Raw genomic sequence first — 243,793 nt, 5'->3', positions numbered from 1 at the left:
CCATATTCCCTATGCAGGACGCTACTTCCCTATGAATTATCTATTTATAATGGGAAGCTTGTATCCCAGTCCCCTTTTCCTTTTCACCTGCCTCCCTTCCCCAAGCCCCTCCCCTCTGGCAACCATCTGATTCCACTTGTATGCGGACAAATAAACAAGACAAAACAGAAAAAATCTCATAGATACAGAAAACAAACTGGTAAGTTGCTACTTTAATGTCCCTGATCTTTAAGTCCACGGACCCTTAGTCTCCCAAGTCTGAGGAAAACGCACAGGACTCTGGGTCTTCACCTAGATGCCTGTAGGGTATCTGCTTCTTGGGAAAGGCTTGAAATCCAATGATCATGCTAAGAGTGCATTTTATGGACACTGAATTCAACTTTAAAAATAGATGCTGTGTTTGAAAAAACAAAGTCTAGCTTGTTACGTTTAGAACTTCCAACAGGTACATGCATGGATATAGCGTCTTCCTCTCGGCACCCCTAGCCCCGGGTCCATGGCTTTTTCACTGTGTTCTAGTTGCTCACTTTTATGTGTTCCCCAAAGACAGCAATTTCCTAGGAGCTGGTGCTATTTTCTTTGATTGTGAGCTGCACACATTAGCCTTCATGTCTATCGTGGTTTGTTCTGACAGCCACACGTGCCATGTTTTGATACTATGATTTGTTCACAATTAGCCTTGTGCTTGTGTACTAAAATTGTTGTAATGTGAACTGTTGCCCCAGCTTACACTTTCTCCACCCCAAATTCTAAGCTAAGTCTACGGAGACATGTTTCTTCTAATACAATTTCCTTGCCCCTGCCTGAATCTTTGATTCAGCTCTGGCTTTACCCATAGGCCAGATTTGCTGGTTACCTACCTGGCTCAATTTGACAAACACTAATGAGGTTACTAGATTCTCTGCTGGATCACTAGGGTCTATGGTTCCATCATTGGAGATGTACTCCTATCTTACTGTTGCTGAGTCCAAACTCGTTCTGCTTGCCACACGACAGGCCAATAAATTGGGAGATGAGATACCATGGCAAGGAATAGCGACTTTATTCAGAAAGCCCGCAGACTGAGAGGATGGCCGACTAATGTCTTGGAGAACCATCCTGCTCTAGTCAGAATGCAGGCTCCTTTTATGCAAAAAATAAGGGAGGGGGTGTGGTTGATTGTTGTAATCTTCTTGCTGCAGGCATTCTTTGTTCTTGCAGCCATCCCCGGGGGCTAGGTCATGGTGTCCCTGTAAACCTCCAAAAAAACAAAGGTTATCCTCTACTACATTACTCTGTTTAAGCTGCTGTAACAAACTACCATAGACTGGGCGGCTTATAAACAACAGAAATTTATTTTGCACAGTTCTGCAGGCTGGGGAGTGCAACACTGATGTGCTGACAGATTCTGTCTGGTGAAAACCCACTTCCTGTTTCACGGATGGCTGTCTTTTGGCCGTGTGCTCAGAGCTCTGGTCTCTTCAGCTTCAGTCTCATGACCTAATCACCCCCAGGGCCCCACCTCTGAATACAGTCATGCTGGTGATTGGACTTCAACATAAGAATAGGGGAGAGGGAACAGAAACATTCAGTCCCTGCAACTCCACTAGCACCACCTTCTATTGTTATGCGACGTCCACGACTTCCTCAAGGGGTAACACATTTGCCTAGGACAAAGTATGTTGTTTCGTTGTGCCTGCTTCTGCTAGCTGTGATGATCTATGTTCGCAAGCCACCACTGGCTCAGGTGGGCAAGAGTTGGGGGTTGTTGCTGTGCTGGTCTGCTGCCCTCTGGCCGATCTGCTGTGCAGAGTCAGACCATAGACTGCCAACATAAACCTGAGTGGGTGAGGGAGGAAAGCTTTGCTCTTTACCAGCTATATGAAGCCCAGTGAGAGTCTTCAGGCCACCCTTTCCACCTGCCCCCCTCTTCTCACCCTTGCCTCATGCCCCCCTCTCCACTCCTTCCCTTTTCCACCCTTCCTGCCATAAGTGTTTCTGTGACCCTCCCACCAAACTGCCCTCCAAAATCAATCATCCTTCTGAGAAAATGATGCCTCAGAATTTAGTACATTTCAATCTAAATGCTGTGGTTTGAAGGTAAACATATGTGAAAGTTTGCTTTACTTTATGTAACAGCTGGTTATGTGAAGAGTTATTTGTCAGTTGAATTTTTGGAAATGTAAACATGTTTTAAATGCTCCAAGGGAAATTTTTATTTAAAGGAACTCAGCAGTGAGACTTCTAGAAAGTCAAGACTTCTTTTTTGAGATACAAGTAATACAAAGTGTTCTGTGAGTTTGGAGATTAAAGAGAGTCTCTCTCACTTTATTCTTACAGGTGAGATTCTGTTGTATATAAACTGGGATTGTGTTCTCATTACACTATTGGGGTTATTTTCAGATTATGAGGCAATAGTTCACAGAAAAAACTTGAATTAATTCTCAAGACTAATAAGTCAATCAAAACTTTAAGAGTCAAAACTCTGTGTTTGTCTCTCACAAACATACACACAAACATATTGTGACATAAATATACTTATAAATTGCACTACAGTTTAAGTGCGGAAGGAAAATGGGGACTGTTTAGTTAATTCTGAGTACTGAGGGAGACGGAGAAACCTGAGGAATTTTGAAGAGTCTAAGTTGTAATGGACAAAACGGTTTGCAGATCTTTATAGGATTTTTCTCTGGAGACTGTTTGTCTCTCAGTTATAGCTCATTTGAATTTTTTTTAATAAAATGTGAATTGCATTTTTAAACCATAATAATTTAAGATTCTTTAGCACAGTTGGTACCATCACTTTGTGCTTGGAAACCTGTGTTCTATCTACCTAGGGAAATTTATTAGGGAGGCAAAGCCTAATTTTTCTAACAGGTCTTTCTGCCAGAGTCCAGTGATATTTCTTTTAAAAACAAAAAAAAAGTATATGGGCAAGCTCATTTAATCTCTAGTCTGAAGTTCCCTTTCCTCCTTGATACTCATTTTGTTGTCTTTAATAACAGACTGTTAAAGAAACTAGGCAGGGAGGATGGCTTTGTATTCCAGGTCCTTAGACATCCTGCTGCACTTTTCTGGTCCCAGACACCCAAGGGTCTCAGTGGGAGGATCTTGACAGATGACTATTGTCTGAATCGAATTAATATCATGTTGTGGCTGAGCACAGCTTCCTCCGACTTAGAATTTCACTTGTCTCCTTTAAGTCCTACAGATACAGAGACATAGAACAGTGCAAATAAAATCTAAACAAAGGGTATCAGTTGTATATCTCCTGCAAAGGACACAACTGCTGCAGAGTGAGAAGGACTCTCTCTGAAGTTGCTTTACAACATCTTAGCCACCTGCTTTTGAGTTCTTTGTAGGGATATAAAACCCAGAAACTAACGATAGTGTTTAGATTCGTTTGTGTTCCATTTGTGGCAACCCAGAACTTCTGATAGGTCTGAGAAGAAACTAAAACTTCTCATGGCAATACCATGCTTTATGCATTTTGCTAAGCATAGTGAGAAATAATATTACTTATGCGATGGTGGTCGCAGGGACAAGTCATAGACTCCCTGAAATTCTCATTGCTCTTAACCACAGAGAAAGGGGATTGTTTTATATCATTCATTAATAGGATATTAGTATGACCCCAGTAGAACTTAAAAGATGATAATGGAATATTATAAACCAGTGGGAAAGCAATATATTAGTGCACAAACAATATTGTGCAAATCAAAGTTACACCTCTTAGAACAGCTGTCATCAAGAATAGAAATAATAAGTGTTGGTGAGAAGAGGGAACCCTAGTACACTGGTAGTGGGATTGTAAATTGGTGCAGCCACTATAGAAGACAGTATGGAGGTTCCTCAAAAAACTAAAAATAGAACTACTATATGATCCAGCAATCCCACTCCTGGGTAGTTATCTAAAGAAACAAAAACACTAGTTTGAAAAGGTACATGCACCCCAGTGTTCACAGCGGCACTATTTACAACAGCCAAGATATAGAAGTGACCTAAGTGTCCAATGGATAAAAATGTGGTGTATATATATAAAATGGAACATTACTTAACCATAAAAAAGAATGAAACATTTCCATTTGCAACAATGGAAAATGGATGGACCTGGATGGTATTATGCTTAGTGAAATAAGTCAGACAGAGAAAGACAAATGCTATATGATATCATTTATATGTAGAATCTAAAAAATAAAACAAACAAATGAATATAGCAAAACAGAAACAGACTCACAGATAATAGAGAACAAAATAGTGGTTATGGGAGGGGAGAGGGGAGGGGCAAGACAGGGGCAGGGAATTTAGAGATCCAAACTACTATGTATAATATAAATAAGCTACAAGGATATATTGTATAGCATAGGGAATGTAGCCAATATTTTGTAATAACTTTAAATGGAGTATAATGTTTTGAGTCACAATGTTGTACACCTGAAACTAATATAACATAAATAAACTATACTTCTGTTAAAATATAAATAAAAAGAAAACCTATGGAACGAATGATGCAAGAGAAAGTGCTTTGTTTTACACTCATATTTGACCTGCTTTGGAACCGTGGGAGGATGGTCTCTAGTTTCTGAGTTGTGGATGAGCTGCTGCTGTTGTAACTTCCCAAGGTATGATTCTCAGAGCCATTGCTGGGAGATTCAGTAAAGGTGATGTGTGTGCCCTGGAGTGTGAGCTGGGGAAGAGCCATGTAAATAGCCTTATACGTGTGTTTCAAGTCTATTAGTTTTCTGAAATCATACAGGAGTAGTGCAAATTATACTCACTTCCAAACCCTTAATTTGCCACTTCTGTGCTTTTCCTACTCTCCCTATTAGGATAACTTGTCACAATTCAACATTCATGAAATTATAGCAGTGAAAAGTGAAAGTGGAAAGAGAGACAGGGAGATAAAGGAGAGGAAGACTTTTAGAGAAAAGGAGGAAGAAATAAGAAGTGGGAGAATGGGGAGACAGCATCTATGCCAATATGCGGTTAGAAAAGCAGACTAGAGGATAACCAAACAGGAGAAGTGGAGGCTGGAAGAATGAATGAGGTGTAACTAGATCCTTGATTTCAGTTTTGACGTCAAGGTGTGGTCCCATCTGTCTAATATGCTCTGCCTCTAGAACCCTGAGACACTTTTCTGTTCTCTTTCTCCAGTATGTTGCATGTAGGTCCTCCTGTCTTGAAATTCTTGATTGGGATCCCTTTCTTCATATTTCCTGCCTTGGGCTTCTTCTATATCAAGGCCTGAGCCTCCCATGGACAGTCCTCTCCTTCGCTAAACTGGCAGACCTTTTCTTGGTATAGTCTCCTGCCCAACACTGATTTTCAGCTTGACTTCCCAGGGGAGCTGATTTTCCTGATGCCATGTATTTCCCATTTGCCTCAGACTGTAATCTTTTGGCTGATGGAGCTTGTACTTTGCTCTGGAGTTGGCCTTTTGGAAGGCTTTTTCTGAGTCTTTGCAAATTCCATGGAGCAAACTCTCCTTCGATCTCCAGGTTAACAGAGGGCTTTGGCTTCTTGTAGCTGCAGAGATCAGGCTTTTGGTTCTTTACCTCTAGCTTGCTTCATATGACTGTCATTCCACGGCTTCCTGTTACATCCCTGCCTACAGTTACAATCAGCCTCATGAAGAGCTGAAAACTACCTGACTATCCCTGAGAACCTAACTTTCCCTCTAGCTGTGCCATCCTACTGCCCTGGGTGGGTGCCACCCTGAGAGGTGGCAGTAACTGTGGAATGAGCAGACGGTGGTTAGGGAATTCTGTGCCTTCTAAGGGACTGGTGACCATCAGAGTAAACTTAATTATGCATGAGATGAATGGAACTAGTGAAGAGCAAGGTATACCTATGCAATGGCTAATATGCATAATTCACTGGTAATTAGCACTGTTGATTCAATTTGCAAGATTAAAAAAATGACACGGATTGTTTTATTTAATTAAAAACTTTAGACTTTGACTACAGTATCTAGTGTGAACTATCTGTGCTTGAGGAGGTCCTGGTCATATAGTGGCACTGAAGCACCTCCTCTTGGGTGGAACCTCATGACCCAATTCCAATGCCAGACTTGAAAATGCATTTTTTTTTTTTTTTGCCTTTGCCAGTTGGACAACCTTGTACTTCAAACTGCATTGCATTCTGGCAAGTACTGTCTTTTATCTTCGTTCTTCAAGACAAAAGCTGCCTGCCTTGTATTTTTGGACTGCCTGGAAGAAACTGAGGTGAGGTGGAATCCAGGGGAATTTCTTCGGAACAGAGAGCTGGACATTTATCCTGGACAGTTCCAGCTGAGTGTGCAAAACTCTAGCCAGGCCAGTGAGGGCAGTTGATGCTCGTTGTCCAACACTGTGTAACTGGCCCACACAGAGTCATCAGGAGGGTCTTTCTGCTTCTTCCTGGCCCGCTCCATGCATTTTGTTCTTGCTTCCTCTAGCTGTCCACCCCCTGACACTCCCTAACATACTGTGTTCTCTCATGAATACTTCTCTCTCATGGTAGTCTTTTTGATTTCTTCAGCATGACTTATTGTGAAACTTCATGACTGTGGGTCTTTAGTTATGGCTTGACTTTGATCCTGGGCCAACACTGTGTTTGAAAGGGTCTTCTTGTATAAATACATTAAAACTGCTGAAGGGATCCTCCGCACATTGACGCGGTGAAGACAGAGGGCTGCTCCTTCCAGAAACCAAAATTCCCAGGGAACTGTGATTGGCTTCCTGCCCAAAAGATTGCTGTGAGTGTTGAATCACAGTGGCAAAGACTGGGCTTGTCATATAGATGAGTTGTGTTGGACAAATCTCGTAAAAAGCAAAAAGCTCAAGACCAGGTTGGGATGAAGGAATAGAAATTCAGAATGTAATTTATGTCTATCTCTTTTTTTCTTTTTTTCTTTTTTTCTCTTTTTCTCTTTTTCTCTTTCTTTTCTCTTTTTCTCTTTTCTTTTCTTTTCTTTTCTTTTCTTTTCTTTTCTTTTCTTTTCTTTTCTTTTCTTTTCTTTTCGTGAGAGGAAGAAGTATGTCTGTGTTGGCCAGAAAATTAAAAGCTCTCCTATTTGGAAAACTTATCCGAATAGGCAACTGATCAGAATACACTCAATATTTCACTTTCCTAAAACTGAAATCTGAGTTATAGTCATCCTCAGAGTTTGGGGTTTTTGAAAATACTTGTGGGGCTCACATTCTGAAAATGTACCAGTTGATATGTTCCTTCCTCTGGTCTCTTTCATGATTTGGCTTTCTCATATCTCTGCTTTCTAAGTCATCAGCTAGCACACGTGTGAAAAGATAGAATTGTAAAGAACGTAAGCTGGCTGTCAGTGACCAAAGCTGCTAACACAGCTCCTCAGCGCCGTTCTGTGACATTAGTTGGCATTACTGTTGTGGGGCCTCTTTAAACTAATTTTTAAAAAGGGAAGTTAAAATAGATTAAAAATTGGAGAATTTTGCCTGATGTTTGATTTGTATGAATAGATTATAAAATCACATTAGAAAACAGCAGTGCTGAGATTAAAGATGTTGGAAATATGAAGTTAAATCTGAGCTACAAATTACAGTAAATGTGAAGTCCAGGTTAGGTGGATGGTAAATAGGACAAAGAAGACTTTCAAGAACACAGACATGCCCATCAATGACTGATTGTCATGTTGCTTCTTAAAATGCACATGAGCTAGTGGTGAGAATCTCATGACTTTTTTTCTTAAGTTGTATTGTTAGTTTTCTGGTGTTCTTTAAAGTGTAGAAATAGTACTGGCTCATAGATCACATTTTAAGACACGTAGCTCTGAGGTATGCTTACATGTATTTACCATATTAAATGTGTGTTTATGTTGTTTTGCATCTCAGGAATATATTTCAATTATTTATCACACCTCTGATTCACTTGTATTGCTCAAATGTCAGATGTGACTCCACAATTGTAAATTCCTGTGTAATATTATAAACAAACATAAACATACCTTGACAGGTCTCCAGTAATAACAACGAGAGTCACATATTCATAGGTAACACATCACACAATCACAACTGGACACTGTATTTTTATGATGCAGTCAATTTCAGATATGTTTGAACCTGTGAAAAGCATGTGAATCATGGAGTAAATTCAATACAAGAATTTTTTTTCTTATCACACGCAGCCCTCCCTCATCTCTTACCCTAGCTGGGCTGGATAATAAAATAAAACTATGCAACATACTTAAAAATGCCTTGGATATGCATTGTACTATCAGAACTCATTAATACACTTAGTAGAAAGAAACCAGCTTTGATGTCAATTCCATTGCCTATCCCAGGCTAAACTGTTTATTAGCAATTATTATTTTTCTCATTTCATGGGAATAAATTCTAATTCAGAGAAGTTGGAGAGCGACTTGATGTGTCCCCCTCGGCCTCTTGATTGTGATGCTATCTGCTTGAAATGCTTGAGGGACTCGCCTGGTAGGTGATCAGTATGAATAATCATGTATGTTACTTTCTGGCATGACCTTTAGTAGGAGAGACAAGGAGTTTATCAAATATCTCGAAAGTGGAAAATTCGATTTAAAAACTAATTCTTAGGAGGTCAGCATTTTCTATAAAATCCCCTGTCCCTTTGCCTTTATGAGTCTGACTAAGAAGATGTTCTAAATTCATCTGTTTTGTGAGGGAAGACTCCCCTGTTAGGGTGAAGAATGATTTTTCCACCCGCATCTTTGCCAGCTTTCATAATAGCTATGGCAGAGAGCCTGCTGGCAGGCAACCCTCAGGTCCATGAATGGGCTTTATTTTTTAATCAGAGAACTCGAGATCCTTGACAGGTGGACTCCAGCCGCTTAGTGTCTGATGCACATACTTGAACTAAGGGATCCTGAATTTTACCCACTGAAGGGAAAGGAATCCTCTCATTGGGGTCCCACTGGGGAACTGATGTTCAGGAAGCTTCTGTGGTGTCGTGGAGCTGCCACCTGTGCTTCTGCCTGGGGAAGGGGAAATGCATGCAGTGTGAACTTAACTGAGGGCAGCAAACACAAGGTTCTCTCTCCACTCTACCCAGTGCTGCAAGTACCCAGTGAAAATCTGTTTTAATTGATTAAGATGCCCAGTCACACTATGGAAGATTTGATGTATAGGTGGTTACTATAATCTAAATTTCATCTTCTCAAAGGAAAGAGCCGTGGACAAGTTTGCTGGACTTGCACAGGAAACCAATCCCAGTTCAGGATGAAGAAGTCTTTTATGTAAGGAAGGGTAGAGAATTCTGTGAATGTATTAAAATCCATTGGCTTGTATATTCTAAATGAGTGAATTGGATGGTATGTAAACTATATCTCAATAGAGCTGTTACAAAAAAACAAAACAAAAACGACAAAGCAAATTCCCCTGTACCAAGTGAAGAAATTGAACATTTATTGTATTTGCTTTTATAGTTGCTGCCTGCTTATATCAGCTGATACTGGTTTTTCATTTACTGTAGTCATATGGAACTTTCGTTCAAAGAAATCTTATTTAATAAAACTGGTGAGCAATATGAAGAAAAACATTACAGTAGAATCTGAAGTTTGGGAAACCTCTGGTGTCTTACTGGAGCTCATCTGCTTCAGAACAGAGCCATTTTCATCTGTTTATTCCTTCATTAATTTCTTTACTGTTTTGAGCACCTACCATGCATCAGGCATATGCTGACTGCCTTTTCTGGAGTTGACCATCTATAGAGATCGTAGGCAAGACTAAGTACCCCAATTGGCCGTAAATCCTGAGATGCAGGGTCCACTATTTTGGAGGAGATTGTTGCAGTGTTTTAGGAATTTGTAAGACAAACAGGAAAGGAAGTAAAAGCATCAGGGAAATAAACACAGATGGAAAACACTTTAAAGTATAGTCAGTGCATTAAGAAGTTTTCCTTTCTTGCTCCCCTCTTCCTCCCTTCCTTCTTTTCTTCCCTCCTTTGAAAGATAAATTGAAGCATATTAAAAATTCTAAGAGTTTGAGCAAAAATTGGAATTGAGCAGCCCCAAACCAGAAGTGTTCAGAAGTGCTCCGCTGACAGGAGCTGGGGAGAGACTTACGTAGACAAAGTGTGAAGCAAAGAAAGGAAGTTATTTGGTTGGCTAGAGCTTAAAGGCTAGTGGACTGTGATAGGTTTTCCTTAGCATTTTGACTTTTGTAACCTGGAGGCATTTACAGGCTTAGATTTTGGTTCGCCTACATGGGCCATCATGGCATTAGAGCCACATCAATCTAACAAATGTTTCCTTCCTTCCTTCCTTCCTTCCTTCCTTCCTTCCTTCCTTCCTTCCTTCCTTCCTTCCTTCCTTCCTTCTTTCCCTCCTTCCTTCCTTCCCTTTTTAGTAGGATCCACATGGCTTGAAAATATTTAACCCTTAATAAGATTATTTTGGGTTTCTTATCAGCTCAATTAAAGTTTACTACTCGAGCTATAATTTTTAAAAAGTGTACAAACACACAAAAAGTCAAGAACTAACACCATAAAACCTACTTTTAACCACAGTTGGAGAAATCTAAGGATTCCTTGTGGTAATGTCTCTGGATCCAGCTTAAGCTTAGTTCTTGAGCTTGGAGAGACCAAATGCTCTTATTCTGAGACATGAAACACTGCAGTTCAGAAATACCTTCAATACTGAAAAATGAATGTTTTTCTAGGCTTAGTGACAGATTTCTAGCTTTGCTTGAGTGTCCCTGTATTTCAGGTGAAATCAGTTACATTTATTGCCATTCCCACTACAGTGAATGGGATCTTCTTGTACATTTCGTAAAGAATTGAGGCCAGAACAAAGGCCGGGAAGCAAATAGCTGTTGTTGTTTGTCTGATTTGGTCTACTAAAATGACAGCTACATGTTTAAAATTCAAGTTAAAAATGTAAAAAAATCAGTCAGGAGATTATGACGTGTTGTAATGCAAATATCCCAAACTTTATCTAGTCAGAGCTCAAAGTTGTTTTATTTAATCTGTCAGCAAATAATCATTGTATGTTTGCTGGGTATTGGGAAATTAGCAACGTGTCACAGAGCTGAGTTCATTTTCGTTCCCTGCCTTCTTATTTTGCTACTTCTGTGACCCTTTTCCTACTCTTGGGTGCTCACTCTCATTTGTGAAGCTATATACAATCAGACAGTTAATTTTAAATTCTTAGTCTTTTTCTGCACATGTGTGTTCCACTATTCCTGTTCTTTCATCCTAGATCAGACAGTTTCTCCCTCAAACAGGGCCATTGAGCTTGCCTCCCTACTGGTCTATGTGCTGCTGGACCAGAGAGATTTTCCTTTGGGGGACTCACTTTCTGAAGAGGCAAAAGGATAAGCTTGGTTGTTCATGAGCCATGGTGGTCCGAGGGCTGGGTAAGAACATGGGAGGGTATGAAAACAGGGCGAGTGATCTGGACAGACGCTGGGAGCAGGCAAGAAGAGGAAGCCAGGCAGGACACAGGTGACGGAAGCATATTACCTTCATGGTTCTTCAGCTTCTCATACCTTAAAGGTTTCATAGTTAATTATTTAAGTGGATGGTTTGACAGTCAAGTTTATCTCTATAGAATGAGTTTTATTGTTTAAGAACATGCAACCTGTCCTTGCCTCCCTTGCCCACCACTGGCCATCAGCCTAGTGGAGGTTAAGTCCCACAAAATTGATTACAAACTTTGTCATTGTGTTAGGACTCACACATTGTTCAGAGAGAGTGAGGTGAAGTGGAGCAGGTAGAGTGGGGCTCTGATGTGAGCCATAGACCCATGAGGGTGCTCAAGAACTAGGGGAAGTAGAGGAGGGGGGAGAACACAAGGGAGAGAGATGTGTAGGTGGGGAAAGTCCAGGCTTTTGAAATACATGACTTTGAACTTGAATCTGGTAAATTCTACAATACATGGAGTTTTTCCCACCATGGAAGTGAAAACCAGTGGCTTAGGCTGAGGCGAATGAATAGCAACATAGAATTGGACAGTGAGTCACTGACTCATAAGGGAGAGTCCAAACCTTGGTGGAATCTGTTTTTGCAGTGCTTTATTCTGTCACAAGAATTAAAGGAGGGGTTGCTGTCTTCACTCCAGTCCTTATATCTACATCTCTAGTGCAAAGACAGAACATGGCGTATTGACTTAAGTTGACATTCTCTTTCCTTTTAGGGTCACATGCCCTCCGTTTCAGATTGCCAAGGGCACTTGTATAGTGGTTTGGGGTTTCTGTTATTAAAACCCTAAGTTCAAAGGGCAGAATCAATGTCATCACATAATATTCACCAACACACATTGCATTTATTTTGCAGTGCTTAAAAAAGTTCCTGTGAGAACTTTTGAGTTTCCATAAATGATTGCCTGGCATATCTGACACCCTGGCAGAGCTTTTCATCTTGGCTAATATCTTTCAGAGATTACTTTACAGTCCATTTACTTGGGCAAGGGCTGAAATGTCCTGAGTCTCTCTGTGTTGAGGGTGAATATGAATATTGGAGTAGAGGGCTAAAAATATGAGCTTATTACTCTTGATGTGGTTGTTCTCCATTTTAATTCCTCAGGCTGTATATTAAGGAATAAGGAGCAAAGTGCCTTAGATGGTCCCAGGGTTCTCATATCCGCCCCTCAGCAGTCTTGGAAGGCATAGACAGTAATTATGCAATGGTGTTTGTGCCATAAATTTTCTTTTACCCCTTTTAGGTGGCTGTTGTGGGTTTGGGGTTATAAATCTGTGAAGAGCTGTTTTAGTCAAGTGATGGAAGGGATGTTATCATCCAAGGTATGCTATTCATAAGAGAACTAATCACTCTTTATCAAACTTTATGCAAATAAAGCCAAATTAGATTTATTAGGGTGATGAAAGAGAATAGGGACTTTTTAATGGGTAGCAATGCTGTGCGTTATCTAAATGCAAGGCAGATGTAATGATGCATTAGAAATGCCGAGGAAATTTAATCAGTGTAGAAAAAATATAATGAAATGGTTGTTTAAACACTGTAAAGCTAATGTTAGAGTAATTACTTCCCATTGAGCAAGGCATGCAGCACATTACCCAGGCTCTGTTTTATTAGTCATCCTGTCTGCATCATCTGTCCCTTTGATCCACTTTGATTTTAATATAATTCTGAAACTTACTAATTTAAACTTTAAAATGAAGGAATAAATAAAACAACTTCTGTAGGCGACAGAGTTTTTATTAGCTCATGACAGATTAAAACCGTGCCCCCTCTGCTCACTTCTCCCTCCCGCCATGATCACCCTTACCTCTCCATCGTGAAAGGGAACCCTGAAATCCAGAATGGTAGACTTCCTTGCTTTTAAGGGTAGGTAGCAAATACTTAAAATATTTTGGTTCTTTGGATGGTCTTTCTCTTGATATACAGGTGGAAAAAGGAGTGATTTTTAGAACAGTTATCTTTTTCCCTATTGATAGGAAAGGAACAGAAAGAATAGCTTTTAACAGCTAATATTTCTGCTTTCCCTTTATGAAAGCTTCCATTTCTTGTTGAAAATTTAGAAAATACAGATGATAAAAATAAGAAAATAAATATCACCCATAATCCCTTTTCCCAGAAGTAAAATTAATATTTTGGGAGACTTTCTTACTAAAAACTGACAGTTATTCTAATCTAATAATCAGATAGCTCAGAAATTAGCTCTGTGGTTGAGACAGCAGGAGCTGGAGTTCGACTGCCTGGGCCCAAGCCCTAGTTTCACCTTGGGCAAGTTATCTTTCTTGGTGCCTCACTTTCCCCACTATACACTGAAGGCAGTAATAGTACCTACTTCATAGCAGTGTTGTGAAAATTAACTTAGATAACGCATGCCATGGGCTTATAACAATGCCTAACCCATAGTGAGTATTTATGACACCTACTACTACTACCACCATTATTGTTCTCTAATTATAAGAATTTTATTCTGCATGTATTTTTATAATATACCTTCGTTTACTTAGCAACATAATGTGTCTGCCTTTTATGACAGTAAATGTTCTTTTATAATAATTTTTTTTCCTAATGGATACATTGTATTCCATTATAAGGACTAGAGTTTGTTTATTTAACTAATCTCTCATTGATGGGTTTTCAGGTCGTCTGCAATATTTTTTTTTTTATTTTATAAACCATGTTTCCTTAAAATTCATTCTTAGGAATGGAACTGCTGGGTCAAAACTCGTGAACATTTAAAGACTTTTGGCATGTACAGTGAAATTGCCCTCCATAAAAGTGTCTGGGTGGTGGTGGGCGGGGAGTAAAGCCCAGTGGCTGAGCCTGTGCGTAGGTCCTGGGTGAGGGATTGCCCTCACTTTAAAAAAGTGTGAACATGTTTCTTCCCTTCCTTCCTCTCCAAAACTGAGTATTATTATTAGCCCATAGGATAAAAAATTAACAATTTAATGGGTGAAAAGTGGTTTGTCGTGGTTTCTTTAATTTGAACTTTTTTCCTATATCCTGTGATTTTCTCTTCTGTTAATTTCCTATTCATAGCCTCCATTCATATATTTTGGGGACATTAGTCTTTTACTTTTTAACTATTTGTAGTTTTTAGAACTTCAGAAGATTAACTTTTTGCCATATATATTGTAAATATTTCCCCAGTTTATACTCTTTTAAATCTTATTATATGGTTTTTATGATTAATAATTAATTAATTAATTAACTCTTTTAAATCTTATTATATGGTTTTTATGATTAAAAGAAATTTTAAAAATTTTATGTGGTCAAATTACTCAGTATTTTTGTTTATGATTTCTAATTTTGGAGTGAAATTTAAAGAGTTTAGAAAGTCCTACATATATTTTCAGGTAATATTTTTAGGGTTTTATTTTGATGTTGTTATCTTTTAATTCAATTTGAACTTTTTTGTGTATAGAGTGAGGTAGGGATCCAAATCAATCAATCTATCTGTTTATCTCAATCTTTACATTGTATTTTCTTTTGTTTATTCTGTGTTTGACAACTTCATTAAACTCTTACTCATTTTAATTTTTTTTCAGATGCTACTGTTGGGATTTCAGGCTAAAATTTTGAGAATATTTTTACGTCTATTATTCAGACACATAATTAACTATATCACAAATGTATTTAGCATCTGCTGCTCAACTGTGAGAGTCATGTTTTTTAAAATTATATGGCAGAAGAATTAGTTGTTAGAAAAAAAATGGTATGATAGAAAAAAAGAAACAGGAGACTAGATTCTAAGTAAATCTATGAAGGCTCTTTGGAATGGTTTTTCCCCAAATTAAAACATGTAAGTTCCTACTCAAAATAATGACAAAGCCAATGACATTTAATGCCCACTTAATATTAAGGGGCACAGTGCCGATCATTGCCATTCACCTCCCTTCAACCTTGTCAGGTTCAACCTATTCAATGGGATTCATGCATTTTTGTTTTCCTGTGTTTACACAAGATGGACTCAAAGATGAAAGGAATATTTTCACCCAGGAATGGATCCAGGTTCTGTAGGGCCTGAAGATTATACAATTTGGGGGACCCTCTTTAAGAAAAAGAATACAAACTTAAAAATACACTCTTAGCTACCATTTAGATATAAATGCTTATTTGGCATGAGAGAAGAAGTGAAAACAAATAACACATTTAAGGAAAGCTGGCCAGTGCTACAAACTTTACAAAATTTAGAAAATAACATCATATTTTTATTAATAAATTACATGATGCATTTTGGCTACATACTTTTCATTACATTTTGTATAACAATTTTGTAGTCTAGCTTTCCATAGAGATAATAAGGTATATAAGTTCTTCCTCTAGCATGCTTTGTTTAAGGAGAGGTTTGGGGTGATAGGGTACACATAATTGGGAGGACTGGAGGTAGTCCTACAATGTGGATGTGGCCTATAGCACCTGGCACTGGAAGTATGTAGACAGTAGAAAAGAGATACATGGTGATGATTCTGAACCATATAAACATATCACATTGATCCCCAACTAAACATGTATCTACTCAACTTTCCCACAGCCAGATCCCCAAAATGCCTGCAGCAACCCCAGTGCCGCCCCAAGTAGGAAGAAGAGTGATGGACGGAAAGTAGAACACCAGACTTACTCAACTGCTAAAAATATCTTACTTCTGCAGATTTTACAAAGACATATCATCTTGTGAATTCATTGCCAAGCCTCTTCCCAGGGCCTTGGAAGGGTCCCTTGCAAGTGAGGGGCAATGAAGCCTAAGCTTTATTAGTTTCATAGTAAATCTGACCCCATGTACCAGATACTCCATTCAAACGTTTAATGTCTCCATCACTTCACGTCTGAGTCTTGCTATGACTGCCATCAGAGTTCCCGAGATGCAAAATACTTAGATGACTGATATAGAAAATACTTCAGCTGTCACCCCAAATGAGTAGATCTTCCCTCATGTGCAGGGTTCCTGAGTTTTAGTTCTTCCTGAAAATCTTTCTGCAAGAACATGAGGAGACATTATCAGAGCACTATGAATTATCTCCATCCTCCTCCTCCACGTGTGCCTTGCTTAATGCCTTCCTCCCTTATACATGGTCCAACTTTACTTTTTATTTTTAATATTGTCCTCATTTTGCCTTGCATCTTTTTGTTTTGTGTGTGTGTTTTTTAAATTGAAGTACAGTCAGTTATAGTGTGTCAATTTCTGGTATACATATAGAGTGGAGAAATCCGTGGCGTTAGTATATTCAGTATACTAGGTTACGAGTATACAGTATTTGGTGTATATTTAGTTGTGCATCCATCACTACAATTTTAGAACATTTTTATTACTCCCCTGAGAAATCCTGCATCCCTTATCATAACCTCATTCCTTGAGTCCCCATCTCCTCATCCCTAGGCAACCACTAATCTACCTTCTGGGTCAATAGGTTTGCCAACCATAGACATTTCATATAAATTGACTTTCACAATAAGTGGTCCTTGTGACTATCTTCTTTCACTTTGCATAATGTTTTCAAGCTCATCCATTTTGTAGCATGTATGAGCACTTCACTTATTTTATTTCTGAATAATATTTCATTGTATGGATATGTCATATTTTATTTGTCCAGTTATCACTTGATGTATCTTTGTATTATTTCCACTTTTGGCTCTTACTAATAATACTTCTGTGAATAGTTGTGTACACATTTTTGTGTAGATGTATGTTTTAATGTCTCTTGAGTATACACCCAAGAGTGGGATTGCTGGGTCATAAGGTAACTCTATGTTTAATATGCCAAGGAGCTGCCAAACTGTTTTCCGAAGTGGCTGCACTATTTTCCATTCCCACCTGCAGTGTATGAGAGTTTCGATTTTTCCACAGCCTTATCAATACTTGTTGTTACCTAGTATTTTATTTAACTATCCTAGTGAGTGTGAAGTGGTGCCTCACTGTGGTCTCAATTTGCATTTTCCTGATGGATAAAGACAACTTTACTTTGCCACAATTTTTGCTGTCTGTTCCAAAGGTGCCAGCAGAGAAATCGCCATTCTTCTATCCTTGCCTTTTGCTTTATGTTCTTTCTTTACGTTCCCTAATATCAGTCAGTTCAGGGCAGAACTCACAAATCGCCGCAGATATTTCAATCAGGAAGGATTTAATATAGGGATGTAGAGACTTGGAAAGGCCAGAGAAGCAGAAGTCAAGAGACTGCCTCTTGTCTATTGATTTCAGGGGTTTAGACTGTAGCTGAAATCCAAAGATCAGGAAGCTGCTTCAGCTGTGGTTTCTGCTGCTGCTACAGTTGCCTGTCTCCATGTGGAGTCCGAAGGCTGGCTATAAAACCTCGGTTCTCTCCCAGCCCCTACCAAACCCCTCAAGTCCCTTTGAGGCTTTTAGTCAGCAGCAGGAAGATGACCATCTCCTTACTTCCCAAACGCCTGCAAATGTATCTCATTGGAATAACTTAATATGCATCTAGAACCTAATTTTTTCATGTTCAAGACCCGTCTATATGGGAAAGTATATTAAAGGGATGAGAATTAATGCTATGTGCTTAAAGACCATGACCAGCCAATGTTGATTCCCTTATTACCTGGTTGAAAACATTGATTATGAATATTTCCTCTCCCCCATCTCTTGAGTAGAAAGGATCTTTTGCTCTCAGTAGCAGCAATGGGTCTGGCCTTTGGTTGAAAGTATAGTGGATAGAATTGCGAATTGAAAGGAAGCAAGAAAGGCTCAATTTGCATGATTTATACTGGAAAGGGTAAAGAGTTCATATTGGAAGAATGGCTTACCCAGCTCAGAACAATCCTAAATAATGCAAAGAGAAGACTCAGTTTGGGTCAAATCCTGAGGAACTATGCAGGGGAGGGCTGACGGGTAGAACTGGGTGTGTGGTGCAAGTGCCATGCTGTACTGAGGGTTACTCACAACACGGAGGTGGGCGAGTATAATGCACAGTGACCCTTCTGGCATTTTACAAGAGGCTGGCTTAGTGATTTAAATTGCCTTTCAATTTTTATGGCTTTCAAATTTAATGTCTTTTTCTGAATGTGACACCATGTTGGACCCGTTTGAGAAGAACCCATCTTTATTCTGGATTCTTTCTTTTTTTCCTAATGATTATTAATATGAATGACAACATTTATGTGAACTGAACTGAAAGGGTCATGAGTAGGAGAGAAGGCATCAGATGTAAAATATTAGAACTTCGCGAGAGAGATACTTGTAGTTAGCTGGATCTCTCTTCTCTCACAGCTGTAGCAGAGGCTCCCTGGGAATACCCTCATGCTGCAATACATCTGAACTTCTTAGCTGAGATGGAGAAGGAGGTGGATAAGGAAGGAAGGGGACATTTGACTTTCATTGGAATAATGCATGCTATTCCAAACCTATTAATGAAAACCTCTTTGTAATCAAACCATTTTGCAAATTGTGTTTAAAGTCTGTTTTATTATATTCAAAATATGTTTAACAGTATTCATTGTGAAAAAGACTTGACAATTCTAAGGATAGACTCATGAGAAACAGTTTCTCTTAGTAGAATAAAATTACTTAAAATTGAAGGATCTTGATTGTAAATTAGTATTTTTTATACAAGGCTTAGTAAAAAAAAAAAAAAAAAAAAAAACTCTCACCACACTGATAAGCTTCAAAAGAGGCACTGCTTGACTGTGTGTTCTTCAAGTGGAACAGGGTAAACTTGGTTCCCTCCTGGGGAAAAATTAATCACAAGGATGCTAGACTCTTTGCCCTGGTCTCCCTTTTTGTTTTAGGCACTGGTTCGGGTTGCAGGAAGGTTCATTTTTAATCCCAAAGAGAATCCACAAAAGCTCCTTGGAATTCAGGAAAGAGAAGGACTAAATTAATTATAAGATACTGGAAGGGAGAAGTGAGAGGCTTTCTTTCCTCTAAGATTTCAGGGCTGGCACAAAAGCATTATGCATTGCTTTTAACAAACAAACCGAATGTTAGAATCAAAGGCAGTTTGGGGATTTTAGGGTTGGAATAGACTTTAGAACTCATCTAGTCTTATTCCCTGGTGTTTCTGAGGAGGAAGTTGAAAAATGCAGAAGAGTGATAAATTTCCTCAAGGTCATACAGGGTGGATTTTGCCTCTGGTCCATTAGATCTTCTACCGCACGAAGATCTATGTGCTGAGAGGCCATTAATAATGGAATTGAGTGGTGTCTCCTTTATAGGAAAGCCAGAAATGGTGAAACAGTTACCAGTAGTAGAGTCACTAAGAGCAAATGCATATGATCTAGAAGATTCGCTCTAAGAAAAGACCTACATATGTTTGCTGCCCGAGACGGAGCAGCAGAGACTGACAGTGAGCAGAGCAGCACCAGAGTTAGGGGCGTGTCTCAATTCTGTCTCTCTCTGTGACTTACTGAAGCTTGTAGCCCCATGATAATTCATCTCCTAGGAAGAGTAGTTCACAAATCAAGATTTTAAAATACAACACTTGACTGAGTAGTCCATTTTTAGCTTGGCCCTTAGCTCATCATGTTTAACCTTGAAGATAATGGAATTTTAGAATCTCGTAGTTTGCGAGGTTTTTATTTGTTTTCCTAATAGATGAAGGTGGTAGTGATTATGTATAAGAGGGCTTCTTGTCCAAGGTGTCACCAGCTGGTCTATTGCCATTGTCTGAATACTGCCAATAGAGAGCCATTCCTTCGATTTAAGTTTGTCTTTAGCTGGCTATTTTTATTTTAAAATTTATATACCCCTGGAAAAGTGGGTGTGAGGAAACAGTTTTCACATATCTGACAGTTTGCCCTGCATTCTCATGTTTGGAAGGATGATTTTCAGGCATTGAAAGATCCTGAATCATTAGTTTTATTCTCCCCACTCCTATTACTAAAACAGATTCTAGTTCTTAAGTTGGCTAAAGGGTTTTGTGTATGTCCTTTGTATTGCTGTGCTTCACAGTATATATATGTTTCACATGTATTCTTTTCATATATCAAATATTACATAATAAAATATTTTAAAAAGTTATCACATGCAACAGAGACTTGAGAATAGGGGTTATTTAAACTTTTCATGTGTGTCAGTATTTTAAACAAAACGTTTAAAATATCTTGGCCAAAATTATGTCATACTTTGAAAGCCAGTATCCGAACAGGAAGCACCTTTTTTTATTCTTTCTGTTTTCGACTGATGATTCTTATTAGGGTACAGTCTGGCTAGATACTGCATTGTGTGACTTAGTTAAAAGAGTCACAGTTGTCCCGAGGACTTCTGAAATGCTCCATGCGAATTTCAGACTGGATATATGACGGCTGTTGGCTCCACATCCAAACCAGAAGTTGTCAAGTTTTCAAAACACGAGAGATCTAATTCAGAGGAGTAAAACTGATCATTTATTTTGGAAACACCCTGAGTGCCATTCAGTAGTTGTGCAGTCTGGGTTTTAGTGAGGTAGGAAATGGGGTGGGGAGGAGGCCTTTCTTGCTCAGAGTTGGTGAGGCTGTGGGCACTCACTGCCAGCTAAGGTGGCCGGTTCTGAAGGAATGATGTCTAGTTCTGCTCTTCTTTGATCTATTTTGAACAGATAACCCAGGGTTTGAATGTTGTCCATTGTATTAGTCAGAGTTCTCCAGAGAAACAACTAATAGAAAATATATATTCATACACAGGTGTGTGTGTATATGTGTAAATAGAGAGATAGAGATTTATTATGAGGAATTGGCTCATGCGATGAATGGAGGCTGAGAAGTCCCATGATCTGCCATCTGCAAAGGGGACACCTTTGAAAGCTGGTGGTGTAATTCATTGTGAGTTCTAAGGCCTGGGAACCAGGGGAGCTGATGTATAAATCCCAACTGAGGAGCAGGAGGAGATGAGATGAGATGTCCCAGCTCAACAGTGAGGCAGGGAGAAAAAGGGGCAAATTCCTCCTCCTTCTGCCTTTCGTTCTATTTGGGCCCTCAGTGGACTGAGTGGTGCCCAGTCTCATTGGAGAGGACATTCTCCTTTACCGAGGCCACCAAGACAAAAGCTAATCTCATCCAGAAACATTCTCACAGACACACCCAGAAATAATGTTAAATGTGGGTATCTCATGGCTAGTGAGGTTGACACATAAAATTAACCATTGCACCGGTGTTATGACTGCAACCTTCCCTGGGACAATGCTACCACTGGGTTTCTCTGTACCTGTTATATGTTTTCCTGTCAAGCAGCTCAAGTGAACCTGGCTCAAGTGCAAGGCATCATATAAAACGGTCCACTAACACTCTTCTACTGGAGTGAAGCATTTTCACATCCTGCTGAAATGTATTCTCATGCTTTATTCTATTGGATCCTCCATCAGCCCTGGTGGTTTACATGGCTCAGTTTTTCTTATTCCCATTTTATGGATGATTAAACTGGGGTTTAGAGAGGTGATGTGACTTGCCCAAGCTCACCTGGCTAGTGAGTGGCAGAGCAGGTTCTAGATTATGGGTTGTTTATAGATTAAGTCTTCTGATTCTTCATCTTGTCTTCTCTTCTTGATAATAGCCATAAAATCATGCTGTGGCTGAGTTGACCACTTTGACTGTATGTTCAAGTAACTGTATTCTGCTTTCAGCGTCTAAAGGGAAGCAAGGAAAAGAAGAAATGCCATTTGAACCTGATGTGTCTCCAGACTAAGGTGCTCCACGTACTTTCTTGCCTTGGTATAATAAGTGACAATTCAAATTTTGGGGATTTCTCTAAGTGCCTAATACAGAACTGTGGAAAGTTTAGGTGGTGGGAGGAGGTAGTCTACTCATCCTCTGTTGTATGGTATTACTCTGCAGGGCTGCTTTATAGTGGGTTTGGGACTCAGTGGGAAAAACTGGGGGTCTCACAGCAACGGGGAGACATGTATTGAAATGAAAATAGTCAATCAAGACCACCTTATTGTGTTTCTGTCACCCCAAAAGTGTGGGTTTGTATTGATATACCACATCAACAGGGTGGTACCATCCACAAGGCCTGGTGATTTGTACCTGTTTCTTCTCAGCCCTGGTATTTTGTTTGATGGGTTTATATAATTTGGTCTTCTCTAAGGGTTAGAGTAACTTAATTCCAGGGACAGAGAGTGCTGGGTGTGTTTGTACATCCTTAGAGACCCAAACATCACTGCGCGTTCTTCCTGCAGCTCTGCTTTGATTTGCCGCTGTGGGTGGTGTTACAGTACCTCCTAGATCCCTGATCTACCTTCGATTTAACCCAGAACCCCTTGTTCCTTGTGGCTATCCCTTAGGCTGGACCGGCAGTGCCTTTTGTTCCCAAACAGACCACAGCTGCACTGAATTGTTGCCTCATGTTTCCCTGTGTCTGGTCACCAGCTTGTGGTAACCCTTGACAGCTCCCCAAGGAGCAGCTGCTCGGGTCAGATGTTAGCAAGGTCAATAAAAATAATAACAAGAAAAATGAAACATTTAAAAGGGTCATCGAACTTCTCGAAATGAAACTGTTATGTAATCACAGATTCTTGTTTTATTGTTCTCATTGGGCTGGAAATGATAAACGTATGCACCAAAAATTAAAACCATAAGACAAGCTGGGAGATCTGAATAGAGCCTGTTCCCCCTTCTTCCATTTTTCGGGTGAAAGGCTGCCCCTCCACGCACCCACTTTGAGTGACTCATTTTTGAAGCTTATGGTCATCTCTGTTTTCCTCCCAAAGGTACAAACAAGGTTACCAAAGTCAGATACTGGCAGGGGACAGCAGGTAACATGCCTGAGTGGGGTCCCCTGGGTGGGGCCTCTGTGAGCTGCAGAATGCTGCCACTCCCAAAGCAGGCAGGGGCTGCTCCACTCCAGGAGACGGCTGTTCTTTAGCAACCCAGGCCCCATGATGCCGTATCTTCTGATTTCAACTCAGATCAGAAGTCTGCGTTTTAAATGTTGGTGGCTAATCCAAGTTAGAACACCACCACCACCACCACTTCAGGGCAGGCCAACGAGGACATATCGGTGGGCAGGCCAAGGTCGCTGGGTGCTACCTCTGGATTTTGCTTTTCTTCAGACTAGCGCCTAAGAAGTACCCTTAATAGTTTTCTATTTTCCCATCTCCCATGACTACGCAACAGTTGTTGATTTAAAGTGCACCAGGAAGAAAAACATTAATGGAGTTTTAAAACATTAATTATGTTTTAAAACATAATTAAAATAACTATGCATCAGAAAAAAAAGTGTAGCAACAACTAATGTATGTTCTGTCCAGTATTATGGCCCTTTCTGGTTTATGTTTCTCTCTTCCCTGCCTCTGTACATGACCTGCTGTTACTTTTTTCGCTATTTCCTGTTTCATTTCTGGTCTACCCAGATCCCACTCTCTCCGCAGGGTCACTCGGAAAGCTCCCAGGCCTCAAGCCTGGCTGCCTGTTGAACTCAGCATTTCCCGAGGGGCGAGAGGTTTTCACCGGAGTCAGCTCTTCTTCCCTCCAGAACGCAGAGCCTCCAACCGTTCCCAAGCTCCACATGCTTCTCTCTGGTGGGCTCTTGTGCTCACGTTTCTTCAGTTCCCTGCTGTCTGGGTCTCTTTGCTTTTAATGCATTTCATCCCATGTCCTCTTTTAATCTCTCCTGACTCATGGTCTATGCATTACAGATGATTAAACACATTACTTTTATGCTTCTAACATTAGATATGCGTTTTTACATATTTATAATTTTTACATATGATTAAGAGTTAACAGATTACAAAGTGACATCATCAGACAATATCACAGTATCCCTCCGTGTAGATGGGAAAGTGTCAATCCCACATAAATATTTTTATTAAATACTGAATAGCTACGAAGGAATACTGCAAATTTTGTGGAAGCTATTCAGCGTAACACCACAACACACACATGTGGGTCCTACTCAGTTTATGATATGGAATTTTAAGACATGGAAAGTTTCTAGTACTTTTGAAGGCCCTTATGTCTCCTTCAAGAACCCATCCGCCTTTCCCTGGCCCTTTAGAGGAGACTGATACGATCAGTTTTGTGTTTGTTATCATTTTGCTTTGTTTGAATATATGAAAATTTGTTGTTCAATGTTGCAGCTTTTGAATTTTACGTATAAAAATTATACTGTATGTGCTGTTCTTGACTTACAGTTTTGCTGAATTTTGTAGTTTTTTTTGAGGTTTGTTTATGTTGATGGGGCTACCTGTAGTTAATTGTTTTCTGCTGCTGTGAAGTATTTCATCAATTAACAATTCTGCACTTCATCTTCCAATCTACTGATATGAATAGACTATTTCCCTTTTTTTTCCTATTGCAAAAATTGTTATTATAAATTACTGTACTCTTGTTGTAGCTAGCTGGGAGTGAACTGTGTTTAGATACCTAGGATTGTAGGATATGCATGTATACAATACACGTGTACACAGCAATGCCAAATTGTTTCCCAAAGCAATTGCACAAATCTATACTCCTACCAGCAGTTGTATAAATTTCTGTTGCTTTAAATCCTTCCTAACTTTTGTCAGTTTTAGACTTTATATTTTTTGCCAAGCAGATAGGCCTAAAATAGTTTGTGTGTGTGGTTCTAATTTGCATTTGATGAGGTTCACGATGAACATCTTTTTAGATGTTTATATGTCCTCTTCTGTAAAGTGACTGCACCTGTCTTTCACCTGTTCTTCCACTTTTGTATTTTTCCAGTTGATTTGTATTTCTCTGTATATTCTGAATATAAATCCTTGGTCAGTCTGATGTGTTACAAATTTTCTTTCAGCTTGTCGCTTTTTTTAATGATATTCTTCTGCCAACAGAAGTTCTCAATTTTAATTTAGTTGAATGGAATATGTTAATCTTTCCCATACAACTTGTATGTGTGTGTGTGTGTGTGAGTGTATGTGTGTGTGTGTGTGTGTGTGTGTGTGTGTCTTTTTAAAGAAATCCTTCACTCTCCAGGTCGTATTTTCCTTGTGTAATACATATATCTATGGTGGGGAAATCCCTCTACATCTACATTCTTCTTCTTCAGGAATGTCTTGGCTATATTTTATCTTTAAAAAAATTTTTTTAAGTAGAAGAATAGTTGATTTACAATATTGTGTTAGTTTCAGGTGTATAGCAAAATAATTCAGTTATATGTATTCCTTTTCAGATTCTCTTCCAGTATAGTTTATTACAAGAAGATACTGAATATAGTTCCCTGGGCTATACAGTAAATCCTTGTTGTTTATCTATTTTATGTATAGTGGTGTGTATCTGCTAATCCCATCCTCCTAATTTATCCCTCCCCTGTCTTTCCCCTTTGGTAACCATAAGTTTTTTTTCTATATCTGTGAGTCTGTTTCTATGATCTTTTAGTTTTTATATAAATTTTAGAACCAGCTTATAAAGTTTTGTAAAAAGCTTGGATTTTTATTGAAATTAATTTATCTCAAATCAATTTGAGAAGAATTTACTTCTTTATGATTTTAAGTCTTCCTATGAACATACTGTATATTTTTATTGATTTAGATTTTCTTTAACTTCATTTAAAGCAATTTTGTTGTTTTACATATATGGTGCTCACATATCTTTTATTACATTTTTTCTAGATACCTTGTATTTTTGTTGCTATTATAAATGGTATTTAAAAAAACATTAGTTAAATAGGTATTTTTTGGAATAAAGTAAAGCAATATAATTATATATATTGATTTTTGTCTAGCTACTTTGCTAAACTAATAATTCATCTGATTCTCTTAGGTTTTGTACATGGAAAATGAAATTATCTATAAATAATGACAGATTGTTTCTTCTTTTCCACTCCTTATCTATTTATTCCCCTTGTCATAATGTGCTGACTAGGATGTCCAACACATTCTGGAAAGGAAACTAATAATGGTTATATGGGCATCCTTGTATATTTCTTGATTTTAATGGGGTTGTTTTCAGTTTTGCCATGACGCCTGATGTTTTCTGTGGGCTTTTTTTTTTTTTTTTATCATATTAAAGAAGTTTCTGTCAATTTGGTATGATTAAATTTTCTTGATGACAAAGAGATGTTGAACTGTATGGAAGGTTTTTTTCTTCATCTCTTGTGATAGGAATTAGACATGGAGACTTGCTGCCAGAGCCACCTTCACGGTAGGACTTGCCATCTGGCTAAGGGCGTGCAGGCAGCAGAGGGCCTCTGTCAGTCAGCGTTTTTACAGCCTCCTGGCCCAGGTTCACACCCTTCCCAGAGCAGCGTGCGTCCAGCGACTGAGCAAGGTGAGGGTTCCTCTGATGTGGAATAGCTCTGACGGGGCTCCCCGCTGGTTGGCCAAGGTTTTGTCGGGTCTCTGTTGCAGTTTGACTTTTCCCTCTGCCCAATCCTGCTTCTCCTTCCTTCTTTTCATGGGTACTGATTTCTAATAAACATTCAATATCCCAAACTCAGTCTCAGTGCTTGCTTTTGGGGAACCTACCTTGTGACAACATGATTTTTTTCTCTTTTCTCTGCTCATGTAATTAATTATATTAATTTTTTTAATATTAAACCAACCTTGCATTTCTGTTATAAACTCAAATTTATTATTATCCATTATCTTTTTATACATTGATTCATTTTGTTAATTATTATTTTAGATTTTTATCATCTATAATTACGAGTGAAACTGGCCTAACATTCTCTGTACGTACTGTCCTTTTCTGCTTTTATCATTGAGGTTTTTGCTAGACTCAGTAGAAGAGTTGGGGATTTTTTTTTTCCCTCTTTTCTTTATTCTGACAGAATTTATGTAAGAATGTAGTTTTTAAAAATAACTTACCATTAATTTGATCTATCTGGTTTTTTATTAGAAGATTTTTTTTTATTTCATCCATTTATTTCAGCTTCTGAAATTAGGTCAGTATGGTCTCTAAGTTTGCAACCAACTTCCTTTGTTTTTAACAATATAACATTTTTTATTGATTTATAATCATTTTACAATGTTGTATCAAATGCCAGTGTAGAGCACAATTTTTCAGTTATATATGAACATATATATATTCATTGTCACATTTTTTTCTCTGTGAGCTACCATAAGATCTTGTGTATATTTCCCTGTGCTATACAGTATAATCTTATTTATCTATTCTACAATTTTGAAATCCCGTCTATCCCTTCCCACCCTCCGCCTCCAGAAGATTTTTTTTAAAGTCAGATTATTTAGTATCCTTTATGAAACTTCTTTAAAAGTAACAAGCCCCCAACAAGGAGCAGTTTCCCCAGGAATTCTCCTTACACTGAACACAACTAGAGAAAATATTTCAGAAAAGTTCCCCAAGTTGATCAATGAAGGAAGGTTGATGGGCAGCTCTTCTGTGTGGTCACCACAGACAGCAGTCATCTGGGGATTACAGGTGGGCATCTTCCTTGCTTTCCTCTACCCTCCAGGGACCTCCCGATGTTATATTACAGAAAGTACTCCCAGTGAGGACTGTTGAAGGCAGACATTTCTGCCAGCTTGAAGTCATGGAGCATGTGCAATGTGCTAACTCAATACTGGTTTGCAGATCTGGGGTCTAGTCTTGGCTGGTCTGTGTGGTAACTGGTGACCTCAAGCAAGTGTTGAAACCCTTACATGGGCTTCCTCACCTGTGATATGGGATGTTGGATTAAGTGTTCTTGAAATATTTTAATGCACTGATTTGATTTATTAGTGATAATGGAAAATCAGATTTTCTATATAGTTTTGAGTCAGTTTGGCATGTCATTTTTTTTTTAGGGAATTTGACAATTTTACCTATGTTTGCACACTTGAGGACACAAACTTTTTTCATAGCATTCTATTATAGTATCTCCAGGAGTTATACCTCCTTCTTTATTTGCATTACTATTTTTTTTTAGTCTCTCTCTCTTTTTCATGATGAAACTTATCAGATGTTTATCCATTATGTCTTTTCTAAGAACCAGCTTTGTCCTTGTTGATTTTGTTTTCTATTTTGTTAACTTTTGATCTGATATTTTTCCTTCTATTTATTTTTTGGGGTGTGGTTGGAATTCTTTATCCAAATTTTTAAATTGGATGCTTAGTTTATTAATTTTTGCTTTTATTTCCTTTTAAAAATAAGTCCTTAAGGCTATAAAGTTCCTTTTAAGTACAAATTAGCTTCATCATGCATATTTTGGTATATAGTAATTTAAACATTTTTTTGATTTCTTTTTAACTTACATGTTATTTGAAAGTATGATTTTAAATTTTCAAACCTGGGCAATTTTTCTGTTTATCACCCTGTTATTGATCACGGTCAGAGAATATGATCTATGTGAAAAGTTTTGTGAAACTAGATGCTCTGGTTTTATTTCTACCAACTTGCTTTGTGTTTTGTATTTGCCCTGCCTTTTCTTTCTTTTTTCTTTTTCTTCCTTTCTTGTCTTCATTTTGGACTGATTCTCTTTCTTTTTTTCACTTTTTCCCTTCATATTCTAGTTTGAAAATTATACATTCTATCTTTTAGTATGTAGATGAAATATGTTTGCTTAGCATTGTCTAAAATGAATATCTTCACTCTCATCCAGAGCAATATGTGAACCTGAAGACACTTTAATTTTGATTATCTACCATCTGACTTACACTCTCCTTTTAGACTGTATTTTAGGTTTTTACTGTCAATTTAGATAATATTGTTTCATATAGTTTGTTTAGATTTGTCCACATATATGTCATGTTCCTTTTGCACTGTTCTATTTTACATTTTAGCTTTTCTTACTAGTATTGGTTTTTTTTTTTTTCCTGCCTGTAGCACATCCTCTAGAATTTCCTCTAGAGAGGGTCTCTATTGCAAACTCAATTTTCATTTGCCTGAAAATACAATTGATCCTTGAACAGTGCAGGGGTTAGGGGCACTAACCCCTTGTGCAGTCAAAAATCCACATATAACTTTTAAGTCCCCCAAAACTTAACTGCTAATATAGCCTTTTTTTGACCAAAAGCCTCACTGATAACATAAACAGTCAATTAACACACTTTTTGTATGTTATATGTATTATATACTATATTCTTAGAATAAAGTAAGCTAGAGAAAAGAAAATGTTATTAAGGAAATTATAAAGAAGCAAAAATACATTTACAGTACTGTACTGTATTTATTCATACTGTGAGTTTACATCATCTGTTCACAAAATCAATCATTCATCTGTCAGTACCTATATCAATATTGTCTTATATGATACAGAACTACATATACAAAAATATGTTGTGCATATTCCTAACTAGACATCAAAAGTGATAATATGAAAAAGGAATTCATATTTATCTACTGGTAAAACAATTTATGTGTTGGAATGAAGGAGCAGCAATATGAGTGCTTTATGGTGGCCTAGTGTGATCAACATGATTGTTTCACAATAGCATAGCCTATACATTAATGAATGAATTATAAAATTTCTATAGTAAATAGTATTTCAGTCATATTCATATTACAGTATTGAAAACATTACAATACACTGAAAACATTAAAAAAAACCACTTACCTATGATGATAGGCTGATATGCAGTTTTTTCCAATCATGAGAGAGATACATTCTACAATAATGTAGTTCTTTGCAAGCAAAGTTATAAAATAGTAAGAAAATAACATTATTAATTTTATATTAAGTATCACTCACCTTATGGCCATGCAAGGATAGCCTATCCACTTCAATACAAGTCTTGTGTTAGGTGCAATATTCTACACGATATATACTTAGATGATGCTGATGATGACATAAAAAGAACGCAGACAGTTTTGTCATATTGTCACCAGATTTTTAGATGAAGACACACACACATACACAACAGATACATATATTAACTGTACCACATGATGATTATCTACTATTTATTGAGTGGAAGTGAATCATAAAGATCTTCATTCTCATCATCGTCTTGTTGAAGAGGAGGAAGAGAGGGGGAGATGGTCCTGCTGTCTCAGTGGCGGCAGAGGTGGGAGACGTGGAGGAGGTGTGAGGGGAGGCAGGAGAGGCAGGCACACTTGGTGTAACTTTATGGAAATACATCATAAGTTCAGTGTGACTTTTGCATTTTCATTTCCCTAAAAATGTTTCTGTATGGTACCAATTCTTTTTCCACCTTTTTCTTTAGTTTCAGTGCCCATATCATAGAAAGTCCATATTATTAAAGAAGCTGAAACCAGTCTTGAATAATCAGAACCCTCCTGCGAGATTGTCTAGTGTCGATTCGTTCTGTGGCACTGCTTCTTCTGCATCTTCATCCTCATCGTCTGGCACTGGTTCAGAAGCCCTCATCTTCATCAAGTTGTCTTCTATTCGTTTGTCTGGTGTGATGTCTTTTAGCTTTTGAATTTCTCCAAGATCCATATCTTCAAACCCTTCACTCCCTACCTTTTTTTTCCCACCATATCCATAATTTCTTTTATGATGTCTTTGATTGGATCTGTCTTAAATCCTGTGAAGTCATACACAACCTCTGGACACAGTTTTCTCCAGCAGAAATTTATTATTTGGGGCTTGACAGCTTTGGCAGCTTTTTCTGTAATGACAACGATGACATCTTCAGTAGTGTAATCCTTCCAGAATTTCATGATGTTCTGTCACAGTATTCTTCCACAGTGTTGACAATCCTTCCCGTAGGGTACTGTGTGTAATGAGCCTTAAAGCCCTTTACGACTGCCTGATCTAGAGGCTGAATTAGAGACACTGTTTAGGGGCAAGAAGACCTCTTCAGCCTCTTTGATGTTGAACTCATGGGGTCTGGGTGGTCAGGGGCATTGTCCATTATCAGAAGAACTTTAAATGGCAGTCTCTTACTAACACTGTACTTCCTGATTTCAGGAACAAAGCATTGATGGAACCAATCCAGAAAAAGTGTTCTTGTTGTCCAGATCTTCTTGCTGTACAACCGAAAGACTGGAAGCTGGTGTTTATCCTTGCTCTTCAAGGCTTGAGATTTAGCAGCTTTATAGATAAGGGCAGTCCTGACCATAAGCCAGACTGCATTTGAACAAGACAGTAGAGTTAGCCTATCCCCCACCCCCTGCCCCCGCCTTAAATCGTGGTGCTCACTTCTCTTCCTCACTGATAAATTTCCTTTGTGGCATTTTTTAAAAAACAAAATAGAGCACTTTCCTCTGCATTAAACACCTGTTCAGGAAGTTATCCTTTCTCCTCAGTGGTTTTCTTAATGAGATCTAGAGGCTCACCTGCTGCATCTTGGTCAACAGAAGCTGCTTCTCCTGTGAATCTTGACTTTTTTTTTTAACTGAACCTCTTTCTAAAATTGTCACACCATCCTTTGCTGGCATTGAATTCCCCAGCCTTCAATCCTTCACCTTCCTTTTGCCTTAAGTTTTCATTTGATGCCTCTGTTTTTCCCCTGACCGTATTTCACTCTTCCGTAAGCCTCTGGAGTCTGTTTTAGGCAGGCATCCCCTGTTAGACAGCTCCAGGCAGCTCCAGGCTTGTTTCCTTTCCCCTTTCAAAACTGAGGCTCAGGGTCACTGGATTAATTTGATGGCCTCAGGATGAAAACCTCCCTCTGTTCACCTTTCTTTTCTCAGCTTTTACTTCTTTTTCCCACTCTGAAGAGTCCTTATTTGCTTGCCATGTCAGTGATGAATTTTAAATGATTTTAAAATACAGTATTCAATATTTTCCATTATTGTCAGTGGGAGGACTGTTCAGAATATTTGTTTCACCATACTGTTTGGAAATGAAGTCCAATAATTCCCAGGTTGAGATGAGGAGAGTCAAGTTTAGAGAGGCCACGTGTCTGTCCCATGTCACAGGACCTGATGGTGTCAAGGTGGAGGGTTGCTGATCCCATGCCAATCGTTCTTGTCCCTTCCTGGCCTTCTGAAGGCTTCAGCCATCAGTGAAAAGGAAGAAACATAATACACATACAATTAGATCATTTTCTACAAGATTTTAAAGCATTTTTCCTATTTGGAAGGGTACTCACAAATTGATTGTTAAAAAATCTTTTATTAAGAAAACAGAGTAGGCATTAATATCTTTTGATTTCAAGACAAACACAGCAAAAATTCATAACCAGCTGAGGATAATGCATGAGATTTTTTCAAGTCAGTTTTGAGAATTTCGAGAGTAGTTTTTAACTTGCAAATAATTTAGACAGAAATCTTGAAAATAGTGCACAATGATCATTATGTAATTTTGATATTCCCCCTTGGAAAGCAAGAAGCAAATTATGTAGGTATATTTTCTAGACAGCAAACAACTTGGCAGTCTTTACAAATAAAGTTTTGTGACTTTGGGGAGCACTTTGTGCTGAAAAATGTACTAGGTGGCCCCTTTAGTAAATTTCTAGATTTAAAGCAAGCTTTTCTTTCCTTAGATAATTCTGTGAACACCAATCAGACCACATGAAGTGAGGAAAAAGGGACAGCCAATTCCATGTCCCTGATGTCTGGGTGACAGTTGGTGTGGTAGCTACTTTAGTATAACCCTATAATATGAAAGGCAATTATAGGTTAATTTGAGGTGGAAACAGGTGTCACTCAAATAGTTTCAGGCTGAGAAGAGATGAGCAAACGGCAGCTCTTCCGAGCATCCCTGGCTCAGTTACTGTCGTGTTTGGACAGGCATGTCTCCTAGTGTGATTTCATTATGCTCAGGTTAAAGACTTGGGTTTTAGATCAACAATGTGCAAATTTGGTTTATCACCTGTGTTTGAAAAAGAGATGACAGATTCTAGCAGGAGAGCTTCGGTGTTTGCCAGGAGCCCCAGCAGAAACATTGCTCTGTTTAGGTCTCTCGTAGAACAAAAACTCTGACTAGAAATGTGAAATTATTTGTATTAGAGACTAAGGGTGGCTAACATTCCAAGAATACTCTTGAAGCAATACTCTTCATGTTTGTGTCTTTGTGTGCATACACAAGTAAGCTTCACTTTCCATTTGGTGATTTTAGCCCATCCAGGGCTTTGTGATTTTATAGTAACCGTACTCAAAGCAAATGAATCACAGAGAAATACTCAATGCTGATCCCACCCAGCTGGTCCTGTAATCACTGGCAGTGCAAAGGATAGGAAGCGAATTGTACAGCCCGATTTGTCCTTGTCAGAAGCACAACAATGCTTAGGACTAAAACCCAAAGTTATACATGACTCTAAAAAGAGCAATTTGTCGAGCGTTTCATTGGCACAAATTGAAATGAAATGAGGTCCCAGGCTCTTGAGGTCACTTTGCAACAGGAAGAATTCATTATCTAACTATACACAGAGGAAAATGCCTCACAATTGTATTTGCTTGTAAAGGATGAGTGCCCACACATAAAGCCAAAGTGGCAGAGGTCACTTACAAGAAATAAACTACATGAAAGCAAAGACTCAAGTGTCCCTTGGCTGCTGGCCTCTTACTTCTTTCTCCCAGTCAAGGCTGCTTTGGGGCATATTGCTCAATGTACTGAAGGAAATGCTTGAGAAGGTTTTTGTTATTTATGCAAAAATCACTTGCACAAGTCCTGCTAACTCATCTACTGGAAACACAAGGTAGTCTTATGTTTTTCTTCCTTGGGGTGGGACAGTTTATTCCCCATCCTTCCCTGTATTCCACATTATTCTGAAGTGTACATTTTCTCTTAAGGCATTTTATGGCAATCTCTCCATTACATGGAGAAGGTGCAGCCTGGAATATTTTTTACAGCTCATCGGGCAGTTACTGATGGGATATTGGTTTCAGTTTAAAAAGCAAAGAGAAAGGAAGTGCACATTGAACACATCACATCTGAGGGTTGCATTTTTCAACACATTTATAAATAACTTGGAACAGATAATTGATTACTGTATTTTCTGTTGGGCAGAGTTGATGACAGAGGAGAAGATAACAATAAAAATCAGTCATTTTAAATGAAATAGAAAAATACCATGGCTAAAGAGGACTTAAATAGGGATTGGACAAGGAAGTGGATGTGAGAATCTATTACCTTCATCTCTTCCCACATCTCAACGCTCCCCAAACTTAGACATCAGGCAGGAAAGACTAGAGAGGCTCACATGTCAAGCCCAGTGGCCATTTTTCACTCTTGCCCATTTTCTCTCATCCAATCAAGTCCTATAGACTTAATTTTTTTTACAGTTATTTTCTAATAATGTATCCTTGGATTCATTCTCTTTCTCATTTTTTTTAATGGCTACCACCATTGGTAGGGATTGCATTGGATCTGTAGATCACTTTGGGTAGAATGCACATCTTAACCATGTCATGTCTTCCAATCCATGAACATGGATGTTCTTCCATTTGTTTGTGTCTTTTAACAATTTTCTCATCAGTATCATTTTATGGTTCTCAAGTGTTGTTATAGGTGACTGCATGTTTGTGTTACAGTTTTTATTGAGTGGTGGGTGACTTTGGACTTGATGATGGTGCCTGTCATTAAGATACAGGATTCATAAAGAGAAATATGCAGGACATGGGGAAATCCATGATCCATTGCTGGCCCTACTGAGTTTTAAATACTAGTGTGGCATCTACAAAAAGTACTTAGATGCAGAGATTTGGAGCTAGACCTTGATGATGGGTGAAACCAAAAGAATAGACGAAGATGCTTAGGGAATGTACATACAGGGAGGGAGAGAAATATCAGTTCTCTTATCTGCATTCTTCCCAGTATTTGAAGTGAGACAGTATCCCAACCTGCTAACCCTATTTCTACTTTGAGTGTGTGCTACACCAGCCAACAGCAAAGGGGGAAACATTAAAAAAAATTCAGACAAAAAAATACTCTTAAGTGTCAAGATAGCAAAAGCACCAATACCTGGACACTGCCCCCTTTCAGCTGGCTGAAGACCCTGTTTAATAATGACGTTTAATCCAGTAAGATCCCCCTGCAAGCGGTTGTGTAAGTCACGTGATTCTTTTCTCATTTCCCCCGATAAAAATAACTTTAGTCTTGAAAGCTTGGGGAGGAAGAGACTTGGCTCCAGTTTTCCTTGTTGAATCGTTTTCTCATTATTCTCTGTGGTTTCCAGTTCAATTGACAAACCCAAATGACTTCATTTAGTCCTTTTTCTCTTGTCCTGTAGAACCCAATCTCCTTAAAATGCCATGTGAGATGTTTAAAGTGGCATAGATTCTCTCTAGACCAGAATGATTTAAGTGTCATTTGGCATTGAGGCGGACTGGGCTGGGTAGGCACACAGTCCTGTCATTCAGTCAGTGAAGTGAGATGACAGCAGAGAGAGTGAGCCCCTTCAGCTTCCCCAGCCCCTCCTCCAAAGGGAATGGTGGAATCTCTTAATTCCTAAGTATTTCTTGCTCCAACTTGCAACCCTTTTTCATTATTTTCTTGTGATTTAGATGTGACTTAGGTGTGAAGGGGATGGAAGAGATGTGACAGCATTTATGATTATGGAATATTAAATTTTATATCCAATTGTTATTAGCATGTAACTTCTGTGAGGGCAAGGATCTTGACTGTTTTGTCCACAACTTCATCTACAGTGCTGAGAGCAGTGCCTCTCGCAGTCGTCACTCACCAGAAAGTTACGGAGTAATTTTTAGGGTCAAATCAGTGTTGAATATGTGTTCTTTTTTGGTTTGGAAAATATGGTAACTGTGGCCATGCGACTTTGCATTAAATCCATATTTTAATAAATTATTAAACTAGCATATTTTGATAAATTATTGTATAGTTGCTTTGATGGCTTTTTCTAACAACTTAATTTACCATTTGATCTTGGCTTTGCTATTGGATGTTGTTATCAGATGTGAAAAGGTAGCAGTGTCTTTTTGGAAAGTTTGATTTCGACTTTGCATTCATTGTTACTTGTCTGGTCTACAAAGAGACCTTGATAATTGCCAGTTGTATTCAAGTCCTGAAAGAACTCAGAGCGCTGTTGATCAGGGGTGCCTTCTTGCTGTCACTTTGATTTTGTTGGGATTGTACTTCAGTGCTTTGCCTAGGAGCACTAGGACAGAGACAGTTTTCCTTTACAGGCTCCCTGCAGAAAAACTCTACCAGCACGAAAAAAAAAAAAAAAAAAAAAAAAGACACCCACTGACTTACTTTTCATCTGGAATTAATGCAATCAGCAACATCTAAAGAAGGCAGACAAAGTATGTTTTCGTTTCAGTGAAATCAAGATTTTAAAAGCTTCTGAGCTGTTAATCCCTCTCCCTCCTTTCTGTTACTTTCTCCTCTTTTTCAATGCAACGTATCAAAGCGACATCTCTGACGTGACCAGAACAATCAAAACAAGCTGAAAATGCAGTGCATGGTGATTGAACTTCCTTACTTCACAGAACAGCCATGGGTCTATGATGGGGTTCGCGGTAGTGCCCTGGTTATCCTGAGGCAGCCACGGAACTGTGTGTACTCTTTAATGAGAAGTGAAACCCTTGAAGAAAGTCCGGTCCCTGAAGATGGAGGGGATGCGACTGTTTTCTCTGTGGTCAAGACCAGTTTCCATTTGTCCTTCGTGGCTTTTGGAAATGACTTTACATTGAGAACTCAGAGTACTGGAGCTGGGGGGCTGGAGGAGCAGGAAAATGCCTGAGGACCAGGTGCTCTGGTTTGCATATTAGGTCAAATTTAGGCAGTGTTGTGTGTCTGTAAATGAAATACTGCGGTATTTCATGGACAGAATGTAGAAAATCCTGGAAGAGGTGGCTATGAACCCCACAGCAGAAGTAGAAAGGTAACAAAGTCAAAACAAGATATTACATTTGGGAACTCACAGTTGTTTACATCAACATCAGGCAGTTTTGGCCTTCTACAATTTGGAAATTGGGCTCGCTATTTAAATTGAGATACCCACAAAGTGGAAGAAAATAGTAACTTGGAAAATGTTTCAGTTTGTGCATAATGGAAAGTGATCTTTTAGAAAATTAGGTTCTTAGGTTGGGTGGACAGTCTCTCACCAGGTTTAAAAATGATCAGTTTTGAATTAGGATTTCCAGAGAGGGGGCTTGCTCTGTGGTCTTTAGTTTCCCTCCTTCTGATCTTCAGTTCTGGGGCTCGGGAAGTCTTAACTTCTTGCTGTATCACTGACATGACACGCCACTGAAAGTACTTTGTAAAAGGGGGATAGATGGTTTTAGGGGAGATTCTGTTAATATGAGATCTACTCCCAAAGACGGAGGGCTGCATGCCTCTCCCTTGCTTAGCTACAATTCTAAGTGGCAGTTTGGAAGCAGAACCTTTCCCTGAAGCACCTACATAATGCAAAGGCAGACCTAGGTGAGAAGGGCTGTATGGGTGGTGGGAGGGGTGCTGGGTAGTGACGGAGCAATGGCTAACAGAGGCGGTGGAGGCAGTGTGTGGGGCGGCTAGGAGCTCAGGCTCTGGTACCATTCTGCCTGGATTTGTGTCCCCACCGTGGGTCCTTGGGCCCTTGAGCAAATTACTTAGTGTCCCAGTTTGGATTTTCTAAGACATAGACTCTGAGATGAGTTTAGCATGCAGGCCATTTATTCTGGAGTGTTCTTGGTCCAACCCTCAAGGGAAGGAAGGGCCAGAAGCAGGACTGGGCCAAGGGACTAGTCAGGCAGCCAGGGAGTGGAGCTCTGCAGCCAGAATGGCCCCACAGAATTATCTCGAGCTGGGCAGAGCTACCCTCACAAGGGCCAGTCATTGGAGGTGGGTCCACCCTGAGACGGGGAGTGACTTTAGTCAAGGCAGCTCTGCTGCTGCGGCATCCTTGAGGGCTGGGAGTGGAAGGCTCTCTGGCAGCAGCTGGGGCAACAGTCCTTCAGGGAAGTGAGATCTAGGTGGCATCAGTGTCCACGACACGGCTTCTCTGGGCTTCTATTTCCCAAGAATATTTTAAGAATTAAATGAAATGATATACACAGAGTACTTAGAACTCTGCTGGCATGGAGTAATACTTGATTATTGCTGTGTACGGGGCAGAGGTTAAATAATTAGCCCAGGGACTCCCAGGTAGTAAGTGATGAAGATGACCTGGGCCTGGGCCTGATCCTCTCCAGTCCATCTTTAGTTATGGTAGCAAATATCTAACATACTAGAGTCCATAGTGGCTTGAATAGGTTACCTTCAGTCATGTTTGCCCAGTGACTGTATCTCACATAAGAAAGACCTCCCTCGCCACAGCTGGCTGGACTTGCCTTCGTCTTTACTGAACAGCAGCGCCTCCCCTGTCCCTTTCCTTCCCCCCTCCTCTCTCCTCCCACCCACAGCCCCCTTCTCTGGCTTCCCACTTGTCTTCAGTGATGGACAAGTGTGGGGTAGGAGAGCTGCAGGGATGGATCTAGGTGGGGGAGGAGAGCCGTCCTAAGTAGTAAAGGAGGAGGGAGGGAGGAGAGGCAAAAACGCTGGGCTGCTCTCGCAGTCTCCAGACTCATGGCCCTCTGCCTCTCTCTCCCACATTTCAGTCCCCACTCCCATTCCTCCAGGCTCCAGTCTTTATATTTTGTGCCTCATCCTAGGTCCAGAAATGAAATGCAGGAGTATTCTTTCTGGGGTAAAATGTTAGTGCTGTCATCTGACACTTAGGTGAATCTTCACTCTAGTTGTTTTTGTACCCAAAGATCCACATAGTAGACCTGTGGGAAATCTTTCCCTAGCGCCCCCAGCCGACATGAACGAATGGTTAGTAAGTCGAGCTGACTGTTTTCTTCCTCCTTGAGTTACAAGTTTGAATCGTCAGTGAGTTTTTTTCCCCTTACTATTTCTTCCTTCATATATGCATTGTTGGGAAAGCTTTTGTAAATAAATTACTGTATGCATAGTAATCTAGAGAATATAATAAAGTAAAAGAATGTTTTCAAAAAGCTTACAGCCTACTTCAGGATTGTATTGTACAATTAGAAGTGGGGCTGAATTTCTAGAAGACTCTGTTTATGTGATATATAATTCCTCTGGGTTTGCAGCACCAACTTAAAACTGAAAATTTTTAATTGTTGATGTTAAATGCAACATATATACATTACACAGATGAGAGAGGAATAGGAATGTAAACAGTTTGTAGTAACTGAGCACTCAACCCAGGGATGAAATCTGTCAGCTGTCCTCAGTCCTACCAAAGCTTTCTCTTCACGACCTTCAGGTTCTCACTCACCTGAGCGTCATAGCAGGTACAGAGTCAAATTTCTACCACCTCTCCCCACCCTCTCACTTACTCCTCCCCAGGGGAGGAAGAGTCACTTAGTATTATTGGTGACTTGGAAGGAGAAAATGCACATGGGCATTCCATTCTTTCTTTCCTGTTTAAGGGAAGACGTGCTCAAAAAGTGCCTGAGTTCTCCCACCAGAGGGAATCCTGTCCCAGTGTAGTGCTGCCTAGAACCGAGTGTGTCAGTCTAATTGTGGAAGCCCACCGAATCACATTCTCCAGTATCAGCTTCGTTAGTCAGATGTTGATACTTGTATTTGGAGTCCATTTGTCTGATTCTAATCTTAGTCCCATCTTGAACTCGATTGGTTCAAAGCCCAGGTGGGGATTAGGCACGTTGTTTGTCAATCTCCACTCAATCCTAAAGGTCAGGTGTTAGGGTGTCATAAGGCATGAACTCTAGGCTCAGACCACACCGCACTAGAAGGATCAGCATTTATTCAACAACATGTGTGTGTGTAAAGAAACTCTTGGGAGACAAGAATTAGGTAGGTGCTGCTGACATGGGCAGAATCTCTTCAATTCAGCCAAACAAACTGTTCTCAAACTCCTGAGATGGGCTAGATGTGCACGAAGCCCAGAGGACATAGACATCAATAGGACACGCCCAAAGAGCTTTGGATCCTACAAAAGGTAGTGGCATTAGGGGAGTAGCGGGAGGGCCAACCAGGGGTCAGGGTGGAAGAGTGGTTATTCTTTCTCTCTGTTTATAACTGAATAAGCATCACTTGGATTAGGCTCCGGGGTCCGCTGTCACCCTGGTGACAAGTATTCTGATGTTCTTCCTCCCACGCTAAGTCTTGTATGGTGGATAGAAAATCTTATTGACTACATGCAGCAGTACAGATGAGAGAGAAATAATATGTGCCTTGCAGCTTGACTAGGTTCCCCTCCTTGCTTTCCAGCTGTGTGACTGTGGGTCACTTACCTACCTCCTCAGTGTTTCTGATTCCCCACTCGAGATGCAGGGAGGATAGCAGTACCTGCCTCCCAGTGTTGTGGTGAGGACTAAGCAAGGCAGCACAAGCCAAGTGCTGAGAACACTGCCTGTCACAGAGGCATTCTTGACACAGCTTGGCTACTGTTGTTACTAGCTGTTATCAAGACTGAGCAAGGGTGTCGAGGTTTTAGCTAACCTGCTTTATGACATCGATGCCTGGGTATTTATTTGTGCCAAGTGGCCTGCAGGGGGCTTGAATTCACGCTAGCCCATCTGAGACTGCTTGCCCAGAGTCACACGCAAATGTAAGCTCCTGATAGGACGTGCCCAGCCCTTGTTTTGTTTTTTTTTTGCAATAAAATCTCAATGGATGGTTTATTTATTTTTTTATTAATATATATATATTTTATTGAAGTATAGTCAGTTTACAATGTTGTGTCAATTTTTGGTGTACAGCACAATACTTCAGTTATGTAGTAACATAAATATAGTCGTTTTCATATTCTTTTTAACCATAAGTTACTACAAGATATTGAATATAGTTCCCTGTGCTATACAGTATAAATTTGTTGTTTTTCTGTTTTATATGCAGTGGTTAGTATCTGCAAATCCAGAACTCCCAGTTTAGCCCTCCCCACCGGCTTCCCCCATAACCATGTTTGTTTTCCATGTCTGTGAGGCTGTCTCTGTTCTGCCAAAAAGTTCTTTTCTGTCCTTTTTTAAAACTATTTTAAATTGACACATTTCATCATGTAGATGAAGAAAGCCCTTATTATTCAAACGTATGTTTCCCATTTTTCCCTATTTTAAAGAGTGATGCCCTAAACATCTTTGTATATGATTCTTGTGTATATCACTAATTATTCCCTTAGAATAAATTTCAGAAGAATAATTCCTACATAAGAGGTTGTTCCAGTTATCTACTGCTATGTAACAAACCAACCCAAAACTTAGCCTCATTAAGTAACCATCATTTTATCATGCTCATGGGAGCTGTCAGTTAGGAATTCAGAGAGGACACAGCACAGGTGGTTGCTCTCATCTGGGAACTCGTCTGGGAACTCAGGCTGGGTTCAGCTGGGACCGTCGACTGCTGTTCCTACGTGTGGCCTCTCCAGCCTGGTGATCTCACTGTAGTACTGTTAGGACTTGGTTCGGGGCTCCAAGGGTATCCCAGTGGCACACAGCAGGTGTGCATGGGCTTTGTGGACTAGCCTCGGAGGTCCCATGGTGTCACTTGCGCTGTACCATTGGTTCAAGCAGTCACAGTCCTGCCGTGATTCAGAGGAGGGAATATAGATTCCTGCCTCTCAGTGGAAGGAGTGTCAAAGAATTTACAGCTATGTATTAAAAATACCAGAGAAGATATAAACCACTTGCAGGATTTTGACATATATTATCAAGTTGCCCCCAGAAATTTTATATAAATCAACACTTTTTCCCATAGTGGCTGACAGCACACTCTTACCCACACTGAATATTACAACTTCAGGAGATGTTTGTCAGCTTGATAGGCAAAAGCTAGAATATCATGTTGCTGTAATTTTCAAATATCTGAATACTCTTGAGATTTTAAATATATATTTTTAGTCATTTGTCAAAATTTTATGTGAATTTTCTATTTTTTGCTTCTCTTTCTGTTGGAGTAGTCATCTTTCCCTCCATTAATTGGTAGGTGTTGTTTATCTATGAAACGAAATCAAGGTGTTCTGATTCTAAATTGAGTTCTTTCACCACCACTCCTTAGCAACTCTAATCGATACACATTTTTAGTACTATGTGTAAGGTGCTGTTCGCTTGTACTCCCGAATCTGCCTCTTCCAAGCTATGTGACTTTAATAATTTAATTAAGCCTCCTGGACCTTGGTTTCCTCTCCTGTAATACTGGGATAATAATATTTTTGTCTCATGGCTTATTGTGAGGGTTCAGTGATGTCCATGTAAATGCTTAGAAGAAGGCTTATTACATGCTAAGCGTCCAGTGAAGTGAGTGGTTATTCTTAATATTATCACTGTCACCATAATGGTTGAATATGAGACTTGGATAATGTGAGCATTCTAGTCACTTTCTCATTCTTTCTACTGTCCAGTTTGTAACTGTGTAACTGCAGGTCTGCACTCACGTCAAAGCTGTTTGGCTTCTGAATTCAAAAGAGTCATAGTTACTCTGAGAAAGATTTCATCTTTTGCTTATTATTTTAAACTTGACTCTCAAGTTTCCCAAAGGAGGGAAGTCACTAACAATGCAGGATGGGCTTTGGAGCAGGGTTGTGGGGCATCTTAGTGGGCAAGACACTTGGAAATAATCACCATTCTTGATTGCCACGCCAATGTAATTAGAAAGAAGGGCGGGGGCGGGTTTGAACTGGTTTGTCTGTGAAACTCCTGAGACAAAAACTGAATTTGATGGCATTTCCTTTGCCTCTTTCATTTATCTTTTGATTCCATCAGACTGATTGAGCATGGAAAAGAGCACTGGAGAGCAGCATTGTTGGAAGGAAAATAAAACCTTTTCTTTAGAAGGATAAGTCCTAAAGGGCCCACATTGCTTCCACTCAGCAGAGGCTGTGGAAACAAAAGGCCAGGGCCTGGGTCTGAAGTGACCCTGGGCAGGTCTCAGACTCTCCTTAGCTCCCAGGGTCCGCCCTCCTCCCTGCCCAGCACAGCCTCCTTGTGCTCTTTCCTTTCGGAGCCTCACGGGGGTGTTGGAGTGCCATGCATTGGTGGATGGGGGATGGGGGTTGGGGGGATGAACCACCCCGGGCACTGAACATTTGTTATCGCCAAAGAGGGCTCCTCTGGCTTCAGCCCAGCTGTCCCTGTGTGATAACCACCATGGCTAATACTCCAGTGATGAGCCACTCTGATCACTGTGAAATATGAGTTGGGGGAGTTTTCTGTAACAAATGCCCGCTTGACTGAGCCCCTATTCAGGCGTCCGGTGTCAGCACTTGTCCCAGACAGCCGCTTCAGCCGCGCCAGCCAGCCAGTGACAGATTCAGCCTCCTGCTTAGTCTGTCAGGGGCGTTCCCCCGCAGGCTTGGGCTCGTCACAGGAGCGCCTGGCTGAGTCCTGCCGCGGCCCTGGGCCGCACCTGTGCTTCCAAATGTCGGTGGGCTTGAGAGCCAGCCGCTTTCCGCCAGCCGCTTTCCACCACCCGCCTTGTCAAGGTCAGCTGGCGTGATGGGGGAGGGGCCCTCCTGAATTGAGACGGCCCTGCCTCTTTGTCCTCTGCCTCTGCATCACCAGGCAGACCTTTTAACATCAGAGGCCCGGGACTTGTCAAAGAAAGCATTTAAGTGGTTCTTGGGCAAAATTAAAAAACAAAACAAAACAAAACAAAAACTTGCCTGGAGATAATTAGTCCGGGCAAGTTTACGTCTTTGGAATGTCCTTTCCAAATTTTCTTTAACATTATCTGGTTAGTCTTGGTTGAATCTGAAGGTGAGGAGAACAAAGCTAGTTATAGATGGTAAGAAAGAAAGGGCTTACATTACTGGCCACTTCTGAGATTCTGCCAGGGTTGGCCATATGGCGATCATAATGATGATTTATAAATCAGAAGTTGCAATCTGATGGCCTACGGATTGAATTTGGCACAAAGGATCTTTATTTGGCCTCTATTATTTGTTTGTTTTTAATAGAACTTGATGCTAATGTTTAGAATTCAGAATATTTCACATACAAATGTGATTTCTGGCTTCTTTTAAGAAACTGAGCTCCAGCAATGCTGGGCTGCATTCTTGCATAAGGACAGTTGGGGTAAACCACCTGGTTGCCACTGCTCACTTCGGACAGGCACATATTCTTTAGTTTGCCACAATTCTCACCTCTCCCTACTGTAACACGCAACCAGCTTTTCCTATTTCTACTGCATGGATGATCCCTATAGATAACTTGAGTTAATGATCCCTGGTTCAAATACAAAGCTTCAATTTTATACTCAATATTGAATGAACTCTATTTAGTAAGTTTTCCCCCTTCCCCCACTTGGATGAGATGTAACAGGGCTTTGCTCGAACTATCATGGCTTAAATGCAATGAATAATAGGAAGGAAGATAAAGGGTGGTTTTATTGGTGGGTGAGGACTGAAGTTCACCGTTGCTAGGCCTTAGCTCTTGACTTTAGACACATGTTCCCTAAATGATAAACTGTGGGACAGGTTTGGTGTTGTTATTGAAAGGGAAAGAGAAATATGGTAATTGAAAACTATTTCATTGTCTCATTTTTAATCCTTATAAAACTACTTCCAAGTTAGTGATATGGTCTCCTTCCATGAATGAGGATAGGGGGCTCAGAGTTAAGAACCTCTCTCAATATTGTACAGCTGGAAGTGAAGGGACCCTGGACCTGTATTTATGTAAAATCCTTGCTCTCCTCTACCACAAATTGCCCCACCAGCAGACTCTTGTGGCATCTATTTAGGCTAAAAGTCAAGTATTACTGAGGAGATAAAGTATAGTCGCTAGATCAAATAGGCTGCACTTTGACTTTAGAAACACATATTTAAGAGCCTCTGATAATTAAAAGAAGAGAAAAGGGAAGAAAAAGCCTTATTCATGATGAGGATTTTTTTCCTTAAAGTAATTTTTTTAACCCACATGATTTGCAGATCAAAATAGTGCTTTACTCTTTTTGACAATAAAAATAAGAGCATGCCTTACAGAGTGCTTATTATGTGTTTATATAGATTACCTTATTTAACCCTCTCAACAACCATACAAAGGGTAAAATTATACCTATTTTACAGATGAGGATACTGAGGCACAGATGAATAAACTACTTGGAAAACCATTGGGTACACTGGGGTCAGAACTGTCAGTGCAGCTTAGCCTTCTACCTTTCTGAGCCTTGATGAATACTAGCCAGGACGCTGGACGTGCTGTAACCAGTCTTTCTACCATCTACATCTGGCTGTACCAGTCAGCTGTCTCCTGTTCTCCATGGGTGACACTGAAAAAACCCCTTGAGGATTTGTTTTCCCACATAGAAACCTTAAAAGTGCTTCCACAACAGATGGCTTAGGAAGGTCATTAGCAGTTCTAATAGCTGTAAATAAATTGTTTTGAAATGATGGCTGTGGGCTGGATCTCTTATGGCTAAGTGATAAGCGAATTGTCTGAATTTTGAACTACAATGAGTTTTATTGATTATAAGAAGAGATGTTTTGGGTGATAAGAACGACTCCACTGTGCTAGGTTTGCTGTTTGAAGTCTGCATAGACTGAAGTATTTGACTGGAATGCATTTGAGTGAGGTGTAAAAAGCGACTAATCCTCTCCATGCCTGTCACTGAGGGACCTCATGGGGCTACATTGCTCAGCTTGAAGTGGGGATGTTACCTGGAGTGGATGAGAAGATCCAGTTCCTGATGCCTATCTTTGAAGACTTTCTTGTAGCCATCCACTCCTCATGCAGGTGGAGGCTGGGCTATGTCTTTTGGGGCCCAGAGCCCAGCGACTACCCTGACCCTCTGCTGCTGCAGAGAAGACATGAGAAACAGTTATGTTAGTAGCCTGCTTTTCCCATTGTTTTTCCCCACGTTCCTGGGCTAAGTTGGGATCTAAGAGGTGTCCATAAAGCTTGTACGCACGCAGCCACACTACTGGGCATTCCTTTGTAGTGACTAAAGTCTTCTTGTTTTGGAGAGTAATTAGCTAGAAAATGACCTGAGCAGCTCCTGGTTAAGCCATCAGGAAACTTCTCACTACAAATTTAAATGGTAGCCATCTGACATACTCTCCTGTCCTCTCTAGAGATATAATGGATTTGAATCATTGGAAAAGCTGTGCTTGCCCTAAGTTTTGTCTCTGCTGGTTCAGTAAAACCAGGGCTGAACCCTATACTTTTTGTACTATTACGTGGCATGTTTCCCTGTGGGCTGCTTTTCCCCTGACAGTATCCTACATCTCAGTGTGCCCGGGGTTAATCTCAGGGCTTCTCTTGTAGCTTCCCTTCTATGTGCTCCAGGGTGATTTTGTTTTAAAAACACCCATATCTTTCACTATCACTTAAAAGCTAGTAGCTCCTAAAGAAAACAACTTCAGACCTTTTCTTTCCCCTGAGCTGGAGTCCTCTACTACCAGCTGTTCATGGATGCCGTCCCTGTAAATGTTCCATTGGCTTCTCAAAAACAGCCAGCTTTAAACTAAGCTCATTACCTTCCTCAATATCTCACCTGCTCCTCTTCCTGCATTTCTTACTTTTGTGCAGTGTGTACCAAACTTCCTTATGCACAAATTCTGATTCATTAAGTCTAGAAAGGGGTGAGAAATCGACACTGTTTGCAAACACCTCTAGTGGTTCTGAAGTTTGTGGTCCCCATATGGTACTGGTAAAAGTAGCTTAATGAATGTGCCTCATTCCACTTCATCACATGAACTAGAAATCTTGGAATCATCCTAGACCCATCCCTTCTGCTCAACTCATGTTCAGAGGGCTACTGTATCCTATTAATTCCATTTCTTCTGTGTGCTTAAATTAGTCCCTTTCTCTGTTCCCACTGCTGCTCCCTTTATTCTACCCTAGCTCATCCCCATTAAGTCTTTTTTCTCCTCGGCTTACTCTTGTGCCCTTTAAAGCACTTTCTACCATGCCACTAGAATGATCTTTTCAAAATGAAAATATCATATTGAGACTTCCCTTCTCAAAAATTTTCAATGGCTCTCTCTTCTAGGGATAAAGGTAAACTTTTTAGCATGGCATATTAATTCTTTCATCATCAGGCCCTTGCGTATATATCCAGCTTCACTTTTCTGTCAATTCCTTATTTAAATCCATATTTCAAATACACTAAGCCATTTGTAAGCCTGCACATTTTTTAGTTTCTGTATCCTCCACACTATTATGCAAGATAATCTTTTTGTTTTAAATACCGTTTCTTTTCTTTGGCTGGCCAAAGAATTTCCTCTGTCATCCAGGGAACCAAGTCACACTTCTCCAATTTGGGGGAGATTTTCACGACGTTTGCTAACTGACTTAAATATTTCTCTCGTTAATTTCTTTTAGAACCCTGTGTCTTTAGACATCAGAGCATTGATCACAGAGTATGATAGTTATTGGATTATTTCTTTAAAACTATAATGTGAGTTTCTCGAGAGCCTCAATTATATCTTCAATTTCTGTATGTCCCAAACCTGTCACGGTGCCTGGTATGCAAAAGATTCTTGAGAATGAATGAATGGCCAAATATTTTTAAACAACCTGGTAAGACTTTAGCCACATTAAAATTCAGAATGAAGGGAAATATCCTTTTGTCATGGCCCTTACAATATAGGTGACTCTCTCGCCTTAGCTATGAAGGGTTTCTGTCAGTTTCATTTTGGTTCCTCCCAGGATGGGGAGGTATATGTGATGATCAGCTAATAAGTTAGCCTTCCCAAAGTTCTTTCACCAGGTCCAAGTTTTTAGAGTATGGAAAGGAAGGTGGTGTTCCACTGCTAAAAATCAAAATCCAAGCAAAGTCTCCAAGATGATTTTAAGATGTGGATTTCAAGTTTAATTTGTATCAAATCAAATGGAAATTTCAGGGAGGCTGCTCTCAGTTTAATGGAATCAGTTGGATTTCCCAAAGCAAGAAGGTGGGTTCCAAGTACTGAAATAACTTCTTGTCACTGGAACTCACACAGAAGCCAGGCTATTGTAAAAGTGATTCCTCCTTTTGGGTGAGAGTCTGGTGTCGATGGGAACCTGCTAATATAAACATTGTTTTATCCAAGCGTTGTGAGGAGCTCCTTGGCTGTGCTGTTTCTTCTTAAGTATAGTCAATTCAGTCAATATTTCACAGCATTTATTGAGCAGCTGTAAAGACTCTGGAATTGTGTAAAAGGCTTAGTGCGCAGAGATGAACAGGTCACTCTCCTTGTCATAGAAGAGACTAACCAGCATCTAAACAAACAGCCCAGCCTTAGAAATTCCTTGTTGGCACTTTCTACATCCAACGAATAAGAACAGAGTTGGAAGTCAGGATGAAAGAAACTTCTGTTTTCCGTTGCGAGAGAAAATTTTCCTTAAGGAAGGGTAACATCTGCAGTGTTTTAAGTGAGAATGTGTCAGTGCTCTGGAGACATCTCATTCTTCTTTTTGTTTTTGTTTTTAAAGAGCATTTCAGAGGGTAGGTAAGTTTGTTTGACGTGATAAAAGTGACCCTAGAAAAAGTCATTTCACAGAACCGGAAAACCAGTGTGGCTTCTGTCCAACCAAGGCCTTTGGATGGAGGGCAGCGCAGAAGGAATCGCCTTGTGCAGAACTAGACTGGGAAAGGCTGGGCAGTGGGCTCGGTGTCCTTCTGAGAGCAGCCCCAGCAGAACTACGTGATCAAGCGAAGTGCCAAGCAGGATCTGCTAGGGGTATCTTTAGTTAATCGAGCACTGCATCATCGGTAATTGAATCCTATTTGAGGTTTTAAAAGTACGCTGTTCCTTTAGTTTAAAAATCATTTTTCAAGAGAAGTTAATTTAGCCTACTCTATAAAGAATGTGAAATGGTTAGTTTAAATAAAAGGGAAGAAAGTAGAACAATTGTTTACATTTCTTCGCCTCTTATCAAACTTGTTTATTTATGATTTTCCCCCCAAGAGAGCAATAATTCTGTTGTTTTCTCCATAAAACACATTTATGTCACCGATGAGCTGGCTGCGGATTCTTTCTCTAAACAGAGTGTTCCTTGAACATGACATTACCCATTCAAACATCTGGTGTTTTCAGGATATTTCTGGAGGCAGGGTTGTTCTGTTTCTTCCTACGCTGAGGAGCAGGACACATCTAAGAGTTTCCAGCATTGCTCTCTCCTGGGGGAAGCTGTCTTCGGAGCCCCTGTGGGTGATCAGAGGATGAAGCGCAAAGAACCAGGCCCAGAGGAATGGCTTGTGCCGCTGGCCCTCACCACGGAACCGGGGGAGCCTCCATCAGGGAGTGGAACTTTGAAAACTCAGGGAAGGCCTCAGAGAGATTATTTGGAACAGGGAAACTTATATTTTCTCAAAATTGATGACAAGTTTAACTCTGGTTTTTGTCAATGCCAGAGGCCAGGAGCTGGGCTCAGTAGGATCCTGGGTAACTTTATTAAGGTCAGTCACTCAGGACTTCCTGGTGAACTGAAAGGGTAGTATAACATCACTCATTCTTGCAGGGACCCCTCAGTCAGCTGGTGCTGAACAATCAGGGACCTCTGATTGTCCCCGCTCTGTCCAGTACCAGCGGCCAACTGACCTCCCTCTGCTCACATGTCCCTGCAGCACAGAAAGACGCTGGGAGCTGAATTCAGCTTCCAGACGGAATATTTGTAAAATCCAGTCCACTCAGTTTTACCATGTGCAGTAAGTTGGATTATAATATACTGCTGAAATCAATCTCCATAGGAAGAAAATGTGGTATTATGAATTTATGTCAGCCCTTGTCCTACAGATTATAGTATTGTCATATATCAACTTGTCATGAATTACTCAGTGAATCAGCGATAGAACTTAGAGTGATGAGCCCAAGATTTGTCTTGTGGCTCTTTATTATGATAAACATAAAGGGGTTTTGAGGGTATGATGATGGCAGAATAGTCTGGTTGTCCATGCCCATCTTTTTAACATAAAATAAAAGTTTGGAGGAACAGTGTGAAATCTTTAGAGTGGGTCTCTACATAAAATGATGAGCCCAGCAGAACAGGTTAAAGAGGGGGTTTCCTTTGTGGAGAACACTTACCATTGTACTAATGAATTTCAGTCTGATTCGAGGCTAGAGTCTTAAGGATCCTACTCCAAAAGAAGAAATTCTCACCTTTATGGCGGATTCTTGAATTTTTTGGTGTTCATGAGCTTTCGTGGGGAAATTAGGGGTCAAAGTTTTATTCAGGCTAGGATTCTGATTGTCAGCCAAAAAATCACTTACGTTCTGTGGCTCCATTCTCTTATCTTTCAAGGAAAGAAGGTTGAATTGGACGCTTTCTTAGATCTTTTTCTTGATCCAGAGCTTACCTTAGTCTTAGGAAAGTCTTTTACTCACTTTTGATGCTGAGTCACTTTCCCATTGCTCATTCATTCAATAGATATTTATAGATGATGTGCTCAAGTTTCAAGCGCTATGCTAGCCTAAGGGATACGCCTGTATTGGTGAATAGCAGAGTCTTGCTTCTAAGGAGTCCAACATATAACACGTATGTGGAGAGTAGGGTTGGTAACTGATACAGATGAACCGATAACAAGTCTACAATGTGATATAAAATCATGGAGTATAGGGCGCCTTGGGATTGCGAAGAAGGGATCCTTCACTTAGTCTTTGGAGGTGGAAACAGATAAACGCAGCTTCCAGGAAGAAATGACTTTTAAATTCAGCCCTGAAAGAGTTCTGCTGAGCAAGAGGATGAAGGGTGAGAGCTGCACGTTGGGTCATATTCAGAGGAAAGGGTTTGCACAAGGATTGAGAGAGTGAAAGAGAAAAAGAGAGGGAGAGAGAGAGAGAGACAGAGTGAAAAATGTTCTGTGGGACTGGAGGGAACTCAGCCTGAAAGCTCCAGCATAGAGGGGAAGGGGCGATGGGAGGAGCCTGCTGGAAGGCGCGGTGAGGGCAGGGCAGGAAGTACACTGTAACTCTGAGCCGGGGAGTTGGATATAATTCTGAAGACTGGCAGAGAAGTGGGAGCTTTGGAAGCAGGGGAGTGAGGCTATCAGCACTTGTCTTTAGGAGCCTCTTTGGCTTATGTGTGTAGAAAGTGGTGTCGGGTTGAGGAAGGCAGCTTGGCTGAGGAAGGCTGGACTGGTGGGGGGAACCAGTCAAGATGCTTCCATTTCTTGACAGGGCCACCAGCTGTGTAACTGGAGGACATTTCCAGGCTGGTGGACGCGGATCCTGAGGCTGCTGCGCTAGGAGTGAGTGATGAGAGGGCACCAGCTGCTGCTCTGTAAACCTGGGCCCCCTCTGTGAGCGCGCAGCAGGCCGAGAGGAGCTGCTCACTGCCTCTCCTAACTTAGGCACTAACTGAGGCATGTCTCCTGTCCAGATTGGGGCTGGCATTTGCAGCCTCACCAGGAGCGGACAGAAAGAGCCAGCTCCCTTGCAGGCTGAGAGGAAGGAGCTGAGGCTCCATGGGGCATCATCAGTCAGGATTTGCTCATTGCCTGGCTGAGTTGTCCGAACAAGGCCATATGCCCCACAGTTTCTGTCCATGCCCTTGAATGACCTTGTCACTCTCAGCTTTTACTTTGTGGACTCATACGATACTTGGACTTGCCGAAGAATATGCAAACTCCCCCTATGCTGGAAGCAGACATTTTGATTATGTTTGTAAAGGGCTGCAGGGCCCTGGACAAGGACATTCAGGTAGACATCACAGACATCCAGGCAGATTGCAGGGCTACAGAAGAAGGCAGGTCTTCTGTGTCTCAAGGACCTTCTGAGACCGGGTAGACAGAAGTGCACATATATGAGAACATAAATATCTGGCAGTTGAACCACATCCCATTCACACTAGGAGAGCAGATTCCTGTAAAATGGGCTGGTGTTGGGGGACAAGGGTTGCCAGTCTCTCTACTCATAAAAATCAGTGCTTGTGCCTCTCCTTTGCTGTGCTTTACTTCTGGGCCTCAGGTACAGTCACTGGGTGTCAGTCCTTGCTGAGCCAGTTTGGGCCCATGGAAGGCCTGTGCTTCCTGAAGGGGTGCTATGAATGTGTTATCTTGGGTTGCATTTTATCTGTCCCCATTACATATGACTGTGTGTTTAACTCCCTCAGTAGGCTGTAATTCCTTGAGAAAAGTAATGCATTTATCCATCCTGGTTTTCCTAGAAGCACTAAGCAGTGTGCCTTGAACCCAGGATGTACCCAATAAATGCTTCTTTGAATAAAAGAGACTATGTGCTGTGTGCTTGACTTTTGAGAGTTTAATAGGGAAGGGAGGTCCTGTAGTCAGGGCATGCTGCCATAAGTCACATGCTTTCCATTGATTGGATTCCAAACTTTGGTAGTTTCAAGACAGGTGACATTCCAGACACAGAACAATTTCTGGGGGGCTCACAATCCACAGCCATGGGCAGACCTATGGAAAATGCAGTTTTACATATTCACAGTGGCCTTGTAGACCATTCATTGATCATCGGGCATCATCGCACAGCACATTCCCCACGCGAGGCCCCGTGCTCAGTGCTTTACACCCGACATCTCCGAATTCTCACCTCAACCTGTAGAAGTAGTGTTGCTGTTTTTAAGATGTGGGCGTATAGGCCCACAGAGATTAGGTCCTTGGTTCAAGCTTCCGTCTAGTTAGAGCTGGGACTGGGACCCAGATCTCCCTGACCCCAAAGCTCTTCTCCTTTCATGGCACAACTTGCCGGTTGTGTTGGTGGGACTGGGTCCTGGGCAGGCGGACCAGCATCCCTGGAAGCTGCACTGACCCTGCAGGACCAAGGATAGGCATGAGTGTGCATGGATTTGTTTCCTGGAAGGATGCCCCAGCAAGTGGAGGACTAGCACAAACTTCAAACTCCCTCCTTCTAGCCCAGGGGTAATGACAAATGGTTGCCATAACTTCCAGGTATGTCCAGGTGTGACCTTGAACAAAAGGAGGAGAGATGTGGTTCTGGCACAGGGGCCATTTCTGGGCAGGACAATAGAAAGCAGAAGTGTGTACGTGTTGGGGGCAGGGAGCTGCTGCCTGCAGATCTCTGCGCCCTCTGGCTGACAGCTGTAGAGGCATAAACAGCGACCTTAGAGCTTGGTGAGTTTGTCTGGACTCTGTGTAAGGTGACCTTAGCAGGTGGCACTTAATGCCTACCACATAGTGACACTTGTGCTACTAACTCATTTAAGAGGGGGCAAACTCATCTGGGGGAGCAGAGAGGCTGTTTCCCTGCATGGTTGCCCCAGATCGTGGAGTTGAAGGGGAAAAGCAGCAGGTGTAGAAGACAGGGAGTCTAGAAACAGCAAGGGATAAAGCAGCCAAAGGGTCACTAATTACTAACATTGTTGAAATTATCTGTGTTTCAGTTCTGAGTCTTTACAACGGGTGGAATCATTCCTTCCTCCTGGGGACTTGAGTACATGGAAAAGTCAATATTCTCAAATGCACTTGAGGTTTGGCAGGGCTGTATGAACTCAACGTGTTATTACTATAATGTTGTAATTTTTGCTCTGCCAACAACCCTGATATTTTCTTGTGAACACGGTCAAGAAGTTGAGAGACAGTTTTCCAAAATCCTTGAGTTTTTGTTGGGAAAGTAAAAGATGCTCTTTAGTATCACATTCATAGTTCTAGAGAAAGTTCCCTTTCCTCCACCGCAAAGTCCCCTCTGGACTGTGTTTTGGAAGATGAGGGTAGAATTAAAGAATTTAGCATGTAGCTTTAATTTATCTGTCTTCATTATTTTTTCTTGGTGGGAGGCAGAGGGCATTTTTGTTTAAAAAGGGTCTGATAAACAAACCCCCCAATCTAATTAAAGGCATTTTCCTGGTGATATTAGAAATAGTTTCTTAGAAATCTTTTCTGTTGGCAGAAGAAATGATTGGATTGTTTTTGGAGGGGGAGAGGTCCCAATAGCCCTGAATTGTCTGTTTTTACCTGCATAGTGAGCATATCCTGCAGGTTTAATTCATCCAGTGAGGCTGTGAGTGGTTACTTTTAGGTATGGCTCTTACATGATCAAGTCCACCATGACAGAGAGAAAACAAAAAAAGATAAATTGTGGTCATGCAGCAGAACAAATGATTATAGCCCTACCTGGCTTCACTACTATTCCCCCTGCAAAACAAGTGCTGTGAGAATTGATCTGTTTACAGAGAGACAACGTCAGACTATAATGACCCATTCCTGGCTCACCACATACTCTAGCCTCATTAAATCCATTTCAGTCTTCTGTCTCCTTTGTTGAAAAGGCTCTCAATAGCACTACTGACTGAAACAACTCAAATTAGTAACTTGGCTTTCGAGAACCTGTATCGTTTGGTTGCTATCTGCACAACTCATTTAACTGAGTTAAGTTAAAGAAAATTGCAGAAGAGTTAACCTTACCAAACAAATAAATGTGAAACAAGCTTTCTGATTGAATTTTGGCTGCATTTTCCAAATGGTATCTTTTATCTTGAAGTCCCTTTCAGACTGAATAAAGCGCATAATTCTGAATGGCAGTAGTTACTGCAGCTGGAGCTTATTTGGATCAGATCTTATGGGTGAGAGTTATCTGTGGCCTGGGTTTGAAATCTTCAACTTGTCCTTCTTTACTGTAGAGTCCAGTCATCAGCAGACCTCAGATACAGGTTTTAGGAGGAGAAAAACCATGCTCCTGGGATGTGAAGTATCTTGAAATAAGGCTTTGCTCAAAAATCACCGTGGGGTGCTTCTTAACCATTCTCTTGCAGTCATTAAAATGATTCTTAGTTAAGAAGTGGATACATAGGAATGGTATGAATATGAGCTTCTGGCTTTATGCTGCACCAAGTTTGGTGAGAGCCTGGGGCGAAGAATGCATCTTTGACATCATCAAAATAAAATATTTTTGTGCTTCAAAGGATACCATCAAGAAAGTGGAAGGACAACCCACAGAACGGGAGAAGAGTTTCACAAATCATATGTCTGGTAAGGTATTTGTATCTAGAATAAAGAATTACTATACCTCAATAATAAAAAGATAACCCAATTAAACAATGGGCAATGGATCTGAATAGACATTTCCCTAAAGAAGCTATACAGTAGCCAATGAGCATATGAGAGATGTTGAACATCACTAACCCTCAATGAAATGCAAATCAAAGGTGCAATGCGATATTATTACTTAATACTCACGAGGATGGCTATATTCAAAAAGATGTAATGACAAGTGTTAGTGAGGAGGTGGGGAAACCAGAACCTTTTTATACTGCTGATAGAAATGGAAAATGATACAACTGCTTTGGAAAACAGCCTGGCAGTTCTTCAAATGATTTAAAAGAGAGATTTAAAAAAATCAATTGGAAATCTTGAAGGGAGAAAAATACAAAGATTATATGTGACCCCCACAAAGTTCAAACTCCTGATTTGACCAAGCAGAGCTAAATCCCAGAACTGGGAGAGATGACACGGAGGAATTATCTTTCAATGCTTTCTGCTTTTGTAACCAACGAACACATTTTGTAGGAAATGTAATAGTTAAGTTATCCCAGTAATGGCCAAAGCAGGTAGTGCACAGACTTGGAACAAAAAAAAAAAAAAAAAAAAAAAAAAAAAAAAAAGAGGGAGAGACACATTTCTAAGGTGCAAGAAGCCTTTGAATCTGATGTTTTTGTTCCACTTGATTTAAGGGCTGGTGGTGACTTTCTGCGGGCCTGTTTGTCTGTCGTTGGGTGATAAAGAATCAAAGCTCTGCCCACGGCTACTCTCCTTAAAACTATACCTGCTGAAGGTCTTTATGTGTCAGCTGCCTCTGTGGTGTGCCTGGGACAGAAATTGTTAAAAAGGAAATATGACAGAGTCTACAGGCAGAGGCAACACTGGAAATTGTCCAGCATCCTGCGGGGCGTGCACAAAAGAGGTGTTTAAAGCAAGGCTTCATTTTGAAAGAAAATCCTTAAGGAGACATGCTTTAAAATTCTTTAAAAAGTCTTTGTTTGGCACATGAAAGTGAAACTGCCAGAGGGACGACGAAGAAGTTAGACGCAGTTGAAGCCCAGGCTTCAGGGCAGTTACCTATTTTCTCTTCTTCCTCATTGTCTTCCTCATTGGATCCACTCTCCTGTTTCCATTCACGACCTTAGTGATTGATGGAGAAAAAGGAACCTCAGAAGAAAATGGCATAAAGTCCCTTCCAATGGATTGGATTTAAATAGCACCCAGGTGTCTGGAAAAACAAGAAACAAAAAAAAGAACAAAACAAAACACGGTAATGAAAGCACAACCACTCAAAACCTATGGGACACAGCAAAGGCAGTGCTAAGAGGGAAGTTTATAGCGATACAGGCCTTCCTCAAAAAAGAAGAACAATCTCAGATAAACAATTTAACCCACCACCTGAATGAATTAGAAAAAGAAGAACAAAAAGCCCCAAAAAGCAGCAGAAGGATGGAAATAATAAAGATCAGAGGGGAATTAAATACAATAGAGATTAACAAGACCATAGAAAAAATCAACCAAACCAAAAGCTGGTTTTTTGAAAAAGTAAATAAAATCGACAAACCTCTGGCCAAACTCACAAAGAAGAAAAAAGAGAGAGCACAAATTAGCAAAATAAGAAAGGAAAATGGAGAAATTACAACAAACAAAATAGAAGTACAGAATATCATACGGGAATATTATGAAAAACTATATGGAACCAAACTGGATAACCTAGAGGAGATGGACAAGTTTCTGGAAACATACTGTCCACCAAAACTGAATCAAGAAGAATCTGAACACTTGAACAATCCAATCACTAGAAAGGAAATAGAAATAGCAATTAAAAACCTCCCTACAAATAAAAGTCCAGGACCGGACAGCTTCACCGGGGAATTCTACCAAACATACAAAGAAGAACTCATATCAGTCCTTCTCAAACTCTTCCAGACGATTGAAAAGGAGGGAATACTCCCAAACTCATTCTATGAAGCCACCATCACCCTGATACCAAAACCAGGCAAAGACACTACAAAAAAGGAGAATTATAGGCCAATATCACTGATGAACATAGACGCCAAAATCCTCACCAAAATTTTAGCAAATAGAATCCAACAACACATAAAAAAGATTATACATCATGACCAAGTGGAGTTCATCCCAGGGACACAAGGCTGGTTCAACATACGCAAATCAATCAGTGTAATACATCACATCAACAAGAGAAAGGAAAAAAACCACATGATCATCTCAATAGATGGCAGAAAAAGCATTTGATAAAATTCAACACCCATTTATGATAAAAACTCTCGCCAAAGTGGGTATAGAGGGAACATATCTCAACATCATAAAAGCTATATATGACAAACCTACAGCCAGCATAGTACTCAACGGTGAAAAACTCAAAAGCTTCCCACTAAAATCTGGGACAAGACAAGGATGCCCACTATCACCACTCCTATTCAACATAGTCCTGGAAGTCCTAGCCACAGCAGTCAGGCAAGAGAAAGAAATAAAAGGGATCCAAATTGGAAAAGAAGAGGTAAAAGTGTCATTATATGCTGATGACATGTTACTATATATAGAAAACCCTAAAAGGTCCACACAAAAGCTACGAGAGCTGATTGAAGAATTCAGCAAGGTAGCAGGTTACAAAATTAACGTTCAAAAATCAGTTGCATTTCTTTACACTAATGATAAATCAACAGAAGAAGAAAGTAAAGAAACAATCCCCTTTAAAATAGCACCCAAAGTAATAAAATATCTGGGAATAAATCTAACCAAGGAGGTGAAAGAATTATACACAGAAAACTATAAACCATTGATGAAGGAAATTAAAGAAGACTTTAAAAAATGGAAAGATATTCCATGCTCTTGGATTGGAAGAATCAATATTGTTAAAATGGTCACACTGCCCAAGGCAATCTACAGATTTAATGCAATCCCTATCCAATTACCCAGGACATATTTCACAGAACTAGAACAAATCATAATAAAATTCATATGGAACCATCAAAGACCTAGAATTGCCAAAGCATTACTGAAAAGAAAGAAAGAGGCTGGAGGAATAACTCTCCCAGACTTCAGACAATACTATAGAGCTACAGTCATCAAGACAGCATGGTATTGGTACCAAAACAGACATATAGACCAATGGAACAGAATAGAGAGCCCAGAAATGAACCCACAAACTTTTGGTCAACTCATCTTCAACAAAGGAGGCAAGAATATACAATGGAATAAAGACAGTCTCTTCAGCAAATGGTGTTGGGAAAACTGGACAGCAGCATGTAAAACAATGAAGCTAGAACACTCCCTTACACCATATACAAAAATCAACTCAAAATGGATTAAAGACTTAAACATAAGACAAGATACAATAAACCTCCTAGAGGAAAACATAGGCCAAACATTATCTGACATACATCTCAAAAATTTTCTCCTAGAAGAAATAAAAGCAAGAATAAACAAATGGGACCTAATGAAACTTACAAGCTTCTGCACAGCAAAGGAAACCAGAAGTAAAACAAGAAGACAACCTACGGAATGGGAGAAAATTTTTGCAAGTGAAACCAACAAAGGCTTGATCTCCAGAATATATAAGCAGCTCATACGACTCAATAAGAAAAAAATAAACAACCCAATCCAAAAATGGGCAGAAGACCTAAACAAGCAATTCTCCAAGGAAGACATACAAATGATCAAAAAGCACATGAAAAAATGCTCAATATCACTAATTATCAGAGAAATGCAAATCAAAACTACAATGAGGTATCACCTCACACCAGTCAGAATGGCCGTCATTCAAAAAGCCACAAATGACAAATGCTGGAGAGGCTGTGGAGAAAGGGGAACCCTCCTACACTGCTGGTGGAAATGCAGTTTGGTGCAGCCACTATGGAAAACAGTGTGGAGATTCCTCAAAAGACTAGGAATAGACTTACCATATGACCCAGGAATCCCACTCCTGGGCTTGTATCCAGAAGGAAATCTACTTCAGGATGACACCTGCACCCCAATGTTCATAGCAGCACTATTTACAATAGCCAAAACATGGAAACAGCCTAAATGTCCATCAACAGGTGACTGGATAAAGAAGAGGTGGTATATTTATACAATGGAATACTACTCAGCCATAAAAACCGACAACATAATGCCATTTGCAGCAACATGGATGCTCCTGGAGAATGTCATTCTAAGTGAAGTAAGCCAGAAAGAGAAAGAAAAATACCATATGAGATCGCTCATATGTGGAATCTAAAAAACAAAAACAAAGCGTAAATACAGGACAGAAATAGACTCACAGACAGAGAATACAGACTTGTGGTTACCGGGGGGTGGAGGGTGGGAAGGGATAGCCTGGGATTTCAAAATTGTAGAATAGATAAACAAGATTACACTGTATAGCACAGGGAAATATACACAAAATGTTATGATAACTCACAGAGAAAAAAATGTGACAATGAGTGTGTATATGTCCACGAATGACTGAAAAATTGTGCTGAACACTGGAATTTGACACATTGTAAAATGATTATAAATCAATAAAAAATGTTAAAAAAACAACAACAACAACAACAAAAACAAAACACGGTAGCACAATCAATCAGAAATCTGCTCTAGTGTAGAAGCACTATTTATGCCATGGCTTAATCAAAGCATTTTGGATTACAGGAAAATTTGCCCTCTCTCTCAGGCTCTTTTTTGGTACAAGTGTGTGTTTGAAAAAGCTTAGTTTAGAAATAGAATATAAAATAAGAAGTCCTTGAAGAGACTGAAACAGAAGTCAGAGCCAGAGCTCAGAACTCTTTGCCATATGCTTTCCTAATATGGCTTATCTATGCTGTGTGTTTGTTGGCATATTGTTTTATTAATTGGTGCTGGCTTTTCTGCATGCTAATCAGTGGACACATGCAGATATTGATGTTAATTAGTGTTCTATTAAAAAAAAACAAACCTCTTCTTGTGTGAGGTACTCTTTAGAATGTGCATTTATAGTTAAGTTGGCCCCCACTTCGGCTGACCTCTTGTGACGTCAACAGACAGTTCATTTTAGTGAAATACCTTTTACACTGTAGATATTTCTACAAAGGAATTAACACCAGGACTGTAGAAACGCCAAGTGGCCTATAAATATTTTCCATGCATGTTGAAATCGTTGTCCACAGGTTGTGCTTTTAGTCTTCGGGAACAGACAGCAGGGATGACATCACTGTGTCTCATTTCAGCGAGAACATAGAGAAACTGGTGGACACCTGTACTCCAAGATCACGCTGTCATATCTACCTTAGACCTGCTGATGGGCAGTTATTTCTGGAGCACGATCTAGAGAACTCAGATTCCAGACATTGGCACTTAGATCTTTGATAAGTTCCTTAATCTCTTTTGAACCCTGATTTCCCTTTTTCAAGTAAGATGATTGGACCAGATGAACTTTTGCATCCTTTCTAGCTCGCCATTATTCTGTGGGTTATATGCTGCTGCCTCAGGACTTCCATTCTTAGAACAGGTTAGGTCTAATTACATAAATTAAAATGTAGAATAGGTAAAGCCTACAGGACAGGAGCATTGCACTTATCTATTTCCCTTATTAAAAAAGGAATGTGTTTGCATACACACAGATACATAAATGCACGTATACCCAACACATTAAAAGAATCATCTTTTTATATTAGTAATTGAATTGAACTTTGCAAGTAAATTTTCATTCCGTTAGCCCAATTACTTATGACCCTATTATAAATTTCATCAGCCTGCAAAACCAATAGCCTACCAAAGTTAGCTCCTAGCAATCCCTTTCTCAATTAACAAGCTATTGTTTTGCATCCAATATGTGTTCACACTGTGCTAGGAATTCTAGGGCAGTCAAAGAAATGTAAAACTCAGCCCAATTAAGAATAAACCAGTGCTACATTCTTTGTGTGCATATTAGGGATTTAAGAAGGAGGAAAAAATAAAAAGTGGTTCTTGTTAGAGCAAGTTTCTTTGAGTTTGTGACATATGAGTTGGACCCGGAAGGTTAGGCAAGTTCCAGTAAGAGGACGGAACAAACTAACACAAGCAAATGAGTGGAGATGTTACCAATCATGCCATGAGCAGAGGAAAGAGAGTGGAGGGGGTTTACTCATGCAAGCAAACTACATTGCTATGGGACACTCATGGTTGCCACCACACCAAACCATGTGGGTATTCTGACTTGAGGCAGTGGTAACATGGATAAGGTATTTTGAAGAAATCACCAGGGAGTGTGTGGCAGATGAACCCTCACGGCCCAAGATTACCTCCTTGATGGAACATCCCATATGTTCCCAGATGGAATAAGAGTGCCCAATCTGTGCTCTTCTTTCATTCATTTTATAAATGTTGGGTTGCAATTAAGATGGTATTTGTTAAGGAAACCGAAAATATCTGGAACTTTCCTTGGCTTAGTCTACTTCCTTTTGAGGTCTTCAAGGGAGGTTTAACACATAGAATAGTCTTTTAAAAACATAAAGCGTATGGCATCTCTCCTGTGCTTAAAATCTTCTAATGGACTTTCATCTTCACTCTGATATGTAAAAAGCTTAAATGATTCATGGCGTATACCCCACTGGTTTATTTCATATCCACGGACATTTTTCATCTCTCTTAAAGATTTTACACCGTCCACCTCCTGGAGGATCTCCATGGGTTGTTAGTCCTTGCCAAACAGTATGAAGGGATAGAATTAGGAATGACTGTGCATCTTCCTTCATTTTACTTGCTTATAAGAAGTTGCTGAGAACCCACTTGGTCTCTTTAGATCAAAATCAGATAGACCTTTCTCCCACAAACTTGCTTATTCCAAGTTACTTTTCTTAGCCACCCAGAAACTTGCATGTTAAATGTCCTTTCCCTGTTGTCCTAAAGATTGCATTTTTCAGTTATAGAAAAAAAAATAATGTTTTCTGTAAGCTGCAAGAAGCTATAGGTGCTACCTGCCTCTAGGGCACATGGCCCTGTTTGTCCTAGGCATTATAATTAACTTTTAGAACTCTGTGTCCAAACAACTCCTTTATGACACTGGCCATCTCAGTCACAGATGTGAAGTAGATTTTACCTTATAACTAACCACCCCAATAGACTCCTCAGTGTCCGTATGTATTGTATGTGGTATAATAAATAAAGGCAACAGGGATTCCCCTTACCCTTAGGGCGTACTACTGTCAGAACTGCAAGATGTAATGAAGCGCTTATGGCTTGGAGTGTCTTTCCGGAAGAAACTGCTTCTCTGCTTAACAAAATAATAGTTCTAGCCTTTTTTTCACTTCATATTGGCAGGTAGAAAGTCATTCACCCAGTTTGAAACATAGAAAAGAATAGATACCAAGGTTCTTTAATAACCATTTCTACTCTTTGTGTTACCTTAGATACTCCTGTAACACTTAACATGGATAGTTAATATTGCTGTATAGTATTATATGGCATGATTTGAAGACAGACTACATGTCATTTTATTATACTCTGTCAATCTATAATATATTAGAGTGATGCTTTATCTAAAATACTTTCAGGCTTGTATAATATATCTCGACAAATTTTACTACCATATGTTCTGTAATAAATGTGTAGTTTTGTACTTGCAGAAACTGCTGCTAACTTTTAAAGCTGTTTGTTTTTCAAGGCACTGATAATGGATATGTATGAAGTCCATGCTTTCTATTAAATAAAACACCGTTCTTCAGAGTTAATGCACAAAACAGAACAAAACAAAACAAAACAAAAATCTTACCTATGGAGAAACAAGGATAAGAAACCATGAAAACAAGAAAACAAAGTGAAGTATTGAAAGCGTTGAAAGAAAAACCTCACCAACTTAGAATTCTATATTTAGCCAAAATACCCTTCAGAATTGAAAAACAGACTTTTTCAGACAAACAAAAGCCAAGGGAACTCATTGCAAGTAGACCTGCCTTTTAAAATGATAAAAGATTGTTCTTCAAGGAGAAGAAAAATGATACAGGTCAGAAATATGGATCTACATAAAGAAAGGAAACATACTGGAGAAGGAATAAATGAAGATAAAATAAAATATTTTATTTAAAAATTAACTTTCAAAAAGGTGGTAATAACAATGCATTGGATGATTATAACATGGATTTGTGAAATGAATGACAACAATGTCACAAGAATGGAAGGAGTTGGGAGTGTTCAGTTATAAGGTATCTGCACTACATATGAAGCAGTATAGTGGTACTGAAGGTGGATTTAGATTAGTTAAAAATGTATGTTGCAAAGTCTATAGAAATCACTAAAAATTTAAAAAAGAAGTATAATTAATACTCCTAGAGAGTATTATATCTTTGCTTCATTTTCTCCGGCTATAAACCATCCGAGGTTCTTACATCTTACTTTTGTTTTGTTTTGTCTTGCTTATAAACTCTCTTTATCCACTGGAATAAAACTCCATGAAGGGGATTTTTAAAAATTATTTTTAAATACTACATCCCCAGAGCTTAGATCATCCTTGGTACAGAGTAGTTCTTGCATATTTGAAAGAAAAGAGGATATGTTGTTAAATGTTAAGTCCTTAGTGTCCAGAACAGTGTCTAGACGAATTGGAGGTGAATAAAATGCTTTTTGAATGAGTGAAAGTAACATCTTATTAGCTGAGTTTTGGTCTCAAACTCCAGTAAACTCCAGTGTTCTGGGCTACTCCTGGGGGAGAATTCCTTTTACTTAGGCAAGTTGGGCCTCAGATGGGCTCAGATCAAATAAGCCTTGGGACCTGCTCTGTCCTTTTCCCAGTGTTCTACTTGCGATGTGCTGGGGCCAGTTTGTACTCGTTCCTGAGAGACCATCATTAAATTTTCGGGAAATTTGCAAGTTAGATGTTAGACTTCAACATGGTCATGGCGGAATTATTTGTACCAGAGAAAGAGGCAAACTCTCCAAAGCAGTGCCCCCCATCCTACCATGCTCTCTACTCCGTCCAAAGCTTAGAGAGCAGATCTTTTGCTGGCACACCAGTGGGGGAAAGGAAGGAGACGGGAGTGATCTTTTTCTTCCCTCAGCAGTTTTCAAATGAGAACGTACATTATGATTTACCTGGGGAACTTAAAACACACACATACACAAATACCAATACCTGGATTCCATTCCAGACCTACTGGATTGGAGCAGTGGTTTAGTCATTTCCTACTGCCCCTGAAACCAGTTACCACCGACTTAATGGCTTAACGACAACCAAATCTTTCTGTTTTATGGTTCTGAAGGTCAGAAGTTTAAAATCAAGGGGCCAGTGGGACTGGATTCCATCTGGAGGATTCAGGAGACAATCTGTTTCCTTGCCTTCTCCAGCTTTTACAGGCCAGCTACATTCCTTGGCCCATGGCCCTTCCTGACATCACTCTGACCACTGTCTTCCATCTCTTTCTACTGACTCTGACGCTTCTGCCTGCCTACCTTTTATAGGGACCCTTCTGATTACATTGGACCCACCTGGATATCCAGGTAATCTCCTCATCCCAGGATACTTAATATAATCATATTTGCAAAGTCTTTTTATCAGGTAAGGGAACAAATTCACAGGTTTTGGGAATTTAGGACATGGGTATCTTTGGACAATTATTCAACCTCTCACAAGGGGTTTTCAGCCTCAGCTGAACATTAGACTCACATAGGGAGCTTAAAAATCCTTATGCCCAGGCTGCATCCCAGAACAATTAGAATTTCTGGGCTGAGACCCAGGCAGTCTTATATCAAAAACTCTTCAGGTGACTCCAACATGCATGTAGTGAAGGTTAGAGATTCCATGATGGGGTCCAGGGAGTATGCTTAACAACATCTCCCGAGGTGAAATCTAAAGAGCACCCTGGTTTGCAACTCCTGCATAGAAAGTTAAGAGGATTTATTAATTTACATTCTGCTTATGTGTCAGTTTCTCACCCTACAGAGACTTCGAGTTCCTCAGGTTCAGGGCCATGTTTTTCATATATTTGTCAATAGAGGATAGTGTGTGATAAATATTTATTTAATGCATGGATAAATATTTTTTTAAAAATCCTTATGCAACTTTTCACCTCAATGCTGTCTACTACAAGATGCTTGCAATCTTTCTGATGTCTGTGGACCTTTCAAACTTGTCAGGGCTGTCAGGAAGGGGTAGAGAAGGGCTGAGTGATTTCAGCGGAGAGGACAGTCGCTTCACTCCTTGTCTCCTTTGCTTCGTAGTGAACCCATTTTCTTCACCCGTTTCCCCTTCTGTCGTGCTCTACTTGGTCTCTGCCTTCTTTTAGTTCATCCTATGGGACAGACACGACTCTATTCACTCAGAGAAAGGATATTCCATGCTCCCCAGGAAAGTGAGAGTTGAGAGTTTAAGAAGATAACCCACATTATAACCCACATTATAGGAAGTGACACAAAGTAGTCTGTGTCAAGGTTTTTTTTAATTAACTCAGAGCCACTACTTTTTTTTAAAGATACGGGAACTACCTATACACAGGTGTGTATTGTGAGGTTTTAAAGGAATATGATTCTAATTTGAGTGGGAGACATTGAGTTCACCAGCAAGTAGAGAAGGGCAGGTGATATTCAAGGGAGGCGGGTCATTGATCCCGGCTCTTCCCCCAACCCGTGCTGCTCTGGCCACTCTGGCCACCACATTGTTCACTGAATGTTCTAGGCAAGGCCTGCCCTTCTGCCTGAGGGCCTCTGACTGAGCTGGTTGTTTTCACCCTTGGATGCTCTTCCCCAAGATACCTGCTTAGTTAATTCCCCTGTCAATGCAGGTCTTCCTCCATGAGGTTACCCCCACCCCCACCCCCACCATACTTCTGTTCTCCTTGCCTTGATCTACCTTTTCTTTTTCTAAGGTACTAACCACAACCTAGTAAGTACGTTTACGTAGGATGCTCGTTTTTAATTTGTTTGTCTCTACCTTCTGGATTGTGAATACTGCAAAGGCATGGGGATCTTAATCTTTGTTCACTGATGTACCTCAAGCCCCCAGGACAGTTCCTAGCACATTGCTGGTGCCCAGTAAATCGTTATTGAATGAATGAGTGACTGGGAGAAAAAGGATTCCATCAGATAAACTAGAGAAACAGAGTTTGGAGGGGAAAACTAGGAAACTGCATGGTAAGTGCATGCTATGGAGAACACAGGAGGCAGTGTCCAGTGGAGAGACAGAGAAAACTGATGTCCAGGCCAGTGAGAGAGGGGATGTAGAGAAGTCAGCTGTGAGGAATGAGGTTGGGATGTCAATGCAGTTTTGATTAAAGTTAAAAGGAGGAATTATGGTCCAATGGAGGAGACTTATTACTCTGGAGGAATCCAGAAAAAAGCTAAAGATGGTAATTTAACTTGAGAATTGGAGGTGGAAGTGTGTAGGTAGTAATCATTTATAAGCTAAAAGTTCAGAGCTTTAGAAAGAGGCTGGAGAAGACAAAAGGCCATTTAAGGAGAGTGCTGACAAGCAGTGCCTGGAAAGAACTGTGCTTAATATATTTACACCTGAGCTGTCACCAAAAATGGTAATGGTGCGATTGAATGCTTTAATTAAATCTGAGCTGTGCTGACCTTACAATGTGAAAGTGTAAGCATTGTGGTACTTCAGTGCAATATGATTTGTGTGAAATTCCTTTACTCTCTGGCTGCTCATCTGACTTCTGTGTGTGTAACTCCTCTGAACAATCAGTGGTTGTGGCTGGGTGATGGTAGACAAGGCAGGCTGGAAGGAGTTGTGCTGGGGATGTTAGGGACAGGGGAGCAGACCAAAACCAGAAACAGAGGCACAGCTACGTGTGCACGTGCACACGCACGCACGCGCGCACACACACACACCCCCTCCTATAATGCCCAGGCAGGACCCGTAGGGACCATATTTTATCCTACTCCTGTTTGCCTCATGGAACTTAGCAAAGTGATAAGTAAGCACTTGAAATTGATAACATTGAAATTTGAGGATGACTGGTGGTACAGGGAACTTTTTATTTTTTTGCAAAGGATTCAAAAAGGGTGGGATTTGAAAGGTAGTATCTGTATTTCCCTACCCTATCCCACCTTGTATTGGAAATGAGAGGGCAGACTGACCCCAGGACTTAAGGTAATACCATCTGATTGATCACAAATAAACCCTACATAGACATCATGCTTTATGACTTACCAAGGGGAGGGATTTCTTTAAATCTGCGCACCACAATTGGACTCTCAGTAAACATGAGCAACTCTTCTAGTCTGGGCAAATTAGGTATTTTGGGGAAACCAAACAATTCCTGCCTCCTATGTTCTGTGTCATGGCTCGGTGATTTGGGAAGGGTGGAGGGTGACTGGACTGAAGGATCAAGGTGAAGTGGCGCTGGCATATAGCTACAGTGTCCTCTTTAAGTTTATTCTTCCTGTGAGTCCTTCTGAAATGGCTCACAACTAAGCAAAGGGCTGTAACACTATCATGCAAAGCCTTTTGAAGTCACAGCACCCTTTTCTCCTTGTCTCTGAATCTCCTGATTAGCTTTGATCCCTGGCATCTTCCCAATCTTGTTTGGCTTGATTGCTGACATAATGGATATGTTGTTATTTTCTGTAAACTCTACAAATAGGTCTTAAATAACCTAATTAGCATTGAGGTTAATTAATAGGGAGGAAATTGGCCTCGTGGAAAAAAAAAGGGCAGATTTGTATACAACATCGTTACACACTGAAGGTTGGCAACTGAAAGAGAGAAATACAGAATGCTGTTTACTTACCCTGATGTGTTGCCTTGTGAAGAATATTCTGGAAACAGCTGAGATCCTCTTCACTAGCACAATACTGTGGCAAACGTTCCCCTTCTAAGTTATTTACTATTTAGCACTTTGGGGAAACAGAACTTTAAAAGCTGTGGGTCAGAACATCATGCTCTCCCTGGCTCAAAGACAGATAGAAAGTGCTAAGAAGAGGACCAACTAGATGCTACCAGTAGATTAAAGATGAAGCTCGTTAGCCCTTTGAGTATGCACTGTACCAAAAACCAGCAAGAGAAATATTTGCTTTATTGTAACAAGAATACATAGAATTTATAGTGTTAGTCATTTCTATCAGTTGCCAGATGAAAATCACTTTTTTTTTTTAGCTCTTTAAATAAAAATTATGACGGAAAAATGACTCACTATTCTGGATGTTATACTGATGATTCTAAACAAAGAACACAGACCAGCATACAAAAGGACTGGTTAGCAAGCCTGTGATTTCATTCTTGACCTGACAGGGAACCAAAAGGACAAATGTCCTTCCATCTGATGTCCCACCAGGCTTCTGGGGTGAACACTTAATGTAAAAAGTGGGTAATTTTACTAGTTTTATTGCATTCTGTAAGAGCTTTCCATTAGTGAGTATTCTGAGCAGTCTGTGTACAGAAGACATGACGATGAAGGAAATTGAAGGGCAAAGACTAAAGGATGTCCCCAGAGCCGCGGTGTTAGATACAGATTTCAAGTGTGAGACAGACAGGAAAACGGAGGCAGGAAGTGCAGCGGAGAAGGATGCTGCGGGAATTTCAGAGGAATTGTTCCATGTCTTGGGCAATTTTATTTTCAGCAGACACAAAAAGGTAGAATGAAAATGGTAGCTCTGGCTCTGGTCCCAGAGTATCTAAGGGGAAGGCTGGCCGGGACGATGGCTGGAGGAAAGATGTGGAAGCTGTGGTAAGAGAGTCCAGGAGTCAAAAATAGATTTGATTTTTTTTCTGTTTGGTCCAGTTTCTAGGTAAAACTTCCCTTTGTGCTGCAAAGAGATGAAAATACATTTCTGATTACCAGGCTGAATGGCCACGATACAACTCATCCTTTGGCTGCTAACAATCTATACGCTTTTGGCAAACCCAGGTCTTGATAGTACAACGTGTTGGGGACAGCTGGCTGCCTAGAGTCTCATCTTGACCCTTGGAATAGTGAAATTAAAGCCGCTGACTTTCTGGAAGAACAGTTTGGGGAAGGTAAGAAATGGTACCTGCTTGTGTTAACCAGCTGCTTAGTTTTGAGTTGCTCTCAAGGGCAGTTTTTGAGGCTTCCTACCATCTCTGGTGACAACTACAAATATATTTGCAGCTTTATTAAATTTTCTTACTATTTTCTCCCTTTTGGCTACTCTTTCAGTTCAGGATATTTGTCAGGGCCCATCACCTGCTATTTACATTGGTTTGTTACTGAAGCTAGCTTGGGCCTTGAAAATGTGGTCTCGAGAGAAAGAAAATCATAGATTTTTTTAAGACTGGAAAGAGACCATGAAGGCCAACATTGATCATTGTTATTTACTGTAAGTTTCTTAAGACATTTTACAAAGATCATTGTGCCTGAGCTGAAGAATGAAGTGGGACTAAAAATAAAGAATCCAGCACCTGTGAAGACTGAATTTACTCTAAGGTCTGCATTCCCTACTTTGGGTCGCCACTGTTTAGAATTATTTTTATTTGTTATTTAAGTAAAGTCGATTTACAGTGTTGTGTTAATTTCTGGTGCACAGTGTAGCGATTCGTGTACACACACATATGTACTTCTTTTCAAATTCTTTTTCATTATAGGGTATTACAAAGTATGGAATATAGTTCCCTGTGCTGTACAGCAGGAACTTGTTGTTTATCTATTTTGTATTTAGTAGTTAGTATCTGCAAACCCTGAACTCCCAGTTTATCCCTTCCCACCCTCCCTTTTTTCCCCTGGTAACCATAAGTTTGTTTTCTACATCTGTAAGTCTGCCTCTGTTTTGTAAATAAGTTTATTTGTGTCCTTTTTAAAAAATTTCAGATTTCACACATAGGTGATATAATGTATTTTTCTTTCTTTTTTTTGGCTTACTTTACTATGTATGACAATCTCTAGGTTCATCCAAGTTGCTGCAAATGGCTCTATTTCATTCTTTTATTATGGCTGAGTAGTATTCCATTCTATCTATCTATCTATCTATCTATCTATCTATCTATCTATCTATCTCACAACTTCTTTATCCAGTCATCTGTCAATGGACATTTAGGTTGCTTTCATGTCTTGGTTATTGTAAGTAGTGCTGCTATGAACATTGGGGTGCATGTATCTTTTCAAATCAGAGCTTCCTCCAGATGTATGCCCGGGAATGGGGTTGCTGGATTATATGTTGTCTATTTTTAGTTTTTAAAGGAATCTCCATTCTGTTTTCCATAATGGCTACACCAAATTACATTCCCACCAATGGTGTAGGAGGTTCCCTTTTCTCCACACCGTCTCCAGCATTTATCATTTGTTAACTTTTTAATGATGACCATTCTGACTGGTGTGAGGTAATGTCTCAATGTAATTTTGATTTGCATTTCTCTGATAACTAGTGATATTGAACATTTTTTCATATGCCTATTAGCCATTTGTATGTCTTCACTGGAGAAATGTTTGTTTAGGTCTTCTGCCCATTTTTGAAATGGGTTGCTTGTTTTTTTGTTATTGAGTTGTATGAACTGTTCATATATTCTGGAAATAAAGCCCTTGTTGGTCGCATCGTTTGCAAATATTTTCTCCCATTTTTGTTTTCCTTATGGTTTCCTTTGCTGTGCAAAAGCTTGTAAGTTTAAAGAATCTGATAATCTGGGCTAACAGGGAGCTTTCATGGAGACAGTGGGCCTTTTGGGGACAAGCATGGGGACATGCCAAGCTATTATTTGAGGGGATTGCTCTCCTGTAGGCTGTGCAGTGTGGCAGGAAAGCAATGTGATGCTGAACCATAGGGAAAGCCCACAGCTATGGCTGGCCCTGTGACAGGTGGCTGGTCTTCCCTGCACATTTCTTTCTCCTGGCAGAGACCAGGACTTCCTATCCTCAGAACATTCCATAATTAGCCCCTCTCAAGCTTATATGTTTAGCTGTGATTCCTCAGCTCTACTCTTCCCATCAAGATTTAAACATTAAAAACGGTTAAGAAAAAAACATACTTCAACTCAAATCCTCTGCTATAAGTGTCTCATCTCCTTCAAGAATTAGCTTTTTTTCCCTTAAGTTATTACAGAATATTGGCTCATTCCCCAGGTTGTACAATATATCCTTATAGCCTGTCTTACACCCCGTGGTGGTTTGTACCTCCCGTTTCCCTACCCCTGCATTGCCCCCTCTCACTGGTAACCACTAGTTTGTTCTCTATATCTGTGAGCCTGCTTCTTTTTTGTTATAATCGCTAGTTTGTTGTGTTTTTTAGATTCCACGTATAAGTGCTCTCATACAGTATTTAAGATTTAACTCTTTAAAGCTTTGAACGTACACTGTCTTCATTTCTTTACCTTCCACTTCCTCACTTTCCATGTTTTCTGCCCCATCAAGCCGCCAAACCAGCTCTCATTAAAGTCACCCATGACTTCTCTGTCACTAAAGCCAATGGCAGTTTTCAGCCTTCATCTTATCTAACAACTTACGGCATGTCCTCCGTCTTGAAACATTCTCTCCCTTGGCTCTGATGAAGCAACACCCTCCTGGTTCTCCTCTCCCTTGCTGGTCACTGCCTTTTTGCCTCTTCCTTTAACTAGGCATTAAATGTTGGAATTCCCCAGGCTTCGGACCTAACCTCATTTCTGCTCTAACTGGGCATTCTCATCTGCATCTTTAGTGGAGTTCTGCTGGTTTTTACTGGTCCAGTATCTCTTACTTCTTCCTTTGATGCCAATTCACCCCTATTTTGGAGGAGGAGGGAGCCACATCCTTCATACCCAGTGTGTATGGTCTTCATGGGACCACCAGTCAAGGTTCCCTGCTCTCTCTTGAGCAACAAATCAGACTTGCAAGTTTCACTTCTGGGAATGTTTACCTCAAATGTCAGAGGATGGAAAAATCTAGGGGTTAAATCACTCCTGTGGTGTGGCACTCTGAATTTATTCTTCACTGGTTTCTACTGCCTCAACCCCCAAAGCTGGTCTGATACTTCCCCCTTTGGCTTAAACATGTTTTTGAGAGCTATACCATATTTCCTTGTACAGAATTCTTTTATCTATTATCACCTTCTTCATTTGTTTAAGCTAGCCAAGGAGAATTTCTAATTCTTGCAACCAAAAATTTGGTTGCTCTCTCTCTCTCACTGCTGTACTCTGTCTATAGAGTGTATCTACTTTTCTTTTAAACTGGACACCACCACACCTCTTGGCCTCTTATTTTGAGATGACCCACATTCTGCCTATGGAATGTGCATCCCCTAAGCCACTCTCACTTTCTAAGACGACCCCATCTCCCAGGGCCTCTCTTGCCTTCTGAGTTGGCTTGCATTCCATCTATGGAGTGTGTATCTCCCTGAATAAACTTGCTTTCATTAAAAAAAAATTGGTTGCAAACTCCATGGCCTCAAGTGTCATCTTCAGACAGGTAAATTTCCAACTGTTATCTCCAGCTTAGAACCTTCCTCCAAGCTTGACTGTTATTTCTATTTACCTATGAATCACCTTGTTCAACACATCCAAGACTGAACTCATGGTCTATACTTCAAGCCTTTCTCTTTTCTATGCATGGCACCATCATCCACCAGTTAAGTGACTCAGATGCCAAGGAGCTGATACTTTTCACACCTCCCTTGCCCCACGTACAATGTATCAAGAAGTCCTTTTGATTTTTAACTCCCTAAACTTCTCCCAAATCTATCTACTTCTCTTTCCTCTGTTATCTCCCAAGTCCAAGCTACCAACATCCTCTCTGGATGAACGTAGAAGCCTCCTAACGTGATGACCAATACCCACTGTGTCACTCTTCCATTCCTTTCTCAACACCGTAGCCAGAATAACGTTTTCAAAATGCAAACCTGATACTATTACCCCTGTTTAAAACCTTTCCATGGCTTTCCGTTGCCTTTAGGATAATGGCTCAAATCCCCTTAACATGGCTCACAGGACCCTGCATTGTCTAGACTGTTCCTTCAAGCTTCATCTCGCTCCACAGATCAATATTCTCCCTATTTCAGATGCTTAAAGCCATTAGATTTTCTTCTGCTATAGGTTCTTGGCTTGTGTCATGCTCTCTGCCTGGAAGGCTCTTCCCTCCTGGGGGCTACAGCACATTTCAAAGGCTATACCAGATTTGAGGTTTGGCAAAATGTGGATTTGAACTCTGTTTAGGCTATTTTCACACACACACACACACACACACACACACACACACACACACACACGCACGATTGATTGATCTAGCAAATGAAGATCAACATAACATGATGATATAAGTGATTTGATCCTTCTCTTGTGCAGGAGGGAAACCTGGGGAGTTGGATAACTAAATAGGACCCACTGCCTATTTTAAGCTGGATGCAGGGGAGGGTAGCAAACATCTGAGTTCATGGGCCTTCATTATAATCATAAAAAAAATTCCTGGGGTATGTACCAGTTATATGTTTCTGGGCTTATTTAAATTTCAGTAGGACTGGATATGGCCTACCACATTCCTTCGTCTTAATACCTTCTCATCCCTAGATGTAAACTGAACCATCACTTCTTCAGAGACGTCTTCTCTGATCCACACCCTGCCCTCCCTTCTTGTGCAGTTTAAATAGGAGGTTCTGGGGCACACTGTGTCTGTGACATCCCAAGTCTGGTATACTTTGTAAAAGCTCCTGTAGAAACATGTTTTCTTTCGCCAGAGCATTTCACTCAGTTTGTTATTATATATTTACTGGTGCTCCTGTTAAAGTTTGTCTCTAAGTCTTTCATCAGAACACAACAAACTTGCGAGTCAGGCCCTGGCACTTAGCACAGAGTCTGGCTTGTTGCGGGCACTCAGTAAGTACACGCGGACTGTGTGAGCCAACGAGCCAAGGCTCCATTACTTCTGGGCATGGAAGCAGGATTGGCTTCCCTTTCTGGACTTACTTGCTAGCACTGTGTATGGAGTGTGATGTGGAACAAAAATCGTTATTTCTATTTCTAAATTAGGTAGAAGAAATGGGAAAAGGAAGAAACAAGGCATTCTCTGTAGAAAAATAACATATGAACTCAGTTTTTAGAAATGATGAGGAATTTCTAGGTGTGCTGAGATAAAGATGGAGTTGGAAGGAGAAAACATGTCAGGCAGAGGATTGTGGACAGGATTGTAAACAAAATCAGAGAATCAAACAATGTAATAGGGTTTTCAATGCGCTGTGAGTAATTCAGTGGGGCTACAGCAGAGTATGAGACACACGGAGGTTCAGATGGCGGCTGGGGCTGGAGGGCCTTCCTGTTGTGTTAGAGGGCCTCTCCTTTATTTTTCTGGTGTTGGGGAATTATCTGCTGACACCATCCAACTCTTGTATTAGTTACAGCAGTATACATGTTGGACTGGAAAAGTGTGGGGCTGGAAGGAGAACTGTGAGTTTACTGTAGCTTTTCCAGGTGAAAGGTGAGAGGGGCTGAAACTCAGTCATCGCACTATGGGGTGATAAAAAAGAACACGAGCAGGAATGATGAAAAGTTCCATTTATTCTGTAAGAGGTACCATCCCAAGCATTTTACAGATATGATCTAAGCCTTTTATCAACCGTTAGCAATAGGTACTGTTTTTTACCCCTATTTTTCGGATGGAGAAGCTCAGGCAAAGAAAGGTTATATAAACCATTTACTGTGGACTGAATGTTTGTGTTCCCTCAAGGTGCGTATGTGGAAGCCCTAATCCTGAATATGATGGTATTTGGAGGTGGGGTCTTTGGGGGTGATTAGGCGTAGAGAGGTCAAGGCTGGAGCCCCCATGTTGGGATTGCTGCCCCTATAAGAGGAAGGGGAGACCAGTGCTCGCTCTCTCCTCCATGCTACGTGAGGATTCAGCAAGAAGGCAGCCACGTGCTGAGTCGGAGGAGGGCTCTCCCCACGATCCTGACCAGTCTGGCCCCCTGATCTCAGACTTCCAGCCTCCGAAACTGTCAGAAATAGGTGTTTGTTGTTTAAGCCACCCAGTCTGTGAATCTATGGTATTTTTGTTACAGCGATCTGAGCTGACACATCTCAAGGTCGTATTTCTAGTTTGTAGTAGAGTCAGGATTTTAACTAGCTGTCTTTCTAGAGCCTATGTTCTTAACCACTAAGATGAACTAAAGGGAGAGATGGAGCAGAATATGAAAGATTATAGAGAGGTCCGGTCTCCAGGACCTGATGACTGATTAGATGTGGGGAAAGAGAAACGAAAGGAGGTTCTAGGATTGACGTCAGGTGTGACTTGAGAAGATACTGGTGCCAGTTAGAAATGGGGAATACAGAAAAAAGGAGTGGTTCTGGGAGGAGGAGGCTGTGGTCAGCTTGGGGCATGATGAGCTGGAGGTGGGGATGGCACGTTCAAGTGGAGACGACCAGCAGGCAGTTCCTGGGTCCCAGGGGACAGACAGGTCATTCAGAGGGGTGGCATCTCATCTTTGATAAGCATCCTTTAGTGAACAGAGGACTAATGGAAAAGTGGACATATTTAGCCTGGAAGTGACTCATTTGTCTAAAAGATAGCATAGAGAAGACAATTAAAGTGTAGACTGTGGAACTTTTATCACTTAAAGGCAGTACAACCATACTGAGTTATTTAACCTTTCCAGCCCTCATTTTTTGAATCTGTAAAATGGAAATGATCAAAAAACAAAAAACAAAACCTCTCCTTCATGGTGTGATTATGAGGAGTAAACAGACTAAACACCTGAAAGTATTCGGAACAGTGCTTGATATGTAATAAGGGATAGGTAATGCTTTTATTTGTAGCGGGTTTTTCTACCAAAACCCCCTTAATTCCAGGTTTGTTTTTCAATCCTTCACTGTTTTTCAAATGGCTAAGGTCTTGTCCACTCAAGTGTGCCACAATATTCCTTTTGCCTCTTTCTTTCTCTCTCTAAAAATTCTTTGAGCACTAAATAATTCAGGTATTACAATGATTTTAGTCACTTTTGAATCTGTTTATCTACAGAATTCTTTCAAGTTGCTGAAGATATAGTATCATAGCATTTGCTAATCATAGCTACACCCTGAAATGTTGCATCAAAGATAAGAAAAGACAACAGAGATGAATGTTGAATGTTAGAGGAAGGAACAGGCATTAAACCACCTTTTTGTTTAAATTTGTATTTGTGGTATTACTAGTGAGGTGGCCCCTCCCATTAGTTTTTTTTACCAATTGATTATTTTCTTTTCTAAATTGCCTGTTCCTGTCCTTCGTCCATTTATCTGTTGGGGTTCTTACTGGCTTGCACCTTGATTTACGTGAGTTGCTCAAAATTACTAAAACCTGTTTGTCATATTTGCAGCAAATATTTGTTTTTAACATTTGTCTTTAGATCTCAGGTATGAAAATGTCTTGAAGTTTTACCTAACCAAATCTGCTGGCCACATGTTTTGAGATTTCCTATGTTGTTTTTAAGGTTGGAGAATTTTCATCTCTGTAAAGATTTGGCAGTCACTTATATTGTGACAAAGTTTATAAATTTTGACTTGTTGAAACATTTAACTTTTTTTTATCTCCTTAAAGCTTATACTGTTCATTGCTTGAGATAGATATTTAAACTTTTTTTTTTAACAAAGGAGAAAATGTTTTAATGCTATTTATTAAATCCATGGTACTCCTTTGATCACATGTTAATTTGCTCTATACCTGCCCTGTCCAGTATAGTAGCTTGTGGCTTTATGTGACTATTAAGCACCTCACTATATGGCTAGGCCAAACTGAGATGTGCTGTAAGTGTAAAATATGTACTGGATTTTAAATACTTAGAACAACTACAACAAAAGAATGAAAACACCTCAACATGTTTTGATATTTATGATATTTATAAATGCTAATATTTTGAGTATATATATGATATATTAATGACACAAATACTATATAAACATTATTAAAATTATAATTTCACTTTTTCTTTTTATGTTTTGAAATGTGGGTATTAGAACATTTTAAAATTATACATGTGGCTCATATTACATTCCTCTTGGACAGCTGCTCGATACATTAGGCTTTGTTTCTGTACAACTGATTTTTCTCTCACTGCTGTCTGCAGATTTAATGATTGCAGCTTTATAATATGTTTTCAGATCTGATTGAACTAGTTTCTTTCATCTCTAATCTTTATCTTTTTTTTCCTCATTTATTTTGCCTGTTTATTCTTCTAGATAATTTAAACATTTTTTTGCCAGGTTCCAAGAAAATTAAATCCCTCTGGGACCTTGATTTAAATCACATAAAATTTATAAATTGATTTTAAAACAAGTGACATCTTATAAGACTGAGTCTTTTTTTTTTTTTTCCCCAAGGAAATAACATCCCTTTTCATTTCTTTTGCCTTTTTTTTTTTACATTTCTTAGAAAACTTTGTGTTTTTCTTCATATAAACTGTATACATTTGTTATATGGATTACTGTTAGGTATAATGTTTTTTAATCGCTATTTTCAATGTCAGTTATTATTCCAATACCTTTTCTAACTGGTCTATGTTGGTTTACTAAATGTAACCTTTAAAGATGTACCTTGCAACCATTTTTACTGAGCATTTAAAAAATTAACTCTGATAGATTTTCAGCCAATTCTCCTGAGTCATTCTCCTTGTCAAGTTAAAGTGCCGTATCACAATAAGCTCCAAGTGAGCTCTTATAGTTCTTTCCAAAATTCTAGCTGTAGAAATCAAATTTTTGAAAAAAGCAGAATGTTTAGATCTAAAGTCTTATTGTTAATTCATATGGAATTTTATCAGAACTTATCTGTAATACTGGGAATCACAGAGGCAGAATGATTTGTGTGTGTGTCGTTTTTGTTTCCAAGGATGTGATACAAGGAGTAAGGAAAAGGGTACGTGATTCAGAGGGCACAGCTGCTAAACGTACTTTGGACCGTGTATGCCTGAGCACGACAAGTTGTAGGAAAAAGTTGTTGGCTTCTGATAGTTCTCTTCTGCTGGGCACTTGGAATTGCATTCATCACCCCAGATGGTTACATGGGCTAGCTGAGTATCTTCTCAACTGGGATTTCCCCTTGAAACTCTCTGCCTTTTTCTTCGATCTCTGGGAGCCTGGGGCTTAGGTTTCATTCTTGCTACATGATTATAGGAATTCAATTTTTATTTGGTCTTAAACATTTTTCCTTTCTGCTCCCTGCCCATATCCTTTTACTAATGCCTTTAAGAAAGCCCCTTTTTTTTTTCAGGTAGCATGAATAATACTTTTATTTCATTAAAAACTAGTAGTTTATTTTTAACAAAAATCTCCAAGCACAAAATCACTCAAGTATTACAATGATTTTAGTCCTTTCTGAATCTACTTACATGCAGGGTTATTTCTAATTACAAAAATGATGACATTACTAAGTTTCCTCATAGTAGCTGCAGCAGCACAAGACAAGGCAAGAAAGAGAAGGGCCTGGGGGAAGGACACCTCCTCAGTAGGAGTGTTGCTACTCAAGACGATCAGAAATCAAACCCAATGAATATAAATCTTTCAAAAGTTAACATGTATTCTTAGATTAGCTCCAACCCTTGCCTTAAATGGGAAAAAGAATTTTCTCTATTGATATATTTAAACAAATACCTGACTACCCACAACAAAATGTTTCCCCTCTATGTAACTTATGGGACAAGAGACAGGCCCTAGAATTTTTTTGTGTTCCTGACGGATGACTCCCCACAGCTCCCCCAACCAGAATTCCATCGGGGTGCTGCCACGTGGCTGGCTGAAAACATCTGGAAACATGAAATTGCTGTTATGTATATATAGTGCATGTTAAGTACACACACACACATACACTTAATGTAGAATGAAGTCTACTGAGAAATGTTATAGTGATATGGTGCAGGTGTGTGTGCGTGTGTGCAGGTGTGTGTGCGTGTGTGCATGTGTGAGATGAAGCTCTATCATTCCAACCTACTGGGACTTTTACATAAAGGGAGATTATTTATATGTGCTTGCCATGTGGTATGTGAGTCTCTTGCCAAGTACTCTAGTTATTTAGCTTATTTCCTGGGTAAGATAATCGGAAAAGCAAAGCCTGTAGAATTTAAGGTGTTACACGTCTCTTCAGCCCTGAGTGAGAAATCAGTTTAAATGAGACAAGAATATGTTCATTTGTATTCCAAGCAGAGATGAGGAAATATCTTATAAATTTTTAATCCACCAAGTGGCATGTATTATCCTGAGCTATTGTCCTGGGTCAGGCAGCATTTCATACCTCCATTTGCAGAGGAATCTGCTGTGATGCAGAGGACAGCGCCATTCCTTCCTATGCTCCCACAAATACCAAAATAATGAATTTTAATGAAGGGGTAAAATTGTGGGGGTTTATTCTTATCCACATCCTATTCACTGAAGCAACATGGATTTTTCTTTCCCCTCAAACCAACACAGAGCTCAAAGTGTATTTTAAAGTAAAAGAAAAAAAAAACTCATAGTAGAGAGAAATATATATATATATATACATATATTTTAAAATACAGTGTATTTTAAAACTGAATATATTATATTCTACAGCAGTAAGACCCATTATATTGGCTAACTCTAACATAAAAAATGAAAGCATTATTATAACCTAGCCATTATTAATCTTTAATTATTAATATTATTTATTAAGATTAAGCATAACCTTAATAAAATACATCACATTTTTGTAATTATTAATTACTGTTGCACAAATAAATCTTTACTAATTAAATCCAAATGTTCACAGTATAAATTGTCAAAGTTACTAAAAAGATATATATCAAATAGATTATTAACTTTCTCTTGCCCACTTATTTACGACCAGAAGTAGGAGATCAAAACATCTTAGGAGATCTTGGTAGGTAAGTATGAATATATCTTTGAACCAAAAAGTAAAAGTGAGGGCATAAGGTTTTAGGGTTGTTTTTGGCTAGGACTGTTTGAACTTCCAGTATGGAGTTTATACATTTCAGATGGTTTGTGTATTTCAGGGAGAGTTTGTGTATGACAGGGAGAATTGATCTATTTCAAGTTTAGAGTGTTTAACCAACTGGTCGTGCGTCTGCACTGAATAGTACAGTAAAACTAAGACCCTCTAAATAGTTGGGTGGCTAAAATCCTCTTCAGCTCTGTCATGTACCAAATTCTCCGTTGTAACTTAGTGACTTGGGGCACAATGCAGTGCTAGCCCTACATTTAGTTACTGTCAAGGACTCGGGATATTTTCAGAGTGTGGATAAGGGTTTCTCTGGGAACATAACTGAGGTGGGAACCAGGATGGGTATTTCCTGCCTGAAACGTCTTGGTGAGTGACCCTGCCCCTGAAGTTGATGTGGTGAACTAAGATGATGGCAGCCATCAGAAAAACGTGCTTCTGTTAGCCTGTCATTTTCTTGAAAAAGAGCATTGTAATAAGAATAGGATTTGGCAGTAAAAATCAATATGCAGTAAGATATTTAAAAATTGTACTGACTAAAGTTCAGTGGGCATCAGGGGTTACAACATTCTCTCTGAGTGAGGAGGTCAGAATTTCAGTGGTGCCAGAAATTAAGGTCTACTGAAGTGTGAGGTCGTGGGAATGGCCAGGCCCACAGTAAGAAGGGGAACCCCCTGATGGCCAAGGGGACCTTTGATGTTTGACCTTGGCAGGCTCTGCCTCACCTCTGTTTCTGATCTTAGACAGGATAACCTCCTAACTAACCTAACTGGTGGTCCAGCACACTTCTCCTGCTGTTCAGCCCCAACTCAAATGAAAACGGCCAGATAATTAAGCTCTTTCTTAGCTGCCTCCAGCCTGGCCTCTGTGACAGTTTGGTCAGCAGGCTGGCTGACCCTGCGGAGCCCTTTTGCCATCGTCCCTTTAGTTCACTGGGGTGGGTTTTCAGCATCCTTACAGTGAAGCCTACTCACTGGGTGCTTTCACTAGCCCACGTCTGGTGCCAGGCAAATAGTGCTCTTAACACTGGACATGGCCAAACTATTAGGGCGCCTTCAATTCCACCCCGCAGTGGCCTGACGCTTCACTGCCTCCGCCGTGTACCTCGCTCACCCCCTCTGACCCTGTCGAACAGCAGTTCTTCACACGACAGTCTCAACAAGTTTGTTTACTCTGGGTGCCCAGTGAGCTTGTGCCTTATGTGAAAGTGCTCAGCTTTGAGATATGCCCAAGAAGGCACACTCTTCAGCTGCTAAAAGAATTAACCTTCTAGCCAAGGATGGCCCTTATTTCTAGGTGTGCTTTCCTGGCCCAAGTTTGAGACCATTTAAAAATGTCACTGTATTTATGGAGATTTTTACGTCCACATATACATCAGTTTCACAAGTCAGAGTAACAAAGGGTGAGTAACAGTCTATGCCAGCTGTGTGATTAAGAATGCCAACTTATTTTTAAAGTGGCTCTGTACAGTCAACCCGATTATTTATGAAAATAGGAGAAAGGAATGATAGGGAAAATAAAAGTCCACTTGTAATTTCAGATCTCATGTGGATGAATTGTTCATCCTGCTCCCTGCCTGCTAGAGAGAAGGAGAGGCAAATGGGGCACAGGGTGGACACGTTAGATTCTCAGGCGATCGGGATTCTCAGGTGGGAGAGAAAATGCTTCTTAGCTTTGTAAATGCTTACTGAGTTGTTTAGACTGATTTGATCAGTACATACAGGGCTGTTACAAGGTAGGTGTTCGACAAATTCTAATTCCCCTCACCCTTAGTGTTTCCTGCCTTATTTGTATGTGTATGCTGGGTGCATTTATTCACAATAACTGCACCCACACCCCAAATTCTCCATGCTACACCCCCCATCCCGGCACCTCACACTCCACTGTAGATATCCAGCACAAAGGGGCACTCTCACAGTCTTAACCACCACCCTTCCGGTTTTCTTCTTCCCCTTTTGTCCCAGTGTATTTTCTCTTTCTTATTTCTTGTCCTTCCCTACTGGTCACAAAGGACTTGATCTCAGCGAGTGGGCTTGAGAAAGGAGACTGAGAGATGGTGGCAGGAAGGAGGATAAAGGTCTTATAACTTGGTACAGCTGAAGAATTTTTCTATTCAAAAGGTACCTCTTGAACGCAGATCAAGTGGTAGTTGTAGGCAGCCCTATTTTGACGGCACTTGAGGATACAGTTATGATTGCAGCAGGGTGAATGGGGAGTAGAAAGATTGAACAGAACCAATTCAGAATGATCTCAAATGCAAAGTAGGAAAACAGAGTGATTTCACAAAACTACTGCATGAAAAACACTGAACACGAAACTCTAGGATGCTGCTATGGAACCCTCCCTTAAAAGGGAAAAGGACACAGATCCGTTAGCTTCCTAGGCTTTTACGTGCCCCTGTGCAGTGAAGCAGGGCTGTAGAATGGAAGATTCTGGGGGGAGAGGGGGCTAGGCTAGGCGGAAGGAAGAAATGACCTCTGCTCAGTGTCGCTATGGGGAAGGGGCCGTATCAGGGCTGCCTGCAGTTTCCCTGGGATTCATCTGAAATTCTCCCTGTTGCTCTGCTGAGTAACCACAATCGTGGTTTCCCTAATTTCTACCGAAAAATAAGTTAATGGATAGAAATCTAAGTTGTCAAATCTTTGGCTTCTGCCCTGCTTCTCTGTAATACAGTCTGAAACAAGAAGGTCTAAAATTTAATCTCAAATGATAGCATGTTAGTTTCAACAGACTGCCAGAGCTCAGTGCGCTGAGAGACCTCCCTGCCATCATGAGTTCTGCTGTCTTGGAGTTTAAGTCCTGCCTTCATACTTGAGCTTTTCCACTTCCGAGTTTGCTCATCCCTGGGAACCCTCTCACCTCGCTGGATCTTGGGTTTCACAGATTCTGCAAATTGGGACACAAGCAATCAAAGCATAAGGTTGGTATGATTGATTTCAATTGTGCCTGTTTAAAGTGCTCAGCCCTTACCACGGTGTATGACACATATATATGCCCAATACATGTTTTTCCTCTTTCTTTCTTTACTTTTCCTGAACAAGCAGGAAAACCACAAGTAGAGGAAACACAGTTTTTTGTTTTTAGTTTTACGACAATGTAGTTTCTCTCGAAGTAACCTAGACTAGTGTTTTCAGTTTCATCAAATCTTACCTGAACATTCTCTATACAGCAGATCATATGAAGCTTGGGGAGGGGCCTGGGGTTTCCACTCTTCAGTTCCCCAAGCAGCATTTGCATTGTGTTCTGTGTGAACAGCTCCTCTAATTCGATGTCAAGAGTGACCCCTGGAGTTGTGCACTGAGATGTATTCTTTGGCATCTTCATGAGCTACATCAACTCTGTGCCAACGGTAATTCATTAGAATTACTTGTTTTCTCCCAACTTGCTTACTTATCTGAGATATTTTAATGGCATCATGCTGGACCCAAAAAGAATAAATCAGAATGCTACATTGCAAATTCTCTCTGAGACCAAGAGGAGAGAAGCACATGCTCAGGGGATGCTGAAACACCAGGGGCCTGGACCCGACATAAGCGCACAGTTCCCCTGAGGCATTTCATTATGAGAGAAGACGCTCCGTTGTTAAGCAACGTGAGGCAGCTCTCAGCACAATTCTCAAAGGTTATTGCTTATCCCTGGCTTTACTTTGATGCCTGAGGTCAAGATGAGGTAGAACACTTACTCAGATCCCTGGCCTGTTGTGCATTTCCTGCTGACAATGTGTAAACAATAGGTTTTAATAGAAAGTTACGGAAGAAAGTTTCTTGAAAAACTGAGCTCCCTTATATGTGCTCACTGATGCTTAACTCGGTGGAGCGTCGGCACCCAGAATATTAAATCCTTTTTACGCAATTAGGTTGTGCGCTTATGCATACTAACAAGGTGTGAGCGCGGCATGTTTATCTTCTTCCTGAGGATTATAAATTCTTTTGGCAGGCACTGTCTCTTTCTATTTCACCGTGTAATATGTGCCCAGAGGCAACCGTTCTTTGCCAGAGCGCATCCTCGAAACAACAGAAATGCGATGGTTAAAGAATGGCCTGTAATGTATGTTTCCAATATGTTGCACTTTCCCTCACTAATATATGTACCAGCCACTCGGGGGCTGCCCTCCTGCATCTGCTGTATTTATTATGTTGGTTTTCGAAATAGAGCCTTTATTTTGTAATCATTTGAAGAAGAGAAATACAAGTTGTTAGAGTACAGAGACCATTCTTTGTTTTTGATTTAGGACAAATGACTTAAATGGCCAATGCAAGAGCCAATTTTTAGTCCTCTGCTGCATTTGGCAATATTTTGGGAATTGGAAAATGTCTTATGCTCTCACTGTATTTGATTTTTTCTTTCTTTGTTTTGCTTTTTCCCGTCTTGTTGTATCTAAGAATTGAAGTAAAAGTCTTGACCAGCAGTTCCTTTGATGTTTCCATCCCCGTCTCTATCAGACAATTGAATGAAAGGTCGTACCTTTGGAGTCTGATTGCTGGGTCAGAGAGCACTGAGCCCATTCTTATCCTCAGGAGGGGAGCTATCCTGGGTTACAGAGAGACAAGGAGCAGGAGGAAGAGGGAGAAGAAAAAATCTCCCTGTCTCTCTGAATGTTATGAATCCAATAGCCCATATGACTGTACTAACCATTTGCAAGTGGTCAGAGTTATGTTGTAGATATATAAGTTAGCATCCACCAGTGTAGTTCTATCAAATAATTTCCTTTCATCCTTTATAGCCAAATTTGCAAGTGATGGTACACCTTACCTTTTCATGACTTAACAATAGGTGCTTCATAATTGTCTGCTAGGCACCCAAGGCTGGGCTCCCACAGATGTGGTAGGAGCCGTGCGCTTACTGCTTGCAGTACATCAATTTGACATATTGGTTATTTGCTTCCTCCACTCTGCTAACCACAGTGGATCTCAGCCTTTATATGTGAAACCAAGAGAAGTGACTTGAGATGAAAATGAATATTAATAATCGATTGCAAAGGTGGCCGCTGGCTGTAATTCATTCTGAGTAATGCTGGTAAGGACTCTGAACACATGCCCGAGAGTCTTCAGACATATGAATGATCCTCTCACACAGAAGCAGCTGGGTGCATCTGTACCCCCTGCAAGCTTCACTGTGTGTGTGTCTACATCTTCTATAGACATCATTTTCTTATAAGCATCCTATCAGTTGGGACTAGATCATAGTTCTGTCATAGAGACAGATTTTTGTGTGGGGTGATATCACTCATGTACCATGGATAGCAGTATGTTTTAAATAAAGGCCTGCTAATTCTTTAATATATTTTTATTGGAGTATAGTCAGTTTACAATGTTGTGTCAATTTATGGTGTGCAGCACCATGCTTCAGTTATATAGGAACATACATATATTCGTTTTTATATTCTAAGGCCTGCTAATTCTTGACATTATCCTTATTTTGTAGGTAAGTTGGAAGTTGTGTGGAAATAGTGCAGATCATTATTTTATATATATTTTACATATACACCCAACTTGCATGCTTGGGGAAAAAAGCACTAGCTTCTTTTTTTCTGAGGTTGCATCCAGAGATCAGGGAAGAAAAGTAGAAATGTGCTCAGGTTATTAGCAAAGACGTAGATGCAGTGGCAGTGGGAATTTAATTGGGGAAGAGGACTGTAGGATGCGTTGGGACGGTCAGCTGTCAGAAGATCTGGATGGGATGTAGGCAGAGAGAGGACTGTCCTCGCAGTGTCTCATGGCCCCAGGGAAGTCACGTACCCTCCTGTCTCTTTCGTGCAGAGTTGGCAATTGTTTTTCTTCAAGGCGAGAGGGAAACGTGTGGAACAGAAAGATGGAGCCACGTAGGTACAAGCAAGAGGGAGAAGTATGAAAGCAAATCTTTGCAGGTTTTTAAAGGCCCAAGAAAACTCTGCTGAAGTGCTGGTCCTGAGTTTGTGTGGTGGACAGCTCGAGGCCCTAAGGAAATTCCCATCCTCGGCCAGAGAGCAGGTAACAGTAACGATAAAAATGACAAAGACAGTGGCAGCCACAGTGATTGTACGGACAGCCTGCATTTACAGAGCAGTTTCTAGGTGTAGGTTACTGTGCTGAGCATTTGACACGCATGATCTTATTTAGTACAGTAGTCACAGAAAGATTGTATTATCACACCCACTTTACAAATGAGGAAGTCAAAGTCAACAGAGGTTAAATCACTTGCTTAAGGTCATACAACTAGTATTAAAAGTAAGTTAAATTTAATCAGAAGGGGAACCGTATTGCTCTTAGGTGTTTGTAGCTCCGAAGTTTTTTTTTTTTTTTTTTTTTTTTCTGCAAGAGTAAAATTATGATTCTCATTCTTGGCTATGCTTTGGAATCACTGGGGAGCTTTCAAAACTGGTGCCTGATCCTACCTCCCGGACATATTCTTCCATTGACCTGAGGTGTGACTTGGGAGTTTCACAAGCTCCCTAGGAGATTCTGATATGGTGACTAGTTTTGAAAATCCTGGCTCTCAAGGAAGTTCTCTTCTGTTTTCTCCAGACTTTCATCTGAGTTCATCATTTAATTTAGCCATAATTTGTGAGCGTTTTATTTATTATCTGACACCTTGTTTTGTCTGCCCTCCTTGCAGAACATAGCTCTGTGAAGGCACAAACCATGTCCATCTTATCCACCCCTGTATCTTCAGAGTCTGTGCTGGATAAATAAAAATGAATATGTACCATCTCTCTGTAAAAATAGTTAATCACCAATCAGAAAGTATCCATGCTTCGGTTTTTAAAGCAGTGTTTAGCACTTTTATTGAAATAGTAATTTACTTAAGGTGTGAGGGCTGCTGGCAATTTCTCCTTATTAGTGACCACAGAATACAGGCAGGTGGAGGAGGAGGTGAGGAGGAAAAGAAAGAACGAGAGTCCAGTGGGGTCAGTGGTGTGGAACTGTGCTTCTAAGAGGAATATTCTTCACACAAGGATTTTTCAGGACGAGAAGTGAGCTTTTCTTTTGTTTAAAATGACATTTTAAACTTCAGTCTAAGTTTTGGTTCAAACTCTCCAAATTAATGTAAACTTGGAACCTTGATGGAGACTGCAGGATGGAGGAAGATAACCCGGATAGGGAACCTTTGGTTTACCCAATGCTGCAGGAAGGGAATCTGCTTTTGCAAAGTGCAGGCTGGTGTGGGCTGGGCTGGGCTGGGCTGGGCTGGACTCTGCAGGGGATCATCAGAAACAAGGCTCCGTGTGTACTTTAGCTCTGGGCTAGATGATTAATACCACCAAAAGGCATCTTTCAACCTGGAGAATAATTCAGGCCTCAACAGCTCATCAATCTGCTATTGCTTTGCAGAGCAAAAATTTAATACATAATAAATAATTTTTCGCTGCCTCAAAAGGAATGAAAATTTCTTTGTAAAAGTATTTCCCATTTTAAGGTTAAACATCATCCCACTGTTAATGCTTGATCATACACTTAATTTGAAATCCACATACTGAAGATTTAAACTGAAATTTTACCCATAAAATAAAATGATTAACTTGGTAAGTTGTGGCCTCTGCATGTAGTTCTAATATTTACAAAGATACAAGGATGTGGGGGAGAAGTTGGAAGTAAAGTTGAGTGGGAACACATTGAGTCAGGGTATGTGTTTATATCATTAGTGTCATGGACTATGTTAAATTTTATTTAATAGGCATTTTCATAATACTTAGTATATACTAGACACTGTTATGAGCACATTACAAATATTAACTCATTAAATCATCATATCAACTCTAGGAAGTCAATATACTATTGTTATCATCTCTATTGCAAACAAGGAACCAAGGCACAGAGAGGTTAAGTAACTTTTTGAAGATCACACAGCCCATAAGTGATAAAGCCAGGATAGACACCCAGCAATAGGAAGGTGAAGCATATCTGGCGGGTTTCCATCACCAGCTGTAAGGGCTAGTGATGACAGAGCAGATGGAGGCTGCAACAGTATGGGAGAAAGGGGTGCACACAGTAAGCGTGTGTTACACCGGCAGTGCCCAGTGGGCACCTGCAATAGCGGGAGAACCAAGATGCATGATCCTAATGCCAGGTGGCATTGCTATTTGAAGCACATATACTTGTGGGGACTCTGAACCCTGGATGGGCCTTATCGTGACAACTTGCCGGTTGGAAATGTCCACAGGTAGTAATCTATGCCTATCGCAGCTGACAGACATTTTTGCATCATATACATGTCTTTAGGTCTAATAGAAGCGTCAGATGTCATAAATTAAAATACATATGATTAAGTAGTTTTTAAAGCTGTGGTTAATCAGATCATGACAGAGTTAAATGAACAGATTTTAAACCCTTATTAATGTTTCTAATGCTAAGCATTTACTGTTAAAAATCAATATTTTTCCCAAACTAATGACTCAAGATGCTGGATTATATCATTTAAGCATGAAACTTTCTGTGATAAATATGCTTTGGGAAATGATCTCACATCTAACGTTTCTTTTAGGGAAAGTGGAAAATTTAAAGCATTTGGACAAAACCACATATAACTTATTTTATCTAGAAATAATTTTTTCAATAATAAATATGCATTTAAAACATTGTAAAAGTATAAATTCTATAATACTGTACAAATTCTAAGAAGGCAAGAAAATAATTGTTAATCAACTGTTGGATTAATGTTTATTATAACTAGTAGTTTGTATTTAGAATTGTCAAAATTGTGATAGAGTTGTGCATTTTATATGCTGTAGTACTTTCGGGTTTCTCATATAAGTAATATATCAGCATTAATAGGAATGTCCTTTTAATATGGAACTTAACAATTTGTTGTTCTTTCCATTCTTTGTTTCCTTAACAAGGTCTAAAGTATGAATTCTCCCTGCCTTTGAGGAAGGGTGACCTTGGAAAGTTTGCTTAGTTGTAAGAAAGAAGAGTATTGTGGGGGAGGGTATAGCTCAGTGGTACAGTGTGCGCTTAGCATGCACGATGTCCGGAGCTCAATCCCCAGGACCTCCATTTAAATAAATAAATAAATAAACCTAATTACCTCCCCACAAATTCCCCCCCCCCCCAAAATGACGGGCCCGAGAATTAAGAGTGTGAACTCTAGAGACAGACTCATATGAATTCAAATCCTGACTCTAGCACTTAGCTGCTTGGTCTTGGGCAAATAAATTCATTTTTTGTGTGCCATGGTTTCCTAATCTATAAAAGGGGACTGAGCATTATACTGACCTCCAGTAGACATGGGAATTAAATGAGTTAACATACATAGCAATTAGGACAATGCAGACATACAGTTCACACAAATGTTCAGTTAACATCAGATGTTATCATTAGTCAAAAGCCAATGACTACTAATAACTTTTGACCAATGATTGTATCTCAACTTATTTGACTCAAGATCTTTGAATAATGTGCTTTCCAGGCCCATTGCGAAAGACTAGAGAGAGAGAATTATAACAGCTCCCACCTGTTGAGTGTTTACTGTGCGTCAGGCTCTTTTCCAGGCACTTTGCATGTACTCTTTAAGTATGTCAAGAAGAAAGAAGAAAAAGGAATTAATATCTAATGTCTTAGATAACATGATGGAGAAGAAGGCTGCTTATGTCTCCAAGATCCCCTGAGCTGGTGTGAGAAACCACTGGTCCTGGTCAGGGAATGGCCTTGGGTCTGGCTTTCTAGCAGCACAGCCCTGAGCGGAATGGCTCATTGGTGCGTCTGCGCCCGTGAGGGCATAGACACTTTTGTAAAAGATTCCTGATGGAAAATAAAAGCAAGAATAAACATATGGTACCTGATTAAACTTACAAGCTTCTGCAAAGCAAAGGAAACCATAAGTAAAACAAAATGACAACCTACGGAATGGGAAAAAGTTTTTGCAAATGAAACTGACAAAGGCTTGATCTCTGGAATATATAAGCAGCTCATACGACTTAATAAGAAACAACCAAACAACCTAATCCAAAAATGGGCAAAAGACCTAAACAAGCAATTCTCCAAGGAGGAAATACAAATGATCAATAAGTACATGAAAAAATGCTCAATATCACTAATTATCAGAGAAATGAAAATCAAAACTACAATGAGGTATCACCTCACACCAGTCAGAATGGCCATCATTCAAAAGTCCACAAATGACAAATGCTGGAGAGGCTGTGTAGAAAAGGGAACCTTCCTACACAGCTGGTGGGAAATGCAGTTTGGTGCAGCCACTGTGGAAAACAGTATGGAGATTCCTCAAGAGACTAGGAATAGACTTACCATATGACCCAGGCATCCCGCTCCTTGGCATATATCCAGAAGGAACCCTACTTCAAAATGACACCTGCACCTCAATGTTCCTAACAGCACTGTTTACAATAGCCAAGACATGGAAACAGCCTAAATGTCCATCAACAGATGACTGGATGAAGAAGATGTGGTATATTTATACAATGGAATACTACTCAGCCATAAAAACCGACAACATAAAGCCATTTGCAGCAACATGAGTGTTCCTGGAGAATATCATTCTAAGTGACGTAAGCCAAAAAGAGAAAGAAAAATACCATATGAGATCGCTCATGTGAAATCTAAAAACAACAAACAAACAAAGAAAACCCATAAATATAAAACAGAAACACTCATAGACATAGAATACAAACTTGTGGTTGCCAAGGGGGCAAGGGGTGGAAAAGGACAGACTGGTATTTCAAAATGTAGAATAGATAAACAAGACTATACTGTATAGCACAGGGAAATACATACAAGATCTTATGGTAGCTTACAACAAAAAAAAAATGTGACAATGAATATATATATATGTTCATGTATAACTGAAAAATTGTGCTCTGCACTGGAATTTGACACAACATTGTAAAATGACTACAGCTCAATAAAAAATGTTTTTAAAAAAAGAAAAAAGTGAGATGAAAATTCTAGCTACAGTGAGACTAAAAATGGCTACAAACCTCAAGCTACAGTTTGTCAAAAATGCCTATCAAATACTATGCCAAGTGGATTAAATCAAGGTAGACCCTAAAACTCAGTACAATGTTTCATAGTTCAAATATCATGTATATTTCCCTAAAAGATATGTATAGGACTTTGAGCACCTAATTTTTAATCCTTCTCTTGGAAAAATTAGGTGGAGGGTGGGATAGGAAAACCAATAAAATAGTTGACAATTAAAAAAAAAGATTCCTGATGGAAAGATTTCCGTCATGGAAGTATCAAAGGGCGGTCAAAGTAGGGTCCCTTTTCCGACTTGAGCCTTGCCCTGCAGGTTGGACAGCTGTCACTAGAGGGTGCACTGCCCCCGTTGGCACGTGAGGACTAGGCTAGCTCTCCTTTCCATGGACAACTCCGCAAGCTTTCACTTTGAAATCTAGAGCAGCCTTCCATGAGGAGGTACCTCCCCAGCACAGAGACTCCCCCATATGTGCATCCGCCCTCCTCTCACAGCCCTCCAGCAGGCACACCTCTGAGACCAGAAAGGGTGGGGGGGCCCTGATCACGCAGACAGGTGAGAGGGCCTTACTGTGGAGCTGAACTGAAGCCTCCTAAAACTTCCCGAGCTCTAACAGTGATTAATGATCCCTACATTGCATTAATATTTGGTATATATCGTGCTTATTTCAGAGATTTTTAAAAGGAATGCTTTGTCCTGTAGCAAGACAGAAGAGGTATAGTCTCTACATATATTTCCCTAAATCTGTGTGAACTTAGGCAAGCCATTTACTGTTACCCATTTTTCATCATGCTTGGATTTTAAGATGATGTAAAAAATTTCTGCCAGTTACGACTTAGAACTCATTTTGATGACTTTGAATGCTTACAGAAGATCATGCTTCCAGAAGATCTTTGAAGCAAGATTATAATATCGGGCTCTGCCTTGCAGATTGACAGGAATGAGGGCTGATAAAAGGAGAGAAGCTCTTGGAGCAGACTTTGGGGACAAGGGTGACAAGTTTGTCAAAGAAGGAAAAACAGTAAGATGGAGAAGAGAGACAAGATGGTGACTGGTGGAGAAAGTAATTACTCTCTGGTGATGTCAGGCGGAGGTTTGGAAATCTTCGTGTTTGGGTACATTTGTAGGCTGACTTTTTGTGGACTAAATATCTGACAGCTTATTTCTGATTTCCTTAGGTTATTTTATCTTCTTAACCCCAAGAACTTAAAGAAGAATAGAAACTATGCATTAGGTTCCTGGGCCGAAGGGAAAAGACAGAAAGAGTTGCAGCAAGTTTCTTAGCCTTCTGGTCCCCAGTGCTGGGCTCCAGGATGTAGTAGTTCAGAAATCCAGGCATACTTTCTTCAGGGAGGATTGTGGCTTAGAGTGAGGAGATGTTAATCACTCCTGTGGACCCTGGTTATAGCTGTATGAGTGGCATGTACAATCGTGACCTTGAAGAGAACCGAGGAGCAGAGCTGGGTCTCCGGGGACAGAGACACACGAGCTGCAGCAGTTGTGAGTCTCCCTGCTTCTGTGGCGCAGAGTCGAACCATCTTCTCCCTGGTTTCTCTTCCTTAAAGCATCAAAAGTGGGAAATGACCTGTCATTGGCTTATTTCTTCCTCAGACTCATAAAGTGGAGAATGGATCTCATTACCTTCTCTTACATAGGGATACAGTTTTTAATACATTTAAAAAGTACTTTTTTTTTTTTTTTTGGTTTGGTTTCAGTGCATCACACTAGAAAGTTATCTTTTGATATATTCTCATTTTTTTAGATTTTTCACGTTGTCAAAGAATTTTTTTTTTTTTAAAGGAGGAGATAAAAAAAAATCTGTAGAGGGATGTTTTCTTGCCTAGGCTGAAATCTCTTATATTTTCTTACTCTAAACTTCTGAGACAGTTTTTCAAACTGTCTCAGGTCATGGTGACCTTAGTGTTCCAGTGCATTTTTTATGGCACACCTTGGCCAAAGAAATACCAAGCAATTCTGTTTATTAATTAGTTAGGTTCAAACAACTTAAGTATTTATGCCCAACAGCTTAATGGACATCTGAAAAAGTAATACACATGAACTGAATTTTTAAAAAAATTCTTAAATAACCACAATTACTTATTAATGGGATGTGTTTCTCTGTTGGGCACTTCCCAGTTTCCCAGACTTTGGAATCAGATTGAACATCCTGCACTTCCTGTTCCATATTTGTTTTCTGAAATACTTGCTTTTTATCACAGCAACCACCCCAAACTTAGCTTTGCAGAGATGTGACCATCATTGAAAGGAATATGGTGCTATCTGATGTTGAAACTATGAACTGTCTCTAGCCAGGAGTTTGTGCTGTCTCAAATAAGTCAAATATCGTATTTTTTTTCCTCAAAAATTTAAAACAACTGAGAACACTGTGGTGTCTTGGTGCACAGCTTGGGAACTGTGACTCTAAGGTTAGGTAATGGAACTTAATGATTGAATTTTAAGAAATTCCACCATAGTAGAGGGTTAATCTGCTAACAACGTCTTCATTGCCTGTCACTATCCAATTGGTGGGAAGAGAAATTACAATTTGAGCAACCAGGAAGGCAGGTGTGGAACTAGCAGGGGAAAAGGTTGATGGCTATCTTGAAAAGGAGCTGAGAGAAAATTCTTGGCTTATTCTAACTCGAGGAATACCCTGAAAGTCCTAGGAAGACAGAGCCAAGTTCACTCCAAGGTGTCCAGCCTCTGAGGTTGCTGGTGAGGTGAATGGGTTTTATACATGTAAAGAGCCTGTATAATCTCAACGCGTACAGAGCTTCACCATGTAATGCTTGGTATGTGCATTATGTAAAATTTTATGTTACGTAAACTCACTGAAGTCTGTGAGTTTGGTTCTCTTCCCCGCATTTCATAAAAACTCAAGTGTAGACAAAGGGGGCAATATGCTGTCAGCACTCCTTATGGAATTCAGGTATTTATTAATACTTGCTATTTTAAGATAGCATTTTCTGAAGTGTATTCCATGGGAATTAACTGATGCTCCTTGATAGTGTTCTGTAGTTTATGTTTGGTGAATATTGCATTAAAACAAGTTAAGCAGGACTTCGTAGAGCCTTTAACATGATAGTGGACTTTCTGACACTTCAAGAGGAGAAATAACAGCAGTAAATGTTCCCCAAGATTAGTTGTTCACGGAAACTTCTGTAGTTAAAGAAAACATCTTATGATACTCATATTTCGTAGAATATCCTTGGGGGAAAATAGCTCCAAAGGATCTATTTAACCTGCATTTTACAAAACTAATATTGGAGTAGACATGTGTTGGTCTGGTCTCTGATCAATCTGATCATGCCTCCTAGGTAGGCTTACACTGGCAGCTGTAACATTGTATCTATGGGAGCGTGCAGTGTGTTCCAGGGCTGTTCTTTCATGCTGGCTGTCTATAAGGCACGATGGTTAAAGTCTGGATCATCTGTAGAGTATTATTGGGTTTTCAATATACAGCTAATGCTGAGTGATGTTTGTAGCACAATCCAGAATTTATTGACAATCTCCTTACAGGTGAACGCTTTTCTAGTTATTAGAGTATAACAATGCATGTTTATTTCCAGGAATCTGTTAACTTAACCATTCAGTTCAAGTTAGCATTAGAATGGGGCAGGCCTCTCCCTGCAGGGATAGTTCTGTACACTTGGTGCCATGAGGGGGGGGGGGGGTACAGGAAAATGTGTGCCCTGCTCAGAGGAAGCCCATTCTACAGAAGACGGATAGGGCTGAGCCTCGCACACCTCCGTGCTCCCCCAGTTCACCTGTCGCTAGGAGCAGTGTGGGTCTGGGGTCAGGGCTTACACTGATTCACACGCTTCAGAGGAGGAAAACGTCAGGAGAAGGGAAAAAATATGTCCAATAACATCTGAGCGTTAGTGGGACAGGCACAGGGAGTCCCTGTTTGGTGCTGAGACCATCATGTTACTGTTAAAAAAAACTTCCTATTCATGATCCAATGTATTTTCAAGCATTATGTTTTGAAAGCTTACTTTCTCAATTCCAGACTTAGAGAAAGCTGTTGTGTATTTACTCTTTCATTTATGATAGAGAGTGAAGACCTACTCAGTCTAAGTCAGAAAAAGAATAAGCTCTTGCTACAAACAACTGAGATGAAAGGGAGTGAAAGGATTGCCTTGTACTTATAAAATGCTATCATGAGATTTCATGTTAACGATGATCAGGTCATACTGTTTGGCTTCTGTGTTCCTCTTTCCCATAGAAAGGATGTCCAGCCTCGTGTTGACAGAAGATCTGGTGCAGAGCACAGTACTCTGCTAACACAGGGTTAGAAACAGTGTTTGTTACTAGCTGCCAAGACTTAGTAACAAAACTAAAAGTCATCCACATATTTGTATTTCTTTATATCTTGTTTTAATTGAATATCTTTAAAAATACAGAGAGACTAAGAATACTGCTCAGAATAAATTTTAGTGGGTTTAATATTGAGGCTCTTATTATTATTTTTTAGGTAAAAAGGACTATTGAGTAGCAAAAGCACCCCTTCTCCTTTTTCTTCACTTCACTATACTTACGGCTGTACTGAGGATATAAATTTTGATGCTGTAACCATGCACTCTTCCTCTTTCTGAGGGTTGCATATTCAAATAATGGACAAAATATCTAAGAAAAAATAGGTATCTTCTTGAGTGCAGTTTTCTGTCTCAAACATACATAATGAAAAAAAAAATATATAAGAAAACATGTATAGTGGGAGTATAGGTTTAAATAAATTAAAATATCAGATATTTATATACAAATATATAAATGTGTTTACATATGTAATATATATAAATATAGACATGATTATATTTCTGGATATATCTAGATTTATATAAATCTAGGGATTTCTTAAATATTTTATTTAAAAAGTCTTACTTAAGGTAACAGACATGAGGGTCAGCAGTTAGGACTTGGGAGAGTCCATTTCTGTGGAAGTGAATTCTCTGAGAGTAGGGTTGCTGTAAGAAGGAAGAACTGTAAGTTTTTGCTACCGAGGTTTAAATATGGCAGCAGTTAATTGTGGAACGTGAAGGGCATTGTCTGAAGCAGCGCTTGACCCATAGAGAGGAAGCTGGGAAAAAGCTGGGAGGAACAGAAGCTGCACCCAGCACCGCTGAAAGGACTTCAGCTCTCCTACACACTGGTCAGGGACACACAAAATCAAGCATGAAAACAGGAAAAGTGGTTTTGAAGCTCAGGCAGTCCAAGCCACCCACGATCGCTTTGAAAAACTTCCAGCATTCACCTCAGGAAATGACCCTTCCCATTTCTTGTGCACATTCTGGCTGGCAGCCCAGAAGCAAGGGATCAAGGAAGATGATTATAAAACTCAGAATTTGCTTAAGTAAGGCCAGATGAGTTTGTGGGTTCGGTGGGTTCGGTGGAGGTGAGGGGGGTGGAGGTGATGGGGACGGGTGGGAAGGAGAGTTGTCATGATGGTGATGATTTTTGTTCTTAAGAATAGTGCTTAGAAAGTATTACACAAAATTTTTAAGAATTTGTTTTAACCAACTGAAAAAATTGTAAAATGCTTTAACTTTGTTCAATTCATGACTTGATTTGGGGTAGGCATGATGGAAATGTTAAATCTCTGGGTGTCGGGGGCTCCAGTGGCTGTCTGAGTCACAGAAAATTAACTTCGGATAAACTTTATGCACCACCCAGTCCAATGAATATACTTTGCAGTTGTGGAAATCGTCTTAGGAAGTTTAATTTCCCCAAACTTTGCCATGACTTTATAGAACAACCAAGACTAGCATCTGAGCTATTCATCTTGGCATCTGGTGCTGTCTGTGTTCTAAAAGGCCTAAAACAATGGTGCTGTAACACTGCATTCCAGGCTGAGACATGGACTCCAAGCAGAGGGCCACGGAGATTGCTCTCTTCCTGAATTTATATGAATTTGATGACAAAGTCCCCAAGTTCCTGTGGGTCTCAAGGTGATACTTTAGGTAACAGCATTTCTTTGGATACATTTTTTAAAAGTTTAATTGAGACCACTTTCCCCAAAGTTAAGTAGGAAATAATTTATCAATGAGTCGAACAGGTCACCGGGAATAGTGACATCTTATCAAAGGAGACATCATTTCTGCCAAACCTAATTAGCTGACCTTGAGCCCTGAGTGTCTTGGCTGAAAGAGGTAACTAGAAGCACTTTTGTGAGCTTGTCAGGACCCACTGGGGTGTTGGTTTGTGCAGATGCCTACATCTGTCAGTAAATGTGTCTTGAATCATAGCTGTGGGTTTGGCCGGGCAGCCCTAACAACCCTGGCTTTCACGTGGGGTCAGGATATAGACTCTGTGCAAACGGGAAGCACCCTCATTCTGGCCTCATTCAGTGGACTCATGAATCCCTTCCTTTCAGGAATCTGACCAAACCACCAAACTGCAGGTTTCCTTGAAGTGAGATTCCAGCCGATTCATATTAGCTTCTGGTACTTTTTACTCCGCTCTAAGAGTTTTGGTTTTAGTGCCTGTGAACTGCAAGACTGTTGTTATGGGCGAGTAGCACAGGAAGAGGGAACTTGGGGCTGGTATAGAAAGGGATGGTGAAGGTTATATTAAAGTAAACTAAAGCCTTTCGGCAGTGATGCCTCGGGAGAGATGGTGAGCCGAGGGACAGTGGAGGAGGACAAGGAAGAGGCAGTGGAGTGGTGTGGGCGCCGAGACTGAGAGGGGAGTGAGTAGAAAGAGACAGTAATTGTAGTAACTAGAGTCCTGTTCTCTGTGCATTTCTAGCTCTCCTTGCCTGTCCAAATGGACAGTTATACACCCCCATTCCTGATGTTAGTCATGGCTGGTGGCTTCCTTGGCTACTACACCCCGAGTGGACGTGGTGTGTGCCACTTCCAGGCAGACAGGTAAAGAATACAGCTCTCTACGTTTCCTGCTTTCTGCTGTCATCTCAGAAGTGCCTGATGAGATGAAGCCCTGTCAGCTTGATCCTTGAGTGGTAGTAACGCGCAGAGTCTCCCTGCCAACTTGCACTGGGCACGTGTGAGCCAGGAAATAAACCTTTGTTAAGGCCCTGAGATTTTGCTCCCATAGCATAAGCTAATGTATCCCATCTAACACAGCAATTAGGACCCTGAAGGAGGGAGCTGGTGTAACAAAACTATCGAATAGGTGGCATTGGCCTCACTGCTGAGTAGCAGAGAAACTCATCAGGGGCTGGAAAGACCATGATCTATATTATGAAGCGGGCAGACATTTGGTAAAAGTGTTCCCTGCAGTAACCTTGAAGGCAAATCACTTACTTAATAAGTTTGTAAGAGATTGGAGAACAGAATCTCAGTGTGTGTTGGTTGCTATTGATTGTGCTTAGCAAGCTCAGATAAACACTGGCCGGTGCAAGCAGGAGTGAAAGGGAAGAGAGGGAGTCCAGAAACCTGGGGACTTGTAGGGTTGGAAGGGACAAGTGTTTTCAAGCCTAACTGGTAAAAGACAACACTGGGCAAAGGCTGATTAAAATTCATCCTCATGATAAATAGCAAATCATGCGTATGGTTGGCATCAGCTGCTAAAACATTTGGATGGATTAAAGCATCTTGGAATGAGTTCCAACTGATGAGATGATACCCAAAAAGTCCTCTCAGTGGGACAAAATGGCTCAAGGAAAAGAAACTAAATGTGTGGCTATGGCTCTGTAGTCTGATGGACCTACAGTCCCTGCAATTAAAATGAAAGAGAGACAGAGAGAGGGAGAGAGAGAGGCAGAGACAGAGAGGCAGAGAGAGAGAAGGAAAGGGAGGCGTGGGGGCGAGACAGCCAAGAAATCACAGCAGGTCTAAGAAGCCTGTCTGAAAGGGAACCGCGCGCATGGCTGTTGGTACAAGGCACGAGCAGGCCTCAAATAGTAACAAAGTTAAGTTTTCAGGAGACCCTTGAATCCTTTCCATCCAAGAATCTGACCAAGCAACCAAACCAAACTGCACACTTTAACCTCTGGTACTTTTTACTCGACGCTGAGACTATTGGCTGTAGTGTCTGTGAGTTGCAGGACTATTGTTACCAGGGAGTAGCATAAGAAAAGGGAGCTTGCGGTTGTATTAGTAAAAGAACCACTAGCCTAAATGTTTGTTTGTTTGTTTCAAAAACCTGATTATTGAAGACCTAAAATGACTTTTGGGTAGAATTGGACAGAGAACGCTGCTCTGCCCTCATTGAAGGCAAGTTCCTCAGTACCTGTACTATTGATCTCCAAGGATGATACTGGAAAAGGAAAAAGCTACCGGGGGGTGGGAGCCAACAGCCACGGAGAACAGTGGCTGGAGATCTCCTCCCACAGAGCGTACCTGGGGCCTATGCGTGGGGCACCCTCCACCTGTGCCCACCCAAAGGTATTTCTGAATCTTTGCAGACCAGTGACTGCTACAGGTCTTACACTCTTCCATTCATTTCATCTTTGTCTTTTGGTGGGAGTTGGGCCTACAACTTAACATCTTTTTGGCTACTAGGTTTCTAGATCAAGAGGAGTTACGGCTACATCTTTTACAGGAACCCTCATGTATTGCTCAGAAATTCTAGCCATGCTTCAACATGGAGAAAATATCATAAACTAAGTGAAAGACCTAAGACCAACTAAGGAAAAATGATTGCAACACATGACAGAAAAGGGCTAAGTCACTGTAATATCAGGAACGCTGATAAATCAGTAAAGGGAAATCCAACAGAATACTAAGATGTGCAAAGGATAGGAACAGGGTGTTAGTCCGGGTCCTCCAAGAAGTAGATGCCAAGACGGGATGAAATGCACAAGAGGAGATGCGGGAGGCGCTAGGAGAGGCCGAGACAGTTCTCAGACCATAAGTTGAGTCTGGTGCTAAGTGCAGAAGAAAAGACAGGAAGTTTGAGAAGAAGTGTCCTAAACCACCATGCAGTCTAAGGAAACTTCTGCAAGGTTGCTGGGGAGTCCTACACCCAAAGTCACCATCCGAGAAGGCCCCAGAATGGGCCCGTTGGAGTGCCCCTGCCATCCTCAGCTGCTGGCTGGGAGCCTTGGTCAGCTGCAGGCCCTGTAGTTGGAGGTCTGCAAGACACATTTTTCTGGTCACCACTGTTAACTTAAAGATGTTCAACATGGGACGAGATGAGCAACCTCCCTCACAATAGATGGATTTCAAGATGACACAATGACAAGAAATTTTTTTTCATCCCTCATATGGTAAAACATTAAACTGTTTGATAATTCACTATGTTGACAGAGATGGGTTCTCCCCATCCTTCAGTTATGAGAATGGAAGCTGGTTTAACCTTCCTAGAGATAATCACCGACAATCTCTGAGAGTCATAAATGTGTGTGCCTCTGCCCCAGCAAGCAGCTCTATTTTTCTAATGCGTATCAGACACAGTCACACCCGGCCAGAGTAGTACATTCCAGGATATTTATTTAAGCAATGACTGTAATAGCAAAAGATTGGAGGCAACATAAATGCCCATCAATAAGGGACCAATTATGTAAAGTATGTCTATCCATAAAGTTAAATGTACGCCTTTAAAACAATGAGGCATGTAATGATAAGGCACAGTATCCAAGATATAAGTTTAAGTTAAAAAAGAAGATGCAAAACAATGGTAAAATATGCTAACATCTGTATTTTAAAAAGGGAAGGAGTCCCATACATACGTGTCATTTGTATCTCTGGAAGATCGCATAAGAAACCAATGACAGTGGCTGCCCCTGGGGACAGTGGGGGGGATATTTGGGGACAGGCGTAGGAAGGAGACTTGACTTTTCAGTGTTTCTTTTAGCATTTTCATGCTTCATATGTTTCCGTGTTTCCTTTAGCATCTGTATGTTTAGCATATCTATATGTTTATGAGTGTGTATGAATAATAAAAAATTAACAATTAAAAGATAAATTATACAGTAAAAAAAATATTTCTTTCCTTTCTGCCACCACAGCTACTATGCGCCAAATTCATTTCTTGCCATCCTGCTATATGGTCCTGTAGAACCGTCCTTGGCTGGCATTAGTCCACATTGTTAAATTGAAAAGGAAAAGATCTGAAATGTTATTTCAGCTACACTGGAGTCTTGTGCTAGGACAATTTTTTTACTGTATTAGGAAGACTTGCCTTTTACCAGACTCTGCTCTGTAATGAACAGTGCTGCAATAGTCTAGGGAGTAACCAGAATATAGGGTTACAAATCAAGCTTTGGGACATGATTTTAAGCTTCCATTTATCATGTTGCAAAAGATATTTTTGAAAACAAAAACCCACTCTACATTTTTCTGTAAAGTCACACATTAGTATGAAGCAGGGGATCTATTAATGAAGAACACAATGTGACATACTTCCACTGCTTTCAAGGAGACTCAGAATAAAAGACTTTAGTCTTTAAAAAGGGATGGCCATTTTTTGCATCCATGACTTTGAACATATATTCTAGTCTCCCATCTGCATCTTTGCAATATGGTATTCCAGAATCACAAACTATCTGTTTTTCCCCTCTCATTTTATAGATGAGGAAAAAACGGCCCAGAGAAATGAAATTTCCCCAAAGTCAAAATTTCCCACTTAGATCATCAGAACACTTCCAGTTAGCATGACCCCATCTTTACAAATGCAGTGTCTCTGACCACTTCTGACCACACTGCCCAGAGGCTCAGGAAATCCTTAGGTGGGCTTCCTGTGTGTACTTTCTTTCCTACCACGTGCTTCGGCCTCCCCAGAAAGACTACCTGTTGGTACACATTTGCTGGTGAGCTGGTGAGCTGGAGAGCAAGGTTGGCACAAAGAAATGACACTGTTCATTCTTCTCCATTTCAAAATTTATCTTGAGCCTTCTCTTCTCACAATTACCATATGGGTATTGATTTTAATTAGTTCTGTCTATTAAGAGTCCCCTTAGGTTCAGAAGCCAGCCTTGTAATTAACTGATACACTTTCCTCTTGCTGGCAGTATTGTTAGGTGAGTTACTGCCACTCCAGGCGACAAAATGGGATCAGTGTTTCTCTACGGATCTGCCCTTCAGAGGCCAGACTCAGATGGAGTTCCCATCTCAGGTGGTTTTCCCTATCTTGCTACAGACACGAGCACAGGAGGCTCTCAGATCATATGACTATCCATTACAGCAGATACATTTGTCCCAGACCCTCCAAATGGTGTGCATACTGTTGGCCAGTATTTTGTGATGTCCAGATGGATGTTTTGAAGCTTGCCTGATACCAAAACTGGTGATGGCATGATATCAAACTGTGTTCCTTTGTATTTCCTGGTACTTTTGTTGGGTGAAATAGGGCTTGAAACAAAGTTTACGGTCAGTATTTTCTTTTGCTTTCATTTCATCCTGAATTCTGGGAAAGGTAAAGAATGCTTCTCGGTCATTTATTGGATATATGAAATCCCGTCTCCCAGAAGATGAATGTGATGTTTAGAGTTTCAGAATAAAATTTTGGAGACTCCACTCTCTAAGTGTATATTTTGTATATTTACAGATTTTACTGACTAAATTTGTGTTTGAGTTTGTAGTTACCATGTAATAGGTGTTTGGGATAATGAGGGTAATGCTGGGCTTTGTTTGTAAATAATCAATTAATAACTGGGCAAGAGCCGTGACAACAGTGCTTTTAGATTAAATCAAAATCCCTGCCATTTCCTGGGTCCTGTTATTGAGTGCAATCCATTATTTTTAATGAAACAGCTGAAGAGTTTAATGTACCCTTTGTGATGTTCAGAAGCTCTGGGTTTACTGATGAGACCACAGAATTCTCTGCGTTTGCTTGAACAAATAGCGAAGATGGAGAGTGTCCAGGGCCATCTGTTCCTTGTGTGCCAAGTGCCCTTCCGCTATGACTGCCCTTCCCTCCTACAGTGTCCCGTCTGCCTCACAGACTCTCTCTTGGGGACTTTGAAACCTCTGCAGTCAGAGCTTATTTCCTCAGGTTGGTAGCCAGACTGTCAGTCAATGCTGAGAATTTAGTTCCCTTGTGATTTGGGGTTCTTGCCTGGGCAGTCTGGGAGAGTTTGACTTGAATGGGAGCTGAACTCACATCTTGAGGGCCAAAGCTGGAAAAACTGGGTCAGAGAACTCACGGGAGTCTTTATAAAAAAAATTTATAGAATCAGATGACTGTCTTCTCTCATTTGCTCCTGGGTCATATTTTTAAGCAACAGTCACATGACAGGCTGAAATGAAGCACTCTGTGCCTCCTGTCTTATGTTTAGCAAAAAACCACTGAACAAGAAAAACATAGGGATGCATCGAAGCATAAAACAGATTGGCAGCATTGTCATGAAATCCTAAGAATAAATGATAGATTATTGACCCATTGTTGGTATAGTTAAGCAGTTTACTCCGTCATTAGTTATTGAATGCATAGTATTTGCATAACAACATATGAGATACATAAGGTAAGTGACGGGTTTCCTGCCCTCAGGGAGAATATACCTAGGAGTGATTTAGTCTAACTAAAGAGTGCTGACTGCGAAGCCAGTGAACTGAAGTGGGAACAGTGGCAGCGCCTGTGAGCAGCTGTCACACAAATGAGCCAGAGGAGAGGGTATTCATGTACTCAGCTCAGAAAAGACTTGGGTCACATGTAACTACGTGTAGGAACACGACTCACAGCTGGATTTTAAGGGCAATTATGCAGCTATGACAACACTAAGCAAGATCTGATTTCCCTTTAGACTTGAGCCCTGCAAAATAGGAATGCGTTCTCTATCCCCTTTCGCAGCAATGCTTAATGATGTGTCTGTGCAACAACAGAACAATCCTTTAAGGGAGAAAGTGAGTGACAGTCATTGACAAAATTTGCTGGGAATTAATTTTCTGCAGTTCCCCAGTGAGCACATGCATTTTATATTTCAAACTCATTGTTGCAGGTGAAAGAAATGTAGGATCAAATGGGGCTATGTTCAATACATGTTAAACATAATACATTATACTTCCAGGGGAAGAAATGTTCATATTTGTTCCAGGGAAGGTTATATAGAGACTGAAGTTTCTGGTAATGAAACATTAAATGTCTGAGTACTAACCCACCTTGAGATTGTTTAGTAGTGTTACATTCTTCACCCTGATTGCTTCAGGTATCTGATGTATGGTTATTTCCAGTGTTCCTCTTCTAGAAGATGGTGCTCCTGGGAAGAATAAACAGGACTTTTTTTTTTTTTTAAAGCAGTTATTGTAAAGTTACTCACAGTTCATTCTCTGAAAAGATTGCTTTAGAGGAATAAACAGGATGCTAGATAGGGTCGAAATGCAAGTTTGGTATTACTAAATGACCCCCAAATAAGAAAGTAAGTAGATAAAAGCATACCTCTGGAAACAGACTTCAGGATTGGCTTTGAATCTTGGCTCAGACAATGACTAGCTGTGTGATCCTGGCCAAGTTACTTAACCTCTCTGTGCCTTAAAGAACCTACCTCATAAAGCTGTTGTGAGTTAAATGTCAGTGGTAACTCAAGTTGTATATCCAGTGCATGTTTAACATGTGTTGGAAATAGCCCCAAGTATGCCTGCCTTAGAGCAGGTGTTCAAAAAGTGCTTGTGGTTGTGACTGTCATTATTGCAGACCCGGGTCATTTGCTGATGTACGGACCACCAAGTGTCATGTCTATCAGTGGCTACTCAACTTTGTACCCCTGAAACATTTTTTAGTGGCCGTGGAATGATTATGGTTCCTTACATGAAGGCCTAGGCTTATTCCCAAGGCCTCTGCTTCTTCTCTCTGCTACACATTGGATAAATTTCCCTTTATTTACTTTGTATATATTTTATTCCCTATTTCCAAGAAGGATTCAAAGTGTTGATTAGAGGTCTAAGTCTTCCAGCAGCTTTGGCATTTCCTGCGGGGGTCGTCTCACAGTTATGTACAGAGACCTCATTGTTCTCTGTTACCACTTGGCTGCACAAATGTGACACAATCATGTTCTTGTTGGAGGCAAATCTGTGGGTTTGCTGAGTATGGAATTTCTATTGAAAAATCTAACATAGGGTCTAAAGGATCATCTTTGGCTCCACGTAGAGAGTAACCGAACTGATGTCAAAGTGTCCTGACACGAGAGCTACCTCCCATCCCACCAGGACTGTCAATATTTCCCTAGCACCTGCTATGTGCAAGGGAAAAAAATACTCATTTACCTTTAGAATATTTATTTCCAAATCAGAAAGCATTACATGCCAAATGTTCTCCATGTCAGGCACCAGAATAGATCCAATGGGAACTTTCTGAGTGCTATACTGGAAAACAAAACAAAACAAAATTTAAAACGGTGGATTTCTCTCAGTTTCACCTACTAAGAAAATATCCAGCTATGTCAGAGCACCCAGACTGGGCAGCCTAAGCAAAGGGAAAAAAACATGGTGCCCAGGCTGCATTCTTTCGTATGGAGACAAACAATAGGCCTGTCCTCCACCCTGTTCCCTGTGCTTTATGGTTTCTGTCAGCTTTACCCTCACTGGGAGGAAACTGGGGGTTCAGACCCTGCTCACCATTCCCCATGTCTCCACCTCAGTTCTTGGGGAATCCAGTGTTTTCAGACTCCTTCTTCTCCAACCAATCCAAACCTTATTAGACTGTATCCTTCTCCTGTCTTCATTCTCTGATAGTCACCAGAGAAATAAGCAGTGTTACTCACACTGGCTACCTCAAGGTCACTTTAATTCCAGGATAGGCATGTATCCATGCATTTGTATGAGTCGGGAGAGGTAGGGATCAATATGCATTTAGGACAGAATGTAACTCTTATGCTGCTTCTAATAAGTCTAGGCACGTTAGCTATTAGGGGTGTGTATGGTGGTGGTTGCTGCTCTGAATAATCTAGGACAGTAGATGTTGACTGGATATATATATATGTGTGTGTGTGTGTGTGTGTGCGCACGTGTGCGTGCACATACACACCATTTTTTAAATGATAAAACACAGCTTATCCATTATGTTACTGATAGGCCAATTTGATTGTTTCCAGTAAGAAGTATTTAAAGAGATGTGCAGATGAAATAAAAGTATATAAACAAGCATGGGTTAGAACAAATCATCACCAGAATATGGAAACGGGAAGGAAATGGAGAACTGTATCTTTTTTTTTAAGCTTTCTAAATTATTGCATTGTGTAGGTGTTAGTTATCTGGACAAAGGAAAATAAATGTACACCAGCGGTGTGTGGGGACATGTTCCGAATCTCAGTGCTTACCCTCTTTGGAAGCCACGAAGTCCTGGCTCCCGGGGATGTTCTGTACCATCTCTTCCTCCTGGTCAAGATGAGATTTTATCGTCATCTGAGTCTCTCAGGTTCAGCCTCTTGACCTTCAAATTCTATGAGGCCCAGTGTCAAGGATCTTCTAGCTTCCACTTCTTTGGCAAGGAATTCAAGGGAAGTGTCATCCTGTGTGATTTAAAACCAGAACTGTCCTAGGGAATCCAGGTCACAGAAAGCAGGATATGTTGGAGAGTACTGTACTGGATTACCACCAGCCACCGCAGCTGGGGTGGGGAGGAGGGGTCCTGGGCCTGTGCCTTCTCCGCGTTGGGTCCTCTCCTGGCAGTGCTTCACTCACTGTGCGCTGACTGCTCCATGTGGCATGGTCTTCTGGTGCCAGCAGCCTCTTCGCTCACTCGCTCATTTTGCTCTAATAGTCGGCTTGTGATACGGATATTACTTTGTACAGGTGCATTACCTCTTGTTGTTTAGAGCTAACAGCTACTCATTTCGTTGCAAACCATGTTTAGTCTTGTGATTAAACAGAGAGGGACAGAATGCAAACAGGAAGCAACAAAAATGTACGTGAGCAGGATTGAGGGAGAAATAAAGGGAAGAGTGCTGGACTAGGAATCCCAAGGTGTGGGTTTGAGTTCTGCTGTCCAGGTTCCCATCTGCTGAGGCTGGTCCAGGGATATCTGACGCTCTGTTCACTGCTTGGTTCATTCTGTGAAATCCCCATGTCTTTGCTCTATTCTCTTGTCAGGCCATGTGATTTCTGTCTTCTTTTGATTCCTTATAATTTTTCCAAGCCAGGGGGCAGGTTCAAATCCGCCTACCTACCTACCTTCCTTCCTTCCTTCTTTTTGTTCTCATTATTCTTTCTCAGGGCTCCCAAACAGGGGATGAGGAAGTAAATCAGCATTTATTGAGGGTCTTCTGTTTGCCAGGAATTTGACTTATATTATGTCACTGGATCCTCGAAACAATGCTGAGCAATGGGACTGATTATTTTCATATTTTTATTGTTTTACTTTAAGAAGGAGGAAACTGAACATCAGAGGTGAGAAATACCTGGGCCAAAATCACATGGTTAATATTGGCAAACCTACATCTGTCTACGTCTAAAAGTCTGTGATTTTCTCTTTGCAGAGCACCGCCCCCTGGAGAGTGAACCGTTGCTCTGAAGAGTGGACCATGTTCCAGCTCCGAGGAGTAGGCTCTTGGTGCCTCACACAGGGCTTTCTGCCTTCACTATTCCTAACTCCACATTAAGGCACAGTCCCAACTTTCTTTTCAGCTTCTCCAGAGTAAGTGTGGGCTCACTTCATCTCTAGAGATTAGGATTCTTAAACTTTTACAGTTCATGGAGGTAGAAAATCTGATGAAAGTTTTCCTCGTGAATTTAAACACACACCCACACTTCACACTTTTGCATAATAATTACAGGGGATTCAGAGGCCCCCCTGAGGCCTAACTCTGGATCCTTGTTAAAAGTTATTCAATCAGGAAGATTACTTTTCATAGGTCAGAGCCTGGGAAGATGTCCAATTTTCCCTATCCTGGGTGGGCAAATTCATGTTCTCAGCACCCTGTGAGGGCACAGAGTCCATGCCTTATCGCAGGTGAAGTTTTTCCTAGATAAATGTTTGCAGATGTGTGCCTGGCTTCCTTGGACTGGGTGCTCAGTGGGGCGATTAACTAGAGATGATCAGTATGGCCGAGGTCTGTACCTGCCTCACTCTCTCCACCTGAAATACTGGCATGATTCCTATTTTCTCTGCTTCTCAGACTGAAGGTAAAAGGGGATAAGGTGTGAGAGCCCTTTGAAAGAGAAGCTACATGCCCGAGTGTCTCTGAGGAAAATCCTCTGGGCTTGGCCAGTTGGTACATAGCCTGACATTCCAAGTCTTCCTCTGGAATCATCTTGCTTCCAAACAGCTGTATCTGACATTCCTCAGACTTTCAGAAGGAAGGGAAAGTTTGGTCTTCCACCCGAGGCATAGCTGGAGACCAGCCGCCTGCTGGTGGACTGCCCAGCTGCTCAGGCCCTTCATTCTAAATGCACTCTGAGGCTTAAACTGGACAGACCCTTCTAGTCCACATTTTTCTCTGAGAGGTACACCCAGTGCTGCTGGCAAATTTATAGCTGGCTGGTTTGGTTAAGTAGAAAGAAAGTCTGATGCTTGACGATTATGTAAGTCATTGAGCACTGTAAAGTGAGCGCCGATCAAGTTTCACAATCAACCCAGGGAAACATGACACCTGTCCTTAAGGTGCCTGACATGGTCATTTTGTGTTATGGACTTGAGGTTTGGGATGTGTCATGGTAGTTTCCATGCTGTTCATTTACGTGCAGACACAGTGGTACTCAAGCCGTAATGTGGTCTTATTAGAGGCATGATGCTGGTGTCTTCAACAGAGTGAGCAATTCTGGTTCATTTTCTAGTTGTGATGCAAAAAATTCCTGCAACTTTAAAGCTGTCTTTGCTGCCTTTTGGAGCCCTTTTTAGGACTAATCATTTGACTTTGCACTAATGAGATTATACCCAGCAGGGGCAGATATTTTCCTTTTTAATTTTCATTCCTGTTATTTAATTGGCATTACACACACATAATGAGACCAGAAAAAAAATACCCTGTAGCAATCTGTTCAATACAAATAACTCAGGCAGATGCAACCAGATGTATCCATGGTGACCTCCCTGACTCTCTCACTACCCACACATTAGGAGAGATGGCCTGGAACACTTAACTCTCTGTTTGCCGAATGTGTCAGAGATGTGCTTTCTCCCTTCTCCCACAAGAAAGAGCATTTACCCAAATCCATGTGTCTCTCATCTTGAGAGTTGTCTGCTCAGCATCCGAGTAGGTGATGTAGCCTGGGGTTCTGAGTAGATGCTGGTCCCTGGTGTTAGTGCTGGCTGATTGTCCCGTAGCCCCAAAGTTGTAGACAAATTCATTCTCCATCTGCCCCAGGGCTCTTCTTACAATAATCTTTACTGAAGAGAAATACCGAACTACACGAATGGCCATCAGAATTGGTAACAAACATAAAAACTTCCTTCTTGTGTATGACGTTTCTATATTAAAGCCAGCCTTCTGTTCTGAGAAAAGATATCATCTTTTAGGGTCATTAGGAGTTTCAGGAGATCCTCTCTGATGAGTCACAGTGGTTTTAATCTTTCAGCACCTTTCCCTGGGATCCCAGGATCCACTGTATGTGACAGAGTGCTGTCATACAGTGATGACCACGGGGCTCGCTTCAATACGTAAATACGTCCTTTCTTCCAAACAGGTCAAGTATCCATCATTTAAAATTCCACATCCCATGGAACACATTGGGTGATTCTACAACATATCCTGTAACTTTCCTTTGTTTATACAGCATGCAGAACGTGGAAGTTTCCACGCCTGAAATATTCAGGATATTATCATGAATATTGTTCATTTTGCCACTGAAAGAAAAGTGCAAAGGAAATGTCACTCTACCTCATTTACGCTGTGTCCTCTCTTGTGCTTTTGTTTCACCCCCAAAGCTGGTTCTTTCCCAGTGTTTCCTATCACAGTGCAATGCACCAGCGTCCTGTTAATACAGAAACCTAGGAGAGCTCTTTGAAACTCTCTTCTTGCCAAGGCGTTTACTTGTTTTCATCTCCACTGCTGCCATCATGACTAAACGACCATCTGTAATACAGATCAGGAGAGTAACCGCCCAATCGTCCTTCCTTTGCAGTTCTTGCCCTTTGTCCCCTCCTTCCAGCAACTGGATTGCTGTTGTGGGAACACCCATACAAGTCAGTTCATTTCATTCTTATATTTACAAGCTTTCAGTTGCACTTTAGCAAAACAAAACAAAACAAAACAAAAAAACTAAGCCAAACCAAAACCAAAATCAAAATTCATTAAATCCTTACCATGGCCTGCAGGAGTCTGTGTGATCTGGGATCTGGGATCTGGGACCTGGTCATCACCTGTGAAGATGCCAGCGTCTCTCCTGTTTGGATTACGGGAACAGCCACCTCTTTATTTGGCTTCTTCTCACTCTTAGATGAAAACAATGTGATTAGCATCCCTCCCTGGCTTTTTGCTGTGTGTCCTTTGGCTCTCCAGCCACATCTTGCTCTACGTTTCCCTGTGTTCCCTCTGCTCCAGCCACAGTCTATTTTCGGTACTGGGTCCTGCCCCCAGAATTCTGTATCTGCTTCTAACTTGATCTGGAACATCCTTTCTCCCCTTAACTAACTCCCTCTTTATCTTTATTATTTTATTTGTATTCATTTATTTGGGGGGGAGTAATTAGGTTTATTTCTTTATTTTAATGGAGGTACTGGGGATTGAACCCAGGACCTCGTGCATGCTAAGCACACACTCTACCATTGAGCTGTACCCTTCCTCCCTCCCTCTTTATCTTGACAGCAGTTTATAAAGAGTGTTTCTGCACAGCAGTCTTCCTGGCTCTCGAGGTCACATCATGTGCTTTGTTACACGGGCTTTTACGAATGTGGCCCCCTCCTACTTACCGCTTACTGTAAACATCCATCTGTAAAGTGACCTTAGCTGTCTCTTTCCTCCGTGAGAAGATCTAGAATGTTTTGTCGGGGCAGGTTGGGGCGCCTCGTGAAGACGGTGGCGCGTGGCGTGTGGCGTGTGGCTCTCGCGCTCGTCTGCCCGAGTCTCAGCTTAGAGCACTAGCGGGAGGCGCGCTGGTCTGGAGCCCCACCCCCTTCTCCAACCCCCCTCCCCCTCCCCCACCCCTCCCCCACCCCCGCCGCCGTATACCCGACATGCCCCGCCCCCCGCAGAGGAGGCCAGCGCTGCGGAGCAGGTTCCCGGATCAGGGCGCAGGCGGACTCAGGCTCCTGCGAGGCCCGCAAGCAGCACCAGTGAATGCCCCAGCCTTGTTAGCACCGCAGCAGAGGAAAGCCCTGGTAGGGATGCCGTGGGTGAGCAGGGTCAGCAGGAAGACCTTGAGGAGAAGTTCGTTGAAGGAGTATGTGGCCTGCCTCACAGACAAGCGTGCCGAGATTCGGCGGAGTGCTCTGGGGAGCCTGCGCCTGGCCCCTGGAGGCCCACCTCCTCCCCGCTGTTGCTGGAGCGCCGCCTCACACTGGCCCATGCCTTGGAAAAATGCCTCAAGAAAGGGAAGGGCGAGGAACAGGCCCTGGCCGCTGCCATACTAGGCCTGCTATGTGTGCAGCTGGGCCCTGGGCCCAAGGGCGAGGAGCTGTCCCACAGCCTGCAGCCCCCGCTGGTCTCTGTGCTCCAGACCAGCACGGCTGGTCCTGCTGCCTGGCTCCACTGCGCTTCCGCTCTTGGCGTGGGCTGCTACGACGGGGCTGCCGCTGGTGTACAGGACTTGGTCTTTTGCCTCACCTGCTTGGAAGGTGTTTTCAGCCGGTTCTGTGGTGTGGGTGGCTCCACAGACTGCTCTGTGCCGCCCTGCAGGCCTGGGCAGTGCGCCTCACCATCCGCCCCAGCATGCACATGAGCCACGTCCTGAGCAGGCGGCTGCTGCGGCTGCCCCGGCTCTTGTCCAGTCAAAGTGTGAATCTGTGGATCGCTGCCAGCGAGACCATTGCACTGCCCTTGGAGCTCGCCGGGGGCCTAGAGGTCTTTATTTACCCCAAGGTGCTCTACGTGGACAGCTGGGCCCGGCGCAGGATCTAGGGATCTACACCGCCTTCAAGGACGTGCCGGGTTCCGGCCTGCACCATCACCTACAAAACGACGAGCTACTCCGTGATATCTTTGGCCTGGGTCCTGTGCTGGTGCTGGATGCCACTGCCCTGAAGGCCTGCAAGATTCCACCTTTTAAGAAGCACCGGTACAACGCTCCTGCTTTAAAAGCCCAGACCGAGGCACGCAGCCGTGTGCAGGACAAGCGGGCTGACATCCTGTGAGGTGGGACCAGCTCAGGAGGAGACTGTCCACATCCTTGCCCATATTTTTTTTTTAACATTTTTTATTGATTTATAATTATTTTACAATGTTGTGTCAAATTCCAGTGTTCAGCACAATTTTTCAGTCATACATGGACATATACACACTCATTGTCACATTTTTTCTCTGTGAGTTAGCATAACATTTTGTGTATATTTCCCTGTGCTATACAGTGTAGTCTATTCTACAATTTTGAAATCCCAGTCTATCCCTTTCCACCCTCCACACCCCTGGTAACCATAAGTCTGTATTCTCTGTCTGTGAGTCAATTTCTGTCCTGTATTTACGCTTTGTTTTTGTTTGTTTGTTTGTTTTTGTTTTTGTTTTTTAGATTCCACATATGAGCGATCTCATATGGTATTTTTCTTTCTCTTTCTGGCTTACTTCACTTAGAATGACATTCTCCAGGAGCATCCATGTTGCTGCAAATGGCATTATGTTGTCGGTTTTTATGGCTGAGTAGTATTCCATTGTATAAATATACCACCTCTTCTTTATCCAGTCACCTGTTGATGGACATTTAGGCTGTTTCCATGTTTTGGCTATTGTAAATAGTGCTGCTATGAACATTGGGGTGCAGGTGTCATCCTGAAGTAGATTTCCTTCTGGATACAAGCCCAGGAGTGGGATTCCTGGGTCATATGGTAAGTCTATTCCTAGTCTTTTGAGGAATCTCCACACTGTTTTCCATAGTGGCTGCACCAGCAGTGTAGGAGGGTTCCCCTTTCTCCACAGCCTCTCCAGCATTTGTCATTTGTGGCTTTTTGAATGACGGCCATTCTGACTAGTGTGAGGTGATACCTCATTGTAGTTTTGATTTGCATTTCTCTGATAATTAGTGATATTGAGCATTTTTTTCATGTGCTTTTTGATCATTTGTATGTCTTCCTTGGAGAATTGCTTGTTTAGGTCTTTTGCCCATTTTTGGATTGGGTTGTTTATTTTTTTCTTATTGAGTCGTATGAGCTGCTTATATATTCTGGAGATCAAGCCTTTGTCAGTTTCACTTGCAAAAATTTTCTCCCATTCCGTAGGTTTTCTTCTTGTTTTACTTCTGGTTTCCTTTGCTGTGCAGAAGCTTGTAAGTTTCATTAGGTCCCATTTGTTTATTCTTGCTTTTATTTCTTCTAGGAGAAAGTTTTTGAGATGTACGTCAGATAATGTTTTGCCTATGTTTTCCTCTAGGAGGTTTATTGTATCTTGTCTTATGTTTAAGTCTTTAATCCATTTTGAGTTGATTTTTGTATATGGTGTAAGGGAGTGTTCTAGCTTCATTGTTTTCATGCTGCTGTCCAGTTTTCCCAACACCATTTGCTGAAGAGACTGTCTTTATTCCATTGTATATTCTTGCCTCCTTTGTCGAAGATGAGTTGACCAAAAGTTTGTGGGTTCATTTTTGGGCTCTCTATTCTGTTCCATTGGTCTATATGTCTGTTTTGGTACCAATACCATGCTGTCTTGATGACTGTAGCTCTATAGTATTGTCTGAAGTCTGGGAGAGTTATTCCTCCAGCCTCTTTCTTTCTCTTCAGTAATGCTTTGGCAATTCTAGGTCTTTGATGGTTCCATATGAATTTGATTATGATTTGTTCTAGTTCTGTGAAATATGTCCTGGGTAATTGGATAGGGATTGCATTAAATCTGTAGATTGCCTTGGGCAGTGTGACCATTTTAACAATATTGATTCTTCCAATCCAAGAGCATGGAATATCTTTCCATTTTTTAAAGTCTTCTTTAATTTCCTTCATCAATGGTTTATAGTTTTCTGTGTATAATTCTTTCACCTCCTTGGTTAGATTTATTCCCAGATATTTTATTACTTTGGGTGCTATTTTAAAGGGGATTGTTTCTTTACTTTCTTCTTCTGTTGATTTATCGTCAGTGTAAAGAAATGCAACTGATTTTTGAACGTTAATTTTGTAACCTGCTACCTTGCTGAATTCTTCAATCAGCTCTCGTAGCTTTTGTGTGGACCTTTTAGGGTTTTCTATATATAGTAACATGTCATCAGCATATAATGACACTTTTACCTCTTCTTTTCCAATTTGGATCCCTTTTATTTCTTTCTCTTGCCTGACTGCTGTGGCTAGGACTTCCAGGACTATGTTGAATAGGAGTGGTGATAGTGGGCATCCTTGTCTTGTCCCAGATTTTAGTGGGAAGCTTTTGAGTTTCTCACTGTTGAGTACTATGCTGGCTGTAAGTTTGTCATATATAGCTTTTATGATGTTGAGATATGTTCCCTCTATACCCACTTTGGCGAGAGTTTTTATCATAAATGGGTGTTGAGTTTTATGAAATGCTTTTTCTGCATCGATTGAGATGATCATGTGGTTTTTGTCCTTTCTCTTGTTGATGTGATGTATTACACTGATTGATTTGCGTATGTTGAACCAGCCTTGTGTCCCTGGGATGAACCCCACTTGGTCATGATGTATAATCTTTTTTATGTGTTGTTGGATTCTATTTGCTAAAATTTTGGTGAGGATTTTGGCGTCTATGTTCATCAGTGATATTGCCCTATAATTCTCTTTTTTTGTAGTGTCTTTGCCTGGTTTTGGTATCAGGGTGATGGTGGCTTCATAGAATGAGTTTGGGAGTATTCCCTCCTTTTCAATCGTCTGGAAGAGTTTGAGAAGGACTGATATGAGTTCTTCTTTGTATGTTTGGTAGAATTCCCCGGTGAAGCCGTCCGGTGCTGGACTTTTATTTGTAGGGAGGTTTTTAATTGCTATTTCTATTTCCTTTCTAGTGATCGGATTGTTCAAGTGTTCAGATTCTTCTTGATTCAGTTTTGGTGGACAGTATGTTTCCAGAAACTTGTCCATCTCCTGTAGGTTATCCAGTTTGGTTCCATATAGTTTTTCATAATATTCTCGTATGATATTCTGTACTTCTATTTTGTTTGTTGTAATTTCTCCATTTTCCTTTCTTATTTTGCTAATTTGTGCTCTCTCTTTTTTCTTCTTTGTGAGTTTGGCCAGAGGTTTGTCGATTTTATTTAGTTTTTCAAAAAACCAGCTTTTGGTTTGGTTGATTTTTTCTATGGTCTTGTTAATCTCTATTGTATTTAATTCCCCTCTGATCTTTATTATTTCCGTCCTTCTGCTGCTTTTTGGGGCTTTTTGTTCTTCTTTTTCTAATTCATTCAGGTGGTGGGTTAAATTGTTTATCTGAGATTGTTCTTCTTTTTTGAGGAAGGCCTGTATCGCTATAAACTTCCCTCTTAGCACTGCCTTTGCTGTGTCCCATAGGTTTTGAGTGGTTGTGCTTTCATTATCATTTGTCTCAAGGTATTTTTTAATTTCAGCTTTGATTTCCTCATTGATCCATTGTTTTTTCAATAACATATTGTTTAATCTCCGTGCTTTCCTTTTTTTCTCCTTTGTTTCTCTGTTGTTGATTTCCAGTTTCATGGCATTGTGGTCAGTAAAGATGCTTGAGATAATTTCTATCTTCTTAAAATTGTTGAGGTTTCTTTTGTGCCCAAGTGCATGATCGATCCTGGAAAATGTTCCATGTGCACTTGAAAAGAATGTATATCCTATTTTTGGGGGGTGTAATGCTCTGAAAATATCCATCAAATCTAGTTTTTCTATTGTAGTATTTAATTTCTCTGTTGCCTTGTTTATTTTCTGTCTGGAAGATCTGTCTAGTGATGTTAATGCAGTGTTAAAATCTCCAACTATGATTGTATTCCCATCAATATCCCCCTTTATCTCTGTTAGTAATTCTTGTATGTACTTAGGTGCTCCTATATTGGGTGCATATATATTAACGAGTGTAATATCCTCATCTTGTATCACTCCTTTAATCATTATAAAATGTCCTTCTTTATCTTTCTTTATGGCCTTTGTTTTAAAGTCTATTTTGTCTGAAATCAGTACTGCAACACCTGCTTTTTTGGCTTTTCCATTTGCATGGAATATCCTTTTCCATCCTTTCACTCTCAATCTATATGTGTCCTTCTCCCTAAAGTGGGTCTCTTGTATGCAGCATATTGAATGTTCTTGCTTTATTATCCAGTCTGCCACTCTGTGTCTTTTGACTGGAGCATTTAGTCCATTAACATTTACAGTAATTAATGATAGATGTGTGTTTATTGCCACTTTGAACTTATCTTTGCAGTTGAATTGGTATATCCTCTGTTCCTTTCTTCTTCCTTTTGTGGTTTGGTAATTTTCCTTTGTATTATCATGGATTTTATTTAATTTTTGTGACTCCTTTGTAAATTTTTGGCTTGTGGTTACCCTTTTTTGTAAATCTATCAACCCATTACTATAACTGTTTTTATTAAACTGATAGTAACATGATCTCAAACCCATCCTACTGTTAAAAAAATTTAAAAAAGAAAGAAAAAAATTTTCTGTATTTCCCTGCCTCCCTCTCCCACTCTCAGTGATTTGTATGTCTTCTTTTATAATTTCATGTTTACTTTATTTGTAATTCATGAGTTATCACCTTTCCAGTTGTGTGTTTCTCATTTCTGTAGCATCCTGCTGCTTTTCTATTTAGAATAGCCCTTTCAATATTTCTTTTAGCATGGGTTTAGTGTTGCTAAACTCCTGCAGCTTTTTTTTTTTTTTTTGTCTGTGAAACTCTTTATCTCTCCTTCTATCCTCAAGGATAGCCTTGCTGGATAAAGGATCCTAGGCTGCATGTTTTTTTCATTCAGGGCTTTGAATATATCTTGCCACTCCCTTCTGGCCTGTAGTGTTTGTGTAGAGAAATCAGCTGAGAGCCTTATGGGGGTTCCCTTGTAACTTACTCTTTGCTTTTCTCTTGCTGCCTTTAGAATCATTTCTTTATCCTTGACTCTGGCCATCTTGATTATGATATGTCTTGGTGTGGGTCTATTTGGGTCCTTCCTGTTTGGGACCCTCTGAGCTTCCTGTACTTGGATATCTGATTCCTTCTTTAAGTTTGGGAAGTTTTCAGTCATGATTTCTTCAAAAACCTTTTCAATCCCCTTTGATCTTTCTTCTCCTTCTGGGACCCCTATTATGCGAAGATTGGGATGCTTTATAGTATCCCATAGGTCCCTTATGCTATTTTCATTATTTTTTATTTGCTTCTCTTGTAGTTCTTCTGAATGGGTGCTTTCTATTGCCCTGTCTTCTAGATCACTAATTCGTTCCTCTGCATTATCTAGTCGGCTTTGCACAGCTATTAGATCGTTCCTCATCTCTGTCAATGAGTTTACCCATTCTACTTGGCTCTTCTTTATAGCTTCAATTTCATTTTTGACATATTTTATATCTCTAAACACTATCTCTTTTAATTCCTTCAGCAATTTGATCACTCCTTTTTTGAAATCTTGATCTAGTAGGCTATCGATGTCTATTTTGTTGATCTTTCTTTCAGGGGATTTCTCTTGTTCTTTTAATTGGGAAAGGTTTTTCTGCTTCTTCATCTTGCTCATACCTCTTTGTCACTGTGGTTTATGGAGTATCAGTTGTTTATTTTGGTCCTTAAGGATTTTATCTATCTAATGCCTATTTAGGAATAGAACTTAGGAAAAAAAGAAAAAGAAAATAAGAGAGAGAGAGAAAGAATTTTAAAAGAAGGGAGAAAGAGGGTTTGAAAACAGTGTATAATGAATAATAGAAGAGTGAGTTGAAGCAGAGTATTAATCGGGTTGAGACGTCCTTTTAAAACCTTTACAAAAAAAGGGGGGGGGGGAGATGAATAGATGTATTTGAAACCTGTGTCTAATCAATAGGACATCAAAACCCAAGAGAAATAGAAATGAATTAAGAAGTAAAAATTAAGAGAGTAATAGAAAATAGAACAGGTAAAAACAGATTTAAAAAAAAGGGGGGGGGGGTGGGTGGGTTTGTCGGTGTTCTCCTGGAGTCTGTGTGCTTTTACTGTGAAGTCTTTCTGTCTTCGTCCTGTTTTGGAAGCTCAGCTTGCTGTTTTCAGAGGCCCTCCGTTGGCGCCCTCTTCTGTGCTGCTCCCAGCACCTGTCGGCAAGCCGATCGCGCCTCCTCCTAACACTGGGTCAGGTGCAGCTCTCTGCTGTGGGCGGGCGGGTCGCTGCCCCTCTGGATGCCGCAGTCAGATGTTGCAGACTGGCCAGGTAGGAGGGCGGGTCGTGCCCCCTCCTAGCACCTCGGTCAGGGGCTGTGTTCCTGCCCGAAAGGCGGGGGGGGGGGGGGGCGCTCTCCCTCTACCTGCGCTGCCGGTAGCTCCGCTCTCTTTGCGGCTGCGCGCTCCGCCGGTCGGCGCTCCGCCCTGGTCGGCGCTCCGCGGGTGGGCTCGGGGAAGACTGAGGGACAGCCTTGTCCCTGCTCCAAGCCAGAACTCAGCTCCTTGTTTGTCTCTGGGGAGCAAGTTCTCTGAGGGACCAGGCTGGAAGGATCCTATCTGCCCCGGGCTGCAGGCCAGTCTCAGTCTGGCCTTTGAGGCTGCTAAGCCCTTCGGTGCGGATGCAGGTTTCGCCCCCGCCCCCGCCTGAGTGCTCAGCGCGGAGGATATGGTGGCTGTGCGTGAGCCCCGCCTCTCTTCCCCCGAAAACTTTCCGCGGGTTTTCAGAGATGGGGGTGTGCACCCTTCCCCTGAGAGCACATCAACCTTGCTGTTTTATGGAGGGCCCAGGTTGTTCTGCCCTGTGCACCCAAAGCCACGGCGCGCAGCCCCTTGCGTTCCCCTGCGGCTGCCTCCGTGCCGCCGCCCCCGTCCTCCGCCTGGCTTGTGCAGCCTGGCCCTGCCCACCGCTGCCGGCCCGCGTCTCAGGCTGGGTGTCGGGGGGACGCTCTGTGCCCGTTTAACTTAGTTCTGTTAGTCAAGGGCTGCTCTGTACAGATCCGAGCCTCGGAGGCTCCCCCTCCGTCCCACTGGCCTCTCAGTTGGAGAGGGGAGACCCAGCGAGCGAGCGCCAGTCCTCTCTTTGCCGCTCCCTCCCCGTGGGACCCGTCCCGTGCTGCTTTGCCTTTTGTTCTTTCTTTTTTCCTTTTCTCCTACCAGATTTTTGGCGTCTTTATCTTTTGAAGAGGGCGATGTTCTGTCGGAGTTCTGCAGGTGCTCTGGTTGGCTGAGTGGGTCTGTTGATGTGGGTCTTGGTGTGTTTGTGAGAGAGGGTGACCTGTGAGCGTCCTTCTACTCCGCCATCTTCTCCGTCTCTCCATATTTTTAACAGATGACAGTGCAACCCCTGGATCTTGCCAGGAATTGTCACTTTATTTTTTTTAATAACAAAACAACAGACATTTGAGTGGCTGACTGGAAGCCAGGCTGCTTGGGACCCTGGTACTTTGCCCCTGCACTCAGCCCTGTGGCCTCTTCCTGCCCTGTTTCAGGCCTGTGGGGCAAAAAGAAAAGAGCTGTTTATTCCTTTCTCAGGTCTTGATCCCTCGGGATGAACCACTTCCTTAGAGGGGATAGTATTTGGACAGATGCCACTACAGTAGGTGAGAGGAATGGATATATGTGCTAACTTTTTTTAAGATTATTGGAGATAATTAAACAGAATGCTCAGCCTTCAAAAAAATTAAAAAAAAACCTTTCTTCAAACACGGATCTGTGAATGTTAAGAGGTCTAGATGAAACATTCAAGAGTCTAGTTATTACGTTTAATTTCAGTGTACTACACGTTTAAAATCGCATTCTATAAGATGCATAAGATAATGTGATTTTAGAGATATGCTTTCTCCTGCTTTCATTTTTTCCATGCTCTTCACATTCTTCTTTGACATCGTGTCTTCATCATCACTAAGGCCACTTTTTGAATTCTCTAATGCAGTTATGTGAGGCTTGTCGCCTTCACTTCTATCTAAGTTGTTTGAGATATAGCACTTTTTGAATCATGCATGATGCTGTCACTGGAAATTTATCCCAAGCCACTAGAACCCATTTGTGTAACATTAGAACAAGTTTTTTTTTTTTTTTTTTTTTTTTGTCCCTTGAGTATGTATTTATTATTGCCACAGCCCAACCACTCACTGTCTTCCTTTAAAAGTGATCTTTAAGAGTGTTGTTTACAATGACATCCAACATTTGCAATTGTTAGGCCATCCCTCAGGGACAATTACTAAATCTTCATTAAATTCTATTCCTTCTTTATTACCAATTATGTCCGTTCTAGGTTAATTTGCTAAAAGACAATTCAGTGAACAACCAATTTGCTTAATTTACCTGTTTCTTTTCACTGTTTAATTTTAGTCGACAGATTTTTATTTTGCCTTCCTAGCAGCACTTAAGGAACATTAAACTGGTGTGCTGCCTTAGTTCCTTGCTCCTTGAACTGGACGCTGTTTGCCAGCTCAGCTTCCATCCTCCGCTGCCTGATACTGTGTCTTTCCTAATAGAAACTCCACTTTTTTTTTTTTTTAGGATGTCTGCCCTCCTCATAGCCATGAGACCTGGGAAGACTGACTCCATCTCTGTCTTAACCGTATTCCTTGGATGAGGTAAGGTGAGACCAAATGCAGACCCTAAAAGAGAAACCAGAGTTTCACAGTTTTGTTCAAATTGCAGTTCCCTGGGGAGAACACAGCACACCACACGGGGACCATCAGGGGAAGCACTGAGGTCTTCAGGGGACAGAGAGAGGGAGCAGAGCTCTGGTTTCCATGGGAAGGAATGGGAGAGGCAAGGGCAGGGAGGCAATCTCAGGATTGGCCACCTAAAATTGAAAATGGTCCTCTGAGATTCATGTTCTCTGTGATTGTTAAAGTGTGTTGTCTGGGGCTATCTAAAGTTTCCCATGTTTTGAGGGGAGCCAGGGTCTGTTTGGGAGCAGCTAGTAGGCATTGTGTAGGTGTTAAAGCATTGATTTACAGAAATTAAAAGGATGGTTAATACAGTCCTCACTTCAAGTGCAAGTCCTGTTGAGTCTAGGCCACGTATGACATTCCCCTGGTGGTGTATTATACAAGTTTGCTCAGTTCCACCTTAGACTGAGAAGGACTCAGGAAGAGTGACCTGGCCATCTGAGGCCACGGCAGGACTGCAGACTTCACACATGGAATATGGAGACACAGATGAGGCAAATTACATCTCAGCAGAGGTCAATGTGGGCAGAGAATTTTTGCGGACGAGGTGTCCCATTCCTCCTGATGCCAGTAGACCATACATGGACCATAGAGCACCTCCAGGGAGAAAGGAAAGAGAAGGCGAGGTGAGAGGGGGTACGGATGGCATGTTTATCCAAATAAGTCTGAGTGTGGAGAGCAGGGGGAATACACCTCTGGGACTGGCCCTGTGTACTTGAACTGCCGTGCTCAGATTTCCATCATAGGGCTCTGAGAGCTTAGCTGAGATGTTCGGACATAAACGAAGCGAGACTGTCAGATTCATCTCTGCTCAGTAGCAAATATTCTATCTTGACATATTTCTATTTCAATTCCTGTGCTGAAGTGTATTCTAACATAATATATCATTATGTTTCAAAGTCTTTAACCTCATCATACTTTTCTAGAACAAAAATAACTAAAAATTTAAATTTAAAAAATTTCTATGACCTTATGGGTCCAAAGTATGAATATTTTTCTTCTAGATTGAATTATCATTACAATTATTAATCATATATTATGGATCAAACAATATGCAATTATTAAAAACTATGGTCAATTATTATGCACAAAAATATGATTTTTTTATTGGGAATACATCCCATAATGTAATGAATTGGGGTAGATTGTTAAAACGCTTTACTTAAAAGAGCATTCATCTTGTTCCTCTGCTGTGCCAAGGTAATGTTTGCTGTGTATACTTTTCTATTGTTAAGTAACAAAAGGTATATTGTGAAAGGGGTGAGGACCAGTATGACCTCAGGCACCGTCTCAAGAAAATCAGTTTTAGGAACATATTCATGGAGAGGCTGAGGATCTGCAGATCAGCCTCACACTCCTTAGAATGTCTTTGTTCTACCTTGAGGGGTGTCCATACTCTACTTTGAAGACCACTGCCATTCAACATGGGAAATTTGGCAGGGATAGATTTCAGCAAAATATCACCCTGCTTTCAGGCTCACACTTGGAAAAGAGGGGTGCTAGAGCATGCTGTTGTCTCCTCTGCAGTCTGGGGATGCTTACTGTGGCCATTAGGTACCTGAAGTAAAATGACGAGTCTACCATGGCTGAGAAACTAAACTCATATATCTTTCACATAGAAAATATCTGAAAAGCAAGTTAAACATGATAGATGACCATTTTTTTTTTTTTTTGGAGAACAACCAAAATTCTCAGGTGCTAGGGAATTAGCATAACTGAGTGAATGCTAAGCTGAACTTATTTTTAGAAATCTACAGAGATCTGTTCTGATACAAAGCAACTGCATTATTATGAAGGGTAGAATGACCCCAGAAATCACAAAATATTCTGAGGCCCAAGTGAACACAATATCATTGCAGATATCAAAGGGAAATCTGAAACGATTTATTATAGAAGGCAGGAATACCTTCGGGGAAGGTTTCTTCCCCCCAGGTTAGCTAATATACAAGCCAAGTGGATACGTCAAATGTAAGACAAATAATGGTCTTAATAGAATTGCACAACTGAACTGCTTTGATGGAATTGGATCAAGGGAACATAGGAGAGGGAACACATTTTTACAGGGTGAAGTATTGCTTGGAATGCAGTGTCTCATGAAATTTGACTTTCAAAATGAGCTCAATTTAATTTTGAGAATAGCCATTTGAATTGAAAATAAGCCTTGAGAACCTGAAGACGAATAATAATAGCGCTCGGCAGAGCTGCACATAATCTGGGGCTTTGTTGAGGTTCGATGGCCAACATGATTTGACCTGCCCTTTTCTAGTTTCCTGGGTGGGTTTGGTGTCCTGACTTGCGACTGGACACGTGCACATGTGGGACCATCAGGCCAGACAGCCTCTGCCTGGTCCCACTCGCAGGATCCACTTCTTGATAACGTTGCTGCCTGGCAAACAATTACACAACAGCAAAGATCGCCAGTGACCTTCTGCTTTCACCTTGGTCTTCTGGCAGGTGTGATATACTATTTTAATATAGAAAGTGTTATAGAGTGGTGAAGTTCTGGACACTTCAGCAGGAGTTTTTGAGGGCATGTGCAAGAGTTTCCCCCTGGCTTTTATTTATGCTCTGGCTTCTTGATGATGCACCTTTATTGAAGAGATGCAAATATCTCTGATTCTGTTCATTTATTTTCTGATATCTCTGATGGTGGTAATTTTTTTTCCTTATTGCTTTTGCCTCTAAGGAAGATAATTATTTTGAGACTCTGTTGTTTTCTATCCTTGGGGGTCTCTGGTAATTGCAAATGATGTCATTAAGGATTGAAAGGAGAAATGGTCATTACTCATATTTAAAGGGATATACTTGTTAAAATATAGTAATTATATGTAATAATTCTATGCAGTTTTAACATTTGAACCAATGAAAATGGTTTAAAATTCAGAAGTTAACAAATAAGGGAAAATAGGTTATATTTCCCTAATGTATTTTGCAGAAAATCAGGAGCCCCCCCCCCTTTTTTTTGGCAAGGCCATAAATATTAGATGAAAATATCATTGATCCAAATATATTTATTGTTTAATTCCATGAATATTCTAGCTACATGCATGACAAATATGTAGTGTCATCATATTTATATTCAAAGTAATTACAAGAGTCATAGATAGAGGACCTGAATTATTCGCCTCAAAATTTTGCATGTTCATGCCAACAAATCACTCTGAGCAATAGTCATTAGAACATTTCCATTGCTCTTGCTATGGGTGCAGATTACAGTGGTGAGGTACACTGAGGAAACATAAAGGGAATGAGGAAAAGGGTGGCGAGGATGGGAGAGCTTAATATTTAGCAAAATGCTTACTTGAGATTAAATGACCTTTTCCGTAAATCAGGAGGAAGGTTGTCAGCTGGGTGCTTTCTCATTTGCAGCATGTGTAAGCAGCAGGAAAATGAGGCCAAGCATCCTTTGAAGCAAAACATTACATCCGATGCAATTCATTCCCACCGTAGTCTCTCTTTTCAGAGAAGCTATTACTGAAGGTAAATCAGGTGAGGCCCTGTCCAGCCGGCTCCTCCACAGGCAGTTCCTATTAGTAGCATCTTTATTTCCCCACCTGAAGCACTCTTGCCCTTCCAAGTGACAGGATTCAGATGAGTTTAGTGTATGCCAAGTTAACTCCCTCTGTAAGAAAAGAAATGTCTTGCAGTATTCAAAACAAAGAGTGCTGGGGACACATCATTCCAGAGAATGGTTGTGAGATAGTTTCAAATCTCTCTGAATCCACTGCAGGGTAATCGTACTCTGCTGATCCTGGAAATTCTATGTATTGCTCTTGTGTCGTGGGAGCATTCCCAGTGCATTCAGGATGTCACACCAGTCCTGGCCATCTTTTTGGAGTCCTAGAAAAATGTCAGCAATCCCAACGACCACAGGAGAACTGCCCAAGATGTCAGACTGACTGACTTCTTTGAAAAAAAATTGTTACAATTTACTGCTTATTTTCTCCTGGCTCCCCCTCCCTGTCCCAGCTTATTTCTCCTGGTACCAAACTTGTTTCTCAGCCACCAGTCAGGTTGTCCTGCTTTCTGGGTGGTTCCGTTGTCATGCTCTTCCCTACTGTAGCCTCTGCTCATACTTCCCTTCCTGCCCCCGAGCCCCTCAATTGTCCAGCGTTCGCGGCCCCTGCCTATTGCAGGCCAGTATCCAGGGTTGGCGTTTTTCCTCCAACCCATGGACTCCATGATGCTCACTGACTTCCCCAGTGTAACTCAGATCAGGACGTCAAGGGAGAAGATGCTCTGCAGAGTGTGGGTAAATCTTACCACAGGGGGGTCAGTAATGAGCTGTCTTGGTAACGGCCAAATTTAGATTTTTCACTTATCCCCCTCTGGTGCCCATTCTGTCTTGGCAATCATGTCCTTAAATCCTGGTCGTCCTGTTTTGGTGATCTGTCAGTCGAAAGAGCATTGAATGACATACTCCTTCTAATGACTCTTAACAGCTAAGACAGTCATCTTGTTTGTACTGTTCTAGTCCTAATTTTGGGATAATATTTAGTAAGAGTATTTACGTCCTGAGCCTCTTGCTCAGAAAATTAAGCACTCGTCTTGCTTCCTACGGACTCTCTCATCCCAGTCCCATGGTTATATGGTTTGTGGTTGGGCAAAATAAGAGAGAGTCATCATGGACCCTGACTGTGGTCTGGGTGGCGCATGGAGGCCTGGGTGCTGTGCTCAGCATATGGGGGTGGGCGGGCATCAGGACAGCACAGTTGCTCTGCTGCAGGTAGAAAACCTCAGTCTCCCTCCGGGTTCAGCTGCTGGTGGCAGGGCCTCAGTGATTTCATACACTCTTTAGTTCACTTTATCCATGGACAGGCCCACAGGACTCAAGTGTTGAACCATGTGTTTTGGTAGAAGATTATATTAATTGTGAATCCCTTCTGAATGGGAATTGACCCAATCTTTTATTAAGGTGGAGTTGAAAGTATACCATAGCTAGCTAACATTTGTCACATGCTTATGGTGTACTGGCATTTGTTTGCATTATCCATATAATGTTCATGATGACAGAAGAGAAAGATGAGGCACAGAGAGGTTTAGTGACTTGCCCAAGTTCACTGAGCCTTTGAGAAGTACGACTGGGCTCTTTCCCTGTCAGCCTAACCTCAGAGCCCATGCTCTCACCCACAGAATTAGTTTAGTGACAGAGATGTGTCCGGGCCGATACCTCTGCCGGTCTCCCGAGCGTTCCCTCCAAGGTGGCTTCTGTAGTTTGAGCTATCACATTCTACCTTCAAGACGAGGATCAAGCAGGAAGGCTGCTCATGTGAGATTTTCTCCTAGGTTTTCCGGGCTACAGCTGCCTCGTGGCTCTCCCTGGCTGCAGAAGAAGCTGGCATAGTGAAGGTTTAGCTTTGTAACCTTTATCCCTGAACAGGCAGAAGAGCAGTGGTTTGGGCTTGGTTGTGGGGTGAAGCCATCGACAGTGTCTTCTACAATTCTGGATTTTCTGGAGGTCTCACTGAATTGGCTTTGGGGCAAGTGCCAGGAAAAGGAGGTTCTCTTCCCAGGAACACAGTTATTCCTTGTAGAAGGCTGAATAATGTCCCCACAGATTTTCAAGTCCTAATCCGGGAGCCTGGCCTTGGATCCTTATAGCCCTTATAAGGCAAAAAAGACTTTGAAGATGTGATTAAATTAAGGATCCTGAGATGGGGAGAGCACCTGGATTACCTACGTGGGACCTAAATGTAATCACAAATGTTCCTCTGAGGGGGAGCAGAGGAAGATTTGACCGGAGAGACAGAGGTAGTGTGATGACTGAAGCAAGGTAGTATGTTTCTGGTCTGGAAGATAGAAGAAGGGGCCAGAAACCAAGGGATGCAGCTCTTGAAGCTAGAAAAGGCAGGAAGCAGAATGCCTCCTGCCTCAAAAGGGGTGCAGCCTTACTGACGCTTTGATTTTGGCCCAGTGAATATGGTATTGGGCTTCTGACCTCCAGAACTGTAAGAGAATAAATGTGTGTGTTTGGAGGTACCAAGTTTGTGGAAGTTGTTTTGGCAACTTCTATGTATGTAAGCGTTTGTGTGTATGTGACAGAGAGAGGTGAGGCAAGGTGACATGGGACTGGCCAGATCTGTCAGAAGTTCTGTGCACTGAGAACACGGGCTACTTGGTGCTTTTGTTCACAGCTCTGGTCCTTAGTAATTAAAGCTGGAGAAACAGGGAAAAAATCCCATTAAATTCCATTAGGCACTCAGTGCTATACTGTGGCATTGGAAATGGTAAAGTCTAAAATTATAGGTCTTGGAACCCTTTCAAAGTCAAGAACTTTCAAGTGTAAGTAGAAGGGATTGGTTATGTGAGTAAGATTTCTGCTTTCCTTGCCCCCTTGGCTCAAGTAAAGGACCCATTGACATCAGGGCAGGACCATGACTGTGTAATCAGTTGTCAGATGGGATTTTTTTTCCCACTCAGTTTTGCTGAGAACGAAATAATAGAACCCACACTTCAAAGTGAGTACCTGCCCTGCCCTGCAGGACTTGCATACGAAGTGGCCCCAGATCAGTTCTGTATCTTTACCTGGAGGGTACCGGAGAGCCTGGGGTGGTGAGGAGAGAACATCTTAGGAAAAAGATTGTCAGAGAGCTGCGTCTTCCTCTCCCCCATCCCGTGCTGCCTTCATCTCAAGCTGAGAGAGAGGGGTTCTAGAAAGCCCATTTGCAGAATTTCCAGCTCTCCTGTGGAGTTTGTAGGGACGTAAGGAACAGCTGTCTGTACCTTTCTGAGGAGGTGGCTAGAGCTGTGTGCCTGGTCGCAGTGACACACACACGAAGCTACACTGGAAGCCATTTCTCCCTCCTGCCATAGCAGGACAGAAAAGGCATGAGTTTTCCTGTGGGCGTGTGGCTCTAGAATGATGGTGGTGGAGTGGACCTGGCTGGGGCTCAGCCCAGGAAGCCCACGTGGATGTAACAACACAGGGGAGTCTATATGGGGAGCCTGGGGGAGTCCAGGAGCTGAGAGGGTCGGACTGGGCCTGCTGGAGGAGACATCACCCACATCCAGGGAGCCGTGGTTAAAGGTCACCAGAAGGGGGGCTCCACGTTCCCCTCTAAGGGCCTTGTGACCCCAGGTGCTGGGTCAGCATTTGGAAAATGTCAGATCACAAAAGAACCAGCCATGCTAACTAAGACTGTCCTCTCCTCTACTGCCTGCCTTCCTTGGGCCCAGTTCTGGAGGGGCAAACACCTTGGCTGTGGCCGAGGGGGGAGGACTAGGGGAACAAAGCTGGGGAAAAGAGATGGAGCCCGGCAGGCCTGCTCCCCAGACCTCCCCCATCCCCGACTTCTAGGCCTAAAGCAGTAGTATGCTGGAGAAGCACAGGGGCTTGGAGCTTGGGGCGTTGATTTTCATATTTGACTCACAATTATGTCCAAAATGAAACCATTCTTGTGCCTAAAATAAATAGGAAAAATATGAAGGGATCTGCCAGAGGTTTCATTCAAGAGACAGGGTCTGCAGATGAGGTTTGGATGGACAGTAAATGAGAGATTTCGTTGTTTTCTGCTTGCATCCGTAACGTGTGGCTTGTTCCATTCAGCAGCTACAGCAGTCACTGTCCATTCCCGGTGTACAGTGCAGAGTGGCTGGGTTGCTTTAGAGAGAGCCCTAGGCAATCTTTTAAAATGTTCTTGGCCAGTCTTCGGAAAGGCGAAACTTCCACGCAGGCTAGGGGTGCTTCCGCGGCACCCCTCCCCGTGATGATGCCATGTTAGAGTGGACAGGGCATGATGCGGGGACCTTCTGACCTGCTTCCCTCACCGACGTTTGGCCTTTCTTCCTCTTTTAGTGGAATGCAGGCTCAAGGGGTGCTTTCCTCTGATTCCGTTAGCATTTTCAAGGCCAAACTTCTATTCTGCCTTACAGTTTAACCCCATTTTCCTGTCCTCACCCTCAAATCTCTCTTCCAGCCATGGCCTGAAGGGTTCTTTGCTACACCAGTAAGAATTGGCCATGGGTCAGGGGTCATGTTCAAAGCCGCAGCCCGGGTGGATGATGAATCTCCCCTCCCACTGCTGTTCTGGGCACTGTTGCTGAAATAAAGAAGGGGCAGTGTGGGGTGAAATGGAGAAGGTGGTCTGTACAAAAGGGGGACTCGTTTTTGGCTCAAACTGTGGGCACATCTCAGAAAAAGACTCTCTCTCCTGTTTTCAGGCTGCACTTTTTAGAGGAAGAGAGATGGACTTAGGGAGTCACGTCTGAAATCCACTGAAACCTGCATTTGTAGGCTCAGAACTGTGCGATGGATTGATCCCGACTTAATGCAGTTCAGCGGTGCTTGTTGAAGCAATCACAGTTAAAAGGATACGCTAGCAGCGCCGTGAAAAGCTGAGGGTTGAGTAGGTTTCCACTTTCCTCAGCACCGAGCCAGAAAGCCCTCATTTGTTTTCCTTTTCTGGGAGTCACCTCATGCTATTCAGACAGGGTGACAACCATGCCTGAAGGAGCTCTGTTAAGCCAGATTACCTCAGGCGTGTGGCCGCAGATTTTAGAGGAAAGCTTTGAGTGATGAGAGATTGTTTTCCCAGCTCGACAGAGCTTTCCAGTGACCAAATAACCGAGCTGTTCTCTCAGAAGAGTCACCAGGTTAACCTAGTGACTCCAGTTCCCTTCCTACCACTCAAGGCTGTGTGACCTTGGAAATTGCTGGACCTCACAGGCTTTGGCTGCTTCGCTTATAAATTATAAATGCTGGAAGGCAGGCTAAGGCTGGAGGGCCACACGAGCTGTAATTCTGCCTTCTTTTCTCTTGGACAGTCAGTGTGGATCTGCGGGTGATTTTAGTCTCATTCTGGGTCTGGCTCTGTGATGGCAGAAGCAAGCCTGGGTGCTCGGACCAGCAGGGTCTGGCCTTGGCATCTGAAGACACTGAGGTTTCAGCGCTTTTGCTATCCTGCCTCTCACAGGTGCTAAATGACCCAGAACTGTATGCAGATTCCTTATCCAAAGAAAGAGAGAAAGAGAGCGAAAAATGCTTTCTTTTGGAGTTAAAAAAAAAATATCCTGGACTTCTTGTTTCTATGCATTGAATATTTCAATATGATATTATAATATTTCTATTAATTTTTATAAAGAATTATATAATCAGAGTTAACTCATTACTCCTAGATAAGCTATCAAGGCTATGTGTGTAATTGGCACTGTTTAATGTGCCTTTTGTTGTTCTCAAACATTATTTGGGGTGGAGGTGGATAACAGGGACTATTTGCCTCCTTTCCTGTGCTGGGTTTTATGACATGTGGTGAGAGAGGTAAAACATGACTCCCGTCCTGCAAGAGAGACGAGAGTTGGAGAGAAGACGTAGGAAGGAGAAAGAGATGATACGGAGAGGGGACTCCCAGGTGAGCATGGGGTGGTCTGTGAGCAGGTGGAGATGTTCTTTAGAACCTGTCTTATTACATAAGGCAGAGGATTTGTCTTCAAAGCTGTGGTTTCCTCTGCCACTCTGCCCACTGGGAGCATCTTGGTCTGTTGGCTCAGTTCAGTCTTTGAATCTCTGCATTTTGATTTTCCGTGAGGGTCTCTGGATGAGATGAGGGGCCCTTTTTATGTGCTCCACATCACTGAGGGGAGTTGTTATATCCCTGACTCCTTATTCAGTTATCTCTTCCTTAGTTACTGTAAGCTCTGTCTTGCTTACTGTTGTTTCCCCAATGGCTGGCGTTTATTGATCGAAGTACTTACTGGTTGAAAAGAAATTATTGATAATTAAATTAATAGCCTGCTGCTCTTGAAAGACTGAAGTTTCCAGTATAGGTTTAATGATTCTCTTCTACTCGGCCTCTATGTAGTCGTATTCCACTTCTCCCATGGTAGATTGAACATATTAGATGTTATTTATTAATTCAACAGAAAGTGATTTTGCATCATCATGTCTATGTATCAGGATTGCTTCTGGGTTCACAGTTTAAAGGGATGAACAAGATAGGCTAGGTCCTTGCTGTCCTGGAGAGCAAGAGGAGAGAGGCAGAAACTGAAAAACAAAGAAGTAAACAAGGACATTTCAGATGGTGCCAGGGTGGGTGGTGAGGGAAGGCCTGAGGAGGGAACGTTTAAGCCACCCTGAAAGATGGGAAGGCTCCCAGCCAAGTATATGGTGGTGGTGTTCGTGGGGGAGTTTAGGCAAAGACAAAGCTCCAGAGGGACAGACAGGGTTGGAGTGTTTGAGGACCAGAGAGAAGGCCTGAGTGGCTTGGGGCGGGGAGGGAGGAGGTGAAGGGGTGGGAGAGGGGGAGAAAGTGAGTGAGGGCGAGTTTAATAACATGAAGCTGGAGTGGGAGGCAGAGCTGAGGTCATTTAGGGTATTAAAGGCTGTATATATCAGCCAGAGTTCTGGCAAGAAACCAAAGGCATAATTAAATTGGATTATTTGGAGAGACTTTGATGTGGGCAGGGTTTAGGAAAAGCAACAGGGTTAGTGCAGCGCCCCAGGGCTGGCGAAGGGAGGTGGGCAAGGGGCGAGGTCAGCTTCAGACTCTGAAGGGGTGCAGCCAGGTCACCGTGGCCCAGCCGCAAGAGAGGAAGCTGGGGGAAGCTGTCCCCTCATTCCCCTCCACGTTCCAGAGTTCCCACAGGTGCCTCCACTGGCCAACCCAGCCAGAAGCAGGAGGTTAGGAGAGCCCACTGGGCGTAAGGGCATGGAAGAGACTCCAGCTCACCCTCCTGACATTTGGATTTGAATTCTATGCATGATGGAGAGCTGTTGGGGGATTTTGACAAGGGAAGTGATATGGTCTGATGTCTGTTTTGAGGAGATCGCTCGGGTGGAGACTTGACTCTAAGAGGCAGAGGTGGAGGCAGGCTGCCGTTAGGAGACCCATTGCCATGGCCCACGGCTCCCCCCAGCCTCTGCCCAGTAGGATTCGGTCACTGTATACGGGCTCCTGGCCCTGCCTGATGTGGTAAAGCTGGCTGATCAGTTGTGCGGGACCACACTTAAATGTTCCACGCTGGGGTGTTGTTTGAGGTTCCTAGTGTGGCGTGTGGTGCAGGTGGCAGTCCTACAGCTCTGTGGGACACTGACCATGGCACTATTTCTAGCTCTCAGTTGGGTCGGAAAGTTGCCACTCAGTGACTAGCTAAGGATGGTCCTCCTCACCCAAAAATGCCCCCTGAGCTGTGTGTGGCTCAGTAAGGAGAGGTCTGTGGAAGTGCTCGCAGAGGCACCGAGGAGGAGTTCACTCCTGTATCTGTTTTATGGTGTCACGATCATCCTGGCCATTCCTGGGGGCTGGTCTCTCTAAATTGGGCTTCAGTGAAGGAATACTGGACCTGAAAGACATTTTTTGAGAAAGCTTCACACATAGTAGGTTGCTCATCCTGGGAAGAAAGCACACATTTGTGTGTGTACACCTGTGTGGGTTTGTGGGCAGTGGGGCGAGGAAAGGAGGGAGGATGACAGAGGAGGAAGAAAAGAAGTGAGGGGATATGACAGTGTTTTGATGAGTTCAGTTTATCTTCAAGAATGCTTTATAAACGATGTTCTAAGGTGTGCCCTGCACAAGCTGAGGATGAGGGTGAAATTCCAGAAAATTAAATGCACACACACACACACACAAAAAAAACTTTCCTCCCTTTTGTGTCCCAAGTGTTGGACTCAGCATCTGAGACACTGAGATGCTATGTATAATTTTTGATGCTAACTATAATTGTGACTTTAAGTGAGGGTCACCCTAAAAATCTGTAGAAAGGGTGTTGTGGAGTCAAAAACTAACTTAACTTTTGATTCCACCTTAAATCTAGGGCTGCATGATGTGACTGGGTACTTGAGGTCTGCATAGTGTATTTCAATTAGAATTTTGATAACATAGTAAGAGATACAAAAGAAGAGCTTTAGTTTTGCAGTAGTGTTAAGACGATATTTTTTTAAAACAGGTTATAGTTTTCCAGATTGCAGTTGTTAACAAATAAATCAAATGCTAATGATGAAAAATATTTTAATACTCTGTTAAAGGAATATTGATCTAAATTGTTCAAGAATCTTTGAATCATTATTTAGTATTCAAGGGACAGCTATCATGTAATGAGATGGCTTTTAACAAACTCATTAAAACTCATTCAATTGGCAAAAAATAAATTGAATGTGGACTATTTGTAAGGCAAGTGAGAGAAACCAAAATGCAGAAGACATCGTCTCTGCCCCCAAGAAGCTTATGTATTGTAATAATTTTGTACTTCACTCTAATCACCTTGGGACGCTGTTGTCTTTTTCAGTGAGATCACTCCTGCAGAACTGTTTTCAGAGCCAGTTTAACACACTGACACATGTGTATGTGTGGCCCCCACATACGCACACACAGACGTGTTCATTGTCACTTTTATTTCTGTAAACAGGGGTCAGCAAAACATGGCCAGCAGGTCAAATCCAGCCTGCTGCCTGTTTGGCCTGGCCCCAGAGCTAAGAATGGTTTTTACATTTCTCAATGGTTGAAAAAAAAAAATCAAAAGAAGAATAATATGTTGTGACACATGAAACTTACATGAAATTCAAATTTCAGTGTTCATGAAGAACGTTTTATTGGAACACGGCAATGTTTATCCATTTACGTCCTGTCGGTGGCTGCTTTCATGCTACAAGGGCAGAGTTGAGTGGTTCTGACAGAGACCATATGGCCCTCAAAGCTGAGAATATTTACTGTCTGGTCCTTTACAGAACTGTATCTTTGAGATCATGTCTAATTTTTTTTTTAATAGTCTTCAGGTAGATCCTCTATCTTCTTCCACAGATCTGACTCCACTTTGTTCTAATTTTCGAAACTCAGACTTGTGTTCTGAGATAAAATATTTCATTTCACGTTATGGGTGTTCAAGGAAATCTTTTTCAGGCTTTGAAATAATCCCCGAAGTGTTCTCCAATACTGTGAGCAGTGGTCATGTTGTTACTCCACTGAAGGGGCAGGGATATAAGGAATAGGGAGAAGGAAAATCCATCTCAGTTGCCCCGCAAGAAGCCCTCAGAGAGAAGTGGAGCAGTGTTCAGGTACAACAGAAACAGTGGAGTTTATGCTCTTTGCCTGAGTGGCTTTCCTTTGTGTCCCTGCCTCTCTGCTGTGTTCACTGTGACTCTCACCTTCTGTGGCTATTGACTGCCATCTCTCTTCCAATATTCCCCACCCCACAGCTTCCTGTACTGGTGGCTAACATGGTCTCGTTGCTTCTGCTGCTTCTCCATGGGTCTTGGTGTCTCACATTCAGACCTCCTAAGAGGGAGGATGATACTGAGTCAGTCACTACCAAGAGAAACTTGCCTTTGATGTGCTGAGGGCTTGACCCAGGTCCCCTCACCGTTAGATGACTGTGAGGGCAGGAAGACCCCTATTTGGGAAGTGTTTGCATCTGTTGATCTCTTGGACCCTAAACGTGTACTGGGATATAGATGTCCAGGCAGCAGGGATACGTCTGCGACCACAGGTGTCCTCCCCTTGACTGAGGTGAGCAGCCAAACGGTATCAATGTGGTAGATCAATATGGTGAAGAAATGCCAGCGGTGGGATCTGACAGTAAAATTTTATGTAAGGAAAAGAAATGCAGGTATCATTGGACATTATCCAGATAAACTGGAAGGAGGAGAGAAGTCATGCTGAGGCAATATTTGAAATACTCAATACGGTCAACCTTAATGATTATATTGACCCTTTAACTGGGAGGCCAGAACAGTTTAGCCCAGGCCTACTTACATACCTGCAATTTTGTGTCTCTGCGAATAAAATTTGATTTTTAGTAAGTTCATTGGCATAGGCAGAGGTCCTAATTTGATATCAATAATTTTTTACCTTTAAAAGAAACTACCTGTGTTTCAAAGCTCCAGACCTGTTTACTGTCTCCTGAGCTCCTCCCTCTCTCCATCTGTTGTCGTTACTTGCACCTGTTCTCCCACGACTTTACACATTTTAAAAAGAGTCAGAGAAAACCAGAGGATAATAGAACACTTGATCTAGAGATTGGCAGGGGTCTAGGACACACAGAAACAGAAGTGTCCTCAACCCCTGGAGACCCAGCCCAACGGTGCCACATGGGTAGGAATCCCTCATTACTTACTTCTCCATGACAGTGAGGGCTCCCGCCTTACTTAAACATCTAGGGCCTTCCTTTGTGGTGTAAATGGGAGTCTGGAGAATTTAGCTCTTTTAATGCCAGGTTGACTTAGTCTCCTAAAACGTGAGTTTCTAGCTCTGGGCGAAAGAGGTGGGGGCAGTGGCTACGAACACCTTGACCTTGGCACTGTCTCGCGACAAAGTGGTTATGACTGGGCGATTTGGGTAATATTAAAGGTGTACGTCCACCAGGATTACTTGCATATTAAGACTTAAGAATTAAAATGCTTCTTAGGGTTGTAGAGATGGATATGTGTGTTTTGGGAAGCATGAGGAAAGAGGTCCTTTATAGATTCTTTTATGAGATACTTGATTATTTTTTATGTACTTGTTATTATCTCCCCTTTTACTATTCTCCCTTCAGCTGACTTTGCCTTTGCCATCAAATATCTGCATTACCTCAAACCGTACGTGTGGGCTTGGAGGGGCTGCCACCTCCTACCCCACCAGTTGGTTACCACTCCGTTTCTCCTCTTTATGAGAGAATAAAATAGAGAAACATAAAGCTGTCCACTTGGCCATATGTACTTGTGTCTGCAGGGACAAGATGGAAGGCAGGCCGTGGTAAAGCTCGATGCCTGGCTTGCATCGCTGCTTAACAGCAAGATGGGGGAAGCTAATTAACCCGTCCAGATAAGGGACAGAAGCAAGAAGCACATTTCAGAGCTCCAGACAGTTCTGAGCATCAAGATAATTTTAGAAAGAAGAAGATATTTTGAAATTATACAGTGATCTCTATTACAGTGATAACAGCTGGTACCAACTTGACAAATCAAGGAATTTTCTAAGAAAGATAAACTGCACACTTCTCCTGTGAAACCCAGCCAGACCAATATCATCAGGGCTTATAGCAAAAGCACTTACTGCTGTCAAGTCAACACACAGCCTAGTTGACCTTTTACAAATGGAGGAAAATAAGTTTAGCAAAACCCAGTGAGAGATACTGAAAGATAGGCTGGAGGTGAATGGTAGGAGGGCTGAGCAATTTCGCTACCCCAGCCAGTTGGCTATAACTGGTAAAGTGCCTTCTCCCCCGAGAGTCTAGGGACAGGCACGGCCGCCCACTGGTGAGTCGGCTTATTGCTTGGTGGGCACTTTATTGACTGCATTTGCTGCCTTTGGAGCGTATTTCTCCCACGAGCTTTAGCAATCGCAGCCATGAATCTGAACCTCGTGACTGGTAGCTGTTCTCCGGCCTGGACAACAAGTGCTCCAGCTTGGCTTCACTGTTTGTTTTCTGCCAAAGTCGTGGTCTGGAGGCCTTGCACTATCTGTCTTGTGGCCCAAGGCCGTTATCTGGGCAGCACATTTCCATTTCCTTTGACATTATCTCTTTCGAATATTCCTCACTGAAAATGAGCCATTTTGAGAAGATTACACTACAGTCAACATCTTTCAGTGGGAGCTCTATGCAATTCTGTGTTTTTGGTTATTTTCCTTTCCTACATCAGGGACACAGACCAGGACGGCCCTTCACCAGTACTTGAATATAATTCTTTAATTAGTGATCACTTTTCCTCTCCCCACTCCCAACCCCAAATAATCATGTAATTAGGTCCGGTGGTATGAAATGTATTTCTCAGATGTGAGCCACAGCCCGTCCTTCAGCCGTGCACAGAGCTCACAGAATGCCCTGCACCACCCCTGGGAGACTGAGCTCCAAGGGCAGTGGAGCCAAGCTCTCCAGATGAAACAGGGCGCAGACGACGGCCCTGTCCCTCTCTGTGGCTCCAGAGCGAGAGCCGGTATTTACTGGCCCTGTTTGCATGCTGACTCTGTTCGTTTTTTTCTTTTCAGTGTGGGTCTTGGCCCCATCATGCCCATCTCATGCAGCGCGTGCCATTATGATTTCAAAATAATGGAAAGAGCGCCGGGGCACTGCTCGTGGGTGATATGACTCTCAAGCTGTCTACAGATTGCCGAGTCAGTGAAATGTTTTGACAGAGAGAAATATGTGTTGTCAGCATTGCTTTACCCACTGTCAGGAAGGGAAACTGAAACTGCACTTCAGCAGGGCCCACATGTTGACGACTGGAATGAGCGCCTCGCAACAAATGACTACGGCTCATTTTGTTTTCCTTTATGCCACATTCTTCTCTAATGTAATGCCCAATTAAAAGCATAGCTCAGGTGCTTTAAAAAAAAAAAAAAGGCTTAGGAAGGATTCTGGGAAGGAGCAGTGACAGGAGCGATCCCTCATCATGGAGAGAGTCATCGCACCCTGGCGAGGAAACGGTCTGCCCGGTGACCCCTGCCATCCTGTGCGGAGAGTTTAAAGGAGACTCAAATGTAACCTTTTAAAGATAGAAAGCTATGTGTATATCTGTGTGTGTGTGTGTGTGTGTGTGTGTGTGAGAGAGAGAGAGAGAGAGAGAGAGAGAGAGAGAGAGAGAGATGGAGGGAGGAAGGGAAAGAGAGAGATGAATTATTTGTGATACATCAAACAGCAGGCACTGTAGAGTCTGTATCCCCGGTGGAGGCATACATTTAGGACAACTTGTGAATTCATCTCTGGGATTAAGTGGAGGCTGGAACTCTGCAGCTGTGTGTTGTCTCCTAGCAAAACGAGATTCGCTCTGTTGCCATGGCAGGTGTGTTCCTGTCAAGAGCTTGTTTCGAGTGGGAACACAGGTAGCTCCCGGAGCCCTGCTGACCATCTTCACATTTAGTTCTACACTGTGGAAGCTGCTTTTTTTTTTCTTCTTCTTCTTTTTCTTTCTTTCTTTTTCTTTTTTATTTTTTTGCTTAGAGAACATCCTTGATAAGAGAAAATGTTGACAACTTTGCCTTTCTTGAAAATCACTAAGGAAATATTTCTTCTTGTCAATCTCCTTTCACCTACCATGTGCAGGAATATTTTATTTGCCAGTCATTACAGGTCATATAAAAATGAATGAAGCTAAGTTCCTGTCCTTATGTAGCTTGGCACTTTCGCATTTAAAAAATTAATTGTCTAATTGGGAAGGCTATAAAAGGAATACTGGATAATAAGGAAAGCTGTATGGGCACACAAAGACTGGGGCAAGACTGGGGGCTATGGAGGACAGTTCACCCAGCGTGCAGACAGTGAGAAGGTGTCTTGTTTATAGGAAATTTAAAAATAATAGAACTACTGAAGATACGGTCTGTTTTTTTATTATCACCGCAAATGAGCGATTCTAAACAATGTTAGGGACAAAATACTCCTCCCTTCCCACTCCACTTTCCCCCTTTGTTATGCAACTACTCAAAAAGCAATTACAAAGAGGACTTTTCAAAACTTCTGAACAATAGAAATGCTATTGGAATGTGTTGCAATTGGAATGTGTTGCCCCCCATTATGGTGTTTTGAAAGAGAGAACATTTGTTTAGAATATTTATTTAAAAGGAAAAAGGGAAGTCATTCTACTTTATAGATCTCCTTTGTATATTAATTTGGATCTTGGCTTATGAATTTATATCTAGTCATATGTGTGTTTGTCTAAATCCTCCCTAGATTAAGATCCAGGAAGGCACGGTTGACCCTTGTTCATTAATAAAGGTTCTGACCAGCACTGTATACACATTTAGGCCCCAGTATATGATGGATGACTCAGGTTAGCAGCAAAATAGTATTTTGCTTGTGTTTTTTATCAGTCATGGTATGAGAATCAGGGGAAGGCTCTGTCCTCTGCTTTGAAGGGTCTTCCTGCTGCTCGTGCTGTCTGGAGAGAGAGATACTCTCCAGCCGCTGGTGTTTACAAAGAGCTGAGGCTTATACACACATGACGTGGTGCCCACACCCACCAGCATTAAGGAAAATGGGGAGGGGATGCCTCCCTCTGTGTCCAAACATGTATCCTGGGTTGCTTGGCAATGCGTATCACTGTACTTTGATGTTCTTTCCACACCCTGTTATTTGCCTGCAGTGAAGATCAAGGAGGATGGGGGAGAAGAGAAGAACAAAATTTGATTTGTCTCAGGAACCACACTCCTAAGTGAGAGTCCTCACTGCAGGTAGGGGATAAGAAAGGAAACGGGGTGGGGAGGCTGGAGAACAGCTTGGACATTGACTAACTCTTCAGTATTGGAAAATAGGAATGAATAAAACACTTGTAAAGGTAGATGTTGGGATCAGCCCACATCAGTCAATAATCCTGGGCAGTTTCTGAATACCAGGTCAAAGTGAGCTTGGCCTCGGGGGAAAAGTCACCCTCCTGAACTTCAATGTTAATGTTACTGCTGAATGTTTTATGGAAAAGTTATGATGGTCGGAGGAAGGGGTTAGGGCAAGCTGGGGTGTCAGGAGTCTTTTTTTCTACCATTTTGAGTGCCACCATGCTGTTTCCTGGGTGAGGGTCTAAGACTGAAGGGAGCATGTGTAGCCTCTGGCATGCTTAGCATCTATCTCATCTTCCAAGAAACCTTCCAGATGGAGAGTGGCCTTGGGTCAGTGTTCAGCTTGTGAACTGAAGCAGGTCTCCAGGGCTGGAGGGATGTCGTCTGGAACTTGAAGATGTGACCTAGGTTCTGGGATAATGAGGTGGGGAAAGGCAAACAGCCCAGGGCTTTCAATTTCTGTCCTATGCAGGGAAGTGTAGGGTCATTTTTTAGCTCCTGGGATGAGATGGTAGAGTGCAGAGAGGCTGGAAAACAAGCACCTTTCTCTGCTGCAAGCTCTGTCTGTTGGGGTTTGCCAGTAAGGATTTAATTAACACTTGTAGACTTCACATGAGATCCAAAAGAAAAAGATGCCCCTTTGTTTTTGCTCCCTGAGAAGAACTCTTGGACTTTTTCACTATCCTTCCTGGAAAGAACAACTGAGTGGACAGCCCTAAAGTGATACTGAATAAGGCAAGGGTACCTGGTAGAATGTCTGAGTTTTAAAAAATAATTCTTCCTTAGGAAACGTTGTGTGTATATGTTTCTTGGATTTCTGATAATAAGCTTTGCCAGATAAGTGAATTTCAGAACCATAATTATCACCGTTTTCCTTATAGGAAGTCTTTGGGTAAATTGCAGGGTGATCTCTTTTGTTCTTGTCCACTTGCCATTTGTTATTCAGAGAATAAAAGAATACAGTTCCAAGCATGATTTTGGGCAAGTCACTTAACAATTATAAGCCTGTCATCTATGAAACATTAGGGTTGGACCCAGTGACTTCTGAGGTCCCTGCCAGCACTAGCAGTGTCTGATCCAGATGCAGGAAGACGGAGGTGAAGCTATCTGCACACCCCCTGACATGGTCTGTTTCCTTAGTGGTGAAGAAATACTATTTCATACATGCAGGCCTTCCAATAATGTTTTCTCTTTTCACTCTAAAGCAAGATTTTCGACTTTGCCAAAAACATTCTGGATAAAACCGAACAATTAAAAACATTATTGAAACATTATTTTTAGATCTGTGCATTATTTCACAAACCCATTCTTTTTGTCTCTTCTTTGTCAAAGGACTTAGGCAGCTTGTTTCTCTGGCTTTCATCAAGTATCTTTTTTCCTTCCTGTTCAGAATAGGCTATTTCTCTTTTCCTGGCAAGAAGAGAGCCTGTGTATTCTGCTCTTCCTGATGTCAACCCAGCGATGGGTTCTCGTCACTCCAGATTGTTAGTTTCAAAGGCTAGTTTGGAGACGGAGGGATGAAAAACAAGCTTTAATTTTCCTCTTCAGATCTCTCCAGTAACACGCTGTCTGTGTATTATTTCAGGAAACCCATTCAGAAGTAGACCGTTTCCTTCCCTGACTCGGCACCAAATCAAGAAGTGGCACATAATGTATCGTTGTGTTTATTATGCATCATTTTGCTCCTGACATTGAGGCCATCCAATATTGGTAAATTTACAGCCAGGGAGGTCCAGCCATCATGCCCGAAGTGAAGGACAGAGTATTCTGTTATTCGTGGCCAGCCCTGGCCCTTTATGATCAGACAGTGAGCAATATACTTATCAAAGTCAAAATAACCTTCACTTTAGGAAGCACACTTGTCCTTAATTGCCTGAGTAAGAATGCATAAGCAGCTTCTCTCTTGATAATGGAATGGAGGCTGAGTTGATGTAAGTTTTGAGGATTTTGTAATTTGCCGAAAGTGCTGTCCTCAATTAAATTTTAGTTCACAAATAATGTGTATATTATACTGGAGAGGTGGACAAACTTTTGCAGTTTAAAAATATTTATATGACCTAAATATGTATATCATACTTAATGATAAACATACACATACTTATGATATTTTTTCTTTTGGGTCAAAGCTAAGGCCAATAGTTCTATTTCTGTGTCCTATTCAGAAGGATGTGAGTTTGAATCTCTGACTACCTCTGTGATGTTGGCATATGCCTTCCTTTACTCTCTGTAACATGGTAATAATAATCGTACCCATCTCAGAGGTGTTTCAAGGATTAAATGAGATTGCATATATGGAAAAATACTCAGTATGTTGCCTGGTACATTATAAGAACTTGAGGGAAATTTGCTTTTATTATTACCACTCCCTCTCCTATTATTGTGTGTGTGTGTGTGTGTGTGTATGTGTGTACACACATGCATATGCATGTTAAGGCATGAGGTGGTCCTTGGAAGGCATGTAGTTTTGAGAACATGATTGAGAGGACTCAGAAAGCACAGGAAAGCAGTAAAAACAATTCTTTGTTGATAAGACACTTGTTTACTGTGCTTACCCCAGGTTGTACCTGTCCTCTTAAATGTTCCTGTTAGAGTTAGTTTAATCTACATAGTGGCCATCCGATCATTTTAAGGTAGGGATGTTTATTTGAAAACAGGCAGATTCTGGAAAGTAGCAACCCTTGTATCTATAAGCTGCAGTTTGGTCAAATGTAAACAACAAAACACAATTAGAAAATGAACTTCAACACTCTTCTGGGAAAGACAGGGAGAAAACCTGTGGAAGGTGGTCATTCTTCCTAGCTGAGACCTGGAGGTGACATTGATTGACAAACATCCTCTGATCAGTAAAGTCACCAGAGTGATAATATTTGCTTACTTGGGTGGTCAAAATTCCTTTGTGATGATGGTAGGTGAGTTGTTAGAGGGTGCATTGGAGAAACGGACTGGAGAAATAAAATGGGAAATAAAATGGCCATTTTATTTGCAGAACAGTTGGCCTGAGATTTTGTTGTTTTGGCTGTTTTTCTGTTATGTCTGTAGGCTGAAGTTTAGGCAAATTAAGTGTTAATGGGCTGTAATTTCAGACCAATAGTCTATTAAAACCCACAAGACAAGCAATAGAGGACTCTGAAATGAAAATTAGAGTTTGAACATTTTTCTCTCTTCTTTTTCCCTCTTTCTTCAGACTAAGTAAAATGAACAGGTAGAACTGTTAGAACCTGTACATGGCTCATCACACACATACACACACGTGCACACACACTCCAAAAACACAAAACAAAAATCTTATCCAAATCCACTGAAAAGTTCCCATTCAAGCAACATGTGTATTACATAAAAATTGCTTGACGTTCACAGGAACCACTGTTCCAAAAAGAGGAACCATAATGTATATTAATAGGTGAAGAAAGCTTTCTTGGGAAGGACCATAAAACCTTGGAGGCCATAAACTCTGGAAATGGATTCCAGAAGGAAAGTGCTATGAAAGCCCAGAGCCCAGGCCAAGTGTGTGTGGGGCCGAGTAAACATAGTTTTCTGCCCTGAATTGCAAAGTACAGTCGCTGAGTTGTCTTCTTGGGGCCTCCACCCCTACCTCTTCCTCCTCCTTTTAGCCCACTTGTTGCTTTCTGAGTGGGACCCCACAGTTAATGCAGCATAGACAATTTAATGAAATGGTAGGCTTTTGGCTGGATAATTTTTTGTAGGGTTTCATTACACATTTTAATGAGATGTCTTGGCTAGCGTTTTGGACTGAACAAGAAGCTGTCGTCAAATTAGCGTGTTCCCCTTCGGAGACACGGCCCTCTCCAGAAGGTTATGCCTGTGGACACAGCTGCCCCTTGGGGCCCTGGAAAGCCCAGCTCTGGCTTGTCCTGGGTCCACTCTGGAAGCCGAGGAATAATTCCGTGTGCGAGTCAGCTTTCCAAATGGCCTTCCTCTTTCTTGACATCGCGGTCTTAAAAGTGCCTGTGTTTTCACAATCTTTGCAAGACCGGTAAGAGTGTTTGTTACCAAATTTACAGCTCTGATCTGTGCACATCCACCCTGGGTCCCCACTCGAGTTTCTGCCAAGCTCTGGGGGCCCCACCGCCGCCTCCCACCTTGCGGCCGCAGCGCGTGTTTTCTGAGCAAACGGTGCTGCTGTCTGTGTGCACGTTTTCAGTCTGTTAATCCCTCCTATGCCAGGGCCTGTTCTGTAGGCCTCCAGCCAGTGCTCCCTCGCACGTGAGAATGCCACATTTCCCAAGAGAGCTGAGCCCCGCCGCCTGGACCGTGTGCGTAAACCTCCAGGTGCCGAGCAGGAGCAGCTCTTGCTCATACAGGGCTCTCCTTTGACCAGAGTCCCGGGGCAGCGCTCAGGCACTCTGTGTACGGATGCCTTCAGCTGCCCCCGACGGTGGGCTCTGTGACCTGCTCTGCTTTAACTATGAAAGGTGGCAATGTGTTCATTTTGCTTCAGGTTTAATTGAGTCACAGACACTTTTTTTTTTTTTTTCATTCCAGCAGAATGAATGGGCTTCCCAAGGTCGGCAGCAACAGCAGTGAAACCATCTCCTGTAGAAAGTCAAGGCATGGCTTTAATAGAGTTGATGATTGTGGATGAGTCCTCAGTGACAGGAGAGTGCAGTGTCACATGAAGTAGCTTTAATCACATGAGTCATGTTTCCACTGGGATTTTAACAACTGTAACGTCTTTGCGTTTAAAATTCTGAAAGGAAAGAGGCCAATGGGGAAGCTGGGGTGGAGAGGAAGAAACGGAGCAAGGCTGAATGTAGTGCAGGCAGTGGTAATGGATCATGTTGTAAATACTGGGACAGGGAAGTTGGGGGAGGTCAGGGGAGGGTACCAGAAAGGGGAAAAGGAGGCATCTCTGCTTTGGATTGCTCACTTGAGGATGGAGATGGGATGTGGCAAGCTTGGGAGAGGAAGAAGAGGGTGGAAGGGAAAGGGTATCCAGGACAGATTCTGGAATCACAAACAGAATGCTTGTTCCTCCTGAGCAAGACCATGGATCTCCTCCCTCCTTCATTTAGCACGTCTTTACAGGTTGCTTACTCTATGCCAGGGATTGTGCCCTGGGGATACTAGCTTGTCATCATTAGTCACATCCGCATCTTTATTAAATGTTTTCATCAATTCATGCTTGCTAGGTTTTCCAGGGGAGTTAACTGGAGTCAGCAGAGGTTTCCCTGAATTCTGTAGGAAGGATAAGATGCAGGTGATTCTTCTATTACAGTGCAATGTTTGGAAACGAACAGTCGTGCATTGTTATGCAAACACCAAGGTAATAGAATGTGTACAAATTATAGTAAGTGCAATTACTCATGGGAAAATTTGTTGGTGCTTAGTTATGTTACTGTGTTCACTGCAGATTATAGCTTGTTACTTTCTGTTCCTCTCATATACTTTACCCACTTAACTTTCAAAATAGAAATGAAATGCTGGTGTATCATCATTTTACAAGAAAGATATATATGTTTCTTCTATTGCATTAGACAGGTTAATATGTTTCTGTATTTTATAACAGGGAACTTTATTAGCATGATGAAATTAATGAATGCAGGGCAGTATCTTCCCAGCCAGTTGTTACCAGTAGATAAAGTCTGATGTGATAATTGCTGACTGAATATTAGATCAGGGTTATTGCTGAAGTAAAATCATTCACTGTGGGATGATCAGAGCTACAATATTGTGAATGATAAAAGAGCTGCCTTCACTCCGTAGTTTTAATTAGCTGTTAAAGAGGTGTCTTGGGTGATTCTGAAAGGCCCATCTTATCAATATTATTATTTAGAAATGATTTACAATATTGTTACAGAGTCTGCTAATGTTTCTGTCATTAAAGGTCTATCATTGTTTCCATTATGAATTCTATTGTTTGAAGGATTTGCAGACATGGCTTGAATATTCCTTTTAAAGCTCTGTGTGTATCGTTCTTTAAAACATATTCAAAGGTCTTAAAACCACCAGAGTTACTGTTTATGGATGGACCATTATTGATTTTTTTTTATTCATATGACAATGCCCAGCTTCAGTCCTTTAAAAACATGGAAGCCTCATTTTATAGAAGGAAATGACATCTCACCTTTATCCATTGATTGATCGGGTTTGGAAGTGAGAGTCTGGTCACCCTGGAAATCTGTAATTTGATATAATATATCTTCTGCCTTTTAATTACCTACTAGGCTTTTCTATTATTAATGCTTTGAAACATGAATAAAGTTTCCAGAATTATCTAATTTGTGATTTGAAGTGGTTCTGATTAAAATTTCCATATTGATCAATTCCTTAATAAATGTAAATAGAAACATTTTTGAAGAAAAGGTTTTTCTAAAGGGTTAGAGCTCACATTACTATGACTATATTCCCAAAAAATCTGTTTGCAAAATCACAGTTCTGTAGGTTAAATCATATTTCCATTCCCTGCATTTGTACCATTACATCATTTTCCAGGTGCAACTGAAGGACTGTGGCCATTGGGTTCTTAGTTGTGCAATCCTTGGATTTTTTTTTTAATGTCATTTACCTATTCATTTTTTTTTTTTTACCGAAGTATAGTTGATTTACAATTTTGTGTTAGTTTTGGGTGTACAGCACAGTGATTCAGTATTTTTGCAGATTATATTCCAGTATAGGTTATTATGAGATAATGGATATAATTCCCTGTGCTATGCAATATGTCAATGTTGCTTAATTACTTTTAGATAATAGTTTGTATCTGTTAATCTCAAACTCCAAATTGTCCTTCCCTCTTTCCCACTCCCATTTGGTAACCACAAGTTTGTTTTCTATATCTGTGAATCTTTTTCTGTTTTTTTATATACATTCATTTGTGTTTTTTTATATTCCACATATAAATGATATCATATAGTATTTGTCTTTCTCTGTCTGACTTACTTCACTAAAATAATATTGTCTAGGTCCATCCATGTAGCTGCAAATGACAGAATTTCATTCTTTTTTAATGGCTGAGTAATATTTCATTGTATATGCACACCACATCTTTATCCGTTCATCTGTTGTCAGGCACTTGTGTTGCTTCCGTGTCTTGGCTATTGTAAATAGTGCTGCTGTGAACATTGGGGGTGAATGTATCTTTTCAAATTACTGTTTTTAAATTCTTCCAGATATATATCCAGGAGTGGAATTTGTGAATCATATGGTAGTTCAATTCTTAGTTTTTTAAGGCACCTCCATACTGTTTTCCATAGTTACTGTACCAATTTACATTATCACCAACAGTGTATGAGGGTTCTCCTTTCTTCACATACTCTCCAACATTTATTTGTAGAATTTTGATGGTAGCCATTCTGATAGGTGTAAGGTGACACCTCATTGTGGTTTTGATTTGCATTTCTCTAATTGGTGATGCTGAGCATCTTTTCATGTTCCTATTAACCATCTGTATGTCTTTTTTGGAAGATTGACTATTCAACTCTTCTGCCCATTTTTCGACTGGGTTGTTTGTTTTTGATACTGAATTGTATGAGCTGTTTGAATATTTTGGATATTAACCCCTTGCTGGTTGCATCATTTGCAAACATTTTCTCCCATTCCATAGGCTTTTTCATTTTGTTGATGATTTCCTTTGCTGTGCAAAAGCTTTTGAGTCATTTGGTCCCATTTGTTTGTTTTTGCTTCTATTTATTTTGCCTTAGGAGACTGATCTAAGAAAATATTGCTATGATTTATGTCAGAGAATGTTTTGCCGATGCTCTCTTCTAGTAGTTTTATGGTTTTATATCTTAAATTTAACTCTTTAAACCATTTTGAGTTTATTTTTGTATGTGGTATGAGGGAATGTTGTAATCCCATTGCTTAACATGCGGCTGTCCAGTTTTCCCAGCACCACTTATTGAAGAGACTGTCTTTTCTCCATTGTATATTCTTGCCTCCCTTGTCATGGATTAGTTGATTGTAGGTGTGTGCGTTCCCGGACTTTCATGTCTCCCAGGTACCCATCCTCCCATAGCTCACAAAGGTCGTTTCTAGGGGAGTGATAAACTTTCATAGAAGTTTTGTTTTGAAATTGAAGGGACCAAAGAAATTACCTACTCTTATCTATGGCTTAAATTGCAAAAAATGAGATACAAAGAGATTAATTAACTAGAGTCAAGTATCTATTTAGTTAAGAGACCCTGTATGAGAATCTAGCCCCACCTAGCAGTGTTTCTTTCTGCTAACTGCCCATCTTACATTTTCATTGGGTAACTATATATATATATATATATATATATATATATATTATATATATATATATATATATAATATATATATATATATATATATTATATATATATATATATATATATATGGAGAGAGTAATAAAGTGAATTAGATAGTAAGTCACTCTCTTACTCTAAGATCAAAGTTTTACACCTTCATTATTTAGTTATGGAACTTGAACAGACTGTGACTCCCAGTTTATTTGACTCTCCATGGGATAAGCTGGTAGGCTTCAGGGATGGTGGTTTTCTGACCTTGGACACTTAACCCAGGCACAGAATGTTTGAGTTGCTGCTTTTCCTAGGCTGGGGGTTCCAGTTTCTGGTGATCCCTTCCAAGCATGATGCTGGAATATCTTGGGCTAGGCAATGTGGGTATGCAACTAAAAGGCTTTCTACCCAGCAATGACTTGGACCCAAGTCAACTGGAGGTGTGACAGTTCAGCAGTCAGGCACTCACAGCTCTTTTACCTAATGTAAGTCACCATTTCCACTCACTACAACATTCTTTATGGCGAAGCACCCCTCTCAAATCCCTCTGGAACCTTCTCCCAAGGAGGAGCTCACTAGACCAAATGTACTTCCATCCCTCATTACTGTTTTTCTTATTTCTGGTTGTTTTTTCTCTTTATAATAATACAACACAAAGCAGTGGTTTTCAAGGTGTACTTCCCTGGGCTTGCATAATCAATGTCACCAGGAATTTAAACTTTAAAAAATGTTTACTATTAAATATCATGTCTTTCTTTCCTTTATAATACTCTCAGTCAACAATTTATAGACTCATCGTAACTAAAGTGCACATAGCTCTTACGTTCTGTTGAGCACTCTTATAAGTGTTTTCTAAATATTATCTCATTTGATCTTTATGATCACATTATGAAGTAGGTGCTTTCATTTCCCTATTTTCCAGGAAAGGAAACTGGACATGGAGAGGATTAGAAACTTGCCCAAGGTCATGCAACTATAAAAAATGCTCATAGGAAAAATACTGGGATCAAATATCAAATGTAATCAGTAGTTATTTCTGGGTGTAGGAACTACAGATAGCTTTAAATTTCTTCTGTGTGCTTTTCTGTATTTTCCAAAACCAATATGTAGCCCATTTGCTATCAGAAAGAAAAAGTCAAAAAAATACTAAAAAGAACTAAAGCAGAAGTCTCAAAGAAGACCTAGAGTAAGGGTGAGGCAGGACAGGAGAGAGGATTTGTGATTTATTAAACACCTTCTCCCTCAGGCCAGGTCTTCCAGGGTCCTGGCAGCTACTGAACAATTGAAGAAACAGAGCCCCGCGTGTGGGCGCTGTGAGCATCAGAACTGGAAACCCAGGAAGGGCACGACATTAAGCAATCTGATCTTTCCAATATCTGAACAGGTTTCAAAACTTATTATATTTGTGGGTAGGCAGTGTTAAAGTGCATTTTATCACAATATGTTCAGGAGACATTCGATGGCGTAAAACCCAGCTCTCTACATCAACAGTATAAGGAAGTTTGGCTATGAAATAATGCCCTGACTCATTATTAATTAAGTGTGCAATATGGGAAAGGAATTAGTGTCTTCCAGTGTATGGGAGGTATGGAGAAACAGCTATAAGTTTTCAGGATAGCCCATTATTAGCAATCTGCACCCAATCGATTGGTACCCACAGTTCAGTCAGCCCTTAAACAAGCTGGACAACTGCTGAAGTAATTATTTGGGGTAAATTATTGCCATTGTAAAATGTAATCAATGTTTTATTACAGCAAAAAGAGATTTTTTTTCTTCATTCTCTCTTCCCTCTACCTCTCCTCAACCAGATCTCCTTGCCAGAGCTCTAGAAGAAAGATTTTTTTTCCTCTCCTACATTGGCAGGAGAGTCTCAGGCATCCGAATGCAGCAAGACAGGACACATCTTGTAAAGGTTTTCCATTTTAATATCCCTTAATGACCAGTAATGAATTCTTTATAGTTAATCTGCTGTTCTCATAAAAACAATCTAGATGGTTTTAAAAAAATCAATCATTAATGAGCAGTAAGTGACAGCTCCCCAACAACACAGCTGTATTTTTGTAAAAGTGATTAAACATTGTCTGCATCCATAATTGCATGGTTAATAAGAATGTTGAGCACTAAGTCAAGCATTGTTGCTGATGATGACGGATTACGATGCTACAAATGCTTTGGAGTTAACGGGGCTAAATTTTCAAACGCAGTCCCTGGAACGGAATGCACACAGACCCACCAAGTATTCAATTTGCATGGACCATTAACAGGTTTGTGCTTGGCATTTGGGAGCTTTGCAGTTGAGCCTTTTTTTTTGAAAATCTGGCCCATTATGACAAAGCATCTGTAATTAACAGTAACTGGTCTCCCTCTGCCCAGTCTTGGTGAAAGGTGTAAAATGCTCTGTGTGTGGTTTGATGGAGCCCAAAGCCCCTTTGATGAAGAGTCCTGAAGGCTGAAAGTAAGGCAAAAAGAGCCTCTAGGCACCTAGTTCAGCCTTACAGGTAGGAGGTGGGAGTGGGCAAGTCTTCAGGAGGGGACTTGGTAATACCTTCGCTGAGGTATACACCCTCTCGTTTTGGCCTTAAACATACTAAGCCTTGGGAATTCCTGGATTATCATTCACAGACCTAACTATTTACAGTCTGAGAGTGTCCTGTGGTCCACTGGGGATTGATAACTGTGCTGAGAGATGAATTTCACTCTGTAAGGAGCCATGGGCAGAGTGAGTCATCCAGTGGCTGGGCACACCTTGTCTCCTGCCCGGTCTGTCTGTGCTCTGACCAGGGGTGAGGCCATTCTACCTGTGCAGCCATGTGTAGTCACAACTGATGGGGAAGACTGCTGGCTAACAGGGAACTTACGAATTTGGGGATTCTTGGAAGTGTCTTGTATCTCTCTGGGATGTTGAGGGTCTGATGGATAGTTTGGTAGCCTTGTCTCGTGCTGTTATTTACTCATTCCAGTTCGTGTGGATATCTTCTCTTGCCAGTACCTTGGCCTAGAGAACGGGGACCACGTGCATTATTCCTTTGACTTCGCCACAGCACCTCACTCAGTGCTGTTTTTTTCTGCATCAGCTAGCCCTTGTCTGAGCAGAGGGTTACAGAGCCTCACAGTCTGCAAGACAGACTGGGGTTATGAGCATGGTTTTAAGATGCCTGGGTTGGAAATGCTGCTCTGCCACTCATTAGTGACATTTAACACCTCGTGGAGCCTCACTTTTGCTTATCAGTAGAGTAGGAGGGATATTAGTAGATATGTGCTAGGGTAATTGTGAGGATTCGGTGAGATAAATGTTTGAAACTCTTAATAGATTGACGAGGATTTAGTATGTGCTTGATAAGAGTTGTCTCTGTCTTTTTATCATTGCTAAGGCCACAGGTCTAGGTCCTGAATGAGTAAGGACTACCTGTGAGGCTGGGATCTCTTTAGCAAATCTGGGCCATTCTTTGTAGATCTGAGAGTAATGAGATACTGCCCTTAGTCCATGTGTTCCATGGATGTGGCTGGTGAGCAGCTACTTATATATCATGGGCTGAAACATGTTCCTCCTACACCTAAGAACGTACATGCCTATTGCAGAGAGGGGCGAGGACACCGGCTCAGCCAGCCAGACGAGCACACAGGCATGGCATCTGTCATAGTCAGAGGGTCCCACAACTCTAGTCCCAGCATCCAAAATCACGCCCATACCTGCTGCAGGGTCACATTCAGGACTGGGGTAGAAACATTAATGGGACAGAGCCTTCTGGAGCCTGTGATGACAACAGAGAGATCTGAGATGATGCTTGCTCTGACTTCTGCCAGGGACTTCTGCTGTCTTTAGAAGCCCTCCGATTTCCAGCTCAAGCTTCTGGTGCCTGTGTCTGTGGGCAGGGGACCCCTCCCCCACCTCCCGCAACTTATAACCAATTTTATTATTATTGTTTGTTGTTTAAAATATGAGGCAATAAGTATACATACATGTGCTCTCCACCTCTTCTTGTCACATAAATGTGGTATTCTGTGCACAGTTTTCCACTTTGCTTTTGTTTACTTAACAATATTGCCTGATGATGTCTTGTGGAAGCATATGTCAGTCTTCCCCATTTCTTTTTACCATATATTCCTTTGAGTGGATGTACCATGGCCTGGTCAACTAGTCCTCCAATTGATGGGCATTTGGGAGAGGAGCCTTTCTTGATTAAACAGCAGAGCCTGGTTAGCTATTTAAACATCCTACAGGCTCCAGTACTTTTCCCCACACCCTTTCTCTTCCTTGGGTTGTTTGCCTTCTAACAAATTAGTAGGCCTGCATCACACGACAGTCAAAAAATATATGCCAAATGGAGCTGAACCTTAAAGGAAGAACGGGCTTGCTCTCGGTCTTAGTTCTCACTTCTATTCCAGTCCCCTTTGGATTCTTTATCTGCAACTGCAGAAACCTTGAAAATATGACCGAGAATTAAAACCAAAGGCAGAACTGCATGGTGTTATAAAATTTTAAAGAATCGCATGAGTGCTCAACATTTTAAAATGATTTTAAAAAGATGAAGTGGTGGGGGAGTTTTTGTGTCTCCAGGGATTTAATGAAAAACTTGAAATTATAACTCTAATACCCATCTTTACTTTAATACCCAATGTCTTCATTTGGCAAATGAAAATCATACTGATTGTCACCCATTTCTCTTTTTGGATGGAGAGTAGTACCACTATATTACTGGCAAATATTTTATAAACATGAAATGTTAAACCGTAATAGTAATTTTGCATGGTAATGCAGGAACCAGGTCTTTATACCCCACTGCCATAAGTGGTTAACAAGAAGATAGTCTGTGTTTGGGAGGCTTTATAGAGACTGGCAAATGTCCTTTTTCTCTGATGAAGTAAAGTCACCTCAGATTGTATGTTGTTACACATGGACATTATTCCCCTGGATAGAACTTATGATTTGCTGCAGCCCAGTAGCAGCTCTCCTCTCTGAGTAGTCCAGGCAATGCTCCCTGACCTCTAGCCTCTGCCACTGCCCTTCTTATTTATCCTGATCATTCCTACTTGTTGTCTTTATTGATGTTGTCCCTAAGCTAAAATTGACTCTTTGTTGCACGCAGTCATAGCAAACCCTACACAGAGACCCTGCCTTCAAACCCAGGTCAGTCTAGTGCTACATCCTCTAGTGGCATTGAGACTGGCATAACTGCAGTGGTCAGTTTCTTTAACCTCTCTGGGGTTCATCTTCATGATCTGTAAAAGGTGAAGTGTGATATTTACTGCTCAGGATTATTATGAGGATTAAATGAGATAATGTGAGCAATTAATGGTCAGTAAATTTCAGTCTACTTGAAGGTGGACTCTTTGACTATTCTGCCTTTCAACATCACCTCCCTTGTTAGAATTCTTGTTACATTTACGAGACTTCAGTCTGTGACACACACCTTGATGCTTGAATAAGAATGATTTTGCATTGTCCACTTACGTTGTTTGTATAAAAAATCCGCACCCCGTGTTTTTCAGGTTGCCTCTGGAGAGAAGGTAAATTTTAATTGAGCATTTACTGAGGGTCTAAATAAAGCTCAGAATCAGATTTTTAGAGCTTTAAGGGAATATAAGGATGGGTCATGTTGTATTTTCCAGGACGGTCACCACAGCACTCTCATCCTTTATGCTCTTCTACAGTGTGGACTTGCAGTTCCCCTCTTCAAAGAGGTGAATTCTAGTTCTTCCCCTTTGAATCTAAGCAAGCGTGTAACTACTTCAACTAGTAGAATACAGGGAAAGAGACACTATGTGATGTCCAAGATTAGGTCAGACAATGCCATGCAGCTTCTCTCTGGTTGAGCAGGACCATCACATTTTGGAGTTCCCAGTCTTCTGTAAGAAATTCAACTTTACTTAGGCCGCCATGCTGTGAGGAAGTCCAAGCCACATGGAAAGGCAACCAGACATGGAAATGAAGAGGCCACTTTGCAAGTAGATCTTCCAGACCCCACTGTTCTAGCCCCAGTTATTTAGGTCTCTTCATAGAAGCTCTAGACATCATGGGGTAAAGAAGAGCTGTCCCACTACGTTCTTTCCAAACCCCTGACCCACAGAACCCATAAGCACAGAGAATGGTTGTTGTTTCATGCTGCTGAATTTAGGGTAGTTCGTTATGCAGCAAAGATAATTGGAACAAGGGATTCCAATTTGACTGTCATATTTTGGAGATTACATAGGTCCAGAGAGTGCAAATAAATCATTTTATTTATAAAAGGACTTAGTGGTAGACTCATTCTTAAGCACAGGGTTCCGGGCCTGAAGCTCTGTGCACTGTTTATTACATCGTGGACCCTCCTAGTTCTTGATGTCAGCCTTGCCTGTTTGTGTAGTCAAACCTTGGCTTCAGGCCTCTGTTCTTAGATTGTACACATTCTACTTAGCACGTGTGGCTCATGTTGCAAGCCATGAGCAGATGAATTACACAAGCCTGGCAGAAAGGATTTTGTTGCAGACTTTAGGTAGGGAGAGACATTGGGAGCTCCTGGAGAAGGAATAAAGATGAAGAAATGGAAATGGAGAGCAGGTGAGACAGTCTGCTGAGGCTGGAGCCTGGCAGGGGAGGAAGTGGTAAGTGACACAGCAGGATAAAAATCATGAGACTCTGGTGGAGAAAGAGGGTTGAAATTGCTTCAACTCTATTGAGGCAAACAACTGTGTGCTGACGAGAAGAAGGTTGATGAGCATTTCTAGCCAGTCTCTTACTATCTACAGCTCAAGGAGAAGTGAGGGGGGTGGCAAATGGAACAAGAAGGAGCAGAGGGACTCAGTGTGAGAGGGGAGAGAAAGCTGCGAGACGGAGGGGAGAAATCTGGGAAGTCTATGGACACAGCAGGGTGAGCTCTACTGGGGAGAGAGATGGGGAACTCAAGCCAAGAAGCCAGGGAACAGTTGGCCCTAAGTGTCCAAAAAAAGAAAGGAAAAATTGGAGACAGTGGGAGATGATGAAGGGAAGAAAATAAAAGCACAAACAAAAAGTTCAAAGAGAACATTTGGGATAAAGGTTAAAGCAGTAAAGAGCATCTGAAAGAGGTAGGGAAAATGGAGATTGAAATACATTTTGAATGAAAATAGTAGTAATTTTTGTTAAAAGAAAATAGTTTGGATGAGAGTTTAAGTGGCATGACATGTTTTGATTTTACCTGCTTACAAAGAAGGCCATATTGTAACTAAGATGTTCCCAAAAGTGAAGCCTAAGATACCATTTTATTAAAAGAAAAATTGTACATATATTAAATTTTTTTAAAAAGGGTATGCTGGGAATTGGATTTTCTTGGATTACTAGGGGGAAGAAATAGCATTAAGGAGTAAAATCCTGTAATTGTAACAAAGCAATTGAAATTCAGTAAGAATGTTCATTGTTTAACCAATACCTGTATTTGAAACCAAAGAAGACCAGAAATACAAGAAGGTAATTTATCTAGCTCATACTCTGGAGTTCTTTCTGATATCTAGAGACCTTTTTGCCCTTATATTTTGACTTATTAGTACCTTAAGACTGAAATCTTGATGAAGAAGAAGATGATGATAAGTATGACATTGATGATGGTGGTGGTGGTGGTAAGGATGCTGCTGCTTCCTGTATGCTGGGTGCTATTCTAAGTGCTTTACATATATTAACTAATTTAATCTCCCAACAATAATTTGGGGTTAGTTAAATGTCTTCGGTTATGTGCATTTTATGGATGAAGCTACTGAGGCACACTTCTCTTTCTTTTTCTTCCCCATTTCCATGTCTATTTCTGTCTAAGTACTTAGGAAGGATTAGAAAGAAAACCTAAAGCATGATAATCAAGTAATAAAAAGCAGCCATTTGCAAGGTCCTGATCATACTCAGAATCTCCTCACCCCTACTCATTGAGGCTCTGCTCAAGAGTGAACCTCGCATCTCCATGTCCCACGTTGTTAGAGTATTTGCTTATTAATGGAATGATTGATATGCCTAGTGGAGTGGTTATTATTTCTGATTATGGGAGAACAGACATTATAATGCCACCTAAGGGTAGGGTTTTATCCTTTAGTGGTTGTGTGATGTAAAGGAAAGAAGAGGAAGTCTCTGGAGTTGGAGAGGACTTTGAATTTGAATCTTGGCTTCTTACTATTCATTTGACTTTGGACAATTTATTTACTGTTGTTCTATTCACTTGTAAAATGGGAATAATACCATCCACTTTGCAGGGTCATAGTGAAGTAAGTGAAATGAGAGATTTAAAGTGCCTAGGAAGATGCTTAAGAGTTAGCTGAGGTTCAAATGTGTTACTTTTTTTTTTTAATGGAACTGATAATTGGTGACTGCAGGTATTTGATAATAATCAAATCAGATATTGTTATGGACTTTATAGATGAGGCTGAAAACTTTGTAGTTTCATATGCACTTGGATTATATACCTCCATTATAAAACGATCACAGAATGAAAAGTTGGAAAATAATTATGAGATTTAGGCAAATGAGAAAAAATGCTTGAAAGAAAACACTGTAACTGTCTTTTAATTTCAAGGACTCATCTGTGGTAGACAGAATAATGACTCCCCAAATGTGTCCACATCATAATCCCTGGACTCTGTCAATATGTTATCTTACATGCTAAAAGCAACTTTGCAGATGGGATTAAGTTAAAGCCTTTCAGATGGGAAATTACCCTGGACTGTCTGAGTGGTACAATCTAATCACATGGGTCCTGAAAAAATCAGAGAATCTTTCAGACTGTGGTCATAGAAAGAGATGTGATGGTAGACAGTGATCAGAGAGATGCCACATTGATGGCGCTGAAGATGGGAGAAGGAGCTATGAGCTAAAGCATGTGGATAATCCCTAGAAGATGGAAAAGGCAAGGAAATGTGTTCTCCAGAAAGGAACACAACCCTGCTGACCCTTGATTTTAGCCCACTAAGACCCATGTTGGACTTTTGATCTACAGAATTGTATGGTAATAGTAAGTTTGTGTATGTAGTAGTGATATAGCTTCCTTTGTTCTCATGATTCCTATTGGGAATAGTCTTAATTTCTTAGCCTTTATGGTAAGACCCTCCCTCTTAATAGAGTCCTTTTGAAGATATGCTATGTTAGCCTCCCTTTGGAGTGTCTTAAAATTGACTTCATTTTTCTCTGGCCTGCCCCCTTTTGACTCACTAATGGACCACTCACAGTCTTGTTTGCACCATAGGGTTGTCCACTTGGTCACAGTTAATTTGAAGAGATTGCTTGGCCCAATGTGGGCCAATCAGAGTCTCTCTCCCAGGAGTTTGGATTAGGTTGAGGGAGAAGTTAGTCTCAGCCTCTGCGTATGGCTTGAACTGAGATGGTGGAAACTTGGGGGCTGAGTGCTGGCCACAGGCATGAAGATGGTAGAAATTAGATATATAGGGATAGGAGCCTGAGGCTGATGGACAGAGCAGAGCAGAAACGAGGGTCTGAGAGAATGACCAAGAAGGTCACAGCCATGTTCCTGCTCTGCCGGCTCTTAGTCAACACTTTTACCCCTGCCCCAGATTCCACAAGATAACATTGTGCTATTATAAAAATGTCCTCTTAATTGTTTTCCTTAACCTTGCTGAGGGTTTTCTGTTACTTGCAGACAAAAGGGCCTTGACTGAAACACCTACCAGGGTGAAGATGAATCAAGAGGATGGGAAGGAGTTTCCATTCATGTCATTTTGGGTCTTCCTTGTGCTTTATTCCATGGAGGCCCAGAGAAAGATTCAGAGCAATGTGATTATTCTGTTGGCCAGGGAGCATTTCATACTTTCACACTATAGCTGGAGCTCTTGGTAGGGCCTGCCTGGCGAGGGTTGAGGCCCCTGGCTATAGAAGGCTTCTTTAGGCTCTGGCCAAAAGCATCTGACTCTCACATTCAAAATTAATGTTGGCAGAGGGGTATTTTTAAATCAGGATTTTTCGATGACAGCTGACCCAACCTTACTTGGTGCTTTTCTGTGCTACTTAATTTTGAGACTATGCCTGTAGAGATTATGGTTTCTTAGAGGAGAATTTGCAGCCAGAAATGGTAGTTTTTCCAATTATCGTTAATTCATAGAATTTAAAAAGCAACCATAAAAATCATGATATTCAACTCTTTTGTTATGCAGACAAGGAAATATGCTCAGAAGGGTTAACTGGCTTATTTTATGGTCTGGGTCTGGGTGTGCATCTATATGCAGAATTACCAAGCTCATAATTATTTAGAGAATGAATTAAGTATCAGAGAACACAGAAATCTTTGGACTGAAATATGTCTATGAATACCAAGTAATTTTCTATAATGCATAGAAAATATTACCTTTCTTTTTATGAATTGATGTTATTTCTATAAGCCCAAGTGTGCCCAAAGAAATACAATTTCTTTGACAGACTGGATGTTATTAACAAGGAGTCAGATAACCTTAAAAATAAAGTATTCCATGTATTTACTCCCCTTCCTTCCTCCCTCCCTTCCTTCCTTCCTGCTTGCCTTCCTTTCTTCCCTATGATTATTATTTATTGAGTAGCTACCATATAATATATTTCTAAAACCTGGAGATGCAGGAGTAAAGTAGTATGCCCTCGTGGGGGCCTCCATCATGGAGACCTTCCCTCTGTGGACCCTACGTTTGAGTTAGGGGGAACAGAAGTAAACATGTAAATAAATGTATAAGATGATTTTAGAGAATGATGAAGCGCTATGAAGAAAATAAAAAGTAGTAATGTGACAGAGAGTAATAGGCTGAGGTGACGCAGGGCCCGAGTTCTCAGAGTGAGGAGGTAACGCTTAGCTGGTCTGGCTACTCTGTCATCCATCTGCCCTGTCTGTCTTCCTTGATTACGGAAGACAGCTTGATGACTCCTATTGAATATCAGAAAATAGAGATTAAGTCACTTTCCTGAATCACAGAGTTCATGATTTTAAATCTAGTTTGATTTCCGTTGCTTCTGCTGCCACCTCAAAACGGTGTTGGATTGGGAACCTGTTTTCAAAGAATTCATATGCAAGTCGGAGAGAGAAAATGCAAATATTATGGGATAATGTTTCAAAGTACCATTTGGTTTCTTCCCTTCTCTCACAAAATCCTTTCAACGTGCCCCCAAAGACTTCTCCTGTGTTGTGTATTGATTATCCATTGCCTACTCTCTCCCCTGGAAACCTCTGCCCACTGCAACCCATACACATAGAGGCATAAAACAAACCAGAAACAAATCCTGAAGAAACTAGACCATTTAATTAGGAAGCAGCTAGTTAGTGTAAGGCAAAGATTCTAACACACATTTTAGTGTTCATTTTCCTTGATCTGAAAGTCTAGACTATAAAACCTCAGCTGCTACTGATGCAAACACCCTCTCTCATCAGGTGCAGACAGGTCTGAGGAAACTTAGTCACCAGTGCCTTACCGGTTTCATTGTTAACCCTTGAGTATCACCAGTCACCAGGAGTCCTCTTTTCTCATCCAGTGTGGAGCCACAGTTGTCTGTATGAGAAGGTCTGTCCAGATCTGACCTATTCTATCTGCTAGCCCAGGGGTGTGCAAACTCCAGGGTGGGAGGGTGGAGAGATGATGATGACGTGAAGGGCCAGCTTCAATTCTGACCAAGATGGGGCTAGATAGCCTCTGTTATCGGTTGTTGTGTTGTGTATTGGTTATCTATTGCCACAATAATGCCTCATAACAAACTACCCCATGTGTCAGGGGTTTAAAACAATAAGCATTTATTTAGTCTGTGGGTTGGTGAGATAGGCTGGACTTGGCTGAGTTGTTCTGGTCTCAGCTAGGCTCACTCCTGTGTCTGGTGTTGGGCTTTTGCCTGATCTGAGATTGCTCCTGTTGGGATGAGCGGGGCCGCTCAGCAGTTCCCATGTCTACCATCCATTAGGCCAGCCTGTGCTTATTCTCATGGCAATTGTAGAAGAGAGAGCAGTCAAGACCAATTGTGCGGGTGCTTTCTAATCAAGCATCTTTTTGGCCAGACAAGTCTCATGACCAAGCCCAGAGTCGTGTGGAGGGAAACTGCTTATTTGCATGGCACAGCACATGGATTCAGAGAGAGAGGAAGAAGTTGGGGCCATTAATACAATTAGTAACACCACATATTATACACACAATTGGAATGTTAAGGATTAACTATTTGGCCAATAGTCTGGGCATAGTTTGAAGGGTAGACTGGAGTGGAGAGAAAGTGGAGGCAGGGAGCATGGACAGGAATGTGTCCAGGGGAGCAACAGCAATGCTTGAATTTGGGGTAGCTGGGAAAATGGAAGTGGAGTGGTGGGAGATATTGCCCAGCTACGCAATGCATGAAGGGGTGCAAGGGAGATGAAGGAGGCAAGGTGGACTCTGGAGTCAGTGATCTGGAGGGCGGTAGTGATCATAACAGGCAGGTAACCACTCCTGCCTAGTAGACGAAGGCCTGCAGATAACTTGTAAAAGAAGAGGGAAGATTGGTGACCGGAGCAGACCTGGTATGTAGACAGAGCAGCAGAAAAGCAACATGGTTGGAGGGTTGACTGCTTGGAGCTGCAAGGCAGCTGGAAAGATAATGGCTGTGAGTGCTGGAGAGGCCAGGAGCTTGGTGGGTGCTTTGAAGCTTACGGCCAGTAATTTTGATGCACCTTACTGGAGAAATGGGAGTCTTCCCAGGGTCCTGACGGCAGTGTGCGTGTCTTGCTGGATTACCCTCCAGTGCTCTCAAGACACATTATCTAAAGTGTTATGCCCAAGGAGAGCTCCAGGTAGGTGGGGGGATCCTCGTGTGGCCAGCCCACGACTCCCAGCTTCCCCACAGTTGCAGGGCCCTGCTGCAGGTCTAATCAATTTCTTTGGTTTCACTTCTGTCCCCTAAACCCCCTTGCTCACATTCAGGAGCTCAACTACCTCTTTCTTTTATCCTGTCTAGTTAAATAAACAATTGTAAAATCTGATAATCAGGATGAAGCCAAGCATTCTGAATCTTAACTTACTTCTCTGTTTCCCCAATAGAAAGGTCTTTTCAGGACACTCATAGTGGAAAGTATTTTGAATTACTTTCTTTGGCTGGCTGTTCTTGAATTCCTCAGGATCACCGTTGATAAGATTCTGAATGATTTCTGGGACACAGCGCTAGGCTTAAAATAGTTTGAAGGCTTCTGGGGCAACTACCTGATCTGAGAAGTGATTTGCTACCCGTGTTAAGGAAGAATCAGATGTCATGTTATAGAAGGTTAATGAGCAACAACTGTTTCATGGCTTGAGCGAGGCCCACGCCGCATACCCTAGTTTCTCCCTGCTCCAGAGAGAGCTGCAGTGTTGTAGGTAAAATAGAAGTTATTAGATATAGACATTATTTTTTCTAGGTCTTAGATCCGCCCAATCCATCTCTGTCTCCTTTGTCCTTGCGAGGCAGCTTCTGCCATTTGAAGTAAGCCGAGTCTCTGTGAAATGCCAAGTTGTTTCCGCATTGTCAAGGAGACAGGAAAATAGAACCTGAGTAGCAAAGCAAATTCTTCGTGGGAGTGGGTGTTGCTTGAATGTGGAAAATCTGAAACCACGTCCATTCCCTGCTCCTTTCTGGAGCTGACCTCTGCTGGCATTTTGTGAGGGTCTGTCTCCAATCTAGCATTAAGCAGCCATTGTATAATCACCAGTCATGAAATAACTGTGGTCTGTGCGTGTAGCTCACAAAGTGTGGTCTCTGGGCCTGATGCATCAGAATCACTCATAAAAATATTTCTGGGTCTGGGTCCTGGGAATCTACATTTTTTTTTTTAAAGCATGCTTTCCAGGTAATCTCCAACTCCCTGGTGGATAAGAATCCATGATCCTAGGGGGTAAGTGTACATTTATTTGTTATTATTTGTATGCTTCAAAAGAACGTACAGCAGCAGCAACAGCAAAGTAAAAATGTGATCCTTGCTTGAGGGGATGTCAGACTCTCTAAGCTGACTTCTGACTTAGGGCATTTTCTCACAGCCACTTATCATTCCAGTGTTGGTTGGGTTAGTAGGGTGTGGTGAAGACAAATAGTTATTCACTGACAATGTGTGCTCTCCCCTCTGTGTGACGCAGAGTTGTTCCCGGGCGGTGGCTGCCCAGCTACGGACTCCCTGGCCCACTCGGGTCCGGAAGTGGCCCGTGACTAGCTCTCCCAGTGGAAAGTTACTGCAAGGCTGTGTGTCTGTATCTTCCCCTTTGGCCTGGCTGGAGAGGATTCTAGGGCCAAGGAGGGGATGAATGGAGCCTTGGTCCCTGAATTACCACGTGCCAGGACTACCTGCTTTGGATGTTTGCCTGAGTGAAAAATGAGCTCTTATGGTGTTCACCCCTGAGATTTTGAGGTCTTAACAGCTTTTGTCACCACAGGTAATTCATGGAGCTTGGCCTACTACTTAGGCTGCTCTGGACAAGGACCATGTTCTTCCTCAGCTCAGATTTTAAATACATATGGTTTCTTCAAGAAACGTAGGCCTCTTCTGAAAAGTAGAGAACCATTTCTTAGTGCAAAGAGCACCAGTCTTAGAATTAGGAAAATGGGTCCATGTCTAGTTCTGCCACTTACTGCCCATGCAATTTTAGGCAAATCACTCAGTTACTCAAGCCTCAACTTCTTTCATTATTTAGTGTGTTACTTGCCTCTCAAGCTGTGTGTGAAGGTCGTGCATTTGCTCATGAAAACATGTTGTAAATTATAAAGTGCTGTTTCACAAATGCGAGGGATGACTTGGTTCTTTTTTCACAGAACTCCATGCTATTTTCTACTTCCAGTATTTTAAGAGCTACCTCAATCTCAGTTTTTCCTTTAGAAAATGGGGACCCTAAAGCTTTCTTTAATTACTGTGAGTCTAAAATGAGATGAGATATGTGATGGTGTCCAGCAGAAGACCCAACATGTTGCTGGAATTCAGAGAAATGTTACCTCCTTTCCCTGCAGCCCTGCATGCCTGGGGGAGGTGATTCAGGGAGCGTCCACGTGGGCTGGTGATGAGTGTGAGCTGAGTTCTCCTGCTGCTTGTATTCTACTCACCTCTGTCAGCAGGTGAGATGATTTGCACTGAATCATGCATCCCCTTCTTCCCCATGCTTGACTCTTTCCCACGTTCTTCACCGCAGCAGGACAGATGGCCACAGAGGAGCCTCGTGCCTGTGTGTAGTGTTGCCTGCTTCCGTTTCTCCTTCTACAAAGATGGAAACTCTGGTCACAGTGAATCTGATGGAGCACTTACTGAAGCCCCTGGCCGGCCAGACTCCGGCATTCAGACTCTGATGTTCCCAGGGCTTCCACATTTGCAGCCGTTCCCCTTGAAACTCCTCTTCTTTTCCTGGTTTCATCTTCACGTGGCTTCTTTTCCTCAGGTCCTCTTTACTTGGGCTGTCCTCAAGCTAACTCACTTGATTAGAAATTCCAGACACAGAAGACTGGTCTGAAATAAATTTTTACAACGGTAATGATAATTCCCACAGTTTATTTGTATACCGTGCCACCATTTTCCACATACTTTCACCTGATGTATTCTGTTTGCTCACCGCTTTTCCTAGACTCACAGCAGCAAAAGCAAAAGCTTATCTTAGGTGCATTTGTTGGGCATAGTACCATGAAAGGTTGCTGAGAGGATGGGGTGGAGGATGGAGGGGACAGACAGCCAATATTTATCGATTATGCATTTTTTTGCTGAGTTAGTTTTAATGGAAGTTAACTAATATAATTTCTCTGAGGTACCCCGAGTGCCTTGCCCAATGCTTATGGATGTTTAAAGTTTTATCAACTATCAAATTCCATAGAGGGTTTACAGGAAACTTGTCCAAAGTCAAAAACCTACTTGATGATGAAGATGAGATTTAAATTCTGGTCTCTTTGCTCCCAAAGCCCGTGCTCTTTTCTTGGTGTTAATGTCTCTAGAAGATAGATCAAGGGTGACAAGAAGTTGCTGTTCAAACAGCCCCATGTCCGGTTATTTGGGGAGCAAAGACACAAACATGTGAGGAAGACAAGGGATCCTTCCTCTCATCCTCCCCACTCCTGCAATATTTATTATATATTAGGTGGTACCCAGTATTCCAGGCTATGGGCTACAGTATCCCTTAGCTTGCAGCTACCAGTTTAATGGACAAGACAGATAAATTGATTAACAGCTGGACAAGTAATTTCATGTGCAATAATGATAACTGCTAAGAAGAACGATAGATTAGGGCAAGAGGTAAAGAGCAATAGAGCTTGTTAGATGAAGTGGTCAGGGAAGGTGACGATGGAGTGGGTGACATCTGAGTTGGTGACATCTGAGCAGAGACCTGAATGAAGAGAAAGCTTGCAAGGGGGTGGGGTGGAGAAGGGACCAGCATGTGCAAGACCCAAGGTGGGAGCTGCCTTCTTGTTTTGTGAGTTCAAAGTGCATCTAGGCTGGAGGAAGACCAGGAGGGTGGTAGAGTAGGCATGAAGCTGGAAATTCCAGGAGAGGCTTGGGGGCCTTGGTGAAGGCTTTAGATTTTGCTCTGAGTGAGGTTAGAAGCCATTAGAGAATTTTGAGCAGAGAATTGAGAGTATCTGACTTAACATTTAAAAAGAACCATGGTAGATGTTGTGTGTCCTTTAGATTTTAGTGGGCCAGGAGCCCAGTTCAGAGTCTGTTGCATTCAGCCACACATGAGAAAACCCATCATGAATGGCATCAAAAACAAACACTTCAACATTCCAGTCTTTCACTTTCTGTTCTTATCTTTGGATTTTTAAATTTCAGCTCTTTGTAATTCTCTTTCAATTGATTAAATTCTTCCTATGTTCACGGTACTGTGAAAATTGCCATTTGTATCTTTTTCCCTTTCTTGAAACCTTTTCCTATGATCTAGATGTTTTTCCTCTAAACCAAATTACAGGTTGTTCCACTTATCTCAACAGAGGTAGAAAGAAATCAATTGCTTTGGCTTTTTGATAACACAAACCTAGCTGCAGATCAGAAACCAAATGAACTGGCGTGAGAGTGACAGCAGGCCAGCCTGCCGACAGGACCCGCTCTCAGGGACAGCGAGCTCATGCAGGAAACGGTCAGGACACAGGCCTGAGCTTGTCGTCAACTTCGGACTTGGACTTTTCTGTTTGGATAGCACTCACTGTTTTCCCACTGAAATGGGTGATTGCGATGAGACTATTATACATCAGATGCCACTAAGAGCTATTAATATGGCTGGAATAATTGAGCAACCGGACTTGTTGGAAAATGTAACTACTTTACACATCATTGTAAATTGTTTTCCAGGCCCTACTGGCGTCCCTTCAGCCATGAAAACATTCAGATGTTAAAAAAAAAAAAAATGCTTCCTGAGCACTTAACCATAAAAGTAAATGAGATTGCTTTCGACTGCTCCACTAGCACTGGAGCCATCCACACATGGAAATTATTGCCTTCCCTGTGTTTGTTTAAATGTCGGGTGATGTTGTGCCCGCTCTGTTGTTTGTTAGTATAATGCTTACTTCTGTGTAAATGAACAGCCCAATACCCTGTAACATCATTTTTTGGAAACATTCCGCCGCTAAAGAACGAGTCTCTCCTAAATACGTTATAACTATTTTAATGTCTTCTCTCTAGTTTACAGTATTCTTGGGTTTGAATCCGGATTATGTTCATGTATAATGACTCTCACATTGCTCTTCGGGGCCAAATTGTGGGCATATTAGAGCATCCGAAGGCTGATCTTACCTACATCTGGGAAGGGTTTAACAGGTCAACCACCTTTGCTCAACCTGTTCCCCTGTACAAACAGCACTTTCTATCAAAATCTACTTGTTCAAATCCTTCCTGCCTAAAGATTGAGCTGAAATCTCACCTCCTGTAAGAAGTTGCACTTGAGTCGAGGTAACACATTTAATCCCTCTCCCTTCTCAGAGAAAAGGGACAAGAAGGGATATTTTCTTAGCAACTCCTGTGTTGGATGGTCACCTAGCTCATCTCATCTTCCCACAAGTACTCTGTGAAGTAGGTCCTGGTTTAAAACAGGGAAATGAACTGACATATCTACGGTCACACAGCTAGGACGTGGGAGAGTCAGGATGTAAATTCAGATCTGTCACACACTTCATTCAGATAGTCATTGAATTCAGCTAGTCAAACACTCCCACCATGCTGTGTGACTTCTTAGAACTTGCAAGGTGCTTAAAGCAAAATCCACATTCCTTAGCACTGCCTTGCTTGGTGTCTGTAATTGTTTCATGCGTGGGTTTTCTGCTCCCAGCAAAGGTTTAATGCCTTTGAAGGCAGTTACTGGCAACACAAAGAAGGTGTGGCCTCCACCTCATAGTGGTTTGGCACAGTTACAGACATGATAAAGATGTCTCCTAACTCACTCCAGGTAGGCTGGTGGAAGTCAGAGGGTACTGAGGTGACACAAAGGAGGTGATGGTCTCTCCTACCTGTGGAAGTTAGGGTAGGGGTCAATGGGAGCAGAAAAAATTTTGTAGAGATGATACTTTAGTTCTGCAGATGAGCAGGTATTTGTCAGGAACCAGGAAAACCTGGATCAGGGAAGAGGGGACTAAGAAGAGTCTCAAAAGGGAAAACATTCAGAACAACAGGAAGGCACTGGGGTAGGAAACACAGCCAGGTGTGCTGCATAATGGTCAACAGCTCAGGATGGTTGGCTCATGCATTAAGAGGGCAGGGCCTGAGGGTCATACCCAGAGAAGAGGCTGGAGGGAGGGGTGGGCAGAGGCCAGGACATAGGTTTCTTGAATACTTACTGAGTGAATTGTATTCATTGTTTCTTATGCCGTTGAAAGATTTTAAGTAGAGGTGCAATGTAATGCAAAACAAAACATTTAAGGCTGCATGTGGTAGGGGAGTTCTTTGAAAGTTATTTGAATAGCAGATGGGAGGGCAGTTAGGAGACTTGTAGTTACCCAGGCAGAAGATGCTGAGGGCCTGGATTAGTGAGGAGCCGTGTGGGTGGAAGGTAGTCTTGGAGACATGAGCCGTCTAGTTTTCTCCTGTGGGCTACCTAGGATGGTTCTTGTGGGCAGGTGACATCTCATATTCTGTTGGCCTATACAGCACAATCCCAAACGTGAATTCCTTATTTCTTATGTCCACGATACTAAACGCTGCACTTGCTGTAAAAATAATGAACAGAATTCAAGTGGAGATGATTGCAAAGCACGTGGGTCCTTTAGCATGTGAACTACTCCAAGATGGGGAGTGAAACTCAGCCCCCTTTCTGCACTATCCCCGTGTGGGCAAAATTGCCATCATCATTAGCTGGTATTGGAAGCAGTGATTCATAGATGAACATAACTTTAGAGTTTTTAAGAAAAGCCAGGAAGAAAGCTAGCCAGGCTTTTTAAGAAAGCCAAAATAATTTTTCTAGCAGGACTCTGGCTATTTATATTCTCATATAAGTGAAACTGAATTATATTAGCAAGTGTTAAAGCAGTTTAAGTGTTTCAAGTTTTTAACTGTGTGTCCTTGAAGCCTATAATATTTGTGGTAGGTAGTTCCACTGCTGTAAACCTGTGGTGGCTGGTGTAAATTTACACTAGTAAGTTAATAACACAAGTAAGAAAGGCAAATCTCAGCTCCTAGGATGCTGGGTTAGCTATGGAACTAACAGGATCAAGAAAACTCAGGTCAGGGGGCAACTGGGTGGGGTGGAGGGATAAATTAGGAATTTGGGATTTGGAGATACTAAGTACTATATATAAAGTAGATAAACAGCAAGGCCCTACTGTACTAGCACAGGGAACTGTATTTGGTACCCTGTAAGAGCCTATGATGAAAAAGAATATGAAAAGGAATATCTATCTATCTATCTATCTCTCTCTCTCTCTCTCTCTCTCTCTCTCTCTCTCTGAATCACTGTGCTGTATAGCAGAAGTATACCAGAAATTAACATTATAAACAAACTATACTTAAATATGTTAAAAAAAGAAAACACATATGAATTCTGATTGATTTTTCCTCTGGATTAGACTAAGATGTGTGCAGGTGAAATTGTAACACTTGGTATTTTTCTTACCTATGTTCTTCACTTATTAAACTTATTCATCACACTTCTCTACCATTCCTCTACCTAGAGGTCTGCTTTAAAGGTGAACTAAAAAAATTAAATACATAGTATGTCTTACGTGGGCTCTGGCAGAGTTTTTCATTCTCTCTGTGTGCTGCGACACTTTTACCTCAGGAAGCTATTTATCTTCCAGTTTCCAATTTCTCGGTTTCTTCTCAAGATCTGTGACAGCTCAGTAAGTGAATGTTTTCTTGTTTTGGGTCCTTTCTGCTTCATCTCTTGAATCTCCTTTTAAAAAGGAGTTATATCTTGTTCATCTTTGTTCACCTTCAGTTACTAATAAAATGTCTTGGCACTTAACAGGTATCATTTAGTCTGTGCTGGGTGAATAAGGACAAATGTCTGTCCTCATACAGGGAATAATTGTTTTGGGGTGAGACTGGGTGACAGAAGGAGATACTAATAAACTAAATTGATAGAAATCATTGAGAAAGTAGGAAAACTCCTTGCATGACATACGATGTGTTAATTTTTGTGTATGCCAGTTGCATCAAAAACATCACCTTATCAAAAACCATGAGTTTTTTTTTTAGCAAGCGAACAAATGTACACTTTCATTCATTTATTTTTCAGTAGGTTTAAATCTTTCAAGGGTACAGCATCGCTTGGATTCTGTGTCCAGTGGCCTTAGAGGAAGGTTGCTTTGGAATTTGGCACAAAACCACCACTGTTTCCACGAGTGCGAGTTACGTTTTCCCAGATTACTCTGCTTTTGTTTGGTTTTCCACCAGGAGTTACTGTGTCATCCTTTGCTTTGTACACATACTCTTGCCTAGATAGAATTCAGTTTCATCTTGAGTGCAAACACCTTCAGTTTTAAGAAGAGCTGTGTGTTCCCTCTGGTTCCAGAGACCCTGCCTGTAACCACCAAAAATGGCCTTGGACCGCAGCCTTCCAGACACATTTGTGGGTTTGAAAGTCCTGTCCCCATCAGGCCTCTGCAGGCTCCAGGGTGTCTGAAAGAGCCGTCCGGATGTGATCTTGAGGCTTTTTGACTTCTTAGGCTCTGAACCAGTAATAATTTTTTTAAACAATAATATCCACTTAAAAAGTCAGATTTAGAAGAACAAGTCTTGAGGTACTTCTTTTCTAAAAAGTGAAACTCTACAGAATCTTAATCATATATACAGATAGCTAAACCCAGAAGGCCTGCATCCACAGCTTGAGTGGATATATTGTTATCTCTGCCTCTAGCAGGTGGGGTTGAACTAGCCGGGACACGGGTCACCCAACCCATGATCACCTGGACTCCTCTGCCTCTTCAGACTGACTGGACAAGACGCTCCATCTTCTCGATCTTAGAAGATATGCTTCTAGCTTTTCACCATTGAGTATGATGTTAGCTATGGGTTTGTCACAAATGGTTTTTATTATTTTGAGGTATGCCCTCTATGCCCAATTTCTGGAGAGTCTTTTTTTTTTTTTTAACATAAACGGATGTTGAACTTCATAAAAGCTTTTTCTGCATCTATTGAGATGATCATATGGTTTTCATTCTTCAATTTGTTAATGTGATGTATCACATTAATTGATTTGGGATATTGAAAGAATCCTTGTGTTCCGGGATAATCCCACTTGGTCATGGTGTATGATCCTTTTAATGTATTGTTGGAGTCGGCTTGTTAGTATTTTGTTGAGGAGTTTTGCATTTATGTTCATCAGTGATATTGGCCTGTAATTTTTTTTTCTCTTTTTATGGTACCTTTGTCTAGTCTTAGTATCAGGGTGATGCTGGCCTCATAGAATCAATCAAGTGTTCCTTCCTCTGCAATAGTTTGAGAAGGATGGATGTTAATTCTTCTCTAAGTGTTTGGTAGAATTCATCTGTGAAGGCATCTGATCCTGGACCTTTGTTGGGAGTTTTAAATGACAACTCAGTTATTGGTAGTTGGTCTGTTTATATTTTCTGTTTCTTCCTGGTTCAGTCTTGGGAAATTGTACCTCTCTTAGAATTCATCTGTTTCTTCTAGGCTGTCTCCCACTGCTCCATATGCAGTCTGCCTGTGCGAGTTTCCTATTGCCACCGTAACAGTCAAACATGAATTTACTGGCTTACAACCACAGGCACAGTTCTGTAGATTAGAAATCTTTGTGGGTACAGCTGGGTTCTCTGTGCAGGGTTTCACAAGGCCCAGTGAGTTCCCCTTGTGTCTATTTTAGAGCATAGTTTCTGAAAATGAGACGTTCTATTTGATTAATAGCAAAAGAAACCAGGTGACCAACAATAAGAGGACCAAAAACTGGGTAGTGTTTCATGTGTATATAGTAACTTACCTGTGCATAGAAGGTATCAGTTCATCCTACGGTTGCTCAGTTACATTATGAGTATTGGTAGCATCGTATGTCATGTAAATGCCTTTGAAAATGTCTTATCACTGTGCAGCATTGAATGAGATCGTGAATGCCGATGATTGTCAAATCTTAGGTAGTATAATTACATAGTGGAAATTACCATTCCTTGGAATAAAGCTTCCTTTTTTACCCCCCAAGCTAGTAGGAACAATTCATGTCATGAAGGACTATCACTGAGTATATCCCCCTATCACCAGCTTCCAGGTGACGTGCCAGAGAAGCTATTTAACTCTTAGTCACTAATTCAATAAGAATGTCAATAACCCAGCAAATTTAATTAAATGGGAAGTGCAGATTAAACACTTGAACTTATACCATCCATCTTAAAGTTGCTGCATAAGAAAATCAAACTGATTTTCATACTGAAGGATAAAGGGGTTACTAAGTAGTATTTGGTCCCCTAAAAGCGTTAACATTACAATCAATGGAAACTGATAATTGAGGAAATAGAACACAGATCCATACATCAGAAGTGTCCTAAGACAGATACAGGTAGCAAGTACCTATTTACATATTTCATACAAGGTTCCTATTTTATACATTTCCCCTCCTACAGTCTGTTTTTCAGGCTTGTTGGTTTATTTGTTATTAGAGTATGTATTTTTATGGAAGAAAAACATGCATTGATTTGGGATGGGTGAGGTATGTTCTTATAGTCAAGAAAGCATTAACTAGATTTATTAAAATTAAAAAATAAATGTGAAGTGGTATAATATGGATGACCGAATACTGATCTGAGAAGTAGTTTCCATACATAACTTTTGATGACATTGCGGGATATTATGACCATTGGTGAGATATCGTACTCTGCAAACATTTCTGGGTCTTTAACATGAGAATGATGGAATCTTCTCGAAGTTTCTTCCCATGTGACCACTTGTAAGAGCAAAGCTAGTTGGTGCTTATTTAATGCACTGAGGTCCTTTGTAGGGCACCTTTAAAGCACTCTTTTGATTTAATTCAGAATCGATTGTATTCCTGAGTTTGGAAAATCAAATTTTAACATGAATTTGCAAAGAGCCCCAGTGTTTTACCCCTAATTCATATTCCAGCAGCCTTCACTGAAGCAGGAAGCAGAGTCAAGCTGTTGCCATGAAGATTGTTTCAAGGGCTCAGTAATCCTCCATGGACCCCTGCATTACTGCTTTTCAAAGCAGCCCTTATTCCTGTCTCCTGTTTCTGCACAGGGAGTTGTGTCCCATACTTGAGGACATGGTGAGGCTAACAAGGACCTGAGGACTCCTCCAGGACCGTGATCCTCTGAATTATGCAATCTGCCATTCTGATCCCAGTCCTCCTTTCTCCCCATTCTACTACATTGTAACAAATACTGTTCTTTGGTGCACCTTTATGGAACCGTAAAACCTGCCTTTTCATTTTTAAAGGACTATGCTCCCAGGTTAATTGACATTTGTTTTGTTTTAAGTCTTCTGTTTAAAGGTCCATCAAACTCTCATGAAAATAACATTTTTGGACTATAGCATCTATTTGAAGATCTTAATTGACATAAAATTCTCTTAATTAATGACACACAAAAGTGTCTTAATTTAGATCAATAAAGTTGACTTTTATTTCAAGTATGTTATGCTTATAATTTTTCTTCCTCTGAAAGGTGATGAAATAGTAAAAAAACAAAAAAAAAAGATTAAGAAAAGCGTGTATGGATATTACTAATTCCAGATATGACCGTATAGGCAGAGTTAGTACTTGGATTTAATGTATTTTCAGTAGAGTTAGGAGTAAAAATCATCTCATGTATTTCATCTTATCTGAGGCAGCTAGGAATTTTCTATTTTCCTTCTGAAAGGAAAAATAGAAGCTTTTTAACTTTACAACGTTCTTAGGGGAACAGCTGTCCTATTTCATAAGGGACACGGAGAAAGAGGAAAAAGGTAGATTTTTAAGGAGGCTAAAGGAGGTAGACTTTTTCAGTCATATTTATACTCAATCCAATAGATCATACCATTTTCTTCTGAAAAACATATTAATCTTGGTCTGTATGCATTGTCAGACTAGGGCCTGAGTCTGGGAACATGCTGGTGGAATGTGGATGTATATGAAAGTAGAGTATGAATATATGTGAAATATATAACATATGCAGTATATTATTTATATAATGAGACAAGCTAAATTTTATTTATTTATTTATTCACTTATTTATTTTTAATTGAACTATAGTCAGTTACAATTTGTCAGTTTCTGGTGTACAGCATAATGTCATACATATACATACATATATTTGTTTTCATGTTCTTTTCCCTTAAGAGTTATTACAAGATATTGAATATAGTTCCCTGTGCTATACAGAATAAATTCATTTTTAGATATAGTAGTTAATATTTGCAAATCATGTATTTATTTCTGAGATAAAACATTAGAGGTCAAAGATATTACAACTTATAAGGGACCCAGTCTTACCCATGAGGTATGAATTTATTCTCTGAAGTAAGAGCTTTTTCAGTGGCAAAGCTTGAGAATGCTGATCTTCATGATGGGGAAATTAGTGTTTGGGCAAGAAATAAATAAATATGTTCTTTTATGGTCTGGAAGGGACAATAATCCTAGCCTTCAGGTATTTAGAAATACTGCACAGATCCAGGCCTACAGTAACATGACCATTTTCCCATTTTCAATTATTTGAGGATATAAACACAGAATGACTAACTACCACTACTGAGTACATGCTGTATACGAGACAGAACTGTACGTAGTGAAGTGGTCAGGACAGGCAGCATTCATGGCCATCGGTAAGGCCAGCCTTGGCCAAGCTTCAGAGGAGCAAGAAAGGTCTAGCCAGGTGGATGGAATATAATGTTTCATAACATACTGAAACCGGTAAGTGGGAACAGGTGGTTTCTTAGCAAGTCACAGGCCTTGGGCTGGTCTAGAAGAGATAAAAAGAATATATTGATAGGCAGGTGGAAGAAAATAATGAAATGTCCAGAAGGAAGCATTTGGAAAGCATCAAGAATGTCTGGTTGCAGGTAGGAAAACCAAGAGGGAGCTACAGGATGTGCCTGGCAAGACTTCTAGTTTAGAGGACTCGAGGCATAGAGTGTGTCACCAACCAGGGACTCAGGATGTGGGAACACACCAGGGATCCAGGGTTTAGCCTGTTTATGGTTCTCAGAAGCATGAATGGGGTTAGGGTGGAGCTAACAGCAAGCGTGATTTGATGCTGATCCCTCGGTACTGACCTGAGAGACTCAACAATTACTTTGTCCAAGAAGGGGGCTGATTCCAGAGCTCAGAATCAGGAAGAAAATACAGACAGCGGTCATATAGCCTCAGGTAAGGAGCGAGGAAAGTTAGGCACGGCTCCAGCTGTCACACAGGTGCGAAAATTATTTAATTTTCTGTTTCTGTCTTGAATGAATATACCACCTATTTGGTGGCGTAACACATAAATATATTCAACTTGAATGTCAATACAAGCGTGAGTGTTTTAATCAACATATGTACTAAATAATTTGAATTTGCAAAGGAATTTTGTTAACAGAATCCCAAGTTTAAGCTTGACAGGAAATTACTAGTACTAGGAGTACTGGTTCATTCTACTATGGCATATGTTCGGATTTAGAATAAGACTACTGTAGTTTTCAAACCAGTCTAGGGATATGAAACCAAATCTAGTTCGAATGAGAATATTAAATTAGAAATAAATTCTTTAGAATGAAACTCAGGCCTTCCACGTTGAACTGTGGGAGGCGTGCTGTTTGGCGTGACCTCTAGGAACGAGGACCTTCCTTGATGGAGGCAGAGTCGGGGACTCTGGTCTAGCAAGGACAGAAGTGCAGTTAGGAAGAGCCCTAGAAAAAAAGACTCCCTGACAGTTCCCTGTAAAGCTGCACGGGTAGTCGGCACGTGCTTCCTTCCACTAGACGTGAGGTTTGTGTGGGAATCAGGACCAGAACACAACGCCCGCTCTCCCTGCCCATTCAGTCGCTGCTCTTGGGGGTTAGCATGCTGCCTGCTCACATGAGTCTCTGTTTTGTCCATGCCTGGCAAGAGCTGCTTGGAACCTCGCCTCTGGCAGCTGATGACTTCAAGTACCCAGACCTGTCGTGACACTCTCCAGGAGAGGCATCAGGCTGTCATCATCAATTAGGCAGCCCCCTGGCTGACACACAAGGCCTTTCACTGTGTGCCCTTCTCTCTCCAGCTTCTGAATTGCATCTTTTGATAGGAGTTGAGATAAGAAACAAGGTTGGCATCCAAATCAGGCCATTAACTTGCTCTCCTAGCCACTTGGCCTAATTTGTTTGGTCACTGTTTCGCAGTTTGGGCCGAGTTTGCATAGTTTTGACAATTTCAAGACCTTAGATGCAACCATTGATTTCTTCAGAAGGACTATTCCATGGGTCACGAAGGCTGGACAGCTGGGCACTTTCTTCTCATACTCATCAGTGCCAAAGAGATGAAAAGACCACGGGTTTAAGTAACCTCGATGAAGCTAAGTTTTCTTACCCTGGACCCAGCTCAAGCCTCCTTCATTCTTCAGCAGAACAACATCAGGCCATGCCTCTGAGATGCATCTCTTGCCATAGATGGTGTGACATGACCATACCCTGACAAGGAACTAAGACAAATCTTGACCTTAGCATGTGAGAGTTCCAGACTTTTACCCATATCTCTTCTTGCTGTTACTCTGTCCTATTCTGATAACTAGGATTCAGATTTGTTAACAATTTTGATAAGATGATTTCTCTCCTGCTTTTCTTGGTGCCCCATCTTCATTTCCTGTCTATATGTCTATATGTTATGTCTGTATGTCTATACATATCAATATGTCATACTTCCAGAATCAGGGTCCAGTATGCTTGTGTAGTGAGTGCATATTTATGGCTATCCCTAATCCATTATGCCTTCTTTGGGAACCACATCCTAAAGTTCTTCAGGGGCCATGCTTTTCACAATTGCAGGGATAGAATACATGATCTAGTTTTAAGTTACTCGTGTTTCACTGGCCCTCGTCATGGGTTCAAGGCTAGGACTGGGACTCAGGCAGATTCTAGCAGAGTGAGAACGAGAGCTCTTTTGTAGACTCTATCAAGAAACACAGGCTTTCATTTTCATAAGCCAAGGTCTAAGAAGCTGTATGGCATGGAGCTGCAGCAACCATTTATGGGCCGTCGAGGGTGACTGTGTTAAAGCATGAAGCTAGTGTGCAGAGGAGAGCAGAGCCAGGTAGAGGTGACAGACACAGACCTTCTTGTGACATCATTTGAATCCTTCCAAGAATTTATGTTTTAACCCATCTCTGAGTCACTTTATTCTCTACTTTGCTTTAACAAGTTTGTGTTGGATTTTCTGTAGCTTGAATGGAAAAAAAATAACTGAGGTTTTCAATCTAATGCTTGGGCTTGCTTACTTGCTGACAGCCTTCCTGGTGTCTCCCAGGCCCTGGGTCTTTGTCTTCACCCACCTTCATGCTGTCTGTGCTGGGTTTACGCCCTGTTGGGACATCCTGATACATCATGTTCAGTCCCAATGCTCCTTTATAGTCTGGATGAAATTCTGAGACGTAACAACTGTGTTTTCCCTCTTGAATATCTTAGGAAAGCTTAATGACTCGACAAATAAATGATCTCTTCAATAGCTCAAAGTGGGGAGGCTTCAAGGAATTTCACATAACTGACCCCTGGGTATACAAACATATTAATGTCAGTGGCTCATTAGGTTTTCTTTTTCTATCGTGGATATTGTTATATCGTTTTACTCTCTCTGAGAGTGACCTTTGTGACATTCTCCTTGGCTGGCAGGTAACAAGATAACTTCTCATAAAGGGAAGAGATGATGAAAGAGATTTCTGTAATAGATTTTACTATAATGGGATCAGAATGGCAGGGAAAGCAAAGGAGTAGTTAGAGGCCGAGCAGCCTTATGGTTCTCACTACTGTGCATCTTGTGGTTTTTCTGCGAAATTAAAGATGACCTGAGAAGAGGGGTTAAAACAATGGATTTTGAGATAGTAAACTCTTAAAACTTCAGTTATACAATGAAAAGGCAGGCCTAGGGATCTTCTGCTATGGACCATGGACTGTGTGAGAATGGAGGTTGGTTCGGGGTGTTGTGTTGAAGCCCAACCTGTGTTTCAGACTCAGGGCCAAACTTAAGCCTCTTAGCAAACCCGAAAGCGCCCTGTGGGGATGTTCGCATTCTACTCCTTGTGGTACTCAGTACCTCTTTTAACCTAGTTATTCACTTTTTATTGAAACTTTCCTCAAACTGTTCTCTTTTTTATGGCTCATTCGGTGCTGAGGGGATACAGGTGCCTCATGGGTCACAAACAAACCAAACCAAACATGACTGCTCCTTGGCAAATTGAGAAACAACCGAAAATTTCTCCCTTCTTGGCCCTCTCTTTCCTTGACTGCTTCCACCTCTCCTTCTCTTCCCTTCTACAGAGGTTCTCCCCCTGTTTTTTGATTCTGATCCATTATGTAATACATTTCAGCTTTAGTGCTAAGAACGTAGCTAGGAAAGAAGCTTGCAATGTGGGGGGCAGGGAGGTTCCTGGGTTAAGAGGAGTGACAAGGGCTCTGATGCTCTTAATTTGGAAAGTCTTCATAGATGAGCTCAAATTTGAAAAGTTTTGAAAAAAGAACTGTCATCATGATTTAAGTAGAGAAAATGTAAGAGATTACTAGGAGAGTGGGCTAGCTAGAGAAGATAGTCCACCTTTGTTAGTTAGAATTAGATTCAGTTGCTAATAAGAAAGACTAGACTTAAAAATATTTTTAAAAAAAAGTTTATGGAACACTAGTATGTTAGCCTGATAATGTAACACATCAAACGCTAGCATGGTGCTTGTGGTCATCAGGCACCCAGGCTCCTATCATTCTTCTCTTGTCTTCTGAGGTCATGGCTTTTGTTTTCAAAAGTATTACCCATTGGTCCAAAATGGCTTCTGAAGCTCTAGTCATCAAATCTATTTTATAATCAGGATGAAGGAAAAGAGCCAAAAGGGGAAAAGAGGCCTTCTTCCAGTCAACTTGGTTTCTTTTAAGCAGTTTTCCCAGAATTTCCATGCAAGACTTCTGCTTATCTCATTGGCCAGAGCTTAGTCACATGGCCATACCCAGCTGCAAGAGTGTCTGGGAAATGTAATCTTTTAACTGGTTGAATTGCCACCCGAAGTAAAATCTGATTTTGTAACCAAGAAGGAGTGAAGTGCTCTTAGAGAGCAACTTGTACACTGATACAAAAGTCCTTGAAACCTAAGGCTGCTTTTTAGAAGATGTACTAAGTTATTAGAAGCTTTATAGATTTATATGGAATATGGTTGTTCTTATTTTCAATGTATGAGTTGGCAAGGGAGATCCTTACTGAGAATATTGGCATCGAGTATAATGATCTGAGTATAAGAGGATGGAAATTGTAATTTCTGAGAATTTAGGAAAGAATTGTAAATTCTGAGAATTTAGGAATTCTGAGAAGGGGTTTATAGCACTGGATTATGAGTGAAGTATGGAAAGAGATAAAAATAACATTTTAAAGTCTTGGGGGTTTAGATATGACAAAAATGGTGAAACAGAAGTTAGAAAGGGGTGAGTAGCCCACAATAAAAGATACGAATTTAACACAGAAAAATTTGAAGTACATTTCAAATATATGCTTGTGGTACAAGCCTAGGGTCGGGAGAAAACCTGAACTAAACAATGAGTTGTACTTCGAAGTAAAACCAGTGCATCTTAGTGTAGAGGTTGGCCATCTGGTTGAGAGCCAAGTCATATAAAATGAATGAGTGAAGGGCAACAGTTGTAACACAATAGGGAGTGTTAGGAATTGTAGGGAATAATCAAAAGGGGCAGCTTCTGCTTGGCTGCAGCCAATTATTGCCATCAAAGAAATCAGGCTTAGATCTTCTGTTTTTCTAGAGAAGATGGAAATACAGACTTTTATATAACCATCCAGATTTAAAAATAATCGGGCAGACCAAGCAAATAGGTCTGAAGGCTGGGTTTGCCCAATGGAGTACCAGTTGTACAACTTTTGATCTAGTTTGCCATCTTTACTGAGACTCGGGGAGATCTAATGACTTGCTCAGGGTCATGTATCGTCAATGATAGGTCCCTGCCCCTTGACTCCCACTTGTCTTCCTACTGATGGAGCTAAGAAACTCACATGGAACTGTTTGGTGGAAAGGAGTAATCAGAGGAATTAGGCATTTCACATAGGTTTGCAGTGAACTGTCAAAGTGCCTAGTGCAGGGCTTAACATTCAGGGGCATCAATCAGTGTCAACTCAATCTCTATGTGAATTCTTCTAATCATATAAGTTAACAAATAAAATAGATGAAAATGAAAAGAAACAGAAAAATCATTATCAAACCTTGGGGAGCCCTCAAAATTAACAATGAAAACAAGATAATGGATTGGCAAAGATGGCATCCAAGGAGCAGTCAGAAGCAGCCAAGATCTCTTTGTGAATCTTTTGCCTTTACCTTTGCCCTAATTACAGCTTTGGGCTGTAAATGTTTTAATTTGAGGATAATTTCCAGCCCTTTAATAAATTTCTTTCCAATTATCCTGCCACCTTAAACTTATAGCCTTGAAAGAAAGTGTGGTCTTCAGAGAATATTTCTCCTTCCCTTAGTTGAAATTAGATAGATTGATTAATTTTGGCTTAAATTTCTAAAAATGTGCAGTTGTATCTTGAGATTATTCCATCATTAGTGGTTAAGTGTCTTCGGAATAAGTAATTACTGTCACTAAAAAACAAATTTATTGGAAGAATTGTCCTTTGAAAATCCCCCTTTTGGTATAAATATGTCCTTGTGTGTCACCAAAATTACACCAGCACCATTGATCACAGGGTAATAATTTTTGAAGTGACCAATTCTATTTTAGGTTTTAATGTTCATAGTGAAATGCATTTTTTTTGTGTGTGTGAATGCATTTTTAAGACACTGTTTAAAGTTCTTAGGCAAGAAGTCCCTGGAAACTAGAATTTTTGATTTAGTGCTCATGTTAGAATCCTGACTGGAGAACACAATGGAATGACCTTGGGGATCTGGTGGATTCCATAGGCAATTTATCTCAGAACTAACTGCTTTTGCAGTGGATTTTGCTTACAGTAGTAACGGCCTATATTTATAATTTGTTCTCCTGGCAATTATCTCAGCGGAACTGAACTATCTACAAGGTCAATGGTGCTGGACTAAGGTTACATACGGGTAACTCTTGCGTATTTGATTGGCTTTAGCATTAAAACACCCCAGCTTAGCAGTGCTGAAAAGAGCTGGAATGCAGTCACTAAAAAGAGGGAGAAAAAGTCTGTTAATCATCTGATGTTTAACCATGCTCTTTTGCCTTTTTCCTTTTCTTTTTAGTTCCAAGACATTTATAAAATGCCTGCAGATCTCAACAAGGAAATAGGATTCTTCTCTACTATCAGTTGAAGTTGCTGTGACCATAAAACTAAAAAATTACATATTGTCTCCCTGCCCATAAAGAATGCCCAGCCGAGCAGGTCCAGTATCTTATCGCTCCATCCAGACAGTGCTTGTTGCTAAATACACAGAGCCCAATTTTACAGTCTTCTCTGTTTACAGCCAACTCTGGTTTGCACCATTTTCAGTAGGGGAAAAATTCTTATGAAAGGTTTATAAATCATGTGCAAATGCACTATATTTTTGCAACTTGCATTCATTGTCATCTGGGATCTGTTGAGATTTTTTTTGAGTAAACACAGTTCAGAGTTGTATGCTACAAATCTGCAGGATGGAGGAGAGAAAACATGACCCCATCACTTGGATGGGAGTTTCTGACATTGCAGGGGCAAAGATTCTGAAGATCAAAGAGATTCTTGACTGTAGAGCTTTGAAAGCAACTGCAAAGTTCTCAGAGTGGGTAGAAAAGAGACCTTTCCCATCTTTATTGGGTCCTGAGAAATGAGGTGTATTTGAGATGCAGCAAGTAAGATTTTAGGTTCTTAAATTTAGCGGAGTCACATAGCCCTTTGAGAATCAGATAAAAATTTTCCCCAGAAAAAAAATCCATAAAGCTATGTACATAGAATTTTGCAAACTTGTGAATTTATTTATAAGAATGTGAAAGTATTTCCTAAATATTTCTCTGGATTGCTTTGGGGTCCTGACCCCAGTTTATGAATTCCCATAACTCTGAGGATGATCCTGGAGACTCACCTTGGACATCTGTGTCATTTGTGTTCCCCAGCCACATTTACCTAGTCTTACATACGATGAGATGTTAACAGTTATAACCTGTGCTGTGAGCCTTTTGTGTCAATCTACTAATTTAGGAGCTCCATCTCCTGCAAAGTTCTTTTCTCTCCCCAAGTAATTATATCTACAAGTCCTTGAGATGTTTCGGTTGTGCTCATGAACAAGGCCAGATAGGACCCTCTGGGTCCTAATGCCTTTGCTGGACACAGATGGTTATCTCTTGTTCCCTGAGTGCTGCCTCCTCTGCCAGGCACTGAAGCCCAGCATGCACAGCATTGCCACCTCTGCTGGGGCCGTGGTCTTCTTCTGATGAAGCATTGGAGCCCTTGAGGGGCCAGGCATGCTCCATCTTCTCCAGATTTCCAGTGATTCCAGGTACTGTGTCAGGGAGAATGCATGTCTTTCTTTTGTGTAACTGTTATTTGAATTAGATGGTTTCTAATGATTTCTTATATAACAGTCTTTAGCAAGATAGATCTTTAACATTTATTTCAACTTCTTCCCTTCTTGGGGTGAAGGACAAACCCAGTGACCCCCGATATGTCTTCAGACTCTTCAGTCCTCTGCCATGACTGTCTTCTATCCAGTGGTATTTGCACTCCCTCTCTCTCTGGGGACTCTGCATGCAAATACCATTCCATGGGCCTGTTTCCTGCTTTACTGGGGGTGCTCAGAATTGCTGCTCAGCACAGAATGGACCCAGCATAGATTTAATCTAGAAAATTCAAGGACATCAGTATTTAAGAAAAATGTTGACAATAGTGTGACCTTTGAGACTTAGGCATGTTTTTAAGGAGGTATTTTGGGGAGTGCTTCCAGATCTCTGTGATGTCCCTCCAAAGATAAACTCTTTGTCAATTCTACTCTGTCCTTCATCGAAGCCAGTGTAGTCTTGTGAAAAATTGCATTAACAAAATCATAGGCACTTACTGGAAAGAGGCACCTTCTTTATTGTAAATAACTCCATACAGCACTTGTAATAAGTTAGAATCAGAATGATCTTTCTGTCATGCTTCTGTTTTTTAGACAACTCATGTACCTCAAACTCCACAGGAATCAATAACATATGATTCTGAAATAATACTGAATTTTAAAGCTTAGCATGCAGTGTATGGAAAAAATGCCTCATCATTTTTCTTGCTGTCATTTTACAATAGAGGTGTAGATTCATCAAACATTGGAAACATATTTTGAAAATGCCAATATCTCCATCAGTGAGATTTGTCATCATTAATGCTGACGGCTCCTGCTGTACCGCTGGATTCTTTACTCACACCATTAGTCCCATCTTTGACACCCTGGAATGTCTTCACCCACCTTCATGTGACAGTCCCTTCAGTGTTTTGTATGCTTTCACTTTCAACTTCCTACCAAGTCCACTTACCCGTCCTCAGACCACACGGGGAATTTCCAAACCAGTCTTCACCTATTTGTCTTATGAATTTTCTTTCTTTCCCTCAATGTCAATTACATTTTCTTTCATAAACTCTAGTATCTAAGTCATGTTTTAAAATATTGAAGTAGTTTGAAGGACTCTTAGCCTAGACATATATGGGGTCAACTTGGATGTGAAAATAAAATGGAACTTTGTCCTTTCTGCAGTTGCTGTAATTTCCTTGCGAGGCTTGTCTCCTGAGGTTTATGTACAGGGTAGGGTTGGGAGTGGTAGGAAAGGAGAATTCTGCAGTTGCAAAATAATTCTCTGACTCCTTAATGATCTCCTTTCTATGGCATTCTCTTTCAAGTAAATGCTCAGTTTTCTTCCTCCCTCGCTCCTTTCTGAGGTGGCATCTTGCCTTCTGTAGGAGGAGGAGTTAATGTCATCTGGTGGTGTCAGGGCAGGGAGCATCACTTTCTGCCAGGCATCTTCTGGCTCTTCTCTGTTCTGATTGGCCAGGTGTGCATTGGGGTGCATCTGATCTCTGGACTCTTAGAAATGTGTGGTGTCCCTGCTGAAGTCTGTGACTCTGGCCATTTTATTTTGATTAAGAAATCCCCACATGTTGCAGCATGTCCGGACTCCACACCTCTGACCATCCAGCAGTTCTCTTAGTGCCTCCGCATCTCTGCCCGCACTCCACTAGGCACGCAGGACTCTGTGGGCTCCTGAAGCCATGCAAAGGCAGAGGAAAGGCAGGAGCAGAATCTCAGGCTCATCTGCTTTGCCCTCTCCAACTGCCAGGGCTACTTCACTCCTGTGCATTCAGGATGTGGCACTGAGTCACATGCCAGGCTACTCCTAGAATCCTTCAGGTTTTCCCAGTCTACCCCCGAGGAAGCCAACCACTGCCTGGATGACCCTGAGTTCCCCACATCTCACCATCACCACTGTCTTCTAGGACTTTTACCTAGAGCTGGCAGTAGGACATAGATGTCTGGCTGCCTCTTCCTCCTTACCATCCCCTCCTCCACTTTTCTTCTGCTATAGATGTTTTCCTTTATTTCCCCTTCTGGTCTTGCAGGAATTTTCCTAGGGTTATGACAGCAGAGTCGTTGCCAGACATCATGATTCAAGATGGTGGGTGGTGAACGGAGGGAAGAAAATAGAAAACACATCATTTAAAAAATTTCAAGATAGCATCCCTGAAAATAAAATGATATACCTGTGACTGGTGTTTCCTCAAACCACATATCATCCTTGAAGAAATATGGGGATCATATAAATGGTAACAACTATTGTTCTGATTCTCATCTTTATCTTTTATTTGGGGACTCCAGTCCCACTCAAAGTTTTCTGCATTTATTTCTATGATTCTTTCTCACATATTTCTCCAAGCAGTGTGAATATCTGACCAGTCCCCCTCCGTGGCCTCTGCTGTCTGATAAGCCCTGTGCATCCCTTCCATGAGTGTCCAACAGTTGATGATGGAGGTGGTGATGCTTAGCCAAGCATGCTATCTCCATGTTCCAGCAAACAGAGTGCCCTCCGCTGCTTTGGAAATGCTAGGTGCAGGGTCCTTGGGGAACCTGACAGCTGTGGTTGTGTTGCCAGAGAGTAGGTTCTTGTGTGGGAAAGAATTCAAGAGTGAGCTGTAGTAGAACTAAAGGAAGTTTATTTAGAGGGATACATATTCCAGAGACAGACTGTGGTCTGTCTCAGAAGGGACAGTGGCCCCAGAGCATGAGGCCATCTAGGAAAGTGAGTGCGGCCCTAGGAGATAGATATACACTCCATAGAGAGTGTGGGGCAGTCTCAGAAGGCAAGAGAGACAGCCTCAGGATCTGGGGTTGTTAGTTATTATGGGCTAGGCAATTTCATATGTTAACAAGTAGGAGGGTTAGTCCAACTCTACGAGGAAGGGGTGGGGATTTCCAGAAATTGGGCCCCCACCCACTTTTTGGCCTTTTATGGTTGGCCTGGGAACTATCATGACACCTGTGGGTGTTTCATTTAGCATGCTAATGTATTATAGTGAGCATATAATGAGACTCAAGGTGTACTAGAAGTTGGGTCTTCAGCCATCTTGAGCCTAGTTGGTTCTAACCAGTTTATATCCTATCTTCAACTACTGTGTCATTCTTTTAATGGTTATGCCCTGCCCCTTTCACTCCTGTCTCAGTTGTGCTACTGCTGCCAGAGGGCTGTGCCTTCTGGATACCTCCTGCCCTGCCCTGGCTGCACTTAGAGGTGTAGGACCCTCTTCACACTGGGCCATGAGGAAGTGGCAAGCAGGTTTCTGTCATCCTGGTATAGTAGTCATACTTCATAGAGTCTCTCGGGGACTTTTGAGGGTAAAGAGCTTATTTAATATTAACTTGCCACTCAGTTGCATTATGGGCTATGATAGAGCACAGCAAATCTAACCTGATTGCTCCTCTTTTGGTGCCTGGGGCATTGCTCTTTAGCCAAGGCTGTATCCTGTATTTCCTCTTTGGGGATAGTTTTGTGTGTTTGGTCATTGGGAGGTTCTTTAATTCCTCATTCAAATGCATAATTTGCAGGCTCTTCCAACCAGTTTTCCAGACACTGTATCATAGTGGTTGTAAAATTTATACTTAATCTGGGGCTCCTACCTCCACTTTTAATTAAATAAATTACAGATTTACACTTTTCTGTTTAAGCAAGCAATTCCTTGTAAATCTTTTGGTCTCTTATTTCATGGCTTGCCAAACGGTTAAAACAGATTAAAAAACCTTTAAAATGTTTGAATTCTGTCCTCACTCTGTTCATTTCATGATAATGGGAATAATTGATTAAACAATCTCCTTGTGTGAGATTGTTTTAGGTCAAGACTTGTCTTTCAGGTTTTTTTTTTTTTTTTGCTCCTCCTGCTCTTTTTAAAGATGGTATCTTATATTCTGTCTCCTTTATTACATTGATTTGTATGACTTTCCAAAAAAAAAATCTTTTGCTTTTGAACTGGGGAAAAGTAAATTAAATGTAGTGAGATAGAATGAAATGACCCTCCTGCCCTAATTAGGATCATAAATAATCTATTGGGAGACTGCATATCCATCCTGGTTGACTCAGACAGAACCATTCTCAGCTAATGTGTGGGCTCCTGGTGATAAAAGCAGGAACAAGTAGGAGTCAAATGATCCTTTAGTGAAATGATGTTAGTTATTTCTCCAGGTTCTCAAGAAGCAGCTTTAAAATCATCTTAACATGAGGAGTCTATTTCCTTCATGTGAGGATAATAGACTATGCCTCCCTAGGATAATTAATTAATTAACTAACAAATAATTAATGAATTCCTACTGTGATGAGATGTGCTTGCCGTTAGTCAGAGAGGAACTTAGCACCAGGCTTCTGTGGAAATAAATGAAGACTAACCAAATGAGAACAAGGCAAGGCAATTTTTTTTTTAGATCTTACAAGGAGTCAGTTACCATCTCGTTTGTTTGGGCAGAGGCTCAAAGGCAGGTAGAGGAATGGGAAAACTTTATAGTGGAAAAAGGAAGGCTTTGAATATGTCCTGAGTGCAGGCTGTTGGCATGGGGAAGCCATAGGTGGGCTGACTGGAAGCTTCCTATGTGATTGGTTAGAGGTCCATATTTGGCTTTTTCTGGTTGGTCTTAAGTTGGAAGGGGGAAAAAAATTAAGGAAACTATCAGTTATCAATCAGATTCTGATTGTCTGGGCTGATTGTTACAGGGGTTATTGCTTGGTTTCCTGGATTGGTGCCCTGCAAGTCGGACATAGCAGGCTAGTTTCCTGGGCTGGTTACTGTCATGGGTTGGTGGTTGCTGCAGATGATGGGTCAGAGTTTGGTGTTTATATCTGGCCTGGCCATTGTCTGTTTGTATATTCAGTCTCTCATTTCACTTGTGGACAGTCAAACAAAATCAGGCTGTGTACTGTTTCCTTTCACACAATTGTAGCACCAGAGCTCATCCATCCTTTAGAAGCCAACAGGAGCTGTAGGCAGGATAAAACCTATATGAACTTCCAACTGAAATAAGAAGCCATAAGAATTTTCAGAAATGGTTAGAAATAAGGAGCTAGCATTGCTCAAGTGGCGGAGGGTGGGATTTTTGGAGGGAGGAGGCGGAACACTGGCCAGGAGACAGCTGCTTACATATAGGCTGAGGGAAGGCAATGTGGGAGAGTTGGGAAGACTTGAGAATCAGTAAGGGAGGAAGCCTCCATATGAGGCAACCTCCAAGGCCTACATTCTCACCTCTTGGATCTTCCTTGAGTTACCCTGAGGAAAAGGGCTAGGAACAGAGCCCCAGTTCCCAATCTTCTTCCTCTGATTTGCTTTGGGATGCTTGTCTGATATGTCAGTGAAAGAACTGCTCATACCTGCACATCAGGGTGGCTTCACTGGGGAGGTGGGTCCTGGAGAAGGACATGGACACATCAGCTGGTTGGGCCCTGGATGAGAAAGGCTTGAGAGCTCCCCTCAGCCTGCCAAGCAATGAGGACTGTCGGTTAGAAAGGTCTCCAGGCAAGGAGGCATCTCCAGGAAAGCCCGTTCCCCTGATCTTCTCAGGCTCCTTGGCAGAGCAAGGGGGAGCCCAGAACCACCTCAGTAATATTAAATAACCTCCCTTCCCCACAAAACCAAACCAACAAACTTACAAATAAAACAAAACAAAATTGAAGCTAGCCCTAAGATCAAACTTCCCTAAATTGTAACTCAGCGTTTGTGTACAAATTGCCCAAATACATAAATAATGTCTCTACTCTGGCTTTGATATAGGAGTTGAAACAAAACATTGAGCCTGATGTATTTACTTTTGATCAGTAGGTTTTCTTTGCTGGATATTGTTTTTACTGATCAAAAAAAAAAAAAAATCTTCCCTTAAGGAAAGTGATCATAATATCCAAGGCGCCAAAGTTCTTGTAAACAGATTTTATAGAACGATCTTTTTCATGATGAAAACATTCCTGGTTTCCTTTACTTAATCAAAAGAAGATTTCTTACGATTAGTCAAACTTAAGTGATATAGCGAACTATAAAAAAAGAAACCAGTTCTCCAGATATTTGAAGGCTCATGTTTATGTTTTCAATTCTTCTGAAATACAGTTATTAACTTATATTGTCCTTCCATGATGTGAGTATAGATTTCTTTTTATTAAAAGAAAAGTCATACTGTTTTCTAACTTAGGGAGTTTCGATTCTAGATTAAATAAAATTTAATTTAGATGCTAACCTGGAAGTGAGAAGAGGACAATCCTTTGCAGTGCCTTCGCAAAGGAAGCTATTCCATCCATCTGTATGGCATACATATCTGGGAGTTGCCAGTTTACCAGAATACAACACAAATAACTGGGGACCCAGGTATAAGGATTTATGATCAGAGTAGAACTTAGAGCTCTGAAGAATTTCAACAGGGAAGGGGAAGATAAAACCTCAGACCAGTGATATGACTTGGGTGACTGGTCCCACAGAAGCAGGGAAATGTCCTCTTACTTACGTATCCTCTGCATGTGAAGTCAAAACAATGTGGGCAGTGCAGCTGAGACGTAGCGCTGAGCCACAACACAATTAGCCTAGAGCTCTTTAAATTCTCCCTGCTTTTAAGATAGCGTGAGATTCAGAGTCTGGGAAAAGATCACACATACAGGTGAGCACAGTGGTCCTGGTTTCAAAGAGAAATTGGGGAGAGCACAGTAGATTGATTGGGATGTTTGGCTCAGGGGGACTAACTGCCCAAAATAACAGTAAATGCTACTCAGAGTTTCTTAAGGGAGAGTTCAGGGATCTAGTTTTGAGCAAAAGGTTCTAGTGTTTTTAGTATCGTTATTTGAGCCTCATGTATGGGATGCATGTGTCTACACTTTTCTGATTATTAAGTCTCCTTTTGATGCTTTGGCACAAGCCCTCTTTCCCACCTTCTTGACCTATGCTATATACGCTGCTATTTGGTCGCATGGATGAGAGCCTGTGCCCAGCTATACCAAACCTTGCAGGTACTTACTTGTATGTGGCCAGTCAGTGAGCATATCAGTCTGGTTCTAAATTCATGTCATCACCTACCAGGTAGGGAGGACAAAGGACACAACGTTCTCCCCTCTTGTGTACAGTTCATCATCTCCGATGATTTCAGAATTACAATATCCTCACCCCAACACATCATTTCTGTCACTTTCCACCCTCACTTTCAAACTCTGATGACATAGGTGTGAGAGGTGAGGTAATCTTATCTTCTTTTCTCATCTATCCCTTAGTCCATTAATTTACAACAACTCACTTATTATGTCTAATTTGCTCTTTGCCATATTCCGCCTGATTCTACTCATAACCGTCATGTTGCACTCAGACTATTCCAGTGGTCACCCCACAGGTTCTGCTCCTGGTGATCTCTCTCTTCCTGAAACCATTTTTATCTGGACCACTGCCTGCTTAAGAGCCACAGTTCTTATGGGTTCAAGCAGTTGTGCCTTGTGTTCTAGATCTCTCCCCAATGAATGCCACCTCCTAGCTTGTTTTGTTTCCGTACTCCCTCCACCCTGATCCGTGCACCTGGATAACAGCTCTTCTCGACTCCATGGCCCATGGCCTGGGATGGTCTCCTCTCTCTCTGCCATTTGAATCTCACCTGTCAAGCAAAGCCCAACTCAACACATATTCACCAAGAAGTTTTTCCAGTCGAACCCTAGTCCACAGTGATTTCCTCCTGACACTAGTTTTCTGTTTCATCCTAAATAACCAGCATTGCCACAGAGCTCTTCCAACTTGAAATAACACTTTCTTATAAGGTCTACATACTATCTAGTGTAGTCTCGTAAGTCAGTATCCATTATGTCTATCTTCTTAGCAGCTGGTTGTCAAGCTTTTTTTTTTTAATTATTAATTTTAACTGGAAAGACTTCTCTTTCTATATTTTGGGTTGAGACTAGTGGTTAGTACAGTAAATGCAGATTACATTTGATTTAATGTTTCAAGGAAAATATTTTTTTTCAGCTGGCGACAAGAGATTCAGTTGGTGACAGAAATAAGAACAGAACAGTTTTATGTAAGGACAGGAATAAATTAAGCTAAATGATTGTACTTATATCAAATTACTAAACCTCAGGAAAAAAAGATATAAACTGTATTAAATGAACAGCAACAATATATATCGTGTATCCTGTGTCATAGATTAGAAAATGATTCAGTTGGCTTATTTTGCTTTGTTTTCAGAACGTCTGATAAGTAATAATTTTCTGTTCATGTGCGATAATTCTGAACTTTTTCATTTGGTCATACATTTGTAAACAAATATGTTTATTGGTTCAGTTGAAAAAATATCGAAGTTTTTATTCAAGAAAGGGTTTCTTTTGATAATAATTAGCACACAAACATAGGAACATTTTACCATCTTTTAAAAATCGCCTTGTGGAAATCAAAAAGCTGTTTGAATGCCAAGGTCTCTATTTTAATACTTCTTTAAAAATTATGTTAGGCTCTTCCATGTTGCAAGGAATAAAACATTATCAGCTATCTTAGTATTTCTGGGAAGGATAAATACGGAAGTCAATGAGGCAAGGAACTGTTTCCACAACTACAAGTAGGCCCCAAGGAGGTCCAGGGCACTGCACAGTCCACAGCAGCGATAGTCATCCCGTCCACTGTTAGGGTGCTGTTGGGCTGCACCCCACAGGCCTGCAAGGCCTGTACTCGCCCAGCTTCAAGACCGAAGAAAGAGCCTAGAGTCAGCGACAGAAACGTCAGTGGTTTAGTGGGTAGGGGCTCTCATACACCTGAAACAAGGTCCTGGAGTCACACGTCACTCACCATGGGCAGCAGATTGTGGGCAGGACAGGGCAGGAGTCTTCACTCCAGCGGGGATGGGAGGTTACTAGTTATGGGGGAATTGCCGTCAAGTTGGCTCATTGGTTACCAGGGAAACCAGCAGAGGGCCCCTTTGATGAGCTATACTAGTTCTGATCTAAAGCTATAACAATCACTAGCTGGGGCGGGGCACGTATGTAGGAAGGTTAGCCAGGTGAGTAGGGTATAGGTGAAGCAGGGACTGGTCCCGCAGGGGATGGACAGAGAGCAAGAGAACTGCCATCTTGAGTGGCCGGACCATACAGGTGCCTTTGCAACTTTGTCTCTGCCAATCACTACCAACAACGTCTCTTGGCTCTCCTCCTAACCTATGGGTTCTACTCACTTACTACTTCTGCTGCCATATTATCTTTTTCCTGTAGGCTTCTGTCTACTGCAATCTCTGTGTCTCTTTCCACTGTTATCAGTCCTGATGTCTGTTGACCCCTTGAAGTTATTTCAGAATTTCCTAAGAAAAATCTGACTCTATATCTTATCACCCACTTCTTGTGCCAAGGCTTTCTATAGCCTACTATGATTTGGATGCTAATCCTTGGTCCAGTTAAGTAAAGTCAGAGTGGGAGGGGTTGTGTTGTTCAAAGCAGGTTCTTAGCAGGCTACATTTTGTTGGGAATTGTATCCTAGGCTAGAGTTGGCTTTTCAGGACCAGGACCTTTGTTTTATCAGGGTCCCAGAATAGATAGATGTGGGGATGTTGCAACTTCATGCTGAGAAACTCATAAGACTAATCTAAAAGCCAGAATAGCAATTTGTTTATTTAAAATGAGAAATTTAGCTATCATGCAAATCAGATATTTGTGGCTGCCTGGGAAATTTGTTTTTTCTCCCTGTAGATAGAGCTGAACCATGGACAGATTAGCTAGGCAACTAGCCAGAGTACCAGCGTACAAAGTGGTCTGAACAGTTTTGGATTTGCACACGTGACTCCTCACATAATTGGCCAAATGGAAGTTGGCTCTACTTTTGATTCAATAGGTTAGTACTTAGCAGAGATTTATTGAATGTGAAAGTTCTCTATTGCACCTTTCGACGTAAATAAACATCAGTCCTTGCCAGCACCATTCTACCTCTTTGAGCTCTTTTCCAAAATAACCATGTTGCATTTTGGACTAAGAGACAGAGCCCTAAACTCTGCGATCTCCTGGTTCCTCAAAGTAAAAGATAGAAAGCTTTTGCCTCTGATTTTTTACCATCTTTGTCTCCTACCAGGGGCAGAACCATTGTTTGTTCTTCTGCCCTAGACATTGTGGCTTTACATATGTCAATCCCTAAATCTACATTGAAGGCGGCCCTCTGAAAACCTGTTCTGGGATGGTAGATGGTGGTGCACTCAAAATCAATCTCTCCCTGAGATGTTTGAGACATTCTTTTAACAGAGCCATTAATTTAATGTTAACAGTCTAATTCCAGGCATTAATTTAAGATTTTGATTCTTTCACAATACCTTAAATCAATTAAACAATTTTAGCCTAGGAGACTTGCTACTATTGTAAGAGGATTTTGTGTATTTCTGATTGGGTCCGTTACCTGTGGATTCAGTATTCATGTGGTACTGCAGGAAATTGTTCAAATATGTGGCCCCGTATTGATTTCTAAGCCAAATTCTGGGATAGCCAAACTATTTTCCAGACCTTTTCAATCCCCCTCATCTTTTCCTACTAAAATTATCAGCAACTTGAGGCCTGAGTGGAGTCTTAGTGCTGGAACCTAGCACTCTGTCTGACACGTGGCTGGTATGTAGTTGAGGTTTACTGAATGTGAAAATTCTCTGTTGCCAGTATATCCTGGTGATTTCTATAATAACTGCCTATAGATACAGACTGACAACAGATTGAAGGAGGTAGCGAGTTCAGCAGAAGTGTTAGCTTAAATTCTTTAATGTATAAAATGAACACCACAGTGAGAAACACAACTTTCCTTTTCTGTTAAGAATATGATCTCAATTCATATTTAAGAATAACTTGACAGAATATCAGCCTATGTTACAAGAAAATATTATAGTATATTGCTTAAGTATTTGGATTTGAACACTCTATCAAGAAGATGAAATGATCACTGGGCCAGCTAATGCCATGCTCTGTTTATTATGATTGAACCAAAAAAAAGGATAAAATTCCTTTTGACATATTTGCTTTTTATGTATGGCAATGATTTATCCTAATCTGAGGTTATCCTTAATTTCTAGAGAGATGATTATGACCTTTGCTTTCTTGTACGAGAGCTGTGTTTTGACATCTTTCAATGACTTCAAATGAATATATAATATATAAATACATAAATACAGATTGTATCTTTATATAATGTATACACACACACACACATACATATATATATGTTTTTTCTTCTGTGTAACCATCAAAGTATAAGGCAATTGCTCTCTCTTTCTAAGAACCATCATCTACTAATAATGCTGCAGTACAGAGTGTGCACTTATATATTATCTGGTACACTAATTAAATTGAATGAGGTAGTGAGAACCTGTTCACAGTGTTGGAACTAATGACCCAGTGCATTAGTAGTGATAGAGAAGGCACATTCGAAGACAAATGTCTTGTTTTAATTGCACTGTGGTACCATTTGAATAAAGAGAGTGACATCTCTTTCAAATTATCTGTAAGTAAAGTCTGTTCATTATATGAATGGTAAAGTATCATCTACGTCTCCAGACTAACTAATGTTTAGTAAACATTTTTCCTTTGTTGATTATATCCATTCAGGGAATGTAAAATCAGTGCTGCTAATGTGATTCTAAATGGATATTGATACCAGTTATGGTTATTATACTGTTGAAAAATTAGGCAATATGGGAGCCTTAGAATTACATTAGAGGAGACAGTATATATGTACTTTTTAAAAAGTAGCCATATCAATTAACAACTAAAACCCATATCCAAGACCACATGACAAAATAAACATAGAAATAACATATGGTTTAGGAATATGAGCGTCACCAGAGTGGGACTGTGTTTGCTTTGATAACAGCTATATCTCCAGCACCTCAAAGAATGCTTGGCACATAGTATGTTATCAATAAATATTTGCTGAATGAATGAAAGTCACATATAGTATCCTATGATCTTTCGTCTCATGAGTACTTAAGGTTTATTTCTGTCTCAGTCCATTCAGGCTGCTATGACAGAAATACCAAAGACTGGCGGCTTTAACAACAGGAATTTATTTCTCACAGCTCTGGAGGCTGCAAGTCCAAAGATCCAGGTGCCAGCAGATTTGGTGTCTGGTGAGAGACTGTGTCCCGGCCCACAGATGGCCATCTTTTTGCTGTAACCACATATGGCAGCAAAGGTGAGGGAGCTGGCTGGGGCCTCATATCTTCAGCCCTCACCTCCATGTGCAACATGCCCAGCCCATGGCTAAGGGAGGTAAAATGTCATGACTCCATTTGCATGAGAAATAGAATCAGAATATAACATCTATCTCTAGGTAATGGATAGGTTTATTAAAACTGTAAGCTAGGTTTATAGTATTGAAAGTTTTACAGTGAAGACACTGAGGTAATTTGCATGCAGTAATCAGTACCTTACTAGAGCATTGTGGAAGAGACTTTATGCGCTAATGTCCACAGTAGCCTTCGTAGATAGAATTATGTAATGATTTTTATGGCCATCTGATATTAAATACACTAGGCCTGATGAAGAGGAATTCATTTGTCTGAATTTTTTGAGACCTTAGATATTTTAAAATACTGTTGCAGTGACAAATGACTTCAAATCTCTGTAGGTTTTTAACAACATTCATTCATTCATTCATTCATCTATTATTTTTTAATTGAAGTACAGTAAATTACAACGTGTCAATTTGTGATGTACAGCATAATGTCTCAGGCATGCATATATATATACATATATTCATTTTCACATTCTTTTTCATTAAAGGTTATTACAAGATATTGAATATAGTTCCCTATGGTATACAGAAGAAATCTATATTTTTATCTATTTTAATACATAGTGGTTTCAACAATATTATGTGTCATGCGGATTGGTTATATCTCTGAAACAGAGGCTAAAGAAACAGCCCCAGGCTAAAGGAATGGTCTCCCAATGGTGGGAGAAGAAAAGGAGCAATAGAGCCAACAGAAATGCCTAGTGATGATTATGTCTTCTGCTCCAGCATGGCAGACATCACTTCCATTCACATGCCGCTGGCCAGCGCAAGTCCTATGATCAAGGTCAGCCGCAGTGGAGCAATGAGGTATATTTGTTCCCTTAATAGGTACTTAAAGTCACATGGCAATAGGTGGTGATGTAGAAGTCCTCTTACGGAAAGGGGGAGTGAGTGATTAGGAACATAACACACTGTACTACTCCATCTGTATTACTTTCAGGGAGCTGCCGTAACAAAGTAGCACAAACTGGGTGGCTTAACACAACAAAAATTTATTCTCTTATAGTTCTGGAGACCAGAAGTCAGCACTTAACGTGCTAGCTGGGTCATGATCCCTCTGAGACTCTAGGTCAAATCCTTCCTTGCCTCTTCCTGGATTCTAGTGATAGCTGTTCAGCCTTGCATTCCTTGGCTTGCAGCTACACCACTCCATTCTCTGCCTGTTGTCACATGGCACTCTCCTTGTGTGTCATTCTGTTCATATGGCATTTACCTTTTTATAAGGACACAAGTTAGATTTGGTTAGGGGTCCACTGTACTCATCTTCATACATTTTAACTCGATTCCATCTGTAAAGAACTTATTTCCAAATAAGGTTACATCACAGGTACCAGGTTTAAGACATCACCGTATCTTTTGGAGGCACACAGTTCAACTGGTAACACTGTCCTAGCTTATTTCCCACCTCTTGTTTTGTTTTTAATTAAAAAAAAAAATAATGGAGGTACTGGGGATTTAACCCAGGACCCTGTGCGTGCTAAGCACGCACTCTACCACTGAGCTATACCCTCCCTCCCTACCTCTTGTAATGAGGTTCTCTCTTACCCTCTTCTTCTCACCCTCATCCCAAACCATTTACTTTATTCTAAAATATCTAATTTGTGCTCTGTGATTGGTGGATATCTTGTTTGCATCCCTTTGCCAATGTCTTCTATTTCATAACTGAATTGGACATTGTTGATCCAAGTATAACCACTTAGTTAAATTTATTCCTGTCCTTACATAATCTAATAGGACTGGATGCAAGATAGATCAATGGATTTTAACATAACAGAATACGAAAAGTGTGCTAATATGATTTCAGATTCCTTGTTGCAACTGACCTTTGAGAAACTACCACTTGTCCACTTTGGGTTATATCAAATAATAATATCCAAACAATTTTCTGACAAGGCTAGTAAAATGTTTACTAGCTTTGACACACAGCATATTACAGCAGAATGAATGCAGAAGCAGATATGAGCTATCTTGTATTAAACCCCAATTCTAAGACATTTGCAAAGAAAATGTAAAGCAATGTCATTCTTGTCACTAAATTATTTTTTGTTTGGAAATTATACATTTTTTCATAAAATATGTTTTGTGTTAATATATAGCAATTTTATTATTGTTATTTTAAATAGAACAATAAATGAACATTTTTAATATCTCAGTTTTAATCTTCTATATAGTAAATACAGATGGATATAACCCACATTAATAAAAGCTGTTTGGGATCCTCAATAACAAAAACATTGGAGAACCACTGATGTAGAAAATCTAGGGGGCTTTGGCATGAGATGATACTGATAACCTTTCCTCCTTTGTAGGAAATACAAAAATTATTAGGCCAAAATACTTGCTACCAAATCCAGACATCTCCATACAACTTTCCTGTTCAATCTCCCTTCCCTCATTTATAGGGCATGAGATGTCCCGCTTTCTACCTAGGCTCTTCCTCGCCTGTGCTCTGAACCAGCCCCTGCACCTACTGTCCTGGGCCTGGTCCTCTGCTCATTTCCTCTCTTTTTTATCTTTATCCATCCTTTTGTGTTGCTTTCAGTCTTAACCATCCATTACACAGGTTTAGTTCTGTCACATCAAAACAATAGACACTTAGAAATTCTCACCTTTCTTCCAGTAGTATTTGCCACTGTTGGCTAGTTTTTTTCTTGTTTTTATGATACCACAGTCTCCTAATTTTCCTCTTACCTCTTGGAAAGCTTCTTTTACCCTCATTGTCAATTTCTCCTCTTCTCACTTCCCCTTAAATATTGTTGTTCCTCAGGACTCAGTCTTGGAGTTTGCTCCTCTGTTTCTGCACTCTGTTTCTACAGTCAATCACATCTACCCCTTGACTTCATTGACTGTCTGCATGCTAATGACTCACATCTCTCCTTTCCACCTGACCCTTACTCTTGAGTTTGAGTCCCATGTATGTCAGTGATTTATGCAACATTGTTCCTAGGATGTCTCCACAGCATTTGAAACTCAGCCTGTTCAGAACTCAACTAAACATCTTTTAGACACTGTCCTCAGTGAGCATCATAGAAATTAGAAGCATGGACTCTGAAACAGTGTGGCCAGCTCAAATCTTGGCTCCAGCACTTACTGGCTGTGTGATTTAGAGCAAACTACTTATCTTCTATGCTGTAGTTTCCTAATCTGTATAATGTGAATAATAACAGCTGTACATACCTCAGAATTTAGTCGTATTAATGAGGCTATATGTCGAAGGCTGAGAATACTGCCAGACAAATAGAAAATACCAATGAATGTCAGCTAGAATTCTCTACCTCTATGCTCCAACCTGAAACCTGGGTGTCATTCCTGTAATCGCCAGCTCCCTAGCCCCCTTCCATTTGCATCCAACCAGTCCCTAAATCCTAGTGATTTTTCTGACTAATGATTTCTAAAATCTGCTTATGCATCGCTGTTGCCATTATGACAACCTTCAGCCCATATCTGGATGGAACTCACCCCAGTGATTGATTTTCCTAGTCTCCTCCTGCCCCCTCTTAGACAGTCTCTACAATACAGCCAAAATATTTGTTACCAACAAATTGATCATATCGTCATTCATAAAACTCATTAATGGCTCCATCATGAATGCCAGGAGTGTGGCTGAGCTCTCCTAATACTGGGATCTTGAGATGAAAGACACTGGGAGCTGAGCTACTGCAGGACTCCTGCAAGAAGAGAAGTAGGGAAAGCATCGGACTCTGCCCACAACCCCACCAGGAGGCTCCTAAAATCTGAGGAGGGGGCTCTGTCCTGTATTCTTTTTTTCCTGATGATTCTTAATTCAAAAACTCTGATGTGAGCTTGGAATAATTAAGGGGAGTCTAAATAGAAACAGAGGAGTCAGATAATCAGTCAAGTGGGGAGACGTGGCCTGGAGAAACAAGAATGTTAAAGGCTAATTGTATTATCTCTTTGCAATCTTCATGCTCAATGATAGAGCTTACCAGTGGAAAACTTCAAATGAAAGACTAAGGTCTCATTTTCACTATTTAATTGCTACTATTTACTGTTTAAATGTTAGCACTATAAAACTAAAACAAAAAGAAAAAAAGATTTTTCAGTTGAGAATTTCACCTAGAGCCTTGTGTCCACTCAAGAGAACTATTTCAGAATGGAATAGACCAGAGCGTTTGGCCTCCTGGCGTGCTTTCCTAAAAATTAAACCAGCTGCCTTCGCCAGCCATTTCAAAGACATTTCCTGTTTGAAGCAGTCTGCCCCCTCAATGGGAGAGGATGTAGCTGATTATCTTCCTATAAACAAGGAAAAGACCTTCAGGTGGTCTGACTTGGAAGGAGAACCTGGCTGTGGGAGAGAGAGGAAGCTTTGGGGCTAAGAGAAAAAGGCGTGGAGGAAGCCAGAGGAAGGAAATTTAGATCATAAAATGAACTGGAAAAGATCCAAACAAGATGCAGTGGGAAAGTACTGCTGGCATTACTCGTTCTGGGAACACTGGGCACCTTTGGCAGGTGAAGGACAGAAGGTCCTTGTCTCATCAAAACAAGCTGGTATTGGGTGCTTCTCAGGAAAACATCAGACTCAGGGTGCACTAGCAAGACACTTTATTGTGAGTGTTTTGAATATTTTGGGTAGTACCTAAAGCAGGATATAAAGTAGAGGAGATCCAGAGCTATCTGAGAAAAAATGCACTAGGTGTAGTTAAACAGGCAAGAGAGAATTTATTCAAGAATATTGCACTAGGATAGATTGAACTCAGGTCCCCTGGAATGAAAGGAAGGAGTGCTTTAAGTGCTGAGATGAACTAGTGATAATTCCTGGAAGACGTCTGGGAGGAGGCTGGTCAATGTGCTTAGGCCACCTGTGTTTGCTAATTGGTGCTTATTGAAGTTAAGCTCCTATACTTCCACAGAGACCAGGATTATGTTTCAAAGGGAAGGCTCCCAGGTCCTTGAGAAAGACATTCCTGGCTTGTAATACTGGCAAGAGGCTTTTTTTTTTTAAATTGAAGTATGGAGAATTTACAATGTTGTGTCAGTTTCTGGTGTACAGCATAATAGCTCAGTCATACATATACATACATATATTCGTTTTCATACTCTTTTTCATTATAAGTTGCTACAAGATACTGAATATAGTTTCCTGTGCTATATAGTAGGACCTTGTTGTTTATCTCTTTTATACATAGTAGTTAATATCTGCAAATCTGGAACTCCCAATTTATCCCCTGACACTCCCTTCCCCTACTGGTAACCATAAATTTGTTTTCTATGTCTGTGAGTTGCCAAGAATTTTTTAGAAAGATTTACTCAAAGGGGTAGGGAAAGACTTTAACTACAAAGTTTTCTGAAGTAAATGCTCTAAGTAAAGGGAGGTCAGAGACCTCTAGTGAGGAAGAAGCCCCTCTAAAGTTTAGTAAAACTGAGGGGAATGTTAAGTCCATCTTGGTCTACAGGTTAGCTGTCTGATTGTGTTTAAGAGACCAGTCAGATCAGGTAAAGATATAAAAATGGTTGCCTCCTGAAAGTCAACTCACTGACTTAAAGCATAAAGAGAATGTATTGGTTCATGTAACTGAAACTTCCAGGTAAAGCTTGGTTTGGTCCAGGGCAGAAAAAGTTTTGTAAATGAGCAGGACCCTATGGCGCCTTCCTGAGACAGATCCCCCCAGGTCTTCCACTTGCCTCTTGTTTGTAGAAAAACTAGCCTCCTAGGTCTTCCCTAAGTTCCAAAGAATAAATTTAACCAGAGAAGTCAGAAAATGCAGAAGCAAAGGCAGACAGTCAAGCTAGACAAAAGAGTAAGAGTTTACCATTATACAAACTCAAGGACCTTTTAGTTCCTCTTCAAGGGCTATAGGTAATATCCTGAGCCATGTCCTTTGAACTGTTTTGCAAATATTGAAACCCCCACTAGATGCAAGAAGTTAACTGTATGCTTCCCCAAGCATATAGACCTCAGTCAGGTTGGAACCAGAAGGTTGATGATGTTGACTCCCCACTACCTCACATTAGCCACTCAGAAGAGTGTCCATGACCAACTAACTGATCATGCACCCTGCAACACTCCCTCACCTTGTCTTTAAAAACCTTTCCCCGAAAGCCATTAGGGAGTTCAGATATTTAAGCACCAGCTGCCTAGAGTCCTTCCTTGGTGTCCTGCAGTAAACACTGTACTTTCCTTCACCACAACCCACTGTCAGTAGATAAGCTTCACTGTGCAAGGGTGAGTGGACCCAAGTCTGGTTTAGTAATGGTTTCTTTTTCTCTGTATTACTCCTTAGTATCTCTGATCCTGACACCAGCATGATTGGAGTTCTCCCCTTAGAGTTCCCAGTTGGCTGCCAGCAGTTTTCAGGGCTAAAACATTCTTCTCCACATCCAAAAGAAAGAGCGTTTTAGTAGCAACTCAAGAAAGGGAAGGAGTTTTTCTTTCCCAGAAGCCCAACAAAAATCTCCTTGTGTCCTGTTGGGCTCTTGTTGAATCACACGTTTATGCACGAAGTGATCGCATGGCCAGGGAGATGGACTTTGCTGACCTTGAGGGGTAGATTTGCTGACGTGGGGGTAGATTCCATCAGTTTGCTTGGGCTGCCATAACGAAGTACCACGAAGTGTGTGGCTTCAAATAATGGAAACTGATTCTCTCACAGTATTGTAGGCTGGAAATTCAAAATCAGGGTGTTGGTAAGACTATACTTTCTTGAAGGCTTTAGGGGAGAATTTGTGGCATGCCTTTCTCTTGGCTTCTGGTGTTGCCAACTGTCCTTGGTATTCTTTGGTTTGCAGCTGTGTAATTCCAATCTCTGTCTCTGCTGCTACGTGTAATTTTTCTTCACGTGCCTGTGTCCAAATTTCCCCCTTTTATTAAAGATACCAGTTAGATTAGGGCTTACCCTAGTGATCTCATCTTACTTGATGATATCTGCAAAGACTATTTCCAAATAAGGTCACATTCACAGGTACCTGTGAAGGTTAGGACTTCAACATAACTTTTTGTGTGGGTGTGTGTGTTTATGTGTGGCCATAATTCAACCCATTACTGGATGAATTCAAACTTATTAAAGCGTCTTTGGTTTTAGAAGGGGTAAGTGGATGCTGCAGAGGCAATTGAAAACATCCCTATGTTATTGTTAAAAATAGTCATAATTTTAGGCATTCTGCTCTCTGATTTCCATCACCTATTTCAAGAGTTCTCTTTCTCTAAAATTTCTACTCTAGTCATTCTGCTCTCCTTATGGGACCTCCTATCCATTGACCCCACCGCTTCACTTCCCTCTGTGTTTGGCATGGATTTCAAGATTCTCATTATAATCACTCTCTTGCACATGCCGTCAACATACTTGACCTCCTTCCCTTAGTGAAATGCATTGTCCAGCCCCATGACCCTGGCTAAATCTGACTCTTCATTGGTGCTGCACCTGGACCCAAGCCTCTGAATATGGCTGGAAAAAACACACCGAAATGCTGACTGGTCTCACTTGTAATTTATGACCACAAACCTCAAACGGCCTCTCAATACTGCTCAGCCACCCTGTTATATATATGTTTCCCTTATTGATTTACTCTTCCACTTTCTGAAATACCTCTTTAACATCTTCCCCTTTCTTCAAACCTCCTATACTTCCCTCACAATCTAAATGGCCACCTAATGCTCTTGTTTCTTATTCATTGATAAAAAAGAAGAAAACAGAATGGAACCTTTTAATCCACCAACATGCCCATAACTGTACTCATATACTTTGCTGCCTCTCCTGGAACAGTGGGTGAACTGTTTGTACCACCACTGAAGGCCAACCTGTTTAGCTGTGCCCTCTGCTCCTGCCATTCCCCTCCTCCCAGCACCATCTCCTTCCATCTCTAGGATCATTTCCATAAGCATATAATATGCTATAATATATCCATTTTTCGGAAAGTTCTCACCTGTCTTCATATCCCTCTAAAGGTATTTGCTCGTTTTGCTGCTTCCTGTTAGAACAAAACTCCACGAAAGAGCTAGACTCCACCAGTCTCCACCATCACTCCAACTAGATTTTCATGACAGGACCCTACCTAAGCAGCTCTTGTAAGGTCCTCACCCCCTCTGCCCTGCCAAATCCACCAGCCAGTCTTAGTCCTTATCTTACCTGTCCTCTTGGCAACTTTTGATACACTGGTTCACTTCCTTCTTTTGGAAATACTTTCTCCACTTCCGGGAAACACACGTTCTGGGAACGCATTTGCAGTTCTACCACGTGCCTGAGAAGCACGCCACCCCACTGCCACTCCTCTCACTGCCTCCCTCTTCCCAACGTCTCAGTATTAAAGTGCCCCAGAGTGCGGTGCAGCCTTCCATTCTCTCCAGCTGGACTCACTACTCCTTAGGTGATTTCACTCATTCCATGGCTTTCTCTGTCATCCAAGTGCTGATGACTCCTGAATTTTTGTCTCCTGCCCTTACCTCTACCCTGAACCCTAAATTCATTCATCTAGCTGCCTATTTGACGTTCCATTTAGATCTCTGCTAAGCATCACAAATTATTATGCCCCACACAGAGCTCTTGATATCTGGCAATCCTTTTCCTTTCTCAGTCAGCCCCTTCGTTATTTGTATAGAGTCATCCTTGGTTCTTCCCATTCTGTTATACTTCACTTTCAGTCTACCAACAAAACTTCCCAGGTCTACTATCAAAATATATCCTGGGGAAAAAAAAGGATATCCTGAATCCAATCACTCTGACCATATCCACAGTTATTTCCCCAGCAGCCAAAATCTTTTTTTTTCAGGTGTTTAATTGGATATTATTCCCTGATTACCAATCTTCCAATGACTAGAGTATTGTCCAAAGTCTTTATCATGGCTCCTGAGGTTTCTCATGATTTAGCCCCTGTTCTCCTTTTTCATCTCATCTACTGTTTCTCCTACCGCTACCACTGGCTCCCTCGATCACTCTAACCTCCTTTGTTTTTCTTTCATAGCATTTAACACTTCCTGAGTAGCATATTATAGATTTATTTTTTTCACTGCTGTATCCTTCACACCTAGAACAGTGCCTGGCAAGTAGAATGTACTCAATAAACATGGCTTGAACAATAGTGTTAATATTACCAACCACTCTTATTTGCATTTTATATATGCCATGTGCTTATTTAGTAATGGTAACAGTTCTATGGTGTAACATCTATCACTAGTCCCATTTAAGGGATTAGGAAATTTAGACTGACTCAGTGTCACACGGCTACTAAGTGGTTGAGACTGACTTTAAACCCTGGCTGTTGGTTTTCAGAGCCTTGCTCTTGAGTGTTCTACCTCTCCCAATGCCACACTGTCCATCCTCAATTTCAAACCCTACTATGAAGTCCGAGAAGTGAAAGTGGAGATTACTCGTGCAAGTGTACCTGCACATTTGTGCACCGTCCTCCAGCCTTCACCTTCCAAACCCAGTCTCCAGGTCCTTGCTGCATTACTCCCTGAAGACATTTTGCCCCTGCTTTGTCTTTTACATTTGCTCCCAGGTGCCCCTGACACAGCCTGTTAACTCTTTTAGGAGTTTTTGTGCTTTTTATTTCCCTGGGCTTGTCAGGTCAAAGGCTGATTCTCATTTTCCCACTGTTACCATATTTTCATTGCCACAAAGATGTGAATGCATATCTTCATGTATATGGGAATGCATTTAGATTAAAGAAACTGAGCTACCATAAACATTGTGAACATCGGCTATAACCAATAAGACAGCAGACCTGCACTGGAGACTCAACCACTATAAGATTAATCAGTAAATAACTGCCAAAAAACATGAGTAGCCCCGTTTTTCACTTTTTAAAATAAACTTAGTATCAGTTGTTGCTTCAAGAGAAACTTTACTTGTGATTAATGGAAATTGACTTATATGTTTAATTGTATTAAAAAAAATGCTCTTTATTTGTGAATCTTGCTTGTAGGTAAGCACGGGAGTGATTTGGAGAAAATTTCATGTCCTACGTGTGCCTGAAATTCTATTTTTTAGGAAGAGCTAGCAGTGGAAAGACCAGGCAGCTATTGTAGGAGCCAGTTAGCATTACTTCCTTCACTGCCTGTCTTTTTACAGCAGAAGCTGTGTAGTGTTGCCCTACTCTTAAGTTGAGTGTTTAACTTTATTCCACTTACCATTCTGCAGAATGTTCACTAGATTTGTGTTTTGTTCTGTAGATGGAAAATAACCCTTTAGGCTATTTTTAAAATTACACATTCTCTTTGAGCTTGAAGGCAGCTCACTTACCGTTGTTTATGCTGAAAACCTCTTCTTTCAGAGGACTTTCTCTCGATTCCCTTGGATAATTAAATAACTGGCCTCGCTCACGGCTTTTTTGGCCCTGGAGGCTTGCCCTGTTTCTGTAACTGATTTTGGTGCAGATCTTAAGACAAAACCACCTTTCCACTTGGCTTTCCAGTTTCCTTAGATAATACATGTGAAGGACCAGTGGACCCCAATGGATGAATCAATTGTGAAGTGAACTAAAAAGCTAAATGAGGGCATCTCTCATTTGTCTTTGAAGAGGAAGCATTGACAATATTGTTAATAAATGCAAACCAGTGGCTCTCTCTCCTAAAGAAATGCAGCCACTATGGAAAACAGTGTGGAGATTCCTCAAAAGACTAGGAATAGACTTACCATATGACCCAGGAATCCCACTCCTGGGCTTGTATCCAGAAGGAAATCTACTTCAGGATGACACCTGCACCCCAATGTTCATAGCAGCACTATTTACAATAGCCAAAACATGGAAACAGCCTAAATGTCCATCAACAGGTGACTGGATAAAGAAGAGGTGGTATATTTATACAATGGAATACTACTCAGCCATAAAAACCGACAACATAATGCCATTTGCAGCAACATGGATGCTCCTGGAGAATGTCATTCTAAGTGAAGTAAGCCAGAAAGAGAAAGAAAAATACAAAAACAAAGCGTAAATAAAGGACAGAAATAGACTCACAGAGAGAGAATACAGACTTGTGGTTACCAGGGGGGTGGAGGGTGGGAAGGGATAGACTGGGATTTCAAAATTGTAGAATAGATAAACAAGATTACACTGTATAGCACAGGGAAATATACACAAAATGTTATGATAACTCACAGAGAAAAAAATGTGACAATGAGTGTGTATATGTCCATGAATAACTGAAAAATTGTGCTGAACACTGGAATTTGACACAACATTGTAAAATGATTATAAATCAATAAAAAAATGTTAAAAAAAAAAAAGAAATGGTCTCATGATCTGTGAATACTGTGGCTTATTTCCTCAGGACTGTCCACTATTTTCCTACTTAGCTTTCTAAAAGAATGATATTCTTGTGTTCTTCTGGCAACACACAGAATCATAGTTTAATGCATATCCTCTCTGGCACGTGCACACACACGTTCATGGACTCAGGAATACAGCTATCCTGACACTCTCTGGGCCAAAGTTGAGAATGAATTAGTTGGAATCAGTCTGCCAACAACATGGACTACAAATCTGCTGATTCACTCAGTTCTTGAGGAAAAATCAATTGTGTCAAATCATCTTGCAGTGTGATAGGAAACATTGTGAGTACAAGTCAATTCAATATATATTTAGTACTTTGTATTTGACACTGCTTGACAGTGAGCTAGAGTTGACTTTCTGGCACCATAAGACAGGCATGATGGGCTGCATTCCCATCATTTTACTCCTACATACTAGCATTTCCACCACCATCACCACTGCCTCTGCCACAGCGACCTCTACTTCTGCTTCTGCAACTGCTAGATAACTTTTATAAGGCACTCAGTGTATGACAGGCGCTGTTCTGATCATTTCCATGTAATACAAGAGCTCTTATGATATAGGAACTCTTAATATGTCTATTTTATAAATGTATAAATCAAAGCACAAAGCAGTTGAGTAACCTGCTCTAAGTCACATAGCTAGTAGCGGAAGAGCGGGAATATAAATTCTAATTCCAAACCTCTGCACACCCAGTACTTGACTTCTCGTGAATAATACCAGATATGGAGTTGATGCATCAAAAGAACGTTTCCTTTGTATATTTTATGTGTTAGTTCTGTAAGCAGTTGGAATGACTGGCCAGCATGAGCTTCATATACAATCATCCTGCTTTATTTTTTCAATTAATTGTGTGAGATCGCCTACTCTTATCAGTGGGACTGTCTCATACCACTAAGGCCTTCCCTCCTCACTCTCTCTAACTGTCCAAGATCCTAAGAGGTATACTCAGTCCCATAGGGGTGGCTCATCTTCCAAACACCAAGTAGACCATTGGGTTATGAACTCAGTGCTCTCCTGCTTGCTGTTCCTCCTCAGTGCCACCTGGTATGGCTTTTGATGGCTGGTCTCCATCACACACACAGCTCTGCTCTGCCTCCTGCTCTAGTTATGTCTCACCAGTTCATCCATTCAGCAGCTGTTTTTAGTGACCACATACTATGTGCCAGGCCCTGGGCAGGGCTACCAGCTGGACTACAAAGAAGGTCAGGAGACAAACTCCCTCTTTATGGAGCTTACTCTAGTGAGAAAGGTTGACAGTAAACAGAGAAGCCAATAATTGTGTAAAATATCCACAAATCATTGTTAGTGCTTGAAGAAAAGAAGCAGGAAATAAGGGGTGCGGGTCTATCAGACCTAATCAGGGAGGACATTTGTAAGGAGGTGTCATTTCAACTAAGACCTACAGTTACAAAAATGTTCCAAAAATAGATTATGGTGATGGTTGCACAACTCTGAATATTCTAAAGACATGTTGAATTGTACACTGTGGCCTGGTGAACATTATGGTATGTAAAGTATGTATCAATGAAACTGCTTAAAAAAATCAGATATTGACATCCAGCAGAGATAAGAAGTAGACTGCTCCGTATTTTCATTTTCGTACCCTTTGAGGATTCTGTTGTATAAATTGGGTAGATTCTCAGTTTTCCCCACTGCTTTGCGATTTGGCCTTCTTGAGTGGGTTATCACTTGTCTATCTGCATTATAGCTTTCATGTTTCTACTGGTGTTTTCTGTTTGTTGTTTCCTACCCCTATGAGTTTATGCCCTTAAAAAAATTCCCTTTGCTATGGTTTTCATGAAGCAAAATTAGTTGTATTTATTCAATCTGGACTCTTAGTTAAGAATTCCTATGATATTTTCTACATAGTTACTGTTTGCACGTATGAAAGCTTCTGTTCTGTATGCCAATGACTTTACTTAATTTTATCACTTCTAACAGTTTTTCAATTTTCTTGGGTATTCTGAATATATGACTATATCAAGTGCATATCATTGCCATGCCTAAATCTTGCGAATATTTATATTTTATTTCTCTTGGCTAGTGTATTTAGAAAAAGTGAAATAATAATGTTAACAGTGCATGCCTTTGATTTCTGTTTGCTAAAGGTTAATGAGAATGCTTCAAAGATTTCACCAGAAAGCATGATGGCTTGGTTTGAAATCCATCTTTACAAAAAGCCAGAACAAACCACCACCATGACAAACTGAGATCTGAATGATGGGAGAAGCCAGTCACAGAAAGAGGCAGGGGAAGAGCATTTCATCCAGTGGTTAAGTCAAGAAAAAGAAGGGAGACCAGTGTGGTGGAGCTTGGTGACCATGGGGAAGAGTGGATGGGGTGGAGTTGCAGATGCTTGACCATGTCGTGATTTCTAGAACACAGCAGCAGGGTAAACACTGAGGAGATTAATTCCTTGCCATTTCTGGTTAACCGCTTAGCTTTCATGACATATGAACCTGCACTGGTCATCTCTGCTTCTAGCTCTCAGGTCTGCCACATCCACTGCTGATGCTCCCCCTCTGCTGGCCTGGATTAGCTCCCACCTTGGGCAGTGGTGGGGGCTGAGACAGGGAACACGGCTGTTTCTCTGAAGCCCAGCTGAGGCTCTCATTTTATCACTGGCTTGGGCAGTCTGCCTGTGGTCTTCGGCTGCAGGGCCACTTTATCCTTCACTGGGTGACTGTTCTCCCCGCCTCCACTCCCTGCTGCCAGTCCATTGATGAGCTCACAGCCGGGACCCTCAGCTATCCTCTGCATCCTCCTTGAAGTGTGCAGGAATATGTCTCTGCTTAACTACATCACACTGTACTTTCTACTTTGCTGTTGCCATTCTTTTGTGAGTCTTTCTTAAGACACTTGATATTTTTTTTTTAAGTTACCCTTTAGGAAGTAAGACAGAAGCCAAGCCCTCTCTGCTTGGGCCAGAATTTTCTAATTGTTTTTGACATTACCGCTCTTGATTTTCAACCTGGGATGTGGGAAGCCAGGCAAATCATTTGACCTTTACCTGCTCTCTTGCTCTCTTCTCCCCCGCCAAGTCCTAAAAGGACATTTTACTCACATGTGAAGGTATTGCACATGTTTTCCTACCCCCTGCCTCTCTGCCCTGTGGCTTCCAGGGAAGCTTTGCGTCTAGACCTCCTTGCTTTTGACGCATGAAATGAAACTTTGGTGAGATCGAGGACCCTTTTCTTTCTCAACAAACACTAGCTATGTTATCAGAAATAGTCTAAGTGGAAACACAAAGCTGAGTGATGATTTCTAAGGTCTAGACTGGGTTCAGGTCTTTCTGTGGAAGACTCAAGCCCTAGAGTCAATGTGTAGTTAGCCATAGGGAGTGGGGCAAAATGATTTACATGAAACAAAACAATTATCATAATGAAGACATTACCAGTTTAATGTCTTAACAGTATTATTCCTATTAGACTGTGTGGAGAAGGTTTTGGGGCTAAGTCAGGCTAACTGGCTGAGTGCCGGGCCTGATCGCACGTCGAGTTATTGGCACAGCCGACACGCAGGGGGCTTTTGGTGCTTATCTAACTTACACTACTGTTTAGTAGAACCTGCCGGTGTTCACGCATCTGCCCTTTTCCAGTTAGCTCTTGTTCCTCAAGAGGAAACTGAGACTACTCCTACCCCCGTCTCACACTCCAAGTATAGATATGAATTACTTTTATTCAATCATGGTAATTCTACTCTAGTTGTGGCATCTTTTCAGTAATCTACCCTTAAGCCATCGGTGCATTTCCCCAGGTGATTTTGTTACCAAGTCCAAACTTGTTCTGCTCGCTGCATGACAGGGCAGTAAATTGGGAGACGTGTTGGGGCAAGGAATAGCGACTTTATTCGGAAAGCCAGCAGACCAAGAAGATGGCAGACTAATTTATGTCTTGGAGAACCATTTTGCTCAAGTCAGAATTTAGGCTCCTTTTATACTGAAAGAGAAAGGGATGTGATTGGTTGTTGCAAACTTCTTGCTGTAGGAGTTCTTTGTTCTTATAGCTGTCCATTTGGGCCAGGTCATGGTGTCCCTGTAAAACCTCTAACAAAACAAATGTTATTTTCTATTCTGCAATTTGTTATCTTTATATAAGTGCAAAAGTGTTAATATCCTTAAGGGTCAGAGCCTTGAGAAGAGGCTCTCCTGTACATTTCAGGCTAAGGGCAACATTCTTTTACAAAAGGTGCAGAGCTCGCAAGACTAAGCCTAGAAAACAGGGCACAGGGTTAAAGCCAAAGAAACATCTAATATGGAGTCAGATTTGTTCTTTTCTGCTACAACTTTCAAAGAGTGTCCACATGACCTAACTTAACATAATGAGGCTCAACTGAAGTCCCTTTATTTCATGGCTGGGAAAGAGTTTCTTTCCTCTCTCCTTTTGAATGTGCCAAGGAAGCCTGGTACCCCACTGCTTCTGATGGCCTTCTTGTGAAGAAGGTAAGACACAGTCCTGAGATGAAGCAGATCCTATATGTGGCTGAAGAGGGAGAGAGACTGTGTCTGGGTAGACCAACCAGCTCTGAAGTCTCCTTTACTGCTGGATTTATTGTGATGTGAGACAACACACTTCCCAATTGTTACAGCCAATTGGAGGCAGGATTTCTGTTTTTCATTATGTTTTGTTTTTCAGCCCACGTCCCTTATCTGGCATAAACGGGCCAGAGAGAGTAGGAGGCTGAAGCCCAGTAACTGTCATCCCTTCTAGAGACACTGAGACAATGAATTAAAAGGCCAGAAGTAACAGAGGATAGTCTGGGGAAGGGGTAAAGTGGGAGTGGGTGCAAAAGGCCCCTTGTATCTCAAGTGGGCTTGCCCTGTAAGGTAAGCTTCACAGTTGTGATGGGGTGGTGGAGGGGTGGGCATATATAGTATTTGGGTTTTTTTAGGGGAGGAGAAGGAATGAAAGTAACTAACATTTATTGGGAACTTAGGTTCTTGGTACTGATTTTCATTTTGGATACATTACCACATTTTTGCTTCTCAATACAGAGGTAGATGCTTAGAGATAAAAACCTGAGACTCTGAGATACTAAGTAACGTCCCATAATTACACAGCTAGTGCGATCTGATTCCAGTTCAGGCTCGCTCATCTACCATCCACAGTGCCTTCTAAATCCCTCACCAGCTACAGCATGGTTTAATAATTTAAGAAGGCAAGAAAGTACAGAATACATTTTTAAAAGAGGCCCATCAAAATGCTAATGTGAAGAGGAGGTATATCTCCCAGCTCTAGGAGCATTTGCTAATTCAGAATAGATTCAGAAGAATTTATTCCTTAAAGTTTTAGAGCAGTTGTGATAATTGTTTCAATGCTCCGAGAGGAGAACACTCTGAGCTTTTGCATACTTAGCCCGAGACTGACAAACAAATCAGTCATCTGAAGAAATCTTAGCATAAACATCCGTAAATCCTAATGCTTGGAAATTTAGGGAAGTTCTCGTACTTCCCTTCTGCTGTCCAATGCTAAAAAGCTGGGGAGACAGGCCTTGATGCTTGATGGAATTCTCCAAATTTTGCTGGAATTTTTGAAAAGATAGAAAAGCATGAGAATTTATGGGATATTAACTGTATAATGTTACAGTCTCTCCTCTTTTAATGTCATCCTCTCCTAATCTTCGCTTTTAAAGATAAATGAGAAAAGACTGATTCTATAAGGTTCTGGGAAGGGAAGGTCAGGATGGACTGGTTTGCATTTTCTATTTTTTTTTTTTCCTTCCCAGAATCATTTCCTTTTCTCCTAGGAAGCTTTTTCCTTTTATCAAGATACATCCAATGAACTTCTTTCTTCTCTCCTTGTTTAGCCCAAGAGGCCAGAGCCACATTTTTGGGGAGAATCATACATTATGATTTGGAGGAATTCTGACATCTTTTCCTTAAGGAAAATGTTGAATTCCCTAAAAAAGACATGATTACACAGAGATTATCTTTTAAATTTATTTCTTAAATACTCAGTTTCTTTCCTCTAGTAGCTTAATTTAAAGATCTGGATGGTTTGGTGGGAAGATGTGAATCTCCTTTTCGTACTCATCAATCCTGCCTTGGTAATTCAGGGAGAGACCCTTTAAGTTAGTGTGATTATTAGGGAAAACTGAAAAAAAAATTTTTTAAATAAATAGGTTTCTTTTTTTTGGCTTTTGTGTTTCAGAAGTTAATTATTAGGTGAGTCTTACAAATCTCCATCTGTGTGGGTTTAAAATGGTCGAATACTGGCACTCTCATATGGTTCACACTAATCCTACTATCTTGGCACCCCAAGTGTTCACAAATTTTACATAAAGTTGTTCTCTCATAAATATCTCCTTTTCTTTCTCATAAATTTTCTGACTGGAAAAAAAGAAACTTGAAAATGCATTTCTTTTTTAAAGTTTCTAGGGACAGCCATTCACATTGAATACTTCCTTGCAAATGAATCAGCTGTGGTTTTTTTTTTTAATCCTTCTATTTTGAAGCATATCTTAATATGTTTTCTTCCCAAAAATTCATGGTGCAATTGCATGACGAACCCTCATAACAATAGTAAAATATCTATCTTTGATTGTATGTATAGGAATCATTAGTAAAATAAACTGACTACAGTGCCAAATAGCCCTGATTAAAACAGATTAAATATTTTACTGCCTGCTTGTGGCAATACCTCTTACTTTATTTAAAAATATGTTCATAAGTTCCCTAAAAGTAAATCGTATGGCCTATTAAGAGGGAAAAGGTGTTATGATTTCAAAATAAAATAACTGAAAATCGGATTTTAATTTTGATGTAAGTATGCTTGCTTTCTATTATAATTACTGAGAGTAGGTACTTAAAATTCTTTAGCCCTCTGGGGGGAAAAATCGTTTAATTGCATAGTATTGTTTTTGTTGAGGGCCAACAAATATAAAGCACTTGAATGCTATGAATTTTGCTTTTAATTCTGGTTCTTCAAGCACTCAGGGTTTAAAACATTACATTTTCAGTGATGAAGACAGTTTTCACTATCATTCTTACGTGGATTGTTTTGGTGGGCACGGGTAGAGTGTTCCCTAGGTTACTAAAAGAGAGGCAGTAACAAGGCATACTTGCCCCCAAAGGTGGCAAAACCCTTGTAAAATCCCCGAGGACTGCACTCTACGTATTGATCTGTTAGAGTCTGTGTTTCCACTCCTACCTCCTGCAGGTCCTGAGGGGCCCAACAGTTGTAACTGTTTGTGTGGGGTTTTTCATTTTCCTCTTGCTGACTGCTGACTGGGGCAGCATAAGCTAGCATGGAGACAGAGAATGTGGACAACTTTTTTTTTTTGGTCTTTTGTTTTTCTGTTTGCTATTTTGTATCTGAGGATTTCCCGCATTCTACAAAGGAAAGGGGTGACTGTCGCTTCTACTCCCAGCTCCCACAGAATTTCCTGGGAGTTCTAGGTTTGAGCCAGTGCAGAGCCCATCTCTCAGGGACAGCCAGCGTCTTGGTTCTGAAGAGCAGTCTTCTTTTTCTTCTCTCACTCGTAAGGGCATCTTGGTGTGCTTGTAAATGTGGCATGGGAAGGCTGTAGTCTGACTCTTTACTCTTCCTGATTTCTTCCAAATGTATTTATTTTTCTTCCTCAAGGTTTGAATTTCCCAAGGCATTGGCTTTTGAAAATTAGAAGTAAAGAATAATCTAAAAACTAGAATAAATCTGAAAAGTGGGGATGGGAATAAGAAAGGGCAGAGAGGTAACAGAAGATGGGGATGGAGATCAGCACTGATTATTTGGAAGATATCCTGCCATATATCATTTATTATTTTCCCTCATTAACCATATCTGGTCAGCCATATGTCCTGTGGATAGGAACACTATGATATATTTTGACTACATTTTGTCCTTTACAGGGAAGGTTTAGGGAAACCTTTGTCGGCTTCGCACTTCCTGCAGGATGAACTCCAAACTTCTCAGAATAGCGTTCCTATTTCTCCAAAGTTGAATCCCAGTTACAACACATTTCAGCTTTTCCCACGTCCTACCCACCTGATACTCTACTGTTGGATTTCTTGAACATGTCATTCACGTTGCTCCCTTTCTACCTTTGCTCATGCTAATCTCTCTACCTCAAGTCTTTCTGCTGCCCTTTTAAAAGACTATTCATATTTGTTAATCAAGGCACAGGTTAGGTCCTACCCCATCCAAGAAGCCTTCTTAGGTTTCTTCAGGCAAAAATACTCTTTTGGGACCAACTTCTCCCACTGGCTGGCTGGCTGGCTGGCTGGCTGGCTGGCTGGCTGGCTGGCTTGCTTGCTTTTTCTTTCTTCCTTTCTTCCTTTCTTTCTTTTCTTCCTTTCTTCCTTTCTTTCTTTCTTTCTGTTTCCAAACATTAAAAAAAATCATGCCTTCATTAAAATTCTTCACTAGATTTTAGACACCTTGAAGGAAATAACTGTGTCTAATTCTGAAATTTAACAGGGATTTCCGATTTTTCTCTATTGATTTTATATTGTTTTCTCTTTTAGCAGCTCTAACAAAGACCAGATAGCAGAAACTTTTTCTTTTTTTGTGACTCAGCCACCCTCAATACAGTTTCCATCTAATAGTCTCAGATGAGGGTGACCAGAAGACCCTGGAATAGTAGGAGCAAATCTGAGTGTCCTGGGAAACCAGGTCGTGTATATGGTCACCATGTTTGAGTTCGCTGCTCTTTTTAAGGGGATGAAAAGTAGGGAGGGCCAATAAGAAGACGACAGCCTCCTGGAAGTGGTACTCATCACTTTCACTACATCAAAAGACAGAATGTAGTCACAAAGGTGGTCTTAACTGTGATGGATACTCAGAACATGTACCTGGGTTCCATATTCCTGGTGAAATTCAGGGGTTATTAGCAGAGGAAGGAGGGGAGACTAGGTATTGAGGGACATAAGTAGTCTCTGCTACACAGACTGAATTTGAGCACTCCCTTTTAAGTCAGATAGCAGATAACTAAAATTTCTACAGACTTGTAGGAAGGAGTGCTTTCCTTTGGGAGACTGGGGAAAGATTATTTTTCACTCTTGCATTTAACCATTTCTTTTTCAAGACAAGATACATAAGAAACGTTTTTGAGAAAAGTGTTTTGAGAAAGCAACCCAGGAAAAGTAATAGGCTTTTGTCTTTTCAGAATAGGTTTTGCTACGAATTAACAGAAAGATGATATTCAAAAGGCTGTCCCAGGAAATACCGTTTGGAGGAAAGCTTAAAATTAAACCAGGAGTTTTATATCAAGGTATTAACGACTTCCTCTTGCAGCTCTGCTCTGGTGGATTGGAGGTTTCATACTGGCCTCACATCCAGCAGGATGGTATCTTCAGCTCCCTTAACTGGTTAGCCACACCATCCAGTGGGCGAACCCAGTTTAGGGGAGTTTAGCCGTAGGGACCCATGGTGTGCCCACCACAGAAAGGGATAGAACAGCACATCTCAGGATGGTTTCTCTGGAGATTTTCAGGATGGTGAAATCCTCCCTTGTAGATGTATCTTTTGAATCAGTGGTGACCTCAATATGTCATCTCACATTTTTTAAAAGAATCTGAAATACAACTGCTGTTCCTTAAATTTGAATGTATACTTTTTCCTTTCTCTGCAACCCCCAATTTTGCTATCAGTCATGGTTGCTAATATCTGTGCTGTCTTCAGCCTAGCTGCCAGCTCTGTCAGTTCCTGAAATATTGTTTATGCAGGAGCAATTTATTTTTTTAGAGAGATGAAAAGCAGACTGCAAAAGCAGACTATTGCCAACTTGTTGGGATGTATTCCAGTTCAGAACACTTCAGTATAGTTTTTGAATTATTATTTATTATTTTATGTTAAAGGGTAAAGTGCTCCTCAAATAATTCATAAAAATTTATTCTATGCTTGAAGTAATTGCCAACATTTATTTTTGTGTTGTCAGATATCTAATTACATATTCGTGAAAACATTGAACTTTAATATGAAGGATGAATTATGGCAGTGCTTCAGCAAGACATGTTTCTGTCATGTAACACATATGTGCTATGTGTAATTTAAGTGTAGAGGCATGTTTTAATATATTTTTCATCTTATTTTTAATAGTTTCTAATTTTTTCCAAATAACTTTTTATATGTTTTGCTATTTTAAAAAATTTATGAGAATGCAGGTAAGGCAAAATGTTTTTTATTTTATACAGTGGTCTCTTGTGTCTTAGAAAAGAAAAACAGTAGCAAACATTTCTATTTAGAACATGTTGAGCTTGTGGGAAGAAGTGATTCTTAAAACTGTATTTCATGCCTTTCATTTATTTTCCCCCCTTTTTACATAAATATGCTGTTTTCTTTCCAGTCTTCCTTGCTTTCATCTCCTCCCACCCGTCATTTTTTTTTTCTCTTTATGTTTTCTGATTTTTTTACCCTCTCCCCCACCCTTCTCTTTTTTACTTCATGTAGAACTTAAGGAAGTTCTAAATTACTTTCCTCTTTCGGCATTGATTATCTTAGAAAATTTTCACTTTATAACCATTGTTCTGTTCGGGACATCTAAAGTGTTAATGAGTTTTGTCTCAGGTGGCATCACTGCAAATAGTCGGTCACTTGCTAGCTCTTTCTGTATTGCTCTCTACTCTCTATTTCATATTTTATAAACAGAATAATATGAAGATCATTATAAACTTCCTTCAGAGAGAAGAAAAACAATAGCCAGGGACTTTCTATTTCATAAAGGCAGTTATTATTTCTGCTTCCAGGCATAGTGATCATTGTTCAGTTTGACCTCTATTAACTTGTTGAATAATTCAAGTAGTTATTATTTTTTATTTCTTGACTGAAAATGCAGCTAACCTACATGCTATTTGAGGATAAACCTCCAGTTTTCACTGAGACTCTACCAGACAGTAAAATGGAGTCTCTCCCTTTCTCTCTCTTTGGACAGAATGCAAAGAAATCTTTTTTTTTTTTTTTTAAGTAAAATTGTTTAAAAAAGACTAAAACAACCGCCTAAATAAAAAGCATAACACAAACATTTTAGAAATCAGTTTTCAATAGAAGTTTTTGCTACAGGTTTTCTGGGTATTGTATAGCAATTATCAGAGTGGTCACAAAGAACTAGGCTCTGGTAGGGCCTCTGTGGTTGTAATACTTACCGTTTTATTTTTTTATTGAGTTATAGTCATTTTACAATGTTGTGTCAAATTCTGGTGTAGAGCACGATATTTCAGTTATACATGAACATACATACATTCATTGTCACATTCTCTTTTGCTGTGAACCACCACAAGAACCTGTATATATTTCCCTGTGCTACACAATACAATCTTGTTTATCTATTCTACATTTTGAAATCCCAGTCCCTTCCCACCCCCCGTCCCCAGGCAACCACAGGTTTGTATTCTATGTCTATGAGTCTGTTTCTGTTTTGTATTTTTGTTTTTTGTTTTTGTTTTTGGTTTTGGTTTTTTTTAGATTCCGCATATGAGCGATCTCATACGGTATTTTTCTTTCTCTTTCTGGCTTACTTCACTTAGACTGATATTCTCCAGGAACACCCATGTTGCTGCAAATGGCGTTATGTTGTCAGTTTTTATGGCTGAATAGTATTCCATCGTATAAATATACCACTTCTTCTTTATCCAGTCATCTGTTGATGGACATTTAGGCTGTTTCCATGTCTTGGCTATTGTAAATAGTGCTGCTATGAACATTGGGTGCAGGTGTCATATTGAAGTAGGATTCCTTCGAGATATACATCCAGAAGTGGGATTCCTGGGTCCTACGGTAAGTCTATTCCTCGTCTTTTGAGGAATCTCCATACTGTTTTCCACAGTGGCTGCACCAAACTGCATTCCCACCAGCAGTGTAGGAGGGTTCCCCTTTCTCCACAGCCTCTCCAGCATTTGTCATTTGTGGACTTTTGAATGACGGCCATTCTGACTGGTGTGAGGTGATACCTCATCATAGTTTTGATTTGCATTTCTCTGATAATTAGTGATATTGAGCATTTTTTCATGTGCCTATTGATCATTTGTATGTCTTCCTTGGAGAATTGCTTGTTTAGGTCTTCTGCCCATTTTTGGATTGGGTTGTTTGTTTTTTTCTTATTAAATCGTGTGGGCTGCTTATATATTCTGGAGATCAAGCCTTTGTCAGTTTCATTTGCAAAAATTTTCTCCCATTCTGTAGGTTTTCTTCTTGTTTTACGTCTGGTTTCCTTTGCTGTGCAGAAGCTTGTAAGTTTCATTAGGTCCCATTTGTTTATTCTTGCTTTTATTTCTTCTAGGAGAAACTTTTTGAGATGTATGTCAGATAATGTTTTGCCTATGTTTTCCTCTAGGAGGTTTATTGTATCTTGTCTTATGTTTAAATCTTTGATCCATTTTGAGTTTATTTTTGTGTATGGTGTAAGGGAGTGCTCTAGCTTCATTGCTTTACATGCTGCTGTCCAGTTTTCCCAACACCATTTGCTGAAGAGACTGTCTTTGTTCCATTGTATATTCTTGCCTCCTTTGTCGAAAATTAGTTGACCAAAAGTTTGTGGGTTCATTTCTGGGCTCTCTATTCTGTTCCATTGGTCTGTATATCTGTTTTTGTACCAATACCATGCTGTCTTGATGACTGTAGCTCTATAGTATTGTCTGAAGTCTGGGAGAGTTATTCCTCCAGCCTCTTTCTTTCTCTTCAGTAATGCTTTGGCAATTCTAGGTCTTTGATGGTTCCATATGAATTTTATTATGATTTTTTCTAGTTCTGTGAAATATGTCCTGGGTAATTGGATAGGGATTGCATTAAATCTGTAGATTGCCTTGGGCAGTGTGACCATTTTAACAATATTGATTCTTCCAATCCAGGAGCATGGGATATCTTTCCATTTTTTAAAGTCGTCTTTAAATAGTGTTTTATAGTTTTTCGTGTATAATCCTTTCACCTCCTTGGTTAGATTTACTCCTAGGTATTTTATTACTTTGGGTGCTATTTTAAAAGGGATTGTTTCTTTACTTTCTTTTTCTGTTGATTCATCATTAGTGTAAAGAAATGGAACGGACTTTTGAACATTAATCTGTAATACTTACTGGTTGTTCAGTGTAATTACAGTATTTTGTTTTATGTAGAGAAATTTGTATACTAAATAAGACAGGTGTCTTCTGATGTTCACTATTTGGCTTTTTATTATTTTGTTTGACATGTGTAAAACCTCTTCTTATAATAGCAAGCAATGCCTATAGCAATGACAGGCAGATAATCTTATTGTATGACCTACGGTATAATTTAGTATCTAGGTTTGTTCAGGAATCAAGTAAATGATTAAACAGTTATTACCAAAATTAAATTTATTTTTTTTTCTGACCATGCATAAATTATTTTATTTCAGTTAGTCATTTGGAAAAATTACAAAATCAATATACTGCTAGAAAGAGCTAAACCAACTTATCATTTCATATTTTCCCATCAAATAGTGCACAGTGCTCTCTGTGGATTGTTTCTGCCCTGAAATAGTTTGGAATGGATAATAATGGGATTGTCCTTTTAAAAAAAATGAACATCAGAGTAGTAAACAGGCCTTTTTTGAAGTCGAGACCTTACTTAGTTTTGACAGGTGATTCTGTACATCTATATCCCAGTTAATGGAGAACTGGCAAAGCATTTTTAGGTGTGTAGCTGTCCCCCAAAGTGGGAGTCCCCTGGTGGGGTAAATATACTTGGCCAAATATCTGAATGAACCCTCCAAAGCAAGGGGGAGAATAGAGGACGTTTTAGGATTAACTATATGTTAGCAGTGGACATTTGTGAAGGTCCTTAGAATTTGTTGCCTATATACTTAATAATTTAGTTAGTAGTAGTAACATCCTAAACTAGTTACTCTTCCCACCGTCTGGCCTTCATCAATATACTCTTCACATAGTTTTTGTCTTCAGACACAAATTACTCATAACGTGCTCTAATGTAGAATCCCTCATCGATCCGTTTTCACCTATAGGGTAGTCTGTGCCCACTGATGTGGTGTTCAAGGCCCTCTGTGTCTGGTTCTGGTCACTATGCCCTCTCTTGTCAAGTCTACTGAGGAACTCACAATAGCCGGAATATGCCAGGGTTTCTCTGTGCCTTTAATAAGTCCTCTTCCACCTTAAACTCTGCCGTTGACTTTCACTTTACTTTTGTGCTTCTGGGCCCAACTCAGTACCAGTGTTTCTGGTCAGACCTCCCTAATCCTAATTCCCCAAACTTCTGGGCTAGGAGCTTCTATGCCCTTCCACAAACTCACTGCATAATGCTACCTGATCGTTCTTTTACTTGCCTGACCCACTGCTCATCAGACTGGGTAAATTTATGTCATGGTTGGTTATCAGCTAAAATGTCTTTGAAACTACAGTGAACCTGGTTTTGTCCACCAGATACATTGGGAGCTTTCTGTTCTCCCTAGCCTCTGAGACGCTGTGGCAGAGAGGGGCTAACCTTGGCTTTATTATTCCTCTCTGCTGCTGGGGCAGGTTACCAGGGTTGCCTGGGTTCTCTCTTTCAGTCAATGAAAAAGGAAAATATAGAGAAATTTTCCAACGGATATAAATTATTTTATGCTATATAGAAGGCAATGAAAGCTACAGTCTGATTGGAGAAAACATTTATTCTCTTTGTAATAAAGTAATGAATGATTAAATGAATAAATAAATGCTTTAGAGATGCATAAAATATTACATTGACTTGAATACCCACATCCTATTAGAAACCTATTTATTTCTGGCTTTATAATGATTATATTGTTAGTTCTAGTATTATCTTTAATGTTAAGTAATACATTTATCTAATTTTATTGGTCTGTTACACAGTTATTAGCTGCATACTATACTGCAAGAACTATGCTAAGTACTGATAGTGACTAAAACATAATCCTTGTTCTCAGAGAGCTTATAGTTGTAGAAGGAAAAGCTTCTTTGATCTTTCTTCAGAGATCTGTAATATAATTCAAATAGATCTGATAATAATGGTTTGGAGAAACATTTTTTTTTTCTACAGAAGACCTGTATTTTTCAAATAAATGAAATAGAAACTTCAAATTCCCAATTTGAAAACAAAATTAAGATAGCCAACTCCCAATAAACAGTATAGTGTGTTCACTTTCATTGCATGATGGAAAAGCTGTGTTCTATTGATCATTGGAAATGACACCCTGAAATAGAGGGAATCCTACAGAAAGGAAAGAATTTAAACTCCTTTCTTACATGTTTATTTGTTAACAGCTTCGTATTTCACTGGGTACCAGAGGATATTAGTGTGGTGACATTCAATAAATCTAAGACAGAAATAATTAGTAATCTGTTCATAGAAATGATAAAATAGTAGGAAAACATAATCTCATTATGGTACTAATACAAAATAAAATGGCACAGTATGAAAACAGTAACAAATGAATGAGGAATGATATATGCCTTTGTTCATCCAATTTTGAGCTAAATGGGTGAATCTCTTTAAAATGGTTAATTGCACTTAGTTTTAGGAAAATGTATTTATAAAATTTTATGTTCTTGGCTAGGAATGTTTAGGTTTTGTTTACCAAATTCCAGAGAAGTGATGCTTTGTGACTAATTCTGCTTACTATGCAAAGTTTCCAGACATTGAATGAGTTAAGATTTAGAAAGTAACCTTAGCATGTCTGGCCCTCACTCACATCACCTGGGTGATCTTTCTTTCAAGCTTTCCACCTGGTCTATAATCACGGTACATTTATAAATTTATTCTGACCACTGCATGTGTGATCCTGATTGATGTTTGGGAATCTTAGGTCCAGCTTAATTCTCTCATCATTTGGCAAGATTTTTCAGGTCTAACTATCTTTGACTATTTCTTGTAAGCCATTATACCCCTTTTATTAAACTATGGAAAGGATCAGGGGAGGAGGATGGTGGGAACAGGAGAGGGCATGGGGTGTAGGAGAGATTTAAACTGGGGTTATGGACCCAATTCTGGGCTTCAAGTCCCTATTTAACAAGCACTCAAGAAAGACATTGTGCTGCTTTGGCAGAAAGCGCGGATTGATGTCTTCTTGTGAATGCTGTGCTTTGTAATAGGCCCTGGTGGTCAGCTAAAGGTATCTGGGCTTCTGAAGAGACTGTTTGATATGAAGCCACCCTAGGCATGGGAGTTGATGGCTATTGCCGCCTTTTCTGTTTAGACTGGGAAGAAACTTGATTCCCAGGATCGTGGAGTTTGAGTTGGTATAAGAGGGTTGCCTGTAAAAGATTTCCTGAATGAATTCAAATGGTCTTTGTCAAAGGAATTGGGCCCTGGGGATCTGTTAACAGAAAACTGCATGGTTGCATAGTGATTTGAGTAGATAGATATATATAGGAAAGTGCAAAGAATCCCAAGTACTTCTGAGAACAAGATTATCATACAGTTCCTTTGTTTCTGCTGATGTGTCAGCTGACATCGGGTTTCTTATTATCCCTGATGCTAAGAAGGCTCCAGAGAGGCTGTGTGGAACAATCTGTACTGCAAGCAGTTCTTGTTTAGAAGAGAAAATTCCATTGAAAAGCCCGTGGAAGGATAATATCAAACTGTTATCACTAATTACCTTGTGAGTGGGTGGTAGTGTCATGGTGGTGATGGTGACAGAGAGATCTTAAACTTTTTTATTTATACATTTTGTATTGTTTAGATACCAAAATAAATGAATTAAAAATGAACTAAATATAATAGCAGATTTTTCTTCCAAGAACATTAATTATTGAGGGTATATAATCCCAATAATAAATATAACATTTTTAATGCCCTCCCCGGAAAAAACAGTGAAATACTGAAATGTATGGACATAAAATCACAATTAAAAAAAAAAAAACAGATAGTCAACTCTCTTAGTGAATGCAACAGAGCCATCTCCAGAGAGCTTACTTTCCAGTAAGTCCTCAGTGCTTCATATTCTTATCTTTCTGGTTGTTACTGTATTTCTGAGCAGAGGGAAAAGGACAGATATACATGTTTCCATTTCAGGAGGAGAAAAACTTCAAGATGGAAAGTTTCCTACTGAGAATTGTAGAATAAATTATGGAACATTCAGATACTGCTTTAAAGGAGATGGATGTATTTTGACTTGGGAAGAAATCTGCAATATGTTGTTGAGTGAAAAAAATAGCAAGATCAAACCAAAACAGTTGAAAATGTCATATGAAAGACACACAAGCATACATGGAAATACTGTTGTGATGAAAGGGATTATTTCTATGAGATTGGATTATGAATTATTTTTACTTCATGTTTTAATTTTTATTGTAAAATTTAGACATAAATGTATAATACATATATACACAATTACGTATATACACTTTTTTTACATGTGTAAAATTACAAAAAGACTGTTTACTGACCCAGGCTACAGTTTGTCTGTCTCCAAATCATCTACTCTCATCCTGCCTCCTATTTTCCAGGTAACACTATCTGTCTCTTACTTGACTCATTCCCTTGCTTTAAGAAATGATTTACTTTCTATGTATTTTATCTAAACGATATATTGCTTGGTTTGGAAAAACTGAGTAGCCCACACAAATCTATTACCTTTAGATGAAGACTCTTGGGAGAAAAAATCAGCAGTCTCTGATTCATTGGCTTCAGGCAACTTTATAGTTTCCAAGAGTTTTTTTCTCAGAAAAGTCAGTATACAAGCTTCTGATTGAGTCCTGGGAAAAGGGGGCTCACATACACAAAAGGGTATCTGGCAGGACTAATACTGAATACCCAATACGTAGTCAGAGAGAGTAGACGGCTTTCTGTTTTCTTCCTTTAAGGTCGCTATGGACTACTTCACGAGTTTCAGATCTATCCAAAGACAGAACAGTTCTGTCAGATGAAATGACTGAACTTACTTGCTTCAGGGTACAGAGCATTTGGAGGAGAGCAGGAGCTTCCCCAATGCATAATCAAGATGAACAAGGCACACAGATCGTCATCAGGTAAATGGAACTATGTGAGCAGAACCCTTGAATGTCTGTCTCTGGAGCGAAACTCCTCCAACCTGGACTGGTGACCACATATCTCTGTGGCACGGATGTCATCCTGGGATCTCTCTTCCCTGTCTTGAGGATTCTTTGGCCTTTCTGCCTCTCTCCTGGTTTCCTGATACAGATGCCCTTTGGTTTGTTTGTTCACTGTTTCTTGTTTTGTTCACACACATTCCCTAGTAGATTTTTGAGAAAGGGTGGAAAGAATATACATTTTTTAAATGACATTCCAAGTCTGAAAGTGTTCTTGTCTTACCTCCATATTGATTGATAATTTAGCAAGGTATGGAATTCTATTTTGTAAACCAATATCCTTCTGAATTTTGATTTTATTTCTTCACTGTCTTCTTGCTTTCCGGGCTGCTGTGGGGAAGTCCAGAGCCATCTGATTCCTCAAGCTGTCTATGCAATGTGTTCTTCCCCACTGTATCACTCTGCTGAAATATGTGGAATTTTCTCTTTGTCACCAGTGTTCTGAAAAACCAAGTTATGCCTTGGTAGAAGTGGGGTTTTTTTGTTTGTTTTTCTTTTTTGTTTGTTTGTTTTTTTTTTGATTCACTATGTTGAGGCACTCAGTGGGTTGTTTTAATTGAGCAATTCATGGTAATTTCTTCCCCTTTCCATGTTCTCCATTCTCTCTTTTTGGGAAACATATTATTTGGCTGCATCTGTTCTTCCTGATTCTCTTATCTTTTCATAGCTATTTTCTGTCTTTTGATCTTTTGCTCTACTTTCTGGAAAAGTTTCCTCTTCTTGACCTATTAGTGCTTCTACTGGGTTTTCAATTCTGTCAACATGTCCTTTAATCTTCATGAGCTCTTTTTTATTCTCTAGACATTCTTTTTTTTTTTTAAAGTGTCCAGTTTGTATTGTAGTATCTTCTTTCACCTCTTAGAGAATGCTAATGACAATGATTAAGATTTTCTTCTACTGTCATAGTGTCAAAGTTGTTCTTTATATGCAAAGTTGTTTGTCCTCTGCCTTCTAGGTTAGAGTTTTTTCTGGTCACCCTGGACTGTCTCTAATGCTGGAAGATCCCCCTCCTCTCCTCACCACGTGTGGGGCTTGTTGATAATGTGCCTTATCACTGGGTGACTTGAGTGGGTTCTTTGTGGCAACTTTGAATGACAATATTTTTAGGTGTTTCTCCTTGGGCTGGACAGACTTTCTACGGAAGAAGTTTACAATTTCCCACTCACAATATAACAATCTGGTTGCTGTAATTCTAGAAGTGAAGTTGCAGTCTTTGCTCTCAGAATTGGCAATGAATATTGACATCCAGGTTAAACTCAAATACTTTCAACTGTGCCTGGCATCTACCAGCCAGAGAGCTTCAGAGATTAAATCTACAAGCATTTGCTGAGATGAAGGAAGGGAAATTTCCCAGCAGTATAGATTAGAGGATCTAATGACTGATCTACTGCTTCTTACCTTCCCAGCAGGTTTAAAAATTATAGACCCTCCTTCCCCAATTCTTCCTCAGTTCTAGAGATGTCAAATGCTGTGAAATCCTGAGCTTCTAAGAATTCTGTAGCATAAATAAGGTTCTTTCACAATTTGCTCATCTGTTAGCAGGGAATTTAGCTTTCTTCCATCTATTAAATCAGTTGCTACACACTCACCTCCTTTGCAGCATCCAGTGTTTTATTGTCCTCTCCTCCTCACCTTCTCCTTAGGAGTTTGTCTTTAAGAATTCCTTTTCACTCTGGTTCAGTGGAGTTGTGAGAGAAACCAAATTTCAATGAAGGAATTTGGCTCTCTTCAACTAGAATAACTTTAAAAAAATTTTATGTAGTCTGTGAGTCTGTGTGTGTTTAAGAATTAACATACCTTACTTGAATGATCCTAAAAATACTAAAGCCATGTTCATTTTGACCCCAAAATGACAAAATAAGTGTTGGGATAACAAATTAAAAGGAATCAAATATCTTCGTATGTCTTTCTAATATCTGCACAAGTAGTTGAGAAAATAAGAAATTTCTCCAGATTCCCTTTGGAGTAGTTAAGTTGGTCCATGAGATGATTGCCATAGTTATGAGTGTCCTGCACAGCAACAATAGTAGGGACTGACATGATATATGAGTTTATAACATGCCTGTAATTAAGTATATATACATATATTGCATACACATCTATTTAAGAGGATAGGTGATACTGTGAAAAATTATCTTGGGTAAAGAACAGATATGCAGAACAAAGTTATAGGGAGCTAAATAGAAACCAGGAGTAGAGAGTCCATGTGCAGCTTTTGCATCCTGCAGGGCTCCTGAATGCACACTCTGTATCTATGATCATTCTCTCCAGTACATAGAATGGACAGCTGCCTCCTATCATGTCCAGAACTTTCCCTAGTTCCTCATCAAATCCCTTATCCCATTGCTCCAGGATCTTTTCTCCTTGATCATTGGGAACAAATATTGTGAAATTCTTCAGGATTGTCGATGATTTAATATATTGCTGTTTGTAGTTTACAGATTTGTAAATTACCAGGGATTTCCAGAAAGTGATAATTAACCCTAAGATTATCTCCAGTGGTATTCATTTCAGGAGGCAAAATTGGATGAGCTTAAAATGGGCTAACTTGCTGTGCTTTGAGGGTTAATTCCAGCAGACCTAGAAATAGCCTTCTGTCCTGAATTAAAAAAAAATATACCTCAACAACGACTCCCTGGTAAAGGCATGAAACACTGAAGGCATTGCTTTGTAATCATAGGTCAGTATTTGAGATTTGTACCAGCTTGTTAGCATTGTTTACTGAAAACAGCGAGATTGATAACAGTAAGATTGATGATTTACACCCAGAGGGTTCTGCTCTTGAGGTTGTGTGAATAATTGTATTCATTTCTGTTGGATATATACTTAGGAGTAAAATTGTTTGAATTAAGATAGCCATCTTTTCAGCTTCCAGTGGCTATTGCCAAAGAGTATTCTGAAGTTCTTTTACCAACGTATGAGTCCATGCAAATGATCTTTAGAGGGTTAGGAAATGTTGCAGACTTCCTTGGTAAGTGAAGAAATTCCTTTCTTGATGATTCTCTCTCTATAAATTCATGACTATAAATGGCACTTAAGTATAAATTTTACCTAATGGAAGACACCAACTTTATTTGTTCTTATTAAACAATTTCTACATTAATTTATTTAACTTAATTATGAATGATTTCTGTGTCCAAATCATTTCTCCACTCTATTTTTTTAGAAAATATTACTAGAAGAAGGCAAAGCATCATGTTGTAACTATCCGTTGCTGTAGATTTCTGAGATCAAAATTGGTCAAATTCTAGTCTTTAAACTATTTTGGAATCTTCTGGTTATTGCAGGTTTATGATGTTTTAAAGAATTACATCCCCCATCCCACCACCATCATTATGTAATAAGAAAGAACAAATCTGACTCCATATTGGATCTCTTCCTTTGGCTCTAACACTGTGTTCTGTTTCCTGTGCTTAGTCATGCTGCTTCTGTACCTTTTGTGAAAGAATGTTGCCTACAGCCTGAAATAGACAGGACAGCCCATTCTCAAGGCTCTGACCTTAAGGGTATAACACTTTTCCATTCATATACAGATTAAAAAGTTGCAAAATAGAGAACAACATTTGTTTTGTTGGAGGTTTACAGGGACACCATGATCTCACATACGTGGACAGCTGCAGGAGCAAAGGATTCTGACACCAAGAAGTTTGAAACTTCCAACCACACCTCCTCCCCTTTTCAGTAGAAAAGGAGCCTGAATTCTGACTTGGGGAAGATGATTCTCCAGGATATTAGTCTTCCATCTTCTCAGTCTGCTGGCTTTCCAAATTAAGTTGTTATTCCTTGTCCCCACACCTCATCTCCCAATTTATTGTCCTGTCACATGGCAAGCAGAATGAATTTGGACTCAGTAACAATTAGCTATTTTATAAATTCCCGAGAGAGAGAGAGAAAAACAAATCTTCCACAGAGCCATGAAATTTTTTTTTCTATTTTTTAAAAAAAGAAGCATGATTAAGCTGAAATTTGAAGTATGTCTAATTCACTTCAGAAGCCCTAGGAAATTTGGAGAAGTATGAGAAAGTTTAGAAAATTAGACTTGTAATACATGCCAATTAAATTTAAAGAAGGAGAGGATGACTTACCTGAAATTAAAAAAAAATAAAAGACATGCCCAAATTGAGAGCCAATCTGGCTGTTGAGGCACAAGAGAGGAGCACACGGGTTAAGGCAGCCCAGGGCAACAAGCTTTCAGTGCTCATTAGGAAAAACTTTTCCTTTGTTCCCCAACGGTGGGCATTCCTTTGAAACATCCCAGAAATGTCCAGCTATCAAATGCAAATCAGTGTAGTTGATTAAATTTAATAAGCAACAACTCTGTGTACAGGGTGGACAGGTAGAGTAATGAGGAGACCGGGCTTGCTTGTACACACCTTTTCCTTTGCTGTCCCACTGGTATTTGTAAGTCAAGGGCTTGGCAAACTGTTAATTCATGGGCCTCGGCTTGTTGGTGAAATATTTTTTTTAACTCTTTATTATGGACATTTTCAAACATTCACGGAAGTAGAAAGCAAGAAGTAATGAATCTGATGGACCCACCACCCAGCCTCAGCAGTGACTGGAACTGGCCCTCTTGTTTCATCAATACACTCACCTCGTCCCACCTCCACCCAGATTACGGTGAAGCAAAGCCTAGCCTCCATAACTACACATTCTGAAATGTCTCAGCATATCCTTAAAAGATAAAGTCTTTTCTTTAAAAATATAGTTGCAGTATCGTTCTCACACTTAAAACAAATTTTCTTGATTTCTGTTTAATATCTTTCTGTTGCATTGATGAGGGAAACTTTGAACTCAAGACTTGGATTCAATAATCATGTTCTTTGCCTTAAATTTCTCATTAGTTCATCACAAATGAGTCTGATACATCTTATGTTCAAACCTATTCAAGTTGATGACAGAGTTTTATTAATAATTACTTTATCTTCTTCTTACAACAGCATTTCTTTTACTTATGTTACCATTTCTTCTTCAGATGGCATTGCCTGATGGAGCAGATACCTGAGGGGTCCTTTTCTATTACTGCATAGGTGTCTTAATTGGACTATGGTGTCCTCCAGCTAGAAATAATTAGAAATGAGTACAAATATAGCATTTTGTTCAGCACTTAAAAATTTCCACACATAATGCCAGTAGACTTTTGGCCAAGGTACCTAGAGTGGTGTTCCTGTGTTTGACACCACGGATTCTCTAGATTAGATTGTCTGATCCCAGTGAGATTTCAGTGACACCATCAGAAACATTTCAGTGTCATTAACCATGGTAACAGTGCCATTTAGTGCTTTGAAAAAGAAGGGTATGCTGCAGGTCCACTTCTGTCTCTGTTAAAAGTCAATGAACGATTAATAGAGAGTGATCAGTGAGACCAGGATAGCTGTACTCCTGCTGGACAGGAATATTCATGTTCTTTCAGAAAGGAATCATCACCAGTGATATCCTTACTTTATACAAAACGTGTAGGTGCTTTTAAGCATCTCAGAAACAGATGGGTAAAGCTTGCAATGAATACAAAGCTGTGTAATTTGGGTCTTTTTAAGAAAAAGAAGAGGTTCAGAATTAGAGTCTCTTTCTTCTCTAAACCAAGAATGGACTATTGTGTTACTTCTACAGGCTGTAACTCAAGATATTATATTGCATTATGCAGCTGTGCAGTGCCAGATTTGAAGGTCACAAGACATTTCCCAGTTACACTGGGTATTACAGTGGCGTGGATGGCTTTGAGTGGGCTGGACTCTACCTCTAAGATGTTTAGCTCTGCATTGCCAGTGGGCAGTGATTACTTTTCTCCACCTCATTTCTTTTCCATGTTGCCAGTTATATCAGGAGAGATGAAGTTATGCTACAATAATAAAACCCCAACATCTCAGAGGCATATTTCTTACTCATATAAAATCTGTTGAGGGTCAAGGCATCTCTCTGGGGGTAGCTGTCCTCTGTGTGTCGGTGGAGTTATGTTCGGAGTTATTTCTTTGAATGTTGTGAAAACTCTATATTTCATGTTCACTATTTTTGTGAGGAGAGAAAAAAAAAATGACACTGTGTTCCCCCTTCTGTTTCTTTCCTTTTTTTTTTCTTTTATCTTTTAGCACCTCTACATCAATATGTGTTTCCATGAACACTTCAGCAGCAGGAAGAGAGAGCATGGAAAATGTGCACCACCTCCTCAGTGCTTCCACATGAAAGTGACGTGGGCCCTTTTCCACCCATGTTTCATTGGCCAAAGCAAGTTACCCAGCCAGGCCCAAGTTTAAGGGGGCAATGAGACACAATTCCTCCACATCCTCAGAATGAGAGAGAATTGAAAGTCCTGGTGGGCCTCACAGATGTCTCTCACACCAGTTATATTCTGAAATCATTTCTTGGACTATTGCTAAAACTGTACTTTGTGTTCACCATATTGGTGAAGAGACAAAATGAGGACACTAGCTTTTTTCCCCCTGTCTTTTTTTTTTCTTGATTTCTCTTCTTAACTAGAAAGTTTTTTCCCCCTAAATGTTGTATATGACCACAAACATTTTGATGGCTTTAGATCAGCATTTGTCAAGCTTTAATGTGCATCCAGATTACCCAGCATCTTGTTCAAGTGCAGATTTTGGTTCAGGTGGGGCCTCAGATTCTACAGTTTTAATGAGCTCCCAGGTAATGCTGCTGCTGGCCTGTGGAGCACACTTTGAAGAGTAAGCCTTTGGCCGGTCACTGTATTTAGAGGGGAAGAGCCATCGTGATTTTTGCTGGATTCCAACAGAAATTTAGGCCCTTGGTTTCTTCCCCTCCCCTACATCTGAATTAAGGGCATTGTCTCATGGTGATAGTTGTCAAAACATGTAGGAAGACTGTCAGTGCAACTCCAAAGCATACTTCTGAAAGAGAATTGGTTTTGTGTTCATTCATATTAAAGCAGGACTGCAAAGAAGAAAGGAGACCTAATTGAACACTCAAAGCATCCCATGAAAAGCCAGCGACTAATTATGGTGGGCCCACACAGCAGGGCCGCTGAAGGGAAGAGGAGATACTGAAAACATCTTTATACTCTTTTGCTCTGAAGAGTCCTTCCTGAGATCAAATGCAATTTATGTGAAGGAGGGAGTGACTGACAAGCTTACCCCCAGCCAATCATCTCAGAGACAGGCAGTCAGAGCATTTGTCATCAGGCTTCGATTTTGCCTCATTATTAATAGAACACTGATTTTTCCTCCCTGATCCTTTACTAATTAAGATTTTTGCATGTTTTAAGCATTTCACTTAGCACTCAGGATTCCAGATGAGTTGCCATTTGGCTCAAGGATGCAGATTGACTTCAGAGGGCTGCATTAGAATCATGTGGTTATGCACTTGGGTAGCAATGAGGCTGGACTGGTAAGATCACTCACAGGCACTGCTCGTTTTACCCAGAGCCTGTTTTTTCCTTTTGCTCATTTGTAATGCCAGCCCATGGTGGTGGAATGGGTGTATTGCTATAAATTAACAGCCATGTCTCATACTTCATATTCTGGAGGTGTAATTCAAAGAACTGTCACAAGGAATAGCAAAGCTATATATTCTTCTTTATAGCAATTGTCGTTAAAAAAAAAATCCCAATTACTTTAAATTATCGCAAAATGACTTCAGAATCAACCCCAGACCTGCTGCCCTTGATTTTCTTGCAATTAGTTCAAAGGGCAAGGGATAGAGCAGTAAGTTTTGAGGTCTATTATATAGCAGTTACATTTTTCATTGATCAAGGAACTTTTAGTTTACGACTTCTTTCCTTGGAACTAATTCATTGAAGGAGACAATAATTCTAGGTCCGTTCCCTTATTCTGCTGACACTCAATTTCTAGGGCTTGGATATATTTCACCTCTCTTTTTATCATTAAAATATTTAAAACTCTAACTTAAAATCTTAGCAAATGCTTAGTTTTTATGTGATAAACTGAAAGACACTGGTATTAGCCCAAGGGATTTAGCAGTGCCCAAATCCTGCCTTGGCAAAGCTACTTGTCTTCAGGAGGTCCTGATGAAGATAGACCCATAATGGACAATTACAAAAGGAAACACCCTCTGGGTCCGCATGTTCAATCTCCCAATGCAGGATTCTTTGTTAAACCAGGCTGTAAGAGAAGACTTCTTCTGGAGGTTTTGAGAACATTTTTTTCTTATTCCTAAAATTAAACCCTAATTTTACTATCAACAGGTGAGCATAGGAGCAGCAATCAGAGAAATCAGAGCATCCACCCATAGGTAAGTAAATGAAGTGTGTGATAGGTCAACGACTGCCCCATTGGGAAAGACTCTGGTACACTTAGTCCCTACGCAGAGTGGAGTGGGTGGCTCCCGTGCCATTAGGCATCTTGGAAGGTTGAATTACTTTCTGTGCAATGCTTCTTACCATTTGCTAATTGCAGATAAAGATATCAAGTTCTAGTACAAATTCAGAAACTCTTTCCATAGATCCATCTATTCTTCTACTGATCCAATCATCCACCCATCAATCCATTCATTCAATCTCTAAAGAGGGAAAAAGGCAGGAAGTGATGGTGTCTGTTTCTCCTTCATTTACTCAAATATCTGTTCTGGTGTCATTTCCTCTGCTCCCACGAAAAGCAGTCATGTACAGCAATTGCTTTAAAGATACAAATAAATTTTTTTAAATGTGTTTTAATGGGAGGCAGGATGTACCATAGGGTGTGGTACAAAGAGTACTTTATCAAATAAATGTATCCACAGGCGCTGTGATCTCCCAACTCCAAATCACTCGATTTCCCCCTGTATTTGGAGTGTTGGACATATCCATGGATACACTTTTAAAATAATTATTCTCATTCTTTTTTACTCTCCACCAATATGAAAAGCATATGGAAATGGTCTATAAGTTTAAGGTATTTTTCTCCCCTTAATGGAACTATTCTAGAAAGCATCAAAGGATATTTCTCCTTAGATGTTATAAAATATCTAATCTGATGGAAATTTTATCCAGGATACGTTGCTTTTGGCCATTTTCTAGGTGCTCTCTTGGTCCTTCTGTCCACCCCCATATGACTGCTCTTACCCTGCTGCTCTCCAGCCTCATCTAGCCTTATGCTTCCACTCACTCCTTCTCCTCCAGCCGTTTTCCACCCTTTTCCCACAAGTTCTGTGACTATTACTCCTTCCATTTTTCGCATAATGTCATTTCACAGTTCAGCACAGTGTTCCCTTGGACAGAGACACTTCCCCGGCCTCCCCAGACTAAATCTAATGCTGTGGCTATACACTCCCGTGGAGCAGGGCCTGGTCTTTATTTTCTCCCCAGAGTCTACAGTGCTTAGTACAGTGCCTGGCACGTATTCAGAACTCATTAATATTTATAAATAAATAAATAATAGCATCTTACCACATTTTAATGAACATAAGTTGCCCAGACGTTTTGCTCATTTGATCATCATGATGGAATTCTTGGGATTGCTGGGGCCTTTGCTGACACTTTGCTTAGGCTTTACTTAGACTGTCTTTGTCCCGATCTGACCTTTTAACCAGTTCCATGTAGGCGCTGTCATCTTTAATTCAGATGCAGCTGAGAACCTCAGACTGTTTACTCTAAACCAAAGATAATCATTGGGGAATATGTAAATTTACGTCAATTACTTGCATTTATAAAAATTTTCATTTAAACTCATAGTTGAGCTGTACACAGTTGCATAAGTTATTTTAAAAAGTGAAATGCATAGGAGAAAACCTTGTAATTCTGCTGAAGGAGAAAGATGACTGACAGAGAGGAAGATGGAACTATTCATGTTGCTTAAAGTAATTTAGAAAAGTGCCCAAACAGTTCGGTTATGGTCTTGTGACTCTGCCAAAGTCAGATGCAAAAACTTGGCATGTTTGAATTTATATTTTGTCTCTTTTTTCCTTATCCTGCCTGCTTCTTGCATTGCCTTTGAGAAGAAAAGAGAAAAGAGCAGGTCAAGCAAGAGTGTGGAACCTTGATAAGCCACCACATTAAGAGTGAATTTAAAGACCTAGTAAAACTTAAAAACATAAAACAAAACCAAACCACTCACCTGCTGCTATTATTCATAGGTGCTATTATTCATAGGTGACATGCATTGGCCACTCGGAACATTTTATGACAACAGCTCATATGTCTTGATCTTATTTTTTAAAGTTTTTTTTTATTATTCTAAACCTATGATATTACAATTTTAATCCTTATATTTTTTGACACCAAAACGGTGTAATACTTGGTACTTAATTGCCTTAATCCTATGTAGATGTCTATTCTTTTGGTTCAGAGTGTATGTTTTTCTAAATTAAAAAATATATTCATAAACTGTAAAAAAGAAAAAGATTGTAGGAAGACCTCTTTACTTAATAAAATGAGATCAGCAATACAGGGCAGGAAGGATTAAATGAGGTAATAAATGTGAAATACTCTGTTAAATGTTAGACAACACAGGTCTTATGAAGATGGGTCTTTTTTTTGTATTTAATTGAAGTATAGTCAGTTACAATGTGTCGATTTCTGGTGCACAGCACAATGTCCCAGTCACACATATACATATATTCATCTTCATATTCTTTTTCATTAAAGGTTATTACAAGATATTGAATGTAGTTCCCTGTGATATACAGGAGAAATTTTTTTAAATCTATTTTTATATATAGTGTCTAACATTTGAAAATCTCAGCTCTCAAATTTATCCTTTCCCACCCCCTTTCCCCTGGTAACCATAAGATTATTTACTGTGTGTGTGAGTCTGTTTCTGTTTTATAGATGAGTTCATTAGTGTCCTCTTTCTTTCTTTTTTTTAATTGTAAATAACTTGGCCTCCTGGCTTCTTGGGATTCATTATGTCTAAGACTTTGAAATGGTGAACAGTTTTTAGTGTGTTCTATGTGCCAGACACAATTCTAAATGCCTTATAAATATTAATTTATTTAATCCTTATATCAACTTTATTATGAAATAAGTACTATTATTATCATCCTCACTTATAGATTAAGGTACTGAGGCAAAGGGAAGTCCAATAGCTCGTCAGAGGTGAGAATCACATGACTGAGAAGTGGTGTCTTATAGTTGGAAAATAATGGCTTCCTTCTAGAAAGGTCCACACCTTGGCTGAAACACCACCTCTCTAACTTACCCTTCACTCATCTGGCATGAACTCCACATCTGAGATTCAGCTGCTATGAAGAAAAATCCTCTTCATTTTCCGCTGGAGTGTCTCACTGGCTTCACTTTGTATGTCAGGTTGGTGCTGAGATACAGGCTTTTACTTCAAGACAGGATTTACTGTTCTACTTTATTTTCCTTTCAGAATCCTATGCCAGAGTGCTTTTGAAATTTTGTTATTCTCTGCATCAATGATTTGTCCTTTGAAATAGAGAAATAACATTTGTCATCCTGACATTTGGAGATCCAGACTGTGCTGTTTGCCCCATCTTAGCCTTGTTTTAGGTAGTAAATCAGGCGCGGTGTGGGGCTCCCTTGCTTGGAGATGAGATGTTATTCATAATAAGAGTCTCTTGGTGTCGGCATGTTGTACATATAAGATTTGGCTTTTTTCTTCCCCCCAGAACATTTTACCTCATATAGGAATATTTTTCTTTTCATAGAGTTTTTTGGTTGCCTTCTCCTTTCTTCTTACAAAAGGCAAGGGGTTTAGTTGAGCTGTTGGGGCCTTAGCTCTTCTGATGCAATAGCAAAAGTATCTGTTTACTGATCTCCAGTATTTCCCTAAGGTGATTTTGGGGGTACAAGCCTCAGAACTAATGATTTGATGTGACTTTTTGGATGATGAGATCACATCACCTCTTGAATAATCTTTGCCTTATAGACCCTGAAGTTATTTGTATATGTGTGTGTCTATTTCAAATTTAGCAAATAGTTCCAAGAATTTCTCAGTCTAAATCTGAGCAGATTTTGAGTCTCAAAGCAAAATCCTACAGGTGTGATTGAGAGCATAGTAAGCTATTTTTTCAGTGCTGCTTCTGAATGTTGTAATAATCATACTTTCAGTTATGCAGGAAAAATGTTTAAGAATGGAAAGTGTTCACTGTAATTTTCTAATTGTCTTTATGCTCTGGATACTCCTGAATTATGCTATGGTTGACATAACTAGATTGGTGTATACAATAGAAGGCAGTTCTTTCACATTTTATGTGTAGAATCAGTGGGAAACAGTGACAGGTAGATAATGTGTCATAGACTTTCTGAAGATGTCCACTGGGGTTGGGAAATAAATAAAGGCATCGAGTTACATTTGAATTTCAGGTAAACAGTGAATAAATTTTAATATATAAATGTGTACCAAATATCACATGGGACATGTTCATACTTAACAAATGTTTGTCATATAGCAGGGCATCACATGTTGTCATTTGCCAAATCTGGCAACCCTGTCCTAGTTCTGGTTAGTGGTACTGTTGCTTCTTATTGGACACTGCTTTTCCTCAGGCCTTCTATTTATAGCTAAGATTTTTATCTTTTCTAAAAGTCAAACCAACCCCAGAATGGGATTTAAACCCATTGTGAAAATAAGTAGGTAAATACATGAAACAGGGCCATGCAAAGATTGTTATTAATTCATTTTTGTCCACTTAAGGCCCAGAAGGAAGAACGGTAAAATCAGCCCACCTGCCCAGTCTGTCCTGGAGACCCGCTGCAGGCCAGGTGGGGAGCCCACGGGGTCTCTTGTTCCAGTCAGCTGTGCAGCTCGCAGACTGGGCCAGCCTTCTTTACTGACAGCAGTGTCACACAGAGTGTGAAAGCAGCTCAGACACCATTATTGCTGTGAGAAAATTCTGCATCCAGTGCACTTCCTTGGCTCCCCTGCTTTCTCCCTGGCCTGCCTTTTGTCCGTCCTTGCCCGGCACAGTTAGACTCTGCCATCACGTGCTGTTGAGGGACCGTGTGCTTATATACTCCACCCCAGCACTTAGCACAATGTTTTGGGCCTTGTATATATTAAAAAAAAATGTTGCACAGATAAAAATGCTATAATCCTATCACAGCAAAGGCCGAAAAAGTGTTTAGATTCTCTTTGGGATGTTATATTAAAAAACATATTTCTATTTGAGAAAATCCTATTTGAAAAATGTTGTTGACTGGGTCCATAATGCTATTTGCTGTGATAGCATTGACCTCTACCATGGGAGTGGGTCTTTTTTCTGAACCCTAAATTGCCAAGCTAATCCCATGCTAATTTATGTAAATTATAGTATTATTAAAACCATGATGAATACACCTTTTCCCTCTTAAATACCAATTAATAAGACTGAAAGTGCCTTCATCAGGGGTTGGAAATAAGGTGAAGTCCCTTTAATTTAACCTTCTCTGTTTTGTTTGTTTGTTTACATAGGATACTTTTACACATTTTCCAAGCTTTGTCTTTCAGTTTCTCCAGTTTTGACTTAATCTGTTGAAAAAATAAACTAAAAGTAATTTTGATATTAAAAAAGCATAATTTCATTTGGTGGATCTCACTCCACCCACTTTTTTTGTGATTCATAAAGTGTGCATCTTTCTGTGGTTAAAACAAAGTGTTGTTTGTCTGAACTTGGATCCAGACACGTGCATTCAAACCTCGGTATTGTTAATTACATCTAGGGAGTTGGGTAGCAGGCAAGCCTTTTCCGTCCTGCCTTAAATACTTATCATCAAGAATGTCATTGGTCCAGATAATAGAGCCACCTATAACGAAGAAGAAAAAGAAGAAACTTCTTAAAAAACTGGATCTCTTTTCTGGTTCCAGAAATGGCTAACCACTACTGAGAAAATGCACTAAGGAAAATATATCCAGAACACTGACAGTTCAGTCAGGATTGTTATTCTAACAGAAGAATATTTGAACTCTAGGCAAGGGCTTTGACCCTGCGCCCTTCCCCCAAACGGGCTGTCTGGCTGTCAGACACTCGGAGAACTTTTTCCATCCTGTGACAGCTTCTGCACTGAAAGTGACAGTCCGTCTACGGTGGGACAACATGTGGCTGCTTGATGTAGTGTGGCAGAGGGGAATGTCATTGTTTTTCTAAGGCTCTCGTATGTGACTGGTTCAGTTAATAGTGAGAAAGGTATATCCGGTCACTCCCCGGGGACCAGACAATTCTCGCCAACACACACGTTCACATCCGCTGAGGTCACGACAAGCAGGGTCTTCACTGATTTTAGTTACTCTCAAATTCTCCCTCCTCACAAGGTTACCTTGTGCTGGACACCTGGGTGAGTAGCGCTTCCACCTCATTTCCTCACCTGTCACAGCTCTCAGAGGTCTTCTTCCTCACACAGCAGCGAGGGAAGTAGGTTTGAGTAGCTGAAAGCAAGAGCTGTTACCATGGCCTGTTTTCTCCCAACTTCACTTTTGGGCAGAAGGGTACCACCATTCAAGTGATTTTGGATCCTTTTCTTCTTTAGGAAAGTGTATGAATCTTTTTGCCTAGAATCATCATCCTTATCAAGATATTTATTTGAGTAATTTTTGTGTGTGCAAAACACAGTGTTAGTGCTATATTGACTTTTCCAGTTTTTACTGGCACCCTCCTTAGGAAGCCCACCCTCAAGCTAACCAGCGAGCTGCCTTGGGATTCTGAGTTACAGTGCAGTAAAGGACAGGACCTTCCCACCTTGGGACTGGGCTTCGTGTTTTGGTACTGCCAAATATTTCTGACTTATTCTGGAAGAGACTTAACTCTGAATTTCCTCCTCATTAGCAGACAAGAGGGGCCGACTGAATGTTCCTTAAAAAGTCCTCCAAATCAACAGTTTAGTGAGGTTAGGTGACGTTTTTAGTCAAAGCGCTTTTCATGATCATGAGAGTGAAGTGACCTTCACTTTAGGCCCTTGTGTTGTGTTATTTCTTTGTATCTGATTTTTTTTCTTTTAATTTAAGTATAGTCAGTTACAATGTGTCAATTTCTGGTGTACAGCACAATGTTTCAGTCATGCATCTTTGTATCTGATTTTGTTTTCGCCTTGTTCTGCAGGGATTGTGCTGTGTCTGCACAACATTCTCTTTCAGATGTACTCACAAAAGCCATTTTTCAGTTTGAGTCTAGAGACACTATCTTCCAGGCATATTTGTGGCACTCTCTCCAGCTCCAAAGGGTAACATTACTCAGAATGGCTCAGTCATCACTAGTCAGTGTTCAAAACATAGACTCCTTTTTTTTTTTTTTTTTTTAATAGGCGAAGCCTGCCTGTGGTTTCAGGCTGCTCTCGAGTGTTCATACATTGCCTCTGTTTTTTCTCTAGAAAATGGCCTTACTCTCTTTGTCTCTACTTTGAATAAGAACAACAATAACAAATTGATTAGAGTGCTTCATTTGTAAAGGAAAGGAGGAGGCCGAGAGCAGGATGAGGATGTGTGTGGGTGTGTTTGTGTGCGCTGGGGGAGCTTCAAGGAGGAATATCATTTGCGAGATGTTTTCCTGGAGGAGCAGTTTTGAATTTGTTTTGGTGTAAATTGAGCCAGAAATTCGAAAATAAGAAGAGACTTCATAAACACTTGCTCTCTCTATAACCACCTTGTTAAATGCAGCATTTGGACCAATTTCACTTTTGTAATTCCATTGTACACTTGGGGAAGGAGAAGGCGTTTTGCATTTTGCAGAATCTGGTGTTTGGGTATTTGGAGAAGGCCGCTTTGCCCACTAGGTCACAGTAAATGACTACAGATGCTGAGAATATGTTCACGGTGTCAGCAGTGAGATCTTTGCCACACAGATTGTGAAAAATTACAGGAGGGCAGGAAATAATTTATTTTGCTAACAGTGTATTTCCCATCTGCAGTTTGTATACCTGTGGAAGCTGAAAGGGCACTCATTTTTTTAGCTTTTCCTCACTTTCCCTCCTCAAAGTCTGTCTCCTTTCTTTAACAGACGTGCAACATTTGAAGCCTTGAGTTCAGATAAGCATTATTAAAAGCAGCCTTTATAGTCCACTGGGGATTAATTTAATTGTTTTGATATGTGTGTTTGCAATAGATTCAAGATGCTACAATGTAGATAGAGTTCTTGTTTTAAAAAAATGGTTTAGATAGGTTGATTCATTTTGCTACCCAGCAGGATCTGATAGATTTTCTTCTTTGCAATTTAATTTTAGGAAAAGCAAACAGACAACCCCATCCACATACACAAGCACACACCACACAAATATATATACCCAGTATAGAAGTGACCTCCGGACTAGGCAAGAAGTGTTTTCTTACATGGAAGTTGGTTGGGTTTTAATTAATTTTTAACAGTTTGTCTTACTTTGGTCCATTTTTCCATTGGATGACCTATGATATATTAAATAGATACTTCTATGACTTTGTTCTTACTGAACCTTTATTTTTCAATAAGGGAACCCTCCGGATTCTAGTCAAATTAAAGAGCTTGTTGTCTTTATATGTTGAGGATGAGCAGGTGTATTTTATTTTACTTGTTGGTTTGTAGCTGACACAGTTAGAAAACCCTTTTGTCCTGTTTTTTCAAGTTGCATGGGAACTGCATTTCAGTGCTGAACAGGTAGGTAGAGTTATAAATCATATGTGTTGTAGATATGCTAATAACAAGTTATTCTTTTCTTATGGCTTTTCCAAGAAATCATTCTGGAGGAGAGGCAGTGGGAAGTATGTCTTGCTAGTTTGGGAGCACACAGAGAGTGACTGATACTCAGGAAAAAAAAAAAAAAGAAAATGTTTAATTTTTATACTTTCACCTCAGTTTAAAATGTAGATGAAAGTTGCATTTTTATTTATGTCTTGAAGGATAGCAAAGTCTGATAACAAATCATAAAGAAAGATGGAAGCCTCAATAGCAGATTTCATGCTGAAAATGTCATCATTTGTCACATGTTGGTAGTTAAAAAAAGGAGAAAATCCTTAAATTTGTGCAATACTCCAAACTTTAAACTTAGCTGAAGTTGCGATGTGTGGTAGGCAGTCAAAGAGCACATGCAAAGACCCGGGCTCTTCTCTTTATCAGGAGTTGGCCTGGGTCCACTCTGGAAGCCTAGGAACAATTCTGTGTGAGAGTCAGCTTTAGAGATGGTCTCCCTCTTTCCTGACATTGTGGTCTTAAAAGTGCCTGTGTTTTCACAATCTTTGTAAGACATAGAGAAGGAGAGACTTTGATTAGAAAGACTATTGCAGGGGGAGGGTATAGCTCAAGTGGTAAAGTGCATGCTTAGCATGCATGAGGTCCTGGGTTCAATCCCCAGTACCTCCACTGAAAAACCAAATAAATAATAAACCTAATTACCTCCGCTCTGCTAAAATAAAAGAAAAAAGAAAAAAAGAAGAAACACTATTGCAATAGGGAGATTGCTTTGATCTCAGAAATCTGCAAGCATGTCAAAATCATAGAAAGGTTTTCCCCTGTTACAAAGATTTGCACTAATACACTGTGCCTCTGGCCATAGGAGGACCTACACTTTTCACAGAAAGACAGGGGTCAAAAATAGAGGGGGTGTGTATAGCTCAGTGGTAGAGCGTGTGCTTAGCATGCATGAAGTCCTGGGTTCAATACCCAGTACTTCCATTAGGTAAATAAATAAATGTTAAAAAAAAAAATGAAATAAAATTTTCAAAAAAGAGGCTAAGGATGTTGAATTGGTGCATATGGTGGTGTGGAGGTTAGAGGTGGCATGGAGCAGCCTCAAGATTTCTCCTGGTCACCTAATAGCATTAATGCTCTGTAAAATTAACTCTGTTTAGAGCAGCTAGTCTCCAGGTGTATCATGGAATCAGGGCTTTTATACTGAGAATTCTATTTTAGTACCTCACAGCTGTCTTTTTTGCTTCCTGCAACCTCCACATCACACTCTGCATCTCTGCCTGCCATCCACAAATGTATGAAAACACAGTAAGATGGATCCCAACCCCTGTTTCTGTTTGTACTTGGAGATCTCACCAGCTGATCTCCATACCTCCCTTCTCTAAAATGTCACCTGATAATAGTTAGATATGTGACCCATTTCTTAGGGTGGCTGTGTTACACAAGCTCGTATGTCACATAAAGATGTAATAGTGGAGAACACATTCTGGGGCTGGGGGGGTTGTCCTTTCAAATACTATCATTAATGTAGTTACGTTCTCTCTTTGAAGGAATGATGGTACTTAGATGATCAAAGATGGATGGAGATTAAAAAAAGACAGGATAAATAAAACATGTCTTAAGAATATAGGATTGTATTCCTTAAAGTCCTTTTTTGGTACATATTTCTTTTAGAACTTTAAGAAGCATTTGGACACCATGAGGAGACCTGAATGATTAAAAGTAAATGAAAATATTTTCAATGCTAGTTTTTATGGCTATGATGTAGTAAATTGAGAGAGAGTGTCTAAACACAGACATTGCAGTCAGGTGGCCTGGGCTTTTATCTCAGTTTTACCTTTTATTAACTGGAGGACCTTGGGCAAGTCGTCCAGTCTCTTTGAACATTACCTTCTTTGATTAGGAATGGTTATCAAAGGATCCTAATGAGATGGTGCAAGTGTGTATAAACATGGAAGGTGTATGAAAATGTTAGATATCGTTGGTAATAAGCAGTTTCCAACCCTTTCTAGAAACATTGCCTGCTTGCAAGTTAATTAAAAACTTATTAGCTATGATATGTGTAGAGGAAAAAAGAGTGAACAGGGAGTGGCAAAGCAGACTTCTAAAAGATTGGGACAATTATGTAAATAGCTTGAATTTATTGATTTAATGCTAATTATTTTTAGCTTGAGTGAGTTTGTCAGACGTTTAATGGTTACATTCATACATCTTAGCTAGTTGGTTTGGTTTAATTTTCCATGTAATTTTCAAGGCAGCATTGAACAGCCAACAGCTATCATACGGGATATTAGAGAGCATTGCAGTTACTTTACACTGAAGAGTTGTCATTTTGGGCAATGGTTTTAGAGAAAAATATAGTAATAAATGCACTGTTAGATTTATATCTATCCATTCCATTGGAGGAGATTCAAAAGAAAAGAAAATATACATCCACAACCCTAATGAAGGCAGTTTTATTTCAGTGATTTACATATATAACTTTCATTCTTAATGCTATAATGAAGATAGAGTGGTCAAGATTGTCTTTCCACTAAAGAAGACTGTTGAAACTCCCTTGGTGGGAAACAGAAGAGCCACTCATTTATAAGGCTCATGACTTGAATATCTGTGACCTGTGTTCACAGAAACTGTGACCACAATTCATTGTTGGAATATGTGAATTCTTAATAAAACTTCTGGAAGTCCATAGATTTCAGAAAAGCATATATGGCCTAGGAGAAATAAGGATAAATACAAGTAAATTATTTCTCTGATTATTTATAAGGGGAGTTTTTAGAGAAGCCCATGGAAGGCTGTAATTCATCATGAGACTCCAAGTAGGGACACCCAGGAAATTGCTCTGGTGACCTCCAAGGTGCTGTGTTTACCTTTCTGTAGCTCCCAGTTACGTGCAGTGGCATCCTGTAGTGACTGGATCCTGTAGGAGGAGGTCAAAAGAACATTCCTTAAGTTCACAAACAATCAGAGTGCTAGAAATTTGAGGGCCTTTAATATCATCTGGCTTAACCTTCTTGTTCGGTGGATGAGGTGAACAAGATTAAAGTCATTTGTCTGAGTTCCACAAATACTTATTGCCCCAAGGAACCAGGTGATGGTAATTATCATGTACTTGTTATTTTTCAGTATATTCTATATCACAAAGCTACATTTAGGTATTGTTATATCTATTTCACAGATGAGAAAATTGAGGTTCAGTAAGGATAAGAAACTGGCTGATAATTGTCAGGATTTGAACCCAGAATGATCTCACCTTTCCAATATGTCACAGTGTCTCCTCAGAGCCAGAATTAACGATGATGAAGAAATCCACCTTGATTTTAAAGCACCAGTTTCTTTTTCTTTTGTATTATGATTTGCTCTGAAAGGTGTTGAGTATGTTCAGCCAAGGTGGAAGAAATAGTCCAAGAAGGGAGACAGGAAGAAAAAAATTCTATGAAGATGAATGAGTATCAGTGCCAGAATGAAGAAATTGGTAAGTGGATGAACATGACAGAGCAGAGTAAGAGAAGGAAAGTACATCGACTCCTTTGGGAGCTATGTAAAGATCTGAGAGCCTAGAAAATTAAGCTGTACCTTTGCTGGAAGATACAGAGCAGTAGACTAGATGAGATCCTTATGATGCAAGAAGCACATGGGCATTGGTAGGAAGGATAAATACATCTATAACTCTTACGAATTACTGATGGTTAGTATCTTTCAAATGAGGGTTCCAGAAAAAAGTAAATTGACATGCCTATCCAGGAACTGAGCTGTTTTCTGGGGGCATAAGTCTAAGCTATAAATGAGACCTGCTTTGACTCATTATACCCACTAATCAATTAACTCCAGCTGGGATTGAATGAACAAACAAAACATTTGTTTCCAAACCATGTTCCAAAGGAAATTTCAGTAAGAGGGAAAGAAAGGCTCTGTGCTGAAATAAGCTTAGGCAATATCACATGCTGAATCTTTGCTCTTGGACAGTTTTAGGAAAGCAATCTGGTAGACTGTGTTTAGCCCAGAATTTTTTAAAGCTATTTGGCCATGCAATACTTTTCCAGTAACATATGTATTAGTGTATGGAACAAAGTTTTTCAACATCTAGTTCTTGAATACTTGGTGATACCCATTGGCCTGTCAAGTGATTTGATATTTACAAAGAAAAAAAGGAAAGAAATACTTCTGTTTACATATATTTCACTACTTTGAAATAGATTAATTATTAGCTTTTTAGAAATTCCAGTAGTTTTTATTTATTTATTTTTTTTAAGAGTCTTATATGTGCTACATGTACTAAACTGGTCAGTTCATCTTGGCTTGAATTTCAGTTATCTGGTAATAGTTTGTTTTAGTTAAAGTGATTTGTACATAATTTGCTTAATGGTTAAGTTGAGTTCACGTTTTATTTTTACAATTGTTTTGCATTTTAGCTCCAATTCATGAAAAGTTGATTAAGATGTTTTATAAAAGCATAAGAGCCATGATAAAAATTGTAAAATAAATGCATCATCTCAAAATCATTTGTGTATAGAACATGTATCTGTATGTTATCAAAAAAACCCCAATAAATCAAGTGTAATAAGTTCATACAAGCATCCCAAGAGAAAACTGCAGGTAAGCGATACAATGAATATTCAGATGGATATGTGAAAATGTTTTTATAGGATCTACAGTCTATTTATTTCTAGAATTCTCTCAAATATAGAAAAAAGTGTATTTATTGTGATGCTTTTTTCAAAGTACTGGTAAATCAGTCAAATCAAACAGACTCTTCTAGAACAAGAATGAAAATAAAATTATGCTTATTCAGAGACTTGCTGAGATCTCCCAGTTGTCAGAGCACAGTGGTTATAAGCTTCAGGGACAAGAAAAGGAAGCGAAAGGCATTTGGTGAAACTGGGAAGCTAGAGAAACTCCAAATCCTTGGGAGCTTAAAAAATTTATACAAGACATTATTAAATCTTGTCATTAAATAAAAGAAGATAGTAAATTTACTGTGAGATTTAAAAAATTGAAGTATAGTTGCTTTACAATACTGTGTTAGTTTTAGGTGTACAACAAAGTGATTGAGTATTTTTGCAGATTATATTCCATTATAGGCTATTACATGATAGTGGGTATAATGCCCTGTGTTATACAGTAAATCTTTGTTGCTTATCTATTTTATATATAGTAGTTTGTATCTGTTAATCCCATACTCGTAATTTGCCCCACCCCTCTTCCCTCTCCTCTTTGGTAACCACAGGTTGTTTTTCTGTATCTGTGAGTCTGTTTCTGTTTTGTATACACATTCATTTGTATTAGTTTTTAGTTTCCACATATAGGTGATATCATATAGTCTTAGTATTTGTCTTTCTCTGTCTGACATTTCACTAAGCATATTTTCTGGGTTCATCCATGTTGCTGCAAATGGCAGTATTTCATTTCTTTTTATGACTAAGTAATATTCCATTGTGTGTGCATGTGTATGTGTGTGTATGTATATATATATATATATACTATATATATACACACACACTATATATATACACACTATATATATATAAATAATACATCTTCTTAATCCAGTTATCTGTTGATGGCCACTTGGGTTGCTTCCATGTCTTGGCTATTATAAATAGTGCTGCTGTGAACACTGGGATGCATATATCTTTTCAAATTACTGTTTTTGTTTTTTTTCTGGATATATACCCAGGAGTAGAATTTCTGAATCATTTGGTAGTTCTCAGTTTTTTAAGGAACTTCTACTGTGGGATTTCTTGATTCTACATTCCTCAAAAAAAAAAAAAAAGAGTCCTGTTATTGTCAAAAAGATTATAAACTGGTATAATGAAAACTGAGAATGAAATATAAAATTTTGCAAGTTATAATTTAAAAATCTAATAACAGTGTTGGATGCTGTCTAATATCAAGAATCTATGATTTAGAAAGGCATTATTATAATGTGGTTACTAAATACTAAGCAATTTCAGTGAGACAACACCAGTGATATGCTGAACTGAATACACTCTCAGTAAGTACATAGTGAATTTATGAACGAAATGTACTCAGTGTCTCTGTTTTGGTCATCATAAATATAATACCATGGAAAGATTTTTTTTTTAAATTATAAGTGATCGTATGTGAGCTGGGCTGCAGAGTAGAAAAGGTAGTCTCAGATTGGTATGTCAGAATATGAGCCATTTGTATAGGAAGAACAGCGTTCCTGGGTGGATAAAAGATTGCCTTGAACACTGCGGAACAAGCAGCTTTATTCACAGTCAATATCTGATTGGACACAGTTTCTTTCTCTTCATTCAATGAAGTGAAATAGTGAAAATTATGAATCCAGTGACATTATTGTCAGGGCTTGTACTTCTTTTTAGTGTGTTTGAGAAGAAATGGACAGATTCCACAGGACTGGTTTTTCCCTGCAGTATTCTGGCAGTAAATGCAAAACAGGGACTCTCACCCATTTTTGAAGTGAAGATGATGCAAACAAAATATTCCTTGTTGAT

At 40.6% G+C, this 243,793-nt stretch overlaps 1 long non-coding RNA gene and 1 pseudogene across 1 annotated transcript; both read left to right on the top strand.

The window, feature by feature from the left end:
* The first annotated feature begins 6,094 nt into the window (after positions 1-6,094).
* Positions 6,095-120,190, top strand: LOC135321073 (uncharacterized). Its single transcript, XR_010380497.1, has 3 exons — positions 6,095-6,203; positions 106,790-106,947; positions 119,915-120,190. It is a non-coding gene; the product is annotated as an uncharacterized LOC135321073 (long non-coding RNA).
* Positions 109,556-111,540, top strand: LOC135321038 (interferon-related developmental regulator 2-like; annotated as a pseudogene).
* Positions 120,191-243,793: the final 123,603 nt, after the last annotated feature.

The sequence above is a fragment of the Camelus dromedarius genome, chromosome 3, assembly GCF_036321535.1.
Source record: "Camelus dromedarius isolate mCamDro1 chromosome 3, mCamDro1.pat, whole genome shotgun sequence".
Taxonomy (NCBI): Eukaryota; Metazoa; Chordata; class Mammalia; order Artiodactyla; family Camelidae; genus Camelus; species Camelus dromedarius.
The sequence above is the reverse complement of the archived record's forward strand: the minus strand, read 5'-3'. Positions and strand labels throughout refer to the sequence as shown.